We start from the raw sequence: 274,130 nt of genomic DNA on the forward strand, positions 1-274,130 counted from the left end.
TTCTGCTACGTGTAGGATGGTCGTGAGCTCCTCGAAGTTGAACCTACTCTTGCCCAGACTTTTCTTCAGGACATTTTTCATGCCTCTGACCAATCCCTCCCAGAAACCACCCCACCAAGCAGCACGTTCAACGATGTATTTCCAGTGAATTCCATGGCAGGAGAGGTGGTCCTGGAAGCTTGACCCTTTTAATGCCTTCCAGATTTCTTTTTCTGCTCGTTTGAAGGTTGGAGCGTTATCTGTGTAAATCACTGACGGCAGCCCTCGTCGAGCAGTAAAACGCCTGAAGGCCAAGAGGAAGTACGTCATTCTCATTCTTGATACCTCTAGATGTATGGCTCGAGTGACGGCGCATGTGAACAGCGCCATATAAGTAGGGAGTGACTTTTTCGGGTTAAATGCCTTTCTCAGATTCGGGGGGTAAAAATCGGGCGCTATTCTTAATATCTGTAATTCGGGGAGAAACCGGGCGATAATTGCCTTCAGGTGTTATCGGGTGTTCTTTTTTTTTTTTTTTTTGCGGGATCGTGACCTTCCGGCGGTAATTCCCGAAGGCATAGACAGTGTTGACACAGATGGGTGTATTGCTGGGAACGTAAGTGACCCATTCTTACATTTGCTACCCGTGGCGACCTTTGTTCGTCTTCAGTGGAAACGTCACTTGAGGATTTCATAGTGACTGGAAAAAAACTAGCACAGCAAAATAGATGCAGTTCAGCAGGTGGATTAAACCGCCATGCAGACATCCTGTAGGACAGCGTATGCAACTGCTGGACGACTAATTAGGTAAAATTCATTAATTAACTTATTAATTAGATGTTTTCTGGGAAATGTGGGAAAGCAGAATTTGAGCCAGTCATTATTCAAATTCATCGTCCTTATTAAACACCCTGAGAAGCGAACATACTTATATAAATTGTCAGAAGTACTCAAGCGCAGAAAGGGCAACAGGCAATCCTGGTACGAGGGCACGTGATTTGAAGCGATAAAGCTGATTGGAGTAGCCGCTAATCTGAGACGGCTCTCCGACCCAGATAAGGTGAAGGCTGCGCCTTTGCTGCACTCGAAAAGCAGGTAGTTCTAGTTGCGGCTCATTTGCACAGTGAAATTCCAAAGGAACCGCCTTTTCCCACCTTCCTTCATGTCACTGCGTGTACTGCTGCTCGCATTCCACCAATGGCCAGTAAGAAATGAAAAATTTAGGACGATCAATGGGATTCAAGCATTGACGTCCCCCCTTTATCATGATGCCATCATGCACGGAATGGCATACACACAGTAAAATCCAACACACTGCTAACACAACCACGGAACGCGCGACACGTGTCCAGACCAGCCCGTGAGCAAAGCGAGTCTGCCAACTGCACAGGGCTGCACAAATCGGAGCAGCGAGGCGACGACTTGCATGTTTCAACCTGCGTCCGCCCGTTGCATTCCCTTGCGTATAACACTGGAGCATTGTTTCGGCGATGCTTTGAGGTACATTGTGGTCACCGTGCCGTGTACGGTTGAGCTTCAAGTGTCATGTAAATACTTTATTGCAGCGCTCCGTTATTATTTCACGGTATGTCTCACTTGTAATCTTTTGGTATTAACTCGCTAGCATACCCGTGTCATATATAAGGGGGCTGCAGGGCTACTCGCATTTTCACTGTGGCACTACTGTGTCTAAACATTTTTCCTAGCTCTTTTCGTGGCTTACAACTCACGGAAAGTCTGCGGTGGTCGTCGTTGTTTAACTTAGAAGTCTACCTCCCTGACAGCCATCCCTGATGGTGTGCATGTTGCGTGGCACTTCTTATGTTTCTACTTTTTCAAATTCATTAGGTGTCTGTTGTCCATACCCCCAAAAATAAAATCATTTACTGTTCTATTGTGGCAGGGGTCCACTGCCCGAGGGGCTTTTATGAATATCCACGACATGGTGTGATTAGACGTGGCGCTCAATAGCTCGACGCAGCTGCACGAGGTACGATGGAACGACGAAAAAAAGGAGGTCACTGAAAAGATTAGCCTATCGTGATGGAACGATACCTGATAAAGACGCGCACCTCCGGGTGCGTACGGAGCAGACAGTAGTACTCCCGCCTGTACGGAAGCTCTCGACCTACGCACTTTGCACCAAGGGGGATAGTGCCGTGCCGCGTCTGGCAGTGCCGTAACGACAGTAGTAATCACTGACCACGCCTTCCCCACAACTCACATAGCCTTCTGGACACCATTAAATTTCAATTGATTAGTAATTGACGTTTGTCACAATGCTTCTGCGCATGCTCTGTGACCCAGATGGTGTCGAAGAAGGTTCGGTACATATTCAATAGATGGGGTCAATATGGCGCCGGTTGTAGGGTGCCTCGATACTTGCGCCCTCTTTGCAAAGAAGGCTGAGGCACTCTACCTGGCTGTGTTTTGGCGCGCGCTGATCCTGTTTCACTGGACAGCCACTAGGATATAACGCAAGTGTGAAAAAAGGTGCATTAGGACCTCCAGTAAGTGGGACGATCCAGTGGGTCATTACACTAATGGGGGAGCACCTAACACATGTCCAGAGGGCTGTGTGAGTTGTGGGCTACTCATGGTCATAAAAAATTGAATCAATAGAAGTAGCTGTGGAGAGAAACAAATTATTTGAAAATCAACGATGCCAGCTCGGAGAAATCTCTCCAGAACAGGAGTCTGACCAGTGACCAGTCTTGCTCGTTGCCAGCAATGACTTGTTGCAGATATCGACGACAGGTGGCTACCTAGTTGCAAAGCATCACACCAGGTGACACCACCAGCCCCCTCATTGCGATTTGCGTGGAAGACAGAAAAAACAACAAAATACTAGTGGCTGGTAAAAATTTCAACAAGAAAGACACTGCTAAAGTAATGCAATAATAAAGACATTGCACAAAGAAGTCTAAACATGCGGGGGCGCATACATAACACTGCACATCGGGGAAAAGGCTGAAGACGAGCCTTTGGCCTAATCGCAGCGCGAGGTCAACACGGTGTAAACAAGAACGCGTATCAACACAAGAAGGGCACTGCTAAACAATAAACATGCGACAGCACGTACACAACACTGATCATCGAGGGGAAAGGCTGAAGACGAGCGCAGAGCTAGGCATCAGGGTGCTTAGACCTAGATGCAGTGATCGGGCTCATGGTGATTGGCGTGGAACACATAAAAAACACTAAAGGTAGGTACAAATGCAACAAGACACTGCTAAACAACTATAAACATGTGACAGTGCATAGAAAACACTGCTCATCGGGGAAAAGGCTGAAGACTAGCGCTTAGGCCTAATCGCAGTGCAATGTGTGTCAACAAGAAAGTGTACAAACATCACTCGTCATCGGGGAAAAGACCTCTGTTAGGAGACTCTGGAAGGAAACTCTGAGACCGAAACTAAACTGCCTGAACGAAGGTACAGCCCCAAGTGCCAGGCTCGCGATTCCTTATCCTCTTTCTGTACTCGCGTGGGCAGAACGTCCTCGTCAATTCCCAACATCCTCCCGGGAGCGACCGTGGTGTCCTAGTGGGCCTCTAGCAGGTACAGACACTGAGCAGTCGTGTCACCGCCGCGCGAAGGACAGTGTGAGCCTTCTGCAGACAACTCGTTGAAGATGACGAAGATGGCAGCAGTATCCGAGTGGTTCCTTGACAGAGGAGAGCAGCAGAGAGAACCCCGGGTCTCGGCACCAACAAATATATGTTACAGGAAGGAAACTCGGAGACCCGCTTTCATGAGTATGGTCCCACTTTATTCCAGAGGGGCAGAAGCTAAATTGCCTGATTAAGCTCGCGTGCGGTTAGGGGACTGCATCACCGAAATCAAGTTCCTCTCCGCCAGTCACACGTGGCTTCATTGCCCCGGACAAGAGAACCTCGCTGATCTTGTCGCTTGTGGTGTGTCTGCCCGGCGACTCGCCGCCGAACACCTGTGGTGGCATGACCCGCACTGGCTCACCATGCAGGTAGACTCCTGGCCTTCTCGGCTCTCTACAAGTTTCGCTCCACTCCCCCAGGATGACGAACGCATCACACATTTGTTTCGCGTTCTGGGCCAATCCCTGGGGCTGAATGACAGTCGTTAGAAGAGGGCGGCCCTATGTAAAATTTATTTCCCTAAGAAAATGTGTCCGTCTACGATACCTGGAGCATGTACCGCGGAAAAGACGAAAAAGCGCGATTCTGTAGCACTGCTTTTGAGTTTTGATTTTTGAAGGATTTCCTGTACTGATAGTGAACACATACCATATTTTCTCGATTGTAAGATGACCTTTTTCCCCAAAATCCAGTGTTCCAAAGTCGGGGGTCGTCTTATATTCGAATATGCGCGCCACAACGAAGTCAGGGGAAAGGTGGAAGCGGGTGACGGGATCATGAAAACTTGAAGGTCCTACCCGAATGTCTCAAACCAAAACGAGTAAGAAACATAGACTTCGCATTGGTTTTGAGTTGACACTTCAAGCAATTCGTCGCTCGAGTATTGTGTGCTTGCTAAATTTATTTAAACTTCGATAGCTCACCCTTCGTTTTGTGTCCTAGGCGAGCACTACTCTCAAACCTACAGGAATCTCATAACAAGCAATAAATAGTGTCTGATTTTTCTTTGGTTCCAGTACCTTTCGAAGTCGGTTTCTTGGCCTTTGAGCTCCAGGCAAGACCTTTTTTTTTTCGCCTTCTAGATTTCTGTCTCGTTAAATCTTCGAGCTCATTTACGTTATGGAAAGTACTACACTTCATGCGGCAGTTTGTCAATATGAATTGACAGTAATCAATCAGTGAAACAGAAGTTGTAAAGCTGATGACCTCCTAGGGGCAACTAAAGGATATCGTAAGGACATGTGTCAGTCCCATTTTAACACATGAGGACCGATTTCGCCGTCCGGCGGACGTCCTGTCTGTCCCTGTATGATAACAGTCTGATATCCCAGGGACGACAGTGTGTTCTTAGGGGTGGATGAGATTCCACGCTGAGCGAGCTGTCACAGCTTCCGAACAGTCCTGCTGGTTATCTTCACTATCATTATGCTCACTCTTGGTGCCATCATTTGGCAACTGCACTAAAGCACCATCATAAAGCGGTTCACATACTGTATTTTCTCGAATCTAAGACAACCTTGAATATAAGACGACCCCCGAGTTAGGGTACACGAATTTGGAAAATAAGTAAACAGGGATTGGGAGGCAGAATAGCAGTTGGAATCAATGCACAATATCGTTTATTGATCATCACTTTCTACACTACTGTGTTCTTTGTTGCTAGCTGCGCACAGAACCATATTTCTTGAGAGTGTGCACGACAACGTCGTCAGGCACATTGTACCAAGTGTCCAAAATTCACTGCGCTGGCACAATTCTTGACCTCTCCCTGTTGTTTTAGCCACCTTGTAACACTTATTTCTAAATTGGTGTAAGCTGAATTGTTGCTGTGTTTACGAAAGTGTTAACTCTGTCAAAACGCCAGAGACCAACGCCATGACAGTGAATGAAGAATGCCGTTCCGGCCGTCCCCACTGTGCCGTATTGTATTTGCATCGCGCTGAGGCGCTGACACCGCAACAGGTGATATCGGTCGCGCCGCGCTATTGGCTGATCCCGTCACCCGCTTCCACCTTTCCCCTGACTTCGTTGTGGCGCGCATATTCGAATATAAGACGACCCCCGACTTTGGAACACTGGATTTTGGGGAAAAAGGTCATCTTACAATCGAGAAAATATGGTATGTGTTCACTATCAGTACAGGAAATCCACTCCTCTGCGGCCGAGTTGGCGTCTGCGAGTCCCGAAGTGAAGGATCTAAGACCCGCAACTTCCTTTGCAATTCCGCTAGGGGCAAGTCGTCATCTGAGCTCGAGCACTTGTCGTCACAAACTGTCCACAAAGATGTCAGACGTAACCCATGCCCTTCCGTTCACATGGTAGTGACTGCAGTCACTGTAGTAGTGATCTCTGGCAAAGATTTCTTCTTGAAGTCTCTTGGCCATTTTAATTTGCCTCTGATCACTGGTTTGCACTTCTCAGTCCCAGAAGCCTTGGATAAAAGGTGGACAGTGAGCCGCTCCTTGCTGTGTTTTGTACCAGAGACAGGATTTGAGGATAATGTCCTACTACAGTAAACCCTCGTTAACTCGAACTCGCTTATCTCGAAATATCGGTTATCTCGAATATATTTTGCGTCCCGATCCATGTCCCAATGCTTCCTATATATTTGGGCCCTTTTAAGTCGAAGCTTTTTTTTGCCCGAGTACAGATATCTCGAAATCCCATCACCGGTAGGTCTGCGTACCTACGGCTGCGTGCATTCTTTGGTCCCCCAGGCTAGGTCAAGGTCAAAGCCTTTCAGTCCTAGTGACTCACGCCTCACGCGCCGCTAGCTGTGGCAGGCAGACAGCACTCCCCTTTCCACCCGACGTCACTCCTCCTCCTCCTCCTTTGCATTCGTCCGACCATCTCTCTTTTCGTTCTTCGCGGCGCCATGATGGCTGAACAACGCGCATGAAAGTCCCTGACTTTGGAGCGGAAAGTGGCACTTATCAAAGGCCTGGTAGCAAGTTCATCAAGCCAGTAGCATGAACTGTTTCATTCATGCGGGTTTCTGGTCTTCCACCGCCGTACCGGAGTCAGCAGACCACTTCAGTGGCTGTGATGAATTGTGCAACGACGTGATGCGCCTCGCATGTTTTGGGGAGAGTGACTTAGGACTTCAACATCGAGGACTATGCGCTTTACGACGGCGATGTTCCAGTAGCGGTGAACTGAGTGATACAGAAATCGTCGAGAGTGGCCGCGGTAGTGACGTGCCGGGAGGAGCGTCTCATGCGTTGCATTGAAGTGCTTGAAGATGCTTTCTTGTTCACAGACGCAAATGCCAAGCAGATTGCCATTACGGAGTTATTCAGTCTCAGATGATGTTGAAAAATAAATGGTTTCGGAATTGTTTACGAGCCACATTACTGTAGGAACGCTTTTTTTTTACGTTTCATAACATAGCGCATTGTGGTAACATCGTGGCCACGTAATTTTCGCTGTTCGCTTAACTCGAAACCCCGCTTATCTCGAAATTTTTTCCGGTTTTTACGACTTCGAGTTATCGGGGGTTTACTGTATAGGGCCTAATAGCTTATAAAATAATGCGGTTTCATCCAAGTTATAGATGTCGTCAAAGCTGTACCCTTGGAGAATTCTCGGGAGCACTGCACATGTGCTTGACCTTCATTCTTCGTTCATCTTTATTTTCACAATCCCACTAACTTCCCCATGTGTCAACAACCCCGTACATAAATTGAGGTCAGAACACTTATTTTTGCGGTTCATTCCCTGAAAATTCGTTCACAGTTCGGATATCGAGGGTTCATAAACAGAGTGAGAAATATATGGAAAAAGTTTGGCTTCTTGTGACGCCGTTCATAAACCGAGGGAATTCGTAAATCGAGGGTTGACTGTATATTGCTATAATAATAATACAGAAAAAACATTACTGCCCTCCTGTTCCCTTCCAACTGAAAATCTGACATGCCTCAGTCATGTGTCAGAAACGATGGCTGGCTCAAATACTATTTGAAAACTTGGTAATAACCTCACTGCAAAATTTGCAGACAACAGGTTCAGTGCTGCCCTGGAGGTGAGGGAAGATGACAAAAGCACATCAGACAAACAAAATGGAGCACATCATAAAAACTGTTTATTTCACAGTGATTGTTTTATACATTATTTTCAGAGTTTTCAGACCTTGCCTTTAAAACGCAATTTCTTGGAGTTCGAGTACAGGGACTTGTACACTTCTCTGCCTTCTTTCGGGATGGTCACCAGGACCATTTCACAGGAGTGTATACTTGAAATGTCAAAGAGCTTGTAGATAACAAACATCAGTGTTTGCTGAAAGATGAACAAAAGGATATTACCTTGAGCACAAACCAAACTGTGTGCAAATGAAAAACTTTCCCGCACTGCTGATGCCCTCAGCTGTGTATCAGCCCTCGCCCGTGCCCAGCATGATGACCAGAAACTTAAAAGCTTTGCCGGCACTCCAACTCCTCATCTCTCCAGTTTAAGGACATTCTTTTACCCAGTTCTGACATGTCGCTGTGCTGCAACACTTCCACCACCGCACTGAGGCTATACATTCCCTAGAGTTGCGCTGCCCAGTTTTCGACTCTCCTCACAATCTGTCTTGTGCTCGAGTCTAGGCCACCCAAATACTCATCAGTGCACATTCCACCTGGCCAAAAATGAACACTGATATTCGTGCCTGGGTTTCAGTCTGCTCAGCATGCCAGCGGTCCAAGGTCAACCGCACACCTTTGCACTCCTTGACCATTTGATGCGAGGTTTGACCACGTGCACTTCGATATCTTTGGTCCCTTACCACCCTCTTCTGGCCACCACTACCTTTTGACAGTCATCGTCCGATTCACGCGTTGGCCTGAAGCAGCCCCCATATCGGACTCCACCACTGCCACTGTTGCATCCACTTTCTTCATGTGGATTGCCCGATTTGGCGTGCCCTCTACAGTCATCACCAATCGTGGTGTCCAGTTCGCGGCACACCTCTTCGCTGCGTTTCTGATACATCTGGGCACCACTCACATACGGACCACATCCTATGATCCATCCTTTAATGGGTTTGTGGAGCGCTTCCACTGCCAGCTCAAGGCTGCCATCATGGCCCAGAAGACCCTAACCCACTGGACTACCATTTGCCTGTTGTCCTGCTCGACATACATGCCACGCTGAAGTCAGACATTGCGTGCAGTCCTGCTGAGTTGGTGTACGACACAACCCAGATTTCTTTGAGCCATCCACTGCTCCTGTCACCGACACCAGAAGTTTCCTGCACGAGCTCCGTCACGCATTTGCTGAGCTATGTTTTACTCCAACACTGGCTAGCTCCTCCCAAATGCCCAACAACCTGCAGCAACTGGCCACTGCCGGAAGCCGCTGCAGCAGCCCCTGCCGACTGGGAATAAAAGCAGATCGGCCCGGAATCTTGATGTAATCTCTTCTAGCTCCTCACAAGCAGTACGAAATATTGGGTGCAGGTGTACATCTTTCTGCCATATTTCTGGCGCTCTGGAGACTGTGAATAACACAACAACAACAACAACAACAACAACAAAAATGCAGGTTTGAAGCGAGATGAGTACTAATAATCAAGCAAGTCTTCGGAAGAATGGTCCAAATTAATCGACACAGAAATATTTTGGTTCTATGAGGCATTTGACGGTGCCAACAGTTTTATCCGGAAAGAAAACAGGAAAGTCCAAATTTTTGGAGTCCGGATTGTCGGTCGGAGACTGTATTTTTGCATTGTGGGAAAAGGTTTAGTATGCTGAGGACCAATCACTACGTAGGTGAGAATTACATGTTATAAGGGTATCAGCGGAAATTGAAAGGATCAACACGATGCTTGCGGTTTGCTACGAAAGCAGGGTGTACGCTTTGCACTTGCAATTAAAATATACAGTAAAATCTCATTAAGTCAAACGCCGGTTAAGAACAAAATTAGGCTAAGTCGAACGCCCACGATGTCCCGTGCACGGCCTGTATTCCCGTAAGTCGAAATCACGGCTAAGCCGAACAAATGTTTCATCCCAGGTGACAGTTCTCATCTGTTTAAGTCGAATTTCACTTCGGATCGGTAAACACCACCTTTCTCGACTTTGGATCGCCATGATCGGCCAAGTTCTTCAAGCCAGCCAACACAATCCAATCCAAGTTCTCCTGATCGAGAGTCGACGGGATCGAGGCTTGCGTGATTCCAAAACTAGCGCAGCGCGAGAAGCTGTGCGCGGGCTAGGCTGTTCGGCGTCAAAGACGCTAGGTGAGGACGCGGTGAAGTGAAAGTCAAGAACTGTGCGCGCGCTGCTAAGTTTTGTGCGACATGTCATTGTCAACGCTGAGGCAACGCAGGCTGAAGACTCCACGCTTGCAAAAAAGCGTGCGCTGATAGCAGTGGTTGAAGCCGGCACAAAATCGAAAGGAGAGATTGCCGCGCGGATACCAAAGAGCACGTTATCCACAATTTTGGCGAAGAAGTCGAAGATTTTGTTAAGTGCCAGCAATGGAGCATGCCCAAAGAACAGAGAAAGGGTTCAGGGCTTTGTACCACACAAAATGTATAGGAAGCAAGGAAAGATATCAGAGACTATTTCCAGAGCTGTTAGAGCACAACCACAACCAGTGGTTTGTAGTAATTGCAGCAGTAGTGGCTATGTTTGTAATCCTCGAAGTACATCTGCAGAGTATTGTGTGAGTTAAGTTATAACTACAAATAAAGGTGATATTGATCCATTTGTGGACTATGCAACAGTTTAGGGGCCAAGATTTATCAGAATTTGGCAGTTGCTTGATAATTCAAAATACTGCTTAAGTCAAACTAACTGGTCTGGATGGTGGGTGTTTGAGTTAATGAGATTTTACTGTATATTCAAAGTGTCAAATAGTGGTACGGCCCCTGTTCTCAACTTCATAGATGAACTAATGTTACCACTGCATTTGCCAGTTAGCTCTGATCGTGGTAGGAGGACATCTGGTTGACTGGTATAATTGTGCATGTTGCTCGTCTTCCATCTTAAATCATCCCAAACATCTGCCATGAGCACTGCAATCTCCTACCTCAGTCCACCATAAGAAATTAAATACAACAACAGAAATGTTTTAGCACTAAACGTACCACAGCTAATTTTGTCTACAGCGCTATTCTGAAGAAGGCATGTTCATATTTAGGGCCCTAAGTTTTCGGGAAAATTGGGGGGTAAATATCCGGTTGAAAATCAGGACCTGCCAAACAGGGTAAAATCGGGTGATATACTAAGAAGTGATGTATTTTCTAGTAAAAAAAAGATACTTTTATGTGTTGAAATTAATTAATTAATAATTTGGGGTTTACGTCGCGAGACAACTGAGATCATGAGCAACACCACAGCGGTCGGTCTGTGGAGTGTTGAAATTAAGTGAAAGAATATTTATTAAGAGACTGGTTGATAATTCACTGTATAACCACTAAGGCTTGCACTGGCCCCTCTTTATAAAAAAAAATAAGTTGAATGTTCAGTAAAGCATCATCCAGCGATGAGTATTGAGAGCATGCTCGTGCTCGCGTTGGTATGCCTCGTATATTGTTGGCTGTTGCTGCATCCTCTTTGCTACTCCGTGTACTTTGCTGATACAAGATAATCCCTACAAGATTTGGAAGTTGGCTTCACCTAACACTTCCGTGTATTGCGGGCAAACCCACTTCAAGGAACGCCGAGCGTTCTTCGCTGTTTAGCGTGATTTTTCCTGATTCCTTTGCTATTTTTGGTAACAGCACAAGAAAGGGTCTCGTCGAAGTCCACGGAAAGCACTAACAGTATAAAAATCCAACACTTACTTATTGACACAAGCTTTCATGTAGCAGACTACATTTCTTCGGGTGTAAAAACACAAGGCATTTTTGGTACCAAACAAGGGTATTACTTTGGTTGGCGTTGCCATTCTGCAAAGCGGCTTCATCTCATTATTGAAACGGATTTCGAGGACAAGGGAAGCTGTCATGGCCCCATTAATCTAACTTATCACTAAACTAACCAAGTTGATGATGTCTTAGGTTAGTTTAGTGAAGTTAGGTTAGATTAATAGGGCCATGGCCGCTTCGATAATGAAGTTGGGAGTGCGAGGCAAGCTGCCACAGCCGCACTAATTTAGCCTAATATATCACTAAACAAAGTGTATGATGTCATAGGTTAAAGATGGCTTTCCCGTAACACAAATAAATGAATCGAAAAGTTCCGCTAAACCTACAAACGTACACTCGAAGCAACACTAAGCATTCGTTGAAGTGGGCTTGACCGCAATACACGAAAGTGTTAGGTGAAGCCAACTTTCAAATGGTGACGCCTACCAAAGGAACATTTTATCCGATAAAAATCGGACCTGCATGCAAACGTCCACAAATCCAAACCCGACGTGTTTTGTTTACTTCACCAGCAAGACGCGGCGCGACCGGGAGCAAGTCGGGAGCGGTCGCGCGATTGCCATAGTTCGCGCGTGTGCGGATCAAGTCCTTGGTTTGCACTTTCACAAGTCCGGTTTACGGGTTTTGTCGGTTTAAACCCGAACTATTTTGATGTCAATCGGGGGGTAAAAACGGGCTTTATCGGATTTTACCCGAAAACTGAGGGCCCTATTCATATTATTGAACCGGTTCGTGAACCATATGGAAGTAACCAGTTTGAACCGCTACAGTTGCCTTCCGAGCTGAACTGGAGAACTGAACCCTCATGGTCGAACCCGAACTGATAACATATTCAGTTCGACTCTCTGGCATCACATCATTCACCATGATCTGATGGCCATTCATAGTGAATCTGCCAACCAATGAATTATATTATGTAAATGAATAACCACCCTTAACATGCATCACAGTGCAGTTGCACAACCAAATCGCGTGTTTATGCTTGGATTATAGTGCACAATGATAAGTTGGATTCTTCCACTTTGATAACAAAGGCATGCCGGTTGAAGAAAGTACTGCATGCTTTTAAGGAAGTACAAACCTTAATTGGTGTATACAAGGTGAGGTCCACAGAGCATGTCACATATTCCGCTATGAGGAATGGTGTGATCTTACCAAACTCTCTTGCGTGTGCTGACATAAGTGTGGCTAACCTGTAGTGAAACAGAACGATTGTGAATAAAATCTCGAACACCAATTAAATAAATATTCCGCTGCAGTGTTTTCACATTATATTACAACACTGTAAAAAGAGAACAAGTCAAGATGTAACTTGCTTGGTGGTACGCGTGATATGCTGGAATAAGACCATTCATTTTCACAGTAGTGCCAATGCTGTATGACTGAGTAGCACTATGCACTTGTAAGATATGCACTAGTCGAGGCCAAGGTTCAAGTCTGCATGCTGATTTGATTGTTGATATTGCATTTTAGCTGCAACGTGATGTCGGGTCGGTAAGACCACGGGCGGATCCAGGATTTTTGTAAGAGGGGGTGACTAAACTTGGACATTGTGCTATATACACTACCTCAGGTGAAGTTAAGCACTACGTGATGCCACTGCCCTTCCCCTAGATCCTCATCTGAGTAAGATAAGCTGCAAAACACACGAGGCTCTGTTAAATACCCACGATGCTTGACTAGAACTGTACAGCTTAGTCAGAAAAATGACAAGTTGAACAAGCGTAGGAAGCCCCCCATATTTGTCTTGCGAGACAGGTGAATGTTATTATCGTTCGATATTGTGTGTTTCTAACATGGCAGGTCTTGGTGTTAAGCGTGATGCACTTACCTTTCAAGGGAAGATGCACAGAGTAGTAGCCCATGCACAACTACACTTGGGTATCTTCGAACTTCTTCCACACCACTAGCCCTAACGAGGCTTCTAATGAGCAGTTGGAAGTGTTAAGAAAAATAACAAGACGATCAATGATTACAAATGTTTGCCAATGACTGAAATGCCAAAGTAATGCGTTCTTCTGCAGTGCAGGCAATGTGTTAAGTTGTTGTTATGTAGACAATCTGCTAAGGATGCTTTCACGAAAGCATCCTTGGCAGATAAAATCAATCAAATGAAAGCCCATCAAGACGCTGTAGGCCATGATAACAGGACTTCGACAATGACATTCATTTACATGAGTACATTATGCAGAGTACAATCCTTTGCATATTAAACTGGCATAACACCAGTATACCAAAATGATGATGCACTAACAACATCTTCTTAACAATATGATTAAAGGATATTTGCAATGCAGGTGTGAATTATTGAAGCGCACCCAGAAATCAAGTACACGCGGTGCTGAAGGAACACACTGAGCATTCCACAGACTATCCTGTAGCACTCGCAGAACAACTTCATGTCGTTAAATGCTGCACCGAGATCCAAAGCGCACAGCACTTGTAATATGACGGAGCTTGACTGATGAGTTATTGATGGCTGATGGATAATTTGTAAAGGAACAAAACAGAGTCAGTAGAGATACTGCCATAATGTTCGTTCCGTGGTCATATGTATCCCTACATGTTCCAAACGAAGAGACCCAAGACATATGTTTACCTTCTTCAGACGCAGTAATGTTTCAAGTATCTGCAATATGCCTGTCACAAGCTCAGTATCCTTTGCCATATCCAGGAATGTAAAGGTGGCTGCGAAGTGTTCAATGAACTACACAGAGACATGAACAAAATTATAGCTACTTGCTACAATGAAGTCACAACATTGCAAGCTAGGCATCACCTGATGAAGCACATACTAATTGCAGGGAAACAGGATAGTGCAGGTATGCCAATCTCCAATACAATATAGGTAGCGAGTAACTTTCCCCAAGGTTATACCCAATTCCGTCCGGTTATTCCCCCGTGAAGTGACCTCCGTCCAATTTGTGTTAAACCCGATTTCTCCCCGAATTCCATTCACTATCAAATCGTCAAGTGACCGTTTCCACCGAAGACAAACAAAGGTCACGACGTGAAACACATGTAAGAATGGGTCCGCTATATTCCCAGAAATACACCAATGTGTGTCAGCACTGTCTATGCCTTCAGGGATAAGTGCTGGTAAGTCACAAAAAAATAAAAATAAAAAAAGTAATAATAAATAAAAATAAAAATAGAAACGATTAGGAAAGGACTTACTAGACAAGAGGAGAAACAAAAACACCTGATAGCACCCGAAGACAAAATTATGTCCCGATTTTGCCCCGAGCAGACTTGTATGTATTTGGAGTACTCTATTTAAGATAACGTACTTTCAGAAGTATTTGCTACTCTAACTTAATTACTTTCATTTTGAAGTATTTATACTCTATCTTAATTACAATTCTGTGGCAGTATTTACTATCTTATTTTAAATACTTTTTTAAGTATCTTGTACATGTCTGGCCTAGAGTTAGATTTAAAAATGCCCAATGATAGCCCCCAAATAGTGCCAGAGGAGCAAAGCCTGGCTTATCAAAGTGACTCATCAGAGTATTGTGAAAATGAGGGGAACAGCATTACGTGAAGCAGTTTTTATACTAAAATACATACCGTGCTTGGAAAAATCTCTGAGTAAAACACAGAACTATTGGAAGCTGTACCTTCTGCAGCAGGTTTGCTATTTCTCTGCTAGAATCTTCAACATCATCAGGCAGGCTAGAACACAGAACTTGAAAGGTTTTCAAATAAACCTTGACTGTGGATGAATGGGCTTCATCATTGAGCTGTAATGAGGAGAAAATGTAAAAGATGACAATACTGCTGCTCATCCCAACATTGCACATACATTCCTGCATAATGTTTGCAAAGCGCCATATTAAAACACTGAGCACTGAAAACACACTTTGCCATGCAAATAATTTTTGTAGTACACATAACGGACTTGTACAAACCGCTCAAGTACGGGCTAACACTGCCAAGACATATTGCAAAAATAAATGATACTTCGTAGCGCCACGTCATAAGAGAGTCCAAAGGAGTCCTCCCAGAGGATCAGATATTAGATGAGGCTAACATCACAGCACATCACACACATGATTATATATGGAAGCCAAGGACACCTGGCATGAAAAGGGAAGGGGATGGAGAGGACACACTATGCCCTTTCCTGGCTATTTAAAAACTGAGGCCAAATGATATTTCATTTACATGTCTATCCAACTGGGATGTTACATTTGGGGCAAAAAATTTGGTGGGGCAACGCATCTTTTATTTTCGTTTTTCGTGAAGAAAATTCTCTTCAACAATGAAATTAGTGGGAATGTAATGGAATTACTTAAAATTAAGGACTTAAAAAATAAAATAAAAATGAAGCATACATACCATCAGTGTAAACAGCTTTCCAAGTATATCTGTGACCTCTTTCAATGTACAGCACTTAAAAATTCCTTGTAAGAACATAACCTGATCCTCAGACAAACTGTTCTCCAGTGTCAGAGGCATGCACTCAGATGAATGCCTTGCTGCCATTGTAAATACAAAACTTGCACTCATCCAGATTTCAGGAACAGAGAGGTCAGGAAGTGCTGGCAGACTGTGCCTATGCTTAATTGCTACAGAAACGAATGCCAATGCTTCTTCGGGCATTCTGGAACAGTCCTGCAAGATGCATAATGTGTGTACTGACAGAAGCAAAATCTTGAAGTGGCCATGATTCACTATGATTTGGGACGTTCCCAGAGAGTATGTTTCTCGCTTGCATATGGTGCTTAACAGAATACAGGTATCTATGAAGATTGCAATATGAAAATTCTTTCAACAGCATAGACTCAACTAATCTCCTATGGTGAATATGTCCATGCACAGAATAATGAGCTTATCTTCATCTCACTTCCGTTACAGTCCTAAAATTGGGATTCTGGTGCATGACACAGTGAGATAAGAAAAAGTACCTTAGACTCCATAATATCTGTGCATGCCATAGAAAGAACTGCTGACACTGCTTCGTTGCAAGGCTCTTCACATTCTTCTTCAGTATGACGCCGAGATGCAGCTACAGCATACTTTATTTGAAGGGCACTGATCTGAAAGGCCTGCTTTCTGCCTTCAATGTGCAGTGTCCTATCTTTCAGGAAATGAGTGAGCCACAAGCTGAATGCCTTAGAAAGAGTTGAAGCAGATTTCTGTATATGGCGCTTTGTATCTTTACGGAGGAACTTCTTTGAGACTTCCTGAAATGTTAAGCAGAAGGAATATGTTGAGCTGTACTAGAAGCAGTGTATCAAAATAATACCAAGATAAACTCTGAAATGAAAGTGAAACATAAAGCTCCATAACTGAGAGGTGTGCAAGGCAGATATGGGTAGTGGATGACAATACATTGAACACATTACCATCACAAACTGCATGAAAAGTACCATGGCTGCTGCTGAAAATGGTGCTGACTTGAAGATGTCAGTTTTAGGGATAAGGTCTTTTAACTTGGAAAGGGAAAGAACACAAATTAGCTACATCATTAAGTATGCACAAAACATTCCGTTTTACCTGCTTAACTAATGGTGTAAACGTCCTCAAGGTGTTTCTTTTCCTAAATGCATCTCGTACAATTATGTTCAGGAGTTCCTCGTATACTCTGTACAGGGCAATGTCATCAAGATCCTGAGCAAAGATGTAGGAAAGATATGTACTTAACGAATGTAGCAATACAAATGAAATGCTTTGGCGCATGTTTTTTGAAGCACAGATTTACATCCCCGGCAATGATCTGCATTCTGCAGTCTGTCTGTAAGCGTTCCAGATTCCTTCGAGTCTGTTTCTATGGTCTCCGAGCAGGACGTCTGCCTAATGTACTGCTTGTCGCATTTCAGGGTAGTATTTCCATAAACCACATCTGTTGTACAATTCCCTAAGCTTTATATTTCATTTCGGATTTTACTTTACTGCTTTTACAGCAAACACCACATTGAACCACATGCCTCCCTTGCCTCCACCTTCCAATGCATGAATGAATTATGTATACAGGGTGTCCCAGAAAACGTGTCATTGAATTATAATAAAAAAAACTACGCCACCTAGAATCATGCGGTCAACAGCATTTGTTCTTATTAGGTTTTTGCCACCTCCTAATGTGAATGTCATGTACTCCAAGTTTAATTTTGTAAATATTTGCGAACTGAACTCGGAAATTTGCCAAGTAAAGGTCACATTTTTACCCCACCAATACGAAGAGCATGCCGAATTCACTCAAATTCATGATAATTCACAGTGACGTTTTCGAGCTATCCCATCGAAAAAAATAGCCGAATATCATGCTTTTCGGAGCACCAGACCATAGCGTGCGATGACTTCTTGAGCGCAATCGCTCGCAGTGCGACGAAAGGAGGTTCCGAAGCCAGCCCACAGAGTGATAGTAGAAAAAGTAACAGTTCCTAAAATTGGGAGAGGGAAAGCATTATCTCAGCGAAAGCCGGACGTGATAAGCCGTGCTTGTTTTATCTCTTTCTGCGATGTCGAGGAGGGCTGGGTTTCCAACCTCCTTTCGTCGGACTGGCAAAGATTGCGCTGAAAAATTCATCGTGCGCTATTCTATTCTGTGCGACCTCCGTAGAGCATGATGTTCGGCTATTTTTTCCGATGGGATAGCTCCTGAATATCTCTGTCAATTATCATTAATCTGACTAAATTAGACAAGCTCTTCACATTGGTGGGGTAAAAAAGTGACCTTTACTAGGCAAATTTCCGACTTAACCTCGCAAAAATTTACATGATTAAACTTACGTTACACGACATTCACATGAGGAAGTGGCAAAAACCCAGTAAGAACAAATGCCATTGACCGCATGACTCTAGGTGGTGTAGTTTTTTTATTATAATTCAATGACACGTTTTCTGGGACACCCTGTATACAGAGTGTTCCAGAAAACGTGTCATTGAATTATAATATAAAAACTGCGCCACCTAGAATCGTGCGGTCCACAGCATTTGTCCTTACTAGGTTTTTGCCACCTCCTAATGTGAATATCATGTAACGCAAGTTTAATTATGTAAACTTTGGCGAACTGCACTCAGAAATTTGCTAAGTAAAGGTCACTTTTTTACCCCACCAATGTGAAGAGTGTGCCAAATTTACTCAAATTAATGATAATTCACAGGAGTACTGAGGAGCTACCCCATCGGAAAAAATAGCCAAACTACGGAGCTCCTTGCTGCTCTACGGAGCTCCCAGAGGATAGCGTGCGACAAATTTTTCAGCGCAATCGTTGTCAGTCCTACGAAAGGAGGTTGGGAACCCAGCCCACACCAGCATCGTAGAAAGAGACAATACAGGCATGGCTTATCACGTCCGACTTCCGCTGGGACCATGCCTTCCTTCTCCCAATTTCAGGAACTGTTACTTTTTCTACTATCACTCTGTGGGCTGGGTTTGCAACCTCCTTTTATCGGACTGATGGTAACTGCTCTCAAAAAGTCTTCAAAAAGTCTTTGCGCATTATGCTCGGGTGCTTTGAAAAGCGTGATGTTCGGCAATTTTTCCCGATGGGATAGCTCCTGAATATCACTGTCAATTACCATGAATTTGAGTAAATTCTGCACGCTCTTCACATTGGTGCAGTAAAAAAGCGGCCTTTACTTTGCAGATTTCCGAGTTCAGTGTGCAAATATTTACATAACATGACATTCACATGACATTCACATCAGGAGGTGGCAAAGACCTAGTAAGAGCAAATGCCGCTGACTGCATGAATGCTAGACTACCAGTAATGGAGAGACTTGGGAAGCCGTATAGGGATTAAAAACAATTGCTAGTTTTACTGCATTGAAAAAGAAAATTAAATGGAAAAGTGCTAAAAATAGATTTACAGTTACATTTAGGGGTCGACATTTCAGCAGTCAGCCCCTCCTCCAGACTGTCCTACAGTCAGGCCCTAAGCTATCGGTGCATTTGTTCCCAAGATGAAGAACTGGACGCAAACCTTAACGATCTTCAAAACACGCTAGTCAGGCGAAACTTCCCACAGGATCTTGTGCACGACGCGATATGTAGAACCCGCTGTATTAATCGCACCGAACTTCTACAAAACTCAGCACGGCCCGAACGCTCCAAATGGGTTAATCTTACAGTCACCTTCAATGGTGCGATCCCCAACCTTAAAAACATACTGAACCATCATCACTCAATCTTAACACAGTCGGAGAACCTTGGAGAAATATTCCGGGAACCATCTCACATAGCATATCGTCATGCAAGAAGCCTACAAGATCACTTTGTCAGGGCAAAATTCAATAAGCCACCACCTACAACCGAAGGTGGTGATATAAGCATAAGATCCAAAAAACACAAGTGTCTTTGTATCCTGTGCTTCCCATAATGCTATTAAGTTTCCTATCCCTGAGGCACAAGCAGCATTTCCACATGTTCCAAGGCCGATATTTGTCAAGTCACTAAATTTTTTAGTGAGCTGCCCGTGGAAGCACTACATGTTCTCATGGAAATGTAAAAAAAAAGGGAAAAGTAACAGCATTGCCCTTATTTCAGTTTGTGCATGGCTCTGCCACCGTACACAGCGAACTGCTGCACACATTGTCTGACACTTGATTTGGGCCACCCCCAGATCTCTTTTTTCATGCTGTCTCAGATTTTTGCGATAGCATATTTTCTGATAACAGATACATGCCTGAGAAAAGTTTTCGGAGAACAGTGTGACAATCTTGTCGAACAAGAAACCGCCATCAAGAAAGTCCAGCAACCATGGACGTCTTGTACCATCCAGGAGGGTCATGAGTAGGTTACAGGTGGTCTTTATCAACATGGTCTTCTCTGAGGCACATGTTTTGTTCTTTACGTCACTTCTTAGCAGGAAAAGAACCCCCAAAAGTCCAAGAAGGCATCTTGTCTGATTTCCAGGGAACAAATCTTCAAGGGGCAGATATTCCATGGCCTACATATACAGTCAAGCTCACTTATAACAGCATTGAAAGGAACGTGTAATACGCTAGGCATAAAGAGTACGACTATAGACTTCTTCGAGATTCATAACAAAAGCTGGTAAAATCTTCGATGCAGTCTTTAAAAATGGGTCACATATCGTGAAGCAAACCAATTTGTTTCAAGTGTACTTAGCACTTTGACTTGAGTCACACTCTTTTTAAGTCTAAAACGTGACTAGAAATCAAGAAGAGAGCCTCATAATGCTGGTATCTGATCCTGAACTATTGACAATAGACATCCATTTGACTTGTGGCTAGTTCCATCTCAAATCGAATAATCCGGTACACTTGATGTCTCGAATGAACGGGAAAAAAATATGTGTTGAAGCCATCGGTGAGTTAGGAGAAATAAACGCTTTCGAAATTCTCTGCGCTGCGCGATTCGGGAAATAGGAGAGGAGGAAAAAACTGCCTCTCAGAAGACGATGTTGTCGCGTGCAGGTTTGAGCGTTCCCTACAAGGCTATTTATTGTCTCATTGTAATAATTTCTTGATCTGGCTTTAGACCACCTAAGGCACAATAGGCTCCTGGATTGGCAGTGCTGTGTCAGTTTTTGTTTGTCTGCAAAAAAATATCAAAGTTGACTCAAAGCACCGAAAAGCACCATATTCACTGCAACTTTGCGGGCGATGTAAAAAACGGATAAGATTGAGCTTGATGCCGTTTAATTTGTCATTCATGGGACTATCGAACTATATACAATTTGTTACTCTACTCTGTCAGGAACGTGAGCGGTACCTCTTTAAGTAGCACCATGCCACCGAAAAATGACGAATTTCGGAAGCCTTTATCTAAAAAACCCCACCAAAAACTTTCCTCACAAAATTTTATATGTTGTAGGTAGTCCCTTAGACTATGCACAGAAGAAAAATCAAAATTCGGACTTGATCGGTAGGCGCACTGTGAATTTTTTGCAATCCCTATATCACGCGGAACGCATTCAAGCGGTGGCACCGTGTCCCGCGTGTTGCAAAATCGAATTTTCAAAAGGGACTTTCAACTTCTGTCTTCACATGAAAGTAATTGGTACAGTTTGAAGCCGTTCTGAGCTTTTATGTTCATGACAGTGTTGTAATCGCTGAATGTAGATTGTGGAGCAACCAGATGTGCTCGCATTTTTTGCGGGGTGTCCCACATGCATTGCAAGCGCTGGGAGCTCGTGAAGAACAGAATGCTTTAGAGTACTTTTGCGTCTTTATAAGAGGTATATTTGTTGACGGTGATCATATCGAAGCCTATTTACAGTACACAGAATAAAAACAACTGGACAGCGAAGAAGGCGTTAGTTATGCAGAGCATCCCGGGTGGATGAGAGTGCTCGCGTCATGAACTGCTTTAGGCTGTTGTAGGAGCCACTTTCCTTAATGTTACTTTTCATGGCAGGTTCTTGCCAGATTTTCTTGATAGGCTTTTCTCACGTTATATGCTAACTCGATGCAATCCTGGCAGTTACCCCTGGATGTTCCTGGCAAAGCAACACCAAAAGCGGTCTCCATGCAGTTTATGGCCTGTCTTTCTGCCCATTTCTTCACGTATTTGGGAGTGTTTCCGCTGTGCATATGCCTCCACCGACTTCCTTCTTTACTGCAGCGGTGTGACGTTAATGGCTTCAGATGATATATACTCAATGATTTCCTCGACCACGTCGGGCTGGTGCACAAACGGCTCACCCAGTGAGCTTCCTTCAAATGTGAGCGACATTGCTGCTTGCTGTGATTCAGCCACCTTTGCTGTGAAGTACTTGAAGCAGCTTCTACACAGCTAGTCCATTTCTGTTACGCCTTCGGTTTGATCCGCTGGAACCACATTCTTTATGGCAGCTATGCCGATCTCCGAAGCAAAGTGAAAGTTCTGTATCCGAAACACTTTTTTCCTGTGTATGACGCGGTAGTCAGCGCAATACACACGGTCAGCGCTGTATAACGAAGAGGCCATTGAGGCAGGTGTGATGCCAGGACGACACAGTACGGTAATGCAGGTGTCTTCACTAGGGCCCGGAATTATAGGCGCTAAAAAAGTACGAAATAGGCAGGCATCTAGGCCCTAAAAATCACAAAATAGGCAAATATAGGCAAGATAAATTAAAACCGTTTATTTGCATATCTGTTCATTTTTCTATACATTTCCGCAGTAACAAGAGACAATAAATGACATCTTTAAATTCTCAAACATAAAACTCATCCTGTTCGCCCGCAGGAGTGCCTTGTATCTTGAGAAACTTCGCTCGACGTCACAGGATGTCACAGGCGCGAACTTGAAAGAAGATATTTCCCGTGGGCTCAGCTCTTCAGCTTCAAGATCTGCTTCCTCCCCTCTCAGGATCATCCCAATCTGGAACATTGTTGAGAGCCCCGAATTCTTTCCAATCAACAATTCCATCTTTGCAGCGGCTGTGGACCCCTTCCCTTCCAGTCCGCAAAGCGCCGTGCGCACATGCTGTAGGGTTTTAAATGCTTCGGTTAGGGGAAGTCCTATTGTCTCCAACTTCGTCATACTAGCTGTCAGCGAGCTAAAGTGGGCACTAATGTAAGCCAGGTCCATCTCAATTTCCTGGTTGCTGAAGAGTTCTCTCGCTGCACTTACGGATACAGCATCGTCTGGAAGCTTCTGCAGAACCGCTTTCACAGCGCGAAAGTGCTCAGAAAAGTACATGGCCGCACTTAGCCATGTACCCCATCGTGTAAGAACCGGTTGCGGTGGCAGTGCATACTCTCGGAAAGCTGCAACTCTGGATGGAGCCTTCAAAAAAACCTTCTTCGTGTTGGAAATTAGAGCGTCCACTTCAGGGAAGGAATAGCGAATGACTTCAGCAACGCGGTGCATGGCGTGAACGACACACGTAACGTGAATCATCTTTGAGTACAGCACTTTGAGTCCTTTCCCAGCTTTACACATGTAGGAAGCACCGTCACTCACGAAGAGAAGAACCTTTTCGTACTGTATGTTTCTGGGCCAGAGAAGTTCCAGAGAGGCCGTAAAAAAACGGGCGATAGTTGAATGATTCACTTTGTCTAGGGCCTCAGTGTTCAGTAAGATTGGGCGAGATGCTTCATCCTGCTTCAACGCACCCACGACGAAATTTGCCACATAGCATCGGTGCTTTCGTCCACGGACACCCACACGTAGTTGTCGCCAATCTCGGTCCTGATTTTAGTCAGAGTCTCTTCGTAGCACTCTTTTACGTATCTTTTCCGCAGCGTTGACTCGTCGGGTACGCGTTCCTTCGTATACTTCTCCAAAAAGCACTGGAGATCGCCGTTCGTTAGTTTCCACAAGGGTATATCTGCGGACAAAAACGCCGTGCACAGATCCTTGGAGAATTCGTTACCTTTTGACCGTCCATTGAACGCATCAGCCAGGAGTTGTGGAGTTGCAACCTTCTTCTTGTTGACACTTGAAATGTGCTTCTGGGTGGCGATGTGTTGAACAACATGATACCGCTTCTCGCTGGCGACAGCAGTTTCACATGCCGTACAGAAGAGTATGGTTCCATCTGTTGAAAATCCCTCGCCGAATTCGGCAATCCATCGTCTGCAACGAACTGCTGGTGCTGCTTTTCCCTTCGGCATGCTCGGTTTGACGCTGGAATTCCGATGACCGCTGATCGTAGCGATGACTATGTCTGGACCACACTACTTTGGACTACCAAAAGACAAGAAAGCCTCACATAGCAGTGAGGTGAACAGTCCAATGACAGGTCGTCTTAGTATCCTCTCTTTGGGCGACCCGTGCCTTGAGAGAGGCTACCAAAAGGGGGCAATTGTCCTGTACGTGACAATGTAACTGCAGTCCAAAACTGGTAGGTCACTCTTTTGGCCTATAAAGGTCGCGTGCTCTGAGTCAGGCGATGAGCCAAGAGGGCACGGAAATCGAGCTAATGCATTCCTTTTGCTTTTGTGATGCGACTGTAGTGTGACTCCCGCCTGCAGGTTCCCCGCGTGGGCCAAAAAAGGCAGTTACGAAACACAACAAGCGGAAAAAAGGCAGTCAAGGGACAAAGCTGGCAAAAAGGCAAATAAGCCTGAAAATGTCTCATTTAGGCATTTATAGGCGTTTTCAGGCAAATGCCTACAAATCCGGGCCCTAGTCTTCACACACTCTGTATAAGGGCACTCCGAGCACTTCTGTAGTCGAGGATGATGCGAAACTTTGCGCGAGGTGTCTTCCGGGAGTTAATCCGACTAGGACCTTCCCATGGTCGCAGCATGTCGAACCAAAGAACATATTGGATAGCGGCACCAGTCGCGCTGTTTCGGCAAGGGTCACAAAAGGCACCATGAATTAGCCTTGAATGTGTGCGTAAGACACTACACAACGACACTTACCTCTGTGCGATTTCCGACGTCCGGGGTCATGGAGCAGTGGGAAAGGAAATGTTTTAAAGAATGCTGGAAGTCACTGCGTCTCTCCTGCCATAATGTGTACAGTAAACATGCTTGTTTATAATCACCCTGAACAGATGTAGCTCTTACAAAGATGCAAACGCATTCTGTTCTTCACGGGCTCCCAGCACTTGCAATGGATGTGTGACATCCCGCAAAAAAGTGCTAGCACATCTGGTTGCTCCACAATCTACATTCAGCGATTACAACACTGTTATGAACATAAATGCTCAGAATGGCTTCAAACTGTAGCAATTACTTTCATGTAAAGGCAGAAGTAGAAAGTCCCTTTGGAAAATTCGATTTCGCAACACGCGGGACGTGGTGCCACTGCTTGAATGCACTCCGCGTATAGGGGTGGCAAAAAATTCAAAGTGCGCCTACCGATCAAGTCCAAATTTTGATTTTTCTTCTGTGCATATTCTAAGGGACTACCTAATACATATAAAATTTTCGAGGCAAGTTTCTGGTGGGGTTTTTTAGATAAAGGCTTCCGAAATTGGTCATTTTTCGGTATGGTGGTACTTAAAAAGGTATCGCTTATGTTCCTGACAGAGTACAGTAGCACATTATATATAATTCGATTGCCCCATGAATGACAAATTAAACGGCATAAAGCTCAATCTTATGCGTTTTTTACATCGCCCACAAAGTTGCAGTGAATATGGTGCTTTTCGGCACTTTGAGTCAACTTTGATATTTTTTGCAGACAAACAAGAACTGACACATCACTGCCAACCCAGGAGCCTATTGTGCCCTAGGTGGTCTAAAGCCAGATCAAGAAATTACTACGATGCGACAAATAGCTTTGTAGGGAACGCTCAAACCTGCGTGCGACGACATTGTCTTCTGAGAGGCAGTTTTTTCCTCCTCTCCTATTTCCCGAACCGCGCACCGCAGAGAATTCCGAAAGCGTTTATTTCTCTTAACTCACTGATGGCTTTGACATATATTTTTTTCCGCTCCATTCGAGACATCAAGTGTACCGGATTGTTCGATTTGAGATGGAACTAGCCTTGTATGCTAGCACTCAATTGTCAATGGTTCAGTGAAGAAGTGCCACTGCAAAGTCAATCATCTATCAAGTCTGGCCTCCAGGAGCAGGCACAGTTAATTTCCTTCGTCATGCTGATTGATGATTTTCACAGTCAGGCATGATGAGAGCCTTGCACCTGATTGAGTGATCGTTAGTGTTTCAAACATCAGTCTCTTCTCAGAGTTGGTAGAAAAATGTTTTGTCTCCCAAACTTCAGACGTTTAAATTTGCAGGACTATAATAACTATGTATAAGCAAGCAAACACTTCCATGGCAACCACTGTAACTGTAAATTTTGTTTGCATGCATGTCATTACAACCACAGTTATTTATTATTAATTAAGTTATTAACCACTCGCATTATGCACTAGGACTTGCCCACGTCACCACATTCTGAGAACACATTCTCGCGACTACAGTGGGTACAAGCACTTCAAAAATTGTGGCAAGTAATGTGACTACAGAGATTAATTGGTTTGGACATTCTTTCTAAAACAAGACAAGTAGAACTAATGAACTGCTTGTCTAGCATTTTACGCAACAACAGTCACTGACCTGAAGGATGAATGTGATGCTTTCCATAGTCACACATTCACTGGACTCGCATGAACTCATGATACTTGAAGTCAGCTGTGATGCATTGTGTATATTGTTCCACATTTTGTTCAAGTCATCAGGCTCCACAAGTTTCTTTGATGTATTATCCATCTGGGGTATGCTCTCGGCATATTTTTTCCATGTTGATGGCGAGAATGATAATGTTTCAAACAGGGACTTGTATGTTGCTGTTGTGCCTTCCATGTCATGAGATCTGCAATCAATGGGTTATATCGGAACAGCATTGGCACTTGTATTACAAATTGGAGTTTTTGTTTCCTATATGGCAACCACAGATATTCCGTAAAAACATTTTTAGACCCCACACTCCTAGCTAGTGGAAAAGAATATGGCCCATGTACTGGATTCCACACATAAAGGTGCCTTTGTGTTCTTGTGAACAACAACAAAAAAATTCTGATATGCAGGCCACATTGCATAACTAAAACGGTGAAGTACACCACATAATGGAAAAATCTTAAAATCCACAACCACGTTTACTGTCTGAAATATTCCAGAACTTTTTGATGAAGCATAAGTGCAACTCCAAAGTATTAATGCGTTAGCATTAGGAGTGTCAAAATGGAAAAAAGCTGTATGTGTGTGTGTCTGTCTATGTGGTGTGTCTGCATATGAGATGGTGAAGCCTCACTGAGGTAGAGGTATAAATGGACATGTAAAGGGGATATAAGAGGGTAAATGTAAATGGAGATAAATGATTTGAAATTGAAGTAGTTGAAGGTAATTAAGAGTATGAGGTAAGAGTAATTAAAAGTTATTAGAGGTAATTAAAGCAAGAAAGTTGAGTTTAAGGGTTATGAATGTAAAACATATGTAATTAAGAGAAACAGTAAATGAAATTAAGGGTTACCGGAGATAACGAAATGAAATTAATGTCAATTACAGAGAAATTGAAAGTAATTAAAGGGTAAATGAGAGTAATTGAGGCTAATTAAAGGTTAATTAAATGGATTTCCATAAAGTAATTGAAAGTGTCGAACTGGAAGTCAAGTATAGACGGAAAGTGGACAATCGGAAGTCAAGTATGGACTGAAAAAGGCGCTTAATGCTAACACATTTCTCTCGCATTTACCACTAAATCGTCACTGAATTTTTGTTCACTATGCTGTACATCACAGCCTTTCATGACCAGCCTGACAAACTTTTGTGAGTGGCAAATATAGTGCAGGTAGAGTCCACTCAAAACATGTTTTCAATATGGACCCAGCTTTATGCTCTTTCTACATCCATCAAATTTTACCAAGAAAGAGCAGCAAGCTGGAAAAGCACGAGCTGCACTATCTTTCAGATTTCAAAACAGAAACGCTTGCTTTATTGTCAGTAATGCTGATATAGTTACTCAAGCAATGGATTAAGTTATCAAAATGTCACCATCTTAGTGTGGGAAAGATGCCATTGCTCAAAGCAGCAATGGTAGTGTGCTTTGCTGCACGCCATTTCCTGGCGTTCTCTGCAGCACGTCGCTTATGTTCATTTTCTTTAGAAAACACGTCCGCATCTCCCGCAGCAATGGTAGCGCCCCCGACGACAAGTGAATTACACATCTAGCTTTTATGCGCAATTTTCAACAGTTCATGTGTAAAAAAAAAGAGTGAACAAGAAAGCAGTATAACACTTGCCTTTTCTTAGCCCTAATTCTCTCGGACAGGTTGTGAAATAGTGCTGTTACATATGCTGTCTGCATTGGCCTACTTTCTCTAAATGAACTGGAATTCAGATACTCCATAACAATGCCTTTTGGTATGATATTGTACTCAGACAGCCTGTAAGCAAGGGATTCATAATCAATTGGCCTTGGCAAGTGTGTGCAAAAAAGTGCCTAATGTTTACGAATACGAAAAATTTCCTTACGTTACATCCATAGTGTCTTCCAATACATGCAAAAGCCACTCACACAGACGAACCAAATTTTTTGCTGTTAACCAAGAGGCTATAATTGGACTGTATGTGAGCAGTAGCTGGAGTGCAGCAGTAGCGAACTGTTCTTCTGTTATTCCACAAACCTTTGAGAGCAAGATACATGCAAATGTACTGGATGAGCAAATACTAGAACTAGTGTGCAAAACTGAAGCCAGAACATTTCTTTTATGTGCAGTTTCAGAAGTGAAAGTACGGATACTCTGCATGTTGAAATGGAGAGGCCAAACATCATTCATGACGTATGCCGTTATTAGTAAGCAGCACAAAATATTTCGTATTCAGCAGATTGCTAAGCTGATGTTCTGGCTCTTTGCCTAAATAGGAGGACTACCCAGTGGCGAGTACGTTCGAGTGTGCAACAGTGCAAAGGTATTTTGGGAGGCACTGCTTTTGAAGAGCAAACATATCATTTTACTGTTCATTATTTGCTAGGCAAAGCTTGGTTTCAAATCCTGTTGTATAAGCATTTCCATAACTGCATTTCAATAATACATTGCCCGATGGTTGCTTCACAGTGCCTCCCATTGGTACTGTTTTGCTGCACATTGTTCTCTGCATGTAACAGTAATGAACTTGGTATTGATAAAAAGAGGTATTCCTGACAAGCAATATGGATTTTATTGAAAACTTATGCATGGCTGAAGGAGTATGTATACTTACTCGTTGGTCCCACACCTGACAAGGGGCCATCATGTTAGCATGGGAGAAAATAAATGTGGCTGCTGCTGCTATGCTCTCTGTAGCAGCGTCACCAGTTGCCTCACTACACAGTAGAAGAGCCCTAATTTTCTGAATTTCTAGGAGCAACTGTGAACAAAAAGTGTGCTGGGAGTAAGTCAGCATAGCAGGGATACTGTCCAGTTGAGCTTTAAGTTGTTTTTAACAAACACTGGTGTGCAGATGAAGCAAGACAACATAAGTGCCACTCTCTTGGCTTTAACAAAACCATAGCTAATTAAAACGTGAACCAGTGAGATGTCACAAAACCTTTGTACAAACTATAATGCAGAAATAATACTCAAAAAGCAATTTGTTGTGTACAATAGGCCAATGTTTGCCACTAAAGAGACAGACTTACCAGGGCGTACAGCACTTCTTTTGAAGTAGGTAACGGTGCAAGCAAACTAGAGACTCTCTCAGTTGTCAACACTGGTTGTAAGTATGATAAGTCAATGTCCTCTAATGGTGCTTCTAAAGATGGTTTATTATTTGCTTGACTATATGATCTCCTGTAAGAGAGCAGTACGATGTGCACTTCACCCCAAGCATGAAAGATCTGCAAGGCACAATATGCACACTTGTCCTGGAAACAAGAAAACATAAGGCATGTTCAAATAAGCCAGGTATTGAGCCTGTTGGTTCACGTCAAAAGCAATAAAAGCAACTAAAGGAACGAGACAAAAGTTGTTCCTGCCGCAAACAACAAAGGTTTCAAATGCTGCGTACCAAGTATCCATCAGTACTGCAGTCTAGCATCTGTGATGCCAGCTTAGGTGTTTCGCCCATTAGGTCAGAAATCTTTGTAACGTCAACTGTTGGCATTGTTGGTGCAGCTACTTGAATGTGGTGCAGGAATGTGCAGAATATCTCCACAGTGGTAGTGATCTCTCGAGTCACGTTGTTCTCGTTTGCTGCAAAGCAAAAGCACATGAACACGGGCAAACAACCATGAAAGTAAATGTGTTCGGTGTTATAGCTGTCTTTTGCTTTGCTTACATATAGCTGTAACTAACCTTTGCTGATTCCAATCCAGTATCGTAGCTGGTTTAAAAAAAGTGACCAACACTCTGTCAATTGCCCTGAAGACATTCCTGTGCAACACTTTGCAAACTTTTTCAGAAAGCTTGATGTGACATGTACAGGCCCTATGTCCTCCCCTTTCAAAGAGGACAAGGACGAGAAAATATTTCTCAGTAGCTTGGGGATGCGGAACAACTTTTCAAAAGTGAGGACAATATTCTCAAGGAGCATGTCCTGTGCATTCTTGATATCAGAATTTTCCTGTAATATGAAGAAAAGCATATTATAAAATCTCTCAGGTGTCTCAACAGATAAGTAAATTCAAATATGTATCTATTCTGCTTTGAGCGCAATAACTGTTAATGTTGATATGATGCTAGAACCGGCAGCTGGGAAACGTTTGCCGCCTTTACATGAATACGACACAAGCGTATCCTATCCAGTTGTCTAATTGAATCCACCCATGTAAACGGGTCAATTCGCTAGGACAGCATATCGTATTTAAACCGCTAAACAGAGGTGGATCGAGGCGGGGAATGCACGTTCAGATTGCGCATGTAAAGAGACGATGCCCATCGTACGCATCGAGGGAAGAGGAGAGGACTGCGGGAACGGGTGTTCTGCTGCTGGCTAGTTGTGTTGTCTGCTACTCCTAGTTGGGATGAAAAAATGGTGACATTAGAGAGTTCCCAGCCAGAATCTGTTTTCGACACCCGTAGAGCAGAGTTCATTCTGAAGTACGCATGAAAATAGGCCGTCAGTGCCATGTTTTCCGAATTTTAGTGTTCGGTGCTGAAGTAGTGGGGAACTGGTCACAGCAACATTTGTGGAAGCGCGCCTCAAACTTGCCGATATGAAACTGCATGCCGCCACCTTCGGTCTGGACTCGATGCTCATCCATGTAAACGGTGGCGTGTCGTCTTCTCTCCGGTTTCGACTCGATTCGATACGTTTGTGTCATATTCATGTAAACGTGGCTATTCAAAAACCATGTTGCACGTGCACACAAGTACCGTAATCTCACGCGTGTAAGCCGCACCGCAGATAAATCGCAGGACCCGTTTTTAGGAACGTTTTGAAAGTTTTTGGGCAGGTAAGCCGCTGGCAATACGACGTGACTGATTTGTGCGAGGAAGGAGACCATAGAGCAGTGTTTCCCAAAGTGTGGTCCGCGGACCCCTGGGGGTCCACGAGAGTGTCCGTGGGGGTCCGTGACCGTCTCTCACATTTCAGTGAGGATTTTCGTCCCCACAAACACGCCTTCGTACATGCTGCCCGATTTCCTAACACCCAGAACTTCCAAAATTGGTACAAGCATGCTTCAACGGCTAGCTTCTAATTTCTGATAGAAAAGTCCTGCAATGCACGTTTGTCCACACATACAAACAAGAAGAAGAAACCAGTCCGGAATCGTTTCTGAAGCTGTATCGAAAGCACGCAGCAGCTGACGAGGTTGCTGGTTATGCACTGGCTGTGACGGTTGTGTGTGTGTGTGTGTGTGGGGGGGGGGGGGGGGGGGGGGTCCGTGAATTGGTTCCCATCGCTCCCGGGGGTCCGTCACCGCCAAAAGTTTGGGAAACACTGCCATAGAGAAGGCCATAAAGCCTGTGATCCATACTCTGGGGTCGGCATGGTGCACAACAAAGGAGGTCAGTTCTAGTATTCTACCATGATCAGATTGTGCTCTTGTTGTGTGTTTTACATGGATCGACGCGTCAGTGGCCTTCCAGGAGACATGAATCACTCTTACCACTTTCATTAAAGCTGCTTGGGGGAAGGCACCAGGAAGGTCAGTCTAATCGAAGTTGAACGCGCCCCTGTTACGCATTGCTCATGCATTGGCAGGGCGGTGCTGTTCCAGGAACACTGTCGGCCCTTTCGTTAAAATCAGGGTATGGGGAAAATACCATGGCGAAAGAGTAATCAAATAAGCCGCAGAGCGCCCGTGAAAAAAAGAAATCGAGCATAAGCCACGGCTAATACGCGTGAAATTATGGTAGTACCTGACAGAAATTGTGTGTATCATCTGGTACCTCCCAGGCAAGACCAACTGTGAGTGTTAACAGCAGTGGAATTCTTTCTCACATGTGCTTGTGAGTAATTCCCTTGTTGTGAGGAGATTGGCAGCAAAAATTATGTAATGTTAGGGTATAAAATACACATTACATAAAATTTACATTAAAATTTCCCATAGATGCTCTCTTTCATTTTTGTAACTTTCTATCACAGTTCAATATTGTTCAGGCACCCAGCCAATCAACCGTGATCAAGTTCCACCATGAACAGGAAAGTACCTGCAAAAGATAGTAACGAGATAAGAACAAATGCTCACCAAACTGTTGGTGACCCAGCACTTCTGGAGGGCTTTAACCATAATTCCTTCCACTAGGTTTGGAGAAATGTGCATTGTCGTATTGACACAAGCAAACCAAGCAGCAGTTTTATAGTTAGTCTTTTCGAGGCAAGTTCCGACTTCCCGAAACCACTTCTTAGGTCTGAATGAGCCTTTTTTCTTTTGGGGTAGTACCATTATTGCATGGTACTCTTCACTTATTCGGTACACCTCCAGCAAGTTATTGAAACATGACAGTTTCTGCTCTTCAGTCAGCTGAAGCACCTGCAGAAAGAAACACAACACTTGCATTCAAGCACAAAAACAACACTGAGTGAATGCAACACCATTGCATCAGTTATAAGCGTTCACACTGTGTTCCATTTGCTTATCCACTCCCATTTCTTTCGCTTGAAAACATTTCACCAGAACATTTAGAGCAGTCACAGAGGTATGTCTTCACCAGCGGAAAATGCAGTCCGTACATTGCGAGGGTCATATGTAAAACTACATAAAACGTATTTACTCGCTTATAGAACCCTAACATGAGTGCCAACAATTTTGGTACTGCTTGGAGGAGACAAAATATCATTTGTTTCCGGGGCGTCCGACACTGACAACTTGAATTAAAGGTGGGGTTTATGCACATGAAGTGTGGGGTTTCAAGTTTTAAGCACGCACGCACCCACTGAGAGGCACTATCTTGTTTGGGGAAAAAAAGGTGCTGACTATACGTGAGTAAAAACGGTATGTCGCCCAAGGTGGGACATCCAGATTGAATCGAATGTATTCTCGTTAGTGTGTCTTCACACTTGCACGCATGAGGACACACTCTTGCCGAGAACTCTTCCCTGAGCTTGCATTTCGCTTCCCCTATGATCGTCAGCACTGTGTTGATGAACAATTAAACCGGAACAATGCTCCCACTGGAACAGCTTGATGAGCAAAGCATGCACAAGAGAGCTTTGGACTCCACAAAGTTTTGACTTCGGGACTGGCTCGTTAGCCAACACTTTAAGCAGTTCCAGTGGCTAGGTCGAGGAAGGGCCACGTGGAATTTGAAAGCAATTCTGCTGTTCTGCCAAGTCTTTCTTCCATTCAGAGTTTGTTGCAGCATAAGTGGGACAAAAAGCCATCCCGCAGTCAGGCTGGTGGGACAGCAGGACTGAAACTGCAAACAGCGGGAGCTGTCCCACATAAATCAGGACACCTGGTCACTCTAGCCATACGAGAATATGGCGTACACCAAACAGATAAGTAGGCTGATTCACATTTTGTTGGCACCAATATTTTGCAATTTCCTTCAAGGGCATGCAAATGTGCTGTAAATAAGTTTTCTGCATATGATCAGCACACAAGCAACGGTCTGAAGCATGGGGGCACACTAGATTGTGACTCTGAGGCATCATGCACCCCCGTAAGCCAATCACAGACGTCCTTAGATTTGTGGGAAGATTTGATCTGTAGGAGTTAACTTGTTCCAAAGTAAGCTTTCCATGCCAATTTTTGTCCCCTGATGTCCCCAAGTTTGTCCCCTGATGTGGATTAATTAATGAAGACAACTTATATTGGTTTTGCCAATATTTCTAGAAGTCATCAACGAAAGCAGTGTGGACTCAATACCTAATTCGATAAGAAAAAAAGAACAAAACTTAAATTTAATGACGATGAATGGATGGGGAATTTCCTCGCCAGGGGCAATACTCTACCCCATTGTTAGCGGCAATGTGGTAAATGGAATAATGAGCCACCTCACAGTGAGGACCGAAGTTCTGTAGTGTCCAAAAGGTTTAAAAGCGCTTTTACAGCAGTGTGTTGGGTGGCTGGATTTGGTCATAGACAAGCAATTTTGACATAGTGAGAGGGAGAAAGAATTTTTTTTAAAAATGCAAACAGAAAAGGAAATGCTCTGGAAGCTGTATGAAGCACTACAGAATATGAACAGCAAGGAGTTATACTGGAGTTCAAACACAGTCAACAAGGACAATCATATGGGAGTAGAATGTGTGTACCTGGAATTCTAGCTTCTTGAATGGAACATCAGATCTTATGCCAAGGAGTGTGACAAGATAGGCCAGTAATGCGACGTTGCAGTGTATGTTGCCAGATCTGTGTGCAAAAGTAGAAGCATATAAAGTAACACTGCACTTCGGCGGCGTCAGAAATTTCTGTTCAATTTGGATGCTCGAAGAATTTTAGTATCTAATATATGTAAAGAACTTGCCTGTTGCAAGACATGAACCCTTCCAATATGACAGGCAAACAGAGTGGAATATAGTCAGCAGCAGAGTATCCTCTGCTCGCCTAGAAATGCATTCAGAATCAAATTAAGACCAGTCCAAATGAGCATGACATGTAACAAACACCACCTCACTTTCCTTTCTTCAGATTACTTTTTCCATAATCAGGAATTAGGGTGCCATTTAGACAGGGACAGCTATTCCCTAAAAAGTATCTTCCTCTTTCTGTCCGTATATGAAAAAATCACTTGTATTTTTTACTTACACAAAAAGAATATGCTGTATTTTTGTAGTGATAAACGGTTATAACTAAAGAACAGCAAAGCATAAATTTATGTTGAATTTTGTCTCTCATTTATTGTTAATAAGCAGAGTTACTACGTATCAAATACAAAATAAAGTTTCAAAATATACCCGAAAGCATCATACTCCTGACAATTTTATTCATCCCTTTTGCATTTACACTGTGTGTGCTGTTAAACCCGCAATACATATCCTAAGAGAGCAATCTTCAAAATAAGTCATTACAAGAGTATACCAGCAGCATCCATTCGATTGCGAACACAATGCTACGTGGGGGCCTCACTTACCATGGATTCAAAGGCTTCATCCACCAGTCTTTGAATTTGTCGCAGGCTTTCTTTTGGAGGCAACTCCTGACAAGTAGTTTTTTTTAATGGTGTGGTTGTGGAACAGGGCGGAGCAGGCGTGACAATATTTGAAGGAACTTGAGGCGTCACTGCTGCTTGCTTGGGAATTGTTCCTTCTGTACTAGTCACCACGGACCCCTTCTTGGCACTTTCAGATACTGCTGGAGTATGTCCATCCACAGTTTCTTCTGACTCAAGTATAGCTTTGAGACACTGTATCCAGTCATTAAGATTGTTCCTTGGAGACACAACCCAAAGTAAGGAATTTACACAAAGTATATATGCTAAGCAGATCACTCAACTGGCTACATCTGATTAAATGTACTATCTGTTAGGCACAAGCACTCACTTGTTGAAAAGGGCAGCACTTATGGCTTTCTTTATTTGGCCAGGAATATGAACCAGTTCAGGCAAAGAGCTGTTCTCAGTAAGCTTCAACATCATCATCATGAATCCTAACAGTGGCTTCAAATGCAGAATTGTGCTCTGTAAGGGTACCAAAAATATCAACATAATTTCAAACATAGCATTCCATAAACTTCTGTATGACAATATGTGCATGGATGAAACCATACCAAATACTGATTATCAGCACATAAGTGATTGCAATGCAGACAATGTGTCTTTAATATACAGGGTGTTTTTTTTAAATCATGAGAGATGTTTTATAAAAAGGCTAATAGAGCAACGTGAATTTCGTTTTGCAGTTGAGTTCTACGGCCAGGCTGAAAACTTCTCGAAGAAAGTACGCAACCACAAGATGACTAATTACCCAAAATTTGTTAATTAACTCTTTAATTAGGGGATTTCGGGCAAAAGTGAGATAGCAGAATGAGAGACTTTCCTAGTTGAAAGTCCTTTCACGTTTAGAAAATCCTGAAACATGACTGTGTGTTAAAATATCCAACCGAGAACGATATGCAAATGAGGCGAAACCGTAGCGACCGGGAACGCAGGGAGTACAGCGCTCATTTCACATCAGAGGACCACATGATTTGGAGCGATGGAGATGATTGGAGTAGGTGCCGATTTGATGACCAGATAAACCGCTTTCCAGCCCAGATAAGCCTCCATCAGCAAAGGTGATGCACTTCTCAGGCACGCTTTTTCAGTTTCGGCTCGTTCGCATACCGAAATTCAGTGTACATTTCACTGCACGCGTTCTGTTCTGGATTTTTAAGAGATAGGATGGCTTTCAACGAAGATTGTCACCCGTTCTGCTATCTCATCTTTGCCCGAAATTCCTTAATTTAATTAATTAATTTTAGGTAATTAGTCATCTTGCAGTTGCATACTTTTTTCGAGAGGATGTCAGCCTGGCCGTAGAACTCAACTGCAGAAACGAAATTTATGTTGATCTGATAGACTTTATAAAAAATCTGTCCTGATAAAAAAAAAAAAGAGAAAAGAACACCCAGTATATTGCCTTTGCTTTCAGTATGGTACAGGCTGATGTTGAATTTGTCAGAACAGCATCCTTCTCATATTTGTTGCTGAGATGCGTAGCATGTCAACTGTACTGCTCCAAATATAAGACTGCCTCAGAACATATGATGTGTCGCAGTGGAGTTATAGGACCTGATAATATTGCATGCTTATCATGATCACTGGATCGAACATTACCAAAAATTGTTTGCGTTACAGTCAGCGCAATATCACAGTGTAAAGCTATTCTTCCACAGTTAGAGGCAGATTGCTAGAAGAGCTACATAGCTCATTCTTTGGTGCTGAAAAACTAGTCAACTTGTTGACCCCATGACCCTCTGGACAATCATTGCATCCAAATTGGAGCTTGTGCCCCCACAGTGTGCACACGTCATGTTTGTACCCATGGACGCTCATGCATTGTGTACATGAGCATCAGTGACTTCAAATTAAAGTTTTGGAGTGATGCCTCAAAATTCGGAGTGAGGTCAAGTATGAAACAGATTGCCTTCGAAGAGCCTCATACAATAATGACAACTTACTTGGACAGAATATGGGCGCTTCTGCAATGAGGATGTAATACTGTGCAGTAGTAGTGAGAGGACAGAGATCAGCTCAACATTGTTTTTTCCTTCACTCATAGTGTCACAACAGCATTTGAGCACGGTAAGAAGCATTGATTCCTGCAAAATAAAATATAGATGCTACCAAACGAACCACATTTGCCCATGTAGTTAGGTACAGCTTTGTTATGCTGTCATAAATTATCATTCTATGGCAACAAATGCGTAACATTACCAAGTCATTCTGTTTCAGGAAGAGTATGCCTGAAGGTGTCTTCTCAAGCAAGTATATTGCAACTTTCAGTACATAGCATTCCTGGCTAGTGTCGGGGTGAAGTTGCATTCGGATACCTTGTGTAACATGCTGTGGAATGCAAGAATCAACACTTGAAACATTGTACATTAAGCTTGCTATTCTAACGGTTCGGGAACATGAGGTTACCTCAAGAAAACCCTTCTGCATTAGAATAGCCAGCTGTTCGGGTACAACGTCTTGTAGTACTTCGTGAAGAAGCTTCCACAGCGTTAAAACATCTTCAGCTCTGGCCCTGAAGAAAAAAATTCAAGCTTTAGAACAATCGTTTAATGCATTTAACGCTCGTTTGTGCCGTTGAAACATGTCGAGCGAATTAAAAGTGCATATGACGTTGAGACATGATCCACTTACTGTGTCTGCTGGGGGATGCTTTTGGAAAGCCACAATAAAATGATTTCCCGTTTCCGAGGTATGTAGGCACATGAACGAAGGGTGAGACGCACTAATTCTATATTTTTTTCAAGGGTGTTCGTTGACAGCTCATGTAGTAGTGCTGAAACGATGAAAGCTGTCATTACAGCAACACAGCAGTGTGTGCGGGCAGCAGAAAACCGCGCTCCTTCTTGCACAAATATTCCGCTCACAGTAGCACAAAATGCAAATGCTGTTTCCCATACCGTTTGTGAGGGCCATCCTATGTGATTTCTCGTGGATATGAAACTCTGAAATTGCAAAATATACATGACACATAGAAATTGCGAGTACAGGCGAATATTAGCGGTACATTGTGTCGGACGAAGAAGCGACAAGAATTCCAGTCTGCGGATATCGGTTAGAACGTCATCGAGAAAGTAAACACTAACCCTATGCGTGTTTTCAAGGATCTCCTACCCAAACATCGATCTGAGAATGCATGTAACGGACAAATGGCTTAATTGCACATGCTGTGTTTGCCGGGTATGCACCATTCTCAAATTCTCCGAGCATGTTACAAAACACGTGCCACGGTTTATACAACGTTGCTTACACAAGAATGTAAAAACAAGCTGTGTACATACGTATTAAAAATTAGCCAGAATCGTAGTTTCATCGTTTGAGTATTGTAATCTAGCTTGCTCCCAAAGTGTTTTTGTTTGTTGTTCTTTTTTTTTTTTTGTGCTAGTATTATGCAGCTTGTGATCAAGCGACGATTGGCAGGGAACCACCACTGCCCCCCCTCGACCCACTTGATGATCAGCTGTTGGCACTGTCAGGCTGATGTGGCGTGGCTGGGCAGCTGGTTAGATCTGATGCAGCTGTCAGGAAATTCATGATTTTGCACCTTTCCCGGAAATTCACGTGCTGCTCGCATATCTTGAAGATGTCGGCCGGCATATCTTCATTTCCTTGTCCCGTATTCGTGTACGGCACGCTAAAAACCAATGAACCAAATCATGCGGTCCTCACTGATGGCAAGAACGGCACGGCTACCTTCGTGGCAACTGCTAGAACAGTAAAAAAATGGCCATTAATTATTGCATCCAGTTATAACATTCCCTATTTGCTCTATATCGAAGGCAAAGGACATGTAAGTTTCGCTTGATTGTTAAGACATATGTGGAGAGCGCTAATCACGTGATCTAGTACTTGACCAACAAAACATAATTCAATAAAAACGAACAACTAAGAGCTACAAGCCGCTTCTTCTTTTCAGCACGTTTTTCCAAGGTGCATCAGTTTTTGTAACGAAATCCGCTGTTCCATAGCCCAGTGTGAAATAAGAATGAACTATTCTAATGTTCCAACTTGAGTGTTTCCAAAAACCCACCCTGTCTCAAACAGGACACTCTTCTGTGTCATCACAAGAGATATAAGTTCATTTTCATTACATGTAGCTTTGTTAGTAACTTAGTTACATTTCTTGCATAATAATTTGACTGGTAAAGAGTTCCCTTTGTCGAGTAACATCCCCATCTCTGCTTGAGAAAACCTTTCTCTAATTATATGTGTATTCTGCCAAACTAAAAGTGAGGTTTATGTGTTTGCCTGCAGCTAGACTAACTTGAGGTACTGGCAATATTAGCTAGGAAATTATCTGCTTCTCACTGGATACATCATTGTACTGGTCACTTCACATTGTAATAGATGAGGGGAGGGGGGAGCATACTTCTCTCGGGGCAAATGCATCCGAGCTTGTGCGTGCCGGAACTGTACCATGACCCCTCCTTTTGCTGCAGTGGAAATGTCTTTGTTACATAGTTACCTTTGGAAGAAGTTACAGCTCATTGGCTGCACGCTTGGAATAAGGGCATCAGCTTATCCCAAAAGAGTGCAGCCGAGGAACTGTGCTGCTTTGTTCTTCATGTATTCACGTTACATTGCCTCAACAGCATGTGTACGGAGAACTTTACAATGTCAATGAGAAGATGCTAGAGACACTGGATAAGCTGGAGTGCCACCCTGACTACTATGAACGTACCATGGAAGAGGTTGAAATCCTAGGCAAGGAGAGCACCATCACAACAGCTGCAATATATTTTCTGAAGAAGTACAAGCCTGTATTAATGGAGAAGCCATACTTGGAGACATACTCTTCCGAAGGGGATCATGGACTGCAGTATGTTCCAAGGTATTTGCGCCAGAGGGATGACCCTAAAGCAACCCATTGGAAGGAAGTTATGAAGAGTGCATAAATATGATAGACAGCACGAAAACTTCAAAAATATAAAATATTGTATGCCTGCTATGCTTAGCAAATTAGCAATAAATGCATTTCCTTTCAAAAACTTTTTGTAGGATTTTATTGTTAACTGGATTCCATTGTCACGTGGCCTCCTTCATATGATACGTGAATCTTTTGTTTTTGCAGTGAAGACACATCTTCAGTGGATGACATTGAAGACTGACATCACTTTTGCACATGCATGTTCATAATTGTAACAACTGGTTTTGAAACTGCATGGAAATGTTTACTTGTTGGGTAAGTTTCTAGGCTAAAGAATGGCATTCTTCAAAACGAATAACGATGACAACATGGGAAATTAAAGCAGACTTCACCCAACAAGTAGTGTTTTTTCTTGTCCTGACTGAGGAAGCATATTGTGTAGTTCTGAGCGAGACAAGCTCTGTATTGTTTTCTTTCCATAATAAGTATGACCTTCTCGTTTCTGCAGTGTCAAGAGTAAACTGTGCATACGGTGTATCTCCCGAAGCAGGGGGAGAAAATTTCCGAAAAATACATGGGGTAATTTATAAATCCGCTATTCTTATGAACAAGACATCTCTCTTGCATTTCACCCTCATTTTATGAAACCTCAATATCTGCAGCGGACACATTTTTGGGGATGAACCTGATATATCCAAGTGTTTTTGGCCAGCAAGAGTTAAGAAAGCACCACCTGCGCATGATGACCGAGGTCAAACCTGTTATGTACCAGGAGGAGTGACCCAGATTTTTGAGGCAAGAATGAGTACACAGCGGTGACTCTGGAATTTCGAACAGCCATGTCAGGAGGAGTAAAGCAAACGCTATCGGCCAGGGATGAACAAGATATTTCGCAAAGCAGAAGCAGCCTTTGGCTATTTTGAAGTCTGTACTCACTGGGATTCGTCGGGCCTAGTCAGGCGTTTACGGAGATGGTGGGGACTCTGACAGCTATTGTGTTAAAAAGGCTGCTGTAAAATGTTACTCTAATCGACGAGAGAGGAAGAGAGGGTAGAAAAAAATGGAACGCCAGTCACGCATTAAAGTAGGCAATTTATCTTCAAGAATTAAGCATGGCTCTTACCAAGTCCAGTAGAGTACTCTTTGCGTTATGATGTTTGCTATCTCTACCATTCATTCAAAACCACGATTTATGAATGTTTTCTGAGAAACCTTTACCGTTAATTTCTTGAGCAAGGACTGCATTTTGAAAAAGAACAGCCACACAGCTAGTCTCATTTAATGACGATTACCCTATTGTTTTCTGTCTGCTACACTTGAGCAATCATATGAGATACCATAGCCTAAAAACTATGATGCACAGATTTCCTGGCTGCACTAAGCTTGCCTTTCAAAATTATTCTAAGTTGTACCAGGAACACTTAAAAAATCAGTCAAAAAAGATATCTGCACATATGCATCTCTCCCCTTCGTTAAGCCAGAACGAGACACATAAAGTAAAACTGTTCTATAACCGCACTGCCACCAAGTTCATGAAAGCTTTCTCAAACCAATGGGTGTTTTAACGTTAGTATTCAGGTGTAGTGTCTCGTACAGTTTTGAAGCACACGGAGAGCTATATCAGCTACAGTTCATTCGGTCTTTACGCTTTCCACGTTGAGGTTTGCGTACAACTGTGCGACCTTGCCATCAGCATTTAGCCTTCCAGCAAACTCAACGTGTCGTTTTGCATTCTCAGCATTCACTTTGTTCCTCCACAGTGTAAGAAGAGAAACATTTCCAAGAATTCCATCTTCCAAGTTGCTGATGCGCGCTTTCTTGGCTGCAGGCACCCTATCCTGGTCCTGCTCACCAATCTTGCTTTCCTTCCACCCAAAGTCCACTTCTGACCACTTCCCTTCACCTTTCTCTGGTACTTTTTCTTGTGCTTTCTTCACCGGGGCAGTAGCATTGCCCTTCTGGTTGCTCGACTCTGCATCCAATGGTTTTCGACATTCTAACAGGCAATCCAACACAATGTTGTGCTCTGCAGTAACGCAGTGCATCCTGACATAGTTCTCTAGCTCATTCCACATTGTGCGATACTGCTCCTCACGTTTTGGTCCTTTACCCCTCATTCCTATCGTTGGCACTGGGAGGGACGTCCCTTTGTTTTCCATAGTAACCAACTGGTAAACTACCTTTTTGCACTCAACCACTTCTTCCTGAGATAACACTTCTTTAGTAATCAGTGTTAGGAGAGGGTCAAGCTGAGATGCCATGTTGAAGATTGTTGTGTGGCTTATTACCATCGGCCAGTACTGAGTGAGGCGATACAGTCGCTTCTTGGTCCGCTCAATAGGTGGCTCGTGACGGTCATTTTCCTTCGGCCGATATGGCAAAAGCTTGTTCTCCTTCATGAATTCACCAAAATCATTGATCCTGTAGTCTGTTACTCTTCCACCACAGCCCTCACTTATGGAAGGTGGGTCCTCAAGCGTGGACCGTCCAGTTCCTAAAGTGTGAATGCATATTTCTCCCCCATGACTGGCAAGCATATGAGACATGATCTTAGATCCAACCTTCCTGGGCATCTCCAGCATCACTGCACGCCCACTCAGAAGGAAATTGGTGAGACAAGACGACGGCCGACTGTTGATGTCGACCGGAGTTATACGGTAGGCCCCGGTGCAGTACTGAAGTTCGACACTGTTGGAACGCGGTGTACACCACTTCAATGTTACCGTCTCGTACGCTTGTCCTTCTTTAACTGTGCACACATGAACGCCTTCGGTATTGCTGAAACCTGTCTTCATGAGGTCAGCATGTGCTCCAGATGGATGTAGAAGTTCAACGTCGTAATTTGCGGATGAATTGGCATTCTGTTCTTCTTTCATGGGTATTCCAGTTACTGTCGTTGAAGCTAGGTTGTAATGAAGCTGCACCAGGTAGCCCAGTTTAGCCGCAAGGTTTCGCCCAGATCTCACTTTGTGTACTTCGCAGGTGAGTAGAGATCCCACATTTCGTTTGCTAACTGGAGTGTTCTCGGATTCCTTGTTCACCGGGCAAGTGTGAATCAGCACAAGTTCGCATTTGTGTACTGACATCAGGCTGTCTGAGCTGGCAGCTAGCTTGTTCTGGGCAACAAGAACCTCATAAAAACGATCTTCAAGAACACGGATTTCAGAGTCAGACTTCATAGATGTGACACATATGATTCTGCCCCTGTTTACAATTTTGCCAGCTGTATCAGTTAATGATGTCCGGTATTCGTGCTGAATTTCACTGCATTGACACAAAGCTTCAACTGCCGCTGTCAGTCCGTTCAGTACGTTGTAATCTTTGGCGTTCCCCGATTCTGATGGTGGACCCAGTTGTGCCATTAAACTCATCAGGTTGGTCATGTTTTGATCTTCCTGTGACCACGAGTTCAAGAAGCGTGGTGCGGTATCACTGACAACAAACCTCACCAACTTGTTTGCGGGGAAAATGTCCCACACCACACGGCAATATTCAATGGCAGCCTCTACGCTACATGTCCACAGAGATTTCGATATTGGAGCGAGTGGTATAATTCCTGGTTGTCTAGTTTTAGTGAATATGTCGAACTCGATGTGTTGTTGACATGATGTGAGGAAATAGGGGCTGTGATCCAGCACAAATACTGTTTTATGACTAGCGGGAAATGTCATTGTTGACAAAATATGAAAGTCACTCAAACAAGACGTGAGTATTCAGCGCAAAAGACAAACTGCAGTTGTAAAGCCTGACAGCATGAACACGACATCGGATCATGACATAGAACCGCACACAGCACCGCAGCCGTCGTTGCGTCGTTTCCGCAACCCGTGCCACAGCCACAGGCCACAGTCTAGCCGGCCACGTGATCCAAGCCAAGCACTTGTTACACTACAGTTTCAGCCACTGACAGACAAATCTCTCGACAAATTTCTATGAATGCTTTGCATTATTTGCTACATACGTGAAAGTCGGTGTGAAATGCTTATTTTACATCTGACCGTTTATGTACCTAATGTCATCTATGTGAAGGGTTTTCAATGTACGAAACTAAGTCTATTATCACTCTCTGCTATATTGTTTGTTCCAGTTTCGAGGTTTTTCAGCTTTGCATGAATAAAAAGTCCGAGTTATGTCAAGCGCACGGAAGCCTCCTCTTGGGTGAGACAGTTTTGGGGATGTGCTGTAATACTTGAAAAAGAGAAGTAGTTTATACAATTCTGTTAATGGTTTCAACGCAGCGGGTGTGGAGACGCTGAAAGGCGACCAAATAACACTGCGTTCTAGTGGATTTCTGTCTGTCTTTCTAGAGTCGTGAAGATTTACCAAGGAGCACTTGTTACAGCAGAATGCGAAATTAAAGGAACCGTGACAATAGGTAAATAAAAGCCTATATTGTCTTGCCTACACTAGTGCTGTGGGTATCGTGTGGCTTCGCAATCGAAAGGCTCTGCGTGATGTCTGGGCACGAAAACTGTTTCTTTCTTTCTTCCCTTTTTTTTTCGTCTTCTTTGAAGCGCGATACTTTCAAAATTTATCCTATACAACTCGGCCGCGATGTTCTACTAACTGGTTTGGGGCAGTAACATTGAACATCATGTGTTCATGTTCTTCCGGTCCTGTGTTTTACCTAGAACTCAAGGCAATGTTAACATCCTGTGTTCATCTTGTATGTGGTGTTGTGAGGTTTTCAGACTTCCTGAGGACCCAAGGGGGTATCCAAACTCATCTCGGTGGGCCACGCTTAGGCTGCATGTGGCTGTTTGGGACAGAGCTATTCTAGACACAATTATTGAAGTACACAAGCCGTGTTCAAGCACATTTCAGAACTCTTCCTACACTATGTGTCTGCTTGTACAAGGTGGCACCAGGGATGGCGAGAGAAATTACAGGCCCCGAGGAAGAGTCTTGCCCCCCCCCCATGTCACCTGGTACGACCAACCGTGGTGCACTCCCAGAGCCGTAGCAAGGCAAGTTTGCGCCCAGGGCATGGTAAATCTGAAGGGCGCCCCCACCCCTCTCCCACTGCCATCAGAAGCCCTGTAAACAAAGAAATGAAAATGCTTGTTTGCACTGCCGAGATCGGAAATTCAAATTTTCTTCGTTCCTGCTTTATCCTGTCCAACCAACATGCCAGGGCCTGCCGTTTGGCGCCCTCTCTGGCGACTGCCCCTCTTGCCCCCCCCCCCCCCCCCCTCGTCGCTACGGCTCTGGGCACTCCATCCCCGGCTGACCTCCCCCATCTCTCTTGCCGGCCCTGGGTGGCACTGTTGGTAACTAGGTGATTCTTAACAGTTTCTTGTTGTAAACATATGCATGAAAATACAGTGTTTATGCAGCGTGTGTGTAGAACATAGCTTACTTTGTAATGATTTTGCTGCCACCTGTATGGTTATGTAGCTTTGCTTCAGAAAAACATAGGGTACCACCCTCTACTGCACACTAGATTTTGCCATTAAACATTTCACTTCGCTAAAGGCACTGAAAAAGTGTACAGCTCTGTGGTTGTGCAGAAGTGCGTGCATCATTCACCACATCAGTGGATCGCATTCATTTATAGTTTCATGTTAATCATACTAGAATTTTGACCACTAGTTCTATGGTCCTATGCCTCAGTCATCCAGGCTAATGGGGTTCACTTACGAAACTGAATACATACGTACGTACATACATACATACATACATACATATACCGTATTTTCACGCGTATTAGCCGCGGCTTATGCGCGATTTATTTTTTTCGCGGACGCTCTGCGGCTTATCCGTGGGTGCGGCTTATCTGGTGACTATTTTTCCCTGGTACTTTCCCCATACCCCGGGTTAAACGAAAGGACCGACAGTGCCTCATGTTTTTCGGAACAGGACCGCCCTGCCAGTGCACGAACAATACCGAACAGGGGCGGGTCCACTCCACATTCGAGTGGACTAACCCGTCAATCCACGAAAAACATGCAACAAGGGCACAATCCGATCTTAGTAGAACACTAGAACTGACCTCCTTTGTTATACATCATGCCGACACCGGAATGTGGACAGGGTTTATGGCCTTCTCTATGGTCTCCTTTGTCGGCAGACCCACAGGAAGTGTTCAATACACCTGACATCGGGATAAAACGTGGTCAGCTAAGCGTCAGTTCTCATTTGACGAGAGCAGCAGCATTCGTGGACACGGGCACGGCAGTTAGAGGTGAGGCATGGCTCCAACGCTGAGGCACAGCCACGACAGCGGCTTCAAACTAAAAGTCGTCGATTTCGCGGACAAGTACGGGAACAGGGCAGCTGGCAGGGAGTACGGCGCTGACGAGCGTTGAGCGTCTCTGTTGATTTTGTATGTGCATCACTGGTTTAGCACACAAAGCAGTCGCGTTGTATTACCCGCGGCTTATCTGCGAGTGCGGCTTATCTGCAAAAACATTTTCAAAATGTATCTAAAAACGAGTCCTGCGGCTTATCTGCGGTGCGGCTAATACGCGTGAAAATACGGTATCTTTATTCCATCAAAAGATGGGAGGAGATGAGGCTAAAAGCTTCGCAGCTTGAGAGGTACCTCGACTCCTCTACAGTAGCAGCAAGTGCAAGGGCCATAGTGATCTAATATATACTCAGAAACGAAAGATAACAGGAAAACAAAAAGAAAAATAATGAAAAAGTGGCAACACTGCATTGATCAATTAGGCACAGAACACTGGCTACTACAATGAGTCACAACAACAGCACGACTGCGCTGTAGCATTAAAAAAAAAACGAAAAGAAGCGCACATCTCTTTATAAGACAGCTGCACATATAAAGGTTACAAAAACATTATCAGGATATTGTGTTGAACAATAAACATGTTTTGATCTAAAAGTGCGGACGTGAACAAAACAGGAACATATATCAAAAAAGGGTAATTATATTATGGAACAAAAATTGTTTCAATTCACGAAAGGACATGGTAAATAAGTTGGCATTATGACGGCTGAGGTGATTTAAAAGACGTGGGATAGATGCCTCAAGTCTTTGACGTCCATAATTTGTCCTAGAAAACGGTTCATGGAACATGTCATTATTACGAAGTGTGTATCGTTTAGTATTGTTGCGCTCCAGTGCTAGCGTAAACAGTTCACTGGGTAGTTTTAAGGATTGTTTCTATGTTAGTGCTAAGCGAAAGGAATACTGCTGGAAAATTGGTAGGACGCTATATTTCGGAAAAGGGACTGTGCGGGTGAATCATAAGGTGCCGCATCGATGAAACGGAGGGCCTGTTTTTGAAGGGTAAATAGCCTTTGTTGGATGCCGACCCCTATACAAGATCACACAAGATCCTATTTCCGGTAACACGAGGTCGGCAGATCGATACACATCATCGCGTGTTTTCCCGGGAACTAGGAGGGGTACATCGTCGGCATAAAGTAATATCTCCGGGTGAAGTGTTGTGATATCGTTTATGTAAACTAAGAACGACAGGGGGCCTAGAGTACTTAATTGTTGTGCGTAGTGCTCGGCAGAAGCAGCACTTTGTTGTCATTGTTTTCCAACCAGCCACATTGCTTTAAAACCAGATAGATGTTTTTCTTTGTGTTTAGTTGCTACATACGTTGAGGCATCACTCTAAGTAATATTAGCTTTAACCAATGTCACTTTGTTGCTGATACAGTGGACACGATGGCCTCCAGCCTACTTGTACCTGTTAATAGGTGTGCTCTTGTTTAGGTAGCCGAACTGTTGTGCATCCTGCTGCACATATCATTGCGGAAGCAGGGCCCATCATCATAGGGGACAATAACCTCATTGAAGAACAGGTGTACATTATCAACAGGTGAGGTACTTCCATCTGCATCCATTCAGTAAATCCATCAGTTTCTTTCATGACTGTCTGCAGTGCTTCTTTTGCTATGATGCACAATTAACCAATAACTCAGACCAGCCTTCGTGGCTCAGTTGGTAGCGTGTTGGCCTAGCGATTCCAAGGTTACGGGTTCAAGCACAGCCGAGGGCGCCTGCGATTTGGTGGCAGGGTACAAGTTGCTTTGGCACGCCCCCTTCTGTGAGGGTGTGTCGTGTGTGAAGATTTCAGTGTACATTAAATAACCCGAGGTGGACAAAATTAATCCACAGACCGACCACTGTGGCATCGCTCATGATCGCAGTTGTCTCGCGACAACTGTGCCACAAATTAATCAATTAATTTTTTAAAATTAGAAAATTAAAAATATTAATAAATAGACTAACAAAGCCACAAGTTATTAATTATTATTAATAACTCAGGGGTATGTCATTGCAAGACAGCTATCATTATGAGAAACGTCACAGGCTATGAAGTAATGCCGCCGACATCAGAGTGCTCTAATATGTGCTGAATAATAGCACGCAGAGCCTCGTGTTTAAGAGGTCCATTGGTCCACTTCTCCAAGCAAGTTGTACTATGCCGCTAAGTTGCCGGCGTCCCTTGGCTGAGTTTGAAACATCAGAGTAAGTTGTGGACGCGTTACTCGTTGATCCATCAGTGCACATTTGCTATGATGTAAGTACAGCACAGTAGCACAGCAGTGTAACAGGATTAGTTGTACACTGCTGTGGGAATGTGTAAAGGCAGATTCATGCGTTCTAGTTAACGTTCACTTCCGGAGAGGGTGGGCTGCACCTTCGCAAAAATGTTTTCTTCGCTTTGCTTTCCTCCCGCACTCTAAGGAAGCAATGTAATTGGCGCCAGCTTGCAGAACATGATAGCAAATGTCAAAGCCGTTATTTTCATTCTCAGAGATCTGGAAATCTACAGCAAACTTGTCAAATTTGTTGATTGCAATCAATTCCCCGACTGTTACTGTAGGGAATGAAATCATTTTGGCCCAAACATTGTGGGCGGGCATTCTGAGAGAAGCGATTTTGTTGCATCTCCCATAGATTCCCATGTATTGAAAATTTGACAAGCTTTAATTCTCCAAAAATCAGTGGATCGCCTCAGGCTTTCAAAAATATGTGATTCAATGAATAAACTCGAGGGGAACGTGCCTGTACCTGTTTCATGTAGAAATTTAGCGATGGTGTACGAGAACCCTGCGAACAAAAGTTCCCCATGGATTTCTGAAGAAGTGAGTCCGCCTTAAACCGAATACCACATAGTACAGAAAGCATGTTTGTTGTGATTACTTTTTGCATTGAGGTTGTATGCCTTGTGCCACTGAGGTTGTATGTATTGCATTGTACATTTTATGCATACATTGAGGTCGCATGTCACCACTCAGGCTTATAAAATACTTCGATAAAAATTTAATGTCAACAAGCATCAGAACCAGAAGCAAAAAAGAAAAAAAATAGGGTAAAAAGCATCAGATCTTCACTTTTTGTCATCTTCCTTGATGGTCAGATAAGTTGACAAAATGCTCAAAATAACTGAATAAGTGATTATTCAGTCTTTCTCAAGCAAAGCATGCATGGACACAGCAGATTTCACTGAGCTAAGTTATTGACGTGCAATGCGGAACTGTGCTATAGACATACATAGTAGCAACTAAAGTTTAGGAACCATTTAGCATATTCCCTAATGCACGTAAAAGTTCTTACATCCTTGATACTCGTGCTGTCACCTGCACATCGCCCATTGTTATGTAAAAGGTCAACTCACAGTGCTGATCAGACCTGTCAAAATTACTTTTTCTAAAGTAATTAAATACAACTACATACCTATATAGCTACACACTCATAAATGTAAGGTTGCATAGAAACAGGCCAGCTGGTGGATGAGATCCATGAAGATAATAGCCTGAGCTTTGGCAGCAAATAAAAATAAGAAAAAGTGGTTGAGAGCATCTGTTTAATATACAAAATAAGACCAGCAACCAGCACCAGGATCTGAAAACTAGCATAAAGGCCAGTTCCCACATACAGTGCTTCGCTCTATAGCATTAGAAAATAGCACTAGAAACCTAGCGCTGTTTTCCTGCTTGCCGTTCTCACATACAACCGACCACGTAGCGCTATCCTGCTCGGGTCATGGGAAATCTCGTTGAGACGTGATGCACCGGTACTACCGTGATTGTTTACTGTTCTTGTCAGGTATTCGCAGCACCATGGCAGGTGACACTTTTGATGCTGTGATTGCGATGCATTGGCAGGTAAAACTGATGGCCACGTCATCACGTCATCGTCGCTGCCTTCCCACCATGCTGCTTTGTGTGGCGAGAAGCAAAAAAAAAAAACCCTAGCTTCCACGACGTAACCGCTGAAAGAAGCTCCCGATCGATTAACGCAAACTTAGCGTTCAATACAGTGCTAGAAAAGTTAACGAGGGCTCTACTTCGACACACGCTGTTTTCTAGCAGTCCACAGCACTGAGAGGAGGAAAACATAGTGCTCTTTTATGGCGCTCTGTAGCAAATCGCTATATGTGGGAACTGGCCTTAAGAGTGCCAAGCCTGGTGTCTTTTCTATTTATTTATTTTTTTTTTTTCAAACAGAAACCTGTTTCATAAACATTTGCCGCAGTGCATTGGAGGAATAATGAAACATACAGTTTACCATTTTATCCACCTCTTTCAGCTTACCTGAAAACCCTACGAGCAGTCTGACGAATATAATAATAATAATAATAATCGGGGGTTTACGTCGCAAGACAATTGAGATCATGAGCGACGCCACAGCGGTCGGTCTGTGGATTGCCTTTGCCCACCTGAGGGTTCTTTAACGTGCGATCTAACGTCCCTCATGGAAGACGACGTGTCTAAGCAACTTGTACCCTGCCACCAAGTTGCTGGCGTCCTCGCCCGGGTTCGAACTCGTGATCTCGGGTTCAGAAGGCGAACATGCTACCGAGTGGGCCACTGAGGCCGGTGGTCTCACGAATATGCTGCTCACTTTCTGTTTTTCTCCTCTATTCATCCTAGGAAATGTGAAACTGATCCACCAGGTGAAGAGGTTGTTATGACCATTGGAAATAACAATGTTTTTGAAGTTGGATGTTGTATCCTTTATTTAAATTGTTGTTCCTTATTGGATATGGCTAGTTTCTACAAGTGTCGTTCAAGGTTGTCCGAGTCTTTTATTTCTACTGACGAAATGGGAGGTCCGGCAAGCACCAAACTATGTCAGTTTTTCAAAGTGTTCCCAGTGTGCGTCCAGGCACTGCTGCCATCGATGTGGCAGTCGAATAATGTGTTTGGCATAGAAAGAACAGGGCTGCTGTCGTAGCCACTGCAGGACGTCTTTGTGTACTGCTTCATTTGTCTGGAGGGATGGCATTATTTCTTTGGCTCCTTTAAGGGGCCTACACAAATGATAATCACTAAGGCTACGTCCAGACTGTAAGGGGCATGGGGCAAAAAGTCTTACAGCACATTCTGGCCAGACCCACCATCAGAATCGCTATGTGAGGCCAAGATTTGTCATAGAGAAGAACGACATTTCTAAACAACTTCCCAATCTTTCCTTGCGAATGGTGTATATCCTACGGCACACTTCATCAATGTGCGTTAATACTGGGCATTAATTGTGGCCCATTTCTAAAATAAAAAAAATCCATTTAGATAACACCTTGCATGTCCCAGAAGACAGTCCCCATGGTCTTACCGGCTGACGGCTGCGCTTTGCTCTTTTTGGGAAGCCGGGGGAACCTCATGTCGCCACTCCATGATGCTTCTTTTGGTCTCTGGGGTTAAAAGATGCATCCACGTTTCATCACATGTGATGATTGATTGCAAAAAGTCATCGCCTTCGCCTGGAAACTGATTCAGGAGCTATTCACAGAATGTCACGCGTGTCCACTTCTGATCACGTATCAGCTGTGGGGAACCGGGAATAGTAAGTGCTCGTGACTGATTGGTTTAGCACTGCCAACACTGATATTCACCTCGGTCGCAATCTCCTGCACTGTTACCCGCCGTTTCTCAACGACGACTTGCTCAATACTTGCAATACTCATTCGCGAGACTGCAGTCGGATGATTGTGCCCATGCGGTTCATTTGTCCCCTGCTCTCATCCTTCGGCAAGCTGTTTACACCATTCATACACTCTTGCCCGTGACATCATCTGTTCTTTATATACTCCTTGCAATGTTCTCAAAATCTCTGGTGCATTGACACTCCTTGACAAGGAATTTAATTATGCACTGCTGTTCCACAGCTACAGACACATTGCTTACTGCCATGATAACTGCAACTGTTGCACATGCGCTACATACGTCACACTGGGTGCGGGATGCTCAAGTATGATGATGTTACGGCCCCAGCAACTTTCATCGTGCAACACACGATTTTTGTCGCAAAAAGGTATTGGCAAATGTTCAACGATCCTTGTATAATGCATACAGATCTGCCAATGTATTCTCACACTTACCTGAACACTGGTGTTTGAGATCCTTCAAAAGCGCCTAATGCATCTTGCAACTCCACTATATGTGCTGGAACAGCACTTTATTCTTTGCAGTACCTTTTGAACATGTCTATGGGACATACAGGCTCAAAAGTGACTATGTAAACAAAGTATAAACACTTGAGTTGGAGAATCCCCAACACGCCTACCATTGCGTACCACTTTCTACAGTTACCGTTCGTACTGCAGACGGAGGTGCAGGGGAACTGAACATGCAAGAAATGCTTTGTCTTTTTTACATTCATTGGCTCTGCAAAGCAATTTAGTGCATTCGGTAAAATGGCAGTGGCAGGCGGGCATGGTTGTAACACCTGACTGCAGTAGCACATGCAAGCAAAAAACAAAAACATCATTTCATACATGTCTGTTTGAAGGGCATCACTATGCACAGAACATGTTCTGGCAAATCATTTCGCAAAACCACCAGTGATATAGCCAGGAAATTTTTAGTGGAGGCTGGGACCTCGGGGTCGACTATGTGGAAACTGGTTGGCTATGGTGGTCTTCATGCAACCGTAATTCTGAGAGCAGTGGCAGTAATTTTGATGGATGAGCACATCTGCTAGAATTGTCAGCTCAGAATGTCTGCTCCCAATGTCTGCTCAAAAACCACCTGATGAAATACACTATTGTGGCACCATTTGTTCTTGATCGTGTCCATAGTGTTCCTGCTGTTTTTTTTTTTTTTTGTACATAGTTTCAGTTTTTTTCTCCTTCATCAAAATTGAAAACAGATACAGAATCTTTGAACATTGGGAATAACAATGTTCTGGAGTCCAAATGTAAGTGCAATTCCTTCATATGCTTGATTTTGTGAGAAGGAAGTTTTTAGACTGTTCACATGAGCCAACTTTCTGCATCAACTGAGACCAACGTCCTATGAACAACTTCAAGACAGTGCAATGTCCACATTCACACATACCAACTCGGTAGCTCTACCCACAAACAGCCTCACGGCAATCTGAGGCTGAGGGTTCCAATCCAGCTGATGGTGACTTTTCTTTAACTCTCATTATTCAAATCAGTCAGTTTATTTTGCCAAAGGGTAATCATTGTCTTCAAAAAAGGCCAATTGAACCTCTGTATGCAATAAGGGGATACGAGGGTGGTTGCATTAGTTTCTGGCCCGAGGTAGAAAATGCGCGCGAATTTGAAAATGCGATTAAGGACGCGTGGCACCACCCTCAACCCTCTCCATGCTTTTGTCGGTTGGAGAGCAGCATTTCAAACAGCCAGGGTGCACTCTTCAGTTAAAATGGAAAAAATCGAGTACCGCGCTGTGATAAAATTCTTGACAAAAGAGGGACTTTCGCCTAAAGAAATTAAAGCGCAACTGGCTGACGTGTACAGGGAAGCCTCCCTGTCGTACACAACGGTAAAAGTCTGGGCTAAGCAGTTTGGACTGGGGCGAGAGTCCATTGAAGATGATCCACGCGATGGTCGTCCAGTGGAGGTGGTGACACAAGAAGATTTGTCTCTTGTCGAGGAGGAAGTGCTGAGCGACAGGCGTCTGAAGGTGAAGGAAATCTCAGAAAGGCTGGGGCTTTCCAAAACAACCGTTTTTCGTATCATCGGCGATGGCCTTCACATGAAAAAGTTCAGTGCGAGATGGGTGCCATGACTTCTCTCGTCAGTTCAAAAGCAACAGCGCGTCGTCTGTGCCAAAGAGTTTTTGGAGCTCTGTCAAGAGAACGAAGAAGAAATATTGAAGTCAATTGTCACAGGGGATGAGACTATGGTGCTCTACTATGATCCCCTTTCGAAAAAGGAGTCGATGGAATGGCGCAAACCAGGAGAAGCACCCCCAAGAAAAGCCAAGGTCACACAATCCACAAAGATCATGGCAACAATATTTTGGGATTGTCACGGGATCCTCCTCATCGACTTCAAAGAGAGGAACACCACAGTGAATGCGACTTATTATGCTTCACTCCTGCACCGACTGCGAGACGCCATCAAAGAAAAGAGGCGTGGCAGGTTGAGTCAAGGTGTCCGGCTGCTCCAGGACAATGCCCCTGTCCGCACAGCTTCTGTTGCCAAGGCTGCACTGAAGGAGTAAGGCTTCGAAGAAATCCACCACCCACCCTACAGTCCAGACTTGGCACGGAGTGACTACTTCCTGTTCTCAAACTTGAAGAGGGGTCTCAGAGGACGGAGATTTCAAAATGATAGTGAGGTGCAAGAGGCAGTTTTCCAGCATTTTACGGACAAAACTTCGGACTATTTTTTCAAGGGTATAAGAATGCTGGTTGAAAGGTGTCAAAAGTGCATCGAAGTTAAAGGTGACTATGTCGAAAAGTGATACACTTGTTTCGTCTCTGTGACTATTAAAAGTTGGTCGGGCCGGAAACTTATGGAACAACCCTCGTAAGTAAAAAAATCCGAAACCGAGAATAGGGGCCTGATCCGATTGTCTGTCCCATTGACACACATGCATTTCCCATTTGTTACGCTCCTGTAGCGGGACAATAAATTGCAACACGGTCCTAAATTTTCTTTGGCAGGTACATACTGGCATGTAGATGTCATTGCAGCAAAAATAGTAAAGAGAGGATATGTCGACTTATCCCCTTATTGCATACAGAGGTTCAATTGGTATATTTGTGTGGAGTTTATTTTAAAAACATTTTTCAGCTACGCCAGCAGGATGCAGATAGCATGCCAGGTAGCACGGCATGAACGAATTCACATCATGCCATCAGGAGTCTCGTGGCAATGCTCCTACCGTTGATTGGCTAGAACACCACCAACTTTCCAAAGTTTTTGGGCGGTGACCCATTCGGAGCAACTTGAGTTGATTGAGGTTGGTGGTGTTGGTCGACTCGGACCAACTCCAAAGTTGGTCATAGTTTCGGGGAGAAAGCTGGTGTGTGTGAACGCAGCCTTGGAGTTCTTGTTGGTGTTGAGGATTTCCTGCATATCTGGTTGCCAATGGGAATCTTTGAGGCCTCCACTTAGTCATTTGTTCAGTAATGTAGCCTACATGATAGTTTCACTTTTGTTTCAGGTAAGGTAGGACGCTATACTGAGCTTACTAGTGGATGTGTCATTGGGGCAATGTGCGAAGTTTGCATAAACGAAAAAATCAAGGAAAACACCGTGATCTATGGACGAAATTGTGAAAGGAGGTTACAGAATGAAAAGCCAGCAGTAAGACACTTTCCTCTGCCTATCTTTTGTGGCACGTTCTCTCCTCCATGTTCCTCCTCCCTGTTGTGTTCCTCCTCTTGCTTTACTACTACGTGCATGGTCCTGTGTGCCCTCTTACGTTGGGTTTGCACACGACTCGCAAAAAGGAGCGCTAGCCAATCGTGAGGGTACCATGCAGTGAACGGTGACATATAATTAGGGTCTCAGGTTTTTCGGGGAATACTTTTTGTCAAATCCCGGAGGTAAAAATTGTGTGGAAAATATCAGCATCCAATTCGGGTGTAAAATTTCTGCTATTATATGATACAGGTAAAAATCGGGTTTATTGGGTTTGTTAATCACGAATATAAAGAGAAAACAGCTTTTAAACTAAGCAATAACACTGTCTGTGACAAAATCAGGAGTGTGTTAACAGGTCTATGGCAATTCAAACCTGCATTGAGTGGAATGGCAATTCAAATTTGCATGGTGATCAAACCTGCTCATGGATTAAAGTACTACTGTGCTTAACGTGACGCTGTTACAAGCCTTCACGTGAGAAGCGTTTTCGTTTCCGTTTCCGTGTCGAAGTAGGAGAAATGAGAGTCGGAATTCCGTTACGTTCGGCGATTCATCGGCAGTTCTGCTTACTGTGGCTCCTGACTCCTTCCTTCCAGAACTATCTAAGTTGCTATTAGAGTCACTAGTTGCTACTAAGGTGCTTGGCGTTGTTTCGTTCGTGGGGGGCTACAGCCATCACGAAGGGCGCGCACACGCGGAACTGCCAGGAGCCACGTGCGCCGCAGCATTTTTCCGACGACTTCTCAACGCGTGCGTGTGACCTCAGAAAACAATTTTTTTTTAACGCGCGAGGAGACTTTACGCAGGAATCTGTCGACTACAGATATTCGCTGCGAACGCTTGTGGTCGACGAACGTAGCAATATTGGTGCACGTCACTCGATCTGTCCGCCGCGCAGGCCGCGCGTACAAAGTCAGGGTATACCCGTGACGTTTTGACGCTGGGGAAAGTGCGCCCCATGTGTTTCACCCTCACGTCTGCGGTGTCACCTCCTTCCGACGGTGAGCCCTCCCTCTCTTCCACTAACGCAGTTGTGCGCCGTGGTTCCGCGCCGCGGGACAAAAGGACACCCGGTTCGGGCAGAAATCGGGTTTTACCCGAATCACTCAATGTGCGATTCAAGGGGTAAATTCGGGGAAGAATCGGGAAAACCCCGAAAACCTCACACCCTGCATATCATCAGGCACAGCAGTGTCGAGTCTCTCTGCGTGACACACTCTGCTGCCGTTCGCCATGGCACACTGCCACTTGTATAAGCTTCGTATAGCTTGGGTACTTCATCTGAATTCTCTCTTGACAAAACCATTCGCTTTTGGAATGTAAAACCTCTGTAGCTCTTTTGTCAAACAACAAGAAAAAAATAGGAAGGGAGTTGCCTCTCTCCGCAAGAATTGGCAAGCATAGCGAAAGATAAGGAGGTTAACCTCCTTATCTTTCGCTATGCTTGCCAGTTCTTGCCTGTTGTCCCGTTTCGTCCACGTGTTCGTGAACCTTCCTGTAGCCTAGATCACTACGTTCACATAATCCCCTCCACACTCTAACAAAGCAGCCATTCACTCCGGCCGTAGAAGCCTGTACGGACCCTTTCTTCCCTCCGGGCTGTTGACCCACAATTCGCATGAACCTTTAAACACGTCACACATAACCCTTTAAATACCATGCCAATGATGAGGACGGTGCCCAGAAGAAGAACAGTCTCTGTTCGAAATATTGGCGGCTTCTGTCCTGAGGCAACTCCCTTCCTACATCCCTACCGGTTCGCTGGATTTCTACCCAACAAGAAAAAAATGTTTCATGGTCCATTTATAACATAAAACACGATCTGATACTGATATATATTTCGTAACACCTCTTGTGTCGAGTAGAACCGAACAAAATGTGGTTTCTGAGCCACAGTGCTCCTGTCTGCGAGAAAGTGATATTTATGAGCGATGGCAAAAGTTGTATTCACAAATTGCATTCATGAATTATGGTGGATATTGCAACATTCTGATTGCATAATTATGTTGTACTGATGACTTATTATCTCTCTTGCCCAACAGACTCAAGTCTTGCAGCTGGACTTCCTCATAAAAATTCTTCCCAACTACCATTATTTTTGGAAGCCCAATAAAGGAGAACAAGTTTTACAGCAAGTGAAGCGGGAAAGCAAGTGATCGTGGCACTATAATATCCTGGGCTATCCAGTATATTTCATTACTAGGGAGGAATTTGGTCGCTGAACATATAAAAATGCACACAGTACTGCTTTTGTGTGCCATATGACTTGGACCATTGTTTCAAAATTAAACTGCCTATTTGCTATTTCTTGCTGTGTGTTCTGCTATGTGCCTTTTTATTCTTTCTTATATTCACACTAGTCAAGTTTTTAGTCTGAAATTGTCTTTTTTCTTTCTGAATTTTCCTGCAAAGGGCTTGCGACAGGTAATTCCACTTTATCCCAGATAAACGTAAAAGACTGTTCTTTACACTGATGTGAACCTGCATTGAAAATTTCAGAGTGAAGAGCGTAATGGAAGCCGAGAAAATGGACACAGCGAATACCGAAACAAGGGCTCTGACATAGCCCTCGCCGTCACTAGTGAGGCAGTGCACGAGAAGTCACATGCCTACGGTTGCCAATAGGGATGGATGCAATTCTGAGCTCTGTGACGTCCGTGCTTTGCTCGGGACTGTGTTCGAGGGCTTGTATCTCGCTAACTACGATACGTAGAAGAAGAATTATTTTTTCCTCAGTATTCTAGCATGCACTAGAATGGGTCCACAATGTAATGGACCACATCTATGAAAGTGTTTCAACCCCTTTAAGTGTATGTGGAACATCCAGAACGGTAACAAAATTGCCAATTACAGGATACAGGGTTCATGTATCAGCCCACGACATCACATGACAAAGTGTCGACTGGCATCTCTCCCACATCTCTCAAGTATGATATATGATGAAAAGTCAGCGAATGCTGGTGGCGAGAGTCGAGCCCACACCTGTATGATTGCCGGTCAGGTGTTCCATCATTACACTATGCCGACATTCCACTCCTGCCAGCATACATTGACATTGTACACAATATACAACACAGAATATAGAAGACATTGTCTACTGGTCATATGTTTAGACGATTTCAGAAATTGCATGGGTGGCCCACCAGAGAGCGCCGTGTTGCGAAAGCCCCGCTGCACCTTGGGATTTAGTTTTCATGAGTCAGAGAGAAGAAGAGCGCAAACGGTTTCGGTTTTCTCTCTCCTTCACCTCCCGCACCTTCGAGCAACAGGCAGACGAGTATGAATGTAAACCATTTCCCACGACGCATTGCGCGATGCGCGTGACTTGGGCGACGGGGGGCCCCCGTGCGGAGCACAAGGGCAGTATCTGAAATCGCCTAAATAGACGATTTCAGAAATTGCATGGGTGGCCCACCAGAGAGCGCCGTGTTGCGAAAGCCCCGCTGCACCTTGGGATTTAGTTTTCATGAGTCAGAGAGAAGAAGAGCGCAAACGGTTTCGGTTTTCTCTCTCCTTCACCTCCCGCACCTTCGAGCAACAGGCAGACGAGTATGAATGTAAACCATTTCCCACGACGCATTGCGCGATGCGCGTGACTTGGGCGACGGGGGGCCCCCGTGCGGAGCACAAGGGCAGTATCTGAAATCGCCTAGTACTCCAGCATGGTTTGGGACCCCTCGGAGATCGGTCTTGGGCAAACACTGAAAAAAATACATAACCAAGGTGCCACATTTGCAGCAAACAACACCGTACGTCCGCTCTGGCCCCGCTCGGTGGCACAGTCAGTAACGTGTCCGCCTCCTGACCACGGGTTCAAACCCTGCCGAGGACTGTGGCAACTTGGTGGAAGTTTCTCAGACAAGCCGTCTTCCGTGAGGGATATTAAATGTGGTGTACAGTGTGTCGAGATTTCGGTGCACGTTAAAGAACCATCAGGTGGGCAAAATGAATCCACAGGCCCGACCACTGTGGCATCTCTCATGATCACAGTTGCCTCGCGATGGAAAGCCCCGAATTATTATTATGTCCGCTCTGCTTATTTGAAATCTATATTTGGGTGTGAATCATTAGAAAACCATAGAACACAAGCTCGTTTAAAGAAACTTCTGTATGATGTTTATTACGAGTTGATTGGTATTCCTCGAAACAAATATCTCTTAACACCTAATTTTGTTTCAGAACGACTCGACCACAAGATTGAACGTTATCACTTTCGTTCAACTAACTTAAAAACTTCTTTGTTAAAACAATAACAAAATGGAATCACCTTCCTGGAGACCTTGTACTGTCTTCTTCCAGTGTTATATTTTCAAACAGGTCGTGTACGTTTCTTTGTGAGTGACTTTGATGTTTTGTTTTATCGTTCAAACATGTTATGTACATTTCTTTGTGGGTGACCGATGTGTCTTCTTCTTCCTCTCTATTTCCATCGAAGGACTGTCAACCTACCTTGTGCTGTAGTTTAAAGTGCCACTTTTGACTAAGTTACGCGTATCTTCATAATTTTACACAATTTATGCCATTGAAATCGACGTGTCGCGCCCTGTGTTGTCCCAAAATACTGTTTCTCTACGTGACGTGGAAGCAGTGGCGTATCTAGAGCTACCTGCGCCCATGGCAACATGGTTAACATGATGTCCTTGGGGATGCGTTTTCGTGTGGTCCGCGCTAGGTTTCACAGTACAACCACTCTAATGGCGGTTGCTTTAGATCATTTATGAATGTGCCAGGTTGAGTGCCCGACCTGGCACATTCACACCCGACCACATAATGGCGCCCCTGTTCACCTGGCGCCCATGGCACCTGTCCACACCTGCCACACCCTAGATACGCCACTACGTGGAAGTATCAAAATTAATTTCTAGTTTGGAGAAGTGGGACGTCGTAGGGTGCAGTCTGTCATGCGACTGGAAACATTGCTTCTCGAGGGACGACTTGCGTCTCCTCTCCACGGTTGCTGGCAGTCTTCCAATGTGGGGCGGAGGGCGGAGACTAGAAGGTGCGCGCACTGTTGCTAGGAGACAGATGCATGAGCTCCAGGTGAAGTCACCTGCTCTCGGAGACTCCGAAACTACCAAGTTCTGTTTGTTTTTTTCCCGAAAATTAGTGGAAGCGCGTAATGTTCACTGAGGCCGTTCATATTTTGAGTCGTTGAGCGATGGTTTATAATGAAAATTACAAAATGCAATAAATATCCTGTTTGTCTGTAGTGGCAATTAAAAGCGTTTCTACGCATGTTTTAGATTTCAGCAGGCAATACAGGTTATAGCATTCATTTGCAAGTTAGTATACTCAGACAAGGTTGTAACTGCCCACGTAGACATTCATCTCAGCTAGTGAACAATGTAGAGTTTTTCCTTCTGTTTTCATAAATTCAATTTATGGTGGTCTGTATGCACCACCTTTGCGCAGCAGTTTTGCATTCTTTCCTGAGTTTTAAGTGTACCATTTCCTAGATACGAGTTTCGTTGCTCAGATAAATATTTACGTCGTCTAGTCCATTATCTAATGTTGAACTTTAGCATGAAAAGAAACCCCGCAATGATTGCGCTAATCGTTTGAGGAGAGCAATGATCGGCCGCACCTCATTGCCGCTCTTCTTGAGAAGCGGAGAAATGAGGGAAAGCGTAACTTGTGGTTGGGTTCGCTCATAAATCACGGACGACGCAACGGATAAATGCTGTTCCTTTTATACTGCTGTCAAAGTAACACTATCTTCCATTCCACGGGGAGAAGTTTTCGCACTTTAGTGCCCCTTTAATATGTCTGATTCCAAATCGGCATTAATGAATACTGCGGAAGTAGGCTAACAACATGATTGGAGCGTTCTCGAAAGCTTTGAAATGTTTACAAATCATGTGGAACTGAATGTCTTTTTAAAGGGACTATCGCATCCGGAAACGTGTGTATGCGACCGATGCGGTAGTGTTCGTCACCGCTTCACAGTCAACATGGCCAAGTTTCTCTTCCGAGAACAGCGAGAACTTCGGTGGCTGTTCGGTGGAGTTTCTACATTTCTATGAATAGCGTTTTACATATTTAGGGACTAGGGAGGAACGTGCGTCTTTGGCCGACTTCATGAGGAACTGTGCCAATATTTGCTCTAAAGGGACGGGGGCTTCCGTTCCAGTCGTTTTCGAAGCCCTAGTGTAATTTTATTCCTCGTGGATGACTGACCGCGGTACCGAACGTACCACGCGAAATAGTGGCATAGTTTGTTTGTTATTCGACGGAATACATGACAACAGTGGAGCCGGATGTTGAGAGTATGCCGGAATTCCCTCTCTGGGAAAATCAGGAAACGTCGCTCCCTAAGACCAAACCAGGACGCGACTATGAGAGAAGGAATGCCGCCCTCTCACTCATTCGCTTAGGGAGTGATGTCACGCCGCAGGAGCCTCTGCAGCAGGGCGGATCTTGAAAATTCCTTTATTTAATATGTAAGCACTTTTCTGACGAAAAAATTAGCCAAGTACATTATCGGTCGATGCCGCACATAGTGATATCAGCAATCGAGAGATGCGTGGTTCCAGCCGCTGTCTGGGTTTTTCGACGACTGTCATATTTGAATTGTTCATATTTTAGGTACCTTGAGGCTTGTGTTGTGTTCGTCTGTCTACTTGTTTCGGCCTCAGAACACTTACTGTTCATTGTGGTATCGGTTTCACGGGTGGGTTTCCTGATGCGACCGTCAAACCTTGTCAGCAAAGTCCAAGCAACTATCTGAGAGCACAGCCGGTGCCCGTATTCTGGGTCATCTCCCAGACTCGGAAGGCTATTGTCGTAAGTTTCTAACCAATCACATCCAATCATACCCCCCCTAGTAGCACAAAACGTCGCGGAAACGTCTTTATTTGGTCAAATTAGGATAGAAGACGATCAGGACGTCAACGCGACGTCTAGAAGCCGTAATTTATAGTATGTTTATAAGACGCGCCGATTTAACGTTTATAATACGTCTTCGGCATCTCTGTTGAAGAGATATCCTAAAGGATGACCTCCCGTAAATATCTTCCGTTCACGTTTGCAAGACGTACCAACTTTCCATTTATAATACGCCTTCGCTAACTGTGTTCAAGACGTATCTTAGACGAGGACGATTTGTGTGCACTGAATAAGTTTACTTTCGGTGGACCTACTGACTGTCCCAAACAAAAGCAGTAGGAAACACAGGCGTTGAGTTGACGGTGAGTTAATACTCCCAGAAATTTCCCACTTCAGTGTTGTTTGTGTGCGTAATTGAAATAAACTTAGACACCTCACCCTCCATTTTGACTCAGAGGCGAGCATGGCTATCGAGTTTACGGGAGTTTCTAAGACGAGCAATGTATAGTATCTGTTTTCCCTTTGTAAGGGAATAGACCACTTCTACGTTAAAGGGAGTGGTTGGAGGAAGACGACGAGGTGGTAAGACGTGCACTGTTGCTGCTCTGTTGTTGTTAGGCCTAACCGAATTCTTTCCATTATAATTTTTTCACTTTTCGTTGCTTGTAACTGGCACTTTGTGGTTGTTGTTGCGAAGCCGTGTCTCCCGGTTGAGACACCGGCTAAGCTAAAATGTACGACAACCAAGATGACCGCATCTTGGTGTTCAAAGTGCGAGCCCCGCAGGGTTATTTCGGAAAAGATGTGTTGGATGCTTGTAAACGTGTCGCGCCTGGTAAAGTTCGTGGTGCGCAGAATCAAGGGTATGGTTATTATGAGGTGGTAATGAATGATTTGGAAGGAGTAAGGTTGCTTAAGGAGGAGGGATCGGTTGTGATTGGGGGGAAAAAAGTTGATGCGTTTTATTTGGGAGCCAAGATGAGGAGGGTCACGGTGTTCAGGTACCCGATTGATTACCCTGACACAGACTTAGAGAAGGAACTTGGGAACTACGGTGTTGTAATTAAGACACAGAGGGAGAAGTATGGTGGTGACCACGACGACTGCGAGACGGGTACGCGTTTCGTTCTCATGGAGCTTAGAGGGGAACTTCCCAACTTTTTGACGGTGAGAGGGACCCGTATTGAATGTCTGTACCACGGGGTTACTCGAAGGTGTGCTAAGTGTGACGCGACAGACCATTTAGCTCGTGACTGTAAGGCCCTTAGATGCAGGTGGTGTAGCTCCTTCTACGAAGGAGAATGTGGGAAGTGTAAGGCAGCAAAGGAGAGGAAACGGAACGTCCCGGCCGACGTTAGAGATTCGGTGTGGGGAGGAGTTCCTGATCCTGTTCACACTCCGTGGATTTCCGACGAGAATTTTCCTTGTTTGGGAAACACGGACAAGGACAAGGAGGGGAACAATGGTGTCGCTCAGGATGTGGAAAATTCGGTAGATGTGGATGATGGCGGTGAAAATTCGGTAGAAATGCAGGAAAATATCGCGGGAAAAGAAGATAAAGGAAATCAGCGCGCACTTCAGGAGGAAAGTGCAGTGGTTCATCAGCTTCAGCATCAGAACAAGCAAGATGCTGAGGATGACGAAAGCCAGGGTACGGAGGAGCCGGCGGATGTAGAAGGGTGTAGTAGGGTGGACATAAAGGAAGTTGAGGTGCTCGAAAATCGCTCTAGTGGTGACCCAGGGAATGTGTCGGACGCATCAACCACCCCAACGCTTTGTGCGTCTTCTGGGTCAAATAACGAGGGGTCGGATAGTGGAGAGAGTGTAGCTACTCTGGTATCTGAAAGTGAAGGGCGTGTGAGTGACAGTAGTGAAAGGAATGATAGGGGTATGACTCTGAAAAGGAGGAGGATATCGAAGAGAAGGAAGAGGGCGGGTAAATGCGCCTAAGGTGCGTGTCTAGATGAGATTGCTGTTCTCCGGCGTGTTTTTCTTGAACCCTTCCCCGACTTCGTCAATGACTTTCAAATTATTAACGTTTAATGTAAGGGGATTTAGAAGTAGAGTGAAGCAAAACGAAGTCATAGACCTAGCAAGGTTTTTAGGCGTGAATTGTATATTCATTCAAGAATCGCATTGGCACAAACAGCTGGAGGCAAAAGAATTTGACAGATGTTTCAACACATTGTCTTATTGGAGCTACGGAACTCATAACTCACGAGGGGTCGGCATTATCTTCTTAAAACCAAGAGAGGTCAAAGTTATCAAGTTTGAGAAAGACCTGCACGGGAGAATAGTAACCGTAGACATAGATAATGATGGCACGTTGCTTCGACTGATCAATATATATGGGCCAAATAAAGCAAATGAGTCGGGGGAGTTTTATAGAGATGAGCTTCCTTACTATTTCATTGGAGCTTACAGCTTCATTGTGGGAGGTGATTTCAACTGTGTAATTGATGCAAAAGATACAGCATCGGGTGTACATAAAAACGTTTCTGGAGCTGCAGAGTTGCGGCAGGCTATAGATGCTTTTAACTTGGCAGACGCTTGGACACTTGCTAGAGGAGGAGGAAATGGGTTCACACGACTAAATAAATTGGGGGGAAGTAGACTAGACAGAATTTATGTGTCAAGTCACTTGTTGTGTAATGTAGAAAATATTCAGACGATTGAGACCATTGACATCTCTGATCATAAGGGAGTTTTAGTTGAATTGACAAAAGTGAGTTTTCCAGGCTCCCGACACCCCTGGCGCATGAACACCAAATTACTGCAGTGTCCAGAAATTCATGCGGACATACAGACCTTAGTTGAGAGAGCGGTCCGGGAGAGTGACAGTACATTTGCTTGGTGGGTAAAACTCAAAGATGACATCAGGAACTGTCTGAGAGCCTGGGGCCGGAAAAAGGCCCATGAGAAGCGTGCTTTGACATGCAGACTTCAGGCACATCTGCGCCAACTTCAACAAACTGGCACTGGGTTTCTTTCCGGTGTGACATTTCCTTCTGCCAACGATCACCTGGCACTCCTGAGGGAGGAGCGGTGGGAGGCAGTAAGGTACTTGGCGGCGAAAAATAAAATTGAGAAGGAAGCCTGGTGCTCCCGAAGGCTCCTCTCCAAACATCTTTCTTCAGCTCAGCCACCAATGGAGGCTCTAATGAAAAACGGCAGCAGAATCACTGGTCAGAGACAAATAGCTGAAATGGCCAGAGAGTTCTTCTCAGACTTGTACGGGGGAGACCTCACAGAGTCGGACCGTTTCAGTTCCGATTACACCCGCAGGGGTGTTGAACTGAACTGCGAGGAGGTTGTTCAGGTTGTCCGTAGCCTGAAAAACAGAAAAGCACCTGGACCCGATGGGTTGCCTGCTGAGTTCTACAAGCAGTATTGGAACCTCCTGGGTCCCTCTCTGGTTAAGGTGCTTAATTACTCTCTAAAACAGGGATCACTACCAGACGAGTTTATGGAGGGAACCGTTACTTTGTTATGCAAGGACCCCCAGCGAAAGGAGCAGTTGGGAGCATGGAGGCCGATAACACTTTTAAACGTAGATTACAAAATTCTAGCAAAGGTTCTAGTAAAGAGGCTACAAAAAAACATGAAAAACTGGATATCGCCATTTCAGGGGGCAGCAGTCGGTGGTCGAAAAATACAGGACAAACTTTGGGAAATCAGGGATGTAATACAGTGGTTAGCGGAGAGGGACGTACGCAGTATTTTAATGGCCTTTGATCAAGAAAAGGCCTTTGATAGGTTGAAACATGCGTTTTTGAGGGAAACGCTCGAACAAGTCGAAGCAGAAAATGAAATAGTAAGCACTATAGGAGCGATGTATAGAGGATGCAAGAGCAGGTTGCTCATCAACGGTTGTCTAGGGAAGGAATTTACTATTCGAAGAGGTGTAAGGCAGGGTTGCCCTCTTTCTCCTCTTTTGTACGTCCTGGCATTTGATCGCCTCTTGCGAGAGCTCTATCAGTGTTCATCAATCAAGGGAGTGGGAATACCTGGCTCAGCACAGACAAAGACAATAGTCGCCTATGCAGACGACTTGTCAATGATTGTTCAGAGTGAAAAGGACGTGGAGAACACATTGCAGGTTTTAGAAGAATATGGGACAAGAAGTGGAGCGAAAATTAACAAAGAGAAATCGAAAATGCTGTACATGGGGGGCGAGTACCCAAGGAGAGATCTAGGGCTCAGAGTTGTTGATGAAGTAAAAATTTTAGGTATCCTATTTGATAAGCATGGAGCGTCTTGCAAGAATTGGTCCTACTTGAAGGCAGCAGTCGAAAAGATTATGAACGATCACGACGAGCCTGCAATGTCACTGATGGCTAGAGCACAGGTCATCAAAGCGATCGTGGTGCCAAAGTACACATACTTGTTCTCGGTCATTCACCCATCTCGGGATGTATGCCGAGGAATTGAGAAATGTTGTTTTAGCTTCATTTGGAGTGGAAAGACTCAGTGGGTGGCGCAAGAAAGATTAAAGCTTCCAATAGAGGATGGTGGCCTGCAAATTCCGGACTTTCGACATTTAGCACAGGCATACGCGGTACATGGAGCTTACAGGATGCTAACTCACGAAGGTTCCGGGAAACTTTTATCGAGATTTTGGCTGGGCACTAACATAAAACTTTTTAGGCAAGAAAGCATTGATCATAGAGTCCCAATGTCTGAAAACCAGCCAAGACTATACAAAGTAGCGAAACAGGCTCTTGTACAGCTTAAAAAGTTGAACAATAATAAGGACTATGGCGATTGCAAGGTCGTGGAAATCTACAAAGACTTGAGGAAAGAATTTGTTGAGAACTCCTCTTCCCAGATAACACGAGAGGGATGGAAAAGACTGAATAGCTTCTGGTTGGATAGTAAAAGGAAATCGCTGTTGTGGAGAATAGGGCATGGAGTACTACCTGTGAAAGACAGATTCTATTTATGGGGTAAGTCCAGTAGACGGAACTGCGCGCTTTGTAGTCGCACAGAAACAGTAAAACATGCAATTTTTGAGTGTAAAGTGCCTGCATACCTGTGGTTATGCTTCAAAAAATATTTTGGATTAAGTAGTCTTACGTTTGAACAAGCTGTGGGGATCCATATCGGGCAAGTAGTTAAGAAGCAGCAGAGCTTCTATCTATTGGTCGCCGCAGAAATTGTCTATCAAGTGTGGCTTAATAGGTGTAGGGTTGTTCATGGAGGTGATTGTTGGAGCAAGGCGAAATTTAGAAATATTGTGAGCTATTATGTCCGCATGTGGCTTGGGAGGGAATGGTTACGTTTGGGGCAGCGAAATTTCTTCAAACAGTGGCAGTGCAAAGGCTTCAGAGTGGTGGACGGGATCATCAAGTTCCACTTGAGCGAGTAAGTATGAATGAAATTATGTTTCCCGAGCATTTGAAAACTTTCCAGGGGAGGGAATTGGTAAGATATGCGGGGCGGTTTAAATGTGAAGCTCAGTGGTGTTGGCACTCCTCGAGAGTATACGATGGGATGCTGCACTTCAGTGCGATAGCAATGTGGCAATGTTTTAGAACTTGTCTCAGTTGTTGACTCAAGGATAGAAATAGGCGAGATACGAATAATGGGGTAACAAGCGGGATAAATGGTTAGGGAAAGCTTAGGAAGATGAGTACACAATCTTCTGTGGCTCATCTCATAGAGTCAACAATACAAAAAAGGGAGCCAGCCAATATGGCTGGTCTTCCACGATGATGTCAATACATATAGACCACTTCTACGCTCTGGTTCCCCTACGTGTAACGCCGTGGAGGGAGCCTGCTGTTCTTACGGTGGGAGCACCTCTGCTAACGCGGTCCACCCGCGTCTTCGATTTTGGCCAAAATGCCACGTGGCAGTGCTGCTTGCAGTTCTGCTTGGAGAAACAGAAAATGGAACGTGTGGTGACGGTGACTGAGGTTGAAAAATGAAAAAGAGGCAGATCCCCGGAAAACTGTACCCGGTGGACATCCACAGGGCTGAATTTTCTCACATTCAAATTAGTGTTCTAAACATTTTTTGAACGTCTTCAAGACGGCCACAAACACGTCTTCAAGACTCGGGAAAGCGTCAACTTATCCGGGGATAGAAGACGTTATGTAGATCAGATTGAAGACGTCTCCTAGATGAAAATGCGGTTGTGGCTAGACCTTTCCTCGACGTTTACAAAACGTTTTGTGCTACTAGGGCCCTTACGACGTTATCAATATGAAATAGACTAGAGGAAAGTGTTCTTTTAGGAGGGTTTTTTCGGAGATGTCATCACGTGTAGACAGGGGCGGCTGAAGGGGGCTTACAGGGGTTACTGTTGACCCCTTGAGTTTGTGAAGGGGGCGCAAAATTCCCACGGAGGTGAGTCGCCAAAGTGTTATTTCAAGTGCCGCATGCGAATAAAATGCGATAAACCCTTTTCCTGAATCGACCAAATTGCCGCATAGTCCAGGCTTTGTCGATTGATGCGGTAGAACTCACGACGACATGACCTGAAAGTGTTCACGGGTTCCAGGAGGTTTTACACATTCAGACGTTTACGCATTGAGGTGTTGTGTGAGGTACGCATTGAGGTGACGTGTACGTGTGAGGTTTTACACATTCATTCAGACTGCCTCGAATTTTTGGGACCCGGTCATGAATTGGTGGTGGCGATAGGGGGTGGATGGGGGTGCCGGTTGGGATGGGGTCCCCCTGAATTCAGAACGTTGCCCCGCCCCTGCGTGTAGTGACAGTACAGAGCAACAAATTTACTTGAAAAGGAACAACAACCAGTTTGGAGCATCATAGAGAGTTGGGGTGGGGGGAGATTCATGACTGCAGTGCGATGTGGAGCAGTTCCGGTTCTTGGCGAAGAAGCGCGTTCTTTGTGCGTGTGTGTGTTTGTGTGAGAGAGCTTTTTTTCTGACTCCATCTTGGGCTACTTGCGTTCAGCTATTTGGCAGCACCATTAGCCGCACCATTAGCTTGTTCCGAGTTCATTGCTTACACAGTGATTTATTCACATCATTCGTGCAGGAAATATAAAACATGAAAGACGAAGGAGAGAAAGAATTGCGAATTTTACGTGCGCAAGACTTCTTATACTACACGATTTCAGTTGTCAGGCTTTTGTAGATCATTTATCGTGGGGAAATTTACTTATGTGGAATTTCTTGTGGAGTTCTTCGTCATAACGACTATATGCTTACTTCCGAAAGACAGGCAGAAGACCGGACACTGTTCCTGATACTAATGCAAAATGTGGTCAGGTGTTCCCATCGACATGATGACACTTGAGAGCTTCTAGCAACGCAAGCAATGTGGCCCTGATTTGAATTTTCTGCTCGATGAGGAAGAAGAAAATAAACTAGGTGCTTTACCGTTATCGTACCTCGAAGGCATGACATGCGACAAGGCGACATTTCCTTCCGTCGCGTCACTCGTTGTGGACCCCCCCCCCCCTTTTTTTTTAGTGACGCCACTGCATCATGGAGACTACCAGCAGTCTCGAAGAGATCATCAATGCGCTTCGCTCGTGAGTTTTCACAAACGTGGCGGGCGTTGTTCTATATTAGCCCATCAGGTGTTGAAAACATGGGTGCCGTGTTTTTCCAAATGTCAAAGCTGTGAAACGTCCTCCAGAAATTGCAGCTTTCAGCGCTGGGTCCAGACTGTTCCAGGTAGCCCTTTGCAGTGATGTCAAGAAACGTTCCGTGTTCGGAGGAATAGCGTGGCCACGGTTGCCCCGATGGCGAAGCTGGTTTCCTGCAAGAAAAGATTGTAATGTGTAATACAGTTACAAAAGCACAACGAAGTGTCGCTGGATTGACTGTTTTTACCCTGCCTTTGCGAACGACACCCAGGTATCCATCATGGACACGCTGAGCTCTTTTTCCTCCGTGGTGTAGTGTTCCGGGTGACGAATGGGCCTTCCGAAGACGTAGGGCACTTCATCGAAATGAGTGGCAGCAGCCCATGGCGGACGCTCGGGGCCAACGCTGCCGTGATTGAAGCGGTAGTAGAAGACGGAAGTGTTATGATCCGCCAGCGCATCAGCAAAGTAAACAGTTGGACACACGTATAGGTAATCTCCTACAAAATCAAACACGTACTGTCTGTTATGCACAATGTCAGATCCTTTCAGGTTGGACGCGAAATAATAGTAGATCCCTTCCGTCGCTGCGGCACCCAGCTGTCTCTTAAAACGATATTCGTTAAAGAAAGTCTTGATGTAGTGCAGAAGGTTAAGCGAAGTAAACTCCTCGGAGTCAATAAAGTTCTTCCATTGCAGCTGACGGCGAAATTCGAAAGCTCCTTCATTTTTGTTCGATCCTATCAGCACTTCGACCTCATTGAAGAGGCCCATGCTAAATGCCATGTGCTGGTTGAGAGGAAGAAACTCGTTGTCGAAGGTCGGGCCATAAATGTGGTACACATCTTCAACATCCTTACGGCGACGTCGTCTGTCTACATTTGTGGCAGACAGAAGCTCATCGAAATCTTTCTTGGCTCTGCTGGACGTGCAGTTCATTGGCTTCGTCACCGCTTTCGATCCTAGAGGAACGTGGCCTTTCCACATCGAGCTTTCACGTAGCCTCCAAAAAGCACTCCCACTCTGTAATATTGCTCGCTGGAAAAGTCCTGAGCTGAGGGGCGACATTATGTGCATTGCAATGGATGCAGCACCCGCATCTTGTCCGAACACTGTCACTGAACTTGCGTTCCCACCAAAGGAATCAACATGTTCCTTTATCCACTTCAATGCTAAATTTTGGTCGTAGAGACCTTGGTTACCTGGTGCAGCTTCTGAACCAGCGTTCAAGAAACCCAGCCTTCCTAGCCGGTAGTTGACAGACACTATCACCACGTCCCCATATGCAGACAGCATTGCGCCGTCGTAGTAGTCCCATGAAGATGAACCCAGTATGAAATCTCCACCATGAATCCAGACCATAACTGGCCGCAATTCCCCTGGCACAATATTTGCAGGTGTCCAGATATTTAAGTAAAGACAATCTTCACTGCAGTTACTCGACTTTCCGGGGACAGGAGGCCACTCATCCGGATTCTGCCGACACTGGTTCGGTCGTCTTGTCGCTTGAAGTGTGACGCTCCACGGACGTACAGGAACAGATTTCTTGAGCCTGAGGTTTCCAACAGGGGGTTCCGCATATGGAATTCCCCAGAAGACGTCGACGCCGCGTCCGATGAGTTCGATGCGCTGCCCAGCGACGGCTCCAAGCTTAGTTTTGACAATGGGTGTGGCATCATGGATTACGCGTTCTCCCATAGTAACACTAGTGTCGGTTGCAAAGGAGTTCCACTCTTCATGGATAAGGACGCAGAGCACCACGATACGGTAGGCTATGTTCAGGATGTTGGCCATCTGAGGAAAAACGCAAATATGAATATGAAAAACGCAAATATCCGTTATGAATAAGACAACCTGCAATAAAAGAAAGGACCACGATCTCCTTTGACCAACACTTTTTCGGAACAGGATGTCAGGTGGCGTGCGCAAAAGATGATGACCGAACCTCTCCAGCATCATTTAAATTAAGAGCCATACTTCTTAAACCAAATGTCATCTAAATTGTTTCAAACTCCATCGAGATTAATTCGATTATCTGTACAATTATTTTACCTGCATTCGAACTAGACTGGTAAACTGTATAAAGCGCATCGTTATAACTGAAGAGCAGCGGAAATGACATGTCCACCAACGGCATTTCTGTGCTGTTCCCACCGATTACCTGGCTCACGTACTTTTATACTGCTGCGATTACTGAAAACGTTGAATTAGATGTACTCAGAGTGCGGTACGAAAAGAGCGCATTTTGGAAAGTTATAGGAACCGACCACGCTACTGCGTAACCGATGGCGCTCTTTGTTACGTGGAAGGTGTCCCGGACGTCATGTTGTAGAGACGGCATGCCGTCTCTGCGTGATCGACAACGTGGCCGCTGCATCTGTGTAAGGACATGGAAAGGAAGAAAGACAACGTCCAATGATGGAAGAAGTTAAGGTCACCACCGTCAACAGACCTCACGGCGGGAAAACTGTGTGCCTGTGAGATTCGTATTTTTTCGACATTATGGCTCAGGTGGGGCTTAATCCTGTGCGCAGTGTATTCATGGATGTGTACCATGTCTGGCACAGTCTTTTGAGAAAATACTACGATCGTGCATTCCTCTGGTGCTTATGTGATTCCACCCAAGGTAGCGGTGGCCGAGAGTAAATCTGTGCTTGTAGTAAACACAACGTTAACCGCTTGTCTGCTACAGCTGGACAAAAGTTTACTGAACACGGCAGTGGCATATTTCTCATCTGAGCGGCCCCCTGCTAGCTAACAGGAAGAGATCGAATAAGAAACAGGTGACTGGCCATTCTATCCATCTCTCAGTATGTACGTTCACTCCTGTTTGCTGTTAGGGTGTCGCCCCAATGGAGAAATGCGACACCCCCGTGTTCCGCAAACTTTTGTCCCAAGCTGTACGTACTGTCAATGCGTACGTCCCTACACTCTAAGAAAAAGAAAAAAAAAAGGAGTACAGGGTAGTAATTGCAGCTTCTAGTCCCCTAGACTGCAGTTACTCCCCATTCTAGTCCACTAACTCCGAAACTTACTCCCCAGGACTGCAAATTGTCACTGAACTTCGCAAATGGTCTTCCGAATGCAACAGTCTACGTAAATATGTGCTGTTGGTCAATTTGATGGCATAAGGGCAGTATAACTCAGCCAACTTAGCAATTTTCCACCCACACAGATTAAGAAACAGTTAGCGCTCCTTTCTTCGCAAAGTGTGCCCTATGTATGTTGCAAGATTTTATATCACTCGATATATCACGGTTGACGGTTGGATTCAAAGTATTTTCATGCGTGCACACGAATTATGTACCTGGGACTCTTAGAACAGAGCGTGAAATGCAGTCTCCACTCTGTGAACTTCATTTACTCCCGAAATGAACAATTTTTTGTGGCGATGCATTTAGTCAATAAAAGGAGTAAAGGAGTAAAACTAATCCTCTTTCTTAGAGTGTACTGGGAGCCTGAGAGGAAATCGTTGTTTCATGCGTTGAGTAGCCTGTTTGATGTTCCTGGCATGGTTTGCTGATTTTGGGCACTTGAACAGCGCGCCAGTCTCGTTGCTTGGTGGCTATGCCCCCAGATCTGAGCAGATCCTTCTATTAGTAACTGGAGCTGCTGTAATCGTTAATGCGAGACGTCTTTTCGACGCTCTGTAGCTGTCAGAAAGCAGCGCTGCAGTAAAATTCACTGTTCAAACTAGTACTCGTCGAATTTTGTTCTACGTCTAAAACATCGACAGTGTCCTGTTGTCTAGGAAATGGACATGCATCAGCGACAAAACCATAGAAGTGTCTATGTCGGTGTTGGGACAAAACAACGTAGTATAGTGGTACTTGGAAGGAATTCCAATGTGAGCTGATGTGGGAGGTCATGTGTCGGGAGCATTGTTATTTACGAATCAAGTAAACATTTGCGAGCTCCGGAAGAAGAGTTGCGCTAGTTAGTGCAACTGGAAACTCGTGCTCCTGGTAAGAAAGTACACGGAAGCAAAACGACATTTTTAACGCGCGCTCTTCTTATCTTAAAGGAGCGTGACGCAGAGGCTCGTAGTTTCCGCCCTCAATGTGCTCCTTTACATATACGAGCCCTATAGCCCAGTGGTGATGTTTTTCAGTGTGTGCCTATCATTCCAAGTGACTACGTTCTCCTTCCGCCTGCACGCTGATAAGTTGCCGCTGTGCACCTGGCTCCGCTCACTGATGATTTTTGAGTTCCAGTGGACAATCTCAACTGGCTCTCGCTGTCCAGAAGAAGAAAATATTGAGCGCTCGACTGGCGTTGTTTTCTGCAGCAAGTTTCGCAGTACGTGCGAAGGTGGAAAAGCGGAACCGAAACTACACTAACTTAAAACGAAAGTGACATGAAAATATTTTATTCCAGGGAATACAATCTATTGTTGCGTCCGTTCTTACATCTACCAGTCCGTGTTTCTAGGACGCTGATACGGGTGTGTCGATTGCAACTGCAAGTGTAGCTCGGCCGTGTCTGTGCAGACTGCCGTTATCAAAATTGGGTACGCCGTTACACACGGTGGGCGTAGCCGCTGCCAAGATTATCAGTAGCACGATACAGCTACAGATATAATCGGTGACGGAAACATTTGTATGTTGCTGAGTTCGGCGCCCATGTAGATTTTAATTTGGCAACCTAGGCGTCATAATCTTTTGAATTGGCGAAAAAAAGTGAATGGGTTTCCAACTGGTTTCTCCAGAAAAGAAATGTGCTCTTCTCTTTTGTTCGACTTGTATGTTCAGCAGGAGAGTTCTTCGTCAAACGCGTGGCACGTGTTTTTCTGTTGAATATGGAAACCGTGTGACATCGTTCAGCACATCACGAGTCAGAAACACGTGAATGCGGAGAAAGCAAAGCCAGCTAGTCCCAACGTTTCGTCATTCTTGCAGAAATACACCGCTGCTAACGAGGCAGTTGTTGCAGAAATTATGAGGCACGAGCGAACATTTCGATATTTAGTTACTGCACGTCCCTTACGCCTTTTTGCTCTTCTTTCCTTTTTTTTTCTTCCAGTGTAATCCCCCTCCCAGCCCTTATAACCCGTTTTCTATCTTGAGAAATATGGGAACCATAAAAAAGAGGCGCAATCACCTCGCCAGAATATATGTATTCCTCCTCTTCTTCAGCGCCGTTTTGATTAGAGTTTTATGCTTTCTTTTACATTTTCGTAGATTTTAATCGACTCGTTTCGCTTACCAAACGATTCGATTATTCCAACAGACGGCTGGAGTTACCTAAATGACATTTTGATCACAAATGACCGGGAGAACGTGAACCTCCGGGAGTCGTCATGGCACGTACTCGGGCAATTCTGCACTGTCCGAACGGTGGCATACACCGACAGAATCTGCTTTTTTGAGTGTGACTTTCACCTCTTTGTTACAGAATTGTGACCTAACCACAGTGGCGTAGCTAGAAAAATATTTCGGGGGGGGGGGGGGTTCTGTGGGGACCTTACACGGGGGAGGAGGCATACGTGCGAAGTGTATCATTAAGGTACTTTACAAGTAAACTCGTCGTCATAAACGCCATAAAGAAAATGGTGTTACACTAGTCGTCTGCATTGTGGGTTGTTCCCTCGGAGTTGATCAGCGACCCTACTGTTATTTGACTTCGTTGTGGTCTTACGAATAGACGAAAAGTACGCTATCCCCACATCCCATTATATGGGAGCAAATGTGTTTTATGTAGTAACCAAAGTCACTTTTCGCGGCCATAATAATATTTAAAAAAAATACGACATCAAATGGTTGTGGTTCGAGGGATTTGTATGTTCTCCTAATTATCTATTACAACACGGGTAATAATTCAAAAGGCATATTGACATTTGAATGCGTGCTGATAATAAATTGTTGATAACAAACAATTTTATGGTGCTAATGCTATTCCGCAACGTTTCAGAATAACTGACTACCACGGAGTGGTTGCGTTGAACTCAAATACATCGAAATGGAACACTGAAGTAATGCCTTGAATATTATAGAGAGGCAACACATGGGTTCAGTTCTTGAACTATGAAGTACAATAAATGACAGGTTCGCTGAATATATGACTACAATTTTCGCTGCAGTCTTCTACTGAAGACTGAAAGATGGAACAATCCCCCAGCCTTAAGAGCCCTCTGGTATCGCGTAAGACACTGCGGGTGCCCGGAAATTAATAAGACTAGAACATCTCACCTGTAAGGTTGAAGAAGAGCGTCTCGGGTAAACAGCTGGTGAATAGACAGTTAACACAGGGGTGACCGGCAGGTGTCAAGGTTATGCCAACATCGCGTGTACGGCGCCGCTATTCGCTCTTGGGCGAAACTGGTTCCTCGCAGGTCACTCCAGCACTGTCATCTTCATTGCCACTTGCTTCCGGACTACGAATTCGGAAAGCGACGTAGACATTTCGCCACCACTGTCTGGGCCGGAAACGTCGGTGACGCAGTTCGACAGACGATTTCGTGTTCGACCACACCTGATGTGTGGGGATAGGTGGTGTCTGCCTGCATAAGTTAACATAGCGGAAACATAGCGCCTGTAGAGTGTGCATTGAAAGGTCAACGGCATCACTTGCGCGAGCAAACTTCGACGCCTTGAACTTGGAGAAGAGGATAGTGGAAGCCGCTAGAATTTCTGTGCACGGAGTTCGAAGGAATACAATGAACCCTCGTTATTATGACCATGGTCGTTGCCAAAAATTTTGGTCATAATGCGGAACTGTCATATTAACGGGGGGGGGGGGATTTGCAGAGGTTTTACTGCATTGTTCCCTAGGAGTATGGTGGTAAAGCGTGTATGTCAGATTATCGGGAGTCATATTAACGAGGGTTCACTGTAGTGTATTTTTCCGCCGTATCGAAAGGCAAAAGAGATGCGCCTCGTCGTAGAAAAAAGAAAGAAAGAAGAGGACAAAAGAAATCTCAAAAGTACTATGCAGGGACGACGACACTATTTGGGCACATGAAATTGTACTGTGCAGTGTAGGCGTTAATCAACACCGGGAATTCGTTTCAGAAGAACATATTTAGGAAAATTCTAAGACCGCTGTTCCTAGAAGCACGACAATTTGGGATTGCTGGAATGGTGAGCAATCCGAAAGACAGTTTTTCGTACTACTAGCACGTGAAAAAGAAAAACGAATGAAAAGAAAAGAACCCCCACTTCCGCGTTTCTTTCTCGAACTCTGTTCTGTTCTCGTCAGTGCGCACCAGCTCGCATTCTACTGAGAGTGCTAAAACCACGACAACCAAGACAAAACAACACAAACCGCTCACTTTCAACACTTTAAATCCGTCCAGGTCGATTCCGAAACTACAGTGCCATTTTACTCCTCGTTCATCACACACAATAACGCCGAAAACCGGGCACGAATTAGTGGAGTTGTTTTTGTGCAGTTTGATGTAATACATGGAAAGAGCAGACGACGGATGTTGAGGGCATTCCGGAATTCCCTCTCTGTAACCGTCACTTAGACAACGCCAATCAGCGAGCGCCCTTTGAAGCGGACAAGGCCAATCAGGGAGCGGCAGAGACACCTTGGCGTTTGGCGTCCGACCGCCGGGCGGGAGTGATGGCGTCTGCGGAAGAAGCGAAGAGGCTTGAGATCGGCTCGTGGAATGCTGTTTCTTATTAGCGTCGTACGTGTTTGTACAGCCAGGAGCGTAGCACCGTGTTCCACGGAACATGGTCCATGTTAGCACTCGACCACTCTTACCCCTTACTAAGCAAGCAAGCACTCACACTGGTAAGCAAAGGAAGGCTATTTAACCGGGGCCTTTACTTAGTATGCTGCGGTGCGTACGCGAAGCAGACTACTGTAGAAGTGGTTTTTTTCGCGCGGAATTATTTTTCGCGTTTTTCGCGCACACCTCCAAAATCGCGAATTTAAGTTCCCGCGAATAACTCTGGCCATATGAGGGCGAAAATCGTTCGGCGTTCGACGCTATACCGCGGCTACCTGACCCTTTCTACTCCATGTAGCGTAGGCAGTTTAAGCAAGTGCAGAAGATTGTTTTATCCCGTCAGGCAAGATGAAAAGAAATGAAAATTCATCATGTTTTGTTACTCCTATAAACGCTTTGCACTATACATGCAATATACCACCACTATACCACGAAGCCAGAACATGCCTTTCCCCGCATTCTCAAAACCAGCTTGAATGATAGTACCACATCTCAACCGAACTGGTCAGTGCCCCGAGTGATAATGAATAAGAACTGCTAAAATAAACTGGCTAACTTGCACACGGCCAGTACTATGGCCTCCTACAGGGCCCCTAAAGGCCATTTGACAGGGCCTTTCCTCCCATCTCTGTGAGGAGAAGAAAGGAATAGACCTAGAATGCCGCAATCCACGTGAACAACGGATGTCTTAGGACGTGCCGAAATATGCCCGAATATTGACGGCGGCACGATATGCAAGAGCAAAGCACTCCCGGAAACCTGTGCCGCGAATTTAAGTTCTCGCGAATCAATCCTCAAAGCAGCTCTGCTCGAAAACGCGAAAATATTTTCCACGCGGATAAAAACACTTCTACAGTATCTCGAAGACAATCACCTGCGCAGCGCTTTCATTCGTGCGCCCGGCTTGCTCATTCTGGGGGGGGGGGGGGGGGGGGGGGGGGGGGGGGGATATGTTTAATAGAGTGAAAAAAAGAAAATGGAAATGTCAGCCAGGGTATTGCCAGCTTGCTATTCCGAAAAAGAAACTGAAAAATAAACAAAAGGAAAGAAAAAGAAAGGAACTGAAAAATAAACAAATAGAAAGATGAAGAAAGGAACTGAGAATAAACAAAAGAAATAAAGGAAAGGAAAAGATGAAAGAAAAACAGGCACGCAGTGCAGTGCAGTACAGGCACGAAGGAAAGTTCCAAGAATGTCCAGTCAGAGGGCAGACGCAAGGCCAGAGTCATTTACGAAGCGGAGCAAGGCTGTGGTGATGGCCCACTGAGTAGGCCGAGGGACGGGACCGAGGAGGGTGGCCATGGACAATGTGTTGCAGCTCAGCTGTATTAGACGGCGATGGAGGGCTTGCTGTTGGGGAATGTGCTGCTGGCAGTGCTGAAGACAATGAGGAATGTCGCCCACCTCGCCACAGCTGGAACACAAGGGGGAGCTGGATTGGCCCATTTTGTACAGAAGCAATGGGGTGCGGGCAACGTTGAGACGGAGGCGGTGCAGCAATGATTCCTCCTGACGACTGCAGCGACACGCAGTGAAAGAGGTAGCCGAGGGGTCGATGGACTGCACGTGACTGTTGTAGGCGACGGCCTGAGATCTAAATGCTTGGGCACGGGCTGCACACCGGCGGCGAATAGCTAAATGGAAAGCTGAAAGTGTAAGTGGTGGACGTGCAGTGGCAGGAGTAGCAGCTGCGGCGGCTCGTCTTGCAGCCGCGTCTGCACGTGTGTTACCGGCCTGGCCCACATGACCGGGCACCCACTGAAGGGACAAAGCATGACCATTGGCACGGAGTCTGTCTAATTCTGGCTTAGCTGCAGAGCGAGTGCGGATCTTTAAAACGCTTATTTAATAAATACGCTGTTTTCGGAAGAGAAACTTGGCCAAGTAGACTGTGAAACCAGGCTGAACATTACCGTATCGATCTCATACTTTCCGGATGTGATAGCCCCTTTAATGCAGATGCACTCACAAACGCGTGCTACGAAGGTAAAAACGCGTTTGTGAGTATATACCTACATTAAAGTGTTGAAAGTGAGCGCTCTGTGTTTTTTGTCTTGGTCGTCGTGATTGTAGCTCATTTAGTAGAATACGTACAAGTCTTATACCAACAAGCCCAAATGGATGTTTTAGTGCACCAGCTCGACTGCGTGCTTGCCCTTTTGCTTCTGTTTTTTTTTTTTTTTTTTTTTTTACCTAGCGGCTACAGTAGCTCGATCAAAACTGCGGTGCACGCCTTTCCGAAAACTACACGAGGGAGAGGAGGGTATACATGTGTTCGTTCAAAGAAAATAAGGAAGATCAGTCAGACGCAAGGTCGACTTGCTAAGTATTCGGTTGAAAAGAAGAAACACATCACTGGTGATTTGTCATTGATTCGGACTAATAATAAAGACAGGGCCACGTTAAATGCCATTTCCCGTAGCGCTTACTGTGCGTTGAAATGGCATTTATCGTGCCCGTCTGGCAGGGGTATGCGGTCTAATGCGGTCCCCGCCCTGAAAGACCGTTCTTAAATTCTGTGTCTCTCAGGAAGTGGAGTGCTACTTTTGTCACTATGGTGGTGCGGCATTTAAGCCCGAAGAGTGTAGCCCAAAAATAGTCATTACAGCCCAGATCAGCCAGGCGTTATCTGAGTGTCATAAGAGATGTGGCGTATCTGCTTCCACATCGGGAACGGGACAGTTTGGAAGGCCTATTTTGTAAAGCCATAAAAAGCCATGGAAAAGCGCATGTAAGCAGGGCCGCTCGAAAAAAAAAAAAGAAAAGAAAAGAAAAGGAAAGAGCAAGTCTTCAATTGGCAGCGTGGTATCCGAAAGATAATTCACCTAACTTCCTTCTCCAGCGCATTTTTACCGTCTGAGACGGCACCACTAATTTTTGCTGATATTATGTAGCTCGATTAATTAAGGGTGCCTTTATTCACTTACCTTTCTCTTGGCTAGCTTCGGTTCTTTCGGTTCTTCATTCCTCTTCCCATCAACACTCTGCAGTAAAATCTCTGCTAACCTTTTTGGATAATGTAGGACTTCGGCCCTCACTGTGTGCCTTATCATTATATTTTCGCCTTAACTTACCGCGCGAGCAATGAGGTAGAGGGTCGCCTGGGACGATGAAGCACCCCACTCATCATCATCAAAATAAATTTGTTGTTGTTTAATTCTTAGCCAAGAATTCGCTGCTCTCAACATTATGACCTGCCGACCACTTCATCTCATGTTGAGCTGTTGCGGCATGGCATTTCCAATATCACATACACGAGGTTCATAAAATACGTACGTTCACACACCTGGAATCTGCGTGAGGATTCGTCCAACATTCCAATCCCTGGCCGAACCCGTCAATGGGAATGGCCACTCAACGAAAAAGACAAAGTCTCCATTTTTCTTCTTCTTCTTTTTTTTTTTTTCGTTTGCACCACATATTTCAACATTACACCTGATCCCATTTCACCGCAAAGGACTGTACCCACTACCCGAAAGCGCTCGGTACCATATAGTGACGAGATAAAGGTAGTCACGAGTTTGCAAAAGTATTGGATATGCTTTTAAGACTTCGTCGATGTACAGATGCAATATTCTGATACACAAACGCTCCTTGTAGGCAAAAACTGAATAGAAAAGCAGGTTTCTTTAGTTCACGCGATTTAGCCACGAAAGACAAAGCCAATGCGCGTGGAATTAATTTGGCTTAATCGCACAGAGAGCTCGGGAGAGACATATTGCTTGGTTGCTTTCCCTGTATACACCGTGGTTGTGCAGTGAAAGCACGCTTCACAGGAGACTGCCGCCGCGAACGGACGGACAGACGGACATACAAACGCTGTGTCCTGTTATTTGCAGAATGTACAATAATACTACTAGTACTAAAACGAATTAGTTTAGCTCGTCGTGGAAGTATGGAAGGGTTCTTCGAGCGCAGAAACTCCTTTTTTCCTCTCATAGAGGTCGCTTAATAATGAAAAAATTTGGAACCCGCCATTTTTCACCATGTACCAGCTGGCCTGCACCCTTGCCCTTTTGCCATCGCTTAATAATGACTGACACCGAGTATCTCATGTCACATGTTTTATGCATCGCGCGCAGTGTGACACAGTGAACGTAATATCTGCGTACTTCTAAGAGTAAATGTGAGCGGGCAATCAGTCCTGAGTGAAAGTGCTATAGCAAGCGTGCAGCAAGCCTTATAATGCTCACAAACATTTAGTCTGTCTTCTCGCGACACGAATTACTCATCGAGAGCTCATTGAAAAATAGGAACAGATGATTTCTGAAGCCGTGTCTCTTGCTCCCACAGAATCCTTGCAGCGCTCACTTCACGATGTCTGTGATTGAGCTTAGAGCGTTCCTCTGGGTGACGCGATAGCTCGTCCACGATGGTGAAGCACTATATACAACGATGTGTTTGACAGTTCCGATCAGGATTGGCGACTAGAAGACAGAATGCGTGACTTCCAGAATTCACAGCGGTCCTCCGCAAGCTTAGTCTTGACTTTGGGGTCTGGAATATTCAGGTCGACGAAGCTGCGGTTGCTCGGGTCGAACTCGGGCCACGGTCTGTTGTTAATAGGTGGAACGTGTCTGAAAGAAGCAGGAAGCACAAAGTTACATCGGAAGAGATCTGTCAAAATGCTACCCACGTTACACACTACTTGTCCCATGTAAAATACTTTCCCACGCGTTCCATTATGTTTTGTTTTCAAGTTGAGTGCAATGAGCAATCAAGATCTCCATTTCTGCTAGGTACGCCCACCCAATCACTTTGTCTCGTGGTGACAATGCCATACAATAGGGATACGTAACTGTCAAACGGCCGGTGGGACATAAAGTTTTTTTTTTTATGATACGGAATGAAAAAAGAGAGTACATTTCTTTTTCTTTGTGCAACCAATGAAAATATGCCAGGAAGCAAGATATATTTTTGTACTATAATGATATTCCTAGTTATTATTGTTGCGTTGCTACTTACTAATAATAAGACGAGTCTCGCAGTTCAGAAACGCTATCCTTATGATCGCTGGCATTTACCTTCCACTCTCTGCGTGAGAGTAGAAGCCTGCAAATATCTACGGATACTGAATGAAACTACGGAATCGAACACATGAAAAAGGACAAATTAACTTGAAATCTGTCTTGTATCCCACGTCTCTTTCAGAAAGTAAGTCCCCCATTCCTCCTTGCTAGACAGTTCTGGCTGAGCCATGCTGCGTGCCGCGCATAGCAGTTGGACGCGGTCACGGTCAATAATATTTCATTATACACGATGAGAACTTACCCTGTTTTGGCAAAATGTACCCACGTATACATGATGAAAAGTGTGAACGTTTTTTCTTCCTGGGTAACATTGAATAGGTTGTTGTTCAAAGTGTACCCGAACACGAAGGGTACTTCCTCGAAGTGAGCCACCCCTGCCCACTCTGGGTACGTGGTGTAACTTGGCCTGTGAGAAAAACTATACATGTATACATTGTTGTTTCTTTTCGCGTAATCTTCGGCGAAGAACAGTGCAGGACAAACGAAAGCGAAATCACCCATGGCAGTGGCTGCTTGTCTCAGGAATACATTCGGATCATTATCCTCGCCTGAGAGGTAAAAATTACGTATAGCGATAGGATAACCCTGCTTCAACATGCGAAACAGAACCATCAAGTAAAACTCGAGCGCCTCCTTTGAGATCTGGGAAGGATGTTTGAAGTCCAGGACGGAAGATAGGTAGTATTCCACGAAGAGGCTTCCTTCGTCCTGAACAGTTCCTATGAGTAAATCGACGTCATTGACGCTGCTACCCAGAAGGGCTTCCATAACGTCTTTAGGCACAAGTTCATCTCCGTATGTTGGGTGATATGTGATTCGAATGCGTCCATTTCGCGTCTCGAAGGCTTCGAGGAACTCTCGAGCCTGCTTGCTTTGGAGACAATATAGCACTCTACGAAAGTCACGTGTCACGTCATCCCGATGCTGGCTGCAGTTGAGCTTCCTAGCAACTTTCGTAAACCGATCGCCGTCATCATCTACATTCTCCGCTATGGCCCAGTAGGGGCTACCACTTTGCATGATGGCTCGCCTGAAGAGACCCTTACTCAGGGGTGAGACCAAATGGTAACCTATGGAAATTGCTCCTGCGCTTTGTCCAAACAGCGTAATCTTCTCGGGATCGCCACCAAAGTATCTGACGTTGTCTTTAACCCAACGCATGGCGAGGTATTGGTCGTACAGGCCCTGATTTCCAGGCGAATCTGGTTCGAGGGTGTTCATAAAGCCGAGAGGTCCGAGACGGTAATTCACCGTAACTACTATCACGTCTCCGAGGGAGGCCAGAACAGACCCGTCATAGAACTCCCAGGTTGAACTACCAAAGAAGAAGGCGCCACCGTGGAAGAATATCATGACTGTCTTTGGCTCGTTGGAATCTATGGGAGAGTCTTGAGATGGTGCCCATAGGTTCAGGTACAGGCAGTCCTCGGTATGTATTTCACCCGTTAGGTTGACGAAGCCAGTGAAGGGCACTGCCGGTTGAATGCACGATGGTGGCCTTTGCACTGCTTTATATTCAGTGGCCCACGGCTTCACAGGGACGGGAGACATAAATCGCAATGCACCTACCGGAGGTTCTGCGAATGGAATACCCCAGAAAGTATTGATGTTGCGACTGAAGACTTGATGTCGGAGTCCTCTTATCCAACCAGACTTTGTCTTGACTAGAGGATCGTATTTGTTGAACTTGTACGCACTGCAGAGGGTTGGAAATGTTGCGGTTAATGCCATCGTGGTAGCGAGCCTAATGAAAAATGCCGCTGCTGCCATATCTGCAAGAAAAGAAATATTTATCTTAAGGTACCATATCGGAAATGGCACCCTATGTGCTAATGTAATCAAAACAATTGCAATACCATCAGATCCTGTTGTGTTGGTACTGTCAAAACGTCCGGTACGACTTAGAACTGTCTGCAATTGCCCAACATGTCTGGATGCCCTTTATCGTTTAACGCTTTTTGTAGGATGCCTTACAAACGTTCTACGACACTTCCGTTTAAATGGGAACGAGAACGTGTTCGTTCCCGTCCATTCTCTCACGTGATGTCTCACCGGTAATGGGGTATTGTTCTGCTCCCCAGCAGTGAGCACCCCATGTCACCATTATACAGGGTGTTTTGTTTATCCATTACATATTTTTTAATGAAAAAGTCGTGAGAGCAGCATATATGTCGTGTTTGCAGTTGAGTTCTACGGCCAGGTGGACATCCTCTGGAAGAAAGTATGAAACTACAAGATAATAATTAATTACCTAACATTAATTATATACTTAATTTGGGGATTTCGTGCAAAAGCGAGATAGTAGAAGGAGAGACTATCCTAGTTGAAATAAGCCATTCCACGTTTAAAAAATCCTGAAACACGCACGGGCGTTAAGATGTCCATCCTGAATCTTGATATGAAAATGAGCACCGAAACCGCGGCGACCGGGAACGCAAGGAGTACACAGCGGTCACTTAACGTCAGAGGGCCACGTGATTTGGAGCGATGGAGGTGATTGGAGTAGGTGCCGGTCTGAGGGCCCAGATAAACCGTTTTCCGGATTTAAACGGCTTTCCTACCTCCGTCGGCGAAAGTGATGCGTTCCTGAGGCGCGCTTTTTCAGTTTCAGCTCATTTGCATATCAAAATTCGGGGATGGATATCTTAACGCACGTAAGTGTTTCAAGATTTTTTAAACGTGCAATGGGTTTCAACTGGGATAGTCTTTCATTCTGCTATCCCCTCCCCTTGCCCGAAATCCCCTAATTAAAGAGTTAATCAATGAATTTGGGGTAATTATTCATCTTGCAGCTGTACACGTTCTTCGGGAGGACGTCCGCCTTGCCGTATGACTCAACTTCAAAATCGATATCATGCTGCTCTCATGGCTTTTAAAAAAAAGTCTGTAAAGGATAAAAAACAAACACCCTGTAATTTGCTGTTGTTCGTACCCATCAGACGTTTACCGGATGAAAATAAAGGGTATACCAGGGAAAAACACTGCGAGCCTTTGCTGGGAACTACCCATATCGGGTAAATGTACTAGTCATTACGCATTCTGATCACGCTGCAAAAATACAAGTTGTGGTCGAGCACACATCAAGTTCTGCATACTGATAGCCACCTCTCTGAAGTTTAAAGGTACCGTAAAGCAGCAGGCACACTGGTTATCTTGCCGGCGTTGTTTAGCGACTTGTTGCTCGTAAACCCAGCACAACAAGTTCTATATGCGACAAGAAACGCTAAATATGTTTAATTTGCTAGTAAAATGCCGTAAAATAGGGCGCCTCAATAGCTAGTATTAAGGCACCCAACCGTAAAACGGCTCCGGGCGACGTCTGATGGGAAATAATCCAAAATTTGTCAAGCAACAGCCATCTATTATTCCCGACTGCCTGCTGCTCACGGTGACTATGTAGCGAACACGTGGCCCCCTTCTTTTGTTTTAGAGACAGTGTTATGCGCATGCAATGTAGTTTTACAGCCGCGCTTGGCGAGCAATGCGCATTTGGTGGCGACTTCGACACAGTGTTGCCCGTAATTTTCAACTTTAATTTTCCGAAAAACTATGAGCGCATTTGGGACGAAAATTGTCACTCAGGGCGCAGGCTATAGATGAATTTTCTGAAATCGCAGCTCTACTGCTTTACAGTAGAGGAACGTGAGGCACAATGAGGCGGGGAGAGAGAGTTACATTGCAGATATCTGCCGCATCCAGGAGCCTTAGAAAAGCGAAACTGTAACTGTGTCCGTCAAACAGTGCGATATCGTCATCAGTTCACGCAAATCGGAAAGCGATCGGTAGGCAAATCGTATTGGCGGACGTATTTCGACGAGGAAAAAATATGTCGATGACATTTCTTTGTGGTATACAACAATAGTGACTTGAATCATACGCGTTATGACTGTAATAGATCGAAGTGGAATGCTGATACGCGCATCTCAATAGCTGTGTGATGAGGCACGGTGTTACGGGAGCACATCCGCCACAGTGAAGCAATGTACTCCAGGATGGTGAATACAGGGTGGTGGACTTCTACATAAAGTCGGGTTTCTGACAGGAGAGAATGCCGCGGGGGAATAAGAAGTTAGTTTTCTGAGGCAGAGCAAGAAAAGACCGAATTCGTTTGTCGACGCCGACGTTCCTGATATGGCACTGCTAAATGGGAGCGATATTGTTGACGTGTTGCCTACCCCACGGTACGCTCCCGCCAGCAGACGCCTCGAGCCCTGCTACACGTTCGAAGTTGACTTGGCATCAGTTAATTGGTTGTATGCTCTTGGTATCATACTCCCCCACTGGTTGTAACAATCTGCCCGAGCCTGAGGCACACAGCTACAAGTATGCTTATATTTATATATAAGAACAACAAACAACAACAAATAAGTAATGATGATGTAGTGGGATATTTATCGCCGCTGAGGCAGCACCCTATCCCATTGCTTGAGGAGGAGAAGGTGGTGAGTGATGATGAAGATGAATGTTCAGAGTTCACGCAGGAGTCCTGTTGCTGCTAAGAAAGAGGTGAAGGGATGAAGGCATGAAGAGATGGGGGCTTGAAGAGCTCGTAGCTGATGCGTATATAAGAAGCACTCTATATATTTTCGCAATTTGTAGGAGTATCCATTCAAAAATAACGTTTATTTTGTATGACCAATATCAAACAAGATTTGTTCTAGCCAGTGCAGTTAAAAATGCAAAGCTTTCTTTCCTGTACAAAAGTAAAAAAGTCGGCAAATTTTTTCGTCTCACTGTGCTTCACGTTACCCTACTTTAAAAACAACTTTGTTGCGGCCGTTATCGTCGTATAGAAAAAAAAAAAGAATAAAGAAACAAAGGAAACAATCTATAAACCAGAAATACTTTGTCCCATGCATTTGAATGGCCTATCTCACAATTCCGTCATTTTTTCTAATGTCTGCTTCACGTTCACCTCACCGCACACTGATGACACAACACACAGACGGAACTGACGGAACTCAGAGGCGGAACTGAACATTGCATTCACGTCCTCGTATGCTGCGAACTGTCTGCTACAAACTTTGCGTCGCGTCCGCTGTGTTTATTCCTGTCGCCTCCATTGTTATTGCATGACGTATGCAGAGCCCTCTGTGTGCGGTGATATGAAACTGAAGCAGACGCAGGAAAGGATGGCGGCTTTTGAGTGTGACAGGCCATACAAACGGAGGGGTAACATTTTGTTGGATTTTTAGTTCTGTTTCTACACGACAATAACGTTTTGAAAGAAAGAAAGAACAGAGGAATGATTGCTAAATTCATATTGAGCAGCAAATTCATATGCTCGTCATATTGAGCAGTTCCGAGAACTTGACTTGGGAAAGGAGAAATTCTCTAGGACAGCATTTCCTGAATTTCACAAGGCTGGCTCACGGCACACGTTGGTGTCTTTGGGACCGGTAATAATGCACTGTCTACTTTGCGACATGAGAAACTAGAGGCAAGTCGATACATTTGGTTCTATTATAGTCGTGACTGTGCTAAAACAATTTTGAGGAAACCTGGGGGCGCGCGGTTTGAAGTTCTGCAAGTGAACCTGACGGTGCTAAACGGTTTCCTTGTCGGTGATAGTAAAGAAGTGGTAGGATTTTATATAACGTAACATACCATTGGTGATAAGGGCAAGAATTGTTAGGGCTTCCACAATTCACGTTTCCTGCGAAAATCGACGCCGCGCAGCGGTGAAACACCGAACTAGCCGGTCCAGGTTAACACGGCCGACCCGGCGTTCACTTGCGGAGAAGTTGCTGCTTTTCGCATGGGTCGCTGAGCTGCACCTGTATTTCGCTGTTCAAATCATGGATGAAGGAAACAGTGCAGACAACGACCAGCAAACTAAACCAAACGACTTTTCTTCTGTGCCACAATGCGACTCTCCGCGCCGAATGGACAACAGTTTGTCTTTCCGCGTTTTCTTCTTTCCACACATGGAATGCCGCCTACTTCGACGCATCGTCGGAAGAGATGGATTGAGCAACTCAAAATCGGCACACCTGCTACATCAGCAATGCTTGTGTGTGTGTGGCAGAACTCCTGGAGCTGTACTGCCTACATACCCGAGGAACTTTTTTATTTCTCAAGCACACTCAAGATCTGTGCAGCTCCCGTCAGGAAGGGAAGCAAAACCTTGTCTAGGCAAAACAGAACCTTTCAAACTTGAGTAGCCATTATGTGTAAGAAAGCGCAAGGGATAGCGCGAAAACGTATACCAAGTCAGTTTAGTAACTGTGCATTTGAATCAGCGCGTCAAAGCACTTGGGAAAGAATGCAGAATAAATACGACGTTTCGTTAAGGTTTCCCGAAAACATGCGCACCGGTGACACACGGGTGTCGCCACATTACCCTGTAAATTCTAGAGTACATTCGTACACGCGCTACACACTTAGCAGTTGGTACCTGTAAGAGAGCAGCAGCACAGCTGCCGTGTGCTTGCATGTCTCTGACAGCGCAGGGCACTCCGTGCTTGCTATTTCGGCCGCGCAACAGTTAAACGTGAAATTCACCTTCACGAAGTGTGATTGATCAAACACGCCGGAACTTCGCAAATAATACGCGACAACTATAGCCTTCTCTTTGGACAACTCGGTTACGCCTGCCAGAAGTATATGACAAGCATTTAATACTTGTTCGCCTTCAACGCATCGAGAATGAACATTACAGTTCAGAAATCTCAAAATCGAAACCAGTCGACAACCTGGAGCGACAACCATTAGGCCGTATCCCAAGACACAGTGCAATGCAGACCGCGTTAACGAAGGTGCTCTCGCCCTAACACACACGGCTTCACAGGAACGTTTTTCTCGGCCGTGTTTTTAACAGAGCCAAAACGGACCCTTTGGAACCTACGGAGCTCGATTGCATTTATGGTTCCACTTTTGAAGCTGACGGACGGCGAATGCGGCCTAAAAAAAAATCAGTATCACTTTTACCCGCCTCCATCCGCGTACGCGGATTGGAGACCTGAGCGGCTATGCGAAATGCTGCATCCGACTGGAAGGCTTGGTTCGAACTATGTTTCAAACCACTCATGTATTTTCATGGTGCGCAATCCTCCACCGCGCTATTACGCTGCAACCGGCTCAGGTCAGGCTTCTGACCATGCTGCGTATTTCTCAACATACTGTCACTGGTTCCTTGGACTTGCCTCCTCTGCCAGCAATTTCCTTCGGTATAGGTCGAACGTTCCAGGGGATCCTCGTTAACGTGCCCTTCGGCTCCTACGTTGCATTTGAGGGTCGATTACTGCAATGACAAGTGTTCGAGATGTGGTCATGGCGGCAGACCACAGGAACGAGAGAGTGTCGGAAATTGTGTGTCAATAGGCCAATGCACCGGCGCCACCAACAGTTGTTCAACCTTCACTCGATGTCGCAACTCACGTTTTGCTCGACAGGAAGGAAGGAAGGTTGACACTGATGACTGAGTTGCAGACGAGGATCAGGCGCGGATGCTTAATGACAAGTGACGTGTCTTCCTTACGAAACGCTGCTAGTCGGATTGAAAAAATGCGGGCGAGTTTTGTGATCTTTAAAGATGAGCTCATTTGTGAGCACAGCCTTTCCGCTCAAACAGATCTACAGGATGGTATCCTATTAGTAGAGAAAGAGGGGACGACGACCACAATCGCTAGGCTGTGCCCTATACCGCTCTGACGTTGTGACCTATACCCCTCTCCGATGCTTCACGCAAAGCCCCGCTCTAAGTGCTATAGAATGCTGGGAGGTACCTCTTGATTAGATTTACGGTTTCTGGATTGCGGCATTATTTTGACGGGAATTCCCGGCTGATGTTTATCAATTTCGTATCGAAATTATAATTGATTTGGCAGTAATATTCAGACTAAAAAATAACGACCCGAATTCGGGAGGATATACTATATGACGGCAAAAATGATACGAGTTGGCTTTCCTAGGCAAACAGAAAGCACAATTAAACTAAATTTTATCATGAGAAAAAAAAGTCAAATCACAAACGCGTAGGTATAATGATGCTATCATCCGATGTGGCAGCACGGTCCTTCCGGTTCACGACAGGCGCTTTAGAGAATGCGCGCTCTTCATTCGCACGTGACACTGGTATGACAAAGATGCTTAGGTAAGGCAGATGTATAGGTGAAGGTGTCTTACAACACATTTTGACAACTTGATGCTCATGCCTACGCTCGAACATGGAAAACTCGAAACCGGGTGGGGATAACGGTATTCTCTGGGCATGCACGCTCTGGAAACTGCAGCACCATTATCACTGTCACCAAGACGGTACCGTTATTTTAATCGTTGGTATTTTTGTTGTACATCGTGGCGAGTAATTTGGGTGTGAACCCTGGTTTATAAACGTCCTTGATGATGAACAAGTATATCAGGATATCGGCATAAGAGGGTCGTGGACAACATAACCTTTAGTACAGATTAGGGCCGTCGGTATAATACAGACCCCATGCGGCATGTACGGGTGACTCCTTACTCTCCCTCTTCTTTTTGCGTCCTTGCGTATTTGCCCTTGTAGCACGCAATGTCGTAGTGAAAGTTAACTGTAACCTATAAGATCAAGAGATGAACTGAAACATTTGGGTGCTTCACGTTCTCTTGCCAAATGTAAGAGAGGGAATAATACTATCGGTATGCAGTGGTGAAGCCAGAAAAAAGTATTTCGGGAAGGGCTCTCGCTAGGGACTTTACATGGGGGAGGAGAATTTCACCTCGTTTCCCTCTCCCAAATGCACATCGAAGGTACGATTTAGTGGGCGGTTTCATTTTTTAGATTGCATTCAATGTGGATGAATGCAGCTCTCAACGAGGGAGACCCAGATCATTTACATTAGCTTGCATTTGGCCAGGTGTCTCTAAGACGAGGCTATTTGTTCACACTTTGTAAGTGTAGTACACACAAGCACAAGACTTTGGGGTGTCTCCTAAAGCCGTGTACTCAGAACATTAAATTAAAACTGATGTAACTTCGAAAATGATAGACCAGTGTCCTTCACCCACTTCTTTTCGGAAGTTATTGTAGCTGGGAACTGCGCTTACTCATCTGACTAATCATCAGTATGGCACAATAACTTTTGGTCGCCGTCCAACGAAAACGCGCGTGGGTGTAACCGCTCAGGCCCTTCGTTTATGCTTCTTTTTAAAGTTAAGCAACAGCTCGTAAACCTACACGATGTAGGTGTTCTTGAAACGAAACGGTCTTGCGTGCTCATTTCGCTAGCAATTTAGCTGTTAGTGCAAAGCACGTGCTTTTTGACGGAAAAGTGATGCTCATTTCACACCAAAGGCAGAGCCTATTCCGAAAAAGCACAAAAATAGTGCACAGATGCCAGCGTTGGTATGCATTGACTAAGTGTCACATAATTGGTCATAAGTGGGAAAAGCCGGGCTTCGGCATATTGAGATATTTGTAGTCTCTCATGGGCGCCTTATAAGGCCTTCTAAATTATCAGTTGAATTGGCGTAAAAAAAAATCGATACTCTCAGATGCCCGACTACAATATGCGATGAAATAATCGAGGATACATATACGGTTCCTCACTGACGGATGATTGCAACCAATAACAAATCACCAGAAAAAGTTGTTATCCGACGATGCCGAGAACATGTTCAAGTGACGCACGATGGTCTTGCTTGGAACAGTAAAATTTTTGAGAACGAGACAGATGCCAGAGCTTCCAGTGGCATCACCTTCTCTTGGAGAATCCGAAACTATTGCAGGTTCTTTCGAAAATTGGCGGAAGTGCGTGATGTTCGCCGACGGTATTTACGTATGCTGTACGTACTGCGTCTTTGAGCGAGGTTGCTTTACAATACAAATAAAGAAAACAAAAGTTTGTATTGCATTTTTAGTGGCACTTTAACGAATGATGTGGCGCTTCAACCGGCGTATTCATTATGCAGCCCTTTAGTAGATTAGTACAAAGGCGATTGGAAATGAAGCCCTTTCTTGCATTTTTTGTGTGTATTGACCTGAATGCCCACGCTTTGTCCGGCTACAGGGAAGAAGACGAGGAAAAGCGGGCGACAGAATCGCTGGTGTGCTTGCCTTCTCGATCCTCTTGGTCTTTGCAACTCGGCAAGCTGTACCAACGGAATGGTAGACACGAGAAGGGGACGAAGAAGACAACACGTTACGGGTTACCATTCCATTCCCATTTCGTTACCGTTACCATTCCACACGGGCTACCATTCCGCTGCCCTACCAGCTCGCCTGCGCCCTGGCCCTTCTACCTCTAAGCTGTACCAAGACTTTCACAGTTTTGTAGTTCGCCCTCACAAGGTCTACCGAGACGGATACCCGTGGAGACCCAATAAGGGATGTACCGCGGCGAACGTGTTGTACGTATGACCATACTGTTTTTTACCGGAAAGCTAAAGTTTTCCCTGTGAAATTCCATTTATTCTCAGAATCGGTAATAAAATATAAAGTAATACAACGGAGAGTTTTGGCAGATCGGAAGAAGTTGCTGTTAACTAAGGCAACCGCGCAATTTCCTGGAAGTGACTGACGTCGTCACCTTACTCAACAACTTCCTTTCTCTTCTCGTCTTTCACAAGTGCCAAGCTCTCTATTAATATCTCTCACTTTTGTGCGTGTAGAGCATTGGAAATTCAGAGTGGTCAGATCAGATATTCTTACTTGGACACTCCAGAAGGTTACTGTTTACGTAAAGACATATGAATTTCTATTTTGCCCTCATCGTAACGGTATAATCTTTTTGGCCTCAGTTGAGTACAAAACGGAGCCACTATCATGAATTTAATATACCACGACAAGGTTACGTGCTGTGGGATTAGGAGTTAAGAACTGTACCCTCTCTGCTGGTGTATATCTCTTTTTGGCACAGACAGCTGTCAGTATAAATACATGTGTTGGCACTTTACCTCCTGTCATTGTCGTCAGGTTACATAACATACATATTTTTTTGTCACCCGTGGTCGAGCATACAGGACTGAATCGAAGGTTTCAGAGATTTGAGAAAGCAAATATTATGGAGAAAAGTGGAGTTAGTAACATTAAATTTTATTTCGGCGACCATGCTGTGGTATTTTGATTGCATGCCCACCAGCAATACGTATTATTTTGTTGCATTGTTGACTCTATGAGATGAGCCACAGGATTGTGTACTCACCCTACGTCTCCTACCCGTTTAGTTCTATTTAATAATATTTCATAATAATAAGTAAGTAATACAGATAGAATGCCCAAAAGACACATTGTCTATGCAGATGAAATGGACAACACATTTTATGGTGTGGGACAATGCAGCAGCAAAACACGGACAAAAGGGTTAACACAAGAAACAGAACAGGACGGCTGCAAACTCTCACATGGTTCTACCGGCACTAGAACAGGTAAATATGTACATACATACATAGGCCATGCATACATATATACGTTTGACACGTGGTTGACGTTTTGTCGTTGTTACGGTCATTCCTGATAAGGTGACGTGTTGTTCCCCAATGTGCATTCTTGTGTGGTGTAACTCAAATTTATGTACTTGTTCTAGTGCCACTAGAACCATTGTGTTTTCGGAACAGTTATCGTGGACACCTTCCGATCTACTAAAACTCGCAATTTTTGCACTTCAGTGCCCCTTTAAAGGAACGCAAACTGCGTACAGTGCGCAAACAATACAGAAAGATGAAGAGCTCACGCGCATGAGTGTTCGTTTAATTTGCTTTCGACCCGTAAGCGGATACAGAACAATGAATTTTCGCAAATCGAGGAGCCAGGCCTTCAACTGCACTCAGATGTCTTCTCAGTGACGTGTTGAAAAACAAGAAGAAAAAAACAAAACAAAACGATAAATTAATACGGAAATGTGATAAGCACAATATGGAGAATGATCCCAACAACAGCTAGACTAGAAATTCTTGAAAACGGCATTAAAAACATAATAAGGTTACCACAATCAACGACAAAGTTCTCTTCAACATTAAAGTCGAATGCAAGGAAGTTGGTGAAGATTCGAATGAGGTAACACTTTCTCGTGGTTGAGGGAAGACATAATACAAAACACGAAATAGACCGGATAAAACTCGTGAGTTCCTTGTTTTGTTTTATGTCTTCCCTCAAGCTGAAAGAAATGTTACCTTATTCGAAAATTTTCTTGTCGCACCCGTATTCGATGCTTGCATGCGACTATAACTAAAGGTAAGCTATGTGATTGAATGTGGAGGATAGCCAAGACCGTCTGACTTGCAACTCTTGAACAGATTATTATCTATAGCACATCGTGACCCGCAGTAGCTTGGGCATATTTCTTCGTACAGACATTGTAAACTTACATTTGAACGCATGGATAATAATACATAACCACTTGACAATGATGTATGAGTATGACATATCAATCTCAGTTGAAATATGGCAGTCGTCAAAAAAGCCAGACAGCGGCGGAATTTGAACTCCGCATCTCAATCTCGCCTTCCTTGTAAATAAGCATTCTGAGCTGAGAACGGAAATACGAATTCGAGACGCAAAATAGTGCACTTACCCGGTGCTTGTATCCGACCCTTCTCTGCAGCGCAAGCCAAGTAGGAGAAAGTACTGCTGCTCGATGTTTTTCGGAGGGTCACCACCGATGATCACCGCGCCTGCTTCCGAGTACTCATTCCTCCTTCCCCCTTTCACGAACTGTGTTCTTATCAGGGACGCACATCTAGGTTACCCTTCAGGTGACATCTGAGGGGGATAGCGTCAGCAGTAATTATAACCGGCAGTGTGAACGTTAACAGTTGTAATCGCGTTTAACCTACATCGATAATATTTGATTTCAACTGCGATCAGCAACACCCCTCGCCATCAAACGCTTTTCATTCACGCCAGCTTTCATGACATCGTTGTAGGGAAATGCAAGTAGAAATGAAAATCAGAATGGGTCCGAAGAGGAGAAAAACACCGACTCACTATCACGTGATGGGAGAAAATTTGAATACTGTTACGCCACGTATTAGAACAACAACAACAACAATATATGCTGACGATGAGATGGGGTGTGCGGTACCCTACCGCATTGCACGTGGAAATTATATGAAGATGATGAGGGAAGGACGAAAACACGAGAACGCACTAAAGCGGTTGAAAGCAACCTAGTGGACGACAGGAAGTCCACGAACAGGTGAAGAATCCGACGATGAAGCATATGATCTCCATAGGGGCAAATGAGTGCTCAATAGAAATTAACAATCGTTATAACCTGAGGTATGGGTCGTGTAATTTGACCCGACACGTAAGTAGTAAAGTGCCCATTTTGTAATGTTTCTTTGCGTGCTCCAATGATTTCATAGCTGGTTGGTTAGTTTGACTGTAGAAAAAAAGAAAAAGAAAAGAATTCATCATGAGGCGAATGCGGCTGCTCATATACGTATATACAAAAAAGCACACACTATCCATTCGTTTCATTCTCATCTCATTCACATAATCACCCATATGTAATGGGGTAGGGTACCACAATTCTTGCAGTGAAACACCTCATGTCATCTTTTTAATGTATCTGGAGGATGGATATATAGAGAAAAGAACAATGGAGACCTAGATCGCGCCGGTGCGACCTGCTGCTCCATGACGCTTGGTGTGCGTTAGCGCTGAACCAACTTAGCACTGAGTGTCGAGCAGTGATCTCGTCTTAAAAGATGGCTTCAGCCCATATATTACCTTCTCTTTCTTTCTTTTTTTCTTGAATAGTAACCCGACCTCTGTATGGCCGACCTTTCCTTTTTTCTTTAATAAATCTCACATCACACTTATAGAACATTGGTTCGATCAGTATTAGAGTATGCTTCAGTAGTCTGATTTCCTGAGACGGCTTCAACCATACAGAAGCTTGAGCAAATTCAGAGGAGGACCATTCGCTTCGTATTTAACAAATACTCTTGTGGAATGTCTGTCTCGGGGCTTCTGCATGAGTCTGGCCTTCCCACTCTTGCAGTCAGGAATAGCCTTTTTTTTATTGCGTGTTAGCGCCGCGAAGCAACTGTGGCTATGAGCGGCGTACAGACGTGGACAGACGGAGATAGGACAGCAGGAAGGAGTGGGGGACAGGGGGATTAGTATGTGTCCTGGGCCGACTTCAGGGGGAACTGTGCCGACATTCGTCCGGAAAGTCTTCGGAAAACCCCGGGGAAAACCTCAGACAGCACAGCCGGCGGTAGGATTCGGATCCACCACCTCCCAGTCTACAGCACGACCTTGGTCATCACCAACGGGAATAGCTTTTGTCGCCTAAAGTTATTCTGGTCTATTCTTCGCAACCAAACATGTATCCGGCGGGATGATTACATCACATTTGCTCAGCGCAAAGCGCGTTTTCAGCACCCTAAGTATATAGAACAGATTAGATTTCGAACACACTGTTTTACGCACTCTTTTTTTCCTCTTTGTATCCGTGATTGGAATTCTCTGCCAACAGCGGTCATAGCATGTGACACTTTGTCTTCATCTAATGCAGCCTTTTTTGATTACTTGAAAGGTCAAGATGTGTGACTGGTTTCGCTTTTTGTGCTTTCTTCTCCTTTAACATTCTTTTCCATTTCCATTGCAATTGCACTAATATTGAACATGTGCATTTGCGTATTTGTGTATTTGCCACTCCTTCTATGGCAATCGCCAGAAGTATTATAAATAAATAAATAAATAAAATAAAAATCCCCCCCCCCCCCCCAATATGACATGCATAGGCAAACAACGTTATTACGATTTTGGGCGTCGTTCCACGAGGAATTGAACGGCGTTTAATTCTACTTCGCATGCAGAAAAAAAAAAAAAAAGCACTTGCCCATGGCGATTTCTGTACTACGCTAATGGTATTTATGAATGAACGCTGCCATATCACAATAGACTCCGTATAGTATAGTATCGCATCGTAATGTAACACTCGTGAAGGATGTACTTTGTTGCATCCGAATGTTTATTAAATATATTCCGCTCAGACTCCGTCGCCAATGCGCTGGATGCTTCGTGACCGCACCATCAACACAGCGTCAGCATGTCAATGAGTCCGAGGCAGTGGCTCATTGACATGCGCATACTCACCCTAAGTTGATGGATACGGGATAACGGCTTATTCCAACAATTTCCTCCAGCCTGAGGAATAACGAGATAACAGAACAACAAGAAATACATGTAGTGACGATGAGTGAGGGGATTTGCCACTTAATTTGTGTCTCACTACCGGAGGGTGCGCAGGTTAGCATGATATATGAAATAATGAGTTGATGGAAGGACAGGTGAATAATGACTCACGTACTTCTTGGTACATATAAGATGAAGCCCTTATGACCAGGTAATGTCAGTGCACAAAGCATAAAAGTCACAATACGAGTCCAGTTCTACTGAAGAGTGTAAAGATGACTCATAGGCTTCCTTAGAATTTCGATGAAGAAAACAATGCGTGACGGTGTGCTGCGATGAACCGATGCAGAGAACCGACTTGGGGATAACCATGCGACGCGGAGAACCAATGTGAACGGGAACGGCAGGTACTACATCTCAGTGTGTGTGTAATTGTTTTCTGTCGGAATCACCACCACTAATCATCATCATCATCATCATCCTCTTCATTGGCACCATCATTACAGGAGTTTTCCACCAAAGTAACTGGTGCAATTAAGTGATGTGGAGTTGCGGGCCTCACACTAGTGAAGCAAAAATCTCCATTTTATTTTTTCTTAAAACCAATTCAACCAAGGTACTACAGAACGTGAGGTAATAGAGAAAATCAATATCTACCAATGTGTTTTTGAATCTCTTTATTGCAGTTCTCTGTTTCTATACTTTGCTTCGTTTCGTTCAGCTTGTTGGGCTCCAGGAAATCGTTTCCTCGTAACCAGATAGCTTACTTCGCTCATATGGGCTTTAAAGGAAGACTCCGGGACAATTCTAAATTATTATAGTGACTGTAAATAAGTTCGGTACATTCTTCCGAAATGAGAAATAAAGTTGGTTTAGCTGTGAGGGACTCATTAGTTGCCAAAAGACCTGGGAAGCTCATATCGAAACCAAAACTTCTGAAGACTCCCTCTCCGGCCTCCTGTACCCTGCGTGACGTCACAGGTAGTCTCGTGCGGGCCGCGGGTTGTTTTTCGGGCATGTGCTTGGTAACTTCTTCGTGCTACATGGATGACGAGTCACCTGCGTCCTCGATTTCGTTCTAAAATACTCGCAAGCGGTAGGACAGAACCTACAGAAAGGCGCACTCGAAGAATACCGGTGAGGTGAAGCCCAGTGTTGCTGGACTGCTCTTCCGTGGAGGAGCGCCAAATCACTCGAAGGAAAATATTCGTTTTCTAATTATCTGTGCCACCTGGGGATGAGAAATTGTGTCCGCTGACACATCATACGGTATGGATTGATGTCGCACTGTCACTTCAACACGTTTTTGGTTGGTTGGTTGGTTGGTTTTAAGGCAAAAATAAAATGGAGATTTTGGTATACGCAGCCTCCCCTATATGTTGTTTTGGAAGGAAATATCAGAAAATCATACGAGAGGGGCCGTTCCACATGAGCCTTTTGTCTAATAGTGTAACCGGTAGGCATGCTAATGAGTTGCTTCCTGCATGAAATTGCACCGTTGGTCGTTTTAGAACACTCAAAGCAATGACACTGGGGCCTTCTAAATTTAATGTGTACTTAATATGTACAAGCTTTCGCGTGGTGAATCACGCTTCATCAGGTAGAGAATGAAATGGTGAACTCACACAAGTATACATGGACACGAAAGAGAAGGAGAGAGATATCGGGATAGCGGGTAAGAATGCGACGGATGAATAACAATAGAGAGCTTCTTCCTCCCATCTCCCTTTCGGTTCAAGAGAAAAACATTTTTTCGTTTTTCTTTGGAACCAATGTTCTTTTAACCAATGTTCTTCACCACTTGGCGTCACTTTTTGTTCTAATTTGTTAAAGATAGGGGTGCATTCGTAACGAGTCATATTAGTGAATTTTGAATACATATAGAAGCGCCTATTCAAGAGGAACATGTGCGCGATGCATTAAATTTGGACTCGGGGGGGGGGGGGGGGGTCATCCTGGAAACCTATGTATGGCACGTGGGCGAGGTCGTTTACGACTCCAGATAAACAGAAGTGGTTGCTACACGGTTTTTGTCGCATGTCGAGATTGTTGTGGAGATGTGCCAGCACAACTGAATGATAAATTTTGGAAGAATTCCACATCAAGATGTAGGTCAAACGTGGAGCCACCGTTGGCTGATTACGAATTTCACTTTATTACACGGCATGTGGCCACTTAGCCATAACCGTCTTTTTCACTCTTTTCCTCGTGTTTGGCAGTGTACACGGGTTCCCACAAACGTGGTTGCCATAACCTTGTGTAGTAATGAAATATGTCCTCGCCACCCTGGGTAACACTTCAGGCGTATGTTAACGGCACACTTTGTCGCCTTCTCCAGGCTAAGTATGGAGGCCAGATGACCACCAGAATAAGTAGGGGGAGATATTTCTTTTTTTTCTCTTCGGTTTTCATTGGATACCTATCAGTTCTAAATAATAATATTTTGTTCAAAATTATTTGTTCATTAAATAAAACCCTTAAGCGTCTATGACGTTGCAGGGATTCACTATCAATCTAACTACCACGTCATCTACATGTTCTTCCAGACGTGTCTTCAAGAACTCATCATGGTCGAGTTGCGCCCAGTTGTTCGGCGCCGTCAAGCCTTTGTAAACAGCGACGGCATTGCCTCGGCTTCTCGGTAATGGCATTTCGTGGAACTGAGCGCTACAAACAATGAATCCTGCCATGACCGTTTAACATCTGCGAGTCTCTTAGGAAATGTAGAGAGACTAATTTTTCGCTCAAGGCCGGCCCGGGTTACCATGTAGGCGGAGGAAGAGGCACAAACGTGTACGCAAACAAAAACAACGTCTGCCGCTGTGACGTCTCATCACATCCACGAAGGCTTATCCATTATGCGGCTGAAAGGGTTACCCGATGGCGTTTCGGGCCTTAGCGGACAAAGTGCTTCTTGTAAGGACGTGGAATTCCCGCGTCCACAACTTAATTATTCCTGGGATAACCTTGCTGTGTTACATCTTGTTTGCGTATATCTTGATGTAACCTGTCACAACGGCGTCCTTTGTTGCCGGTCTTGTACGTTTTACTGTGGGCGGTACGCGCGAAAGGGTTTCTGCGGGACGCTGGAGAGATGTTTATTAAAAACGGTCACACATTAATAGATTTGATGGTCCCTTCCAGAATGCCGAAAATAAGAGAGAGAGAGAGAGAGAGAGAGAGAGAGAGCGAACGAGTGAAGTAAATACGATGAGAACTTTGGTTACATACATGACCAGAAGAAGTCCCAATGATTTTTTTAACATTCTCGGTGCTCGACTGGTCTTTGCCGGGCTTGAATATTAGTCGTGTTGTATTCTTCAATTAATCGTTTGTTATTAATCATTGTTCATCGTTATATTATAATTATAACACAAATATAAATAATGTAATTCATATTTATTTATAAATATCATAAATTAGAATTCATCATTATTTATTTCATTGTGCATCTTCATCATGAAACAGGGGCACATATTCAAACCCGTGAGTACGGGGGTGGTGGTGGTGATGATGAAAGGGCTCGCCGTTCTCGGCCTCACACAGGTGGGCAACGTCACGACTGACGCCCTGGGAAATGTGCGTCCTGGGCCGACTTCTAAGGTTACTGTGCCGACATATGCTGAAAGCGTCTGAGGAAAACCCAGGAAAAACCTCAGACAGCACAGCCGGCACCGGGATTCGAACCCGGGTACCTCCCACTCTCGTGTACCGTAAATGTGAGTGCATACTACAGGTCTCGATACCATCGAACCACGAGGAGAATAGAGAGAAAACATTCAAGGTAAATGTTGTATGCATACAATGTGATGTGATGTGATAGAGGAAGAAAAAATGGAATGGGTGCATACAATAATATGCACGCTTGTGTAGCCCGCGCTGTTGGTATTTTATCTGTATTAGATGGTGAGTTATTGAATTACAGAACTTGAAGTTTTATTGTAAAGGAAGGCCGAGAATCGCCATTGTTTACAACTGGGTGTGAGAACATCGTTCCAACACATTTGTCGATTATTGCACGCGATCGCAGACGTTGAAATAACGAGCACGGCGGACTGGCTGTATCGATTTTTGCGCACGTTCTAAGAATAAAGCATTGATTTGATATTAATTAATTAAAAGATTACTTTTGATATTTCTTTCACAAGTAGCAGAAAAACATCCAGTTTGTTTCCTGGGTGGCATCTGGCATCACGATGCCTGTGATCAAGTTAGAAATTTTTTTTCCCACATTATTCTTCATTACATTCGTTACTTCTTATAAGTATCCGCTGCACCCGCTTCAGACACGGCATAGTGTACGTTTCTAATAAACATTACGCATTGCACTGTTTTCAAATGGGAGCAACAAGAAAACAACAACAACAAATAAGTGATGATGATGTAGTGGGATGTTTCGCCGCTGAGGCGGCACCCTATCCCATTGCTTGACGGGAAGAAGATGGTGAATGATGATGAATGTTGAGAGTTCGCGCAGGAGCCCTATTGCTGCTAAAAAGGTGATGAGGGCTTGAAGAGCTCGTAGCTTGTACGCTGGGTTGCATTCCATTGAAGAACAGTAGCCCGCTTATAAAGCTGGCCAATGACTGAAGGAAATCAACTTTTCTGCAGCTTGCAGTGCTCTGGCCTCTTGTAGAACACACGGCATTGGAGCCAACGACATTTTCCACGTAGGATCTAAAAGCTCCAGCATGACTTATTGATCATATGCATGATAAGGACACACCAAAAGAGTTCAGCCTAACGATGTTCTAGTATCATGGCGTCTCCTGGTGTGAACTACTGCAGTCACACAGTCGGCAGCGCGTCGCAGAAACACATCTGGCATTGGCATTGACATTGTAAACAGTCTGCTATTGACATCGTTTCACCTTGAAGACAGCACGGTGTGTATAGCGAAGTCACGTCATTCCCTTGTTGACACAGACGCGATACAATGGATGTCGACTGTATCTAAAACACAACTCGGCACTCAAGGACACGTAGGGGCCACAGCCATTCATTACGATTGTTTTGCCATGAAACAAAGCACGCTGTGCACAATTTACCGCACTAGAAGGGTGGGCTATCTGCTCACATCTTGATGATACGACCTGGGAAATTCTCTGTGTGTTTTCAGTAAAAAGATATCGATGCATCCTTGTGCAGTGTTAGGCTGGCGTAGTGCTCTGCAAGACGAACAAATACCGAGACAGTGACGTAAGAACTCGGGCTTACTCCCCTCATTGCATGTTGGCTACACGTAATGAAAATATTACGCTTAGAACTGACGATCGAAGACAGGAAACGTTTCTTTTGTATGTGTGTTTGTGCAAATGGGGAGGGGAAGGGAGTCAATTCCTCCACTCCGTGACGGACGACGTGTGAACGTATGCAAGCCTCACTAATCACCTTTATTAGTTAGTTAAATGGATGAAAATTCTATTGAAGTCTAGACAGCAGATTTGTAAGCCTTTACGAAAATTATGGCTGACATAACGTGTTTCGCAAAGGCCTCCTCATCCCCAGTGATGAAAAGAAGTAGATACCGCATTTTATATTTAGTTATCGAGCTTCGGATTGAAGGAATTAAGCTTTCGTAGGATTATATGATCCTTTGTTACGTTATATGATCATTATATGATCAAGGATATGTCGTTCTGTTCTTCAGCTTTTTCACACTTGGCATCTTCGCAGCACATCTCTTACTTTTCCTCTCCGCTTTCATAGCAGAAGTAGTGCTACTGAATGCGGATAAAAATTATTCGAATATTTTCATATGTATAACGTTTTCAATCATCGATTAGCCCTGGATTTTTGAACGTATTTGACGCGTGATGCTGATGAGGTAGATCTATACGTAAAACGCTGATAGAAATGAGAGAAGACGTCAGTACAGTGTCACGTCTCACGTGGTACTGTAGTGCACTACTCACATGGCCACCGCTGCCGACAAGGAACATGCACGTGTGTAGCTTCCACTAGCTGATGCTTACTCACAGAACAATAATCACAGCGTTATTTTGCTTTACGCGCTCTTGCCCGACGCATTTCACTGGGTATGGAAGTACCGTATTTACTGGCATACTTAACGCACTATTTTAATCCACAAAGAAGGTGCGTTCATTACGCGAGTGAAAATAATGGATTTCAACATTCAAGGTTTCCTGGAATATTTCCTCATCAATGTCGACTAGAAGGGCGAAACATAAATTCGATTGGATGGGAAAGGAAAATATTACGGATATTGTGGTCAGGGTGTCTAACCGCAAAAAATGCCGGCGCGGTTCGGGTTCGCATTACTTGGATTTTGTTCCGGTTCAGTTCCGATTCGGCCGCGCCAAAGATCGAACGGGTTCGTAAACCGGTTCGAAGCCCCGAACCGGTTCACGAACCGGTTCAACGCAAAAAAAACTTTATTTTTAAGGTGGTAAATGGGGAGTTTCATCGCCAAGGGCGACACTCTACCCTATTGCTGGTGGTGATGTGGAGAATGAAATAATGAACCCCTTCACAATAAGGTTCCAAGTCCTATGGTGTCCAAAAATGTTAAAAGAGCTTTGAGGGCACAGCGTTGGTGGGCTGCATTTGGCCAGGGACCAAGCAATTTTGAGAGAGGGGGTGCGAGAGTCCAGCCGATTAAGAGACCTGGAGAGTGCGGTTCGGGAAGGTTGGTAGTGATTAGAGCCCTGCACGGGCCCGGGTCCCCGACCCGGCCCGCGGGCCGAGCCGGGCTTGTTATTGGCTGTGTGCTCCGGGCCGGGCCGAGCCAGGGCCGACAAAGTACGCCCGCACCGCGGGCCGGGCCCGGGCCGTTAAATTACGCCAGCACCGCGGGCCGGGCCGGGACAGGGCCGACAAATATGTTCCCGAGAGTCAGGCTCGACCAGGCCACGCAGCTAATTCCACACAATGGAGATGCATTAGTTCATATCATCATGCGCTTGCGTCATTCCTGTGCATATTTTGCAAAGACAAGCAAAGGATACAGCATTATGCATATGATTCGACCCTCTAGAACATTCTCCAAGCCACTTTACATTGCTCCTCACTCTTCACATATTTCACATTCACTTTGGCAAAGCTTCGTGAGAGGGGTAGGGACTGGGAGAAGCAGTTTGTCGACAGCATGCTCTACCTCCGCAAAATCTTGACAGTGTAACGATAACGCCCATGCCCGCGTGCGTTCTGGATTTAATTTGGTCTCGTGCGGTTACGGTGTTAAACTGCCATCACTTGTATGTTTGTCTTCTCTCCTTATAAATTTACTTATAAATTTGTTTGATAATCGCCTGAAACGCGTACGTCGTGGCTGGAAATACTAGGCCGGGACCTACTCGCCGGGTCACCGGGCCGGGCCGGGCTCTAGTCACTGGGTCACCGGGGCCGGGCCGGGCCGCATAAAAATATGAAGGTCCGGGCCCGGGTCGGGCCGGGCCATTTTTCGATGCGCCCGGTCCGGGTCGGGCCCGGAAAAGTCGGTCCGTGCAGGGCTCTAGGTAGTGTGGGCAATGAAGAATAATGTGCTCTAGATCTTCTATAGAGCATCGCAGTGACACCGGTTCAACGCTTCCGTTTTATATCTCCTAAAACTGCTTTATCAGGAAATGCGTGCCTAATAGCTTACTGCTGTTGTCTGCATTGACGTTTTTTAGTGGCAAGGTGCTCCATTTAGCTAGAAAACGGAGAACTGGATGCATGAGCACTTACAAATAGCGTCCGCGCTGATGAAGCGGTGTGGTCCTGCTACTTCCTGTTCCCTAAATCGCTTTTTTCACACGCACAGTTCCAGCAAGATACTCTTAAAGAAAGCCAAACCAGATGAACAGCATTTTACATAGACGACGGTACTGAGCCGCCACACTGCATTCGCAGTGTGAATCTATCTGAAACCGTACTGAGCGGGATATCCTGTGCGCGTGCGGGATTTCGATGCTTGACCGCTAAGTTCAATTTCATAAATTGTCGTACAGCCCTATGGTAAGTACTTCGAACCGCGCACGAATTATGATATAGGAAGTTTATGGGAAGCTACACGATGAACATAAAACTTCACGCCCAGCGGAAGTCGTGTCGTGTTGGATTTTGCACGAATTATGCCATAGGGGACATGCAAAAGGGTCATTATAACACAAAAACTGAGAGAAAATCCATTTCAGTTTATCGTCCGCGAAATTGCCTGCGCAGTGCGAACGGTACTGACGTTTCTCGGATATCATTTATGATACAATGGAAGATACGATAGGTACAACCTTTGGGAGTATTTCTGTTCAAATGGTGTATGACATTTAATTGCTGCGGTATGAAAGGCATCGTTGTTTGCTCGTACGCCATAAACTGTACATGAACACGAAAACTATGATTCCCTTTACCTTTTTACGACTGAGGTCAGTCGTACAGCGAGCTACACATGGGCCTACTTCGTATCAGTCCTTTCATTCAACCCTCATTGTCTTCCATCATCTTCTTCCAACCTTCATCTCGTTTGATCTGATGCCGGTCACAGTCGTGACACCGCCCACACGAGCGAGACTGACAACACCACCACAAACATACTTCAGGCAGCTAACGTCGATACAGAGTGACAAGTCAAGTGCATTGTGGCAACTACGAAATAACAGTTTTCACAATGCGTGAGGGCATAGGCACAAAATCATGCGATGTCAAGGATCACGGTGTCATTGCGATGGTGGGCGGCTACTGACACGCAGAAATGGATTGTTTGAACTGCTAACGTCTATGATATTCTTTTCAATTATGTCTCGCGAGACATTAGCCATGTTCATCGTGTCAAGGCACTTATATTAAATACAAAGCGGGAAGAGAAGGACATCCTTGACGGTGGAAGCTCATACTTATCAGAGTATGTACATGTCTCGGTTGCATTGTTGCTAGCTAATCGATCAGATGCAGTCCTGTTCTGTTGTAATCACAAAGTTCATTTTTCTTTCAGCGGCGGCGGTGGTGGTGGTGGCGAAAGGTCTCGCCGTCGTCGGCCTCACAGAGCCTCGGCCTCGGCCTCTTTCAGCTCTGCGTGACAACCTCGGGAGCGAGCCAATGCATCATTAAGTACCTGTTCTGCACGCACGCATGGTATTCCAGAGGCAAGCTATCTAATAATAAACGGAACAGCGTCTCGTAACGGGAAAAAGTGAGGCCAGCCTGCTCCAGGCGGCTCATGCGTCATACTACTACACTCGAAGAAAAAAGGAGTAATTGTACTCCTTTTGGGAACTAAATGCATTGCCACAAAAAATCGTCCCTTTCGGGAGTAAATGCACGGTAGTAGATGAATGTCACAGAGTGGAGTCTGCACTTCACGCTCCGTTCTAACAGTCCCAGGTACATAATTCGTGTGAATGCATGAATAATTTGAATCGAACCATCAACCGTGGTGTATCCAGTGATATAAAATCTTGTGACATACTTAGGACACAGTTTGCGAAGAAAGAAGTGCTAGCTATTTCTTACTACGTGTGGGTGGAAAATTGCTAAGTTGGCGGAGTTATACAGCCTTATGCCATCAAATTGACAAAGAGCACGTATTTACGTGGACTGTTGCATTCGGAAGACCATTTGCAAAGTTCAATGACAATTTGCAGTCCCTGGGAGTAGTTGTCAAGGTTAGGGGACTAAAATGGGGAGTAATTGCAGTCTAGGGGACTAAAAGCTGCAATTACTCCCCATTTTAATCCTTTTTTTTCTTAGAGTGTACGTCAATGTATCAGATTTATTTAAAAAAACTGAGCTAAGTTTGACGTAGACGCCGATATCTGGGCACATACGGCGCACCCTGCAAGTTGGTTCTTGTACACCCTAAAGCTAGTGCCGTCTAGTAAAGGGTAAAAATTTCAAAATTTTTATGTTCTATTTCAGAAGCTACCTTGTAACCTATGGACAGTATCCTCTATAAACGTTACACATATCACCTATAAATAGATGTTACTGGTTACCGCCACACAGGCGTAAAAGTTACAGTTTAGCCTGGCATGGCTGCCTCACGCCTGCCTATTCACAGACGCTACACAACAAATGGTGCTGAAAATCAGCTCTCATCAGTGCAGAACGCAAACTGTCTTTTGCAACATATAGCTATAGCATACGTAATTCATCTAGACATATCCAGTGGCGAAAAACTACTGATCACTACATGCATAGATTTACATGCAACAAATGAAAGAAAAAATAATAATTTTAATTGGAAAAGATTTATTATTTAATTGGCAAACCTGGCACTACAGCAGAGGCAGGAGCACGAGGACCGCACAATGCAAACACTTCAGCTGTGGTGAACGACATTCAGTTGCAACGAGGTATGCTCTTTACAGTCCTCACGTTGTTGCAACTCTCTGTACACGACGCAAATGTTCCTTTCCGATATCTCAGAATGACACGTCAGCGACGCGACTATGGTAAATCAGAGGAACACGAAGGAGTACAATACAAGTAGTATTTAACCTCTAAACAGAGGTACCGGGCGTCTAACTTCTACGATATTTTGAAATCTACGTCTATATAGAGCTTTACACATCGTTAAAAGTTACAACAAAGAGCACCGAGTTAAGAGTGTACCCTGTGGTGTTGGGGGTCTGGTCAAATTCGCAAAGGCAACCGGCACTTTGCGCCCAAGTGCGCTTTCTGAAAGGCATAGGCGCTACGGCCATCTTTTAGGACTCAACGTTCGCAATGTTTCAAGACAGAAAGTGATTGGTTCAACATACGGCAAGCGTTCTGGAGTAGTGTGCCGCACCGGCGCGGCCCACGTCTCCTTTTTTTACCTCTCTCAGTCTCTCTCTGGGATAATACAGGAACTGTTTGGACATTTCATTTGGTAAGGTGCCAGACAACAGCAGTAGCCTAAAGGTCAGTGCACCTACATAAAACAAATGAAATCAGTGATAAACAGCTAACACACAGAAACATATACATATCATATGAAAAAGCAAAGAAAAATGAGACAGACAATAGGATCTAAAATGATCAACATAGGGTTAACATAAAAGATCATGACCCACCCTTCTACAATGCTTAAAATCGATGAAAACATCAAGCCTTGGACAAAAAATGCCGTTGTACATTGCTTGCGACAAGTGTACATCATAGGATTCATTGCAGGTGGATAAAACAGTGATTGCAATTTGCTGGAGCTTGAAGCACAGCGCAAACTTATCGTATGGAGCAAACGGGAGCAGCAGTTAAGTCTTAACGCTCACCAATTTCAACAGAAACAAAATATCGACGAGCGACCTTAGGTATGCACAAATGGTTCAATTTACCCAAATACGAATGGTATAGCCGTCTCCCCCCCCCCCCCCACATATCTGTCGTAAAATATTCTCACAAACTTTCTTTGAATGTTCTCTATACCGTTAGATCTAGTCAACGAGATGCAGTTCCAAACCGTACACGCATATTCTGCTATAGGTCGAACAAGTGCAAGATAGAGATGGACAAAGCATGATGGGTTTCTAAAGTCCCGACTAAGCCTAGAAATCAATCCGAGAACGGCCAAGCAATTTCCAACGGTAGAAGAAACATGGGGGGGGGGGGGGATATGTTTATTGAGAAAAAAGCAAGGAAAGGTTAGTCAGGCATGAGCATGAAAGCTTAAGGACGTGTCGATCATAGCACCAAGATATATCTCACGGAAACATCACAAAGTGTGTAACCACGCGGAAGGACACCGCACTTCCTGCTGAACGACATAAATTATGTTTACCAGGATTTAAGAGCAAACCATTTTCTTTACACCAAGTATTGATAGTATTGTACCATATGACAGTCTTTGACCGACTGGACGCTGCGGCAGATTTTTATATGATCAGCAAATTGCAAAATTTCGCAATTTTGAATACAAGAGGCCAAGTCATTCACGAATACAAGGAGCAGAAGGGGGCCAAGGTTTGACACCAGCGGAACACCCGACAAGGATGTGTACCATGGAGACATAGTATTTTCAACTAACACTGTTCTGTCGTTCATTTAGATAGCTGTGAAACCAGTCTGAATATTGTTTGCACAAACCATACATAGATAACTTCAACGATCACAATCTTGAATACGATACTCATGTTGAATACCTTAGACATATCAAAGTAAACTGCGTCAATCTGCATTCTGTTGTTAACATGTTGTGCGACATAATTCATAAAAGAACCATAGTCTCAACAGATTTCACTGATTGAAACCCATGTTGCTTATCGCATAACTTGAGCTTGAAGTAATGCTTCAGTCTGCCCGTAATGATCAACCCAAAAACCTTAGCACGGGTACACAACAGCTATATTGGCCTATAATGTTTTACATCACTCATGTCACAACAACAACAACAAATAAATCATGACTATGGCCTGGGGTGGTTCACCGCTTGAGAGCAGTACACTACCCCATTACACGAGAAACATGAGCTGTGAAATATGAAAATATACAAGTATACAACTCTTGAACTCCCGTCCTCTGGTTGCGCAACGTTACGTCACACAAAAGGAAGAAGCACATGAAAGAAGCGCCAATGGTCCTTGAGATGCAGCGGAGGACCCTACAGCGTCTGGAGCAAGCCGGTAGCCAAGAGGACCTCCAAGAACATCAGAAGACCTCGACGGTGTTGCACATGGCACTCATGTCACGAATTTTATGTACTGGTACTATAATTGCTTTTCCCCGTCATGATGGAAATACAGCCTTACGTATAAAGACAAATTAAACTTAACTACAATACTTAAACTTAATACTTAATACACTTAAACTTAAATATTGCAGTAATGGAGCAAGGACATCAGCACAACCTTTTACAATAAACGCAGGAATGCTATCCACACCCCCCATGTAGCGACATTTTAATAATTCGATGGAGCGCGCACCACAACCACTGTGTAGTTCAGTCGGCTAGCGTTACGCTGGCGAGTTAAGTGTTTCTTCAGTCGTAAGCACCTTGTGTTCTTTTTACAAATTCACCTTGCGGCTTTACTGAACCCTTTACGTCACGTTGTTATCGCCGACATGTAACTCTTTGTTCTCTTTAGAATTTTACGGTTTTTAACTACGGGTATGGATATAGCGTGTACACGGAGTCCGAGACATTGTAGCCCTAATTGGTAGTATGTACCACCCACAGAGGTACATCCTCCGTCGCAGGCCAGGCCATTTGTACTATGCCTCGTATATCTCGTCCGGTGTACACAATGAACTCCAGTGTGTAGCGGGTTTTTAGATCGGAGTCTTATAATAGTAATTTTTTATTCGCAACACCAATGATGACCCGCTGCTAATGACGGTGCCGATCCGCCAAAGGTGAGAAGGCTTGTGGGCTGTGCCCAACAGTCTGACAGGTCAAGGAGGCATGCTATTTTCTTTATACTTACTGTAGTTACACGTCATGGGAAGGCATGACCAACCTCGACAAAATTCTTTGTCATATTGGATTACAACGCAACTGTGCATTTCAATATTTCAATCCGGAGCTCAATAGAGTGTATTATGTAAGGCTACAAGGATTAATATTATCAACAGTTTATTATGTAAGGACGAATTATTTCGAAGCAATGCTGGAGGTGGAGAGTGTGGTGAGTGGCTTTTAAAATGTTCCGCAACGGCTAGTATTTTCCTGGAGTTCAAGGCCAAGTGAATTGTCGAAGTGTCTGTCACTTTTCAGATCCGTCCTCTGATATCTCAAGGTTAGTGCGTACTTCGACTGGCCAGTTGGCGGCACATCAACTGCAGCATTCCAACAATCCATTACGTCATTTTATCCCTACGCTATAGTGAGTTTCCAGTAATAGCGTGGAAGGGTATGCAAACGGTGGCGAGCCTGCATAAAAGATGACTCGTCGAGTGTTACCTGGAAAAAAAAAAAAAGAAAAACTTAATTGCTTTAGGTCAACCAGTTACATTTGGGGAAATTTATTCTGTACGGTACTGTACTGCACTTATTTTGAGCAAAATTTTACATCTGTCTGTACGATTTAGTTTATCTGGTCTCTACCAAGAAAAGACACCGTGACGTAATCCTGACGTTGGTAAACATTGTGAAACCGAAACACCGCACACGGAGAACGTCACTGTTTCACGAAGTCCAGTTCCTTCACATAGGTCATCTGTCGCTTCTTTGTACTAATGCTGCACACAAATGACTGCACGTTGTTAATCGCTTTGGTGTCTTCACTAACAGACTCGAATGTCCATGCCGTCGATGTCGTTTGTTAGTCTTTTTTTTTTCTTCCAATAAACATATACCCACTCCCGGCCCTCTTAGTACGACCTAGTTCGCGTTAACTTTGTGGATAAACACCACGTGCACTCCGAGTGACACGCGATCTCCTCAGTCTTACGAACATGGAGAAGTTCGCTAACCATCTTCAGAAAAAGTGTTCGAAACGATAGCCACCTACCTACCTCACCTACCTCAACGAAACGACCCACCTAAAGGACATACGTGCTAATATAATCTTTTAATTCATGCAGTGCTTCCACAGTCCACACGTCAAGCGTCCTGGAACAGCTGGTCGCACCAGTGCGACCTACGTTTCCATTTTTTTCTTTCTATTTCTATTCTATTCTATTCTATGTTCGAAACGATAAGACTACGGGTAATACCGGGGTATAACAAAGCCATACAATAATATGTAATAAGTTGCATCAAATTCTTAACGTATGATATGTTATGCGTTAATGTGGTCTTCTTGTTACTTTTTTTTTTACTTTAATAATTCGTCTACAATGTTAGCGGCGATGTTGTGCCACCTTACGTCATATATGTTTGTAAACAGTGAGATGTCTATTGACGACATGCGATAGCATAACTACGGTGCATGGGAAACCCTGTCCATAGAGGGTGAAGTGCTTTAGGAGTTAGCTGATTGTACAGCTGAGAGAGTAAAAGCAGTATCTAAAAGAAATCCAAATGAAATAAATCGCAGAGCCGCGATTGCACAGCGCTGTGTTCCGTGTTAGTTATCTTTCATCTCATGTCTATTCAGTTCATGTGTCCTTTGCGATGGTTCGCACGGCTGACTCGCTGGTCATGCACTACCGACGATTATATTTTACTTGTCAGGACGCTGTGGGGTACATGATCTTCCTGACAAAGCATTATGCATCGAACCTTGACTCGGAGTAGGCTCAAGGGGACCTTGACTTTGTCGTCCATGCAAACGCTACGCCCGCATTCATTATTGAGTCTTACGGAGAATTTCGTAATCGGTTTTCGTAACGAAACGTCGTCCATCAATTGGTTTTCGCGCGTCAGGTCGAAAGAAGAGGGCAACGGGGTACGCTGCTCAAGATTAACAGGGCGGTTCGCTTCCCAGCATGCAAAGCGATTTCCGTTACAAATATATACATAGTGTTGTGCATATACATAGGCATAGTGTACTGTTTCACTCAGCTGAACGCTGGTATCCAGAGGGGATTTGAATTCGATTTCGCTATCAAAGGTGAGCTTATTACTCTTTCTCGCGCTTGCCATTCGCCAGGTTGGAATTTGGAAAGCTATGCTTCCGGAGTCATGTACGAGCAAAGAAACAGAGCCGACAAGTTAAAGGAACTGTAAAGTGAAATGTAATCACAATGTTTCAAAGTACCATCATGTAGAACTTGGCAGTGTGGTCACACACACAAGCCATCGCCTCTCAGTGCTTCATACTTTTCGCACTAATTAATTTTGAACACCTTTAGTGGAGATCCTCAACGTTCGCAACGGAGTTGGAGCCGCGGACAGACATCACGTGATGTTGAAGTACAATGTAACGCATTTGAGACAGGGTACTAATTACCATTAGACTTTTTTAAAAGAACAACAATTCTTGAAAAGTTCGGTTTAAACTGTTACCGGTTGTAAAGTGCGAGTTCCGTGCCTGTGAGAAATTATCTGTGAGATCTGCGCCATCTGTTGGTCTTTCTCTCCATCGGCGTCTGTGTGTTGTCTGCTTGCTGTACCACTGCTGTTTGGAAAACCTTGCATCCAAGTGACTTATACGAATGTCTGGTTTGCGTTATAAGTGTTCCGGAATACACAAACCGTGCACCTTCGACAATGGAGTGTGTACTGCACTCGTGAGAAACGCACGATCTCACCTGATGTATCGTCTAGTTGCTTGCGTTCTCAATGGATGGCGTGGGAGTCGCCTCAGGGTTGGCACGCGTCTGGAGTCCGCTAGCTTGCTTCGCGCAGCAATCTTTGAAATTCGACTGCTGAAAAAAAAAAGCTCAATATACAGCAGGACTATTATGTATCTAAAACGTCCAAGTTACAAGCCTTCAGAAAAGCATACAGTTGCTATAGGTTTGCGCCATTCACTTTACAGTTCCTCTAAGATCAAATGTGCCGAAGTGAATGATCACATGCAAATATACTTTCTTTTTTGAAGCGATGCTCCCTGAGAGGAAGGAACCTGATGACTTGTGTTTGGTATTCATCTGTTTTTTTTCTATATAATTTGTGCGCAGACGATAAAAGAAGAAAACTGTATGTCATACCTCACCATACTGTTTTGAAATAGTCATATTAGCCTTACTGTCACAAAGTTGAGGTCAGAGTACTTGAGCACGTCACACTATAACACCGCTTTTTCTTCCTCCTTGCTTCTACTCAAATTTCGTTTTCCGGCTATGGGTGTTTATTTACTTTTTTTTTCTAGCTCCACGAAATGAAGCCACAGTGAACGTTCTATTCTTTAGTTTCATTACATACCCATTTGATACGTAAGCATGAACACTTTTCAAAGCGGGTATTTCTGCCAACAAAATATTTTCGGGTTCCCACCTTTCCGGATATTGGTCCATTTTAGATATTTGCGCTGACTAAATTAAGCGTTGGAATGCATGAAGATGCATTCGCATTGGAAAGTTGAAGTTGAGCTTTACGGTTAAACGAGTCGCTGCGCCATTATTCGCGACCAGAGGTGTGAAGTAATTAGTTCTAAGTAATTATGTTCCATTAATTAATTTTAGACTAATTATTTATCTAGATGCCTTAAGAAATGAATAACTGTAGGTGTAATCGAATTACATTTTCCCTGTAAGTTCCACTCAACGAGCAGTTACTTTCCTCTGTGTTGCTCTAGAGTTAGCTGTCAGTTTCTGTCTGCAGTACTCACTCTTTACAAAAGATAACGCTTTTCTACCGGGTTGACGTTTCTATTTCTCTTGTAAAAGCTGGATTTGAGTACATTTTAGCATTTATTTAAAACATAATATACCCAGACATGGTGTGAACTGCGAATGTGGACACTCATCTCACCTTGTCAACGGTGTAAACTTTGAAATCCTGTTTTCATAACTTTAATTTTTGATGGTCTGTTTGCAACGCCTTAAGGTTGAGTAATATGGTGCGGAAAACTTCCTATTCCCTGGGCTAAGCCCGTCTACTCCGCCGCCGAGAAAGGCGCAGACACCAACCAAGTTTAATGAACTATTACTGCAACAACAACATTACCGACCCACACATGTCTCCTCCCAGAGCAATGAGAGATACTACCTTGACCGCATTCACCATCGCTCCCGAACCAGGCGAACTGCAAGTGTCGTAAGCAAGCTCCTGCTTGCTTACCTTTTTAACCACAGCGGTCACGCCCACACATTACCACACTATGTAGTCTCGATGACACGGGCGCTTATCAGTCCACTACGGCTGATAACACTATCAGTTCAGACTCTTTAATGTTTAGTGCAATAAAATCACTAACTTAATACCATGGAGTGTTAGATATTTCTCTGTTCTGCGTTCCGTTCAGGTATTCTGTTCTGCATATATAATCTACGTTCTTTACATAAACATTAATGTCGGACTGTTATACCGATGATGAACTTCTGCTGTGAAAAATTTGTTTTTAAAATTTAATTACTTTGGTAGGAGGATTTGTAATGTGTGGCCACTTTGGGGGAGGGGGGCACAGACGGGCTTAAGTGACTCAAGATTAACTTCATTACATTTGACGAGTACCTGTAACTGTAACTTAACTGCAACCTACACAACTCTGCTGGAGATTAAAGACACGATTTCGTCGGCATCCCCTGCCTCGGGCCATCGCTGTGCGAAGCCCGTCGAGGTTTCACCAACATATCATGCCTTGCCATAGGTCAGGAGTGGGCAGTAATACCCATATTTTGTATTATAATACGAATACATCATATACAGGGTGTTTCACGAAAAATGAGCCAAAGTAAAAAAAAAAAAGTTCATCGCACCCCAAGAAGACGGATTGCATAGTGCTACCAGTGGTGTGAGGATACTCAAAAATCTTTGTTTTGTAATTCCTTAATTAAGTGAAATTAATTAGAATTTTTTTTAATTATAAGGCTTAGCGCCAAAATGTCAATTAGAAAGTCGTAGCGGGCGATGCAACGACACGAAACCCGTTGGTTACATCTTTGCACCTCTAACGGAATCTTTTTTTTCTTTTTTTCTTTCGACCCCAAAGATTAACTTTCGGTTTTGCAAAGAACCGACGCGAGACCTGTCGCAGACACGTGAGGAGTCAACGTCAAGCCAAAATGCCAAAATATCAATGAGAACTGTGACTAGTCTTCGTTCCATAACAGGACGCTCGAGAGCGCCGTGATCCGGCGCTTCTCGCGCGTCTGCTACAGGTCCCGCATCGATTTTTGCAAACCCGAAAGTTAGTATTTGGAGCTGAAAAAAAAATATATAAAAGAATATAAAAATAAATAAAAATAAAGAAAGAAGGATCCGTTAGAGGTACAAAGTTGCAATCAACGGGTACTGATAAATTTCACTTGATTAATTATTGTGTGCGATGAACCATTTTTCTTAAAATTCGGCCCATTTTTCGTGAAACACCCTGTATATACTTCTCAAAAATCAGTACGTAATATTCCGATTGTGAGGTATTATAATACATACTAATACGTATGCGTACTGCACGAGTTATACTATAGTAATGCATTCGTACATAACTCGGAGCTCTCGGGCGTCAAACTCTGTCTTGGCCTTCCTCGGGCAACGTCAAACGCTTTAGCCATGGCAGAAGCACGGGAACCACCTGTATCAGCTCTCAGGATGCAAGAAACATTCCGCCAGTACGTGCGGTTGGCAACGCGTCACCATCGCCATCCTCAGCTTCGAGCCATTATGAGTCGTCACCACTCTTCTTTTACCCAAGCTATCCAGACACAACGTGGTCTTATTCCGAAACACAAGCCACATGCATTACCAGATATCTCAACATGGGTCCTGCAGCCTCCTGACGTAAGAATTAGTGTGCCTGGACTCCCAGGAAAGAAGGATATACCAACGCATGTTCTTCGTCAGTTCAGTCTTGAGCTATTAAACAGCTCCGCAGGCAGGATGCAGATTTTCACGGATGCCTCTTCGACATCATCCGGCTCCTCGCGTGCATTTGTTATCCCGGAGGTGAATATCGAGAGAGCGGTGCGGCTGTCTCACGTCACCTCTGCAACGGCCGCTGAACTTTATGGAGTCCTCTTGGCAATAAGTTTAATCAACTCACAATCTTCAGTTGCTGGCTGGACCATCTATAGCGACTCAAAATGTGCGTTACAGACCCTAGCTACCATGTTTACTACGGGATCTCTGGCGACAGCAGCACAAGATGTCTTACACGCACACCATGCAGCAGTTTTAAAATGTCATGACATCCAAATGCACTGGATCCCTAGCCACTGTGGCATTGCAGGTAACGAGGCTGGGGACGCTGCTGCACGCCGGGCTCTTCAACTAAGGCGCGCCCAGGTGATGCCCATTTATTTCACCAAGGGTGACGCGGGGCGAATGCTGATCGAGTTCAAACAACGAATGTGCAACACTTCCTGGTTAACAGGATCGGCTCGGGATTCGCTTCTGTACAAGGTCGCCCCAGGGTTACGCTTTCGAGTACCACCTTCCTTTACGCGACAAACGACAACTGTCCTACATAGGCTACGGCTCAATGTACCGTACAGCGCACGTCTCCTCTTCAAATTCGGAAAGCGAGACTCTCCGAACTGTAGTGAGTGTGGCGTTGTAGAGGATGTAGAACACATCCTTCTCAGGTGTCAGAAATACGTAGATGCTCGAAGGGCATTAGAGACAAGCCTCTCTCGTGTGGACTCCCGAGCCTTCGACATCACGAAACTGTTAGGTCCTCCATCGTCCGACAAGGCGCTAAGGGCACTTGAAGACTTTTTGCATGCAACCGGGCTTATGGACATCCTATGACACGGTGAATGTGTGATGTGTCCTGTGTGTGCCCCCGGCGATTCCGCCACTTTACTCTCACTTGGGCGCAGCTCTGTAACTTTTGACCTACATGTCGAACTCCATTATCATCTCTGTTCGTCTCTGGACATCATCCCTTTGTGTTTTCATCATCTCATCATCGGTCTGAACTTTCTGTATTAAGTGTACTGGGGTAGCCAGTTTGACTTCGTCGAATCTCACATCCCCATTTTTTCTTTATTCACATCACATCACATCACATCACATCACATCGGAGTTCTCAAGAATGAGAAAGCAGAAATACAAAAAATTTGTGCACTCCTTATTGAGACAGTCATTCTCCAATCACGTTTTATTTCAGGTGGTTACAGTTTGAATGTCCTCAAAGGGACAGTCCATGTATATTCGGTCTTAGAAGAAAACTGACAAATGAGAGTAGCCTCTCTGATCTGATAAGGTAGAGCTGACGAATTTCAAGCACAGTTGACTCCTTACTCTCACTGTGTCAGGCTTGATCTCGTTCTGTCTGCACAATAAAATATGGGCCGTCCAAAATTGTATGACCGTCCATGGTGCAACCACCTACAAAGTGCCTGGACACTCTGCTGCAGACGACAAAGGCCTTGTAAATGGGATGACCCATCCCTAGGAACGATGGACCAATGGGAATGCAGGAGAGCCTCCAGTAACCTCTGGCCCTGAGTTTCTCTTTTGGCGAGTTTCGGGTAAAGGGAATAGATGCGCCTTTACAGGGACAAAATTACAGGAAAATTACTGATAACGCGCACATGGTGACAGTCTGTAGGTCGGACTTAAGACCTCTCAGAAAGTATTACACCTTCTAGAGTATTATAATACATGTAACACTTCAATTTTGTCTATTATAATACAGATACACACACACACACATACATTGGATGGTTTATCTGGTGGGCGATTCACAGCCGCTGAGGCGGTACACTGCCCTATTTCGCGTTGGGGGAGGATGAAGGGATGATGATGGGGCTTTCAAAGAGCCGTCGCCAGACCGGTGGAGCACAAGTACTCCGCCAGAAGACGAAGGCCCTGCGTCTGGTGGGCAGCGTTGGACCACGGACCGAGGATCTTCGCTAGGTTGAACGACCGCTTGTCAATGCGTTGCATAGACAGTTCCATTAGGGCACGCTCGTGGTGGTATTGCCCACAAGCCAGGTTGACGTGGCTGAGGTCGCCGTGCACTCCACAAGTGGGGCAGAGGGAAGGCGAGGTGAAGCCGAGACGGTGTTGAAAGGCAGGTCTAAAGGCAACGTTCAGCCTCATGCGGTGGAAGAGAGCAGTTAAGGGGCGCGGTAGTCGCGGAGGAAGGACGAGAGAAAGCGTGGGGTCTACATCAGAGAGAAGGGAGTGAGCTATGTCGTGTCCCCACTGAGCCTGCATCTTGGGACCGGTGAGTGTCGAGAGGAGGTGTCTTCGGTCGCTCGACGACATCATTATCGCGGAAAAAGCTGCGTGCTGATGGGCGTTCAATGTGGCTCTGTCTGCTTCTTCGTTGCCGCTGATACCGACATGTCCGGGGATCCACTGCGATACTACAGTGTGCCCTGCAATGGTCGCCTTCTTATAATCTTGCAGGATGTCAAAGACAACAGGACCGAGGAGTCCACATATCCCCAAGTTGGCCACACACTGGAGCGCGGGTCTTGAGTCGGTAAAGACGACCCAGGACTGAACTGGACTGGCTGATATTTTTTGCATAGCAAATAGAATGGCGTAAAGCTCGGCACACGTAGACGATGATCTGTGAGAAAGACGGTGGCCACAGGAGACTGACTGAGATGGAATGACAAATGCCGAGGACGATCCACCCCGAGTAGAGGACCCGTCAGTGAAAACTGACGTTGACGCCGTGTAGTTGTCGTTCATCATGCCCAGGGTAAGCTGCTTGGCGAATACAGATACAAGTACATTCAGAAAATGCGTATTAGAATACATCATACCGATACTCAAAAGTATTACAGTAGTAGTATTATAATACAAAGTAGTACTATTACTGTCCAATCCTGCCGTGGATACGTCTCCTGGTATAAGCCTCTGCTAGCGCACTGCAGCCTATTTTAGAGTGGTACCCTCAAGTGTTGTTCACCAACATATAGCATTCATGTCCTACACAGTCAGAGAGCAAGATCACACATCTTCACATGTGCGCCGACGACAGAAGGAAGATCAACATGCGCGTATGTTGTTCCTGATCTATCCACCGAGAGCTGTGGAGGCTTGGCGGTGAAACACCGCATCTCATCGTCAGTATCTATTGTTGTTGTTGTTGTCTCTCCGCACGCCTTCCATCGTGGCTGACTTCCATAGCGGTGCAATTAATTGAGTTCTTTGTAGTGATTGTAGACCTGGGTTAAAGGCATTGCAAGCAGCAAGTGGGTTCCGCGACCCTCCTTCCTTTGATACATATTATAATTTACCACTTATGTGCTGCGGAGGGGGGGGGATATACGTTTATTTCAGAAAGGTCAGCCTGACCGAAGGTCGGCTTGCTATTCCTAAAACAAAAATATGATGAAGCAAAACCAAATATAAGATGACGAGGGTGGGGTGAAGTGTAGATGACATGAACAGGGTGACATGCGGAGGAACCTGATATTATCCTGCAATGAATCTCTGGACATTCCGACGTGCCCGGAAACGAAGCAGCAGATACAGCAGCGTTCCGGGCATACTGGTGCAGCCAAGTACCCAGTGTATGTACTTCACTTCCTCAGGCATTCTGCTAATTAATGATCTCAACTCTGAGCAGGGACCTTTGCCTGCAGGTCAGAGTGCTTTGCCCTACGTACAGGTCCCGACAAAAGTTTACGGAACACGCGAGCGGTGTATTTTCCCCTCGGTGCGACACCCTAGCGTCTAGCGGAAGCGGGCTTGTTCACTCGTTCAAAAGGGTGGAGGACTGCCGGCAGCGACATCGAGCACATTCAAGCGATACCGAAACCACCGCGGTGTGTCGCTATCAGCGCACTCGCTCACCCCTCTGAACTAGTAAACGAGCCCGTTTTCGCCCACTGGTAGGGTGTCGCATCGAGGACCAAAAACATCGCTCGCGTGTTCCATAAACTTTTGTCGGGACCTGTACAGGGAAACTGTTGCCAAGCAACAACAACAAGAATTAAAAAAAGAACGATGATGACACCGAATTCTTCACATGTGACGCGTGACAGCATGAGCACGGCTATAGACGACCTGAGCCTCCTGCGTCATTGATTACGTTTCGCCGCCGCGCAAAGCATGCTGGTGGGCACCTATCAGCCTTTTCAGCCTATCAGCCGACGCGTTCTTCCCGCTTCTTGCCCACCACAGCAAAATATAACATCGAAACGGTCTCCTTGTGACGTCACATATTTGCAAACAGAGGCTCGTCTATAGGAATGTTAGATTCAATTATACGTTTCCTATTTTTCTTCTCGGGAAGCTATAATCTAATCTAATCTAATCGCAAAAATCGCGGGAATCGATTATCTCTGCGTCAACTTGGACTGGTTGAAGAGGTAAAGGGAGAGAGAGAGAGAAAAAAAACTCAGGCGTTTAATTAATTGCGAACCAGTTCGCGAGTTCATGATTTGCATAAAAGATGAGCACGAGCCTGAGAAGCAAAGAACATGAGCAAGCTTGTGTTCTGCCTCCGTGCACGGCTTTGGCACGGTTTTACTTTGTGCATATGCCAGTGCGCGATTATTATTATATACATAGGCTTTACCTGCGATGTAGAACTTGATAAGCACGATTGTAGACGTTATCACAGAGTGCAAAATGCCAAGCAATAGCAAATGCATCCTGCGACTGTTTTCTTGGCACGCTTTCTTGTATAGGAAACGTCTGCTATCCCGCCGATCGACCTTCTGGCACTTGTCCTTGTGGAATACTTAGCGTATATTTTTGATGAGATAAATTAAGCTTCCGCAGATATCTGATCGTGGTGATACATATTACCTTGCTAACCACAACTTCAGGTCTACTAGTTTGAGGTCATGGCCAACGTTGAATAGGAAGGTGATTATCTTGTAAAGTTGCAGCCTTGCGTGATAATATTCAAGCGGCACATGAAGAAATAAAAACAGAAACGGAAACAGTGTGGTGACGTATGACAAGTTCACGAGTGTAGGGCTCATTGCGAAGTAGTACACTGTAAAATATGAACTGAAACACCATTTACATGGATGGATGAATTCCTGCCCTTACATTGCCATGTCCAATCTAGCATGGGACTACGGTATGTTGAGGTAAACTATTCTTTTGCATCCCAGATGTGGAATGATTTTTTCTTTTTCGATTCCCCCTTTGTCTTTTTCCTTCATTTTCTTTTTCGATACCCCGTTTTTTCCCTTCCTTTTCTTTTTCGTTTCCCCCCTTTTTTTCGGAATAGCAAGCCGGCTCCTTGCCTGGCTAACCTTTCCTTCCTTTTTTTCTTCTTAATAAACATATACCCACCTCATCATCTAAAATGCACGCGAGGAGTACCATCTGTACACTCGGCACATCCTTCTCGCCCTAGCAAACCGCACCTTTCCCCGAAACATCATTGAACCCCCCCCCCCCCCCCCCCCCCGAACTACATCTAAGCTCAATGTACGGGAACAACAACTTTATTTTTGTGATGATGATTCAACGTACTGAAGCTGTGAGCACATATGGGATAACGGGCAATTGAAGGTTGGCTACGGACGACTGTTGGAAATTAAGCATTCCATTGGTGAGATGCCTGCCATCCACTAGTATGCCCCTGAAATTTCAATATATTCTCCTTCTTGGGACCTCTCCGAAAGCAGTGCTAAGGAGTCATCGCTCCCTCATAAGCGAGATGCTGGTGTATCATATATCGATGCATTACAACGTTCCTGTCACATCAGAGCACGCTACACAGATCATGCGAGTTAAGAGCGTTAAATTCTCTCTTGGCGTCCCTCAAACGACACGAAATGTGCCGCATGTGGCAGTGGCAACGGAACCAACCCGCTCTCCGGATCCAAGCGTCACTACCCCACTGCACGCGGCTATAGCCACGTGACGTCTGCGCCATCCCTTGCATCGAGGCCCGATTCACGAAGCTGCTGTACTTTCAATCCTGCTATTCACATGGTTGCCTTATTTCTTAAACGAGTATAGAGGGCCATCCAAAAAAATTTTATATTAAGACATCTGATGAAAGTGTGTGTGTCATTATACTGAATCGCGCGAAAGGTTTTGATGTGTGCAATTTGTTTCCCAGAAAAAAACTCAGATAAACAGCTATAACGAGGATGAGGAGGTATGATTGCACGTCACCGATGACGGTATAAGGAGAACTCGTTCTGGTTCGCCGGTCAGTGGGGCTCAGCGCCTTGTCGCTTTGCCGCCGTAAACCTAGTTTTGCCAGTTCTTCCGGAGAATTGGGGATAGAAGGAGCGGCCGAAGCATTACCGAGCAAGGAGAAAGGCTTTATCAGAACCCCGAACAGCCGAGTAGTAGACGACAGCCGAGTAGCAGAGAACATTTCTTTAGGCCAATCAGCGAGCGTTCTCCTTATAGCGTCAGCGCGAGGTTCCAGGCAGATCACAGACTGGTACTGCTCTTCACCATCGTTGCGCACGGTCGCTTTTTGCGGCGTATTTTGAATTCAGTTTCTGTGATAATTATGACTCTGTGGTGTAAATTACTTCGCATGGTGCATCTTACTGGCCCACTTAACAGTTTTATAGGAAGAAAACTGGGTGTTAAAAATGACTTCTGTGCTACTTTAAAGGGACGGTCACATACGGAAACCCATTTATAAAACCGATACCACAAAGCGGCAGAGGCTTCGGCGTCGAAACGTCACTCTCTAACCGGAGCAGTGAGAGGGAGCGGCGCTCAGAGGAGAAAGGCGCCGTCCAGACGCCCCGTAATTCTTGTTGAATTCTAATGGCAAATTTGGAGTAGTCAGCCGACTTCATGGGGGAGCGCCCCGTTGCGGCCAAGAACACACGATTTGGATATGCGTTTGGAACGCGTTTGGAACTGCGCGAGTGGCGTGAGAACGGCCATTAAAACAGAGAGAACAGACTCTGCTCCCAATCTACCAATAAAACAGAATTGCTCCAGACAGAGCAGCCAGACTTGCTCAGGAGCGTGGACATTACTATGATCCTTGATGTGAACGGCGCGCTCGGTCCTGCGTTGTCGCGGTCGAGACGCTCACCCCGGTGAACTTTTGCGGTGCGCTCGCACATTCTGTGGTGCAATCGTACCGTTTCCTTGCTTTTTTGTTTTCTGCTTTGGGGTGTACCGTCTTTTTTTTTTTTTTTTGGTAGCAGAATTCGCTTGCGCGAATTCAACCTCCCTTGTTATTTTACCAACCACCACCACCACCACTTGCTCCGGAAGTGTCCCCAATCCGCCATTGGAATTCAACACGCCCGCGGCATTCCTTTTTTCAAGGCCTACTCTGATTGATGGTGTAGGGAATGACGTTTTCGCCTTTTTCCAGAGAGGGAATTCCGGCATACTCTCAACATCTGGCGTCAGCTCCTGTCATGTGTTCAATCGAATAACAGTCAAACTACGCCACCATTTCGCGTGGGATTTTTGATACCGTGGTCAGTGGTCCACGCGGAATAAAATGACACTATAGTTTCGAAATCGACTGGAGCGGATGCGACCGTCGCTTTAACGTAAGCAGCTTACGTACCCCGCCCTGCCAACATGCGCCCTGCAGCCTCATGAGGTGAGGGGGACGTCCCGGGCTCACTGAGGAAAGGCGTACCAGCTCATGTCCTCCGTCTCTGCCGCCCTTGCCCTGGATCTATGGACGGTGCTATGGGCAGAATAAAGCTGTTCACAGATGCATAGATTACACCATCCAACTTTTAATAATATTAATAATAATAATAATAATCCATGGTTTTACGTCGCGAGGCAACTGTGAGCAATCATGAGCGACGCCACAGTGGTCGGTCTGTGGATTAATTTTGCCCCCCCCTGTGGGTTCTTAACGTGCGCCGAAAACTCAGCACACAGTACACCGTATTTAACGTCTCTCGCGGAAGACGGCGTGTCAAAGCAACTCGTACAGTGCTGGACAAAAGTTTACGGAACACGCTTCGGCGCATTCCTCCGCATTCTTCCCTCAGAGTGACACGCTAGCAGTGAATGGGACAGTACGGACTTAGAGACATGTGCCTAGGTAACCCAGTCACCTGTTTGCAGGTCCGTACGCTACCATTCACTGCTAGCTTGTCACTCTAAGGAAGGAATGTGCCGAAGCGTGTTCCGTAAACTTTTGTCCAGCACTGTACCCTGCCACATAGGCGCCGACTGCCGGGGGGAGGGGGCCTGAGTCCCCCCCCCCCAGAACTTTCCCAGGGAGGGGGGCATGCCCCCTCCGGGAAGTCTACGCAGCTGGCACTTAAGATGGACGTTTCGAGGGATATCCTAAGAATCGCGTGCTTCATGCGAGTGATCATGAAAATCCTGTAAAAATTTGCCTCACAACGTCGCAACACGGAATTCCCGACACCCTACCCGACCTCTGTGCATGAAAGGGGGGGGGGGGGGTGGAGGACGTTGTGCCCGGCATCCTCCGGCAGATTGAAAACTCTCCGCCTATGCCCTGCCAGCAAGTTGCTAGCGTCCTCTGCCGGGTTCAAACCCGCAACCTCGTGATGAGTAGGCGAACACGCTACCAACTGAGTCATCGAGGCCGGTGCATCCGGCTTCTAGTGCTCGTTATTAGCCGTTCCTGAGATAGACATTCAAAGATATGCACGCTTGCCGCGCAGCACTTCAGCTTCCGCTGCTCTAACCTGTGCTGAACATGATGTGCTACACACGCGTAATTCGGCAGTCACAAAAGGACATGACATCCAATTCCGATGAATCTCTTGCCACTGTGGCATAGCAGGAGATGAGGCTTCGGACGCTGCCGTACGCCGAGCCCATCAATATGGCCATGTCCAACTCCAAGTCATACTTAAAGTGTCACCAAACGTGACACTAAAAGGATGATCACGGCACTCAGGCAACAAGTGTGCTAGATGAAGCTGCACATGCTTCGCTGCTCTACGTTGACCTTCAGTGAGGGTTCCATGTACCTCTACATCTGCCACGGTCAACAGCTTCTCTCCTACATAGGGAACGGCTGAATGCCCCGTACAGCGCCCGACTAGTAAACTCGGAAAGTCTGGTTCAACTACCTGGAGTAAATGTCACGTCGGAGAAAACACTGAGTATATTCTCCTCACCAATCCCAAGTACGCCGGCAATCGCAGAGTTCTTTAATTCATCTGGACGCTCTGCATTTCGACGTCGTCAAAATTATGTGTTGTTATCCAACACAATCTCATGTGACTGTGCTGCAAGCGCTGGTGAAGTTTCTCGAAGAAACGTGCGATGAAAGCTTTGTGATTCCCTTCCTTAAAGGGGCTGGGACACTTCCATGTCGCCACTTACGAAAGTTTTTCGCTTCTTCACCACATCACCATCCGGGATTCAAAGATAGAAGAGTCTCGCCACACGATGGAGGTTAGAAAGCACCGTGTCCGAAAAAAGTAAAAAAAAAAAAAAAAAACACTTCTACAGGGACGACTTCCCTGTGTTGTTTCTGCATTGTGGTCGTAAGCTGTGAACTAGTTGCCCTGCCTATGATACTCTGTAGCTCTGGCGCGATTCGAAGTCGCACCCTAGACCTATACTGAGTGTAATACCGAGGTCTCCGTACGTACGAAGTACACCAGGCAAGAAAGGTTCACGTTTCCTCCACATGGGTCCAGCATACTTTCACCGCGCAAATCTGCTTTTTTTTCCCTTGCCATTATCACACGTATGACGACGGTTGCGAGAGCAGCTCTTCACGTTATCTAACTGCCACATTTTACTTGCACGACTTTCATTGACACCGCAGTATGTGATCAAATAGCGAAGTCCACACACAGAATACTTCACAATGTCCGCAGACAAAGCTTCCCGCATTTTCACGCAAAATGTCCCATGGATAACGGCGCAACTAACCGTGCCGAAACTTGATGCGCGATTTCTACGTAAAACGCCCTATACCTATACCTGCATAAATAATTGCTGATTCCTACACTTACATCCTCATGTTTTTTGTTTTTTTTTTCCTAATTCCAATTCCACTCGTATGATCGACGATGTCCCGAAAAGATTCGGAGGAGTCGTACGCACGTCAGCTCAAGTAAAATATAAAACGAACATTAAAAAATTAAAAATTAAAATTAAAAATCAAGTAAAAATTAAAACATTGTTATGTTTCGTTTCGTTTTTCGTTTAAAGGAGTACAGAGGGCCATCCAAAAAAATTTCAGATTAAGACATCTGATGAAAGTGTGTGTGTCATTATACCGAATAGCGCGAAAGGTTTTGATGTGTGCAATTTGTTTGCAAGAAAAAAAACTCACATAAACATAGCTCCGCGCCTTCACCCTTAACTCGCCACTCCAGCTATAACGAGGATGAGGAGGTATGATGGCACGTCACCGATGACGGCATAAGGGGACTCGTTCTGGTTTGCCGATCAGTGGGGGTCAGCGCATTGTTCCTTTGCCGCCGTAAACCTGTTTTGCCAGTTTTCCCGGAGAATTGGGGATACAAGGAGCGCCCGAAGCTTTACCGAGCAAGGAGAAAGGCTTTATCAGAACCCCGAACAGCCGAGTAGCAGACGACAGCGGAGTAGCAGACAACATTTTTCTAGGCCAATCAGCGAGCGAGTCCTTATAGCGTCAGCGCGAGGTTCCAGGCAGATCACAGGCTGGTACTGCTCTTCACCACCGTTGCGCACGGTCGCTTTTTGCGGCATATTTTAAATTCAGTTTCTGCGATAATTATGACTCTGTGGTGTAAATTACTTCGCATGGTAAGAAGAAAACTGGGTGTTAAAAATGACTTCTGTTTAAAAGCGATAAAACCCCCGTGCCGGGGAACAAGTCAACAGACGACACAACACACAGGCACAGCTTTATCGCTTTTAAAGTATGCTGTACCGAACAGCCCAATTTTTAACCATTTTTGACTTCTGTGCTACTTTAAGAACCGTGATCCCCTTGCCGACAGGTACCAGGCGAAAACGAAAACGAACTAGCTGGAGGACGAAGGTCGTCCCATTATAGGGGCGACTATTTTTTATATGCACGTTTGTATTGTGGCTCAATGCTGAAAACAAGTTCATTATCTTTCTATTTTCTGTCCCATTCTTCTATTCAAACAGCGGAGTGGAAACGTCTCACATTTCCGTCCGTCTCTTATCGTCTGCATGCAAAGTGCTTTCATGTTTAACATGCCACAAAAAAGTTCAGCCTTGGAAAGCATACATTTGTCTAATGTGTCTCAATACCAAGATCCCGACCACGTCATTATTCCGGCTACGTGAAATGGAATAACCGTAAACCGCGGGAAGCAAAAGCTTTGTCCGCCATCGCCACTCCGATAATCATCGTCATCTCTCATCATCGTCATCACTCATATTATACCACCTAGCTATGGGGTAGCGTTCCACTCCTAGAGTGGAAAACCTCCCCACTTCATCGTCAAAATATAATTGTTGTTGTTGCTGCCCGCTCATAGCTACAGTTGCTTCGCGGTACCCAAAAAAAAAAAAGCTTGTTACGAACGTCAACGCCGGATCCCGTATACGTTCATTACGCTCCCTTTGCTTTGTCCGAAACAGGTTTTTCGCTATAGTATTTAAACCTAAGGGGTGTAATGCATTGAAAGTATGGGCTCACAAGTCCGATTAGCAGTCGCCTTGTAGTTGCCGAGCCATCAATGGGCAAGAAAGGGGGAGGGGCATGTTTAATGGTGAAAAAAAGGAACATGTATACGAAGGGCAAAACATAGCCAGTGCACCGGGAACCAGTCTTCCCGTTATTGCAGTTTGGTACACTGCCACTGATACAATCTGCACGAACAGCGTGATTGGAACTTGAGATGCATAATACGAAATGGAAACGAGGGGCCCATTAGTTGTCATATTATAGAGACCTTCTTGACCGCTTATGCAACAAACAACTTTAATTGATCTTGACCATTTCTAAGCAAGGGTTGGAAGAATTTCAGTAATGGCGTCTTATACTTGTCCTGGGAAACGGTGAGGGTAAACGAATTGTTCGGCGCATAATTATTATTATCTTCTTTTTTTTTGTTTTTGCTTGGTGGCCTTCACATGCCTCTTCAGATGGACGATAAGGATATACGGGTTTATGGTAAAGGTTAGGAAGATGCTGATCGAACAGCAACAACAACAACAACAAATAAATGATGATGAGGCTTTGGGGTGTTTGACCGCTTAAGCCGCGGCACCCTTCCCCATTGCCTGTGGCTTGGTATTTACCTAAATACGTTAAAGACCCCCAGGGGGTATTACATAACGGAATGGAGAGAAGCACATAAGAAAAGTACAATAGAAACGCGTAACACAAGTATTACAAAAAGTGAAAAATGGAATATCAAGTTGATAAGGGAAGAAGACCATGTGTACCATGGGAAGAGCATGATGAACCTGAAGCCATGGATTGGAGGAGGGCAGCCTTAAAATCAGCAGGGTCGTGTGTACAAGCAGCATGTTCAGGCAAGAGATTCCAGTCACTAATTGTTTTAGGAAAGAATGATTTTAGAAAGGAAGTGGTGTTACAATGGGGTAGCTTACTCTTATGGACGTGGTCCAGACGAGATGAAATGTAGTTAGTTATGAATGATATGATTGAGGCATGTACACAGACATTACCTGGGGAGATCTGTAGTTCCTCAGGTATGCCTGCTGTCGTAGGAAGCTCATACTTAAAGAAAGGCACTACACTGGTGTACTAAATTGCTCCAAGGACTTTAGACGTAGCGAACTCTCAATTCGGAGGGCTCAGTCTAACAACTGCGGAGCAGCGGTATGGCATTGCAGGCAAATGTGTATTGCTTACTGCTTGGTATGGCAGAGAACGTGAGGGAGAAAATGTGCTTCTCCATACTCATGCATATTTCATGCATGCTCTTAAAAATGCAGCCAAATACCACAGCAGGCCCAACCCGCTGTTTTCACAGTATACATGTCATCCGAACCAAATGAAATAATTTAAATTTTCTGAAAATTCTGGGCACTCAGCCATCGCATCATCAAGGGGCTGCTTAGAAAGCACACCGACGTTCCCTTGAAGAAACCCGGCTAATAGATTTTTTGAATACCGTTGTAGCGCCGCGATGCAACTGTGGCCAAGAGCGCTGTACAGACGCGGACAGATGGAGGGAGAACAGCAGGAAGGAGTGGGGAACAGGAAGGTTAGTACGCGTCCTGGGCCGACTTCAGGGGGAGCTGTGCCGACATCCATCTGGAAAGTCTGGCGGAAAACTCAGGGAAAACCTCAGAGAGCACAGCCGGTGCCGGGATCCGAACCCTCATTCCTCCCAGCCTCAGTAAGTTACCTTAGCGTTACAGCTGTACTAGTAATTGGTTCGATTCCCGCCGGCCGTTGCCTGGCTTTTTCGGCGACTGCTATATTTCAACTATAGGAAACTGACGCGTAGAAAACGTTACAATACCTGAGTAACACAGTTACAGTTACGTTTTACAGTTGCTTTAACCAAAAGTGGTAACTAGTTACAGTTACAAGTTACCTTTATGTAAAAGTAGCTAGTTACCGCAAAAGATAACGAGATACACTTACAAGTTACTTCTAACTTAGCCCCTGGCGATTAAACTCCACATTCATCATCTCAAAATAAAGTTGTTGTTACTTATAACTTGGTTACTGCTCATAGCTGGGCTGAACTGTGACTTCTATCCTGCTAGTAGCTAATTCCTTTCCCTAGCTGTTACTTCTGTCTTCCTCCTTTTCTTTCTTGTGTGTGTGCGCCTTTTTTGTAAAAAAAATGTGTGTAGTTGTGCTGGAGTATCCAGCTCGAAATTATTGCGACTTACGTCCGCATTTTTTTATTTTCTTTATCACCATCATCATCATCATCATCAGTTTCTACTGTCATTTATGCAGACATGTACAAGATACTCAAAAATGTATTTAAGATAAGATAATAAATACTAACGTTAGAATGTAATTAAGATAGAGTATAAATACATGAAAATTAAAGTAATTAAGAAGTACAAAATACAGTACTTCAAAAAGTATTTGAAATACAATTAAGATACTGTTTATCCTTGAACGCAAAAAGTCACCGGTCACTGGTCAATGCGGCTAGTCGCCGCTATGTGACATGAATCATCTAAACCCCGCGCACTACGCAAGCCGCCGCTGTGTGATAGGAGTCATCTAAACATAAGTCCCAAAAAGATGAAAACGAGATACCACATAACTCCACTAAGTATATGTGACCCAGAACAAAGCAAACTTCTAGCAGGTGCCTGCTCGGCGAGGTCAGAATTCGGCGTCACCACGTCAGGGCACACATATTAGAACCCTCACTCGCCAAGGATTAGTACACACGGGGCAAGATCTCTAAATGGAGACTTCCAAGAAGGGCCAATGTCCGGGTCAAGTCCGAGGGACTCAGGAAATTTCCACTGAACAAGCAAGGTAATGGAAAGACAAGACACAGAAAGTTTGAGAGGGAGATCCAAAATATGTAATTAGAGTATTGAGTAGAAAATACCATAAAATGTATTTTAAATAGAGTACAAATACACTAAACAAAAAGTATTGAGTAGAGTACCAAAATACCACAAATTGTAGTTAAAATACAGTATTTTAAACACAATACTCCAAATACGTACAAGTCTGCATTTATGTCCCTTACCAACAGACACCTCGTTCTTTACGGCATTTCTTCTGCTCTCAGTTCACTCTGTTTATCCATTTCTTGTTGTCCGTGTTGTTTGTCCGCAAGCAACTTAGGGACCCACGTCCACCTTATACTTCATTCTTCGTGATAACTTTGCGTTGCTCGTTCTGGCTACCGTCTCGAGAAATCACAGTATGTCTTGTGAGTGACCATCGCATGAGAAACAGAAAGTCGGGTATGCTTATCACTACCCGTCCTTTAGACACATTGCACAGGCGTTTAGCAGACTTTAAAGTCTGGGATACGCGGTGCGTCGCCGTCGACGCGTACGAACATTTCCCCACTGCTACGCCATCCGTACGTGTATTCCTCTGCACGAATAGAGAGAGCTGGTAATTCTCGAAGTTCATCATAATGAAGGGCACCACCAAAGGTAATGCTTCACCTCCTCTAGTCTTTTCCGGAATTGTTCCCATGCATCCTAAGGCGCATACTCTTGATTACCTAACACCATTGCTCCACAGCTTCCGACTATCCAACTTGATAGTTTACAAAAGGCTCCAAAGCAAGCCCAGGAAAGTGCGAAAAAGAAACAGAAAAACGAAAACACCGTTGTGACTAACCGCATGCGCGCTTGGGTTGTAGAGCTCTCAAGTGTACTTTAAACGAAGCTGGGAGCGAACTCTTTTCGTTCAGATGTTGTTGACGATGATGATGGTAGGAGATGTGAGCCCGCTCACCGCGGGAAAAGCTACTCCAGATCTAGTAGAGAAAAAACGAGGGAAGAAAAGATCAAAAGGACGAGAGCTCTTCTATGCTCTAAACGAACGTGATGAGTGAGCGCTGTGCACTTTGACGATGAATCGCAGGCCATTCGCACAGCACTTTCACGACGTCAAACTCAAAGGGTCGGCTATCAAGACGGTCCAGAGATATCTGAAGTAGCAAACGGGCAGTGTGAAACCGCGCACATTCGAGAATAATATGTTCCCGCACACCACATGTTGAACACAACGACGGAGGTTGAGCGCCTATCGTGAACAGAAATGCGTTGGCTGTACGGCAGAGCATTTGCCGCGATGTCGACACTTTTGTTCAGTCAGCTTATCCAGTTGGTTAAATAGTTTATAGTGTGTGTCTCCGTTACATTGTTTGTAAATTCACGTCATGCACATTGACTTTAAAGCACTGTATCATCTCACGTGCTCTATGGGTACATCGTAGTCGACGGAAGTAGGGCCTATGTGAAACGTCAAAAAAGAAAAAAAATAACATAAAATAAAAATCAACCACACATGCTAGTTTTCTGTCAGTGTGCTCTATGTTATATTTTTTGTGATACTTTCAGTTGGGCTCAGCCCGCCTGAAAACATCACAAAAATATATGCGGTGAATGTTACACGGTTATTGCAGTCAAAGCTTGCTTATGGTGGTACATACTGAACCACTGATATATATGTCCCGCACTCCTCACAAGTGGCTATCCTGCAGTGCTGGCCTTCACTCAGTGCTTACGACGCGTTGTAACACTTTCCGGGTAGACTGCTGTCAAGCCCTTCAAACGTGTTTGCAGAGAAGGCCACTAAATAATATTTGGCCATAATATATTCTATTTTTAAGCAAACAAGCGCACAATGCGCGTCCTTGTCACATGGTGGTCAGGCCTTGTCTTGTTTACATAAGTCCAAGGAAACAAATTGAGGACTCCTAAACGGCGCAATAATAGTTGGCACTCACACACGCGTTATTGACAGGAACGAGTTATGCTGTCTGAAAAGAAGAAAATGAGAGAGTGAGAGAACGCAAAACACACAAACAGTGATTGCAGAGATAGCAAAAGATTGTTTTCTGACCTTTCCACTCGTTTGATATTCGGCTTATACGTACGTGTCTATTGCCTAACAAATGCTTCAACGCTTGCAGACCGCAAAATGAGAAACGCATAAAAGCAGCTCGACTAACCTTGCATCATTAAAGCCAGAAAGAAAAGGGCACGGCGAAGCAAATTGAGAGAGTGCGCATACAAACACAACGTAAACTTATTATTCTATATTAATGGTATCTATGCAAAAGGTGAAGAAAGGACTCACAAGCCTTGAGGAATTGGTACGAAACTAGACTTTGTTACATTTCAAAACTAAGAAGTAAACTAACTGGAAGTTATTATTACATTTACATAAAGATGGGGAGTCAGCGCTTCGACGGCGGTGGCGTCTTCGACAGGACTATATATAGATATTAATTATCTATACGTACTTATTATTCTATAGTAATTAATTCTCAACATCTAATTAAATGGCCAGCGCCCACGGGAGGGAATATGAAAGTTTATTAAATGAAACAGGACAGGTCAGCCAGACAAAGGTCGGCTTGCTCTTAAAATAAAAAAAATAAATAAAAAATGAAATAAGAAAATAAAAAAACAGGTAATGAACAGTCAAAGAGTGTTCACAGGCTCACGGCTTTACTGTACTTCAGTAAGGCACGATCTTGCTCATTTACAGTGTCGTATGTAGTTGACACATCTGAATTTTGCCCACTCTTCTTCTTCATTTCGATCGTTAACGCTTACATTCCGGTCATGATCTGTATCTAACGGTTATAGCTTACCCCGTCGGATAACGGCTCACAGGGACGCCTTCAGAACGCTACCATTCACATAAAAAGGTCGCCAAGTTATTGTGGCTCCCTACGGCGATGCCACTCAAGGGAGGACGTCTCTTCCTCAATAGAGACCGCGTAAAAACACGGTTGCAAACATTGGACCACATCTGCTGTAGGCTAGAATGAAATGTATAGTCTCTCAAGAGCTTAGAAGAAAATGTTGATAATATCGATACTGAAATAAGCTTCCACTACCTTGGAATGGACTTGAATGACGGGGTAAAGACATAAAGCAAGAGCATGGTAGTTTGAAAAACGGAAACGAGAAGCTCGCTGAGTGTCTGTTTGCAAGAGCTAGGCGGCTCCTTAATGCCGCGTACCTGGTGCATCGTGCTGGAGAAATTCTTACTCTTGAAACACGTTTTTTGTGAGGATGAATCCTTCGAGTGCATTTGGATATCGTCGCTCTGTTCATGTTCCAGTACGTATGGGGAATCGTTTTTTTCCCCTCACACACATCACGATGTGAATGTTTCTTTGCCCTCTGTCACAACTTCTAACCTCAGGAAGCAGGCAATCTCCCAGCCATCTCCCAGCCATTCCACCCAAATATTGCCCGGGTCACAAAATGAGCAACAGGTGGTTAGTATTGTGCTTTCAGGATTGCGATTCTCCCAAATTCACAGCAAAACGAAGGATTGTAATAGCGAATACAAGGACGTCGTATTAACGAAAATGGTGATGGCGTGCAAAACCCATTAATAAATGTCAGAAGGCGGCTTCTGATAGATAGACAACCACATTAGGTCACGGTGCACTGAATTTTCCCGGAAGCATTGACGGTCATCACGGTCATTGTATTCTTGAGGACGCTTTCACACTGATGCACCAAGAACTCAGACGGAATAAACCAAAGGTTCCGCTGAGCGAATACGGTTTGGAGCCATGGACCTTGGCGTTTACCAACCTTGATAATGTTTCTTCTGCGGCAATAAATAGGGTTAGTCGAAGGCCTCGAACGCGCACACAGGTGTTCCATTAACCACGTTGTCTAAAATTTTAGAAATGACCTCACGAAACTGTCGACGAACCGAATAAGAAATGCGTGCGGTCACGCCACTTTATCAGTTACGCCAAGCTGCATTTGCTATATGCAACGTCTGGTGTTGGTGTCGGGGGGGAGTCGCAATGAAATAACGCGGAAATGGGATGAAAGGCATCTCCAGTGTAGACTGTAATGACATCAACTGCAGCGTCCGAAGCGCGATTTTTCGTATTCTGCATATTATTCCTGCATTTAATGATTTTCCGTAACGCGTTTCCGTGTTACACTTCACGGTGTGTTAATCAAGGACAGCCTTGAAGTCTGCCGAATAAGAGACGAGCGGCCTCAGGCCAATTATAAACACAACGACCGGATCCCGTAGTGTTATATCTGCACGCAAATTGCCGGAAGACCCGTTATGTTCACAGTCAGATGCCAAATGCCCCCAACCACTGACACCTTGACATTGCGTTGTTAACAATATCGCGCTGGCTACATCAATTAACGTTTATGAGGGTCGCAGTTTACCTTGCCGTCGACCGGGTGCTGAATGGACAAAAGAATTTTTAGTTGTGCACCGGTAAGGGAAACAATGGCGTCCTTTGTTCTACACTGGTAAGAAAAATGATACAAGCGGCATGGTAAATAGCCATTGAACGGGGCATCAATCACAGTTGTTACAGGCATGATTATACGCTCTTGAAAGCACGCCTTGGCCCCAGTCAACGATGTTGAATGCTTTAATATCCAGGTGATATTAGAGGAATTAAAGAGAGACACCTGAGGTCATCTTCCCGGCAAACACCCATGTGTACACAAAAGTATGAATGTGCCAACCGCAAGTATACGAATACCGTCACCACAAGCACCTGAACACGGATGCTCATGTGAGCTGTCTAGCTTTAATGCAGCAGCAATGGGCATCTCGTTCTGAAATAGTCTGTGCTATGTCCTGCAATACACAGAATACTGGCGTAAGGACGTGGTAAACTAGTTTCTTCCACTGATGGAGTAGAGTATCGCCCCTGGCGGTGAAAGTCCCCATTCATCATCTCACAATAAAGTTGTTGTTGTTTTCTACTGAACCGAACCAGGAGAGTAAAAGGGTGAAAAAAGAAAGAAAGAAAACATTCCACTGACTCTATGACACATCATCTCATCATCGTCTCTTTATGTATGTGTGTCTTTAAAAACAGGGCATTACGAGCTCTGGGATGCCCTACGTAACATGCTCAAATAAATCTACGCAATTAAATATAACGTTAGGCGGCAACAGTTCGGCTTTGGCCACTGAACGTTCCATGCTAACTAAGTAGGCGTCAACAGCATCTGGATACACATATATTGCAGGCCAGTATGAAAAATTGTTATCAGTTCCAGTGAGCAGTACCAGCACCTCCTACGAGGTTTTGGTGCTACCTATTTAGATGACCTTCTCATTAACCTTCACTTTAAATAATAATGAACTAGTACATCTTAATGCAGAAATTATAACTGCTCTACACTCCGCGGTCATGCACCATAGCCAGAGCGCTTGGTCGTTAGGCACTGTATAATTGTGAACAATAAGCTATGTTAGCCTCGAATTATATGATAAGATTTAATTATGTTCTTTTGACTGTAACCGTCTGTCCACTTTCTTCCTCTTTCAGTCTCTTCACGGCCCTTTACTTCCCTGTTTCTTGTACTTTGTTCTCGACGTAAAACCCCGAGTTATTACTATTATTTCGCGTCCTTCCTTCCGTTTTCTTCGTTTGGATTAACATTTTGAAATATCTCGCGATGATGATCTTTGCGAGAAGAAAGACTGGCACTCGTCCACTGTTTCTATGTTTGTGTAACTATGACGTCGAGTGTGTAAATATAGAGTGGAGGGCTCACCTTGGAAAAGAAACGAACTATAAAAAAAGGCCGAGTATATACCTCCGAGTAGTGGCAGAGGTTTTTAAGAAGTATTCGCAATATACCTTAAAACTGGTTTGCGAAGTCCAACTCTTTTCAGTTTATGGGTAATTCAATTCAATTCAATCGTGCTATGTAGTATTTTCATACTGTTTCCGTTCTTTCCTCGAAAGCTGATGGTACTCGTGATACCTTATAGGGACATTTGTATTCAGCAGCGCCGTCCATTCCATACCACATCTCTACAGGCGTTCGAGGTGTGTTATTGTGGTGAATGGGAAGGTATAAGGATGCCGACCGCGTCCGACAGGCGCACAATTTATGCGGCTAATACCGATGTGCTGCTTCCTGATGTGTGTACCCGTGTAATCATCACATTGGGCTCCGCTCTGGAAAAGCGCCAGCCCTCCGCTGTAACCCTTCACCGTCCTCAAACAAGCCGTGAACTTTCGACAAGGGGTTTTCCGGATTACTGTAGTTACATTCTTCCTTTCAAGGTTGGCATTTGTAAATCTGTAATGACAGTGGAAACGTCTGCCCCGAGTCTAACGCTTTAGACCATGTCAGGTCGTGACGCACGGACTTCTCGTTTAAAGCGGCATTCAAGCCTCGCCTGTCAGTCGCCAAAGGGAGATAGCGTGCGCTCGCACTCATTTCCGCGGAGTTCCCGTGGGCTAGTGGCTATGATGATGGCATTCTACGTCAAGCACAGTTCCCTGTGAAGTCTGCCCAGGAAGCCACGGGTAGAAACAAGCTACGTTCGTGAAACAACTGGGCTATATAGTTGTATCGCTGACATCGTGTTACCTTGGCATATAGAAATAAATCCTAGGACGGCGTTATGGAACGTAAACAGGAGCGACATATGAGGCACACTTACTGATCACGTCTCATCGAACAGTTCCGCTTCTTTATAACACACGTCCAAATTTTCAACGTTTCAGGTGAAACACTAGGCGTGAAGCCGACTGCCATAGTCTCGAGCTGACCTGGATACAAACTAAGCTATAGATTGTCGTTAACGAAGAATACGTTATTGGGCTCGGCTCGCCACATTTCAGCGTGCATTCGTTCGCGTTCTCATCAGTACTACATACACAACAGTCCAGTGGGAAGCTCCGAATATGATAAACTGTCCTTCCCGGACCCTTCCTTGACGGACCACTAACATTGGTACATTGATTGGAGATGACACCATATTCAGTGCACTTCACTGCCAGTGATATCATTCGGTGATTGTCGACGCGACAGTGCTTTATGTAACACCTACAGAATATGTATAGCCATCCCCAGGGTTCGAAACTCGTGAACAGTATCAAAAGATACATTATTTATTCCCGTATTAAAATTTCCTGCTCCTAGCTGTCCCTGTGCTAGAGTTACGGTAAAAAAAAAAAAAAATCTCACTGGGAGATGCCATTGGGGACCTCATTCAAGGATGCTACTGATGCAACTACAGCTTCAACAGAACGCAAAATACGTTCTTCGTTTGTGATGTTTGGGTTTTGGGTTGCGGTAATAGCGAATTGATGGACAAAGACCGAATCTACTGGTTCATCAAGCCTTGTCAGTAGGACGAGACGGTGGTTGCTTCATAATTTTTGCGTACAACTGGTTGAAATGTGCGTCCTTCACAGCCATTTGAAAGGACGTTTGTTGAAGCTGCATCAATTCCCTAGCAACACTAAAACAAGCGTGGGCTTGCTTGTATTCTTTTTGAATGGGTTCACTGCGAGACGCGATGTTCCTTTTCTTTAGCGCCGATGTCTGCTCTTTTAACACCCACAATCCCATCTTTTTGTAGCTCAAACGGTGACTAATGATATCATTGAAGCACCCGACGAAGAAGAGGGAGAAATAAAAAGTACACGCGCAGTGAACACCCCACGCAGGAGCATTCAGAGGATGCTGGATATAGTAAGGAGGAGAGAGGGGGGGGGGATATACATTTATTAAAAGGAAAGGTCTGCCAGACATATAGTAAGGAGATGGGAATCATCTGGTGCAGATTAGACGTGGTATCATTTTATTGGGACCGAAGATATGCACAAGAGAGCGAATACAAAGTAGTAGATATACGACGTGACTAGTTCTCAGAAGAGTTATAGCACTCATCGTAGATTTTAGGTGACCGAAATTATCCGCAGTCCTACCCTGCGGCACGTGCAGCAGGCCGCCACACAAGCAGGCCGCCACACAAGCAGGCTGACACACCTTACGTGTAAATCTACTCCAATTACCTTTACGTACGGTGCTGGTTACGGCGTGTACTGGGTATAGGACGCGGCCGCTGCTATGTTAGCATCGTCATTTTCACAGGCGGCGCGATGTGTGACTGGTGAGAACTTACGTTGCACTGCGTGCGCAAGGAAGGTTATCGACTTAGCGACTAAGATACTGCCACAAGTATCGCGAAGAGGTCACGATAATCATGAAGCTCCACATTCAATGCCACTATAGTAGTTCTCGTGGAAGTTCCAAGGACTAAATCGGAGACGCCAAGGAAGGCAATACAGACGAATGTCGGCACAGTTCCCCCTGAAGTCGGCACAGGACGCATACTAACCCCCCTGTCCCCCACTCCTTCCTGCTGTCCTTTCTCCATCTGTCCTCATCTGTACGCCGCTCGTAGCCACAGTTGCTTCGCGGCGCTAACGCGAAAGTAAAAAAAAGGAAGGCAATACACGTGATTGCCTGAGAAAAATGCCGTTACTACAGTGTTTTCCCATATTCTGACGGTATACTATATCGAAGAGCATGTTACACAGTTGGAAAAAGGCGTGTACTGTTCATGGTGTACCATTTTGTTGTGTGTAGACATCGGCACGATAAATTAAGGACACGTCCTCGCAGGTGCGAGTAATTACGCACACGCGGTGCACGTAGACAAGCAAATGAGCGTTCAGAACATATTTGTCAACAACCTGCCTTGACAAGTGTGCTGCGACTCATGATGATGGTCTTTGTTTTAAGCTTCTAGAAGATTCCGTACAGCCTTGGGCGCTAAAGGGTAACGTTGTGTTCAGTATAGGACAAACGCCAAGCCGCGGGAAATCAATCGTTTGAAAAAGTTTACATGAAGTACTCTTCCTTACAACCTTTTGACTTGCACGGTGCTTGTGGTCCTTTACGGACTTTTGATGAGGTGAGGGTGAGGTGTAGAGAATGAAACTATGGAGATATTGGTTATACAATTGTCACAAATCCGTGATTCCGGCGTATTTCGGGAACTTTTTCGAACATGGACTATGTAGCCAAAAGTACGGTAGCCGAGAGCTGCATTTGTTTTTTTTACATCATGTACTTTGTCTAGACGTCGAAATGGCCTTTTTCCTGCGAAAAGCAGTTAGTGTTTATGTCTGGGGACCGAACATTAGGAAGGGCAGCGAACCCCTGGCCGTGTGGTCGCAGGTGTCAAGTGACACCACCGAGTGTGTGTGCGTCTGGAAGTCTGGAATTCCTCCTTCCCGGGACTTGAGAAAAAGAACATAACAAGCAAAACGAACAGTGAACCAGACCAGGAGCGAGACCAAGAAACGTCAGTCGTGGTTTGGAAACAAGCGTGTGCGGCAGCGTCAGCGTCAGCCCTCGAGGGGAGACGTCGGCGAGTTCCTTTGTTTGGGTGCGTCGTGCAAGAAACCGCAGAGACCACAGACCGAAAAGGACCCCCGCCGCGTGACCCGGCTCATCACCGCACCATTCTGACAACGGACATTCGGACCTTCTGTGCAAAACAGCTAAGACTTTGAAATTCTCTGTCACCGTGTTGAAACTGTGTTAAGGCCATTTCCACGTAGATAATTTTTTTCTTAATGAGCATTGCACCTTGTAGTATTGAGTTATAATTAGTATCTGTGTGGAGCATTCATCGGTTGTTTCTTTTTAATTTTGTAAGATTGAGTAAAACGTTGTGTTGGATTGTTATCGTTGTACCCTGAGTCACTCCTTTGACGATTACACCATCGTGCTCGAACGAGTGCTGATCGCCCTGGGTCGAACTAAGTATTGTCGAGGGAATCGTGGGTTGGCTAGAGTGTTGATTTGTCCGTCAGTAACCGCCGAGTGTAGACCGGCGAGTGCATAAGCCTCTCAGTCTTCGGGACCGAGCGCTTAACGGAGTAAAGTGGTGTACAACCACATCGCAATCAGCATCCCCACCGATTTTGGGAATCATCTCAAAACGCGAATTGAAGTTCATTCCCAATCGACCATATGTACTTAACAACAATCAAGGGTCCGGCTGCTCCAAACCACTTAGCAGGATGAATGTGTCCTTGCTTGTATGGACATGTCTGTGTGTGTGAAAGAGCGAAAGGAATGCAAAACTATTAATATGTGTAAGGAGCCGCTATGTCCACGGGGAATTTTAGCAACTCCCGGGGCTTTCGCCGCCTTAGCCCAGCCGGCCATGCTCCTAACAGCCTGTTCAGGTCGGGTGGACGGTGTTGTAGTCTTTGTAATGTGCTCGTGATGAACAAACCGACCTCTCTGTTATACGCTGTGAAGTGCGAAGTGTCTTGCCAATGTCGGACAACAATAAAAGGAAAGGCGGAAACGCGGAAAATGTTCGGACAGAACACATTTGTGGAAGCTACGTGAGCTGCGACGTTCGCTCACCCGCGATTTATTTCAGATTGCACCGCACCATTCTTTTTAAAGACAAACCGCATAAATACTAATAGTACAGCACGATGATTAGCTGTGATAGAGTTATTTGAATAACTATGAGTGCATTAGGTCCATATTAATATAAGTGCCTCTGAGGAAATGAAGGCGATTTTGGCATCTCTCTTGGCCAGGAAAAACTAATCTAGGAACGTTGGGCGGAAGATCAGCTATATGTGAGTGCTTGCCCGTGAATACCTGTTGGGGACAACGACGACGCAGGGATTTGCCGTGGTTCTTTTCGGGCATGTGTTTGGGTCACATTAAAAGGTTACAAGCTGTTGCAATCCCCACCCATTTATGCCAAGGTTCCGATGCAGATAATGATGCTGATAAGATATTGTACCAGCTGTGAGAGCTGAAATTACACAATAGACAAGCTAATTGATTGTGTTGCGTACACCACGCCGTGTCAGCAGAACCGACCGTTTATTACGGAGAAAAGCGCGCAGTTATGCCTTGCGCCATACAGCAACACCTACCGCTATAACCGCCCTGTCTCAGCCAAAACAAAATCTGGGCTGATCCAGATAAATAGGTTCGGGGTTAATCGGAGCCCAGCTGTACAAATTTCTCGACGCAATAGAAAGCGCCCCGATATCTCTTCCTGACGATTCTTTCTTCATCTGGTCTGATTCGGAAAGTAGGCTGCTTTCGCATGCATACGGACTGACGCGTCGGCATAGTAACCTGATACGACAATCGCGTCAGAAAAATTTGCGTGTTATGCCTCCTTTAGTGACCCCAGCCAGGGGAGCTGGTTACATAGAGATCGGAGATAACAAATTGTACATTCACGATCCGACGTCTGCCGTCTCATTTGCATCTGCAGGAAGTGCGAATGCCGCATTTACCAGATCGCGCTGCAAACCACAGTACAGTACGGGGAGTTGTCCAAATGGTATTGCCGTCCGAGAGTCCTCAGAACTAATTGCGCATCTGCGAGTTAGTAAAGTAATTGGTAATTTGTTATCCGCTTATTAGTGCGCAGGTACATCTTTCTCCACTGCATGATGAGTAGATTGTTAACGAAGATATCTGATGGAACCTTCTGATAAAAGTGCAAAAACATTCAGTTAGAATTGCATCAGGTAGAGAGGAAGTGTGGTAAAGAGAGTCAACAAGATTGGAAACAAAGCAGACTCGGACAAAAGTAGAAACCGGCGAAATAATAGCTGGGCAGGCACACAAACTAACATTATATCTGATACTTTCCTCATTCCCATGGGTGGCATGCATTGCGACGGTATTTCCCAAAACGAAAAGCTAACAGCACAGCGTAAATTGCTTAATAAGCGCCGTGTTACAAGCGCAGCTAACAGGGACAAGGGGGAGACAGACAACACAGCGCTAACTTCCAACAATTTTATCGAACCAAGTCGAACCAAATTGAACCAAATTGTCCCTGTTAGCTGCGATTGTAACACGATGTTCATGTACCAACAAGCCCAGATTGCTGCATTGCTTAAAAAGCTAGACTTTCTGTCCTGGAGCTTACCCAGGCCATAACTGAAGAGCTCTATCAGCCGTACAATGCTTAACCTCAGATGACACGACAAAACGTGCGGTCCAGAGTCGCTCCACTTTCTCTGCCATTGCCCTGAGAAACTGTATCGTTAACGGACAACGAATCCCTTAATGCTTTCACCGCAACCGCACACACGATTTCATGAGTTAGCCAGCCTATTGTCATAGATTGCGCAAGCTTCTCGCCATCCATCTTCAACTTTTCGCTCCCATGACCCTATCATGCGTAGCTGGCAAAATGAGTGATCGCGGGGCTACTTTCTGTCCACGCGAAACCTGTCCAAAGACGAGAGGATATGTCTTTCACCCTCGTGCTACTGTCAAGAAACGGGTCGGAAATGTGTATTGTCTGTCTTTAACGAACTTGCCCGTAGTGATTATGGGACCCGGTTTCATAATTGCGGGCAGAGGTATCCCTTTCCCTGCTAGCGGCATTCGGTGGAAGAATCATGCGCGGGAGCAGCGCCAACGAACGAAGCATCGCCTCTCTCTTCCCGCGTTCAAGGCCTGGGCGTCGAAAGGAGCCTCAAAAAGTGTCGCCCAAGAGCTCGCTAGCGCATTGTGCACTCCTCCACTTCCGAAGGACAACGCTAGGATGCTTTTCTCTTTCCGGAGGCTGTGCTCTGGAGAAAATCTTGAGGTGCTTCTCCGACGAGCTGCTCATCATCTTCCATCCACGCTTCTGTGATGCGCTTTGTGAACCGGTGATTGGGTTCAACTTCGACAGCAATTAGGGATAATACTGCGGACAGGAAGACAGTGCAACTATAGCGAGTGGTGATCCTTCCAATGTTCAGGTGTGTCCATTGGTGTCCTCTATGGATATGCTGCTCACGTCTTCAGGCGCTCTAGGAAAGGGAGAGGCGAAACACCGTAAAAGCAGGAATTTTCGTGCCGCTAGTTATTGGTAGCGACGATAGAAAGGTAAACAGTAATTGCCGTTTGCAACCACTGGTTTACGCGAAGCCCAACTGACCCATTGAGTGCAGTTTGTTGCGGAACTATTTTAGGGGACATTTTCCACTTCCACACTTCCAATAACTAAACGTTGGTTCCATGCTTGTTCCAACATAGTTTCGTTATTTTCAGCTCTCGGAAATATATGCTTGAACGTCAAGGTCAAGTTCACCGGAGGTGCTGCGGCAAAAGCCTCGGACTACCAGCATTCTGACTGAGATCAGCATCATCCCATAACTGCACAGAACATGCACCGCGAAATTAGGGTCCCGCGAAATATTTCCCAAGCGTCCCGCCATGCGAATTCAGAAATTAGTAATGCAGCGAAATTAACCACATAAGATGCGTTTTCACCACACGGCTCCAAAGTCCGTGGATTATGGTTGTACAGGCACTGTAAGGCATAACCTGGAGACAGCTGTGACATGAATATATCGTTGTTAATGAATTTTGTACACCTGACTGGGAGTTCATCAGGCAAAAAACTATAGTGCCGTTACGGGTTTCGTTTTCGTGGTTATTGGCTATACTACTAAGGAGCGTTGTGGCTTTTTGTGTTGTGTTATTGACAGTGTGTTTTACAGTTTTTTACAGTTTTGTTTTACTGTTGACAGTATGTTGACAGTGTTGTTTAAGTTCATAAATAAGCTAATCCCAAAAGTGGCCCAACAGCACCTACTGAAGGTTGTCAGTCATACGAACCCATGAAGTACTGCGTGCCAACAAGGAAGTTAATAAAGGAACTTTGCCGTCGCGCGTGAAATGGTTTTCGAACCATGAGTAATAATCGGTGCAAGCACGACTTTCTAACAATGGATTCAGACTACGTAAATATTGTAAATAATCACAACCAATTTTCAGTCGAATTTTGCTTGGTATGTGTACATACGAATGGTATATTGTACATATTTTTAGCAGTTTGACATACTTGTAACGATAGTTTGCACGTAGAACATTTACGTTGTTAAAGTGTTAGTGAACAGCAAAGTGTATTCTGCCCAGTTACTTGTGTAATTAGGTAACTATGTTAATAAAATATTCTGAAGAGCACGACTTTCAGGATTACATGTAAACTAATGTTTCGTGCGAAAGTTAGAAGATAATGCAGGAGGTTACTATTCAGAAAGTAACCTAAATTTCTACCAAGACAGCACCAAGGACGGAATAGCCCTAAGTGAAGGTTAGGGGAAACCTGCAGCCGGTAACTTTATCGATGTTCGCCGTTGACGGCTATCTCGAGCGCGTACTTAATTAGGGGCATAAGGAGGTGCTTATCAATTGAGTTTAGGTGCTATGAGAGCAGATAATATCCCTAGACATGACTAGTTGTGTCTCATTAGCGTCCTGTTTGTATGTGAAAATAATGCTTACGTTGCGTTGTTTGCGTCATAGGATATACATAATGTTCTCACATGCATATTCATTATTGTAACCGTCTTCACCTGGCCACTGCATGCGTATTTACATTCCAACAACAATGCACGGGAACCTTGCCAAGTGAATTCCATAGAAGAGATGAACACCTCTCGTAAGTGCAATAGCGCGTAACGTTCACAAAATAGTGCCTCCTTTTCTGGGCACGTGGTTTCTAGAAGAAAGTAGAAGCAATCCACGGTACGTGGAACCCGATAACGCGTTGAAGAGGAACAAATGAAGGGAGCATCCGGAATAAGGGGCTTCGGCCTTGATATTAGGGAAACTTATTCAGCTAGTCAGATGTAGTCAAGTGAGGGACAGCTAGTGGGGAAAGGGGAGCGCTTATATCTTCGCGCAGCACTGTAATGTCAAACATAGGCGAACGCCTGCGTCTTCTGGAACATTCAAGTTTCTCGTCATTTCTTTCAGCTCTGTTGGAATGTACGTCAACGTGTGTGCTAGCCTGGTGCTACTAGCATACGTCACGTCTGCGTCTGAAAATGACATTTTCCCAGCGGCACCCGTGGTCTGCCCCCAAATGGGCTGTCTCAGAGGTAGAAGAACTCTTGTGCAGGGGAAAATCATCAACCAGTACGTCGGCATCCCTTATGCAATGCCACCTACGGGAGCCAATCGCTTCAAGAAGCCGGAGCCCCAGTATTCGTGGGGTTCCCACGTGTTTAACGCCACTGCAACACCACCTTCGTGTCCGCAACACTACTTCTACGCGGATACGCGCTGGAACAACTACGACGTGAGCATCAACGAAGACTGCTTGTATCTGAACGTCTGGTCACCTGAAGAATGTTACTTTGACGAGACATGCGACAAGAAACCCGTCGTCGTATTCATACACGGAGGTGCGTTCACGTATGGGGGTATCGAGAAATCTTCCGGAGACCTGTCCAACTTAGCTGCCACGGCTAACGTAGTTGCAGTGTCTATGAACTATCGCTTGAACGCCTTGGGTTTTCTTTATGGACGCAGTGAAGACGTGCCGGGAAATGTTGGACTGTACGATCAGAACATGGCCTTGAAGTGGGTGAAGGACAACATCGAGTCCTTCAACGGAGATCCCAAAAGTGTAACAATAGTAGGTCATGACGCTGGTGCTCAAAGTGTCGGTTACCACATAGTGTCACCAAAAAGCAGGAACTTGTTCAAGAGAGCAGTGCTGTTGAGCGGTAGTCCATATACAACGATGCCGCTGAATAAACAAGACATTGCATACAACAGAGGGATTGCTGTAGCTCGAAAGCTTGGGTGTAGCGCAGACAAACTCATGGAGTGCTTGCGTGAGAAAGACGCCATGGACGTTGCTGCTAAGTCACAATATGAGTACAGACGAGGTGATCTGTCACTGCTGCCGGTCTTCGGAGAGGACTTTTTGCCACGGTCTCCAAAAGAGTTGATGAAGGAAATAGAAGATATCCGTGGTCTGGAGGTCCTGATGGGAATCACCGAAGAAGATGGTTCGGACGATCTCTACTACAATGGGTATTTTGACGCGGAACCAGTTGAAGAAATGAAGATGGGCGACATCAGTTACGCTGTAGGACTGTTCTACGGGATGATGTATAAGAAGAATGCCCTGCCGATTATAAAGTACTACTTGGGCAACGTTTCGAGAAGTGACCCTAGCGACATGATTAAAGCTGGAGGTCGCGCCATTGGAGACGGAATGACATTGTGCCCAGAGAATAATTTTGCCGAAGACTTGGCCGACAGAGGGGCGAAAGTGTACTACTTCATGCTCACCCAGAAGTCTTCGTTTGGCTCTGAGCTGCTGGGACCGACTGGTGGTGAAGACATGCTTTACATGCTTGGATCAATGAGTCACATGACTGCTAATGACGAAGAACGTAAGCTCTCTCACAGGATGATGAGGATGGTGGGAGAGTTCGCGCGAACAGGGTAAGTGAGACTCATCTGCCTGTGTTTAGTGACGGATATTTTTTCTTTTCTACAGAGTACTTATCAATTTATCAGTTATTTCTACAGAGTACTTATCAATTTACCAGTTATTCCAGTGCTAGGTCATGGTTCGTTAACACAATGCTCTCGCAGACAACAGCGCTTTTCCTTTGTGTCTGTCCTAAGAACCGTTTACTCCTGTACCCTCTCTTCTGAGCTGCAAAAACGCATATTTGAATTTTTCGTGACATCATCGTGTTAGGTAAAGTCCAGTTGCCTTGAACTACGCTCCCTATACAGAAATGTAGATGTAAATGCCAAACACCGCCACCTACTGCAGTGTCTGAGGCTGTTTTGGCGAGCTTGTATAATGTACCTCCATCGTATGGCGAAGTAGCCTTCCAGGGCTTATCTTACGCGTCCAGTACGAACGAAATTATTAAGCACACACTTCCTGAACTTTGCACGCGTGTTTTGTGAAGCTGCTAAATAATAGCGAAATGGGAAAAATAATACGTGGAGAGCAACGCTGCGCTTGGAAAATTAACAAAGTCCGCGGATGAATGCCACAGGTAATCATATCCGAATTCTATCAAAGTTGATTACTAAACGCATTTGCCGGGGCGTGAGAACCGACCTGATGTTCTGTGAGTGATCCAGGAGAATAATTTACATATTGAAAGTGTACACCTCATACTACATCCCCATGACAGCAGGTGGTCCTCCTGACAGAGAGAAAAGTGAAGTTAATTGGCCTAACGTCAAGGTCAATTGCTCAAATGACGTCAACGAGTAAAAATAACTGCAACCTCTGTATCCTAGGATATCTTCCAAAACAACAAATGTTAAAAATGCCGGCGGTGTCACGGACCCAGACACGCCTCAACCTCATGATGGTGGAAGTGTGATGAATCGTAAGACGTCCCCGCGTACCACATCGTAGTACTATAATAGAGAGATTCACTATCTGCTCCCACATATCAGAACGTATTTTCAGGAGAATATAATCAACAAGTTTATGAAGAAGTGGATACATATTACGAACGGCCGCACTTGATGCGATGCAGCATAATAAGGGATCCACTGATGCGTATCTTTCCCAAGGTCTCCGAGCAACTCTCGCAACGATAAATGCCTTCTCTCATGTATCATTTACGCGTTAGCGCCAATAGCCGTAAATACATGTGAAGAAACACGCGTCGGAACATACCCTTTGATATGATCTGAATTGATTTGAAGGAAACATACAACGGTTAGTTCGGCTTCACTGGTATGAGACCAGCGACTCCACATCAGTTGCACCAGCTACATTGGCGAAAAATTCTTGGAACGATGATGATGATGATAATGGATCCGACGAAAACGATTGCAAATACAGAGTTGGCATAAAACACACAAATAACGAGAGATGGGACGAATCCAGAAATTTCCGAATCTGAATCCGAATCCGAGGAAGGTTCGGCGAATCCACGAATCTTACGAATCTCGAATCTTTCAAATCGTTTCTTAAAAAAAAAGAAAAAAGAAGAAGTAAAAGAGTTTAAAACGCCAGGGAAAATAACACTTCTATTGTAAAGTGTTTTGAAGCAGAATTTGATATGTTTATTTAATGTGAAACAAATTAAATAATAGTTCACTTTCAGGAGCAAGATACCCGTATACTTCTTCCTAAATGTAATTTATTTAACATGTTGTTCATCAACTACAGGAAATACATAAACTCTCGAGCCTGAATTCTTTCTGTGAAACTAAGAAACAATCAAAAGCAAAACCATGTTACTTTAGACTTCTAATGAGAGTTCCTGCTTGAACTCTTTCAGTCCAGAGCAATGTAAACAAACAAAAAAGAAAACTCCCAGCGGCCAATCAGGCTTTCGGTGGACTCCGGACGCGCCAATTTTGAAAAGAAACAAACAAACGTGGTTGGTGGATTCGAAAGATTCGATTCGCCGTTTTGGGCACTGGGATTCGGGTTCCAAAGTTTCGAATCCCTCACTAGGATTCGAGGGTTCGCAGATTCGGTTGGCTCATCCCTACAAATAACCCTGTTCTAATTGAGCTACTTAATCTCAGAAGCATTTTTACTATTGCCAGTGTTACTAAGCGTGGACGAGCATATTATTATTGCTAAGCTACGGATAATTTTTCAAACATCCTCGTGCTTGTATTCCTTTACTGACCCTTGGAAAACTTGTTTCCTTTTGCTCTTGAAAGCGATATAGCTATGAAACAGTTCGGAGGGTTGCCATAAACGTGGATCTAGCTAAAACTCATTTGATATGATTGCGTGGGCGTCTGTTTTAATAAGGGAAAAAAAAAGCTTAGAAATCTGGCGGGCTGAATAGGCCTGTTCTTTGTTTCTTTAGCATTACTTTGTGAAGAATACTCCCCTTCTTCCCTGCACGTATTCATCGTAGGAAAGAAATTCACCTGCTGCATCATGTTGGCAAAAACGAAGAAAGCGGCGCTCAAGGCCGGTTTAGTTTTGATGAACGAAGCTAGAACTGCGTGGGCAGCGTTACGGCTCATTTGCACATGCAAAATTTATTAGGGCTGGAAACCAAAGGTGGTACCCACCCGTCTGGTCGAGTCAGCTATGCTTACATCTCTGCATGGCAAATTCCTAAGGTGCTTGTGAATTCGCGTTTTGAATTTCGAGCTACATATTAATTGGAGGTTTCTGTTCGCGTTGTACAAATTCAGCGATATACCTACCCCTAACTGCGAATCGTGTAAATAAATTCTGCTCTCTGTGTGCACGGTACAGAGCTTCACAGGTTGCTATAGCACACATTTCAATACAAGCACGAGCACAGCACGACAGTCTCGCGTCATTACCGTTCACCCTCTCCAGATAGTATTACATAACGCCCGCAAGGAGATTTGTACGTGACTTTCAGATAGGCAAGATCAGAACTCAGAAATTTCTAGCCGTCCGTTCTACAACTAGAGCTTATTGTAGCACCTGGCAGTTAGCAACAAAACTGTTCCATGACAAGATGCATTGATTACAGTGATAGTGATATTTGTGGCTTTACATCGCGAGACAGCTGTGATAAACTTGGTTAGAGTTGGACTGGCGACAAAAAACATAAACGACTAGGGTGTGGAAGTGGTGGCATATGGTACATACTGGACGGCTACGACTTGAAAATATTCCGAAGTATATTATGACACCGCGATATTAAATAGTTTTGAATAGACTTGGAATGGTGAGGCCATTTTTCAACAACAGCAACAATAACAAACATACGATGACGATGATATGGGGTGTTTCAAAGCTTGGGGAACTGTACCCTACCCCTTTCATATGAGACATAGATGAGTGACATGAGAATGATTGACCGAAAAAGGAAAATGGCGATGTGAGTTCCGACAAGGGTGCCTGGACAGCGACCTGGAAAGTGTACTAGAGTAGCCTGTCGGGACAGGCTACTCCAGTACACGTAAATAGAATGGAAAGTAGAAAAGGTAAAACGAATGGAACCCGAGACATCCAAGAGACATAAAAAAATAATAAAAGAGACATAAAAAGCAGAGACTGGCTAATGAATGAGTCCCGTTAATGGCACCATATATAGTTCAGAAGTTCGTAGACTACGCATAGCAAAGGCCCCCAGTGCACATCGGAAAATGTACGCTGCCCTTGTATACGAGAGTAGCCGGGGCACACAGAGCCGTCAGAAGGTGTCGAGAAGGCCACATGATTTCAAAAACTGAACAGCTGCGTATATGGCCGGCAGTTGGTTATCCACAGACCCTGGAAGAAAAGCGAATGAAGTGGAAAGGAGCTAAGTAGTACATAGAACAACTGGGGTGCCTGTGAATACAGAAATACGTGCGGTTTCAAAAAACGCCGAACGCTGAGTATGGAGCACCTCACTGGCGTAAAATGATGGCGTATGTCACGCGGACGTCACCCTGAAAAGACCACTGGGGAGCCTGTCTGCGCCAGTCCTTCGTCCCCCAAGGTTTCCAGTGTTGTGGAAAACAGTTGCTTCCGCTTTTATTTAGGTCGAGCCATCCTTCCTACTCTGTCCTTGAAATTGTTGTACTTGGGGATTATTGAGACTATTATGGTAATTTAGAAATAGCTTTTGTCCCTCTTTCTTTCATACAGATAAGAAGGAAAGCTTATAGTAACGAATAGTGGACGTCAACGGTGTTTACCGAAAAGTTGTGCGAAATTTCGAAAACGAGGTACTCTCTATATAGCTGTACGTCCTCTTTATGGGGCTGTGTAGAATGAATAGCATCGAATGAATCGCAACATGCAATATATGGAAGGGCAGACGCATACAACTGAGCTGTCGTGTCTGATAATGACGATGATATAGAAAACAATATGGTGATGCATGCCCCTTTTAGCGTTGGCCCAGCTATTGTGGAGCGATCAATTAGCACCATTATGACCTTGAGAAGAAATTGCAGCGAACGCAGCACAGTCTTGCGGAAAGCCAGCCTCCCAGCGCCTTCACGGTTCTCAAGACGTTCACCATTTATTCTCTCGAAGTCGCCGAGGTAGGCCTAGGCCGTTGGGCTGCTGTGCATGGCTCAGCTCAGCATCGCTGGCTGTGCTCCGTCACTCCACATTTTTTGCACACCGTTGTGCTCGTGACACCAATATTCTTAGAAACGCATTCCTCAATAGAAGGTGCGTTGATTGTCGGCGAAGTAGTTTATCGTAGTAGTAGACGAGACAACAAAACATAAGGACAAACAGAACCTCACACACACAGGCAATCATCCTCAACACATTCTCTCTTACAGCTTACGCTTGTCCCATCCTACAGTTGGCAATACGAAACGCGTTCTCTCTTACATTGTTATAAGCCACTCTCACATTCACACAGACGAATGCACTCGTGGCGGGCGGCATCTTTCTCAAGCAACGTAATAGTAGATGACGCAATGAAACATAGAAGGACAAAGACAGCACTTAAGCCTCACAATGCCCAGTTGCATACTTCGATTAAAGAAGACATTAGATAAAAGGGCACCAGCAGCGCGATTCAAACGCACCATCGAACCACGATTGATACGAAACCAATCTGGACACCATCGGACTTCGATCGTTATTGTGAAGGGGCTCGTTATTTTATTCCCCCCATTCCAACCAGCAATGGGGTAGAGTATCGCCTGTGGCGATGAACCTCCCCACTCTCCAAGGTCAAAAATAAAGTTGTTGTTGTAAACCCACACACTCCAATTTCAGGTCAGAGGTGCCGCCAGTCGAATGCTACCAGGCAGCGACGTAGCCAGAAAAATATTTCGGGAGGGGTTCTATGGGCTCTTTACATGGGAGAGGAGGATTTCCCATCGATTCCCTCTTTCAAGGGCACTACCAAAGGTACCATTTCGGGGGTCAGGGTTTGAACCGCAAGTACCCACCCCCCCACACCTGGCTACGCCAATGCTACCAGGTGCTCGAGTCGTTTAATCGAAGTAGTGCGTGCAGCGTGTCCTTGACTGTTCGGTGTGGCAGAGACATAGTCATTATTGTTCTTACGATACAAGGTAAAGGGGACGATACATCCTTTGGTGAATCCGTGTAGGATGAGAGAATCCATTACACGCGTACGTTGACACTTTCGGTTGTTTCCTTTATTGAGCCTATAGGCGTTGAACAGGGTTGACGTCAAATAGCTTGTGCATCGTGTCCTCAGACAGACGCCGCGGGGCGCTTCCAAGGCCATCTGCTTCGTATCTCCGACGCTCATGCAAGTTCAGTGCGGTTGGGCTTTGACCTCTGCAATGTACAGTGTGTTGGAAGGCTTCTCCATCATATGAGACACAGATGAAGCACTACAGCGCACACACTCTGCGATAGCGACATGACAGAAAAGTGTAAGGCTAGCTTCTTAGCGGCTAGAGGCTAGCCGAAAAGTTGTGGCTTGTTGTATCGTGTGACAATCAAGGCTGAATAATTAATACAACATCTACAATAAGAAAAGAGTTTCCGTGCAATGCGAAAAAAAAAGAAAGAAGAAGAAAAGGAGTGGCATCGCTAAACAAGCTCACAGAATTGAAAGCCTCGATGCAGATTATCCGTGCGTCCTTGTTCTTAGCTAGTTTCACGGTGAGATTAAGACAACTACTGTGAACATGTGTGAACCGGGCGTTACGTTGCGGTAGGTCTCCACATGAAATTTAATAAACAAAATGAAGGGAAGGTGAAAAGAGAAAACAAGGAAATAGTTCTAATAACTGATTCAAACCACGTCGACTCAAACTGACTCAAACCTTGAAAGGTAACGGAATGCAAAAGAAAGCGTAATTTAGTCGTACATTTTTCTTGTTGGTTGTTGTTGTTGGGGAGACACCTATTGCCCAGGGAACGATGGTGTATTGAGCGATGTGGAAGTGGGGTACAGAAATGCAGGAAGTCGCGGGTCGACTAAACTTTTTGCTTGTTCTAATCATTATCGGCATCATCACCGCCTTCCACATCTGGGCTGCCCGCCGAAGTAGCCCAGATTTGTCCTGGAGAGTGGCACCGTGTATGGTTTTCCCGGCTCTCTCTGTCACCGAAGTACCTCGCAGATTAGTGTTAGAAAACACAGTAAAATTATGATTTGAAACAATACACTCGAGCGCAGAGCTTGTGCCGTTCTATTCCACCGCTGCTCTCGGTCGATTGATTCTGTTTAGTAGCCTAGCTTGCGAAACTAAATCGCCCTTACATCACAAGCTTGCTACGGGGAGCACCAAACGGTGAACAAGTATGATGTAATTTGCGCTACCAGAGACGAATATGAGCGCACGTCGTGACATACAACTCGAGGCATTTGGTACAGTTGATGCAATCTCGAAGTCAACGTCTAACTGTGGTACAGTACTTAGTGGTGCAACAGCGGGGCGTAACCACAGATATGTCCCACAATCTCAAAAACCGTACCAAAAAAGCAGAACAAGGATATCGGCCTAACTTCCAGGCATGTGCACGTGTAATCATTCGTCGTCCTTTTTAGTCATTGTGCTTTCCAAAGCAGCACGATGTGTTGAAAGTGCGAGTGCACAGGGGTAAAAGAATGTTGCAAGGTTGTTATTGTTGTTCTTCTTCCTTTTCTTTTTTTCTTGTGTAGCTGGTGGCGACATCAAGGACCCATGAGGTATGCGTATCAGCCACCCCCATGCACCTGAACTCTCAGGGAATCGTGCTGCTTGAGGTTTTACATATATATAATTGCATACAGCCTGGGGCGTTCATTGGCACCTTTTGATCCCTCCCGACGTGTCTCCAGCCGCCGCGCGGCGTTCTTTGGAAGAGAGTCTAAAGTTGGGCCTGTTAGTATATAAGTGAATAAAGAAAACCAACGGCAAAAGATGCAGACAAGACGAGAGAGAGAGAAAAAAAGATCCGTGTGTCCTTCTTCTTGTGTCGTGCCGTCGTACATATTTTTGCGTTGCCTATTTACATCTTGTGTATGCCGTGTTAACTTGTTTAACTGTGTGCGAAAGAAGGCACATGTTTCCTCTTCTGTTCAAATATATTAAACGAACAATTCTTTTTACTGTCTTCGCTAAATTCGACACTCGAATTGCATACATGAGCAACATCGTGACATTCCGCAGCGTTGGATTGTATTGTATACACATTATGTATACATTAGACAGGACGTGTCGGCTTCGCTAGAACCTTTTGGTGACGTGTGTACCAATGTGATGCCTGTATAGACTCACAGCAAGCAAAGTTGTGTGATTTGCGGTTCAGGTGGAGCTGAAAGGGTTTAACGCGTGCGCACGGCGGAGGCCCGTAACGTTTCCGCCAAGGCCGCGAACTGCGTGTCGGATTCCGATAGGGATACTCAATGTACGGGGGAGTCTCGGGTGCAGTTATAAAACCGTTATGGGCGCGTTGTGCCATGCTACGTTAGTGCTACGCATAATTTGGAGGGATGGGCCTTGAAGACACCGTCGTGATAGTGGTCACGAAATTATCTGAGAGGTGTCCAAGACGCAGCTGGGCAATGAATGTCACAGAGGCCTCTGCGTTATCAACTGAATAAGAGTTCCAGAATAGGAGGCGTGATTCCTGAGGGAATTTACGGAGAACTGATAATTGGAGTCGTACCCAATAAATGGGGCATACGGAGGATGCAAACGAAGGCAACGCAAGAGGGTTTTAGAAGAAGATTTCCCCACCGCAAACTGCAAACTAAAACACAAGCGCTCTGCGCTTGCAGCGCCGTCGAGCTGTACCACACATAATTTATTTTGCCTACGAAATGTATTTAAATTCAAAAATACGAGCTTGATTGATGTTAAAAAATACAAGCCTGATGCTCAATGAATTGACGTTACACTAGTTACACTAAACGTTGTCATTCCTTGACTTCTGTTTCGTGGCTCTCGCAACATCTCGCGCAGCGCGACGGCGACGCGTGAGTGCCTACTCAAGAGTAGGCAGCACACAAGATTGTGTGCCGCACGTGCCGCAGGGCCCCTGCGCCAGACGCAGAAAAACTTGGGACCCCGGGCGAATTTCTAGGACGGCTCGAATTGGAATACTGGAAACGGCCGGCCTCTTTTTCCTAGGTCGGCGGGCCCGCTTTCGTGCTCCGTCCCTTGGCGACTCCGAGGACTACGGCTCTTTAACGTGACGCGAGTTCACGTCAGGACGAGTTTGAGTGCTCACGCTAATTTCGAATAGAAAGCGCACTCCTAAAATGTCAAACATGGATTGGATTGGGCATGCGAAGTGACGATACCGAATTTCATTGGGCCCCAAAGCGTTTGGGTAACCTATTCTAGAAATCTCAAAATTTTCAAGGGAATATTTTCTTGGGGAAATGTGATCAATTCTCGTAATTAGAAGACATAAAAAATGAAGAACTGATTATACCTATTGCGAAGCCACGGCTAGCTTTAACGGGGCACTGAGGTGCAAAAATTGCTCCTTGCGGAATGATAAGATGCCCTTTGCCTTTACACCAACACAAAACGGAACGGGATTCATCGTTCGTGATTTATGAGCCAAAGAAACCGCCATTGAAGCTTTTCCTCTCCCTCTCTAGAAGCGCGACGATGCGGAGAGGCTTCGGATTGGTCTACTGAAAGGTGTTTTATCATTGGGTGCGTTGAGTGGCGGCCCCAGAGTCAAGAGAGCCGTAGCTCTCCCCACTAAACGGCCAAGCGCACTTCCGGTGCTCGTAACTACTGTCAAAATTTCTGACACCTTCTCATGGCGATTTCGGGTGATGCACCTGGTAATCCGAGCGAGAGCGCCCAGGTCCAGTGCACGCTCTACACGAGAGTCGCTCTGGGGCAGTCATCACCCGAATTTGTCGGACGCTCTACCGCTCTTCTACGAGGGTCGCTGCGCTCGCTAGCATTGTGCGTTCGTCGTGTTCGTGAACTTCCGGCAGCGTCGTTGGCGTCGTCGCGCACTTTCACCTGAGCACAAGCATAGCTTGCGAGAAGCAGGTCACATCATCCTCTTTGTCATTCACATTATCGGTGTCAATTGAACTTTCATCGCTACTACTTTCGTAAAGATCCGTGCCGTCAATGGTGAACGCAACAAAGAGACAGATGACAAGACATGTGACAGGCAGACAGCCGCAGGAGCAATACGTAGCAGACGACACTCGTGAGGCGCATATACGCGCATGCTCGCCGTCGAGAGCGGAAGAAGAGAGTTGAGGGCGGTTTTGGCTCGGCCTCTCGCAGCAAGAGCCAAAAAAGTGCTCTTGGGGCGAGCAAACTGCTCCGTAGTGCATCATCCGAACACGCGGCTCTTGCTCGGACCGCACCACCCGAATTTACCGCTCGGGTTCGGGGCAGAAAAAAGTGCCCCAAATGCATCACCCGAAATCGCCATCAAAAGCGGAGCCACGGGGCCAAAGAGACGGGGACGGAAGCGAAGTGATGTAGTTCCGCCAGCTGGCAAACGTGTTTTGGTGCATGGATGCCTCGTTTGACCTGCACGTAATTGCAACGACGAACGGTGCTCACAAGAATCGATCAAGAATCAATTGATCTATCGGTTGATCGATCCACTAAAGGATAAAGGCTGGATAGTTGGTAAATATACCCATTGAAGTTTTTCAGTTGAGAGTATGCAGTTGTCTTGTATTGTCGTCTTCGTCCGTGTCTTTTGGGTTGCGCTACAAGTTCGAGTGATCGATCCACGTCGGGAACTAACCATCGCTGATCACCTGCATTAGCGGTGGTGTAAGAACGCAAAGGCTCAGCATTTCGCAAGGTCAATTTATTCACTGCTACGCTTTTAAAAACCAAGTGGCTGCAATGTCTGTCAAAACTCCGAAGCGGAAATAAGTGAGCGCAGAAGTGGCGGAAGCGTGGATCCTCGCCAACACAGGAGTGGCATCTAATGCAGGGAAGGATAACGGACATATTTTGGTTACCGTTTCTATTTTCGTTACTGCTATATTTTTGTTTCCGTTATCCGTTTCTGATACCGGCCGCCCTTCAATTTCGTTTCCGTTACGTTTCCGTTACTGTTTCCGGTAATGGAACGGTTGTTACAGAGCTGCGAGAGGACAGCCCTTGCAGCTCTGTCAGCACCCTGTTTTGCCCAAGTGCCTTCGGTGTCACGTGTACACAGTACATAAGTAATTTTACGTCGTCGGGATGCGCACATTTTGCAAGACTTAAAAAAAATGTAGGAACATGTCTTCAGTCTTCAGTCACTCGGAGTCCAGCAACTCCAGATGGGCGTAACCTTCATTCAGTGTCGCATTCATAAGCAGACGCTCTCAGTAGTAAATAATACTGTCATGGCCACGGTGAAATTAAAAAAAAGAACAAAGTACAAAATAAGTAACTAAATAGTAGGCTGTCATCCACGTGCTATGGTGGAGTATAGTCATGTGTTGATGTCATGCAATTATGAGGACTGGGACGATGTAAGCGACGGATGCACCCTCGAGATCCAATATTGCGCTTTCCTTCCATGCTTTCGTGTAGTATTTAGAGCATTACAGGGAATGGAGTCATCAAAACAAAAACAAAAATTGAAAAGTCACTCAAATGTCATCGCACAACAGGAATAGTCATCACCCGAATTCAATACCGGGCGATAAATTCGTTTCCGTTTCTGTTTCCGGTAATGGAGGACCGTGGTATGCGTTTCCGTTTCCGCTATCGTTACCACCTCCAATTTCGGTAATATACCGTTTCTGTTTCCGTTACCATTACCGTTACCCTTCCCTGATCTAATGTATTGCTCCGTAGACGAAAGCGTGCTGGGCGAACGCAATGCGTCCTGGACAGGTCCTGGTCGCACGTCACAGCAAACGTCAAGGCACACGTGACCTTAAAGATGGCGGCGCCCGTGATCGGCGGGCAAACCGTTTGTAAACAATGCGGTTGTTGTTCTGCGCAACGTTTTGGATGTATTTCGATCACGGTAATTATTTTTATCCGATAACCTCGCAATAAAACGCGCAGTTTTGCACCTAAGGCCTCGTACTGTTGACACTTTTTACTTGACACAAAATACTTTTTTTTTTCAGTATTTGCTACTTAGTGCTCAAAATACGTTTCTTCCTCGTCAAGCCGTATCCAGCACACTTCCCTGCCGTGTCCAGATTTTCAGCTCACTGGAACTTCCCCTTTTTTTCTTCCTTGTTATCTTCTTTCTTTCTGCATTTATCCTCCTGTACAATAGGCTGGTCCCACGCTTGGCCTTGCTTGTGAATAGCCCGACCCCTTCGTCAGAAAACGGTTCCTATCCATATTGCCAGGTGAATCCCCAGGTGATTAGGTACGAGATAATCCCGCCATTTATTTCCTCGCGCCAGAAGTTGAAAGACCCGAGCTGATACAGGAGGGATTACGAATATTTCAGTCAGAAAATATCACCAAAGATTACTTGAGTTCCCCTACGTTCACCAAACATTACTTGGCACCGAGACCTTGCAAATAAAAGATATGCTTAAGTGTGGCGGACAAAGTTTATTCCTATCATTTGTACAGCCACGTTTACAATACGCGTTTCGCTTACTGGTAATATACTAAAGTACAGGGTGTGTGCAGAAAAACGTGACCCGCATTTAGGCACATAGCTTGTTGCCTACCTCACTAACGAACTTCCGGTGGCGCACGATGGCGCATTTATGCGTGCGAAATCTGTAGAAAAATTGTGGAAGCCATACCCAGTTTAAAAAATAAACGGAACAACGAAAACGTCGGCTTCCGTGCATCAGAATAGGGCAACATGGTGGACAACAGGGTGTATGTCAAAGGGCAACATGGTGCACGTAGGAGAGTTGTGTTCAAGTGCCGCTAGGGGAGCTATCGGTGCATAAATCGAAACGATGTCCTACATAGATGCTCATCGGCAGTACCCCTAGCGGTGCCTGCACATAACACTCATGAGACCGAAATACACTACCATGCACTGTCATGACCGCCTTATTCTAATGCATGGAAGCCCATGTTTTCGCGCTCTGTTTATTTTTTTACACTGAGTATGGCTTCCAGGATTTTTTTGTAGCTTTCGCACGCATAAATACGCCGTCGTGCGCCACCGGAAGTTCCACGGCTAAGTAGACAACGAGTTACATGTAAAAATGCGGGTCATGTTTTTCTGCACACACCCTGTACTTTAACGAGCATCTTAAATTTTTCTTGGAGTATTTAGTGCTTCACTCAAGTTACCTTCAGTTTTGAGTAATTTGTACTCTATTTGAAATACTTTTGCACAGTATTTTGTACATGTCTGGGTGTAGGTGGGTTTAACCGGAGGGGAGGGTGGGGAGCGCGAGAAGCACTTCGATTTTATGGGTATACGTCCACACTCTGCAAAAGGAGATGTCCCGTCTAGTATAGCGTGGTCCATGCGCTCTGGAGCCGCTACTTAAGGTGCTCATTGTCATGGCGCAGTATGACCTCCGTTGTTGTTGCGCCATTAATCTTCAAATCAAATCATTTCAAAGGATCTCGCGCTATGAACCGCCACCACATTTATGGCGGGCTAGAATGAATGGTGTGCCGAACGGAGGCTGCAGACTGCGCCGGACGACGGGCCTGCCGACAGGTGGCTACCACGGGCTCGATGCGCTGTCTCTGGAAGCGCCTCCACTACCACGTGATGAGATTGGCGAAGAGCACCCGAGCGCGTTCTGGAGCCCTGCCCATCATACGACCGGAACGGCTCTGCCGCGAGAAGAAGAAAACGTGTGCGTGCTAGTAGCTTGCGCAGTGCTCGTTTTTTTCAGACACGAAACAATGTGACAGATACGCGAAAGCCACCACCACTTTTTCAGACCAGCATTTATTTGTCTTAACCGCGACGATATCAAGGGAGGGTGAGCAGGGTTGTTAAAGTTATTTTAAATAATATATCTGGGCTACAGCTACAGTTACACCATTTTGAAGATAGATCAGTACAGTTACAGATACACCAAAAATATACTCGGTACTTTTACAGTTACTTTCTACGTTCTACGAATTGAATAATTTGTTACGCTACTACCGCTTCTCCTCGGGTCCTCTGCCTTGTTTTGCGAATTCTGCGCCCATATCAGACATGAAACATAAAATGCCTTTATTTAAAATTGATTATATACCGACTAGACGCCCGTGAACAAAGACCACGATTCTACAATTTAATTCTATAATTTAAAGTACTTTCTACACGACACATAACCAGGTGGTATGTGGAACTGGATTTTTTTTTTCCAATTATTTTCTGATTCAAAAGTACTGAAACAATACTTGAAAAAGAGTAAAAGTTACCTGTAGAAAGTAACTCCGTTACACTTACTACACTCTAAGGAAAAAAGGAGTAAAACGGGGAGTAGTTGCAGCTTCTACTCCTTTAGTCTGCAATTACTCCCCATTTTAGTCCCCTAACCCGAGATTTAGTCCCGACATTTACTCCCCAGGACTGCAGATTGTCACTAAACTTCGCGAATGGTCTCCTGAATGCAACAATCTACGTAAATATGTGCCCTTGGTCAATTTGAACGACATAAGGCTGTATAACTCAGACAACGTAGCAATATTCCAACCACACAGAGTAAGAAACAGTTAGCGCATCTTTCTCCGCAAATTGTGCCCTATGTATGGCGCAAGATTTTAAATCACGCGATATATCACGGTTGACGGTTTGCTTCAAAGTATTTTCATGCATGCACACGAATTATGTACTTGGGACTCTTACAACTGCGCGGGAAATGCAGTTTACACTCTGTGACATTCATTTACTCCCGTGCATTTACTCCCGAAAGGGACTATTTTTTGTGGCAAGGCATTTAGTCCCCAAAAGGAGTAAAAGTACTCCTTTTTTTCTTAGAGTGTAGCAGCAAAATGCATTCGCCATTTTACTCCAGATACACAAAAGGTATCTAGTTACCAGTACTCAGTTACTTTTACTTACCCGCCATACCACATTGTCGGCCTTCTTATATAGTACTCCTTCCTTCTAACTTCTCCTTCCTTCTCCTATTGTTTACCTGTATTAATAAATAGAAGACGCACCAAATAAATGGCGTACAAATGTAATAGTTTTGCTCGTGTGGTTGAAAATATGAGCGTCCAAGCGCCCCTTAAAATTTTTGTGTACCCGCTGTGTGTCCCAGTTAGAGCACTGCACGGGCCTAATTTTCAGGCCCGTGCCTGGCCCAGGCCCGGCTGCTATGGCCCGCACCCGGCCCTGGCCCAACGTTTTCCATAGATTTCCAGCCCGGGCCCGGCCCGGCCCGAGCCCGACCCACCCGCCCCGGGCCCAGCCCGTACCCGACTGTTTCCATGCTCAGGCCCGGTCCCAGCCCGCCTCTGCTCTATGTGTTCTCGATGCTCGGAGGCGTATCGAGATTTACTAAAGAGCACAAATGGTACTGTGACGTTACACGTAAGGTTTTCTGCGCAGTGTGGTGACATGTTGCACATGCCGCAGGGTAGGAATGCGGATAATTTGGACCACCTGGGGTTCTTTTGACGTGCGCTATGCTCAGGTCTCTGCTCTGGTTTCCCTTCAAATCCGCGTATTGAAAGAGCACAGCGCAGCGATGAAAAGGACGCAGCTAATTGGTATCGCCTCGAGATCGAACTGTAGGTGGCGCAATTTTTGCAATTTTGCGTCGAGCGAGTACAGGAGAGGTTCGAGGTTTGATTTGTCTCCTGGGCTGGCATTCACTAAAAGGTGCTAAAATATGTTACAAGATGACCACACCTTTGTGGTGGACTTGACTTTGGGGTGCTACCGGTCAGGTAATAACTACATATAAACTAAGTTTTTGGTTCCAGCGGCAGGTATATATTCTGAAACACGCTGTTGCACACGTGCTTCATACCCCAATAAACACGCGTGTTTTACATATTACATTCAGGGGTGGTGATAGCATTTTACTTTGAATGCGTGCGTTCCAATGATTATGTATGTGAAAGATAAAAGTCTAGTCTGTCATACGGTTAGATGAAATGAGATGAAAGCTTGAAATTCACACATTTATAAACACCCGTGTCATAAATATATATATTCATGCATTCATATATCCCATATATTAATACATTCGACACAACTTGTGTCTAGCGTGTGCAGAATATCCTACCTGAGCATTGTGAAGTAACTTAGAACAGCTAGCACAGGAACCATTCTATAAATAACTGTGACGTAGTTTTATACTTATAATAATAATAAAAAAACTGTTACAACATTGACCTTAGCTCTTGGTACATTTTGTTTGACACACAGAACCACAGTGACAAATATAATATAACAAAGGACGAGTGGAATCCGCATACTGGAACATATGCACGATCTGTAGTTTTCTTCCCTGCTAAGCGCGCTGGTGCAGAGAACTAGAAAAGTTCAAAAAAGTTTTCCACCAAGTCATTTTCACTCATTTTAAAGCGATTTTAAAAGCACAAATGTCCAGACATTGAGCCTTCCAATCACGTTTTCGAGCGCGATGACCACAGCGAAAGCACCGGCTCAAGCCGCGCATCCCCACTAAAGGCAGTTCACGGAGCAGCCGCATGGCGGCGACGCTGTTCGATCTCGAGGCGAATACGCTCTGCGTTTTACAGGCTATTTCTCTGTCGGCAAGCCGCTGTGTGCTCGGTGCTTGCTTGCTTGGGGAGGCAGCGCGCAGTAGCGCGTGGGCGATGTGTGTGTACCTTGCGGATCAAGAGAGGCTCGTTTCCGTTCTATTGCGCATGCACCGGTGTTATTCCCCCTTCTCGAACTCTCACGCGAACGAAATATGTCAGAACACCTAACTTAACTGACCCTCGTACAGGACTCTCACGGGAACGAAATATGTCCCAACACCTAACCTAACTCACCCTCGTGCCGGACTTGCTCAGCGCGCACGCCGCACCAAGCGTCCCCAAATGTGCTAGTGCACGCGTGAAATCCATGCCCATTACACGAAATAAGCATGATCACATATAAAAAAGTGATAGTTCTCAGATGAGAATACCATGATACACCATACCCAATGAAAAAAAAAAAAATAGTGTCATTAAAATGCAGCTGTCCAGTCTCGCAAAATATGTTCGCTACATGCTCGTCCATGGTCGGCGTTGTCAAGCCCGTACCTAGCCCGGGCACGGTGACTGAAACCCGAGCCCGGCCCAGGCCCGCATAAAAAACGCAAAGCACGGCCCGACCCGGCCCGCGAGCCGGACCGGCTCGGGCTTTCGGGTAAGCCCGGGCCCGTGCAGTGCTCTAGTCCCAGTACACATCTCATGTAATATGCGCGAACTGGACGAGACGTTCAGTAAACACGGTGTAATGTTTCTCGCCTGTCACCAAGTGGCAAACAGCAAATTTCTTAGAGGAGTTATCAGTGTATTGTACGCTGAATATGCATTCACAAAGACACATTTAAAGGAATTAGGTGCAGTTTCTCCAATATGGTTCTTTCCTCTCTTTCAGTCACGCGAGCTTCTGTCGTGCCACCAAGTATGACATTCATAACGCTTTCCACCAAAAACAGTCGAAGTAGCACAGGTTGTTAACGATGGCATAAGCGTTCTCTTTGATACGACGTACTTCCGCTGACCAAGGCAAAGATCCATCTGCAGTGACCCCGAAAAAGTGGCGATGAAACCCTCCTCTGCAGTTGGTGGCTTCATTTGGGGCATAAAACGCGGAAGTCGCTTCTTAACGAACATAGGCGCAATATTTTTGTATGATATGTTCGTCCCTCGATGTGAGGGAATGTGTAACTACATTAGGTTGTGGAGGCCTTATCGCGTAGTTATAACTAGATATGCCAATGGTCACAAATTAAAGGGCTGGGGTCCACAAAATGGCTAAGACCAGCACGGTTTCGCGAAGCGTGTTTTCGTTTCTTCTTTATATTTCCTTGAATTCAATTGAAACCAATGTTTACAAGACGCTATGTGGGTCAATAATTGCACAAGTGTTTGGGCAACTACGACTTACATTCGGTTAGAAGCATTTTTTTTTTTTTTTCACTCAGAAGCCAGATAATTTTGATACTGCTAAATTTGATGCGAGTACCACAAGTGTTTCGGGACGACACCTACGATAATCGAGCTGATGCAGGATTACTTCATGTAACTATGCGCTAAAAATTTGATTACTTTGATGCCTTTAATTTCTGCACCATTAGAGTCCTCTGTCGTCAGTCTGTAGAATTGAAGGTCTTTCGTTGTAGCAAAGCGCTTTCAGGTGGCGCATGCCTCACTAAGTACACAGAGGCTGTAAGTACAGAGTGTCAAACCGGTTCTCAAGCGCCTCCTAAGCGTCGACAACCAAAGGAGAGCGAACGTGTCCTTGCCTCGGCAGCGTAATTCCACTGTCACAAGGGTATGCTGTAGTCGTGTACAACCCAAGAACGACATCTCCTGCGTTGAAGCAGAACTCCATAATATATACTTATTACACTTGAATATGAAAATAAGCTTTGCGAAAAGGAAACATATGACCTGGAGAGATTCTACATAAAACGTTTCCAACACTATGTGGGCTTGGGTGGCTAAATAATTGGAGAGTTCAGTTGAGTTGAGTTGAGAAGAAAAAAATCGAGAAATAGGCGCTCATTACGAGAGCCGGCTACTCCAGATCACTTCGAAAAACAAAAATGGCTAACTATAATAAGAACAATGAGTGACAAAGACACTCAGTCAGTCACTCACCCACACTGTCAATCACATTGTGTCCACCAACATGGAGTCTGCGCAAAATCGCACAAACGCCTGCATGGCGTGGAACTGATGGTCGGGTGGCCAAGGGCCCAGAACCTTGGAATAATTGGAGAAAAAGAGGCACCGGCAATGAGTTATTTGCTTGACCACGACTATAGATCTCCTTCGAAGCGGATGTCCTTCTCACCCTTGAAGGGCACTTATCGAAATGGGTTTGCGCCGCTAACACACGGCACTGCCGATCTGTATAGAACAGGACCCAGCGTCGTGACGGAAGCGCCGATTTAGGAAATTATTTCAGCAATTAATAAAATTTTAATTCAATTCTTACGTATCGTGATTCAATCGTAATTCAATTCTTACGTATCGTGATTCAATCGTGATTCAATCGTAATTCAATTCTTACGTACATTGACGTATTTATTGTGCACAAACGTCATTCGTGTCCTTGTCTTGAAAGGCGTCTAGAGAGCCCATGGGACAGGAGTATAAGAGAGGAAACACTAGACGGAGACAGAAGAATAACATACGGCCTTCTTGGCATGGCAGCATAGCGCTCTGGGGAGGAGGGTATCGGGCGTCTTGGGTCGACTCCATGGGGTACTGTGCCGACATTTGCGTTACACCATCTGAAGAAAACCCGCGGGAAACTCCCGGACGAGTTCCTTCGGAGCCGTAACATGCAGGCTAATGAAAAACGTTAGCGTTGGTGCATAGCGCACTTCAGTATGAGCAGAGGAGACTGCCGTTGCGCCTTGCCCTAACGAAATCCCGTACCTCAATAGTCGTTGGAGCCAGTACAATGATACCAAGTCCCGACGGCTGCCGGGGGTCTGCCATCAAAAGAGAACGCCTCATTGTGTTGTTTCTGCAATGTAAATTGCAGTGGCCCGTTTAGACACTTTTTTTTTCGAGCGTATAGATATACCTTGATCTAGATGTACAGAAGCCCTAGGGAGCGCATGAGCACGGGTTTCTTACTCTGACCGCGTTAATTCTACGTCAATTCCGACTCACTGCTTGGATAAAGTTAATGCTTGTACTGACGTGAAACATTCATATGCTTTCAGACGCCCAAGTTTGCCCTTGCAGAAGCCGTGGCCTCCATATTCCCGAGAGAACCCATTCTACGTCTCCGTGTCTGCCAGAAACATGAGTATAAACTTTGGCCCACGTCTGGATGAATGTGCCTTTTGGCAAGCATTCTGGGCCCCGTACCGTGGACGAAGTGGTGGAACAGCTCCAAAAGTGCAGCACATCGTACTTGGCTGAGCACTGTAGTATAGAGGAGATGACATTTCATTTCAAGTGTACGCCGGCTAAGTCAAGTTGTATAACGGCTACAGAGACACGCGACCCACATCTGTGTGCACATCGAGTCAACTTCCTTGACGCCATTTCCCAGATGTTGGGCATATCTGCAACTGTTATTTCAAGGTGAAGTTCAATGAGACCTGAGCTAAAAGTAACCATGGGTAAGAACGAAAGGTGGGAAATTCGAATGATATTCACAAGACAGCGTGTGAGATTGATCACAGGAGGTTTCCCCGTGTTTTTTCTGTACTATGTAAAATTTGCGGGACGTTAGGTCGGCTTTATGTGTAAAATACTGGATGGTAATTCTCGTTCCCAGAAATACACAGATTTGCAATGCACACATTTTGCACCTATACTGGTAACGCCACCTGCATTACAAGTTATTCTTGCAGCATATACCGCAGGCTTCATAACTCGCTTTTAGGTTGTGGGCCTAGAGCCCTGCGGGTTTTTAGCATTGCCCAGCATTTCCAAATATGGTTGGACTGTGCCTTTTATGCGATTAAGTTGCGATGTGCCCTGCGGTTTGCATCACTGTTGCACTGGCAACTTTGCACTCAGTGCGATTTGAGACCGCAAGACAGCCATAACCAAGAGCACTCTGACCACGGGGTCCAGCTGATTGATTTCTGCAGCAGCCACACAGAACATTCTTCATTAATGGAAGCCTGAGCAACAGAGGACAAAATTACCCCTGCAGTTGTGTTCCTTTCTGTAACACATTGCTCTAATTAATTGTTTTGTTTGCCGATAACCTGTAAGGGTGTGATTTAAAAAATTTATGATCTTTGGAAGCCTGACTGCGAAAATGGACACTACTCGAGTGCTAAGACTGTGCTTTGTAGGAGACACCATCTCCATACTTTTCTTTCCTAACTCCAACTCCAACTGAAATTAAGGTCTTTTGGGTGTTAAGTTGGAACGTGTCTTCTGCACTCGGAGGCCATGTGATGTGTCCAGTCATGCTTCCAGCCATGTCTTCTCTTCCGTGTTCTAGGTGGTATCGGAACTGTCATATTTACAGAAGTGCTAGCTCCACTTCAGGCGTGGGCTAATGATGAAACGATTCATTTTGATTATCACATATATTAAGCAAAAATATAATATTTAGCCTTCGATGAGGGTAATTTTGGTACAGCCATGTAAATTTCAGGGGTATATCTAGCTTAGTCACTCCTCAGAGATCAGGCTTACATTTTGACGAAGACTGGATGCGCTTGTTCACCGCCGTACAAACATCAGTCAGCGCAATTCCTGATAGCGAGACATTCTCGGGTGTGCGCTGAGAGAAACTGGACGCACCATGAGTTTGGAGGCTACACGACCTGCCATCTTTGCTTCCTGACACACGCATTTCTTTTTTTTTTTTTTTTTCAAACGTGTCACTGGCATTTCTGTGTTCATGCAGACACTGAAGTAGTATCCTGCACTTTAACTGTATATAATAAACCTCTGTTGGGAATTTTTCGCATGAAAGTTGTCGTGTCTCGCATTTGTTTTTTAACACAATGTCTTGGAACACTTCGCCGTTGCTGTATTACAAATGGACGTGGTTGATGTGTATAGCATCATCGGTACGATATCGTACGCATCGTAAGTATCCACGGCGTTGTTCCCTAATAGAGAAACTACGAGCTATTACTGTCTATCGGGTTTTATAATCATTAGGGACCGGATCTTCAGGCAAAATGTCTATTTTTTTTTTCTTTTGGAATCCTATCGCGCATACTAAATATGTGAGCGCGAATTATGGATTAAGAAACATTTTAGCCGTGCTTTTACTGTGTCTATAAATGCCCATTGTAGTACGCTTTTGCGCTTGTAAACGCCTCTCTGATGCATAGTTTCGGTGATTTCGGTTTGCTTTGTTTTCTCGCTTTGCTTCGGCTGGCAACACTCCTGCTGCACGTCTTATCGTGCGTTTAACAAGGAATATTTGTCGTACTGTGGAAACTTCTCTTCGTGTCATAGCATACAAGCTGCCGAGAAGAAAAACACTGAAAAGTGTAGGGGAACGTGAGGCACAGTGAGACGAAAAGGTTTGTCGATATTTTGTATATTTGTTCAGGAAAGAAAACTTTTGCATTTTTAACTCTGCTGGCTAGAACAAATCTTGTGTTATATTGGTCATACAAAATGAACGTTATTTTTGAAGCGATACTCCGACAAATTACGAAAATATAGACAGCTAACTCTTGTAACTGTGCGCCCCAGGGTGGGGCAGAGTGTTACAACCAGCGGGGGAGTATGATACCAAGGGCATACAAGGAATTAATTGATGCAAAGTCAACTTCGGATGGGCAGCAGGGCTCGAGGTGTCTGCTGCGGTAGCGTACCGCGGGGTAGGCAGGACGTCAACAATATCGCTTCCATTTAGCAATGCCATATCAGGAACGCCGGGATCGGGACAACTAAGGTCAGAAAAGCGTTAGGGGAGAAAAAGGGCGATGACACCATCTGGGGACGGTGTTGGCCTACCGAAGAATACCACGTTCTCGTTCTGGTGCCCAAAGAACACACGCGGTCCTGAGGATATCCCCAAAGTGTCATCGTGTCCTCGTCCTTCGACATGAATCCGCAGAGCGTCCTGAGGACGATACTCGCGGATTGTCCGCGAAGAGTCATTCAAGTACGTCCTGTGCGTGTCCCTGTGGGCAACTGACTGGATGAGAAATATTTTGTATAGTTTACCTGCTAAGATTCCCCAAATACTGAGTGATACATTTGTTTTGTTTTTGGGTCGATCTCTGGGGCTGAATGGCATTTGTCATAAACGAAGTGCGGTCCTTTGTAAGATTCCTCATCCCAGAAAAATGTGACTGTCTACGACACATGGAGTATTTACCGCGAAAAAGACAAAAATGCGCGATTCTCTTGCACTGTTTTTGACCTCCCAAGGTTCCACCGAATGTCTCAAACCAAATGGAGTAAGAAACATAGGATTTGCATTGATGGGGAGTTAATACTCTAAGCAATTCCTCGTTTGTTGTATTATTTGTTTGCATAATCGAATTAAACTTAGCAGCTCACCCTTCGTTTTTCATTCGGAAGTGACTAAGGCTCTCAAATTTACGGGAGGACGCGTAACAAGCAATAAATAGTATTTGTTTCTGTTCGGAGGGAAAGTCCAGTACCTTTCGAAGTGATTTTCTCGGACAAAGTGCTCCTGAAAATCTTTGATGTTTCTTTCTGCTTGCTTTTTAAACCGCCGCGCTCTTTTTCCGTTATGAGAAATACGCTAAACAAATAAAAAGCAGCAAACGAAAAGCTGGTGACTAAGGTTGAGCAAGTGTCGGAAAGAGAAAAACGGCCTTGTACTCAAAATGGGTCCCATTTCGCTAATAAATAAATACATAAATCAACACAATGAGATATCCTGTTTTGCTCCTAAAACCTTACTGGTGATGTTTTTTGGGACACTTCCTGAGGAGCTTCTGGGGATGGCCCGAGGCGTTGCATTTTAACGCTTTTCTGACAAACTGAGGACCATACGGGGATGTCCGAGGGATGTTATTCCTGTCCCAATAGAACATCCCTGGGATGACCTGAGAATATCATTGTGTTGTTGGGGAGTCTGGTTGGAAAAATCACGGATTTTTCGTGCCTCGACATGGCGCAATATTTCTGTTCCCTCTAGAGAATGCCATCGCATTCACTCCAACTAATGAGTAATGACATGACGCACAGTCAAAATGTAATGCATTACCATTACCTGTTCTCAAATTGTAATGCATTACCGGTAATGCATTACTTTCTAATGCATTACTCCTCACCTCTGGAACCAACCATAGCAAAGACCACCACCATCTGCTCAAAATCAGCAACACCATCCCCTGTGAATTGAGAGACTGGGAAAGTGAGAACTAAGAAGAAAGGAGTAAACTGGGTTGTAATTGCAGGTCCTATAGTTCCCTAGATAGCAATTACTCCCTATTTTAGTCCCCTGGCTCTGAAATTTACTCCCGAAATAGTTACTAAACTTCACAAATGGTCCTCTGAATGCAACGTATACAGGGTGGTCCACCAACCATGATAGAAATTAATAGTAAAAAACGTAGGCCCCGGAGAGACATGCGGTCAAGGGATTTTTTCTGACAATAACTTTTGCCACATATTGGTAACATTTTTATTTCATTTCAATTGACGGAAAGTTAATTTCTTGAATTGAACTCCGAAATTTTCCAAGGCAACCTAACGTTTTCTTTGTGGAAATGGGTTCACCGTGGTCATTTTACTCAGTATAGCACGTAATCTCACTCGTAATGCAATGGCAATTGCCGAAATAAATTCCCCGAAAATTCGTAGAAATGAGCCCTTGGCTCCGCCTCTTTTTTGACGGCTTGTAGTTTGAGCACAAAGCTGCGAAGAAAGGAGGTTACCCCAAGAACACAATGACCTCCTGTGTACGTCCGAGGAAAGTCATCAGCGGACAGGGATAACATCCCCAGGACTTCCCTACCAGGTCCTCAATTTGTTAGAAATGTGACAAAGTGAGACTCCCCGTCATATCCTCAGGACCTCCTATGGGAGCTACCAAATGACGCGGCTAGTACAATTATGGGAGCAAGCAGATACCTTAGTGAATTATTTATTTTGGGAAGTGAGGGCACATTTGCAGCATCCAGTCATCGTGTGTGTGTTTTTATATATTTTCAACCTCGCTCACCAGCTACCATTTGAGGTTTCTCATCTGTATTTGTTCAGCGTATTTCTCGTCACAAACAATGAGTGTCACAGTTTAAAAAGCAAAAAAAAAAAGATATATATAAAAGGCTCGTAGGCCACTAAGACCACCGTCTTCGTTTGAGATGCGACCGCACGGGTGAGGACAGCACGCATAGATTATTTCGGGAGCAGCCACCAAAAATATTTCCTGCAACTGGTTAATATATTACTGCATTGAGGACTGTGTTTATTATTTAAATTACTCTGGAACTAAACCCACACAATCTCCACACCAAATTAATGTGGTGCTGCACGTTGCGCATGTATGGAGCCCAGGGCTCAAAACCGTTATTTTGGGGGGTTCGGTTCAAGTTCCGGTTCAAGGTTATCGGTTCGATTCGGGTTCCGGTTCAGCGCAACCAAAATAGCGGTTTGAACCGGTTTACGCGTGCTATGCTAATCAGTGTACCACATGTGAGAGATAACATAAGGTTCCGGCGATCGCTTGCTCCTCCTTCCTTTCTCTTACACCCTCGACTCTACACTTACAGCTACAAAGAACCATGCATTCAGCAGATCATCCTTTACTGTACCGAAAAGTGCTGGGAAATGGCGTACAGCATAACATTGAACTCCAGTGCAGAAAGCTATCGCCAATTTCTAAAGAAAAAAAAAAGAGAGGTCGCGTCTCTTGGTTCGGCGGTCGGCGTCTAGCTGGTGCCAGAGCTCGACGCTCTGCACCATGCCCTGGACCACATGCCAACCTCTTTCTCGTGGTCGCTATAGTTGTCCGCGTTGCTTGTGGATGTCACTGTGAACTATTGAAATTTAAAGAGTGATATTAAACGGTAAATTAAATGTAGGTAAGGTAAAATTTACGTCGCCTTCACACTGTGATGCTGAATGAAAGGGAGCAGCCGAGGCAACAATGCAAAGTGTAGCCGTCGTGTTAGTACATCTTTTTTTTTTTACACCTCGAGTCACAAAAATGTACAGGGATGTCGTGAACCTTTTGGAGGTGAGGCTGTAGGAGGTGCATGGACTCACCACTTGTTGGTTTATCAATTTGTTATATCCGCTCTATAAATTCGGCAAGATTCCGAGCGATGCAGGGAGGGGGTGGGCGCAGTCGAATGGGAAGGTATAGGCATTTTTACCGTCTGCGAACCGGTTACCGCATCATAAGTTTTTTTGTTCAGTTCCGGTTCGTTCAAGGGGAGAGAAAAAATGTTTACGGTTCGGTTCGGTTCGTCAAAAAATAACGGTTTTTGCGGTTTTCGGTTACGGTTCAGTTCTGGTTTCGACCCTTGATGGAGCCCCGTATTCTACAATTAGCTGCCACGATCTGTGCCTTACACATGGTTTAAAGTAGCACAGAAGTCGTTTTTAACGCTCCGTTTTCTTCCTATAAAACTGTTAAGCAGGCCAGTAAGGTGCACCATGCGAAGTAATTCATACCACAGAGTCATAATTATCGCAGAAATTGAATTGAAAGTACGCCGCAAAAAGCGACCGTGCGCAACGGCAGTAAAGAGCAGTACTAGCCTGTGATTTTCCTGGAACCTCGCGCTGACGCGCTATAAGGAGAACGCTCGCTGATTGGTGTAGAGAAATGTTGTCTGCTACTCCTCTGCCGTCTGCTACTCGGCTGTTCGGGGTTCTGAAAAAGCCTTTCTCCTGGCTCGGTAATGATTCGGCCGCTCCCTCTATCCCCTGTTCTCCGGGAGAACTGGCAAAACATGGTTAACGGCGGCAAAGGGACAAGGCGCTGACTCCCAGTGACCGGGGAACCAGAACAAGTTCTCCTTGTAGCGTCATCGGTGACGTGGGATCATACCTTCTCCTCCTCGTAATACCCGGAGTGGCGAGTTAAGGGTGAAGGCGCAAACCCATGTTTATGAGTGTTTTTTTCAGGGAAACAAATTGCACACATCAAAACCTTTAGTGCCATTCGGTAAAATGACACACACACTTTCATCAGACGTCTTAATCTGAAATGTTTTTGGAAGGTCCTCTGTACTCCTTTAAACGGGGTATATACAGTTGAAATAGGTACAAAAATGGTACTTCAGACCTGGTTTACCCAATTGTATACATATGCCTTCTCTGACAGTGTAGAAGCAGCAGTGTGTCAAGTGCAATATTAAAAAGGAAACAATAAATGTTCGCGTTGCCTGAAGTGATGTCACAATATTGCTATTAACATTTATATTCATGTTCACACATGCACAAATAATATGTATTACTTTTCCTTCAAATGTGCAGCAAAAATAAAATAAAAAATAAAAACAAGTATACCACATGTCCATATATAGGAACTTCCATGCTTAGTATAAGCGCTATACAGACTGTCCAGATACAGACAATCACATCCTAGTTCCTGAATCCTGTATAGAAAGTGCGTAGAGTTTACCAGTTAAAAACCCTATACAGCTTCTATCTATTTCCTATGCGCAAGATTAGTAGTAAGCACTGACCACGATTATCCGGAAACACACAGCTGGTCTGAACACGATTAAATTAGCAATTAGAGCTTGTGGCGACCGCCTCACGGCTCCCAGAGCCGGCGGTCCCACACCCGGGGCCGTTCCACCCACTCGCTACCAGAAGGAAGTGCAACCAACTCAAAAGGAAGAATGCAATCAAACGTTTAATGACATACCTCACCACGTACAAAGCCTTACCGAACACACCGCCGCAATGCCCAATGCTCGGAGTCGGAGTGCCCCAAAATCCTACGGTGGTCTCCTTTTAAGGAAAAGAATCCTCGCGCCCAGTAACACTTCGAAGAGCGGCACGTGCAATCACAGATAACGATAACATATCACCGGCGTGGTGACGGGAATAACGAAAAGCAGATAACCCGCACATGATAGTTCCCGACAGCGTGACGAGACAACAAATTCGCAGGGAAAGTTCTGTTTCCCACATCCCCCCTTCTCCAAATTGGACTCACAAAAAACGAAAAACATGCCGGGAAACAGAACTTTCCCTGCGAATTTGTTGTCTCGTCACGCTGTCGGGAACTATCATGTGCGGGTTATCTGCTTTTCGTTATTCCCGTCACCACGCCGGTGATATGTTATCGTTATCTGTGATTGCACGTGCCGCTCTTCGAAGTGTTACTGGGCGCGAGGATTCTTTTCCTTAAAAGGAGACCACCGTAGGATTTTGGGGCACTCCGACTCCGAGCATTGGGCATTGCGGCGGTGTGTTCGGTAAGGCTTTGTACGTGGTGAGGTATGTCATTAAACGTTTGATTGCATTCTTCCTTTTGAGTTGGTTGCACTTCCTTCTGGTAGCGAGTGGGTGGAATGGCCCCGGGTGTGGGACCGCCGGCTCTGGGAGCCGTGAGGCGGTCGCCACAACTGGCGCCCAACGTGGGGCCCGATCACCAACCTCGCAGAAGGGTGCAGCTGGGGATGTTTCTTGTCCCAGCCTATTTTCGATTTTTGGTTATTTCTGTTTGGCTGTCCTCACTAAAAGCCTGCCTTTGTTTCGTCTATGTTCACCGTGCATGGCCCGCTCACTCGGTATGCATCCCCGGCACTTGTAGCGCCGCGGACACGCGCCGACCGGTCGGAGTCCCGGTGTTAGCAACACCCCGTTTACTTAGCGTTCTGCTAACTGCAGTGCAGTCGCCGCCGTCACGTATGACGGAACGTTGTTCGAGTTGCACGTGCCGTTGCAATCACAACTACTGGCCTATCTCACCCCTCCATGTTACTACTTTGCAGTTACTGGCAGGGCCCTTCCGCCTCCTAGCTCGGCAGGCTGAACGCGGCGGTAAGGCGAGGCAGCGAACTAGCGCACCCAGTAGGTTGCGTTGTTGCTTGCGTGAGTTCAAGTCATTGTATGGCTTTACTGGAACAGTTAATCCCGTCTCCGCTAGTGCAGGCGGGAGAACCGCATTGCGCGTGTTCAACGACTACCGCGCTTTTATTTCAGCGCATGAATTGGGAGCCCCTTGCGAATGCGCTGCGTGTTGCCGTCAACTGCGTTTCGCGCGTGATGTGCGCAACAATTGTTACCGCGGTCACTATTCCTTAGTGCTCTCGTGCGTAATAGTCAGTACCGTCGTCGCTACCGCGTAGTGCTCGCGATCGGACCTGGCTATCTGCATTTGGTATAGTGCTCCTCGTTTTCACGGTTGCCCACTATTGTTGCCGGAGGGCTGGACAGACCCTCCTAGTCAGGAGTTACCTTTTGACTATTTCCCATTTTTTCCCTTTATTTTTTTTTAGATGAGATCGACTAGGCGCTCTCGGCGCGGCCCGGCTGGCCCCCCTCACCAGCGGACCGGATCTTCCGGTGGCAGCTCGCGCCACTATGCAACTTCGGCGAACGCGCATCCCAGAGATGACTTCCCTCCTAGGCCTCGTCACCGTTCTGTTGCAACGTGGACCATTGTACATTCCGGACAACCAGTCCCATGGGCCTCGCGCTCAAGATGGGCGTCGCAACCCCGGCCTCTGCGTGGCGCCGACCCGTCTTCCGTACCGCAACCATTTCGAGGTGTAACCATTGAGGATTGTCACCCAGCGGATCCTTTGCTGCCCTATACAGAGGAAGAAAGACAAGCCTTGTGTCCCAGCTGCGGCGTTCCCATCATCCATCGGGCCACCCATCTGAGAGGACCCCTCCACCGCGTCCGAATGGAACTAACCCAGACCATGAGAGCTCGAGCCACACGGGTCACGGAGTCTGACCTGAGCGCCGCCATTTCCATGATCCAACGTCATCGGCCGGAGCTCCTGTTGCCCACCGAACCGCGACCTCAGCAACCACGAGCACTGGACACCGACTTGATCGATCTTCTCGAGGAAGACATGCCAGAGAACTGAGTGTGTGCTTCGACTGCTTCAGGAACGGCCTACTTTCGTGCCCGTGGATGCGGCATGTTTTTCGTTTTTTGTGAGTCCAATTTGGAGAAGGGGGGATGTGGGAAACAGAACTTTCCCTGCGAATTTGTTGTCTCGTCACGCTGTCGGGAACTATCATGTGCGGGTTATCTGCTTTTCGTTATTCCCGTCACCACGCCGGTGATATGTTATCGTTATCTGTGATTGCACGTGCCGCTCTTCGAAGTGTTACTGGGCGCGAGGATTCTTTTCCTTAAAAGGAGACCACCGTAGGATTTTGGGGCACTCCGACTCCGAGCATTGGGCATTGCGGCGGTGTGTTCGGTAAGGCTTTGTACGTGGTGAGGTATGTCATTAAACGTTTGATTGCATTCTTCCTTTTGAGTTGGTTGCACTTCCTTCTGGTAGCGAGTGGGTGGAACGGCCCCGGGTGTGGGACCGCCGGCTGTGGGAGCCGTGAGGCGGTCGCCACAAGCTAATTGGGACCCCCACAGTAATCGAGGCCCTCCAGTGAGTCACCACACTAATTGGGGAGCATCAAACTCGTGTCCAGACCACCCTGCATGTTTCCGGATGCTCGTGGTCGTAAAAAAGAAGAAAAGAGATACAAATAGAGTGGAGAGAAACAATTTATTCGAAAATCAACGATGCCACGGCAAAGAAACCGAGCAGAGCAGAGATCTACGACAGGTGGCCACCTAGTTGCAAGGCATCACCGTCATAGCTCTATGCGAGAAAGACAGGGAACAACAAAATACTAGTGGCAGGTAAAGTTGCAACACTGCTAAACAAGTCTAAACATGCGCGTACAAAACACTGGGAAGAAGGCCTAACCGCCACTGCTAAACATGCGACAGCACAGAGAAAAGGCTTAAGACGAGCGCTTAGCCCTAACGGCAGCGCACATCGCTACGAGACTCGACGGCTAACACAAGATGAAAACAGCAACAAAATACTAGGCACACACTGCTAAACATGCGACAACACGAAGAGAAAACACTACACATCGAGGAAAAGGCTTAAAGCGATCGATTAAGCCTAACCGCAGCATCACCGCGCAACGCTACGAAATTCAACGGCTAACACAAGATGACAACCACAAAATACTAGGCGCACAACGCGAAACATGCGACAACACGGAGAAAACGCTTAGGACGCTATGAAACTCAACGGTGTGGAAGTCACTGCTAAACAAGTCTAAACATGCGCGTACAAAACACAGAGAATAAGGCCTAACTGCTACGGCAAATGCTAAACATGCGAGAAAAGGCTTAACACGAGCGCGGTAAAAAACGTGCAAACATCGGGAAAAACCGCTACGGTACATCACTCACCTTTCTCCCTGCGGCGACAGAGCGTCCGCTCCCGATGACAGCCAAGTCTCAACTGACGCGGCGACAGCGGAGCGACCGACCGCACGTCTTCACACCACGAGAGCCAGCGCGCGAATGACAGGAGCGCCTCTTCACAGCCGCTACGCATGTGCGCGCTCCTAGTGCTCTCTGCACGACTGCAGCCGGCATTGAGCGGTCATCTCTTCGTGGGCGCTCCCCGTTTCGGTTTCGCTCTCTTCTTTCTCTGCGTGCACACTCCTAGCAACAACGGGTTGCTTATCCATTTCGGTTTCGCTCTCATTTCTTTGCGCGTGTTTATTTGAATATGTATGAAGGCAGCGTGCACTGTGCTCGCGTCATCATTCTGACCAATACATGGAAATGTTTAGCTACCATGCTTTACAAAATTGTCCCCGTATGCACGGTTCTTGGGAAGAAGTGGAGAATGAATGTTTCAACAAGGAGAGTCCCCGTAACGAGCTTGTCATCACTGCTTTTCGCTATGTCATAGACATGGTGGACTTTGGCAATATAGGAGAGATATCTCCGGGCCATTGCAGGAGATGGTGCGTCGGATCTACGCCCGTTACAAGAACGTCTGTATAACGGTTCCGGACGGACCCTTGGGACTGATGAGCGGACTTGTAAGCTTGTCCAACGCCGAATTCAACTACGTCTCTGCAGACATCATGGACCTTCTCACTCGTGCCATTGCTCATATTAAGTGCGCCCTGCGGAAGCAGCAACATTTGCAAGCAGTCTACATCGCGAACTTTGTCACTGATTTATTGAAATACCGTTTGGTTATCGAAATGCAGCGCATTAAACAGCCCGAATAAGTTTGACGAGACCCTGTGTGTTTTTTCACGGAAACATCTTTATTGAATATATACAAAGATGTCTCTTGAGTTGGTCGATAGATGCCTGCACGCTCCCTCACTTGCCTGATCTCACCAACAGAGCATTACGAGAAGATTAGGCGTGCTAGAAAAGGTACGGGAATCTTCATCGCAGTGCCGGCATTGCGCGGGTCACTGCACCAGCACGATGACGGAATGGTCATTCTCTTCATACACCCATTCCGCTACCACACTGCCACGATGACCTGGGCTTCTCCTGTCTGCGCGCGCGCGAGAGAGAGCATATCTCGACTAGAAGTTTTTACTTGTACGAGGGGTGTTCAAGTCAAAGCGGGACTTTTCATTTTTCGCAAAAGTAAAATGAACTTACAAGCGAGAAATTAGTTTTATTTTTCAACGTACTCTACAGCTGCACTGACACACTTGTCCCAGCGTTTCACGAGGGCTTCGATGCCAGCAGCGTAGAAATCCTTACCGGTGCGTAGCAGCCATGATCGGACTGCATTCTTGACCTCGTCGTCGCAGCTGAAGTGGCGGCCCCCAAGGAACGTCTTCAGTGGCCCGAAGAGATGAAAATCGCTGGGGGCGAAGACTGGGCTGTAAGGGGGATGTGGCAGCAACTCCCAGCCAAGTTCATGTAAGGTGCGTGTCTTGAGATGCGCGGTATGCGGGAGCGCATTGTCCTGTAGGAGGAGGACTCCTTTGGTGACGAGGCCCCGGCCGCTTTTGCTTCAGCGCCTTATGCACATCCCTGAGAACCTGGCAGTAATATGCACTGGGCAGAAAATCAACATGAACAATGCCAGCCTTGTCCCTGAAAACCGTGGCCATGACCTTACCCGCAGACGGGGTGCTTCGCAACTTCTTGGGAGCTGGCGAGCCCGGATGCTTCCACTGTTTTGACGCGCGTTTAGACTCAGGAGTGAAATGGTGCACCCATGTTTCATCGCACGTGATGATCCCATCAAGGAACGGCTGTCCTTCAGTGTCGAAATGGTACCTTAGCTCTTGGGAGATTTCCAGTCTTCTCTGCCTGTCAAACACGGAGAGCTGCCTCGGGACCCAACGGGCACTAACTTTCCGAAACTGGAGGTGTCACATGAATGATAATGTTCAACGTGCCCACAGAAAGGTCCGTCTTTCGAGCCAGTTCGAGACATGTTATCCGTCGGTCCTTGAGGATCAGGCGCTCCACAAGTTGGACGTTCTCAGGAACTCTGACACTGGGCCCTGAGCCACCCCGGCCGGGATCGTCCTGCACTGATGTACGGCCGTCTCGGAACCGTTTTGCACCACTCAAACGCTTTGCTGCGGCTAAGTGTATCGTGGCCATACTGAGCCTGAAGTCATCTGTGAATTTCAGATGACTTTACGCCTTCATTCACGAGAAACTTCATGACAATTCGTTGTTCGACGTGCGCGCTCACCTCGTTGTCGGCCATCTTGTCCAGCACGTGTCTTCTGTTTTGCACAAACTTTGGACCACCACGTGGTGAACGCGGAGGCCTGTCGCGTGTGAAAATTAGGAAAAAGAAGTAGCGTGAGCCATTTGTACACTCAGGAGACAGAAAGTCCCGGTTTGACTTTAACACCCCTCGTATTCTTGATTATATGCGCGTGGACGAAGGACTTGCTGCTTGTTCCACGGTCACTCGATCCCTGACGACCCAGTAAACCACCGATGTCCCATGGACGTCCTGAAAAGATCCCGAAGTCCTGATCCGCGAAAAATGTCCCAATGATGTAAATAAGACGTCATTCGAAACGTCCTAGCGTTGTCTAGCCAGGACGCATTTTAATGATATCGCTGGGACTTCGAAATGGCGTCCCGATCGGATGTTGATTTAGAAGTAGAATACAAACATACTTTCGATGCTCATTATATTTTTGTATCCTTATGATAACGTTCAACAGCGTGCAGCAAGAAACTAAAACAGTGACACTATTTTTTATCCGTGTTACCGAAGTGACAACACACAAAAATTATTCATCTGAATTTACAAAGAAACTCCCGACATGGTCCGAGCTTAGCAGATGTACCACAGTATCTAGCTTCTGTTTCCTTTTACTGTAGTGCTAATAAAGGTAGTTGGGAAGGCCGAGAAGACCTCGATATCTCTTGCAATATCTCCATGTAGAACGGAACAATCTCCAGATGTGCTTCCCTGCCGGAACGAGAAGACATAACATCACTGAATTGTCGCCACAATTCCAACGAGATTCAAAGACAAATCAGACAGTCAATTCGTTCATTATGTAGCCGTCAGGTACAAGTTCCTCACTGACAGAATCAGGGTTTTTGAAGAGAAGCTATACTTTCGCGACATCATGTTCCACTATGTTGTGTGGCGAAGACCGTACCCACGGAATAAAGAAGCAATTCAATGAATTGGCTTAATGGATATAAATGCTAAACGCTGATCTCCACTTGATTTAATGTAATCCAACATGTTTTGTACACACTGCACCAGTTCAAAGAATGCGAAACCAATTGAAGGAATTTGCCTAGAGTATCAATAAAACAACAACTTTATTTCTAAGGTTAATAATGAGGAGTTTCGTCGCTAGTGTGGATACCCGAGCCCACTGGCATAAAATGCGATGAAATGTGCCCCTTCACCATAAGGATCGAAGTCCTGACGTGTCTAAAAAGACCAAAAAAGCTCTCATCACAGAGTGTTGATGGGCTGGATTTCACCAGGGGCCAAGCAATTTTCATAGAGATAGAAAGGGTGAAATTCCAACTGACTAAGGATCTGAGAGAGCGCGGTTCGGGAAGGTTGGTAGCATGGACAAATAAGAAGAATGTGCCCAGGTCCCCTACGGCACCGTAGTGACATCATCGGTCAGAATAGATCAGATATGCATAGAGATTCCAACTGAGCACTGCACATGCCACTTGAGGTGGCGGTTGATACCGCGGCGTCCTTTAGCCATCCAGTGATGGTTTAACCCCATCAGAGTGACATCGCGGTGTTTCGCGATGGGTTCCCGCGTCTAATACCTTGGCCTGCAGCGGCGATATCGGGATGCTGTTTCTTGTGACGAATTTCCCTTCCATCCCCCTACGCGTGCACCTTGCGGCTTGTGAGAAATGCTGGCGGTTGTCCAGATATTTGAAAATTCTAGACAACCGTCGGTGCTTCTGACACCTTCAAAGTCTTGTAAATCCCGCCCGGACTGTTGGATCGAGACCAAAATTCAGGTCCGAACGGGCCTGGATTAGCTGTGTGATCGCGCAAATCACACAGGAACTGATCTGTAGTGGTTTCGAACTTGTAGGCGGAGACGCGTTAGTAAAATTCGTTTTTCCGAACTTCAGTGCCCTTGTTGGAAAGAAGTTCGCCTCGGACATGGTTCATACTTGGAGAACCCACTGTTCTCGACGCGGAGCACGTGATAAAATTCACCGCGTCTCTCTAAATTTAGCAGTTCTCGAGTTAGAGGATTCCGCGTTCACACTCCTCCCAATACATGGGACCAGCGGCTTCCCCCCCCCCCCCAAAAAAAAAAGCCTTCCCGTTGCTGCCACATGGTCATGTTTGCCTTCGTTAGGATGGTCTCAATGTGCTCTTTCCAACAGCGTTTGTCCCGCAGGCGCGCGATGTTCCGTTCTCCCGATATCGGCTTAAGAGCATGACGAGCTGCGAGGCTGGCTAGAGCCACCCTGAAACGCTTCCCACTTTTCAGTGTCGTAAGTCGATCACCCGATGTCCGATTTAGTCGAAATTCTGTGTGCGCGTGCTCTGTTCCCTGCTCTACAACTTTCCAATTGAGACCAGCCGTCGATTTCCAGTGGTTAAGACGTCATTCTCGAAATTCCTGACACCGACCAGCGTTCACCGATTTTTGTCCCTGTCTTCAGGCTTGAAGCCCACGGCGGATCCGACTTCCTTTTAATGGGCACACGCACTCGACATGGGAAACGCGTAGAAACTTGCAGCATCTTTCTATCCCTCTCGGTTCTCGAGTTAGAACACCGTGGCAACGGCGGTTCTCTGATACATGGGCCTGGGGCATTTTTTTCGATATCCGGTTCTTGCTGGCGTAGGAAGGTGATTGAGATGTGTTTTTGAAGAGGAAAACGTCCTCTTTCCGATAGCGTTGGTCCCGTCTTCGCGCGACTTTCCGTTCCCTTGCTACATCCCGAGGAGCGCCTGGCGCTGGGGCATGGCCTGGCGGGCAGGTGGCCTTCCTGCCGTTTCTGCGCTGCGGGCGGGGCGGCGTCCATTTCGCTTGCAAGCTTCGTTGCGTTCGCACGCCTTTTTCTGGCTCCCGTTGTCTCGCGTTCCGTCGTTGCTCTGGTGCCCTGGACTGCTGTGAATGTGTTTTTATGCCCTACTAGTGTTGCCTGGGGGTGCTTTTATGTGTGCACCCTGGAAGATAGGTCCAGAAGCCTTGCGATTTCTTAGATTAAAGGTTAGTTCTATGTTTGTACGATTCGTGCAACTTTTGTTTGGTATCATTCCTAGCGTGTGGGTTCTATTACTTTATGCTAGCAGTGTGATTATTACCATTCTGATTCCTATTACCCTATGCTTTATCTTTCAGCTAAGTGTACTCGTGACCCTACCAGCACTTTTCAAGGTGAAGATGCAACATCGTCAGTGGCCCCGTTACTAATGTCTAATCTATGAATTTCAGATACTTTCGACGTATTCATTGCGGTGAACAACGCGGTTGGGACAGCACACTCACGACGTGGGAAGGTCACAGAAATGTTGAAAGACATCAGGTGAGTTACGCTAAAGTGCGTTTCAGAGCTCTTCAGTGACTTGTGTTAACTGCGAAACAGATTGGGCATACGCTTCACCCGTGCAACTTCGTCATGTGCTCCACGGCAGCACAAGCCTTTACGGCTCTGCCACTGTATGTAAAAAAATGCTGAGTGATTTTAATAAAGAATTTGCAGGGAAGTACAATGTGTCGCACCCTGCTGACTCTTTTACAGATGTGTGGAAACGTCGTAGCGGATGAATGTGAATTATGGATCTCCAAGTGGCGTCCCCCGCGTCATTTTCAAGATTTTACCCGTTTTGAAGGTACGTAGTGAATGTGCGAGGCATTCACGTTCCTACTACGTGGTTATCCATGCGTTTCCCGTCTTCGCAGGCAATAGGGCTGTTGATAGGGAGAATGCTAGGCTACTGCAGACTGCAACCATAGGCGCTGTGTCTAAAGGTATGCGTATACGTCGATGCGTACTTCACAGTGACATTTTGCTGTAGCAGTGTTTTTGAAATTACATTTCTTGCAGGTTAAGCTCACATGACGCGGCAGGGAAGGGAGTCCGTGGCGAAAAGTGAATATAGCCGAAGTTGGATAGCGTTAATTTTTGCGCACGAAAGGCAAGCTGGACACATCGCAAATCTCCAGTTGTACGAAACACAGTGCAGCATGGTCGTCGGTTATGCCAGTGCTTCAACATATGTTTCGGCGTCGCACTTCGGACATTGCGGGCGTATACCTTTAAGTTTTTCCCCTTGTGGACCGATGCTGTGTGTGTGCATGGACATCATGTTCTCAATAATAATGCGAAAAAAATGCTGGTCATGTTACGCTGTGATATAATACCTGGTGAGGTAATACCATGCTATGACGCTCAGTTTCATACGAAATAAAGTGTTTGATCTAATGTTGCTTGTTTGTGCCACTGATACGCACTGCTGTGCGGTGTTGATGTAATGTTCAGAGAACGCCAGTAAGCCTGGCTAAGGCACGGGAAAAAGGTCCACTAGAAGTCCGTAAAAGGTCGTCATTGACGTACTATGGACTTCCTTGGGACGTGCGCGGATGTTATTTTGGCAGTTCTGAGTACGTCCCAAGTATGTCAAAATTATGTTTCAGGATGTCCTCAGGATGTCTTCATCGTCCTGAGGGTAACATCATGTAGACGTCCTTGGGACATCGGTGGTTTACTGGGGATGCTCTCTTCCTGGTTTTTCGTTGCTACACAAAGAGAGAGTACTATCGTAATCCTATACGCATCAAAGCGTTAGCAAAGCTTACAGTATTCAGCTTCCATAAGGGAAGGAGTGTACGGCATCCACGAAGTAGCGCTTGTCGTCGTTGGGGACCAAGCTCTTCTTCAGTCTCGAAATGCTGTACATCGTTTGCTTTATACTCTGGATGGTGCACTGCTCCCTGTGGACAAGATACATCCCTGTTACGTACGCAGGATATCATGATCTGAATGTTAGGATATCCTGAGGACCAAGCCAGAGGTCCCATTTACATTCAGAGGACATCCAGGAGACCAGGATTTCGGCACTAAATACACGTCGCAGGAACGTCCCTGTGACATAACTTTTTGGATATGTGACCAATATGGGACGTTGCTCAACCACCTTTTGGTCAACGATTATATGCATTATTAGACCGCACATACAGCTGCCACTGACCCAATTCAGCTACATGCACTCCTGGAAAGGCACTAATGACTCACAAAGTACGCACCAATAGCCGACACATTTTATTTCCAGATTAAACAATTTTAGAATATATGTGAAAGACGACAGGAATGCCAGCTTGCTTGACCATAACCCACGACAAAAAAAAAAAAAAACTGCCCTCACCCTAAAGACGAAGAGGGTGCAGGTGCTCATATGACGATCCCCCTCCGCAGCGCGCAATCGGTGCACAATATAATCATTGGCACCTGTCGTTAGCCGTGCATACGAGCTACTATCTATATTGGCATCGGAGCGGAAGACCAGCCATTCAGCCTGGCTCCCTCTAGCCGCATACAGGTTGAACCATATACTGAAATACAGTTTTTTGAGGGAAGCTGATTATGTGTAACAGGGTGTAGGGCGCGAAACATCTGCAACGGTGACGAGAGTGCTTCTTTGGATTAACTTAAGTCTGCGACGACGCTTAGTTAATCTTAGTTAACATCTCTGACATCCCTGCCTATCATATACTGTGTTTTTAATTCAAGCTATCCTTTCCAGTTTTTTTTTCTATTCAAGCTAATGTGATTATCGGCTGGATGCAGCTGTAATGCCGATAGGTCTCCTCCTTTGCTTGAAGTGTTTACGTAAATATTTTGTACATTCAGCAGCACGTGAATGATAGAAATATCTAATGCTCTTACTAATCCCCCACACTTCATGCTCTTACAAGTTAAATTTTCGACTTGCTATTATTTCATGCACATTTAGTCCCGGTATTCGATACCCAAAGATTGTGAAGCACATATAAACCATTACATACATTACTTATTTGCATTACTTACGTATATTACTCCCATTACATATGCCACGCACCTACACAGAATCATTCAAAAAATCAATTGAATCAAATTTATTGAACTTGTTTCTTTAAAATTGAGTCATTCTTCTCGTTGTGACATATCCTGTGGTCCATGTCCATGGGATGTCGCAGGGATGTACAAGATATGAGTACCTATAACGTCTTATTGTGTATATCCATGCACCATCCATGTGACGTTCGAGACGTCTGTGACGTTTGCGACATTTCTGGGATGTCTCAGGGATATGTGGTGTCCACTGGGCTTCTGAGAGACTGCCTTTTCATAGAACAGAGAACCTCGGGACACTTCGTGCAATAAGTGTTTCCTCACCACATCTTCCTTAACTCTTTTCGCTCTAGCGATCTGTTTGTGTGTCCCAACCAAGTGAATGCTGTACATTTTGGCTCGGATGGCTACGACTTCCTGAATAACACCACCTCCCGTCTAGTCTTTGAAGTACCCCATCTGGTTTGCGTGCTCGTCGTTGAAAAGTGGGTGGTCCGGTGGATAGGAGGACGAATCTAATTCGTCCTCGATTTTCATCAGCTGCTCTTCCAGGCTCGCACACGTGAGAGAAAACATTATGCTGTTCGTATCGCCATAGATCAACTGCACTGGTGGTCAAGCGAGAAAAGAGCGACTCGTAGATGAAGCTGTACATTCGGACTTTGAATATCTCTAAAATGGCAAAGCCCACGTAAAGGGAGTGCGTGCATTTGATGCGTCGCTGTTTCATCTCGTACAAGATGCACTTGTCACTCAAAATTTGGAAATGCTGACTGTCGATGGAGCTAGCTTTTCGGAGTGCACTTTCTTTGCGTAGGCTATAGCATGCCTCTTCATACGTCTCACATTTTGTATCGATTTACTAAACGTACTGTTCGACATGGTTTTGTACAGAAGACACTCGAATTTCGTGGTCGTGGCATTCCTCAACGCGACATTTCTCTGCACGAAGGTTCGCAAAAAATTGTCTTGGAGGAACGAGAGGATGCTGTGAACACGTTTTATTTTCATACCCAACCTCACATACAGAGCGAGTAATGCATAATGAACGACGTAGCGTTCTTTGTCGTAGCATGTCAGCAAGAGTTTCTTTGTGGGAGTGCCAACGCATGTTCGTTCAGCGCCAACGCGCGTTTCAAGTGTTGCTGGTAGGGGAGAGTTTGTTCTCGTCCACGCACCTGTGTTCGGGTGCCAGGGGAAAATCCCTGGTGAGTGCGTGCAGTTCTTCGGGATACGACAAGTCTACCACGTAAACGTAACCCACTTCCGAATCGTGAGGAATGTTGAGAAAATCGATCTCGCTCCACTTCGAAGGATCGGCCCACTCAAAACCACCTGTCAGAAGATGGAAAGTCATAAAGTCACAAACTGTTCACGTCGAGGTACTGGATGAAAGTCTTTTCTTGCTCGGGTTCGTAATCGTCGCACCCATCGTGATTAGCCCGACAGTATCTGTGGAATCTGTTACAAATGCCTCCCCCTGATTCCCTTCTCGATCGTTTCGTACATCTTGTGATTGCTCATGAGCTCGAGTTTGACTTTGGTGAGCTTCAGAACGCTGCTTCACGCGTAACTGGCGAGGGACACTGTACGTAGGATATCCATCCCATCTGTCTCTAGCACAATCTCTCTGAAATACAGCACGACGTCGCAGAGCTGACAGGCGTCGAGCATGACATAGAGACGCGTGTAACCGCCGAGGTTCTTACATTCGAACAATTCGAAAATGTCGAGGGCGTACTGATAATCCTCGTCCGTGATATTTTGCTCGTTCATGACACTTTTGAAAGCTTCCTTTGGCGGTAGCGCGGGCAAATTGTATGCCTCGAAACTGTCGACGAAGGTGTAGGGATAAATGCCCTTCCTGAGGAGGTGGCGGAAACGGTTACCAAACATTTGGCAGGTGCAATGAAACGCACTCTCGCCGCCGCTGGTGAGGAGCGTTTCCATCAGGTTAGACAAGGACAGGTTGAAAAACTGCATGGTATCGCAGAAATGGAGATCTCCAATGTTGAACCCTCTTATCTTTTCCGAACTCGAAGCTAAGATCCACAGTTCACCTACATTTAGAACGTGCATGTGGTGGAGAAGGGAGCTGAAATCGTATTAGGTTGTGCACGCACACGACGAGTTCGGTGTTATGACACGTAAGGTTACACATATCACACAGCGTCGCGACAAAATTCGAAGAACCAGGCTCTACGAAGCAGGTGTGGTTGTGATGCGACACCTTCCGCGTATGTCGGTTAAATTCGCACCCGCAGAATTCGCAGTGCGTCGCACTCTCGTGTCGAAAGTGGTCTTCCATACTCATGACCAACGGCGAGGGACAGCAGTTCAATCTATCGATTTGATCGCTTAATCCCTTGAGCGCGAGCAAGCATTTTTCTGGTGCGTTGGGTCCCAAATAGCCATCTAGGCCTACTATTTTTCGGTCGCAACTTCTCACTACAATGAAGCAGTACGAGCTCATCCTGTGCACATTCACGGCGTCCTTAACGAGTGCATCCTTTTCCAAAACGCTCTCTGTGCCTAATACCGTGAAATAGGGGTGCGAATGCATGTACTGTATCTTGTTGAAGAAGACGCTCTCCCCCGCTTTTGGCATTTCGAGAATTACTTCGCTTATGTCTTGACACAGACGTTCATGCTGCTGCAATGCCTCTCTCGTCCCATAACCGCTCGTGCATTTCTCGCAATAAAAATAGTCACTTTGTCCAATGAAAGTGCTAAATTTTCTGATTCCATAGAAATGTTCCCTAACCTCGAGCAGATGGACCTTATTCTTATAGAGCGTGCAGGGAACCCATCCGGTAGACATCGAACACGTCTGCTGATCGAACACGTAGATGTACACGGAGATTTTATTTTTTCCCTCCCACAGAGTAATGTCTTCGTAAGTGAGTAGGAAGCAGGGTGGCCAGTACGTTACGCGCGTCTCCGGATTCGAAGGATTCATGTATTCGTGGTATCTGACATAAAGGTTTGGTTTGCTCCTCAACGGATGCAAGAGTGCCAGCACGCTATACTTGAAACACTCGTTTTCGTGATTCTGTGGAAGTTTGACGTTTGTGAGAGTCTGTTTTTCTTTTCAACATTTCGAGAAGCTCGATCGGGCTCTGAATCCGCTTCGGTTTTAAGCGCGTTAGTTTTAAGTCGACACATTGGACGTCGTTGGAGGTGAAACCAGACCCTTCTCTCGCATAGTTTTCTACACGTCACGAGGACTCTGCGATGGCAGCATTTATCGCGCCTTCGATTTCTTGGTGGTTATGAACCACCCTCATGTGACGGTTCACGTGAAGGACATGAGAAGTCAACCCGTTGGCTTTTTCCTTAACCAATGAGTGCTTTCGAGCACAGGTAAAATTTGAAAGGCATGGGATACTCTTTCAGGACGCGCGTGATTACTGAAGCTATGAGATAGAGTCCCAAAGAGTATGAGAGAGTATAGATAGGGTCCCAAATCGTCGACGTACCGTAAGAATGTTTTTCAGTTTAATATCGATATTAAACCGAAAACATTCTTACGGTACGTAGACGATTGCTTCTGTATTTTGAAGAATTCCGATGTTGACGAGTTTTTTGGCACGCCTAAACCGCATCGAGCCATCCATCCAGTCTACCGTGGAACTCGAGAAGGAGAACGTTTTGCCTTTTCTCGATGTACTCGTAAAGAGAGAAGGAATTGACCTAAAGTTCACCATGTACAGGAAACCGGTGCGGTCTCCGAAACCGACCACGTCCAACTGACGACCAGCCCTGTCAGACTAGACGAATCACCATGCCATATGTGAAGGGAATCAGCGAGTCTCTGGCATGTATACAGTGGACCCTCGTTAATTCGAACTCGAGGGGGCCGGGGTATTTGTTTGAATAAACCGGAGTTCGAACTAACGGGAGACGCTCTCCTGGAAGGGGGCTTGGGCCCAGGGAGCGCATGCAGATGTGTCGCGACGCACTTCGAGTCGTGTTTTAAGTTCGCGGTACCGGTGTCACTTCAAGACGCATTTATATTGGCGTAATTCAAATCGTTACTGCTGCCGAACTCCGCCGCTACCGCTGTTAGGCCGCGTACCCACATGCGGAGAATCTGCGCGGAAACGCGAACGCGGCGCGGTAAACTCTTGCCGCTGTGCGGCAAAAGCCACCTCCGCTTGCCGCTTTTTGGCGATCGCGCAGTGCACGATTTTTAGCGGCATCCGCACATGCTCCGCCAATCAGGAAGTAACCGGAAGTTGCGTGCGTTCTTGTTTTCTTCCGGCCTCCCGCACGGAAAACATTGACAGCGTCGTTGACTGGAAGGTATGTCGCACTGATGCACACGTTTTTCAGCCGGCGAATTTATGACGATGGAAATAAAATGTCATTGCTGCGCACATTATAGAGCGTTGCGTTAAAATGACTTTTTGGGTCGACACTGGAATAAAATTTGGGAGTGCAGGTAAGTAAAGTGTAAGATATTGACTGTCATAGTGTCAGGAAACATTGTTCACAAGAAAAGAATGCGCTATCGCCACAGCGAGTGAACCCAAAGCCTGCGTTTCTTGCGTCTGCGATGCTGATTGCACAAAAGCTCAGATGTGAGAACGGAAACGTTCACTAGTCAGTAGCTCGACTTCGCTGTCGCCCGCCATCTTTTCAAGCTTTCGCTGTGGAGAGTCGCGGGCGGAGGCAGTATAGCTGGGGCGGCATCCATACCCGTCCGCTTGCGGCAGGCGGTTGCGCACATCTCTACCGCATGTGGGAACGCGGCCTTACGTTCCCGATGCCGAACCGATGGTACGGCGGAGAAAACTCCCAGAGCGTCGCGGCCGTTACGACTTTGAAGGAAATACAGGACTTATATGTTCACAAGAATTCACTTACAGGAACTATTAAGCAACTTAGGGTTGAAAGCAGTCAGTATTGCAACTGTTTCCTTTAGCGGGACTGCCCCAAGAACACGCTGACATCCCTCACTTATCCTGAGGATGTCATTGCGGGACAGCGGTGACATCCTGGGAATATCCCCACATGATCCTCAATTTGTTAGAAAAGTGTTAGAATGAGACTCCAGAGATGGTCCTAGGGACAACATCTGGGGACAAGACTGGGATCTCAGGAGCACTATATGATCATGTCAAATTCTACAGTAAATCTGCTTTCATTTCTCACTTTTAGAAGTGTGCAGACGTTTACAGTGGAAACGGACTCTCTCTCTTGCAGTTTTCAACCTCGGCCAGCACCTTGTCATTTTCCGTCTCTCATTTTTTATTGTTTTTCGATAACGAACAATGGGTGTTGTAGTATAAAAAGCAAAAAAATAAAAAATAAAAGGTCATGTGCCACTAAGTGTAAGAGTAACACAGCCAACTTTAAAAGGAATATCCAACAGTGGCATTTCCTTTCGCAGATACAACATATACCATGTATTGCTTAGCTTGAGAACTCTCGCATGTGCGAGAGTCTTCCTAGCATCGCTGTCAAAACCAATGGTGAGGTACCTAAGTTTAATTCAATTTCATGTATAAGTAACACACCAGTGACGAATTCCTTTGAGTATAAGAATACAACCAAGGTAGCGTCCGTGTTTCCTACTTAGTTGATTTAAAACATCCAGCGAAAGTCGAGCACGTGCTGTAATATGCCATCACTTTCCTGTATCTTCCACGGAAATGCTCCGTGCAGAATCCTGTCAGGGACCTTGCACGGATGTTCATGGCAACAAGATCACAATGAAGTGTCTAGCAAGCTGTATTTTATCGCACATTGAACCCAGTGCATGAAGTGTCCGTTGAAATCATTCAATTTGTATCCCTGTATTTTTGTATTTACTCTTTCTATTCTACTATTCTCTCTTTGTGGGTTTTGTAGTTTATACATGATCACTGCTGATTTGGTTGCATTTGGTTATGAGAAACAAACCGAAACACTAATTAATGGGCGCAGGCATAGAAATGCACATCGCATTATTAAACTAATTTACTTCTCCTATATCTGTCCTCGGCTGGCGGCCGCAGGATGTACGCAAATGACTATCACTGGAAGATCCCATGATGACACTCTCGGGATCTCCTCCGGACATCTCATCATGGACGAGGACGCGATGACACTTTGAGGACGTCCTGAGGATCGCGAGTGTTGTTTGGGAGCATCGCTTTTGATTCGGACACAAGTTCAAGCGTGGTATCCGCATTTTTCTTGGAAGAAAAATGGTGCACTGTCATATCCAGCGCCGATGCTACATCATATGCACTTGGTAAAGGCACTGGTTCGCGAGACAGGTTCACGGCTTGGGTCGTCTGAATCTTCGTCGCTACACTCCGCAACGGTCCTGGCTGGCTGGCAACGCGCCGTCGATGATGTCCGCGTCAGTTAAGAGCCCAGTCTCCACGCCGTCGTCTCTGCTGACATGGAGCAAGTTAGGGAAATAAACTATTGCAGTGAACGGGTTGTAGAACGATATTGACAGCCACGAAGTCATAAAAATGAGTGACGGCACGCGAACACACCTCCTCCACCCTTGACGGCCTCAAGAGGAAGTGAGAGAAAGAGGAGAGGGACAAAGGGAGAATGCAAGCGTTCGCGTAAACTCCTTGCTGTCGTGAAGAGGAGAGAGCGTCCTTGAACAGCGCAAAATGCGGAAAGAGGACGGGAAGCGTACGCAAGGTCAATAACCAGGGAGGTAAGGGACGCTGTGACCCGTTCTTGTCTGACGCGCCAGCGTTGTTGGTTCGAATTATGCGGTGTATACGCTCCTCTGTTTGAAACCGGGTTGTCTCCCCATTGAAATACATGTGGTTTGGACGGGACTTGGACGAGAGTTGGAATTATCCGGAGGTTCGAATTAAGCGATTTCGAATTAACGAGATTCTACTGTACTAGCGAAGGAAGGAATACGTGTGTCTCACAAACCCGTCTCAACAATCGGACACTATATACTGCGGCCGAAAGATCACCCACCGAAAGAAAAAGCACAAGGTGTAGTCTATAAAATTCCATGCACTAAATGCAGCGCATCATATATCGGCGAGACAAAGAACTTCCCCGAAAGGCTACGGCAACATAAGAATGATGTACGGAAGTCGGACATCGAACGAAGCGCTCTCGCTGAACATTGTCAAGTTCGAGACCATCCTATCGACTTTCAAAACGCCTGCATCATCGACCTTGAGGGTAATCAGATCAAAAGAATGTTTGTAGAGTCCTGGCATATACAATCCACACCTGGAAACCTTAACCGATCTGTTGGAGCGTTACCCACCGTATACGTCAGGGGCCTCCATCACGTGACTGAAAAACGATCCAACGACTCACGAAATTCGAACCACGGCAAGAACGCTGCTGCCAACGACCACTACATTCACCCCTGAGGAAGGAGCTGAACTGGCTCCGAAATGTTGGGTGTCCCCGTCCTGTACCTTGGTTGGAGATTTTCGTTACTATCATATATAGAATACACTCACACAGCAGAGCCGGCCAACTTACATTTTCCTCCACGAAACGGCTCACGTCGTGGATGGATGGATACCCCTCATGGGCTTTCGGTCAGTCATCGTAGAACCAGTGCACCTTTTATAGTCGCTACAGTGCTCTCCTCCTCCTCGCATTGTGACGGTGTCGTCTGTACTTTACCCACCCCACCTTCCGTCTTTCGCGCCTCTTTTGTTGCAATGTTGAAGATGACATTGATCCCTTAGACGTTGAATAAAACATCACACTAATGTCTAGCTAACACTCTGGTGCGTTCTAGGCCGACTTCAATATGGCGTCAAGAAGGCCCCAGAGTGCGATTCGATCCCCAGGAACCTACGCGCCGGTTTATCGCATCCAGAAGTGCTTGAGGTGTAGCCTAATACCCAGGAGGCAGATGTACTTGCAAAGATCGAAGGATTTTCGTCTTGATCGTGAAAGATAATTGACGCGCTACGGGGAGAGAGATGCGTAGTTTCTTCGTGTCCCTCGACGGGTGTGAACTGTAGCAGCTTTAAAAAGGGTTCTGGAACGTGCAACTCTTTCAGTGTTTTCAGAGAGTAGACGTTATCGCGAATTCTATTTAGGCGTCCAGCTTGTGCGACTGGAAATACTTGTTGAGTGTGTTACATAGGAACATGGTTTCTGAATTCAAAGTGACGCCCTCGAAAGCGATGGGTGCGGCGTGCTGCAATAAGACGGGGGTGGCTTCACGTTCGCTCATTTTGGGAGGCTTCACCGCATGACCTGCTTCGCGCGATGCCAGCGACGCGTGCAGCGCCTGTGCGAGGCTAGGGTCCAATTCCACGGCTTTCACGTCTACGGGTAAGACGAAGTTGTATCGCGAATTATTGTACACGAAAGAAACGTTAAATTCCAAAACGGCTTTTTCCAAATTCCTCTCGAGATCCGAGGTGGCGCGAAAAGTTCTCCCGGCTTCGACAGTGTCCTCGAAAGAAACCTCGATTTTGCGCATCTTGCCTTTGGTATCCGATGTTTAAAAGATCATTGCTGATGCTGAGATCCATCAGACCGACTTTATAGCGATTCGAGAGCTGAAGCGGACTATCGAAAGCTACCGTGAAGGCATTGAGTTTATTCGACGGAAACTTATTCATGCTGGCGTTCGAGAGGAGGTGGACGTAGATGTCTGACGTCATTTCCCAATCTTCACCACGTCATTGCTCGGAACGCGACTGTCGTGTCCTCTGTCGTAACCGAACAAGCGAACCAAGGAGAAACTCTGACCGTTTACTTTCTTCTTTCTCAGCACTTTCGTTACTGCCAAGGCTGATTGGTGTCTAGGGTTACGACGAGTACCTCCTCCGGGTAGAAAGGTCCGTCCACTTCCTTACCCCGATAATCCTCCAGATGCACAATGGGAGGGGATGTGTCTTTCAGGTGGGAGACGGTGAAAATCTGAGGCGACCAACTTCCTTCTGAGCTCTTTTAAAAACCTTTTCTGTGCAGTAGGACCCTCACTTTATCCACGACTTTGAGCTTCTTTTTCACGGAGGGTACGACGGGCTTCCCATTTATTTTATTGAACAGTTAAAATTCCTTTTCGGGTGTGACTTCGAACAGGCTGATGCCCAATGTCCTGTGTTTGGTGTTGCTGTAGTCGCGCGCGATCTTGGGAAGTGCGGAAACAAAGTGGTATTTTCTGGTTACTCTAAAATAACGGACTATTCTGTCGCATAAAGTCCTTATGACTCGTTTGGCTTGTGAAGCTTTGATTAGAGGTGAGAAGATGGGATACATGAGGACTTTCTTTCTTGACGGTCTTGTTGTAGAATTCCCCTCCTCTGTCGCAAAAGATGCGTGTAGGAACGTTACCTCCCCGAAAAAGTCTTATCATGGCCTTTTTCATTTCGGCGGGGCGTTTCGTCTTTAGCAGGAGGGTGCGCAGAAAACGGGAGAAGGAATCAATCGCCACGTGAATGTAGCGGTAGCCACCATTGAACCTCTTGTATTTTGAAAAGTCGGCGAGATCCATTTGCCACACGTCGTTTATCTTGATCGCGATGATGCGTCTCCTATTAAACTTTCTTCTCACCGGATGATGTAGCATGTAGGCGTCCAGCTTTCTGAGAATGGCGAGAGCCTTCTTTTTGCTCAAGTGATGTGCTTTTCTATAGCGGTCCACTCACCCCAAACCACCCTCTGGTTTCTCATATCCCTCCATAAGGCGTCCACGCAATTGAGTCTTGCTGCTGCTGCTGCTGCTGACGCTTGCGAGATTTGGGGAGGGAAATCAGGTGCAATAGCTTTGAGACTTTGGGGAACCAGGAAGGTTTCTTCCCCGTCTTACGTTGCAACAAATAATTGACGAGTGCGTAAACAGAGGAGTGCCTGATGGGCTTGCCCGAAACGGAGACACAACCCTTGTGATCACAGGAAATAACCTTATTAAATTCTGAGACGACCCTTTCCGCTTCCTCTTCATCAACCTCTGGAGAAAGGAGCAAATAATCAAAGTCATTTGTAGCATCAGACGTCTTGATTTTATTGTCGTAGGGATCGAATCCGTACTGCTTGAGTATGCGATACCGTGCCTGCAGTATGAGTTTCCCTTTGACGTTGTCACTCTCCTTCGAGGAAAGAATGTTTCCGATGGAGCCGGTCACTTCAATTCACTTGGCCATTGGCGAAAAGGTTCAACACGGGGTAAAGCAGGACAGGAACCACCAACGAAAGAACGCCCTGCCCTCGCTACTGAGAGAGATAGCGCTTCAAACGTTGCGGATTCTTGTGAATCTTTTTGTAGGCGAGCCGACGTAAGAAGCGTTTGTGCTTCTTCAAACACGCGAATGTGCCTGATAATCATGGCTGTGATAGGGTGGTTCGAGGGCAAGACTATAGGATGCTTGACTGCATCAGGAAAGACACCGTACTGGAGACGTCCTTGCATGCGGAGGATCCCTTCGTCGTCGTGAAACAAGGAGGCGTTCCGAAGAGAAGTGTGGGTGGTAGGCTGCAACCCAAAAGCCTCACGTTGAGCATTTCTAATCCAATAGTGCTCTGCCGCATTAATCTCTTCTGAACTTGGCATACCCCTGTCCTTGAGAGAAGGGCTCCTGCTGTTGTGGACAAACCGTAGCACCCATGACGTAACCCGGAGCAGTCTGGAGAACGAGCTGTACTTTCGTACTTGCAGGATGGGCTCGTTGATCACTGTCATCACTGCGAGAACGTCGGGGGTCTTAGCCTCGGAGTAGACATCTCCTGGAGCATTGGCTGTAGAGCGCCAACCTGGCGGCCAGGATTCAGGACTGCACAGCCAACTCGGGCCATTCCACCAACACGTAGTGTCCAGAAGGCGTCGGCATGACACACCCCTCGTCAAAAGGTCGGCAGGATTGTCAAGACCAGGGCAGTGTCTCCATTGGTGGGTTTGCGTAGAAGATTGAATCTCCGCAACGCGGTTCCGTACAAAAGGTTTCCACGCCGAGGGAGATCCGTGGATCCAATGCAAAGCAACCTCCGAGTCTGTCCACAAGATGGCTTCCACATCTAAAAGGAATAACGTCTGCTGGACAAACTTAAGCAGTCGTGAGGCTAGAACGGCGCCCATCAACTCGAGGCGTGGGAGGGACATTGCTTTCACCGGGGCGACTCTGGTTTTGGCCAGCAAAAGACATGCTTCCAATCGGCCTTCGCCACGTTGAGAAACCAAGTAAACAGCTGCTCCGTAGGCCTTGGTGCTGGCATCGCCGAAAACATGCAGACTCCTCGCAACCTCCGTCAACGGAGCTGTGGCACCTGTTAGCTTCCGAGGTAGCCGGAAACGAGCCAGACTAGGCACCTCTTGACACCAATTACTCCATACAGACCTTATGTTGTCAGGAAGGAGATCGTCCCACTGAAGCTTAGCAAGCCAGATGCCTTGCAGTAGGATCTTGGCCGTAACGACGAACGGCGCCACGTAGCCCAGAGGATCAAAAATCCGAGAAACAGCCTGAAGCACGTAACGCTTAGTGGCAACCGGACGTTCCAGAAAATCGGATAATGATTTCATGGAGAGCTGTATCTCATCAGAGTCGATATCCCAATTGAGTCCGAGCACCTTTTTAAGGGAAGTGGTGGATGATGAAGCAGTGCCTTCCGCTTGAAATAACTTCCACAGGGTGCTGTCGTTGCTGGTCCATTTGACGAGCTTCATCCCAGGTTCAATAAGGATGTCACGCGATTCACGGTAGAGCATATTTCCTTCGTCAACGGAATCCACGCCGACAACCAGGTCATCCACATAAAAGTGACTTGATAGAAGAGAAGCCGTTCGAGGATATCGTGAAACCACAGATTGCAAATGATGTCGGATAGTGGCGGCCAACAAAAACGTGCTGGACTTTGCGCCGAACGGTACCCGCATCATTCTCCAAGTCTCAATAGGAGGCAAAGCCTCGTCTGCCTTCGGCGCAGTGGCGTACCAAAGAAAGCGCAAAGAATCGCGATCCTGTGGATCGAGTACGATCTGTAAAAATGCTTTTTCGACGTCAGCTGTAAGAGCTATTTGATATGCCCTGAACTGAAGGAGCAAGTCTAGAACATCCGGGTTCAAGTTGGGTCCAGCGTGAAGAGCTTCATTTAAAGAGATTGCACCAGATGATTTTGACGAAGCGTCGAATACAATGCGTACTTTAGTCGTCTCCCGATCTCTTCGTATGACAGCATGATGAGGCATGTAATATATAGGCCCTCCACCGGTGTTCTCCGTCTCAAGTACGCGCTCAGCATGTCCATTTCCGGCTACCTCAGAAGCTAACAGGTGCCACAGCTCCGTTGACGGAGGTTGCGAGGAGTCTGCATGTTTTCGGCGATGCCAGCACCAAGGCCTACGGAGCAGCTGTTTACTTGGCTTCTCAACGTGGCGAAGGCCGGTTGGAAGCATGTCTTTTGCTGGCCAAAACCAGAGTCGCCCCGGTGAAAGCAATGTCCCTCCCACGCCTCGAGTTGATGGGCGCCGTTCTAGCCTCACGACTGCTTACGTTTGTCCGGCAGACGTTATTCCTTTTAGATGTGGAAGCCATCTTGTGGACAGACTCAGAGGTTGCTTTGCATTGGATCCACGAATCTCCCTCGGCGTGGAAACCTTTTGTACGGAACTGCGTTGCGGAGATTCAATCTTCTACGCAAACCCACCAATGGAGACACTGCCCTGGTCCCGACAATCCTGCCGACCTTTTGACGAGGGGTGTGTCATGCCGACGCCTTCTGGACACTACGTGTTGGTGGAATGGCCCGAGTTGGCTGTGTAGTCCTGAATCCTGGCCACCAGGTTGGCGCTCTACAGCCAATGCTCCAGGAGATGTCTACTCCAAGGCTAAGACCCCCGACGTTCTCGCAGTGATGACAGTGATCAACGAGCCCATCCTGCAAGTACGAAAGTACAGCTCGTTCTCCAGACTGCTCCGGGTTACGTCATGGGTGCTACGGTTTGTCCACAACAGCAGGAGCCCTTCTCTCAAGGACAGGGGTATGCCAAGTTCAGAAGAGATTAATGCGGCAGAGCACTATTGGATTAGAAATGCTCAACGTGAGGCTTTTGGGTTGCAGCCTACCACCCACACTTCTCTTCGGAACGCCTCCTTGTTTCACGACGACGAAGGGATCCTCCGCATGCAAGGACGTCTCCAGTACGGTGTCTTTCCTGATGCAGTTAAGCATCCTATAGTCTTGCCCTCGGACCACCCTATCACAGCCATGATTATCAGGCAGACTCACTTACGGTTGTTGCACGCTGGCGTCCAAGGAACACTGACCGACCTACGGGAGGCCTACTGGGTCATTCGAGGACGGCAAGTGGTAAAGAGGGTGGTGCACGGCTGTCGCGTTTGCAGGCGAGCGAAAGCCCGCGCGTGTACTGAGATTGCTGGTCCCCTACCTCGGGACCGAATATCAGCTGCAGCGCCATTTGATGTGACAGGAACCGATTATGCTGGGCCACTCTTTTACAGACCAGCCTATGAAGAGAGCAATGTTTCAAGAAAATGTTACATCCTCATCTTCACTCGCGCCGTAACTAGGGCAGTTCATTTAGAGCTCACAGAATCTATGACTGCTGAAGACTTTTTGAAGGCCTTCAAGAGATTTGTATCGAGGAGAGGTGTGCCAGGAACAGTATACTCTGATAATTTCCGCACCTTCAAGAGTGTGTCCCGTGAACTTTCCGTTGGCCAGCTGTCGCAGGATCCAGATGTGAACGGGTTCCTTACAGTACATCGGATCAACTGGAAGTTTATCGTTGAGCGCGCTGCCTGGTGGAGAGGCTTTTGGGAACGCCTAATAAAAAGCGCCAAGGTGTGTCTACGGAAGATACTGGAGAAAAGCACCCTAACGTACAGCGAGCTTGCCACTGTTGTCACGGAGGTGGAAGCCGTTCTGAACTCACGGCCCCTGACTTATGTTTCCGAGGATCCAGACGATCTCTCCGTGCTCACGCCTGGTCACTTCCTGGTTGGTAAACGTATTTCAGCCCTTCCCTACGAGCCTGTAGCCGACGTGCGTTCGACGTCAAACCAGCTGCGGCGACGATGGAAGTACCGCGAGCGCTTGATGGAGTCGTTTTGGACTAGATGGACCAAAAAAGGAGTATATCCTGTACCTGAGATCCGCGAACATACGCAAGCCACTTTCATCGTGCAGCGTCAAGACAGGGGACATCGTTCTCATAGCCAAGGAGAATGCGCCTCGGGTGTCTTGGCCCCTTGGCCGCGTTGAAAGTACAAGAGAGAGCGCCGATGGCCGCATCCGATCTTGCCAGGTCAGGATATCAGGGGGCAAAGTTATCTGTAGACCAATTCAACTGCTACACAAGTTAGAGGCAGACGAAGATTAATTGCTAGGGTCTCTCATCTGCTTCATCGACATCGTCAATTCAGGGGTGGGAGTGTAAAGAAAGATGACATCATATCGCGTAAAATCATGGCACGGATCTCGTGAATTGTGATGCTTCCACCATCTTCATATTCATTTAAACGTTTTGCAGTACCCTTGAACAGACGTCCTCTCTTCTTGTTACAATTGTCTGGAGCTAGAGCCACCTTTCCGTTCAACACATTGAGACAAATTTCGGAGAGGTGTTTCATGTCGGCCGAGGAAGAACGTCTCAAGACGTCCCGACGGCGTAGAGGGGGTAGAGTGGAGAGCACTTTGAGTAAAGCGAGGTGAGGCTGGAGATTCATTTCGGAGCGTAGATATATTGACGTTCTTCTGAAAAGATTTTGCTACACGACCTGTGATCCTCGTGCGTATAGTTGTGAAGATCCACAAGTAAATAAGCATGGGGTCACGACATCACTTGTTTATATGCGTCCAGAAAATACTCCAATCTATTTCTGCCGAATAGCTGTTGCCCAAAATGTTCCATCTGGTGGACGCAGCGCACGGTGCACCACAGGACGACGTAACTGGCGTTGTAAGATATAGTTCTAAAATGGCTACTGTTGAAAAATATGTTTTGAACGAGTAAGAAGGTCAACGCGTTGGCGTGGTGAGAATCCTGAATGAAAAGATCGGTAACCTTTTTCAAGGAATGTCAGAAATTCAAGGAAGCGTCAGTCATGTGATCATCGACGACGATGAGCGTAGCGTGCGACGTGTCCCACTCTCGTGGTAGCTGCTTGGTAAATTTTACACAGTCCCCAAATTCGTCCTGCATGCTCGGTGAAACCTATTTCTGCACGTAGAATATTTGAGAGGGTGGCTTATCCACGACGTCGTTCAGGTTCCTCAGCACGTTTACAACGAACGTGGATTTACTGCACATGGAGGGACCACTTAAAACACAACGAAAAGGATGATATAAACTAAAAGGTTCCGGAGAAGACATGCTGCGTGTGTACACATTGCACGAAGAAAAAGAAGAGACTGAGTCTCGTAGAGAAATGCATCTCTTCTATTTACACGTAGTCCTATAGATCTGAACTGCGTTCTCAATACAGATTATCCAGGCAAGTTGGACCTATTTTTCGTCAGTCTGTCCGCCACTAAGATACGTAGCATCCTAAGCCTTTTCTCCGTGTTGTCGCATGTTTAGCGTTGTGCACCTAGCATTTTGTGGCTGTCATCTTGTGTTAGCCGTTGAATTTCCTTAGCATTGTGCGGTGACACTGTGGTTAGGCCTGGTCGATTGCCTTAAGCCTTTTCCCCGATGGGTAGTGTTTTCTCCCCGTGTTGTCGCATGTTTAGCGGTGTACACCTAGCATTTTGTGGCTCTCATCTTGTGTTAGCCGTTGAATTTCCTTAGCATTGTGCGGTGACACTGTGGTTAGGCCTGGTCGATCGCCTTAAGCCTTTTCCCTGGTGTGTAGTGTTTTCTCCCCGTGGTGTCGCATGTTTTCTCCCCGTGGTGTCGCATGTTTAGCGGTGTGTGCCTAGTATTTTGTTGCTGTTTTCATCTTGTGTTAGCCGTCGAGTTTCGTAGCGATGTGCGCTGCCGTTAGGGCTAATCGCTCTTCTTATGCTCTTTTCTGTGCTGTCGCATGTTTAGCAGTGGTGGTTAGGCCTTTTCTTGGTGTTTTGTACGCGGATGTTTAGACTTGTTCAGCAATGTTGCAATTTTTACCCGCCGCTAGTATTTTGTTGTTCTCTATCTTTTTCGCATAGAGCTATGACGGTGGCACCATCTGGTGTGATGCCTTGCAACTAGGTGGCCACCTGTCGTCGATCTCTGCAGCTACCGGCCGTCAACAAGCAACATGGCGGTCGCTGGTCACTCCAGAGAGGTTTCTTCGACGCGGCATCATTGATTTTCGAATAAATTGTTTCTCTCCACTCTATTTCTATCTGTTTTTTTCTTTTTTATGACCACGAGTATCCAGAAACATGCAGGGTGGTCTGAACACGAGTTAGATGCTCCCCAATTAATGTGTCCCGATTACTGTAGTAGGGGGTCCCAATTAGCTCAAATTGCTAATTTAATCGTGTTCAGACCAGCTGTGTGTTTCCGGATAATCGTGGTCAGTGCTTACTACTGAGATTGACACTAGACACGATAGATAGATTTTCTATAGGTCCTGTATAAATTAGAAAATCAATTTCATCAGTGTATGTATACTCTCCTTCCTTTATTCGTACTGCTCGGTGCCCCAACAACACAGAAAGGTCCTGCGATCATCCTCAGGATGTCAACCCCGGACGACGATGACATCCTCAGGAAGTTATCAACTGGTCCTCCCAGTGTTACCTCCGTGTTAAAGTGGGACTCCCGGTCATATCACCTGCACATCCTCAGGGTGTCAACCTGGAACACTCGCAGGACCTTGTGAGGACGACTTCACCTGCATCCACCTGTACCTCATTTTTCTGCGTATAATTTATACGAAACCAGACGCAGTCCAGCTAACTTCTCTTTTTCCATACATCTTGATTAACTTCCGCAGTACAATCTCGCTGTTTGTTTCTAGTACAATTCAGAACGGACAACGAGCGCAGCGGTTTAAAGAGAAAGCAGAGAGAAATATAAAAGACATAAAAGACGTACAAAAAATATTGTCAGGGGCACGAAGTCCGAGAAACTCACTTCGAAAGGTACTAGAATTCTCTTCCGAAGCCAAAACAGACACTGTTTATTGCTTATAACGCAATCCTCCATACATTCGAGAGTCCTACTCGCCTGTGACACAAAACGAAGGGTGAGCTATCCATGTTTCTTTCGATTACGCAAAGAAAGAATACTCAATGTGAGGAATTGATTGAAGTATTAGGTCCACATCAACGCAAAGTCTAGGTTTCTTTCTCCTTTTGGTTTGAGACGTTCGCCCAGCAAACCATTAATATCCATGGGACAGCCCTACAAGGTCGCGAACGTCCTGAATATCTCAACATCCATAGGATATCTATGGGATATCGCACAATTTCATTGCGTTTTGGGCTTACTCCAGTAAACAACAGATGTCCCTGGTATGTTGGAAGGATATCGCGCTCTGGATGTTTGAATGTCCCATGACAAGCAGCCTGCAGATCCTAGGGATGTCTATGGGAGGTCCAGGAAATATTTGTTTGTCCTTATAGAGACGGTAACCTGAATTAAAAACAGAGTAGTTGATAGGAAGGGATGTCAGAAATGTTGTTGGGTATACTGTGGGTTGATGCAGAAACACAGGAATTGCGAAGATACATCCTCGTCACCGTTACAAATGGTTTACGCCACGCTACCCCTAACGAACGTGTGTGTAACGATTTGTATTTCAGTATATGTTCCATCCAGCTAGCAAATAGAGGTTACTGCGGGTTTTTCCAAGTGCTCCAAGTGAGGCGGGCAGGGTTCGGCACTTATGCTGGCATGTCCCACGGTGTTGCTGTACTGTGATGAATCCTGTTAGGCTAAGGTAATGTTTTTGTTCCCAATAGTATCAAATGGGTTAAAACACACAATAAATATTATTTGCTGGAACACAGTTGCAGTGGTGTCTACGCACTCTACAGAAACTAAATATCTGATGCACAAAATTGTTAAAAGCAAAATATGTACGATATTCCTAATCTCCCGTATATATCCAAATATCCGTGACAGACGTCGCAGGGACTTTCAGTGGATCTACAAACATGGCAGAAATGCTAGTCGCAGGGATATCGCATGGATGTAAAACGGATCTGTGGCAAACTCCAGTGGATATCCAAACGTCCCGGGCGAGATATCTTACGGATATTTGCTGGATGCATCTGGTTTGCTGGGGGTAGGAGCTTTGAAAGTCAAAAGCAGTGCGACAGAATCGCGCGTTTCTCTCCATTTCACGAGTAATGCGCTCCATTTATCATAGACAGTCATCCCTTTTAGATGCAGGGAATTTTACCCTGGACCACCCTTTATTTCAGAAAAATGTCAATCAGGTCCCAGGATCGGCCCAAAAAGAAAACAAATGTGTTTAGGAAGTCTGAACAGGTTAACTAAACAAAGTAATATTTCTCGTCCCGCTAGCTACCCACAGGTATGGGCACAGGACGTACCTGAATGACTCTTCACGGACAGTCCGAGAGTGTTATCCTGGGGACGTACTGAGGATAACCTCAAAGGACGAGGACACGATGACACTGTGGGGACGTCCTGAGGACCGCGTGTGTTCTTTGGGTGCGTACTCAGTACTAATGCACTCTACAAAGGGTGAAAACTGCATATTTATGACAATGAGGACATTACTGCAGATTTGAGGACATGACTTCTTTGCACAAAATATTTTAAAAGCACACAGACTGACGTGAAATGCCGGTTTGTGTACTTTTTAAATAAAATAATTTGTGCAAAAAAGTCATGCCCTCAAATGTGCAGTGATGTCCTCAGGAGGTAACTAAATGTAATTAAAGGTAATTAAGATCAATTAAAGGGAAATTGAGAGTAATTGAAGCAACTAAATGTAATTGCACAGAATTATATGATATCCAAGATTACTTCAGGTAACCTGCGATTACCTTCGGTAATGAAAGGGGGGTAACTACAGGGTAATTGAAGGTAATTGAGGCTAAGTAAAGGTTAATTAAATGGGCTTACATATCGTAGTTGAAAGAGTCCTGAAACCTGAAGTCAAGTATAGAACAGAGGTGGACAATCGGAAGGGTTAGAGCGGAAATGAAGAACCGGAAGTCAAGTTAGCCGGAAATGGATACCGGAAGTCCGGTGTAGACGGAAGTGGACACTCGGAAGTTGGGTTTCGACCGGAAGTGGACACTCGGAAGTTTGGTTTAGACCGAAAGTGGATACCCGGAAGTCTAGTATGGACTGGAAAAAGCGCTTAACGCTAACGCATTTCTCTCGCATTTACCGCTAAATCGCCACTGAACTTTTTTTGATGAGGCGCCTGATAATGTTACTATATCATTTAAGATGATAGCCCAAACACGCCATGCCAGCACCGAACAGCTGCTTGCAAGGCTCTCGTCTCGCACTGTAAGGCAGGCAACGTTTGAGTGAAACCTTGATCTCTCATATATATGGAGCAGATATGCATAAACGGACTAATAATGTCAGTTAATTGCAATTAATAATTATGCTATTTATTTCACGTTATTATATATTCCTAATAATAGTATAATTCATTACAATTAATAATTGTAACTGCTCATTACAATTAATAATTTGCTATTTAATTATTAGTTAAGTAATTAACAATATTACATCACATGCATAAAATCATACTGGACCGTGGCCCAAGACTTCTTGATGAACTTGCTTAGATGTATACTGAGGAGATTCAGAATGGAAAGAATTATGTTCGTGATTTTTGTATAGAAAATCTATAGAATATGATAGATAAACCTATCCACTCTCATATCACTCCACTATCACTCCACTATCACTCCACTCTATATACCTGTGGGAGCTAGCAAGGAGTCAGCCACACAGGAGGAAGCCCAGAGGGAAACTGTTTATTCTGCGGGCACGTAGCGCGTGCCCGCTGTTGCGGTAGTCGTCTTCTTCTCGGGTAGGTGTCCGCCGCAGATACTCCCCCGCCCAGACACAGCGGCAGCTGTGGTAATGCGAGCAGAAGAGCAGGTTGCATTGCAGCAGTAGCGGGAGCTGTGCAGGGCGCTTGTGCAGGCGGGTGGGAGGTTCCGAAAGGTGGTGTCGCAGAAAGGTGGTGATGACGCAGCATGAAGTGGTCCAGGAAGGCAGTGGATGGATGTGGATGAGTGGCATGAGAGGCCCTTGGCGATGTGCGCCAGAAGGTATGCGGGGTTTGCGGGGCCGTGGAGTGAGGTTGGAGGCCGTGTTGGCTGCGCGTGGGTGGCGTTGTTCGCCGCGCTGGTGAGCTGCCGAGACGTCGGCTGCAGGCAGGGTGACGTCGGCTGCCGTGACGAGCGCGACCGCTCGGCGAGCACGAGGCTCTGGTGTCACGGCCGGCAGGTTATGGTAATGCGGGGTGTCTTGCGTGCGTACCTTCCAAGATAGCGTCTAGGCCTGATGACGTGGAGCTGACGACGATGGCTGCCGAAGGTGGAATTTGCGCATGGTGGTGGTGTGCCGTGCGGCGAGTGACCTCTGTTGCCGGGTGGAAAAGGCAGCTTCCTCCTGGGAATGACGTTGAGTGGGCCTGGGAAGCTCGGTGCAGAAGATGGAGAATTCAGGGTGGTAAGAAGGCCGAATAGTCCGAGGTGTTCGAATGTTCGGGCCACCAACTGTGGGAGCTAGCAAGGAGTCAGCCACAACAAAACAAACGACGTTTTTCTTTGTGTGTGTGCATAGATCATGTTACCCCCGACATGAAACAAAGTAAACAACGGGAATTAGCCGAACCAGGCTACATTTACGGACAAACACGAACACGCAAACCTCCAACGCCCAAGTATCAATAGGTGATCGGTACATTCTAAGAATCATGGTAAGGCTCCACTAGTCCGTGTCTACGCTAGCAGACGCCGCGTACTGCGCCAACGTGAAATAGGCCCTCGGATTAGCTTGCAAAGCAGGTAAAAGCGGTAGTAAAAACGCCGCCTATGATATAAATTACGATGTGCCTTTCTATATGTGCACGAGTCAAAATAATACTGGGAAACACTAGTAGAAAGACAGAGAAAAGGAATGAAGCATGCGATATTTTATTTAATCATTAATTTTAATTTTATCATCATTGATTTTATTTTATATTTAAACATTAAATTTCTTGAAAGAAATAATTTCTTCTACCCTTTGCAACATGGATTCAGGAAAAACTTCTCTTGTGAAACGCAGCTGGCTTGTTTTGTTCATGATATTCTTTCTCATGCAGACACTAACTCTAGAACGGACGCTGCATCCATAGATTTCCGAAAAGCATTCGACATGGTCCCACATAACAAACTTCTCTATAAGCTCTCCATTCTAAATCTGGATTATCATGTTCTCCGGTGGATAGAATCATTTCTTACAAAACGGTCGCTCTTTGTTTCGTGTAACAATTTCCACTCTCCCGAAATCCCAGTAACATCCGGCATACCACAGGGCTCTGTTCTCGGACCTCTGCTGTTCCTCATCTATACAAATGACTTACCTTGGCCTAACATCAACCGTCCGACTCTTTGCAGACGATTGCGTCATTTATCGTAAAATCGCTTCTCCTCTGGACCACTCAACATTACAAAAAGAATTAACGCTAATACAAGAATGGAGCGCAGTATGGCAAATGCCCTTGAACATCGACAAATGTAATATTGTCTCCTTCACACGTCAACGACTCTGCACCCTTCCCCCATTTTCATACACAATCGATGACTTCATTCTGCCACGAGCACAAATATCTTGGCATTCATCTTTCAGCAAACATGGCATAGAATACACACATTGACTACATAATCTCGAACGCTAATCGTTCACTTGGCTTTATCCGTCGAACATTGAAGCAGGCACCTCTTCACTTCAAACATTTAGCATAACTCACTCTCACTCGCCCAAAACTGGAATACGCCTCCGCAATATGGGATCCCGCCCAAACATCCCTCATTGATAATCTTGAACGCATCCAAAACAGGGCAACACGATTCACATTCAACAATTACTACACCACAGCATCAGTATCTGTACTGAAAGCTGAGCTTAACCTCTCGACCATAGCACATCGTCGTACCATTTCAAAGTTCTCCCTCTTTCATCGATTTTTCCATACCATTCCCACAGATCAATCCCCAGTCGTTCGTGCCGATATCATATTCCCCCGTCTAGACCATACTAATAAAATCACGCGTCTTCACTGTAACACAAACGCATTCTCCAAGTCATTCTTTTGTTCCACCATAGTCATTTGGAATGATCTACCAGGACATATAGCCACCACTCACGACCACCAGTCATTTTTGAACATGATACGTCCACTAAACTGATTTTTTGTTTGTTTTTTGCTTTTCTCTTTTAGATTACTTGCAAATTGTATTAAGTATGTTCGGGTTGTTCATTGGTGTACTAACTCCTTTGTATTACGTCCTCTTTTTCTTATCTTTTCTTTTACTTTCTCTTTCATCATGCAAGTGTTCAGTATTTTATTTATATCTTATATACTGCATTTATGTTTCTCAATTGTAACTGTATGTATACTGTAACTGTAACTGTTTTTCCCACCCCCCATGTAATGCCCGACGAATATGAACGACCGCAATATGATCGCTAAAGTAATCAACGACGACGCACTTTTGCAGTTGTTTTATCGTGATAATTTGAGGGAGAAGCACCTTTCAGGGCGCATTGCAGCTAGTACGTACTAGACGAATTCCTGTCTTCATGCAGCTCCACCAGCAGGCTGACAAAAAAAAAAAAAGGGGGGGGGGGCAACAGGCCACAGCCACTTTGACACTGGAATATATTTACGGCGCTTGCCATGGCAGCGGGTGGCTGGCGTAGTACCTGTCGAAGCGTGCTAAAAGCGAGGTAAGAACTGCCAGAGGAAAATGTGAACACTGAAAGTTTTAGCTAATAAGGCCTGTGTGTGGCGCGGTATTACTTGTAAGCGTCCGTGGCGAGTGAGGTTATGAGCGGAAAGTGAAATAGCCGCGCATCTAGCACGTGGATGTACAGTGACGACGGACTACAGCATGGCTAGCTTCGTTTTGTGTGTTCGCATATTGCCAGAGCTAGAATGAGGGCGGTAAATGTGCGTTTCTTCCGAGTTTATCGAAAGTTTTATTACAGCCATTACAAGCTCACTAACCACGAAAGCCTCACGTACTACGAGTGTCAGTAGCTATGGCGTATACCCGAAACGAAGTGTGCCTCACAAATCCTAGAATTGTTGTTCGTCATCCACAACTTATTGCTGGGGTCCGCCCTCTTCACGGCAACGACCTACTACTTTTGACGTCCCGCATTCCATGGGGATCGGAACAGCTTGAACCTTTTGTGCGAAGAGTTTGTGCACCCATACGCGGAACAACCGCCCATTCCACCGGACAGAGGCTCCGAAAACAAGCGCGAAACAAGCAGCAACAGGCACTGGCGCAGCCAACACCAAGCCGGCCACCCAAGTCTCTGGACACGGAAGTGAGAAGTCACGTGGGCGCTGACGTCAGTTCCTTGAGAAATTACCGGTCACCTATTAAAGTCAGGAGAAAGTCCTGTTGTCGTGGTGTAGCGGTAGCATATATAAGGTCAATGTTCGAATCCTGGCGGCAGCACCTTTTTCGTGAGTCGCTTGATTTCATTGATTTCAAGAAACAGAGCCGAACAAGAAATGGGATAGGTTTTAACTTTATATAGATTTTAATGTGAAAAGAACCCCAGGTGGTCGAAATTATCCGCAGTCCTACTCTGCAGCAGGTGCAGCATGTCGCCACTCAAATAGGCTGACTCACCTTACGTGTAGATCTACTCCCATTGTGTTTTTAATACAAACGCTTTACTGAATAAGCAATGACTATTCAGTAGAGTATCACAAGTCGCCATTAACCTTTTCTCGTTTCTAACCTCAACGTGGTCCCAAACACCGCTCTATCAGGTATACGCACCATCTGTACTTGTTAATCGCTAAATCAACTGCTGCTAAAGTCAACAGGTCTAAGTAAGACACATAGAGCCAACCTTTCGGTGGAGGCCCCGCCTTCCAAATTTATACAAATACTATGTATTATGCAAAGAGGTAGTGTTACTGTATGTCCACAGGAGTTTAGGAAGAGGAAGGAAGGTGTGGCTGCGCATTGCTTTAGGTAGGCATCTTCGTTCTATGGAAGCTGCTGCGATAGGCGATGAAAGCATTCTGGAATCCGCTGTTATCGAGGCTGTTGTAAGATGTGGGCTGACACATCTTCGTCTTGGTATGAATCTCGTAATGTCCGTGTCGATCCCACGTTGAGTTCCTTACCTTCTCGCAGTGGGGCAAGACTTAAGTGTCACAACAGTGGCTGAGTCTCACACGCACGCAAGCTCATTCACACGGACGCTCGCGCGCGCACACACAGTATAGTTAGGGGGAAAAAATGGGGTGAATAATTCGTCACTCAACTGCTCAATGACAGATAGTCAATTTCAGCTGCATAAGGCGTTTTGAAAATCCAAGCAAGCGATGTCATACGGATTGCACCGTTTGACCTAAGCTGCTGCATAATGCCAGCCTGCTGCTTCTCAGCACATCCCAAGGCGATACAGCCCTGAGAACGGAATGACGGAAGAATGGATGCTGACAGGTACAGGAGGTACACCTACCTGCCTCATAAGTACCCGTATTTCGACTATTTCAGCTGCACGAGCGATACTTTTACCTACTCTATAGATTATCTGAAAACCTTGCAAACAACATGATTGGAGCAATTTTGTTTACAATATACCTATATCGTTGGTAGAATTGAATTGGATTGAAAAGAAAAATAACACGGATATTGTGGTTCCACGGATGTTGCACTCTACGATACCGATACCATACTGCAATAAGGTACCCACCTTACCTGTTGTGTGTACCTGCATAAGGTACACACAACACAAGCGTCACTCACAACTGACACTTTTTCCGCAATACACTTCAGTTGTGGGTGACGCTTGTGTGTGTACCTTATGTCCTCGTCTTTCGCGTCCGCAAATATTGCAGTCCCACAAACTAGCCCAACTTTCTGCACTTGGTCGATACCGATACAATAAAATGGTACTTCATTACATTAAACTGAAAGCGAATGTTGCTAGTCTCGTACAAACTTCTGAGCCTTGTAACAAAATGAGCGCAGTGATGAGAGAGCAGAGATCTAATTCCAGAATTGGCAATGCTCATCCTTCAAGCCTCCTTTTTGCATGTTGCTGTTCCTCGCAACGTCCAGGTAGTAGTAGGTCTCATTTTCGAACTTCTGCCACGTTTCTCCACCAAGATCTCGAGGGAATCTGCAGAGAAAGGTCAAGGCATTAATACGTCCGACATACGTATATTAAAGGGTTTTTTCCATCATGTCATTCAGACGTGAGCGGCAAGAAACCTGCTCAGCTCTTACGAGCTCGCCATGACGGGCAGAGGTCTTTGTTACACTGCGTTGTACCTGCCTTCGTTACATGGGATTGAAACTTGGGGTAGTTGGTACATACTTCAAAGGTACAACAGCGTCAAAACACAACACGGAACAGGAGACATCACAGAACGCTGAACCACAAACTGCGTTCTGTGGTGCTTCGTTCTCCGTGTTGTGTTTTGACGGTGTTTCACCTTTGAAGTGTCTTCGTTACATCATGTTCTGTGCGAAGGCTGCGATATGAATGAGATTGGGAAACTTTACAAACCTTATGATGTCCTACAGCACATGTGCCATATTATAATTGTTCATACACGAGTGCATCACTCACGTTGAAGGTAAGGAACTCACACTGACTTCCTTGCGAGTAAAGGTTTTGTACAAAACTACAAGGAGCGAACCACATTTATCTAGACTATTTTTCGCTGCGGTACCGGCCGGTTGGAGGTCGCTATTTGTCCAGCTGCGAGACAGATTCGCCCTGAAGCCGAATGCACAGCACAAGCGTTCCCGTGGGACAAAGCCGGCTCGTTCGCCTATCTGTTCTGTGGGAATTGAGTTTTCAGCTATGACTGGGATATATCTGCGTTGATTAGTTGCAAGCGTTTACAAATAATGAATATACGTCTTGCAATTTTGTTCTCATGTTTCGTCAACTGTGGTTGTAGTTGTTTGATTCGCCAGCTTTTTTTTTAAAGCAGGCCCACTTTCACGACCCATTATTCCATCCGCTCATCCCAAAGAGGTTGAGTGGGACTGCTGCTATGTGACTTAGAACCATTGATCGGTAAAAGAGGATGTCCTTCCAGGGGTCATTCTTAGCCGAACATTCTAACAACATGTAGCCTATGTAAAACAAGAGTAACAACAGCTACATACATGACGATGGGATGACGTATTTACATCTGGAATTAGGATAGCCTACTTCTGGGTGTACAAATCTCTACTACTGGTAGACGGAAATCTTAGAATGCTAAAAGTAAATATCATTTGCTATGTGCAGTCTCTAGAATGCTGCATAACGAATACGAATATCTACTCAGCCTGTCTGTAAATGCGAACACGTGGGGTTGTTCATTTTGATTCTAGGCTCATTCTGCTGCTGTGCCTTACCGCGTTCCTTTGCTTCTTTTGGGTAGAAGAACCCCATGACAACGAAAATCAGGCACTGTGGCGAATGTGGCATTTCGTTCGGATACACAGAAACTTTCGTATTGCTGAATTTAGCGTACTTGTAGAACATTGTTTGGCAACCTTCCGTTATTGCTTTCAAATGAGATCGAAGCGTCCTTGCTATTTCAATGAATTTTCTACAAGCTATATCCCTATTTACGTAAAAATGAATCTAGCAGCAGACCTCCTTGTCAAGCCTGTGTTACGTGATTTCCTGCTGCGCATAGAGGCTGCGATCCCACCGTTCAGAACATTAAGAGTCGCAAGCATTAGAACGCAAGGAAAGCCAAGTCCGTGAGTACAAGCGTTTCTTTGTTCTTGCTTGAAGACGCTGATGTCAACAAGGTGTCCACTGCAGGCTTTGCCTACCGCCCTAGCCACGAGCACACATTTCGTTCCACCATACCTGTCATAATAATTCCTATAATAATTACCTTGAGAAATATATCACCATCCTCTTTACCCCTTTCTCCCACCCATAGAAATTACGACCACTGAAGTGATAATGAAAAATGGCTAGGATGCAAGCGAGCTGGTGAAGATGATGCATAATGTAAAACCCCGAGACTGGGGAACACGAAGGGACAGACACAACACGAAGTCTCCGTGTTGACCGAAGACTTCGTGTTGTGTCTGTCCCTTCGTGTCCCCTAGTCTCCGGGATTCACATTATGCATCACTGAAGTGATGTTGATATGGAAGTGATTTCCGCATAATTGGCTGTACTGATCTGGTCTGCGAACCGAACCGTTATGAATATGATTCTGGTTGAAACGTTATTCTCGCTTTCAGAACCACAACTCATAGTGTGGCGTGAATTCGAACCGGAAACGTGAACATTTCGATTCCAGTCTCTACGCATGTTACGTGACATCGTTTCCATTAGGCTTCCGGCCAACAGCGTGCATGCGTGCGTAAACTTGCGTTGGAATAGATAAGATGAAGTTTGTGGGTAAAAGCACACGGAATTCATGACATGCGTGAAATGCATGGGGCTCCCCCTTCAGCCTGAATACATAGATGCCACATATAACCCCTCATCAAGACCTAATGCAAGCAGTTGTTTTTTTGGCTTCATGGCTTGCAGGTATTAAACCTGTGCATTGCCAACCCTGTTGAAAGCGCACGTTTCGGTACCTTTTTCGCGAAAATACTTTCTTACCCTGTTCTGCTGAACGTAGAAATAATGCGCATGAAGTTTGAAGCAGCTTGACTGTCCTTCTCTGTGAAGTTTGAAACCGTATTGTAGAGTGACCCCAGGCTGAAGACTATGTCGTCACCATGTGTGATCCGTACCCAATCAGGCCAGTCGTTGAAGGAAGGTTGATAAGCAAATCGGTAAAAGTATACAGAATTGTTGTTCACGGAAACCAACTTAGCGAATTGCAGTGTTGGACAGGATAATAAGAAGTCCCCAATGACATCACTGCCGGCATGCAGAGCTCCAAGGGTGTCGTCGTTTTGTACGAACTCGAAGTACCGTTGCATAATAGGTTTGATGTTCTTTGTCGTCTGGGACTTCAAGATAATCTTGACAAAAAACTGAACTTCTCCCTTGGTGATACTGTCGACCCTTGATAGATTTCGAACTGGTCCCAGAAGAGCATACAGGAAGAAATCTCCCTCATCTTCAGTTATTCCGGTCAAAAGTTCCACGTCACTCTGGATATAGTCCGCGTTTAGTTCAGGTATAAGCTCATCCCCAAATACAGGGAAGAATGCTTCCTTGCCCCCTGCGTGAATCTTTTCCGTCGCGTTGAGGATTTCATGAAAGTTGGCGGAACGCAAGCATTGCACTACTTCCTTTGGTGTTGCTTTCACGTTTTTCTCGTCGGATTCACACCCGAGGACTTTCGCTAGCTGACTCGCTCGTTCCATAGCCTCTCTCTTGTTGCTGAACAGAATTGATGTGAACGGACTTCCACTCTGCATGACGGCACGTTTGAACAGGCCTCGAGACAAAGGCGACAACAAATGCAGCCCCACGCTTACAGATCCTGCGCTCTCTCCCATCAGGGTTACCAGTTCCGGATTCCCGCCGAAGAATCCAATATTGGCACGGACCCAACGAAGGGCCAGGTTCTGGTCATACAAGCCCACATTACCTGGTGCATCTTCAGTGCCAACGTTCAAGAATCCGAATGCTCCAACTCTATAAGCGATGGCAACGGTAACTACGTCTTCACGGGCTGTGAGCTCTGACGTGTTTAAAACTTCCATAGCGATTCCCCCGTAGGAGAAAGCCCCTCCATGTATGTAGACAATAACGGGCTTGAGGAGTTCTTGAGCCTCAGCTTGAGGAATTGGAGAATAAATGTTCAGGTACAAGCAGTCTTCTGATGAGACGTTCTGATGCGGTACGTTGAAGAACCTGTTGACGTAGACAGCTGATTGTGGACAGAACTTGGGTTGAGTAGTGGCGTTGTAAATACCATCCCATTTGCGAGCGCTAATTGGTTTTTGGAATCGGAGTTCACCAAGGGGTGGCTCAGCAAATGGAATGCCCAAGAATGCACGGACTTTGCCATGATGTGTGATCACGTGAGACCCTCGAACGTCGCCGTTTGTTGTGTGTATGACAGGATCTGTATCCGCAACGCCGCCGACTGAAGTAAGCAGGAGAAACACGAGTAACGTATCCAGTATGATCTGTAAGACAAAACGGCACCAAATTTACACTAAAGAAATAAATGTATAACAAAAGAGAGACTAGCGAAGGTAATAGATAAGTGTACTAGAAAATGAAGGAAAAGACACTGGCAACAAAGTTCATATTCTCATTTTTAGACAATCCTTGCAGCTCACCCACTGCTGACTGCTTCCGTAACGTGCAGCGCATATCATATACAGGAATCAGCGTGGTGCTGGCTACCCTTTGTGGCTACTTTTGGTGGCGATCCATAAATGAGCTTATGGATATCTTGGCTCATCGCCTGATTAACTAAGTACACAAAAGACAACATAAAGACATGGTCATGCAGAAAGCGCAGTAATAACGGTGTTTCGCTCTGATCTGAAACCTAAGTTACTTACGCGTATTGCTGAGACATTAACATGATTAATTACTTAACTATCAGAGCAGATCCTTACTGTAACAATGATCCATCTACTTCACATTTCTAAATATATAAAATGATCAAGAGCCAGCCACAAAAGCATGACGAGTAAAGATTTCCTGCTTTCTGGAAGAGTCTCTATTAAATATGTAAAATTTCTAGGGTTTTACAAAAGTGCTACGACGTCAGATAACACTGGAAATCGAAACTTTGTCGGCCATCTTGGCTATGTCAGACTTTGCGTAGGTCTATGTATATAGCAGGCGTCAAAGATGACTGAAGGGCGGCGTTTTCCAACAAATGACCACGAGGTGTTTGAAAAATGATTTGAACGTGTTGCGGCATCTGTTGGATGACACGTTTGAAAGCCTGCGTGCGTCGGCGGCGCTGCTTCGTCTCGCCAGCAGAGCAAGTCGTACAGCTTCGCTGTCGAAGCATACTTTGCCATCATCGGTGCCAAAGAACACCTGCGATTCCCAGGCACGTGAATAGCACCACAGTTGTATTTGCGAGAATCGTGTTCACAACAACAACAGATACCAGACATTTAGCATGCAGAGTGGCTTGATCCGTGTGTGTGCCTGTTGCACGCTCAGTGGACAGGCGGTTAGAAATACGCGCAGTTAGAAATCATGGTCTGTTTGTAGAACACACGCACCGCTCCATCCCATGCAAACACAGAAACAGGAATCAGCCAATACCAGTTCTCGACGCAACGTTTTATACCTTTAGTGTACGGCGGACAACTACTGTGGAGTAGCTGGAACAAAGTGTCACTGAAAGCTACTTCGACCTTGGTTGAAATATTTATCAGTACGATGTAAAGCGTATACTTTGAGTGCATCATTTACTTTGTTAAATTAGTCGATATACTGAATGCTTCTCTGCAGTCATAGTGGGAATGGGTACTTCAATACCTCGTTTATTCTGCGAAGGATTAAGGAAATTGAATATGTTTGTGTGATACAGTAGAATATTCAGAAGAACATCCTACCCTGGTTTGAATTTTTTTACTTACAAATGTAAAAAAATATACACAGAATATGAATTTTTAATTTTTGTCAATGCTGTTTTCACAGGTATCGCATTGTCTACGCAAAAGCTACATGCTATCGAAGCCACTGCTTCCATATGTCCATATGCATATATCATCAGCATACAAGCTGATGTTGACGCTCCGTGGTAGAAGAGATGGTAGAGCAGTCATAACGACATTGAAGAGGAGTGGGCCAATGATCTCGCCCTGTGGAACACCTGCTGTTGTGCTGTAATGAACGATTCACCATCGAAGTAATCACAAAGACAGTCCTACCACGTAGATACTTGGCTATCCATCTGAGAGCTCGCCCAGTAACGTTCAGAGAGAACAGCCCATGGAGTACATGACCGTACACCGCGCTCAATATCAAGGAAAGCCGCCACGGTTAGTAGACTTTCAGATCTAGCCTGTTTCGCGTGGGTTACCACATTGTACAACGAGCTCTCCTGAAGCCTGCCTGCGCGGGGTGTAGGTGCTCCGGGGACTCCAGAAGTCAGTCAAGGCGGCTCGATATTCCTCTTTACATTACTTTGCCCACGCATCTCGGTAATGGGACAAGCCATCTCTCTTGGTGACTTTCCGGGTTTCAAAACTGGGATAACACGAGTCGTTTTCCATACGCCGGGCACGACGCCAGTTCTCCAGGAGTCATTAAGAAAACACAGCAGTTTTTCAAGAAAGAAAATGTTAGTAAAATAATAAGTACATTTTTTTTATTAGTACAGTACTTCTTGTGGTGCCCAGATCACCACAGGCCTGCAATAGGAGAATCGAGGTCGCAAAGAAACGAAAATAAGTTTTGTGCTACAAAGTTACACGACACAGCCGGCGCCAGACCCAAACACAAATGCCCAAAGCGCATGTCCAAAAGCATTACGAGCACCGTATACCACGTTTGCATGTTAGGTGAAATTTGAAATAACATTTGCAGCATATGAGGCAGTTTTAGCCCTCGACTAGGGTGTCCTTTCCACCTTCACATCATCGTTGTCCCAGCGCCTTACGAATAAATAAATAAATAAATAATAATAAAAAACGTTAAACCGTTTGCTAAACCTGTTCGGAGCAGTACTTTTCATAATTTCTGGTTCAGGTTCAGTTCCAAGATGGCAAAAAATAGTGGTTCGGTTCGGTCCCAATTTGGTGAAAAATAGTTGTTCAGTGCCGGTTTCAGGTTGGTTTCGGTTATGGTTAGACACTTTGCATGGAAAGATAGAGATAGCTCAAAATCAGCAATGGAGTAAACAAATGTTCACTGTTGGGCTTGAGGGTGCGTTGGTCATTTCGCTCTGTCTTTTCCCAAACTGAGATTCGTGTGCACGTACACTGCATATCTTCGTCCGCGTACCTTCGCGAACCAGTTTGATATACCCATTTCCAAACTGACACCAGTTTCGTCGCATCACGCAGATATGCAGCGGATGCCCCGTAGGGCACTGGGAAAGCCGGGCGACACTCTATAGTATTTGGAGACTGCTCGCCTTTTGACTGGTGCCGACAATTCGCACTCCCTAAAATGTAACCACGCGTCTTCCCGTGCGGACGAACCACTTTGTTAACGTTCGCAATACTTGCAGACTGCTAGTCATTTGCCTTTCCAAACTGACGCCGGTTTCGTCACATGACGCAGATGCCTGTTAGGACTGCTCGCCTGTTGTGCAGTTTGATATACTCACTTCCAAACTAACACCAGTTTCGTCGCATCACGCAGATATGCAGCGGATGCCCCGTAGGGCACTGGGAAAGCCGGGCGACACTCTATAGTATTTGGAGACTGCTCGCCTTTTGACTGGTGCCGACAATTCGCACTCCCTAAAATGTAACCACGCGTCTTCCCGTGCGGACGAACCACTTTGTTAACGTTCGCAATACTTGCAGACTGCTAGTCATTTGCCTTTCCAAACTGACGCCGGTTTCGTCACATGACGCAGATGCCTGTTAGGACTGCTCGCCTGTTGTGCAGTTTGATATACTCACTTCCAAACTAACACCAGTTTCGTCGCATCACGCAGATATGCAGCGGATGCCCCGTAGGGCACTGGGAAAGCCGGGCGACACTCTATAGTATTTGGAGACTGCTCGCCTTTTGACTGGTGCCGACAATTCGCACTCCCTAAAATGTAACCACGCGTCTTCCCGTGCGGACGAACCACTTTGTTAACGTTCGCAATACTTGCAGACTGCTAGTCATTTGCCTTTCCAAACTGACGCCGGTTTCGTCACATGACGCAGATGCCTGTTAGGACTGCTCGCCTGTTGTGCAGTTTGATATACTCACTTCCAAACTAACACCAGTTTCGTCGCATCACGCAGATATGCAGCGGATGCCCCGTAGGGCACTGGGAAAGCCGGGCGACACTCTATAGTATTTGGAGACTGCTCGCCTTTTGACTGGTGCCGACAATTCGCACTCCCTAAAATGTAACCACGCGTCTTCCCGTGCGGACGAACCACTTTGTTAACGTTCGCAATACTTGCAGACTGCTAGTCATTTGCCTTTCCAAACTGACGCCGGTTTCGTCACATGACGCAGATGCCTGTTAGGACTGCTCGCCTGTTGTGCAGTTTGATATACTCACTTCCAAACTAACACCAGTTTCGTCGCATCACGCAGATATGCAGCGGATGCCCCGTAAGATACTAAGGCAAGCATTACGACACTCTGGCCCGGATTCTCGGTTCGCCCTCAGTGTTAAGCGCACTCGAAGGGGCCCTTCTGTCCATGCTTCGTGAATGGACGAAAGGGTCCCTACGCGTGCACTTAACCCTCAGGGCGGAGCGAGAATCCGGGCCTCTATAGTGTTCGCAGACTGTTTGCCTTTTGCGAGGAGCTGACGATTCGCACGCGTTCGTGAAATGTAACCAAGCGTTGTCCCGCGGAATAACCACTTTGCGAAAGTTCTCAATACTTGCAGAGAAACGCGCAAAATTAAGTACCATTCGAAAATGACGATGGTGATTTTTCGCTGCTTCGCACTTCTGAAAACGAAACCGGAACTGAGAATACGCAATGAGATGATACCGGGAAAGAAATTGTCCGGAAATATTTAAATGTTTTCCAGTTAGGGCAACAACGAATGAATGGGAAAAATTCTCTTTTGGAATTTTCATGTTTTTTTTTTTTCGAGCCTGTACATCAGTGTAGTCCTAGGCACTACGCAATCCACACTAACTATTCATGTCATTTTCTATACGCTTAATTATTTTTGCCGCGATGGTTGCACGAATTCGAAATTGCCCTGTGTATTTCCCACGAACGAGTAAATTAGAGAAGATAATCAAGAATGTGCGTCACTACCTTTCTCAAAGATATGTGAACAGGAACGTTAATTGCGCCATCTCAGCTACTGATGTGATGCGAATGCACAATTGACTCTTCCCTCAGGGGAGGTCGGTCTTTGTAGAGAAAGTTGGTCAGATCATACAGGAAGACGCCGTGCGATACCGAGCAGACTTAAGCTATCCGTATCACGTGGTCATACAAGGTCAGCAACGAAACACTCCGATAATCAACTGAAGGCAGAGCGATACAGGTGCTAATGGCTTCCAATTACGTTGTGATATATGGCGGTATGGTGGCATGGAATTGTGGCCACGGTGCTGCAGATTTTCTCGTATCGTCACTTATGTCTGTGCTCTACCTGTATTACAATACCTAACATATCCACCAAGATAAATACGACAGAAAGTAGACAAGGCTTTTGCGACGAACACCTACAGAGTGCGCAGTGCTTGTAATGTGTGTAATGTGCTGAACCCTTACTCGAACCCTAATGCAGAATTAGCATATCTATGAACAGAAATAAATAAATAAAATAACATAACGCGTTGGTATCACACGCGAGCACAACGCGTAATGCTATCTGAACTGCATGAGATCACTTCGCTGTAGGGGCTCGAAATATTAATAAACGACAAACAAACTTTGACTTCAGTAGTTTAGAAGTTCTTTCTAATGTTGATTCAGACTAACCTCTCCGTATTTCCTCTTCTGTTTCAAATCAAATTGAATTTGAATTTTCGTTGACAAGTGAAACTAAGATAAGTTGACCATAGCCGACCTCTCGCAACCTATGTCCAACCTTCAAAAGTGCAGCATTAAGTAATGAAATATTATAAAAAACAAACAAAAAAAACGACGATGTGCTGCTCAGCGTAGAACACTTAATTCCCCCTAGACACACAAGTACACATACCAAAATGAGTGAGCCACATGATGCTCACTCTTCTCCAAGACGCATAGGATGGTACGAGTTTCGTAATGAAAACGGAAAACAAGCTAAATTTAAAACTGAAATGGCGTATGGTAGGTTAGTACCATCAGACGACTACAATATGACAAAGGCACAAAGTATCAAATAAAAAGGTAAAACATGCATAGGAAGAACTCCGATTACAACCCTGAACAAGCAGAACAATGTATATTTTGAACTCACCATTGTAACGTGCAGTACCAACACTACACCGACCAGAAAGTGACGGCGTACACAGGAATGCACTAGAGCTTCGTTTTGCTTCTGCCGTAGCTATTCTGTTCGCTGCTAGACTGTCCTTCAAGAACGTGCGTCATTAAAATTCTGAAATATATGTGAACAGGAACGTTAATAGCGCCATCTCAGCGACCGATGTCCGAATACACAATTGACTCTTCCCTTAGGGGAGGCCGGTCAACTTCCTCTACAGAAATGTAGAGGAAGTCGGTTAGGAAGACACCGTGCGATATTGAGCAGAATTAAAGGAGTTGGGACACTTTCATACATGCGGTTCATTACATCATGGGCGCATTGTATAGCACGCAAGAATACTGAGGAAAAATAATTATTCTTCTACAGGTAGTAGTTAGCGAGATACAAGCCCTCGAACACACTCCCGAGCAAGCGATGATGATGATGATGGCGGTTGCCCCTTTGTAACGGCAGACGTCAGAAACCTCAGAGTTGCCATTGGCAGCCGTAAGCACGTGACTACTCACGCGCTGCCTCACTTGCGGCATCGAAAGCTGTGATGTCAGAGCCGCACGAGTTTCGTTATTCGCGGTGTCCATCTTCTCCTCTTCTATTACCCCTTCGCTGTGAAACTTTCAATGCAGGTCCAGATCTGTGCAAAGAGCCGTCTCTCACGTTCATCTGGGACAACCTAGGATGACCTGTCGCATACGCTTTAAGCTATCCGCATCACGTGGTCATTCAAGGTCAGCAACGAAACACCCCGATAATCAACTGAATGCAGAGCGCTATAGGCGCTAAGGGCGTCCAATTAAGTTGTGATGTATGGTGGTATTGCGGCATGGAATTGTGGCGGCGGTGCTGCAGATTTTCTCATATCTTCACTCATGTCTGTGCTCTACCCGTATTACAATACCTAGCATATCCAGCAAGAAAAATACGACAGAAAGTAGACAAGGCTTTTGTGACGAACGCCTACAGAGTGCGCAGTGCTTGTAACGTGTGTAACGTGCTCAACCCTTACCCGATACCTAATACAGGGCTAGCATATCTATGAACAGAAAAAAATAAAAGAATAAACAAATTAACGCGTTGCTATCACACGCCACGACAACGCGCGTTATGCTATCTGAAGTGCATATCATGAGACCATGAGAGGTAACCATGAGAGAGACAATCCATTGTAGGTGCCCGAAATACCAACAAACGATAAACAAGCTTTGACATCAGTAGTTTAGAAGGTGTTTCTAATGCAGAGTCAGACTAACCTCTTTATGTTTTATCTTCTGTTTCAAATCAAATCGATTCTTTCGTTGTCAAGTGAAACGAAGATAAGTTGACCATAGCGACCTACGGCCAACCTTTATAAGTGCAGCATTAAGTCATGAAAGATAAAAAGAAAAAAGAAAAAAGACGATATGCTGCTCAGCGTAGAGCACTTAATGTGATATACTTTTCTAATTGAAATTTCCTTCTAGGCACACAAGTACACATACCAGAAGAAAATGCGTGCGCCACATGATGCTGATTGTGCTCCGAGACGCATAAACATGTTCTAGTTTCGTAACGAAGACGGAAAACAAGCTAAATTGAAAACTGAAATGCGTATAGTAGGTAAGTACCATTAGACGTCTACAATACTACAAAATCACAAAGGACCAAATAAAAAGTTAAAACACGTATAGGAAGAAGTCCCATTACAACCCTGATGAACAACAAGGAGAACAATGTAAATAATGAACTCACAATTGTAAAGTGCAGTACCAGCACTAACATCGACCAGAAAGAGTCGGCGTACGCAGGAGTGCAAGAGAGCTCCGTTTTGCTTCTGCCGTAGCTATTCTGTCCGCTGCTGTACCGTCATAGCTTCACTGCTTGTCTCGACGTTTGCTTGCACGTCGTGTGTCCTTCCCAGCCTTGACATCCTTCGCCGTCCCCTTTCGCACCACTGCTTCTAACAGCTCTTGCGTTTTGGACAACGACGTGTTACACGCGCCTCCTGCACTGATAAGACCAAAGCTCGTATTATATGCTTCGCCGAACGCGCCTTCCTTAACCACTGTGACCATTTACAATGAGTAGTTTCTAAGATGACTGGATCTGCGGCGGGCTCAAAGCAAGAAGGCAGGATAGCCGCCATTACTTTCGCTTTCGAACTGCACCGCTGCAGATGCGGACGCCCGGTTTACAGAGTCTACTGTCAACAATTGCGCACAATTAAGGTGTGAGTAATGACGGTTGCCGTCGAGACACAATGAGCGTAAAGACGCATTTATATTTGAACTTTGTGAATATTTTGGCATGTTCAAAACAGCGAAGAAAAGGTGCGTGTGGGCTTCTAATTTATTCGCACTCTTTCCTGCGCAATTAGTGGTCGACTGCGGGTTAGTTGATCCTATCGTGATAATCGCACTTGCCTAAAGAACGTTAACCTTTACACGCTTGGGCTTCACAGCTACAATGGTTGAGCAACGTGTTTTTGTGGACAACGTAAACATCATGCAGGGCTCGCTCAATTTGCTCTCGAGTTCATGAAAGGCTACTCACGAAGACCAAGCGCAGTCTCTTTACGGGATTGACCTGCTGCGTAGTGAGCACATTGCCATGTCTTCTCGGACTTTCTATACTACACGACACTTCGCATGCTAATAGACGAATTGACAACTCAACGATTGGCGTGAAGTGTCATTATTGCAGTATCCAGTTTCTACAACAAATTACAACGATATTGCTTATACAGATAACAGTGAAAAAAAGAAAAGAAAAGAAATCGATTAAACAAGAGCAGTATGGTAACCACGTACAGAGAAACCATATTCGTGTTCAAGCCAGGAACGACATTGCCGGTACATCTCTTTCTCCGTATATTTCACCAACAGAAGGCAACCTAGTGTGTGAAACGTTACATGTAGAGTTTTTTCGGGTCATATTTACTGGCTACAAAAGTTATTTTTATATGCAAATATCATAAGAATATATTATAAAGTTAGATTTCAGCGCCCGAGATGCTGTTCTTAGGTTCAACACGACTATAAACTGTTTGGGAGGTTGCGAAACACAGGGTCACCAAACGTGCCGTTTTTGCCAAAACGGTTCTGTCTCACACGGTTCTGATAATGAAAAGATGGCTAAGAGGCAAGCGAGCTGGTGAAGTTGATGCATAATGTAAAACCCCGAGACTAGGGAACACGAAGGGATAAACACAACAAGAAGTCTCAACTTCTTGAGACTTCGTGTTGTGTCTGTCCCTTCGTGTTTCCTAGTCTCTATAGGTTATACATCATGCATCAACTGCTCTGGTGCAGAGGTGGGAAATAATGCATTACAATGTAATGCATTACCGGTACTGCATTACTTTTGAGTAATGAGTAATGGTAATGAATTACATTTTGCCAGCAAGTAATGAGTAATGGTAATGCATTACATTTCGACTGAGTAATGCAGGGTATCTCATTACTGTCGTCGAATGTTCATTGCGCCACGTAAAGGTTGGGAACATCCAGGGTTTTTTTCAACCCGCCTTTAACAATGAGCTCAGGGCAACAAAGAAAGAGAAGGGCCCAGCCTGGGGAATTCTGCAAGGGTTCAACAGTCGGCGGCGCGTCCACATGATGATATGGTGGCTATTCCCTATCTTTAAAAAAAGAAGGAAGAAAACTCATGCATGTTCGAGGATTATATGCCTTAAAAGGTAAATGTAATGCCAGAATGATGCCATTACTTCATTAAAGTAATGGCTTTACTAATGCATTACTAACCTCGAAAAAGTAATGAGTAATGTAATGCATTAGTTTTTCATAAAAGTAATGAGTAATGTAATGCATTAGTTTTTCATAAAAGTAATGAGTAATGGTAATGCATTACAAAACAAAAGTAATTTCCCCACCTCTGCTCCGGTGTCTCTGGTTTACACGCCCTCTCGTCTTTCAGAGCCAAGCAAAGCGTTAGTTCCCTTTTAGCGGATGGCGAATAGTTTCCGAAAGTGTATGGACAGAAGACAACGAAAGGGAAACAACTTTTACTTCTCATAGGCGTAGCATTTTTCAATAAACATACAATCAAAATATTTTCTTCAATGGAATGCATATTAGTCCTGCATTTGCGAGTATTATTCGTAACATCCACGAGCAACTTTTTTCTGCGCGTACATTTTTTGTTGCTGTATTTAGCGTGATTGAGGAATCTCGTCTGGCAATATTCCGTCATTGTTTGGAAACGTCAAAGAAACGTACGCGCGTTCTTAACAAAACTCTTCAGAACGACTTTGCCGTTTTACATTCAACTGATTCTAGCAGCATAGTCTTCCGTCAAACTTGCGGCACGAGATTTTCTGTTGCGCATGGAGGCCTCAGTGAAATCTCTCAGCGCATCACGAGTCAGCATTGGAACGTGAAGAAAGCCAAGGCCGTGAGTCCAAGCGTTTTTTTCGTACTTGATGCCAACAAGATGGAAGCTGCAGAGCAGCAACCATAGGCTATGTGTGTTAGTTGCCTTTTTCTATGTTTGCACAGAGCTCTATCTACCCGCCCCCACTTATATATATATATATATATATATAAGTGAAATAATAAGACGTGGACTACAGATTACAGGAACGTTAAAAAAAACTAATTTATTTAATGGACAATTTAACACATAGATTAAAAAAAAAGAATGGTCTTTTTTTAATCTATGTGTTAAATTGCACATGATATAAATTAGTTTTTTTAACGGTCCTGTAATCTGTAGTCCACGTGTTATTATTTCACATTTATTCAACTTCGTAGCCGTCTGATATATTAACCTATTTGTCCTATATATATATATATATATATATATAAAGATGAAGTCACTGTACAGGGTGTTTCTGTTTAGCTGCAACAAATTTTCATCAAAAGAGGTGTTGCCTTAGGACGCTTTTACTTTTGTCGTTGGATTACTCGACGGGGCTGCTACTAGGAAACCGTTTTTTTTCTCAATTAGGGCTAATTAGCAGAAATATTTAAATCAACCTTTTAATTATCGACTTTAGGGAGCACATTGCAATTCCGGTATTAAAGCCTGATCTCCACATGATCCGCTCGACGTACTGATGAAGCACAAAAGGAATCGCAGCGCCCGCTACAGACCTGTGACGTCAATAACTGCGCCCTTACTTAACGTCACAGAAAGACGTCATACAAGGTTCAGGCAAACCCTTATCGCGGCATGCTTCATGATCTTCGTTCTCTTTTTCTTTTTTGCATTCATGGAGCTTTGCGCATCACCATACATATCGGCGCTTATCTATCGGTGATGGGCAAGGGCCGTGTCCAGAAGAATGAAAGGGATGATACGGCGAGCGAAGCAAGAAGGAAAAGGAAGAAGAAAGCACAATAAAGAAGAAAAGAAAGCAAACAAGAAAAACAACCCAAAGATGGTGGAACATACCACGATAACAGTATGCCTACATCGCGTATCACATGACGTTAACGATGACACATGACGCAGAGATATCCACCTCACTTCGCTCCTTTGCCGATCACTTGCGTTTTGCAGCAGGCGGCTGAGGTGGAATAGTTAGGTCCGTAGCGCGTGCTAAGATGACTTTTGTGCTTCATCAGTAGTTCAAGCGGATCATGTGGGGATCAGGCTTTAATCTCGCGATTGCAGTGTGCTCCGTTAAGTCAATAATTAAAATATTAAAATATCTCTGTTAATTAGTCCCCTAATTGAGAAAAAACACGGTTTTCTAGTAGCATCCCCGTCAAGTAATCTAGCGAGAAAAGTAAAAGCGTCCTAAGGCAACTCCGCTCTTTATGAAACTTTGTTGTAGCTAAAAAGAAGAACCCTGCAAAGTGCGCTGTGAGCTTCAGGAGCGTTTTCGTAATATCGAAACGATATAATGTCGTCGCATACTAAACACGACATCCTTTTTCACTGAGAAATGAACGTGAGGAAAATGAGCACAAATTATACTTCATTGTTCATGCCGCAACAGGCGTCTGGTGCGGGACGCTTGTTATCAACAATCTGCGCGGAAACTTCAATGTCATCAACAGCCCTGTAATAATGTTAGAAACAGCTGAGAGAGAATGGCAGCTGCAAGCTACATGCAAGCACTGCATGAAATACCTCTGGCTGGGTTTGGCGCTATATATTGTCACGCAAACAGTGACACCGGTCCGACGTATATCAGTGGAAGTGCTCGTGGCAGTACTACACGAATGTCAGTATCAGTTCCCGTTACAGCGCGGGGAATACTGAGGCGGAAGAACTGATGCTTCTGGGGGCAAAAAATAGACGAAAATAAGGAAGGGAAGAACGAATATGAGGGACGATACTCACGACGACCGTCCTCGCGTGAGTGCTGGTGCTTACATGTAGCGTTGTCGCTTCTGACTCGCTCTAGCCAGAGCAGGAAGGATAGCCGTCTAGACACCTCTGCCATTTATCCTCTTTCGCTACTCACGTAAATAGTGATGAAGGACAAGGAAAGTTTACCCTGCTTTGTCATCATGGAACTTTAATATGTTATCCGTGACCACGTACAGTCTTTTACGTTCACAAATACATATACGGAAATGATTTATTGCGTATACGCAGCAAAAAGACGCGGACGAAGAATGACGACAAGGACGACTGCTACGGAGAGGAGAAGGGGCGTCGGAAGCTCAGGTCATAAGGGCCTTGCCCCCCCCCCCCCCCTTCTTCCATGCATAAATATTCGGCAGGGTACCTGATATTCTCTTATATGGCATGTTTGTACAGGATTTGAATTTTCATCACCACGAATTTTGGTTACAACAGTTGTATAAGAATAATTTGTTACTTATTGGCACGGTTACTAGTAGCATCACTAACCCTCTAACGCGAAACACATTAAAGACCTAAATATGTCTGTATCTGAATCGCACCATGTGAATCAGATATAGAGAAAGACTGGTTGCATAAGTACCTGAACGTAGTGAGGTGAAGCTGTGTTTCATAGGAGTATAGTATTTCATGTTATCCTGCACTGCGCGTAGTACTGCGTCACTCTACTACATTTAATTTGTTTTTTTGTTGTTGTTATTTTGTGTTTATTTGTTTAGTTTTGTATATGGAACGTTCTTGATGTACCTATCCTTCGAACTTCGAACAGCTCGGCGCCCCCTTTGTGGCGAGGGACTTCGGACGCCCCTCGAGAGGAGCATCACGACTGATTTTGGATCGACGTGGAGGAGAGACAGTCTCCTGCATCATTATATATTTATTCAGCACATGATATGGGATGGATGAGTGAATTTACGAAAGCCATCGTAACAGTAACGCTGTGCATGCGTGAGTACCCCGCCCCCGCCAAATGAGAGTGACAGCTTTTCTGACAGAACGAAGGAGATATGTATGGCTGCACTTCCTGAAATGCAATCGAGTGACCAACGGTGCGCAGCGCGGAGAACGCAGGCGAGCGTTCGTTACGTGCTGACTGAGCACCGGGACGTCATAAAGCCTACAGTTTTCAAATGAAATCCAGTGGAATGATGCTGACGTGCGACGTTTGACGTCGGTAAATGCCGATGTCTGTGTGAGGGTGAAAATGTGCCAGGTTACAATAGGCCAAGTTATGTGGGGGCTAGGAAAGGTAGTCGCGCCAGAACAGCAAATATACTTATTTAATTATTGATTCCATAAGGTTATTGACAAGATTTTATATGACTAGCGACTATATAAAAATCACAAGCGTATGTTGAAGCGCTTTATACGGCCCATTGACGTCGGCAGTTCCAAAAATATCTGTGAAGAAGTATATGCTTATCAGTGTCCAGCGGCAGCTGACTGCCGTCTTAACACATAACACCCAAGACCGAGTAGTAGTATACAGGGTGTCCCAGAAAACGTGTCATTGAATTATAATAAAAAAAACTACACCACCTAGAGTCATGCGGTCAATGGCATTTGTTCTTACTGGGTTTTTGCCACCTCATGTGAATGTCGTGTAATGTAAGTAAAATTATGTAAATTTTTGCGAGCTTAAGTCTGAAATTTGCCTAGTAAAGGTCACTTTTTTACCCCACCAATGTGAAGAGCGTGTCTAATTTAGTCAAATTAATGACAATTGACAGGGATATTCAAGAGCTATCCCATCGGAAAAAATAGCCGAACATCATGCTCTACAGCTCTACGGAGGTCGCACAGAATAGCGCACGATGAATTTTTCAGCGCAGTCTTTGTCAGTCCGACGAGAGGAGGTTGGAAACCCAGCCCTCCCCGACGTCGCAGAAAGAGATAAAACAGGCATGGCTTATCACGTCCGACTTTCGCTGGGATAATGCTTTCCCTCTCCCAATTTTAGGAACTGTTACTTTTTCTACTATCATTCTGTGGGCTGGCTTCGGGGGGGGGGGATATGTTTATTAGACAAAAAGTGAAAAAAAAAAACGGGGAAAGGTCAGCCAAACGGGACGTCGGCTTGCTATTCCAGAAATAAGAAATAATAATAAATAAATAAAAAGAAAATAGAATAATTAAAGAAAGAAAGAAAGAAAGAAAGAAATAAGAAGGAATAAGAAATAAATAAATAAATAAAGAAAATAAAGAAATAAGAAATAAAGACGTAAGAAAAAGAAATAAATAAAGAAAGAAAATTAAGAAAAAAGAAATAAAGAAAAGGAAAAAAAAGTAAGAAAAATAAATAAATAAATAAATAAAGAAAATTACGAAATAAGAAATAAAGAAAAAGAAAAAGAAGTAGGAAAAAACGAAAAACTACCAGATGATGAAAGAAGGATGAGGTAGATTAAAGACAAAGATGACAAAAAAGATGACTAACAAACGGTGAAGGAATGATGAGATGAATCACAGAAGATGACTTTAAAAAGAAAGCATGAGGTTAATGCGTTGAAGGTGAGAGTGGGGCACAGAAGAAGAATGAGATTTCACGACTGAGTTCACAGGCTGTTCATCAGACCTGAGTCTCTCAAGAAAGTCAGCACTGCTTTGGTCACAGACTGCTGTGTGTGATCTCGTACTGGGCCGAGCAGAGTGGCCAGAGAAAAGTCCGTGCACCGCAGCTCGAGTAGGCGTCGTCTCAGCGTGGCTCGAGAGGTGTCGAATCTGTGACAGTCGAGGAGAAGGTGTGGCACATCAGCTTCAACAGCGCAAGTGGGGCATTTGGGCGACTGGAGAAGACCCATTTTACAGAGGAGTAGAGGTGTCCTGGCGACATTAAGGCGTAGTCGGTGTAGAATGGACGCTTCTTGACGCGAGCAGTGGTGTGTGGCAACGAAATCCATCGACGGGTCGATAGATCGGAGATGGTCGTTCAGTCGGACAGCGTCCTCTTGAAACTGCCGAGTGCCGTTATAACGGAGTCGCTGTGTCTGTAACCGACACGATGAGGCTGAAAGTGGTAGGAGACAGTTACTGGAGGTGCCGTCCCCATGTGCCCGACGTGCTAAGGCGTCTGCGCGGGTGTTTCCGTGCAGGCCGGTGTGACTGGGTACCCATTGGAAACACAGGCTATGACCAAAGGATAGAAGTCGGTTGTATATTGCGACTATCATGGTATCTAGGCCGCCGATTGTTCTAGAACAGTAATTTGCTAGAACTTCTAGCGCCACCTTACTGTCCGTGAACACAACCCAAGCGCCAGGCGGTGATACCGCTATGTGGTTCAACGCTGTCAGTATGGCGAAGAGCTCGGACTCTGTAGATGACGTTTCGTAGGGGAGCTTGTGCGCCACTTCAAGGTTTTCATTTGGCATATAAAAGGCTGCAGTAGATCCGCCTTGAGACACTGATCCGTCAGTGTACACAGGGAGTCGTTGAGAGTACGCTAAGTTAAGGTGCTCCAGTGTAAGTTGGTGAGCAACAACGGGAGGTACAGCGTTTTTCTTCAGAAGACCAGGAATGTGATCACATACAGGAGGCCTGCGAAGAGTCCACATCGGCGGGGCATAGGAAAGCACTGATGGCGTGGTGGGGAGGTGCACTCTCAGGCGGTCAACAGCAATACCAATGCTGGAGTCCGGACAGTCAATATCAATGAGCCGAAGATGATGGTAAGGATGCTGTGTGAGGTACCGTGCATATATCCGGAGAGTTTCCACGTCTCGTAGGACGCCTGCTGGAGTTTCGCGTGCCTCTGCCAGGACAGAATAGGTCTCTGTCGTTCTGGGAACTCCCAAACAGACACGGAGGCTTCGGGCCTGAATATTGAGAAGCTCACGCTCTCCGGATATGCTGAGGCCGTGTAGAACAGGCAGGCTGTACCGCAATGTGCCCAGAATCAACGCTGTGTGCACGTGACGGAGGTCAGCGCATGAAGGGCCCCACGACGATCCAGCAATGCAACGTAAAGCATTTACAAAACCGCTGGTCTTGGTGGCTATTGTTTTCACATGCCGGGACCACGTCATGCCTCTGTCTAATGTCACGCCAAGGTACTTGCAATGAGGCACAAAGTCCAGCGGTGTCCCACTGACGAACAATGGATACCTTTGGAATGAGCGTCGGGTGAAAGCCATGGCAACGGTCTTAGCAGGAGAGACCGATAAGCCTCGGTCGGCAAGGTATTCTACAATAGAATCCAAGGCGCATTGTAACCGGCGTTGGACGGTGTCTCGACGGGTGGCAGAGGTCCATATGCAGATGTCGTCTGCGTACAAAGTGATGCGGGTATGATCACGAAGCTGGGCGGGAAGCGAAGCCATTATAACATTAAAGAGGAGAGGGCTCAATACACTTCCCTGTGGGACACCACGACGGACTGGATGGAAAGCGGTGTCACCTTCCATTGTGCGCACGAAGATGCGTCGGTCAGCTAGAAAGTCCTGGATCCATGAGGCGGCGCAACCTCCTATTTCTGCCTCTTGTAGCGTCGCGACGATGGTGCTGTGCAACACGTTGTCATAAGCTTTCTCTACGTCGAGAAAAACTGCACCGGTGAGGTTGCCTTCAGCCTTTGCTTGTTGGACTTCAGCGACGAGATCGAGTACGTGGTCAATTGCTGAACGTCCCTGACGAAATCCTGCCATCACCTCAGGAAAAAACCGCGTGCTCTCCAGGTACCAGTTCAAGCGGCGGAAGACCATGCGCTCCATTGTCTTCGCAACGCAGCTTGTGAGGGCAATCGGGCGAAAGGAATCAATATTATGCGGTGACCTGCCTGGTTTCAGAAGAGGAACAACCATTGCAGTTTTCCATCCGCGTGGAACTTCACCTGTCCGCCAGGTTCTGTTAAAGAGCCTCAAGAGGAGCTGACGCCCACATAAGGGGAGATTCCGAAGGGCTTTGTACGTCACCTGGTCAGCTCCAGGCGAGGTGTGCTGGGGGGAATTCCTCAGGGCAGATTCAAGCTCAACAAGCGAGAAAGGTACGTCCAAGGCAGGGTCTGAAGAGGAATCCAGCACGATAGGGATATCACGTGCAGAAGACAGCGCAGAGGCTGAGAGCGTGGTGAGACGTGCGCAGTACTCTTCAGCAATCTGCAGAACTGAGCGCCCGGAAGCTAGTGATAACGATAGGAATGGGTTCCGCTGAGCAACTGGGGCAGAAAGCCCCCTGAGCACGGTCCATATACGAGACATGGGTGTACGGGGTGACAAAGATGCAGCGAAGTTCCGCCAGCGGTCGTGCGCTAACTTACGTAGACGCCTTTGAATTGCCTTCTGGATCCGTCGAGCTTCAGCTTGGTGAGTTGGAAGTTGGGTGCGACGTGCTCTGCGCTCGGCGCGGCGACGAATGGCGCGGAGCCTCTCATATTCGGCATCAACCGCAGAAAAATGGACGGGGACGCGGATAACGCTTGTAGCTAATTTCGCTGCATCAGTGATTGCCCGAGAAAAGCCACTTTCACTGTCGGGCGTATTGGCGGCGAGAGTGGATTCGAGAGCAGTCCTGTAACTCTCCCAGTTGGTCCGCTTGATGCAGTGACTAGCGCGGGGCCGGCGGGCGCCACGGATGTTAAGCAGTATGGGCAGGTGGGCTGGCTTCGGAACCTCCTTTCGTCGCACTGAGAGCGATTGCGCTCAAAAAGTGATCGCGCGCTATGGTCCGGTGCTCCGAAAAGCCTGATATTCGGCTATTTTTTCCAATGGGATAGCTCGTGAATATCACTGTGAATTATCATGAATTTGAGTGAATTCCGCACGCTCTTCATATTGGTGGGGTAAAAAAGTGACATTTACTTGGCAAATTTCCGAGTTCAGTTCGCAAATACTTACATAATTAAACTTGGAGTACATGACATTCACATTAGGAGGTGGCAAAGACCTAATAAGAACAAATGCTCTTGACCGCATGATTCTAGGTGGCGTAGTTTTTTTACTATAATTCAATGACACGTTTTCTGGGACACCCTGTATACAGATGGCTCCACTACAACGAGCGGATCGACGAGTGCCTTCGTCATCCCGCATGTGGTGTTGAAAGTGGAGTGCGTTTGACCCATGCGACATCGTCGACAGCAGCTGAACTGTACAACAACAACTTTATTTTGGCTTTGGAGAGTGGGGAGGTTCATCGCCACAGGCGATACTCTACCCCATTGCTGGTGGGAATGTGGGGAATAAAATAACGAGCCCCGTCACAATGACGATCGAAGTCCGACGGTGTCCAGAAATGTCAGAAGAGCTTTGAGCGCAGACGTTGCTGGGCTGGATTAGGCCAGGGACCAAGCAATTTCGACAGGGAGAAGGGGCGAGAGCCCAGCTGACGAAGAGACTCACGCTGCTGAACTGCTGAACGCAGCTGAACTGTAGGCTCTGCTCATGGCTATGGAACATACAGCGTAGGCTCACTCACGGACCTAGTTTGCGATTTTCTCGGATTCCCAGGCTGCTCCGCAGTCCTTTGTGTCTGCAGAGACTACCAACGTTGTCAGCCCTTAGTTGCTGATTTTATAAAATTCCACGCAGAGGCGGTGGCTTCTGGACACGACATGTTCTTTCAAAGGGTCCCAGGCCATAGCGGCATACCTGGGCATGATGCGGTTGACGCTGCGGCACGCAGAGCACATCAGAAGTGTGCGTCACGACTATCTAACAATATCTATTACATCCAGTCCGAGGCTATAGGTCCATGTTGAGTGCTCTTTGCCGCCAACTGTCTGAGGCACGATGGCTCTCTGGCGGGACTCACGCCTCGCTGCTACACCCCGTTGACCCGGAGCTTACCTTTTCCCCACATCGTTCCCTATAGGCCGTTCGCATCACTTAACCACTGCTGCGCCTCAATGTGGCCTACAGGCGACGTCTTCTTCACAAGCTTGGGAAGGCAGATTCACCTAACTGTGGCACCTGTGGGATTGTTGAGGACACTGAACACATATTATTATCCTGTCCACGGTATCAGCAACACCGACTGCCTCTACAAGCTTCTTTAGCTCGTCAACGGACCATCAGTTCCACGCCATGCAGGCGTTTGTGCGATTTTGCGCATAGTGCAAGTTAGTGGACACAGTGTGACTGTTTGTGTGAGTGACTCACTGAGTGTCTCTGTCATTCGTTGTTCTTATTGTAGTTGTAGTAAAGAGATAATAAGAGGCAAGCTAGCTGCTGCGAATGCGATGAGGGAAACATCTCCTTGAGTTTGAGGAGTAAGCACAGGGACACAGACTAGGAGGACACGGAAAAATACCCGTCTATTCTTTCTGTGTTTTTCCGTGTCCTCCTAGTCTGTGTCCGTGTGCTTACTACTCAAACTCAAGGAGACGTTTTCAGCGTTGTAGGCTTCGAAGGCTCCTGTAATGTGAGAACTTTTTTTTTTCTTATGGCATCTGGGGTTCCGATAACTCATTAGAAAGATCGCAGCAGATATCATAAACAAAGAGCGCGTTAGTTGAGCTCGACAAACGAGTTGAATAACTTGTTGATCCTTGCCGGGGAGGGATATATGTATATTAGAGGAGAAAAGTAAAGGGGAAAAGCAGAAAGGTAAACCGAAAGTAACCGAAACTAACTAAATTAAAGAAACTAACTAAAGGCGAGGGAAGGATGAGAGAGAGAGAGATCAAAGAAAAAAGAAAAGAAAACAGAAAAGTAAGATAAAAAAAAAAGAAGACGAGAGGAACGTGCGAGCTGAGGGTGGGACACCAGCCTTGCCAGCTTTAGTGCTAGCTATGAAGTTTAATTCGTTTCCGGTGTGCTTCGTTTTCTAAAACGAAACAGTGGGCAGGCTGTGGGTTTTAAGTGGTATTATTCGAGCCCATCTATTTTACGACGAAGTTTCCTCCGTCCATGCACTGATCCCAGGGCTGGTTACGACGGTAGCGTAATGTGGTGTTGCACTAGACGTAACGAGTCAGTGTGTGTCTGCTAATATTTCGTTAAAGAACACACAAGGGCCGGAATTAATATGCAGAACGACCACTCCGGCGTCGCTTGCGGTCATTGTTGTCTTACGACGGAACTCATCGGCACGAAAGAATATTTCAACGTACGTATAAGGTTTTCAATATTCTTCCCACATTTCTTGCTGCGCGAAACAAAGAAACAAAGGTGACAATCGAAGGACAAAACGCTGTCGAAAATTTTTCCTCTCGTCCCGTTCCCAAAACACCAATTAAGTACGAGGTCGTATATCAGCGTGTCTAACAAGCAGATATCAACGCGATAACGTATTGGGGTGCGCATTTCAAACATGGCTTGAGATATTAATAATTTCCGGTCGTGCGCTTCCCTTTCGAATTTCTCTATATACTTGGGGTATTTAGACTCGATAATGTTTCTGAGCCTCCTCTGTATTCTCTCTTTCGAAGCAAAAATATAAATAAATCATGATTAGAAGGATATATAACTGGTGATGTGCACAATACCTTACTTGTCTCTATACGTTATCCTGCTTTGGAAGCCTATTCTATGACATGTGGATTGATGGCTTGTAAAATACAAATGTGGAGAACGAAATGCAGAATTCGCTTAGTCAAAATGTGGCAAAACGGTCGAGCGCTCGGAAATCAGTGGCCTCTGCTCGCGCCGGGTCACGTGACAGTTACCACTCGGACATGAGTGCCCGGAACTAGCGGTTTTAGCCACTTGGATCACGCTAGTGGCATTGCCGCCCCTCATCTTCGGGTTTCGTCGTCTGCTAATCCACGTGAACATCGACGTGCGGGCAAATGCGTGCCCGCGGCCACCCTCGCATTGCGGATGTGACGACACCAGATATAGTTGGGCAACCCACGGCACGGCTGTACCGAGCCGGCGCGAAAAAAGGTGCTAGCTGTCAAATTTCCTGGCGTTCAGAAAGCGCCACGCGAACATGCGAGATGGCTGCACTTTGACCAAGCGAACATGACTGCTCGGAATTCAGCAAAGGAAAGTTGCCACGAAATAACCCTCCGAATTCGCCATAATACTTGCGAATGAAAAAAAAAAAAAACGCAGCTGCGCCACGACCAGCTTCAGATGTCAGCTGGAAAGCAAAAAGAAGTTGTTGTCAAGCAGGTCTGTATACGTGGCAGCCGTAGCTACTCGGTGACTCGGCTCTGCTGTTATGAAGGTTGACATTGTATTGAGAGCAAATCATCATGTTACCAAGATGCCGGCGCCCTCAATCGAGTTCGATCCTCATCTGTTGTTGGCGGAAGCGTTGCCAGACAATCCACCGAGGTCGTTAAAACACCCAAATCGCTGTGAAAGGTACTCGAATTCACAAAATACATTGAAATCATGACTATGCTAAGTATACACGTTGTAACAGCAACTTTATTTTAAGATGATGGATGGGAAGTTTCATCGCCATATTACACGCGTGTTTCTGTTGCCACCTTCTTTTGTATAGGAGACGGTGGACTCCTCAAGCTGTTCTATGCAGCTTTTTGCACCGGTCCCATCCCATGAATTAACGGGAAATGGAAGTAATATTTTATTGTATTGTATTACATTGATGACACATTTAATTAGGCGCAATGCATGGCGCAGCAGGCTATACCCAGTGATGGCCAGTAGTTAACTACATGTAGTTAAAGTACTAGTTAAACTACCTGATTGTAGTTAAATAAGTAGTTATCCACTACTTGCAGAAATGTAGTGGCAACAACTAGTTAAGCTACTATTATGAGTAGTTAACTACAGTAGTTAGGTTACTGCAGGCACCAACTACTTCCGATTTTGCCGCAAGCTTTACGGCACGATTGTGTTTCCGACTTTTATCTTGAGCTACTTGTTTGATGAGAACGGAGGTGCAATGCAATTGTTCTGTTACAACGTGGTCAATTTGATAACTTCAGTTCAATTTGTTCGGTCAGTTTGATTTGGCTTCAGATAGCAAAGATAACAAGCGACATTTCAGATATGGCACAAGAAAACGTACATGCAGTATTTTACGCAGCAATCTTCTGCACTCTGAAGGCAGTGCGCATGTAATCGTTTCCTTTTAGCTCGGGACCGAGCTGTGACTTTAGGCAGAGGCGGAGAGTTTTCATTTTCCCAGGGGGGGCAAGGGCGCACCGCGAAATAAGTAGTCTGGCGGGGCGGGGGGGGGGGGAGGATATGTTTATTAAGAAAAAAAAAGAGAGGTAAGCCAGATGGATGTCGGTGTGTTATTCCAAAAAAAGAGTGAAATGGGGAAGACAAAAAAAGGCAAAGAAAAAAGAAAGCAAAAGAAAACAGAAAGAAGGAAAGAAAAGGAAAAGAAGAATGAAGAACACAAAACTAAAGCTGAAGAATCACACACTCTAGCGGGGTCTTATGATGTATGCAGAACTGGTATAGAAATAAGAGGAAGGAAGAACAGAAAAAAAGAAGAAAAAAAAAACAGAGAGAACGTAAACAGTGAACATGTGCACAACTGAAGGCATTACGCCTTTGAAAACTCACTGCAAAAGGAACAAAATGCATTAAATCCTCGGTGTTTAACCCGAAATGTGCGCAATATTATGAATATGGTCAGTGAAATGGAGCAGCGGGAGTTGATCCCGCTCCCAACGGATATGCGTTCCGAAGATTCTACCGTTACACCTCACTGGCAGCTGCAGGTACCTTTCCCACTGCTTCGTTTCATTGATCTGATTGCGTTGGGCGAAATTCAGGCTATGTGTTGTGTCATCCTCTGTGTTTCTTCGCCTCAGTTTCTACTGTGATAATGAGTATGGTAGGCGGATACATATTTTACAAATTGCAAGATGCATTTTTGGGGTTGGTGCCTCTTCGCTCTTTTGACCCGGGCGCGCCGAGCCCCAAAGGTTGGTGTCAGTCTCTTAGCGGGACTTCCCGGGGGAGGCGTCGCCCCCCCCCCAGTTCATGTTCCGGGGGGGGGGGGGGGCAAGGGCCCCCGCGCCCCCCCGCAGTCGGCGCCTATGACTTTAGGGATATTCTTTTCGTATTACGGGTTGGCAATGTTATCACAGCCACGCACAATTCAACATGGTAAGTACATAGCACGGCGTTTACTGACAAGTGCCTACACCCCTTAGTTGAATTTTTGTTTAAGCTGATATGCTTTCAAAGGCAGAGGATCTCAGGGTAGGCGATATATTTTATGTCCTTCTTCCGCAGAATTAGGGCAGTTAAACGCTGAATATCGTCTTATTTTCACATTGAAATCACGCTAACGCTATACGACTCCAGCAGAACTTCGAACCGGAAGCGTGAATCCACATGACATTGCAACTTCCCTTATGTCATTTTGACAGGAAGTTGCAAACCACCCAGTAGCCATCTATCTCTATCTGAGGGAATTACTTTCCTGCGTGATACACATAACTTTTCTTAGATGGCAGCAGGGCTACTGTGAACCAACATTGTCGTACCCTTTCCACTCGGGAATGTGAAAAAAAAAAAAAAAAGAAAAGAAGACGGAGGAGGGAATTGTCCTCGTTATCCACCTAGCAATTTACTTTCCTTTATGCGTGCCAAGGCGATGCCTTCCAAGGCGAATGTCGACGAAAGATGGATCGTGTCTTTTCCATTTCTCCGGGACGTTTCACGGATCGCTTAGCATAGCATTAGATATGCCCCCAACGAGAACAAAATGATGAATTTCCTTTTACCGGATGCATTGCAGGACTGTTATGGCAAACGCACTCAGTCAACTGTTGGCACTGCGGTAATAGGCATAATGGGACACTTATTTTTCTTGTTAGTTATCGACACCCACTTATGCTCGAATGCACTCAGTGGTTCGCAGACGCCCTGCAGAAAACCATTTTTCGGGCATTCCTCGCCTTGTGTTGAAACAGCTATACCGCGAAAAGTCGTAACGAATATTTGAATGTTCATTCATCGAGATACATTTACCATGTGCAGTAATGATTAGCGTACTGACTGGTGTAAACAATTTTTTTTTCTCTTGTTTGGTATAGTTGCATGGAGCTTCAATCAAAGCCGACATTTTAATAAAGACATTTATCATTTATATAAAGACATTTATCACGGCGAAAAGCCGTGATAAATATCTTTTTGCTCTTTTAATGTCTCACAAATAGCTTCACCGAACTGTCGAAACCGAAGTCGTCCGGTGTGCTCGAAGCTTACATGCATAAAGTAAAAATTAGCGCCGAGACAAAAGCAAAACCGCAGGGTAGCGCTTACAACGTCATTGCATCGTTTATAATTCTGTGAACGCATGAAATGTCACGGTGAAAGATTTGTGCTACCATATCTATACTTCTGCGCGGGTATGTAAATCTCGATCCGCACCCGCACCGCACCCGCAGACAAGGTTTCTCATTCCGCACCCGCACGAGGTTTGGTAGAACTACACGCACTCGCTGGTTGTGGGAGTATAACCGTCGATTCGCGCTGCACATGCATGGGAGTGCAGCCGAGCTGCACAAGTTAGAATACTCCAACCAGACAGCACGAAAGCGTCTGCGCACGTCAAACTGCATTTTTGTCATATCAAAATGCACACATAACTATTGATAAAAACAGAAATAAAATTATTATGAAGCGCTCCGGAATTCTAGTTCCCTACACTTCTATTTCGCGAAAAACCTGTTGAGAAAGTGTATATCGTCCACTTTAGTTGGCTTGAGTGAGGGCTGTCCTCCTCTTTTGGGGAATATGCCCTGCCGTAGGAAACGACCTTCCACTAGGCGCGCTTGATGCAGGGATACTGCGTACAAACGCGGCAGCCCCTGACCTGCTAACGAAGGAAACACTTTCCCGTGGTCTACCATGACACCGGACTACCATGGATGCGGGTAGTAGGTACCCGCTAGAGCCCTGCATGGGCACGTGCCCGACCCGATCTGAGAGCCCAAGGGCCCGGACCGACAAAATACGCCAGCACAGCGTGATGGACTGGCAAACATGTTTCCCAGAGTCTGGCTCGGCCGGGTCACGCAGCTAAGTCCACGCAATTCAGGACTATTGGTTCATATCATCACGTGCATGCTTCATTCTTGTGCATATATTTGCAAAAACAAGCGAAAGACACTGCATTACGCATATGATTCGACCCTCTAGAACCTTCTCAAAGCCATTTCACATTGTTCCTGACTGACTCACATCTTTCTCACGCCAGCTGGCATGGCTCAGTGGTTAACGTGCTGGCCATGTCACGTCGAGACTGGAAGGTACCCGGGTTCGAATCCCGGCGCAGGCTGTGTTGTCTGGGGGTTTTGCTGGGTTTTCCTCAGCCGCTTTCAGACATATGTCGGCACCAGTTCCCTTAGAAGTCGGCCCAAGACGCACATACCCCAGGGCGTCAGTCGTGACGTTGCCTAACATCTGTGAGGCCGACAACGGCGAGCCCTTCACCACCTTTCACATCTTTCACAATCGCGTTCGCAAAGCTTGGTGAGAGGGATAGGGATTTGAAGGAGTTTGTCGACTACATCCTCTACCTCTACAAAAACTTGTAGTGTAGCGATAACGCGCTTGCCCCCGTGCGTTCTGGATTTCATTTGGTCTCGTGCTGTTGTTTGTCTTCTTCTGTTGTTTGTCTTCTCTTATAATTTTTTTTGATAAGCGCTAGGAACGCGTAAGTCACAGCTGGAAATGTTAGGCCGGGCTCTATTGCCGAGTCACCGGGCCGAACTCTGTTCTACTCACAGGGCCGCCGGACTGGGCCGGACGCTATAAAACAGCAAGGCCCGGGCCGGGCTTGGGCCGTCCTGTTTTCTACGGCGTAGCCCGTCCATTTTTCGCTGCGCAAGGGCCTGGCCGGGTCCGGAAAAGTCGACCCGTGCTGAGCTCTATCCCCCGCGACCCACATCAAGTGGCATTTTCCACTCGCAAGTCCTAAAATTGCGTGAGTAAGCGCGGGTAACCACGGGTAACCATGTCCTCTAACCATATCCTCTGACGAAACCAGCGCCTTTTGTACTTCGACATTTCGCCTCCGACTTAACGTGACATAAATCCGACATTTTGTCTGGATTATCGACGGTTCACGGAAGGAAGAAAAAGTTCTGGGATGCTGCAGGACCAGGTGAATATTTCGTAATGTGATGTAGGACCACATTTAGATTAACATATCAGAGCTACTACGGCGCGAATTCTAGTATAGTTTCGGTATGCTTTCGGATGAAACCTAAAATGAGTACCTGGCACAAGTAACTGTATTGGCCGATACTGCAGGTACATATATATGTATATACAGGTTTCATCGATGTTATACGGTTTGCCAAAAACATTTAGACGCGCGTGGGACAACACCAGTAGAGTGGAAAATCAGCCATCCTGTGAAAATAGATTGAAGCAGAAGCTTCAGGTAAGGGACTCCTGACCTCGCACTTCGGCTTCAAGACTCTGTAGAATGAATTGATTTCTTGCCACGGTTTACCCAGGTATTGTTCACTGCAGACATTGGAAGCCCTTGAACTGAATATGTACTATGCACCCACACGCGTCCGACGCACATTTTACACACCTGTCTCAAGTAAGCTGAATACACAATAGTCCTGAATTGAATTTTGCTGTCAGAGGCGGTATTCAGAAGCCATGTGGCCAATACATCGGAAAACATATCGAGCCGAACTCGGTGAAACTGATCCAAAATGTAGCGACAGCGTATAGGAGAAAGCGGTGAAGTACATTTGGCACGAAATGGTTGTGCAATAGCCACTACGTGCCACCTTTGATCAGAAGATGAGACATTCTTTTGTGCAAGCAATACGATGGCCTGGCTGATCTCACTCGGTGTATCAAAGCCAGAAAGTGTGAGGAGTAAGAAGAGGAGGTCTATTTGTCAAAACAGCCTGCCTATTTTTTACATTCACTGTGCAGGAACTTGCACATCCCCAACATGCATCCCTTTGTGGGAAGAATGGAACCAAACGGCATATCCTCCTACACTACCGAATATTTGATCACCTCCACCAAAGCTGTTTGGTTGCGCCTTTGCGCAAGATGAGAGGATGGGACTTCCATTTTCACTACTTTATGTTAATACGCTTCTTACTATCATTGGGGACAGTTCACACGCTGAAATGGAGTCGGTTGGTGGCACCTTGCATCACATCGTTTGTACGTCTCCCGGCTGATCTACGGCAACGACACTTCTACCAGCTGCAATAGCGGGACAGCGGCAGTGCCGGCGGAGGCGCAATGCCCAATATCGGGTTACCCTTAGTTGGTTCAGGCTTAGCTTAGTTTTAGCTCATGCAGTTTTCCTCAAGGCTATGGTTGTGATTCACACGGTCTATGTGGTGCCTGGCCATCAGACTACGCGCCGACGAAGCGTCGTTGTCGTATAGTTTATCCCATCGCTCTTGCCGCTTCTACACTCTTAAAAATGAACTTCACCGCATAGCACGCTCCTAGCCAACCATCATCACGAATGATATCGTTATCTGCACTGGGGGCTTAATTGCAAGTCCACCTCACGAGCTAACGAGACCAACGGCGATCGTTAAAACTAGCGCGAGACTAGTTTCACGGGGCTCATTTCGTGCTCGCTTCGTCAACGGGACAGTGGCGTAATCTCTGACCACAACTTCGACCGAACATACTCGGCTGCATACCGAAATGGGGGAAGGTACAGAACCCCAGACAGAACACCATCTCCTACGGACATCCAAAATAGATCCCAATGTCCATATCCGAAGACGGATCTCCATGGGACTCTCGCCGGATATTTATGGAGGGATATCCGTAGCCGTATATCCGCAGGAGGTCCTGTTGCGGCTGTTTCACGGATTGTTCGAATCAGCTCCGTGATGGGATGCTGTACGGATCATGTATTTGAAGGGAGAGAGAAACGCGGCAATGTAGGCACTGAAGAAATTCGACTTCCCATGAACCAACACACTTTCTCAAACTACATGGGAAAAAAACAGACATTACCTTTACGCTGACTCAATACGCCAAACAATTTCTCATTTCACCGTTGTTTGTGCACGCAATCGAATTAAACTTAGACATCTCACCCTTCATTTCGACTCACAGGCGAACAAGGCTCTCGAATGTGTACAAGCTCGCGAGAACACCAATATACAGTGTCTATTCCCTGTTTGGAAGTGAATGCAACCTCATTTCCAAAGCTTTTTGGCTGAGTGATCCAATCTCTTGTTGGTGTTTCTTTTTCCTTTCTTTTTCTTCTTCTTTATTTTATTTAATTTCTTTTTTTTTTTTTTTTGCTTTTTGAAACGCCGCGCTGATTTTCTCTCATGTGAAGCAAAGCGGACCAACAGAAAGTAAAACGACCGGCAACGGTGGTAGATGTTAAGAAAATGGCGGAAACACGCTTTATATTTTACTACAAAGCGTATACTGACTTCTGACAAATAAAAAAGTAATACTCGCTCGAGACACACGCTACATCCCAGAAAGCACCTGTTTACGTCCGTACCTCCTGCTTATGTCCGCAAAGTGGACGTTCGTAGGAAGTTCGAAGCCCGGCCAAGTGGATCTCCGTAGTACATCCGCTGGAGGAATTTCATTATTCTGCGGATATTCGTATCTCCGTGAAAGTATATCCGATGGACATCCGTAGGACAGAATTTTCCGACTAGGACCCGAGCTAGAGCCCTGCACCATCCGCGGATATCCGTAAGATACTTGCGGATTCGGATGAAAATTTAGCACTTCCTGCGGTGTGCGGATCGGGTGCGGATGGCTCGAGGTCAGATGCGGATCGGACGCGGATGTGAAAGCAGCGGATCGAACGCGGATCGGATGCGGATATACCGCGTGCTGTAATTTTTCGACCAGCAATTTATTTGTATTGCGCGCCGTCAGCGAGCGCATGCTTGGGTTCACCTTTGACCATGCACGGCCAAAACGGGAGAGGAGGCATTCTGGCATCTCGAAGCACGCGAGCACCGGCGAGGTAGCGCTCCACGCGTTGCAGAAATCTCTCCATATCAGGGTATCGAACCGAAACGGTTTTCGTTCCGGTTTTCGTTCCGGTTCTATCATAAACGGTTTGGTACCGGTTCTGCTCCGAAGCAAAAAATAACGGTTCATACCGGTTCTAACCGGTTCCACCCCTAGTGGGCATATGCATCCCAGAAAAAAATCAATGTTGCAAAATGTAAAACCGTTTATTCTGCATACAGTGTATTTAATATTAATAGGCAGCTGAGAAGTTGGTAGCTCCTAGCTCCAGTTAAGAACTTTGAAAGAGAAACAATCCTGAAACAAAGAAAGACTGTCTGTTCAAATAGGCTTTTTCGACGTGAAATGCCCATTGGAAGGACGACGTGGTAGGACGACGTCCACTCGTATATCGACATACATTCCACCGTAACCTATCCCTCGTAAAGTATCCGTGATATGACTTCAGAACACGCGACGTCAGTCTCATTCGCCTATTCGTAGTCCAAACCGGCGAAGTTTTTTCTTGGACCGAAAACCGTTAAATTATTTTTTCGGTTTCAGTCCAGAGCGGAAAAAACGCATACGGTTTCGATTCTGTTCCGGTTCGCACCAAAATAGCGTTTTTTTTTTCGGTTTTGGTTTTCGGTTCGCTCCGACATCCTGCTCCATATCGCGTTCGTTGAAAGGTTTACCTTTGCTTATCGTCGTGAGTCCTTCCGTGACAGCATGGAGGCATCCGAAATTATACCAACATATGCTTCCTGCGGTCTTTACGCGCCCTACGCAGCGTGCGGATTTTGCGGATCGGATGCGGTTGGTGCGTTTTGCTCAGCGGTTCGCATGCGGATGTAAACTGTTGTGTATGCTGCGGATGCGGATCGGACGCGGATAACGTGTGCACGGATGCGGGTCGGATAGGGATGCAAATAATCTCATCCGCGCAGGGGTCTAACCCGAGCGATACGCGCGGTCCTTCTCATCCTCTTCTCTGTCCCTAACACGGCAAGCGAAGCAGGGGGCTTAATCGCTTCATCGTCGTTACGGTCGTTACAAGCTAACGAGTGGCGGGAAATTAAAAAAGGTGGGCACATGACACATTGCGCGTGACGTGTACCACGGCCTTCACGTATCCACCTTTTTGAATTTCCCGCCCGCCCGCCCTTTTGAATTTCCCGCCGCTCGTTAGCTTGTAACGACCGTAACGACGATGAAGCGATTAAGCCCCCAGGAGGCTACTGAATAGAACAAACGTAACGACGATATCCCCTTGGCGCAATCGCATTTCTTCGTCAACCGATGTCGTTAAAGGGACTGTAAAGTGAAAAATAACCCTCATATTTTTGCCCACTATCGTGCACAACATCACTGTTTGATAACACACAGAAAGCATTACTTCTCAATTCCGCATATTTTTTACGTATAAATATTTTGAAGATTGCCGGAACATGGACGGTGCTGCCAACGAACAGCGAAAAGAGCAACTTGGGTTTTGGCGGTTTCCGGTCCAGGGCTCCCAGGGATTGGTCAACTCTTGCCACGTGAGAGTTAATTTTGTAGAGAACAAAGTTGACACACATTATCTTACAGCTAAACGACATTTTAAAAGTGACGCTCACTTCCATGGTTTCTACCACTGATCTCTATAGTAATAGGCTGGATAGTGGACTGGGGGTGCAACCGAACCCTCACCGGCCGCCATCTTGGGAAGCTCAAAACATTGCCGTCCGCGACTGCAGCTGCATATTTTGCATGCGCCTTTGCGTAGCATTTTTGTTGTGTCATGCCCGCCTGCTGTGGTTATGGGTGTAGTGTCCGTTCTGGCAAGGCCCTGGGGACGACATTTCACGAGTAAGTGACTTAGTTTTACAAATAAATGTGATTTATTAGTCCACGAGCGGAGTGACAAGACGCTGCTGTCCAAGCATGTGTGCGGCACTTTGTGACTCGTATCTCAAGATCTAAACGTTAACCTTTACGCAGTACGTTATCTGGGTAGAGTCATTGTGATAGTCCAGACTTCCTGCATTTCACTGGTATGGTCTCAGCATGCAGCAGGTATTGAAGTGCGCTTGTCAGGTGTGGGACCTACCGCTGAGTTTCGCGATCACGATATCGCCGATTGCTTGCCTGGATCGGCCTTGTCATCCCTGCCGCAATTCATGGCATAAATTGTTCAATGCTTCAGTGCATTGAACAATTTATACATTCAAGCTTCAGAACACTCACAGCTGCCCAGATCTTTTAAAAAGGTGGGTGGTGAATGTCAGGAGAAAGGACTGGACGCCTTCGAGGACATCAGTGGTCTGCAGCAAACATTTTAAAGACAGATGCTTCGACAGAACGGGACAGACCGTTTGTTTGAGGCCTGACGCTTTGCCCACCAAGTTAGACTTCTCAGTACAGCTCCAGAAAGTAATAATGCATGCATGCATCATATGTAGAGGCCGGACTTGTATGTACTAAAAGCTGGATGAACATACATGTATGAAAAATGCATTAAACTTGCTCAAAATATGCACCTCAGGAAATGCATTTGCATTCATTTTAAACATGCATCAAATTCGCTGGGGCCAGTGATTTTTCCAGACCCCCCCCCCCCCCCCACACACACCTCTCCCCAAATGATCAGTGACACACCCCTAAGTTTTTCACCTGTGTACACCCTACAGGGGGTGCCTTTTGCAATTTCAGCTTAGACAGATGTTGTTAGTGATATGTTAAGCTATAATGACGTAACTCTAATAATGACGCCCCCCCCCCCCATTTTTTCCGACAGCCCTCCATGCTTGGGATTCTGCATAAACCGTTGGCTGGGGCAACAGTATCTTACGTTATGCAGTGTACATAAAGCATGCAGAGTTGAAAGTATGTACTTGCTGATTGGAGTCAGTATTGAGTGAATGGCACCTTAAAGCTGCAGCTAGTCCAATATATGAAAAAGCTCCTGAATTATGCATTCACACGCAGTTAAAAGCCAATCTATATTGCATAGGACATCTACTAAGATTGGGAAAGAATATAAAGACAAAAAGTATTGCATGAAAATTTAGTCTAACTTAAAAACTCATATTGGTGGGGTATACCAGGCGCGGATCTAGGGGGGGCGGTCCAGGGGTCCGGACCCCCCTCTCAATTCCAGACTTAAACATAGGGTTCAATGGACCAATCCCAGCATGCACCTGGCACTTGTCCATAGCGGACTCCCCCCTCGGAAAAATCCTAGATCCGCCCCTGTGGTATACTAACACACCAACCACATGCCTTTTTTGGTGCATTCCAGCATGTTTACTGTACTTAGGGACAATAAATAATTTTTCAACCTCAAACGTCTATACTCCTTATTCTCCCTGCTTAAGCTTGCGACAACGTATGTTTGAATGCATCCCAAATGAAAACCATGTGATCCGTCTGATCAAAGAAGTTTCCCAATGGTACAGCAGGATCAGACTGTACCACCTTGCCAAGGAATATACTGTCAGTATATGGTACAATTTCTTTTGCAGATGAGGCATGGCTGTCACTTCTGTATATTATATACAGAAGTGACAGCCACCCCTCATCTGCAAAAGAAATTGTCAAGGTTGATCGTATCCCAAACGGAACAAAACTTCCCGTGGTGCTCCTGGGGATATCCTTTCCCGGCAATTCGGATCTCCCTGGGACACAGACATTGTTCCGACAGACGTCCCCCACATCTCCGAGTGGCCATGGTTTGGACTTCCCACAAATATCCGTTGTTTGTCCTCACAGGAAGTTACACGGAGATGCCGGGACGTTGCACGGACTTACTTGCGTACGTGCTCAGGGCCCGGTATTTTCTCATTATTATCGATACCGTTTATTGAGCTGCTGCATAAGTGGACAGACTCCTCCTAGGCGTTTTTTTTTCTGCCATTTTGTTTCAGCTTCGGCCACTGCATCTTTCTTTCTCAGTTGGTCCTCTTTGTTTCTATCTAGTATTTCTGTTACAGACATTGAGCGTGAAGTTTTAAAAAGCAAAAAAAAGTCTTAGAACCATGAACTTAGAAAGGCAGTGGCATACCTTTCCAAAGCGAAAACAGATACTATATATATTGCTTGTCTCGCGAGCTTCCACCAATTCTAGAGACCCGTTTGCAAGCGAGTCAAACTAAAGGGTGAGGTGTTTAATTTTAATGCGATTGCGTACACCGACAACGCAGGACTGAAGAACTGCTTGGCGCATTAACTCACTCCAACGTTAATGTCTGTGTTCCTTACTGCTTTTGATTTGAGGCATTTAGCTGGTTCAGCGAAAGTCGAACTCACGACGCGACACACCTTGCCATGTTTCTCTCTCTCCTCTGATAATGCTCCCTGCAACATCCCATCAGGGACCCTATTCGGACAATTCTTCGAACGCCCGTTACGGTACATCCTGCGGATGTACAATTAAGGACGTCCATTCATGTAGCTCCCAGAGACGTCCATCTGGTATCCATTTCAGGACATGGACGTTGGGATCTATTTCGAACGTCCGCAGGAGATAGTGTTCTGTCTGGAATTCAACAACCGGTAATGCACTTTGCTCACTTACCTGGTTGACTGCTTCAAAGTTGCCTTTGCAACTGGACTTGTGATACTTTGGTGTTGGAGGTTTCCCCACAAGACGTTGCTATTTAGCCTTTTTAGGACAAATTCACTCTACCCCTAGTCATTTTGACTGTATTTACCGCCATTTACCTTCCGAGTGCACATTTTTCTAGTCGATATGTTTTTACCGTCATATAGCCTTATACATACTTAATCTCATTCTAGTCCTTTGAAATTGCTTTGCTGCCGTTTTGCCTTTCATGTCATACCTAGTCATATCTAAACTTCCTGTGCAAAGCATAATGTTTATGCCAAAGCATTCATAGCCATATTAAGGTAGTATCATAAGCAAAAGTGCCAAACATTGGTGAATGTCACGACTCAATTCTGAGAATACTGCTCCCTAACATCGAGACCCCCGAGCAGTGGCGGATTTAAGGGGGGGGGGGGGCGACCGCCCCCATACGGTCGTGTTCCCTATGTAAAAACCCTATCTCCTGGACGATGCTGCGCCACAAAGCACGAAATTTCCTTAATACCGCCCCCCCCCCCCTCATGACAGAACCTTAAATCCGGCCCTGCTCCTGAGCATAAAGGAAATGGAAGGAACACGAGAAGCAACACGCGCACGCGCTGACAGACCACAAAGGAAACCTAACATAACAAATGCCACACCACACAAAACCAGCAAACCACATAATAGAAGTTCAAAGTACAAAATTGGAACGACAAGCGCCCACACGAGTACAAAATAGACAGGAAATAATATGTACGTGACGGGATTTCACACGAATCACGTAAGGAACCCAATCACAAGGGATTTCTGCTGCGACCCGTGGCAAAATTTTAGCGAAGCAGCAAGGAAAGCGCTCACAAACAGCAAAACATGTCACAGCTTACATGCATTCCTATGGGCTGTAATCGCTCTTTTGAGCTCCGCAATATGGCGGCCGGTTGGCGTACCCTTTCCCGCGATACCCTCACTCATCCGCTATCCAGCCTTTTCGAAATAGAGATCAGTGGTTTCTACATTAATAAAGCGTTAATAAAGCATTCAGCTACTTCGCCGCGAGCTACGATCCGCCGCGACATCTGCCATACACACCATGCCCTGCCCTGCCATCTGACATCTGCGACATCTGCCATCGTGCTATACCCACTCCTTGCCTGCCAGCGGTACGAAGGTCACCGGTCCCGTCTCCGGCGCTGTCTGGTTCATCTAGGCTACCGAGAGCTTTCCCCTGCGGTGCTACTTGGCCTTACTCAGTACGCTGAAGTGACGTCTGAGCTGATACGATTCCTTCAGGAATCTAAACTCTGGGGCAGTCTTTGATACCTCCTACATAACTGTCTGCACAATGGTTAGTGAAGGAACTGTCTTTTTCTGTATTTCTTCATAATGTTCTGTGTCCCGGCTGCTTTTGTCTTCCGTTTGTTTGTTTTTTGGGAATAGCAAGCCTACATCGTGGCTAACCTTTTCATTTTGCTTTCTTTTTTTTCAGCATTAAACATATCCACACCCGGTAGTGTAGACACATCCGGTAGTGTACAGTACGGTACAGGGCACACGACTGCTCCAGTGTTCCTGACGCTTGGTGTGTAACTGCTAATTCTTCGAAGATAAACGCAACCCACACTGAAGATGACAAAATTATGCTCTCTCGGCGTGCATTTAGTTCCAAGGGCACAGTTCGGGCTAAAGGAATTAATCTTCCACGTGAAATAAGGCTTGTGGTCGATAATTATCCCGGACATAATTCGTACGTGAATATCACAAGTGTCTGGAGGCGGTAACTGACACTAAATATGAAATTACAGAGCAGGCAATGAAGAACAGTGGAACAAATTCAAGGTTGCAGGAAATGTACGAGCGCTATACGTTGAAACAGCATTGGTCAATGCTAGCAAAGCTTCACCGTCCCTTCGGGCATCATGGTCACGCAGAAAGAGAGTGATTGATTTCATTGTTGCTAATGTTGGGGCAAACCTAGGTTTCAGTGACGGCGAAGATGATAGATTGTTCTTTGAACTGCAAAAGCACAATAGATAGAACATCACCTGTTGCGACGAAACACACCCTATCATCCAACATTCAAATAAAGTATTGTTGTTGGAGGAGGACCTATAGGGTATGGACAAATAGTTAATTTGTCCATTAATAATCTGTCCAGTTAATAATAGTTTCTTGTGCTCATGAATTGGTACAGCAAATTTAAGCGCTGCGATGGGATGACCCTTGTTAGACACTGCCATGCTTCTGAAATTGTCTGATGCCACCAAATAGAACAGTTAGATTGTAAGAGAGACGTCACGTGATAGCAACAGTAATAGAACGAAGAAGTGCTTCACAAAACTAGTCGGGTTGTGGGAAGTTCCCGAGTAATCGGGTATGTAGGGTGAAATGCGAACACTTCCTTATTATTTCTGTATTTTGAGCGCAGCTGAACTGCTTCACGACGACAGACGCAAGATTCTTCGAACGTTGAATTTCAAACCGCCAAGAAAGATCCTTCTTCCAACAACCGTGGGAATGTCACTCGAACTTTCAAATATTCAAATTTTCAACTATTCAAAATTTCAAATATTCAAAATGTCAAATATTCAAAGTTTCAGATATTCTCTCCTATATCACACCGACCTAGTGGAGGCGCATTGAATACATTCGCACCATACCTTCTCATGTACGTAAGTTATGGTTGATTTTAGCGATCCGTGTTCCCGCAATTTCGACCTCCGTGCCGAGTAGAGATCGTCCGCTTTCCTCCATTTTCTCTCGCTTTGGTACTATGTGTTAGTGTCGCTTCATCGTTACGTGATGCGCCGCACTGGAGTAAACTTGTTAGAGATGAAGACACAGAGGCGCAGCGTTGACAGCACACATACCCCACCCCCCTCAGGGGATCAATTGGTAACGTTTTCGTTTCCTGATCCTGGGGACCCGGTCATCACGGACGGCAGCGACTTTGTGGTGCAAGTTGAGTGTTAGGTCATTCTTTGCGGAGTGCAGTGTCTTGTGATTGCCGCGCAAGTTCAAGAACTACCATGTGGACATGATTGCAGGTGCTTATGATTACAGATATATCTATCGCGACTCAAACTTTGAATTGAGGGCTCGGGGGTTCATGCAAAGTGCACATATTCTTTTAATGCGTATTATAACGTTTCTCCTCGCATTACCAATCACAACGACACAAATCTACAATGTTTTGTGCGTCATATATAATTGCATATTTCTTGATCGTCATATAATATCAAGTTTGCATATTATGTCATATTTCAGCGCCATTTGTTTGGGTGTTACGTCATATGTCGGCACCCTTTGAACGAGTTTTTAGGTTTGCCGTTCCCTTTGTCTTGCCACTGCTCACGTAATCTTAAAAAAAAGGGTCATGGGTCCAAAACCCGTGTTCCAGCTACACATATAAGACACTACGCTACCTTTGGGATGCTTCGGCCTCTGCAATCATCAGAGATTGGGCAAGCACCATGGCTAGTAACTGCTGAAACACACATACAGACAAGCAGAACATCAATGCTTGTGCATGATCCAAATCCTGCCGCTGTCTGGCTTTTCCGACGACAGCGATATTTCTGCTAGTGAGCGTGTTCATGTTGTGCTTGATAAAAATAAAGGAATTAAAGTATTGTGAGCTTACGTACGTTCCAACAACAACAACCACATGAATGACGATGGGATGAGGTGATTCACCGCAACAATTGCGGTACCATACCTCAGTGCATGTGGGTTAATATATGAGTTGGATGACAATGAAAAAGACGAGGCATACACACTCGCACAGACACATGACACACGCAAATGAGATATCACACTCGCTGGTGCGTCGTGACTGATGGGGATAGTAGTTCATCCGGTCGGCCACCGGGGATTAAATGGCTGTGAAGATCATCTCCGCATTCATGGCAACAGTTCTGAGGTCAAAGGAGTTCAAGCAGGTTGGAAGACGTCATGAACACATAGAATGAGTGGAGGCATTGACGGTGCTGTACAGGGTTAGAACAAGGACCCAAGATTGTTGCAAGGCTGAGCGGCTTGTTGTTGATACGGGTCAGTTGGGACTGGACGATGAGGACGATGGACTCGATGAGGACGTGTTGAATGCTTGCCACTATGCCGCAGTTGGAACACGAGCTGGTTGAAGCATAAACTAGTCTGTGTGTGAACTGCGGGGTGAAGCCCACATTGAGGCGAAGTCGATGTAGAAGGGAGGTGAGGCAGCGGGGCAAACGGCCTGGGAGGGAAAACGACAAAGTTGGATCGACGGCGTGCAAACAAGGACCTGTCTGTAATGTCACGGTGATATTGTTCTTACGTTCCAAATGCCCACAAGAACGTGCACTTTCATTTGTAGAACGTCTTTTAGACAAAATGGGTATTTATATAGTTCCAATACGCTAAAGCTTCCGGAGCAATATTGCCGGATCCATAGTATTTCTGCATATTTTGTACATATTTCGACGTTTCGCGCCACATATTTGCATGCGAATTTTGGAACATTTTTGTGCATAAAGTCCGGGGCCCTAATTATTAGCATAACACCTCTTCAAAGGTGACAGCGAGTGTGCAGTAAAAAACATGGTTCATGTCTGGTACTTTTAACTGGAGTCGTCGTAAATTTAGCTAGACAATTGGTGCCGGCAAGCTGGCAAATGATAAGAAAAATACATACCTACCAAGTTCGAGAGTCCACACGGAACGAAGTGAGACGTACAACTTTAAACAGCTGTTACCCAATTACCAACTGTGGTGATCGTAGTCATCAAGCTCATGTTTTCAATAGAAGGTCCAAGAATAAATTTTGCAGCTATAGTCATGTTCGTCATAAGAACGGTATTGCGGTTGCCACCTTTGCCAGAACATAGTGATTGAAACGTTTTATATAGTTTCTTCGGGTCATACTTATACTTGTGACAAAGCTTGTTTTCATAGTTAGATGTAATACGAATATATTATAATGTTCTCCTTCAGTACCCAATATGCTGTTCTTTGGTTGAACACGATTATGGTGGTTTCGCTCCTATATATGGCGCCATTCGCAAGTAGATTGTCGTTCTCATCCCGCGACTCTCCGGGAGCCGCCTCGAAATACCACTACTGTTATGACGATTTCTGAAATACGCCTCGATGTCAGCGACAGCAGCCCCATGTTATCATTATCCTTGCCTGCTGATACATGTACGCGCATGTAGTAAATGTCAAAACTCCTGGGGGATCCAACTCAAATCGATTCGCGTGCCGGATTGACTTTAGGCGATACCATGGAGGGCGGCGCAAAAAACAAATGACATTCGTCACTATAAAATAAAACAATATGCAAGAAACACAGCAGCAATGTACTCAACGACAGAATCAACATCAATCATCATCGTCGTTGATAAAGTCATCAAGAGCAGTCTGTTGTCGCCAAAGAAAGCACGCAGGAACATAAACGGAAGCCAATTTCGTTGGCACTGGATAGTTTCCGGCGCAAAGAAAAAAAAAGTAAAATACAATCGCCCTTCTTAGCCATAATCGCCCTTCGCGCAGGTGACGCTGTGAGAGGCCTCTATAAGCTTGTAAACTCCAAAATTGGTCTACCAAAGTGGTCATTCGTAATTGAGCTCGGAAGACCATGTTGCTGTGACCGTAGCTTCTTGTTGAGATTCATGAACCAAAAGAAGTGCTCACATATCGGTGAACGTGGACAGGGTGAGCAGTACGTCGGGTAAGGGTAAGAACAATGCTTGAAAACCTGGTTTCACTTCTAATTCTTGATTAGTTGTTTTGCCCTTTTTGGTTCTTTTCTTAAGTCTTTTCCCTGTTCCTTCAGTTCGGTGGGTCACAGACCCTCGGGCCACAGAATAGCTGACCGCGGGCCGCGTGCTTGAGACCCCTGCTCTACTCCGTGGATTTAATGGAACAATATGCGACGTCCGTAAAGATGCTCCCACAACTGCTTGTGCCACTCAAGAACGACCGTCGATTGTGCGTACCTGGTTCTGCCTTTTCGAGCTTGAAAAGGAAGGGGGTTTGCCAAAAGGACACCGTAGTGGCACGTACCGGCATATGTTGCCGTTGGGCCTATTTCGGCTTGTCAATGCTTCTCGTTATGATAATCTGGTCGCTGTCACGCATACGGTACCCTGATGACAACTATTTGCCATTATTCAGGGTGAATCTTCCTCTCCCCTAACCGTTTTGCTAACCTTGCAAGCAATTGCGTTTGAATCCAAGGTGATCAGCTTCCCCCCTTTACCAATAATACATTACGTTTCTCCCGTCCTGCTCATGTTTAAATCGTCAAAGAGCTCGTGAGTAGACAAAACACTTAGTGGAAAATAACGAGATGATTCACGTAGTCACCATTAATAATGTGCGCCAAACCGTGTCATTCCAAGCATTGCGCATATTCAACCGGAAGCCATAACGATTTCCGCACAAGACCGTTTTCGTTTAGCATCGCGCCAGGCCGGCGAGCGCCACCGATGACCAATTCATTGATATACTGACCCTGTGTGCATGCTCGCTTTTCTCACTGACGCGGACAACCATTTGTCGAACGTCTCCTACGCAAGCTATGACATTGCATCGATTCACGAACCTCAAGCTTTAGCCGCGAGTGGTAACGCTATAAGTGCACTCTAATTACATACTTGTGGATTTACCCGCCAATAGAGAGTTGCGTGCTGTAGACTCGCATTATCAGATACGTGTCACGCCCAAGTCACAAGGCATGCATGCATGACAGAGACAAATCGCTATGCTGTCCTTACGTGCATTACCACGTGCCAATTCCGACAGATTAGAAACCTTCGTAAAAGTCACGTACCGCATAAGAGGTCTTAATGCATACATGACGCTTACAAGTTGCTATCTGTCGTATAGCTATGGCGGGGAAAGGGGAGTGGACGCTAATATAAACCATTTTTAAATAAAACGTTGGAAAATAAATATCTTACATACAACTCACAAAATAAACTTCCAACAACTCACAAATGAATCATGTAGGTATGAACGTCGTCAAAATAAACTCTGAAAAATGAACTTTGCAAGTCAACGCTTCGAAATGAATCTTACAAAATCTAAGTCAAACCTTTCTACATCCGTGTCAGAAAATAGTACGCTCTTGACTCTTAGAATGAGCATTCATCTGAGAATGATGATTTCGTTATACTGGAAGTGGGGAAGCGATCCGAAGCGTCAGCTAGCATGAATGGCTGAACTGAATGAACACTTGCCATGGCTGCGTAAGCAGCATGTCGCTGAGTGTATGGGAAGAAAAACAAAGGAACGAACAAGCAAAAGTACTACACTAATCTATTTATGCATTAGGTCCTCCGGCTTATAGGAATAGCATTGGTCATTAGCCCAACGCAGGAATGTGTGGTTTAATGTTGTATTCATACGCGTCGTCATTTGCAGATTCAAACATGGATATTTCGACTTCCTCAACTATTACTGGAAGAAACATAGTTTAAAGGGTTGCGATAGGTCATCCTAGGTTAGCCCAGATAAACGTATGAGACGGTTCTTTGTGCCGATATGAACCTACAATGAAAGTTTCACAGCGAAGAGAGTAACAGAAGCGGAGAAAATGGGCAGCGCGAATAGACGCTATGAGGCCCATCGTCGCCGATTAGGTTTCGCCGCCGTGCAAAGCATGCTGGTGGGCACTATCAGCATTATCAGCCCATTAGGCGACGCATTTTCCCCGCTTCTTGCCCACCACAGCAAAATATAAACTCGTACCGGCATTTTCGTTACGTCATATGTTTGTAAACAGAGGGTCGTCTCGTGGTGGTGGTGGTGCTGGTGAAAAGGCTCGCCGTTGTCGGCCTCACAGAGGTGGGCAACGTCACGACTGACGCCCTGGTGGAATACACGTTCCTGGGCCGACTTCTATAATGGAACTGTGCCGACACGAGCCGACGACTGCGCCGGCTCGTACGGCTCTGACATCACATCTCTCGCCGCCGCCAATGAGGCAGCACACGTGATGTCACGTGTTTACAGCTGCTAATGAGAATGGACGCAACTCTTGAGCTCTGTGACGTCTACGTTTTGCTCGGGATTCTGTTCAAGGGCATGTATCTCGCTAAGTACGACACGTAGAATAATCATTCTTTTTTTCCTCAGTACTCTGGATGCGTCCATGCGTCTATGCGTCCATACAATGCGTCCATGATGTAATGAACCACATCTATTAAGGTATCCCAATCCCTTTAATTGTGGTACGGACGTAAATAGAGAGCGTTAACACTGTGGACTTCGTTGAACAGAACGTCGTGCTCCCGATAAACTGGCGTAATGCAGGGTTCCCGCCAGGACTTACGATGACTTATTTTGACAGGGTTTGGCACCTTTAAAGGAGCAGTCTAGAGGCCCACAACTTTGTTTCTGTTTTTGGTCAGTATGGAATGTTAGGCGGCTGAAAACAGTTTTACCACAATTAGTGCAACCGTAGCTAAATTGGGACGCCTGCAATAGCTTCCCGAACCTCCCGCGCGCGAAACACCCTCCTTCGCCTTCACGATAGGCACGTGATGAGCGCCACCACACACGTCACTATGTGACGCAAGTGCTCAGGACGCTCCTCATTGGACTTGGGATCACATCATCGAGGTGAGCAACATCGCCCAGGCCGGAGCGTCTGCTACCGCTTCGGAGACGCCTAGCGTTCTCCGGCTTCGTGATGTCCGAAACGGAGGGTTTGAAGGCTGTCAACGACACAACCACGATTTTTTGGGACCGCAGGCACCACGGGAAGGACGAGTGGTGCAGCCCGAAATTAACTGCGTTTGTATAGCAAAAACCCCGTGCTTCTCGACAGTGTGCAGCCTGTCCGACAGTTTTCACCGCGCAGTTGGTTCAGTGGCTAACAGGTTGCGCCACAATACCGCCGCCATCGCTAGCTTTCTGCTGCTGTGAATTCTGAGATTGCACAGAAGCCACGGATATATTACTCTTGTGATCGTAATCTTATTTTCTGAGGCTGCGTATATGCTTCCTTTTTTTTTTTAAGAAAACGTGATATAAATCATATAAATAATAGAAGTCAACAAGAAGCAGCTCGCAATGTTCGTAGCAGACGGTTTTTCCTACGAACGAATGAGGGGCTCTCTACCACGAACGTCACACTAGAGTGGGTGTGGTCTGCAGTTGGAGCGCTCCGGCCTGTCACCGCGGCAGCTATTTTCCAAATTAATTGCACCGTGGTGATACAACTTTGGACAGAAATATTTTGTGGGAATGCGTTTCACATACTGCTTTACAAGATGACAGCAGTTTTGGGCCATGTTAGATACCACTTTAATGCTCCTTTAAAGTGACGGTCGCATCTAGAAGCACATCTATGAGACAGATACCATTATGTTCGACAGCGGCCGGCAATCTATTTGCGTAATTACCTCCGTCCGAAAGGTCCCTAGATGTTAAATATGGGAATTTTAAGTACTAGCGCTGCTTCCGCAACTGGGTAGGCTCCGGCGACAACGAATTTGAGTGACGTCATTCCCTAACAGGGGGATGAGAGGCACTCCCTCTGATAAGAAAGGCGCCGTCCAGACTTCCGGACGGCCGCGGTATCCATTTCCCTACGGCCATGCTCTGATTGGCGGTGTACAGAACGACGTTTTCGCCCTTTTCCAGAAAGGGAATTCTGCATACGCTCAACACCCGGCGTCTGCTCTTGAAATGTATTCCATCAAATAGCAGTCAGGCTATCTCGCGCGTGATTTTCTATACCGCGGTGAGTAGTCAATGAGGAATAAAATAACACAAGAGTTTCGAAATTGACAGGACCGGATGCGACCCCTTCCCTCTAAAGAGGAAACGTGTGGTGTTAGATATTAGAACTTTCCTACTCAACCAACCCCGTTGTGCATCGACCAGCTGCTGCCACGCCTGGCTAAATGGATCAATAAGTTTGCGCATAAGCCGTACAGTGTTAGAAGTGGGGGCGGGCTCGAAAAATAGAACCTATTCCACATAACGCACTAAATCTCATGTTTTCAGAATGCTATCTCATTTGTCTCGCACTGCATTTTCCCAAAATATTGTTTATCTATGTGAAGTAGAGTTAGGGGGAACGTCAACGTACGTCAACGTAATGTTCACTGACTGCATTTATATTTTGCATGATCTTTGAGCGAGGTCGATTTAGAACACGAAATAAAATAAACAACATTTTGTTATGCGTAGTAGCGCTTTAATACGTATGCAGACATGTATTTGATGTCGAGGTTGTGGGACATTCCTCCTACTCGTGGGTCAACGGACCCTTACTGATAGCCGAAGAGAAGAAAGGGATGACGAGCTCGGATATAACATCAACCAAAAGGGTTTATTCCCCCAAAAGGCCAAGCGTGTACCAAAATATGCACAGTACTAAGTCCACTTCTGACTGATACCGCTCCGTAGCTTCTTCACAGCCTTTGTTCTCGGACACCCTCCACATGCTGTAGTTCTCGAGTGTTCCTACGCCAGTCTCCCACTGCCCTCTGACTGGTCTGCCTGGCCTTTTTGCTCGGCTGCCATCCTCTTCACTTCATGTCGTCGTCCTCTTATACGTTTCCCTGCGTCTGACGGCCCACGAGGTTCATCTACACGGATGACCGTGACTTCAGAGTAGGTTCATTATGGGATACCTTGTCGAAGGTCTTTTTCCATCTCACTGAGTAATGCACGTCTGTCATTTGTGATAACGGCCAATCAGGTTCAACAACCACTGTTCAACAGTCCTGCAATTCTTGTTCATATTATATTGTATGACATTGCAAACGTTGCGTAAACGTAGCGTTACGAGTTCTCGGGCAAAAACGAAGGGTTTTAAAATCTGTTTACAGAAGATATTCCTTGGGTGATTTCATCTCAATTCAGGCAAGCCCGTCCGTCGAGGTCCTTCGATTTTGTTACATATTTTTTGTGTGAAAGCCACATCTTTGTGATGAACGTTGGTACAAATTTCGGACATCAAATCGGAGCGGATGCCGGGAAAAAAATTGAAGCGCGCACCACGGTGCCTCATCAGCGAGCACTCGCGCCGAAGTTTGAGACACCCCTATGCGCCCTACGTTCAAGTGACGGGGACGACATTTTTTCTACTCGTTCTCTACATACCGGACTGTAACTCTGTGGCAAAGCCCGATACCTACTGCCCCCGTTCGCTTGAGAAAAAATCGCAAAAACGCCGTAAAGCGCGTTTTTGCGTGAATTTTGTAGCCTTCCTGTCGGGGAAGTGGGCATTAGACCGAAGTGATTTTTACACTAAAAGATAGCGCATTAAGTGCTCTTTCTAAAGGTATTCTGTTAAAGATTTTGAATGATAAAGCTAAGGCGGTATGAGGGAGGAAATCGGGATCACCCTCGAAAAATATGCAGACTTCACGGATCGATTTCTCGGAAACCACACGCTTTATTTTCTAAAAAAAAATATCATTCATTCATCATTCTATTGCCTTTCAAGCGGTATAAATTTTATAGGGAGCGAAAAGGCGACACGTGGTACGCAGTGACATCTCACAGGCGTATGTCTGGATTAATACACCACAGGCGTGCTCTAACGTCTGTATATCCACTTTACCATTTATTTCCTGCGTTCCCACATGCAAGCGAATAATTCCAAACTGTTTCTTGTACCGTCGGGCGTATCCCCATTTCCGCAGTCACAAAATATGATGTTAAGGGGACACAGGTTGACAGACAGCTATTTAGTATTTATTCTTTACATGTATTGTACTCTCTGTTCCGCGAACAAAATGTTTTTCACATGACACGTAAAAGGTGGCACTGGACATCACGAGGCTCGTGCGTCTATGATTTCACGAGGCACAAGATCACAAAATTGAAGTAGATGAACTGCATGTATCACGAACCAGCAAGTCTGGACTACGGAATGTTCGGATCCTGAAGCAGGGCCCAATTACTCTGGCGTATACATGTCGACGACACTTCTTGCGAGCAGGACGTCTTCATTGTCGGACACTCTGTTCCATTTCTTATACCACACGTGGGAGGAACGAATGCCTGCGACGGGTTGGACAGTCCCCCACTCCCCCTTTCTTGCTTCTCGGAACGCCGTGATGTCGCTCGACGGAATTTCCAGCAGGCGCGTTGAGTGATTTTTCTCTTTGAGAACACGGACGAAATCAGCGGGTGTTCGAATAGCTGCCGCAACTGCACACCGCAGGTTGTGTAAGCTTACCATATGTTTCAGGGAACCGCCAACACCATCGCAACATTTTTGCCGTGACCACTAGCAGAATACAACCATCTCACTAGCAGCCTGCTCTTCGTCATCTCGTACAGTGATACTTATTCTTGAAGTGCGTAGCTGCACCGTCTGAGACGTAGATGAGATGCGTGAACACAGATAGGATTTCTTCCAGGGCCTCTATCCTGTCCAGGGCTAGAAGTGCGTGCGCCGGGACATGTCGTCGCTCACCGTTGCGAAGCTCGTTGTCAACACAGGTGTTGTTGCCACTCAAGTGAATAAAGGAATTTGATCTGTTTTCCAGTACCGTCCCTGGACCTCGTTTGATAGATTCTCTGACCAGTTTTCGGCAAAATCAAAGTGCAACACGACATGACGTCGTTCGACAAGATGTTTTTCGTTGCAGATGGCGTTCCTCTGGACGTTGCGTATGTATTCGTGCTTGATGTAAACAGCGGTGCACTTCTTGACTTTCTTAAGAAATTGCGGTGCTTTTAGCGTCTTTGTTATATGAGGTCTCCATTTTCCCGCAGACAGCTAGATTAAAGGACAACGGAAACGAAATTTATCCATTGCAAAAAGGGGACCGAACAAGGTGTAAATATTATGTAAAATTATGGTGCCACTAGTATTTTGCAAGTACGCTGTGCGGATGGCCATATTTCTGACGATTACGAGAGCGCACGAGAGCCCACCCGACACGATCGCCCATGGAGCGCGCCAAGCATTGCGGGAAAATCTGAGGAGCGCGTGACGTCAAATATCTCTCGCGCTCCATGTGCGGCTGCCCGCCACAAACACGGCGAATTCTGAATAACGCCTGAAGATGTTTGATCCGGAGATCTCGTGGAAGTCTGAAGACAATATATCCTATGAGAGATGGGTTCGTATATGCTTCTTCGTCTCCGTTCTTTCCCCGTAGCAGGAATTAGACGTACGCCGAAACACCAAATGAAATGAAGCGAAATGAAAGTCAGGAACTCCAACAGGAGAGCCAACGTGCGTCACTTCCGTGGTCTGCTACGGCGGTGCGGCGACGCTAACCAGGGGCTCAGAGTGCTCCACGGCCGAATTTTATATCGCGATTGTGGCGGCGTTTCAACTAATATACGCAAATCTAAGTCGAATTCCGGATTGTTTTGGTATACATCGCAATATGAGGCAAATAGCTTTGCAGCCTATTTTCGTTTCCGTCGTCCTTTAACGTCATCGTCCCGCTGTATCTTCAATTTCTGCAGAGAAATCTTTTGGCCCCTCGCAAAGTGTGCAGTCCTAGGAAACGCAGGCATCTTGTGGGTCATCACACATAGACATCGTTTTTAGGTCCTCTTCCTTTAGCTGCGCGGATGAAGCACTGTTGATATCTCCGATGACCAAGTCGGAATTCGTACAGTACGAGCACACACACTGTTGTTGACGTGGGACAGTCTGCACCCACTTGGGCCGGAGTGCTTCGTCATTCCCATCTTGATACACGGATGACCGCTTTTAAACAGGTTAAGGGTTTCACGTATGGTGCGTGTCATAAACCTTCTCGGCCCAGCCACTCTCTCGCCGTCTTCCAGTACGTGGGTAACATCCTTCTCGTTAGGGCTTTGGACAGTACAGTCCATCTCGTCTTGGAGATAGTATTTCAGCGCAGTAACTACGTCAGCTTCGCTGACAGGGTCTCCCGTGTACTTCTCGGACATTGCCCACACACCGTGCTTCGCCCTTAGAACTCTTGATTTCTCTATGACGTATTTTGTGTCTTCTGGGATTAGTCTCAACGTTTCTTTCTTTGTCATGCTTTCGTCAAGAAGTGTTAGGAGTTGACACCGCTGTTGATGCGAGGTGCACTTCTGGTACGCACTCCTGATAGTTTTATGTAGGTAGACAGGTCGAACAACTTGCATCAGACGTCGGAGGCTCATCCACATTAAATGCTTCACTGATTTTGCGGCTTATTGTATTGCTTAATGCGTCGCAAACTTTTTGCCTTTGCAAACAAAAAGGTTTGCTTTTGCAAACCTTTTTGCGCGAAACGTACGACGCTACTCGTTCCCGTTTTGCTGCCGTTAGCTTCCACAGTGGATCAATATTTGCAGTGGAAATACTCTCGTTAATTTCAGCAACAATTTCTGTACTCTGGACGTACTCTTCGTCTGGTGGAGATGTGGGAGGAGACCACTGAGAAAGTTCATCTATAGGCCTGTTGCGCTGGGCCAGGTGGCGCTGGAAACCTTGTGTGTCAGCGCCACTAGTGGCGACCTTTGCAACACGTGGCCGCTCCCTAGTAGACGACACTCATTCTGCGCTGGCTAGGTTGGTGTGGCGTTATCGTTTATAGTCCGTTTTACGGATGCAAAAAGTCGAAAGGATCGGCAAATTCCTTCGAAAAAAGTTGCTGAAACACGTGTACAATGTGCAGGACGATGTATGTATGCAGCACGCGTGCATGTCGCGAATGACGCTGTTTGTTAGAGTGTTTGGTGCGCCCCTCTGGTGCACTGGGGTTTCAAAGTACAAATTTAATTCTGAGAAAAATCAGGCCTAACAAGAACGAGGCAAAGATCCATTCGCATGGGGCTTATCGAATTCAATGGGGACACAACGAAAACGTTTGCCATTATACTTGAAGATAGGTGAACAATAATAACGGAACATTTATAAGAAACGACAAACTGTTTTATGGCTCAACACCCGAACAGTTGCTCTTTCCTGGGAGTTCTGATTGTGTTCTCGGCGTGCGGAATGTTCACGACGTTACTATAAACAGAACAGGCAGCCTTTAGGCAACGCAGTACCCATGATTCCGTACCGCTTTCGGGCACAGCCATGCAGCCTGAGCGACCTTCTTGACTATTTAGGTTTGGAATCAGCTATATGATATATCCGCCTCGTCCAAACAGACGTCTATAACTTTCTTTCTCTCTTTTTTTTTTTTTTTTTTTTGAGTATGCGTACGGAACCAAAGACTGCATATACACACAAGGCTATAATATGTGTATGGAGTTTCTGGTGGCCATGAAAAACCAGTGAAAGAATTGCTAAAAAAATAAAACAAGTGAGCTGGTGAGTGTAATTCGTGACAGTAAAACCGGAGACTAGGGACGACGAGAACAGACGGATACAGAAAAGGTCTCCAAACTCTTGTCTGTGTGTGTCTGCTTTAGTTGTCCCTAGTCTCGGGATCTTACTGTCACACAGCGACGATTCTCCAAGGCATCGGCTGCACAGTCGGCTTTTAGTATAAAAATCAGAAAAGTGCAAAGCTAATACAAGAAAACGAAAAGTATATCGGGTAAAAGCTTTTGTGTTCTGTTCTATTTCATTAGAACGGATGCCGATATTTGTCTACTGCAATAATTATACTTGGATATTACATAGCCGCAATGCAAGTCTGTGACTTAAAACAGTAAACGGCGGCGATACTCACGAAGTGTTCCTTCAGGGCTTCGCATTTTAGGAATTATCTAGCTCTGGAGTACAGCAAAAGTTCCACCGCCTGCATACCCCCGCCAGTCCGAATAGCGCTAGTCGGGGACATTTCTTTTGGCATATTTTCTTGGGACATCCTTTGTTACACCCTTCGCGCCTACTCTTTTGGTAGCTTCTTCCGGGAAAATGATAGAAGCATACTGGCGAACGCTGCTCATGATTCTCAAAATTCGACGAAGAAGTTATTGCTTTAGCCACGTTCCCGCTGTACTCCTGCACAACAGTAAGCTGCGCCTCAGGCTTACACTTTCGTGTTTCGCGTTTCGTTTCGGAAAAACGGCGAGCTCTTAAGCGGGAACCGCATACAACGTTTTCTCGACGCTGATACGCGGAGCTTTGAGGTCGTGACGTCACTCCCGATGGAGAAACGTCGGGCCCACCCGCAAACGGCGTTTTCTCGGTGCAGCTTAGGAGCCGGCGCAAAGTTTGTACTCGAAGCCCCTGGCGGCATATGTCGTCATGAGTAAGAGCTATTATAGGCTGGCATAACATACGCGACAGATGTCACTTGAAAAATATGCAGTATAACTTTGTATAAATACAATATCTGGTAACCAAGGCGCGCCGACCATCAACGTGGAAATCTCTTGCTTGTACTTCCGCTTCCGTCCGCTGTTCTCCTGCATCTCTCAGTATGGACAAAAGGCGAAAATTGCTGCTGCTGTTAAAAAAGAAAAACTGCTTCTTCTCTAAAAGCGACAGCGTTGCGGTAGAAGGATTGATGAAAACCGTCCAGAACACACTACGGGTGCAGCGATGTCTTGGCCAGAGGGAAACGACAATGGACCAATGGTTAGCAAGTGGGATGGTATGCGTTTTTTCGCTCCCGTGTCCGCATTCATTGTCATTTCCAGTCAATTCTGCCTGGTCCACTTCATTCTGTCTTCCACTTGCGCGTACTTCGCGACCACACCGTCTATGCCCACACAGCTGAGCGGCTGTGGAGACGGTCGTTTCCGGCCAAGCATGCGATTGGCCAAGACGGACACGTCGCTTCCTGCACTTGGCGCTCCGATCTGTTCAACTCAGATGTCGGCGTCCCCGCTCGACGGCTATTGTTCGTGGAGCTGAACTTAAAAATGCCGAGCGCTCGGCGTTCTTGCGTCGAGAAAACGTCGTATGCGGGTCGCCCTTTATACACGTCCTACCAGTTGCTATCAGTTGTGCATACGAGGCGGGAGCGGCCGCGTGTCGTAGCATTCCGACGGTAGGGCTCGGAGTGGCGCTCCAGTCGCTCTCCTCAAACTTTAGCGCAACAGCCCTATAGCTGAACGGAAATACCTTGCGCAGTTCTTGCACAACTGGTCTTCATCACTGACTGCATCACTGCCATCCGAGCCGAGGGCTTGCTTCAGCGCATCGATGTCGAGGCACGAAACATACACGAAGCCGCGCTGCTTGTAGATCCTCCGACGATGTCGTCGTGCGTAATCCGCACAGTAGACACGTTCCGTACTGTGGACGAGTCGAGACATGGTACCATATCGAACAGGACCACGTAATGGTTTGGAGCCTTCACTTTGGACACAACCAAGAACACGCGTTTGTTTCAGCTCGACCCGCTCCACTGGTGATTAGTAGCCACAAGGTAAGCTGGCAAGGTCATATCCGTTAGCACGTCTATGAAGCACAGAGGAAAGGAAGTGTTTGGTTGTAAAGTACAATCTCCCAAGACCTGGCTTTGGAAGCCGGACGTGTGTGCGTTGACGCGTGATAGGTGGATGAATGCAAAGCGAAGCGAAATGCAAGGAAAGAGCCGGAAGGCTGGCAGCATCTTCTTGAACTTTTTGCGTGAGATCTCATTTAGTTAAAAAAAATATAAACACGCCTACACGGTGACGGTGCAAGAAACTGCTATTCTCGTGCATGTGGGAACGCAGGAAATAAACGGTAACGTGGATATACAGACGTTAGCGCACGCCTGTGGTGTATTAATCCAGCCGTACGCCTGTGAGATGTCACTGCGTACCATGTGTCGCCTTTTCGCTCCGCTATGGTTCTCAAATGTTTTTAGTCCCTCCAAAATTTATACCGCTTGAAAGGCAATAGAATGATGAACAAATGATATTTTTTCGAGAAAATAAAGCTTGGGGTTTCCGAGAAATCGATCCGTGAATTCGGAGTATTTTTCGAGCGTGATCCCGGTTTTCTCCTACCGCCATTCACAATCTTTAACAACATACCGTTAGAAAGAGCACTTAATGGGCTATCTTTCAGTATAAAAATCACTTCGGTCTAATGTCCACTTCCCCGACGGGAAGGCTACAAAATTCGCGCAAAAACGCGCTTTACGGCGTTTTCGCGATTTTTTTCTCAAGCGAACGGGCGGCAGTAGGTATCGGGCTATGCCACAGAGTTACAGTCCGGCATGTAGACAACGAGTAGAAAAAATATCGTCCCAATCACTTGAACGTAGGGCGCATAGGGTTGTCTCAAACTTCGGGCCGAGTGCTTGCTGATGAGGTACCGTCGTGCGCGCTTCAATTTTTTTTTTCCGGGCATTCGCCCCGATTTGAAGTCCGAAATTTGTGCCAATGTTCATCAATAAGATGTGGCTTTCACACAAAAAATATGTAACAAAATTGAACGACCACGACGGACGGGCTTGCCTGAATAGAGGTGAAATCACCCCATTGACACATTACCGGTCACAGATGCACGAGATGTACCATCGGCATGGGCGAGCGGGTTAAAGTTGGACTCCGCAACGGAATCGCCACATCGCTACCACTCGTTGGTGGTAGCCAAGGTCCTTCTGAAGACTGGAAGTTGGTGGGTTCGAATCCTATCACCACCTGTACTGTCTGAGGTTTTCCCTGGGTTTTCCGAAGACTACCCAGACGAATGTCGGCGTGCCTCCCACTGTATCGGTCCAGGACGCACACTAAACCCCCTGTCCCCCACTCCTTCCTGCTGTCTTAGTTCGATCTGTCCACATCTGTACGCCGTTCATGGCCACAGTTGCTTCGCGATGCTAATACCGAATAAGAAAAAGATACACCCGATAGATGGGCGGAAAGTGATGGCCTTACTTGGAAGACACGAGTTACTCCATTGTTTCAAACATCATCTTCAAACAATGCATCTAACACATCACGAGACCATCGAGTTGAAATACACAGGTGGCTGTCCGCACTAAACAGAGTTTGGGATATCATGACCAGGAATCGGAGTGAATAAGTACGAACTGAAAATTTACGACACTGTTGTTGTGTCCAGAGCTTTCCTCTTCCTCTTCTTACTTACCTGTTTCGAAGAGCTGGTTCTTACATGCTATCTATTATTTTTCGTTCACTTTACAACGGCAAGAGATTTAATTTCCGTAAGGGGAAGACAGGATGCCGTTCTTCTGACCTTCAATAAACCACCACTCGGAGTACGCACCGCACGTCAGATGTTTCTCAACAGGAAGTCTTTGGATATGCTCTTCCTTGAATAAAAATTGCCAAATTCAGCGAAAGGTAGCCGTAAAAGCTCAGTTAAGCTAGCCGAAGGCTGTGGAACCTCAAGGGCGGCTATAAAGATCACACTGCCAATAGCGAAATAAGTTATCCCCCCCCCCATTTCCCCCCGAGCAAACTGCTGCCAGTTTAGACGAACAGAACCCTCGTCTACGCAAGGTCATCCCCTCCTCCCCCCAAGTGATGAATTTATATTAAATCCATATAATTTTCCTAAATTATTAGTTGAACAATATTACTTAAATTAATAAAATAGAATAAAACAACTAAATTAAACTAAAGGTCCCTAAGGTTAATTATACGACCAAAATGCACACTGACCTCTCCCCTGATTTCTTCTTAACCTACTTTGGACTTGTACCTTGTGTTGTCTGTCAGTTGCTTGTTTGAGCGGTCAGACGTTAGTTCATCTGTTTTGGGGTCTTCGTTTGCAATGTACGCAAACTGCATGCGGACGAGAAAAAAATATGAGTATGATCTCCGCAGCTGGCCCAGCGCTAAAATATAATCCCTAATTCGCTCCCATAATTTCGCTATTACGCGATACGTCCAAATGATTTGACATCGCAGATGCGCATATTGTCACGGTCATCCCTACCAGGCTGCGGAAGCAGCAGATAACAACGGTTTAATAAGAGCAAATAGGGACGAGACAGTTCATGTTGGAACCTACGCTTCCAGACGAATCAGCCAGAAGAATCACTGACGCCGTGCTCTCGCGCATTGTCTTCGGTGTCCGGCAACAATCGCACTAGCGCCACTACAATGCGTCCTCCTTGAGGTTGAGAAATAACGGTCATCGGTACGACGGATCCTCAAGGGTTATCGGCGCGTATTGCCACCTGTCGGTGTTGCTTCACTCGAAGGTGCGACACACCAGCTCCCGTGGCATAGTGGTTAGGGTGATGGCTTTCCACCCCGAGACTGGGAGGTGACACGGGTTCGAATCCTGTCACCGGCTGTGCTGTGCTGTCGGAGGTTCCCTCTGGGTTTTCCGAAGACTTTCCAGACGAATGTCGGCACAGTTCCCCCTGAAGTCGGCCCAGGACGCGTACTGACCCCCCCCCCTGTCCCCTACTCCTTCCTGTTATCCTCTCTGCATCTGTGCACATGTATACGCCGCTCATAGCCACAGTTGCTTCGCGGTGCTAACACGGAATTAAAAAAAGAAAAAAAAAAGAAGGGGCGACAGCTTGCCCATCCCTTGGTGATTGAACACTCAACGACGTATGACGATTTTCGTCTTCCAGTGACAGGTCCTCCACTTCGGGGAATGGTAAAGGAAATTCTGGTTCCTCGGGCACAACATGTCGACCTGCCGCTACCTTTGAAAATTCGCTTTCCCACGACTCCAAAGATTCTCTGAGCTTAAGATGGTCCTTATATACACGATGAATCTTTCCATCAGCATCCCGCACGTGGAAGATCACTCTCCCTTCCTTTCCAATAATGTTTCCGGTTTCCCACTGACCTTTCCTCTATGGGCCAAGCGTCCACACGCATGAGTCATTTGCAAAGGATCGGTCCCGTGCCCGTTTATGATGACAACGCTTTTGTGGTTCTCTGGCACCAGCATCCATTGACGTGGGAATCGGGAAAGGATCAGAGGGCCTAACAAGATCCAACACAGACCGATAGTGCCTGCTGTTGTGTTGCTCACATGGTGGACGTCCAGTAGATGCATGCGGGGTTACTTGGTATTTGAACGGCAACTCTGATAGTTTCTCTTCCCTCCGTAGCTGAGCGAGATAGCGCTGTCTTGAATGTTCGTACGAAATTCTCGGCTTGTCCATTGGACTTAGGATGATATGGAGGCGTCAGATCGTTATGAACTCCAAACCCGCAAGGAAGGCCTTAAACTGTTTACTGGTGAAGGGAGGTCCATTATCTGTCACCAGAGCTTGTGGAAGCCCATACTGCACGAAAATGTCTTTCATTGCATTTCCTCAACTGTGATTGGAAGAAACATAGTTAATAATGGAACAGATGTGACTAGAGAACGTCAATATTGTGGATTTCGTTGAGCAGAACCTTATGTTGCCCATAGACGAACGTACGGCAGTGTTTCCCGCTAGGCCTAACTATATGATTTATTTTGACAGCGTGGATTTTTAGAGCGTGGATTTTTAGAACGTGGATTCTTATATGGTTTGTTTCAGCAGGTGCATTTTGACACGTGGAATTTTCAGCGTGGATTCTTTAATTCACGTTCTCGAAACAAGGAGAATCGAGGAGAATACTCGATTGTTTCATAAGATCATGTGTCGTGTTTCAAAATTCACTGTCGATTTAGGGGTAAATGCGAGATAAATGCATTAGAACTAACCGCCTTTTCCTGTCCATACTTCACTTCCCGGCATCCACTTCCGGTTTAAACCCAACTTCCGGTTGCCCACTTCCAGTCTAAACCCGACATCCGATCGTCCACATCCCGTTTATACTTGACTTCCGGTATGCATTTCAGGTCCAACTCGACTTCCAGTTCTCCGTTTCCGGTCTAACATGACTTCCGGTTGTCCACCTGCAGTCAATGCTTGATTTCCGGTTTGACACTTTCAATTACTATGTGTAAGTCCATTTATTTAACCTTAAATGTAACCTTTAATTAGCAACAATTACTTTCAATTACCCTGTAATTACCCTTTAATTATATTAGGTAACCTCAGGTTACATGAGGTAACCTTGAATTCCCTTAATTACCTTTAATTAAGTTTACTTACGTTGTCATAATTACTCTCAATTTTCATTTAATTGACGTTAATTACCTTCAAATACATACAATAACCTGCGGTTACCTTCGGTATTCTTTAATTGCATTAATCGTTCTCTTACTTACATATATCCTACATTCATTACCTTTCAACTCAACTTTCTTGTTTTAATTGGCTTGAATTACCTCTAATTACCTTAAATTACTCTTACCTCTTACTCTTAATTATCTTCGACTACTTCAATTTCAAATCATTTGCCTCTATTTATATTTACCCTCTTATATCCCCTTTGCATGTCCACTTATACCGCTGTCTTGGTTGAGGCGTCACCATCTCTCACACACACACACACACACACACACACACACACACACACACACACACACACACACACACACACACACACACACACACACACACACACACACACACACACACACACACACACACACACACACACACACACACACACACACACACACACACACACACACACACACACACACACACACACACACACACACACACACACACACACACACACACACACACACACACACACACACACACACACACACACGCACACACGCACATACATGCATCTTTTTCCATTGTGGCATTCCTAATGCTAAAGCACTAAAAACACGAGATCACTATTTAACCATTGAAATGCACGGATTTTCGATGTCTGTCCAAGTCGTTTTAGTGAACGAAAGTCACATTTTAGCAGCCGTTAGCACCGTCATGGACTTTTCATACTCCTACCATACTCCTACAGTAGACAACGTAGCTCGTTTTCTTTTCCGTGTTTTTCTTTTAAATAATCAATCAATCAATCAACGTAGCTCGTGCAGCGTCGAGCTGCGCGATCGGGCGTCAAACAGCGCGACTTTTGCTTCCTCGAGCACTTGCGTGCCCATAGCAATGTCTGCGTCTACTTGCACGTGTTAGTCGTGTTCCCTGGACTCCCCCAATTTTCTTTGCTGCTGCTTCTTCTCTTCGACAAGCACACGTGTAATTTTGGTACAGCGCGTGCCGGCGAATGCTGTCGATAGCTGTCGCGCAACGGGACGACGCCGAAATAAATCATGTAAAAATAAAACGTTCAAAATAAATCTCTTAAAGATCAAACTCGCAAAATCCACTCTTCAATATAAATCGTGAGAAAATCCATGCTGTCGAAATAAACTCCGAAAAATAAACTTTGAAGAATCAACGCTTCGAATTAAACATGTTAAAATTCACCGTCCCAGATTCGTGAACAGCCGCCGGCTCCACACTGTGATTCTGATTAATGTTGCACGTTCTCTGCCGCTCGAGTATAAACACTCCGTCGACATTCAAACGCGTTGCGCTTCCTCGCTAGCCTTTTAGGCTTAGCAGGGCGGACACGACTGTTGGTTTGTTTATTATTAGGTTAGTCCAAATTCGGTGTTAGCAGCTTCCCGCGCGCGACTGCATTTATAGTCAGATAACATTCATTTACACTATTTGTTTTGCAACGGGGATTTCGGTCACTTTATTTAATGGGCGCCGAAATCTCAGCATACGGCACACCGTGTTTAACGTTCCTCGCGGAAGACTGTGTGCCTAATGAACTTGTACCCTGCCACCAAGTTGCTGACGTCCTCGGCCGGAATCCAGTAATCCCGCAATTTAAAGTTCAGTAGACGTACACGCTACCGAGTGATCCAGCGAGGCCGGTTCTGCCTCAAGTATTAGAAGAAAACAAATCGCTGGAAGAGAGAGAGTAATCAAGTTCTGCAGCCATGCACAACCCAACACTCATAACCTGATTGCAGAAATACACTTGCCATACGTAAGTACGACATCAAGAAGTGCTTTTATTCACATTTGTTCATGACGTCTCTGATGATCCAAATATCGGGTGAAGAGGATATGCCGGGTTTTGCGGTTTTTAAACCTAAGCACGCTATTATAATATATTGCACATGCGATATGTGAGGCCAGTGTCTGGGTGAAAAATGTGCGCACTCACTGTGGATGGAGGTCTTTCCATTACGCGAAATGACTGTTCTGCGACGGTAAAATGTGATCACCTAAGGATCACTTACCTAGTGGGTGTCTAATGTGAATTATTTGAGTCAGCTTGCGGTGCACCAAGAAGGACAGTAGCACAGTGAGACGTACGTGCGCTGCAGCTTTTAGAAGAGTTTGCGTAAGAGCCATCAGCGCACCAAGAAATCAAAAATATTTATGGCATGCATAATGCGAGCCCGTCTTCACATGAATGATAACGCTACCTGTCTACGCGCGTTGCTGCGCATTTAGCAGCCGGCGAGACGTTTAAAAAAACACTCGTGAATATTGAACAAGATGCGCTTCTGCGTACGAGTATCACAAACAGGTAGGTAGCCTTGAAAGATCGCAAACTGGTGTCAGGACCTTGAAGAGGTGGAAGACGCCTTTCATTTTTGCTGTCACGTGTATATCACGGCTTCCGTTTTTGTCATGGCGTCGTTGAACTGCCCTCCGTCCCTGCCACTCATCCGTCATATTATCTATATCTAAACAACTTCCATGATGTCACCATGTCAGTTGGAACAACAATGCGAGGAAGAATGGCGCGTCATGCATATCGTGGGTGGCAGTTTATGACACGGAATATTAGCAATTACCGGAAGCGCTTTGCTGTGCGACCTTCGCGTTCTTGGATTGGCATCGCCCATCGTCTGTTCGTGTTCGGTAAAACGTACGCGTATCGAAGCAAGCAAGAATTTCTCCAGCAGCCACTCGGACACCCGTAACCACCCTTCTTCAAAGATCTTACGGCTCCCTCCCCAAAAATATACCTGACAAATATGCAAAAGATAGAGGAACGTCCGAAAAGTTCGCCGACAGGGGTGTTACACACCCCTACGAAATCCTTCCTCTCCGGGATGGAAATACTAAGCAAATCCCTGCAAGCAATCGTATGTAGTACATTTCAGGGAAAGATAAATACGTCGTTGAACGTCACATTTTTGGATGTGGTCATTTGAAAGGCCTTAGTAAGACATAGTTCAGGAAAGACAAATGTAATGGGTTCAAATCCTAACACAGGCTGTGCTGTCTCAGGTTTTCTCCGGATTTTCTGGCAGACGTTCCAGACGGATGTCGGCACAATTCCCATGAAGTCGGCCCAGGACGCAAACTAACCCCACTCCTTCCTGCTGTCCTCTCTCCATCTGCACACGTCTGTACGCGCTGTTGTTTTGCGGCGGTATAACACGAAAAAAACAAAAAAGAAAGACCAATATAATTGTAACGAGGCGGGAAAAACGTTACGAGACAG

At 45.6% G+C, this 274,130-nt stretch overlaps 11 protein-coding genes and 1 long non-coding RNA gene across 26 annotated transcripts; 5 read left to right on the forward strand and 7 right to left on the reverse strand.

The window, feature by feature from the left end:
• Nucleotides 1-7,654: 7,654 nt before the first annotated feature.
• On the reverse strand, nucleotides 7,655-38,639 carry LOC135385705 (uncharacterized). 4 transcript variants are annotated; one of them, XM_064615171.1, is made up of 29 exons: nucleotides 38,618-38,639; nucleotides 38,237-38,281; nucleotides 37,971-38,112; nucleotides 37,746-37,851; nucleotides 37,539-37,667; nucleotides 37,283-37,423; nucleotides 35,665-35,801; nucleotides 35,256-35,553; nucleotides 34,650-34,729; nucleotides 34,438-34,534; nucleotides 32,426-32,710; nucleotides 30,087-30,354; nucleotides 29,800-29,984; nucleotides 29,432-29,656; nucleotides 29,014-29,160; nucleotides 28,285-28,436; nucleotides 28,053-28,196; nucleotides 26,371-26,626; nucleotides 20,084-20,347; nucleotides 16,953-17,066; nucleotides 16,802-16,888; nucleotides 16,361-16,639; nucleotides 15,792-16,067; nucleotides 15,071-15,193; nucleotides 14,050-14,157; nucleotides 13,737-13,929; nucleotides 13,282-13,384; nucleotides 12,532-12,643; nucleotides 7,655-7,870 (listed from the first exon to the last, which is right to left on the reverse strand). In XM_064615171.1, exons 2-29 carry the CDS (start codon nucleotides 38,250-38,252, stop codon nucleotides 7,718-7,720), a joined length of 4,620 nt encoding a protein of 1,539 aa, XP_064471241.1. In that variant the 5' UTR covers nucleotides 38,253-38,281; nucleotides 38,618-38,639; the 3' UTR covers nucleotides 7,655-7,717. The 4 variants fall into 4 exon arrangements, with proteins under 4 accessions (XP_064471241.1, XP_064471240.1, XP_064471243.1 ...); XM_064615170.1 differs by lacking the exon at nucleotides 38,618-38,639 and adding an exon at nucleotides 38,423-38,576; XM_064615173.1 differs by lacking the exons at nucleotides 7,655-7,870; nucleotides 38,618-38,639 and adding exons at nucleotides 12,767-12,786; nucleotides 38,423-38,576 and having other exon boundaries at nucleotides 12,566-12,643.
• A 104-nt stretch (nucleotides 38,640-38,743) lies between these two features.
• On the forward strand, nucleotides 38,744-40,608 carry LOC135385709 (gamma-glutamylaminecyclotransferase C-like). 2 transcript variants are annotated; one of them, XM_064615178.1, is made up of 3 exons: nucleotides 38,744-39,126; nucleotides 39,929-40,167; nucleotides 40,408-40,608. In XM_064615178.1, exons 1-3 carry the CDS (start codon nucleotides 38,869-38,871, stop codon nucleotides 40,442-40,444), a joined length of 534 nt encoding a protein of 177 aa, XP_064471248.1. In that variant the 5' UTR covers nucleotides 38,744-38,868; the 3' UTR covers nucleotides 40,445-40,608. The 2 variants fall into 2 exon arrangements, with proteins under 2 accessions (XP_064471248.1, XP_064471247.1); XM_064615177.1 differs by lacking the exon at nucleotides 40,408-40,608 and having other exon boundaries at nucleotides 39,929-40,324.
• On the reverse strand, nucleotides 40,323-44,031 carry LOC135385707 (integrator complex subunit 13-like). The gene has a single exon (XM_064615174.1). It carries the CDS (start codon nucleotides 43,872-43,874, stop codon nucleotides 41,835-41,837), a length of 2,040 nt encoding a protein of 679 aa, XP_064471244.1. The 5' UTR covers nucleotides 43,875-44,031; the 3' UTR covers nucleotides 40,323-41,834.
• Nucleotides 44,032-44,258: 227 nt separating this feature from the next.
• Nucleotides 44,259-58,064, forward strand: LOC135385708 (dynactin subunit 6-like). Its single transcript, XM_064615175.1, has 7 exons — nucleotides 44,259-44,361; nucleotides 44,511-44,578; nucleotides 47,894-47,999; nucleotides 51,064-51,140; nucleotides 53,282-53,329; nucleotides 55,555-55,697; nucleotides 57,800-58,064. Exons 1-7 carry the CDS (start codon nucleotides 44,333-44,335, stop codon nucleotides 57,911-57,913), a joined length of 585 nt encoding a protein of 194 aa, XP_064471245.1. The 5' UTR covers nucleotides 44,259-44,332; the 3' UTR covers nucleotides 57,914-58,064.
• An 11,845-nt stretch (nucleotides 58,065-69,909) lies between these two features.
• On the reverse strand, nucleotides 69,910-76,582 carry LOC135385711 (cholinesterase 1-like). The gene is made up of 3 exons (XM_064615185.1): nucleotides 76,335-76,582; nucleotides 70,394-71,940; nucleotides 69,910-70,319 (listed from the first exon to the last, which is right to left on the reverse strand). The coding sequence occupies exons 2-3, from the start codon at nucleotides 71,938-71,940 to the stop codon at nucleotides 70,121-70,123; spliced, it is 1,746 nt and encodes a 581-aa protein (XP_064471255.1). The 5' UTR covers nucleotides 76,335-76,582; the 3' UTR covers nucleotides 69,910-70,120.
• On the forward strand, nucleotides 74,798-168,710 carry LOC135385710 (acetylcholinesterase-like). Of its 6 annotated transcripts, XM_064615179.1 has the most exons (5): nucleotides 92,850-93,183; nucleotides 94,075-94,200; nucleotides 106,854-106,993; nucleotides 146,346-147,830; nucleotides 166,994-168,710. In XM_064615179.1, the coding sequence occupies exons 2-5, from the start codon at nucleotides 94,177-94,179 to the stop codon at nucleotides 167,193-167,195; spliced, it is 1,851 nt and encodes a 616-aa protein (XP_064471249.1). In that variant the 5' UTR covers nucleotides 92,850-93,183; nucleotides 94,075-94,176; the 3' UTR covers nucleotides 167,196-168,710. The 6 variants fall into 6 exon arrangements, with proteins under 6 accessions (XP_064471250.1, XP_064471249.1, XP_064471254.1 ...); XM_064615180.1 differs by lacking the exons at nucleotides 92,850-93,183; nucleotides 94,075-94,200 and adding an exon at nucleotides 74,798-75,014 and having other exon boundaries at nucleotides 106,854-107,004; XM_064615184.1 differs by lacking the exons at nucleotides 92,850-93,183; nucleotides 94,075-94,200 and adding an exon at nucleotides 102,761-102,807.
• On the reverse strand, nucleotides 81,876-162,254 carry LOC135385712 (acetylcholinesterase-like). 2 transcript variants are annotated; one of them, XM_064615186.1, is made up of 3 exons: nucleotides 162,181-162,254; nucleotides 83,096-84,626; nucleotides 81,876-82,401 (listed from the first exon to the last, which is right to left on the reverse strand). In XM_064615186.1, exons 1-3 carry the CDS (start codon nucleotides 162,185-162,187, stop codon nucleotides 82,239-82,241), a joined length of 1,701 nt encoding a protein of 566 aa, XP_064471256.1. In that variant the 5' UTR covers nucleotides 162,188-162,254; the 3' UTR covers nucleotides 81,876-82,238. The 2 variants fall into 2 exon arrangements, with proteins under 2 accessions (XP_064471256.1, XP_064471257.1); XM_064615187.1 differs by lacking the exon at nucleotides 162,181-162,254 and adding an exon at nucleotides 95,346-95,508.
• Nucleotides 168,711-183,197: 14,487 nt separating the features above from the next.
• On the forward strand, nucleotides 183,198-184,492 carry LOC135383827 (uncharacterized). Of its 2 annotated transcripts, XR_010420089.1 has the most exons (6): nucleotides 183,198-183,380; nucleotides 183,513-183,548; nucleotides 183,606-183,696; nucleotides 183,913-184,003; nucleotides 184,074-184,142; nucleotides 184,219-184,492. It is a non-coding gene; the product is annotated as an uncharacterized LOC135383827 (long non-coding RNA). The 2 variants fall into 2 exon arrangements; XR_010420088.1 differs by having other exon boundaries at nucleotides 183,913-184,142.
• Nucleotides 184,493-187,357: 2,865 nt separating this feature from the next.
• LOC135384852 (uncharacterized) lies at nucleotides 187,358-189,181 on the reverse strand. The gene is made up of 3 exons (XM_064614036.1): nucleotides 188,380-189,181; nucleotides 187,815-188,282; nucleotides 187,358-187,557 (listed from the first exon to the last, which is right to left on the reverse strand). The coding sequence occupies exons 1-3, from the start codon at nucleotides 189,179-189,181 to the stop codon at nucleotides 187,358-187,360; spliced, it is 1,470 nt and encodes a 489-aa protein (XP_064470106.1).
• Nucleotides 189,182-195,848: 6,667 nt separating this feature from the next.
• Nucleotides 195,849-198,568, reverse strand: LOC135384853 (uncharacterized). Its single transcript, XM_064614037.1, has 2 exons — nucleotides 196,370-198,568; nucleotides 195,849-196,268 (listed from the first exon to the last, which is right to left on the reverse strand). The coding sequence occupies exons 1-2, from the start codon at nucleotides 198,566-198,568 to the stop codon at nucleotides 195,849-195,851; spliced, it is 2,619 nt and encodes an 872-aa protein (XP_064470107.1).
• Nucleotides 198,569-198,609: 41 nt separating this feature from the next.
• On the forward strand, nucleotides 198,610-200,397 carry LOC135384854 (uncharacterized). The gene has a single exon (XM_064614038.1). It carries the CDS (start codon nucleotides 198,610-198,612, stop codon nucleotides 200,395-200,397), a length of 1,788 nt encoding a protein of 595 aa, XP_064470108.1.
• A 6,372-nt stretch (nucleotides 200,398-206,769) lies between these two features.
• LOC135385713 (cholinesterase-like) lies at nucleotides 206,770-227,668 on the reverse strand. Of its 4 annotated transcripts, XR_010420481.1 has the most exons (6): nucleotides 227,580-227,668; nucleotides 223,020-223,277; nucleotides 221,265-221,405; nucleotides 213,896-215,382; nucleotides 211,255-211,438; nucleotides 206,770-206,799 (listed from the first exon to the last, which is right to left on the reverse strand). XR_010420481.1 is itself a non-coding variant. In XM_064615188.1 (5 exons), the coding sequence occupies exons 3-5, from the start codon at nucleotides 221,265-221,267 to the stop codon at nucleotides 211,306-211,308; spliced, it is 1,623 nt and encodes a 540-aa protein (XP_064471258.1). In that variant the 5' UTR covers nucleotides 221,268-221,405; nucleotides 223,020-223,277; nucleotides 227,580-227,668; the 3' UTR covers nucleotides 209,814-211,305. The 4 variants fall into 4 exon arrangements, 3 of the variants coding, with proteins under 3 accessions (XP_064471258.1, XP_064471260.1, XP_064471259.1); XM_064615188.1 differs by lacking the exon at nucleotides 206,770-206,799 and having other exon boundaries at nucleotides 209,814-211,438; XM_064615190.1 differs by lacking the exon at nucleotides 206,770-206,799 and having other exon boundaries at nucleotides 209,814-211,438; nucleotides 227,613-227,664.
• Nucleotides 227,669-274,130: the final 46,462 nt, after the last annotated feature.

This window comes from Ornithodoros turicata, chromosome 2 (assembly GCF_037126465.1).
Source record: "Ornithodoros turicata isolate Travis chromosome 2, ASM3712646v1, whole genome shotgun sequence".
Taxonomy (NCBI): domain Eukaryota; kingdom Metazoa; phylum Arthropoda; class Arachnida; order Ixodida; family Argasidae; genus Ornithodoros; species Ornithodoros turicata.

Coding starts and splice junctions, on each gene's coding strand:
- LOC135385705 (XM_064615171.1), bottom strand. Junction 29,985..30,086: donor CTGGATTGGAATCAGCAAAG/GTTAGTTACAGC, acceptor TTTGCTTTGCAG/CAAACGAGAACAACGTGACT. Junction 29,161..29,431: donor AAGAAGTGCTGTACGCCCTG/GTAAGTCTGTCT, acceptor TTTTGTTCACAG/TTGCTCCTAGAAATTCAGAA.
- LOC135385709 (XM_064615177.1), top strand. CDS start 38,869: ATGATTTTGCACCTTTCCCGGAAATTCACGTGCTGCTCGCATATCTTG. Junction 39,127..39,928: donor ATATCGAAGGCAAAGGACAT/GTAAGTTTCGCT, acceptor TTGCCTCAACAG/CATGTGTACGGAGAACTTTA.
- LOC135385707 (XM_064615174.1), bottom strand. CDS start 43,874: ATGACATTTCCCGCTAGTCATAAAACAGTATTTGTGCTGGATCACAGC.
- LOC135385708 (XM_064615175.1), top strand. CDS start 44,333: ATGTCAAGCGCACGGAAGCCTCCTCTTGG. Junction 44,579..47,893: donor TAAAGGAACCGTGACAATAG/GTAAATAAAAGC, acceptor GCTCTTGTTTAG/GTAGCCGAACTGTTGTGCAT. Junction 53,330..55,554: donor CAATGTTCTGGAGTCCAAAT/GTAAGTGCAATT, acceptor CTTTTGTTTCAG/GTAAGGTAGGACGCTATACT.
- LOC135385711 (XM_064615185.1), bottom strand. CDS start 71,940: ATGGCCAACATCCTGAACATAGCCTACCGTATCGTGGTGCTCTGCGTC. Junction 70,320..70,393: donor GTGTCGTTCGCAAAGGCAGG/GTAAAAACAGTC, acceptor CTTTTCTTGCAG/GAAACCAGCTTCGCCATCGG.
- LOC135385710 (XM_064615179.1), top strand. CDS start 94,177: ATGGTTCTACCGGCACTAGAACAG. Junction 94,201..106,853: donor TTCTACCGGCACTAGAACAG/GTAAATATGTAC, acceptor TTTTTCTTTCAG/CGGCGGCGGTGGTGGTGGTG. Junction 106,994..146,345: donor CTGTTCTGCACGCACGCATG/GTATTCCAGAGG, acceptor CATTTCTTTCAG/CTCTGTTGGAATGTACGTCA.
- LOC135385712 (XM_064615186.1), bottom strand. Junction 82,402..83,095: donor GTACATTTTGCCAAAACAGG/GTAAGTTCTCAT, acceptor TGCTTCTTTCAG/ACACGTTCCACCTATTAACA.
- LOC135384852 (XM_064614036.1), bottom strand. CDS start 189,181: ATGAATCCTTCGAATCCGGAGACGCGCGTAACGTACTGGCCACCCTGC. Junction 188,283..188,379: donor CGCGACGCTGTGTGATATGT/GTAACCTTACGT, acceptor TTCTAAATGTAG/GTGAACTGTGGATCTTAGCT. Junction 187,558..187,814: donor AGATGGGATGGATATCCTAC/GTACAGTGTCCC, acceptor ATCTTCTGACAG/GTGGTTTTGAGTGGGCCGAT.
- LOC135384853 (XM_064614037.1), bottom strand. CDS start 198,568: ATGCTTCCAACCGGCCTTCGCCACGTTGAGAAGCCAAGTAAACAGCTG. Junction 196,269..196,369: donor CGAGGGCAGGGCGTTCTTTC/GTTGGTGGTTCC, acceptor CTTTCCTCGAAG/GAGAGTGACAACGTCAAAGG.
- LOC135384854 (XM_064614038.1), top strand. CDS start 198,610: ATGTCCCTCCCACGCCTCGAGTTGATGGGCGCCGTTCTAGCCTCACGA.
- LOC135385713 (XM_064615188.1), bottom strand. Junction 211,439..213,895: donor TCTACGTTCAGCAGAACAGG/GTAAGAAAGTAT, acceptor CTTTCTCTGCAG/ATTCCCTCGAGATCTTGGTG.